A 258,972-nucleotide genomic window follows, 5' to 3' on the forward strand; every position below is an offset into this window, starting at 1 on the left:
GCCCAGCGCGCCTCCGGAATGGCAGCTCCTTGCTACGCCCTGATTGCCCAGAATTCGCGTAGCTCAACCAGGTCAACAGACTCGGGGCAGTTTACAGAGCGGCTATTGGTCAGCTGTATGAACGACATCACTGTCCCCACGTGGAGCTGCGGCTCTGATTGGTCCAGAGCCGTTTTGTGGGCCGGCTTACAGTTTCGGTTAGCTGAGGAGCGTGAAACCGCGTGAGAAAGTTGCCATTGAGGTAAAGCTGAGCTAGACGGAGGACTACTGCCGCCGCTTCAGGGAGCTGTTTTTTATTAAAACTAACAACGTAGTTTGTGTTTTTTGCGTGTAATCTATTTTGGACGCATTCAAACTCTGCGGGGAAGTAAATATTTCTGTTTTTGTTGACCGTTCAGCCAACGAGCGACCGCGGCGAGTCAAGTGGGAACTCTTCACTGCAATTAACTTGTGTGGATTTGTTTCCGTCGCTCGGACTGAGAGCCCACAGTCTGTTGAGGGTCCACTGGCTCCACTTTCTACTTGTTTGTCTGCAACGTGACTCGGCATACATCTCGGATCGGACGCATAACAAACGCCGGAGCGGTTCAGGTGGCTCCTGCCTTTCATTTCTCACCTGGTCCGTCCCCTCCTCCCCCCTCTAGCTGCCTCCGGCTAATGAGCGGTTTCCCGTGTTTTTCCGATTGATTTACGGCCGCGCCGCCGGTGAAGCGGAGGAGAGACAACGACCGAAGAGAGACAGCGAGGAGCATTAAACGGCCCGTGAACTCGGGACGGAGCGGCGTCGCGGTCGATTTTATTTCAAATTAACGACAGTCTGTCCTTACAATAGCGGCCGATGGGTTCGTGCACGTGATCTGGAGCACCCTACGCCCCCACTGTGCCCTAATCTGATCCCTTGAAGCGGGGATTCAAAGAAGGAAGCGGTTGCATCCTCCCGGAGACAACAATGTTTCCCCAGGGGCGACACCCGGTAAGGCTCTTCTCTTCCTGCTCTAACAGTTGTTCCCCTCGCTGTGTTTGGGTGTTCACAGCCAGGGAGATGTCGTTGCCTCTTTGTTTGACCTGCGCCTCTCGTTGCCTTACTTTTAACCGCCTTCAGACTAAAGCACGTGTTTAAATTGTTAATTGGGCTCTGCATCTGCCCTGAGAAGCAGGACGTGATTGATAATGTTTGTTTAATAACGGCTAATAATTAAAAGTTGTTGACGTTATGAGAGCCTGGAGCGGATCATATGCAAATTGTAGGCCACATAATGAGGCACTATGATGTTAATACTCCTGTGTGTGTGTCAGACGCCCCACCAGGCTCCAGGCCAGCCCTTCAAGTTCACCATCCCAGAGTCACTGGACCGCATCAAGGAGGAGTTCCAGTTTCTTCAGGCACAGTACCACAGGTGGATAACACACACACACACACATTCACTCTGTCTTTGTGGGCACGATGGCCAATTTCTTTCATTGTCATCCACCCTATAACACTAAACCTCACCCTAACCACAGTCATCCCCCTTACCGTAACGAACAAAACCCCAGCTCTGGCCTCGTACTAACCCATAAACCTGGATTACACAAAAGTGCGCACACACATGCAGCAGACCCAGGCATCAGTGTTAGCGCTCACACTGCGGTAGGTCTGATTCTTGGTGATGGTTAAGAACCGGAGGGTGGTGTGTGTGGGCTCAGGGTTTCATAAATCACTCCTTATTTTCCCCTCTGTCTGTGTGCGTGTGTGTGTTAAGAATAGACTGACTATGTGTGCAGTTTTTCTTTACTTGTACTTTTACTTATTTGTTTAGTTAGGGAGGTTTGGCTGCAACAGGTGAATGCTACTGACCTACACATCCTGATTCACACATACAAAGAGCAGAGTTATAACATCTTGCAGCCAAAGGAGACTGGCTATCACAACTCAACAGGAAGAACCAGCTGCTCCATTTCACTCGCTGCACTGTGCCCGTCACTGTTTAGGTTTATCTTTGCTTTTGTGAGTGCTTTAATCAGCGAGCGAAGGAAAAGAGGGGTGAGATGACACAATGTAAATTGTCTACAAAGTTGTATGCTTTACCATTGTTAACATAAATGCTATATTGTAGGACAATAGCTAGAAGATCAACATCATCACTGTTTGTTCTTAGTTTAAATGTTTCAGACAAAAGAGACAGTCACACATTTATGTGCTTATAATCATGAATCGGCAATAAAAACTAGTTTGTACTGTAACATTCTGTTTCTCTTGAAGTAAATCTTGTATTGTTGTGTTTTTCAGCCTCAAGATGGAGTGTGAGAAGCTGGCCAGTGAAAAGACAGAGATGCAGAGGCACTATGTCATGGTGAGGTCCACGTGACACTCAATTCATTTTGCATTCACACATGACATCATGACATGACAGACATTTACCCTGCTGATGTGTGCTTGAGAAGAATACTGTGTCCCCATCAGCTCCATGTGTTCTGGAGCTGAACTTTCATCTTTACTGTATATTACTGTATTACTATCTGAACGAAGGGAAGAGGCATGATACGTTTCAATGCACAGCGAAAGCTACTTTAGGCCGAGAGTTTCCACTCAGGCGCGCTAATGAACATGATCCGAGTGTCCGATTAGACTGCTACAATTTTTGCAGATTTGTTGATTTGATTTTTTATTTTGATTAAACTGAGCTACAGTGTTTAAGCAAATTCAACATTTCACTAGGTTTAATGATTTAATTCAAAACAAAGTGAGGCGAAATCAAGCTTAGGGTTTTTAAAGCCTTTAGTCTGACACCGAAACAAACACAAAGTACGAACATATGTATCTACTTCGCCTCTCTGGTGACAATCCTGGACAGGTAAAAAGCTTTTAATTTGGATGTTGGATCTATTAAAATCAGTTTGGTTGCTCTGTGAGAATGACCTGGTGCGACACAAGAACTGCACGCCTGGTTATTACAATAACACACATGTAACGTCATGCACATTCTCTAAGTTGCTTTAAGTTTCTGAATTCATTTTACTAATATGACCCTCTGTCCTCCTCAGTACTATGAGATGTCTTATGGCCTCAACATTGAAATGCACAAACAGGTATGGTTATGCTTATCTGTCTGCCTCTTGTCTACACTCTGTATGTTCCTGTTTGTCTCTCCTCCTCTCTCTCTCTTACGCTCCCTCTCTCTCATGGCAGGGTTTTGATGTATTTGGTTTGTGTGCCTGTTGACGTGTCCTTGTGCGTGCACAAATGCATTTGTGTGTGTGCTATACAGTATGTGTGTGTCTGTGTGTGTTTATTCGTGATCGATGGGGCTCTGTCTCCATTTCCCCAGTTAGGGCCGGCCGGCTGAGCCCAGAGGCAGGATGAATGGCTCTGTAGATTGATTGGTGCTGTCTAGGGGAGCGGCCTGCTTTATTACATTAGAGGGGCTGGGCTGAGGAGGGCAGAGGAATCGATCATGGTGGGCCGGCAAAGGAGAGACAGTGGAGCCCCCCCCCCCCCCCCCCACACACACACACTTTTAGAAGCAGGGAGGCAAAAACACACCAACACACACTTTAGTAGGGCAGACGCACAAAATACCGAAAGGACACTTGCCTGTTGTAATGTAAGGCAAGGGCATTTGTGTAAAGCCATAAATAATGTATGCAAACATTTGAGGATGGGGTGCGATTGAACACATACAGTAATGTACACACAAACAGAGAAAGTCAAACAAAATGTTTATGCGTGAGTACATATATGCATTGCGAGGCAAACGTCTCATGGTTAAGTAGACTCATGGATGAGGTGAGAAAACTCTTTTCCCCTCAGGACTGGTGCAGGGCTCAGAGTGTTTACCAGTAATTACCTCAACTATCGACCAGTCAGACCAAAGGAAATTGGAGGTGGATTGGCCTGGTTGCTTCACGGTGGAGCGGGGATGCTTCTCTGACTTTCTCACACTCCCTGCGATTAGTTTTGTTCCTCCAGTGCTCCTTCTCCTCCAGTGTTATTCTCCCATATTTATAACCCAAGTTGTCCCCCTTCCTTTCTGCCTTCCTCACTGGATCTCTTCTTCCTTGTGCTACACCCCGATCCCCGTTTTCTTTTTTTTCTTGGCTCCTTTTTTTTTGTTTTATGTCCGTGTGACGCTACCGTTCTTTCATTGTGAGGGAGATGCATCTCCTATTGTCCACGCACACATAAACACACACACACTAAAGCTCCAGGGGAGGTCATTAGCTTGGGGCTGCAGTTGTCGGAGCAACAGGCTTCTGTGGGCGGGGGAGTACAGGGGATACACAACAACCCACCTCTGTCTGTGTGTGTGTGTGTGTGTGTGTGTGTGTCAGCAATGTGCCAATTATATGTGTAATGGGAAGCCTGTTCTCTGTTAGCACATGGTGTGTGTATACTTGCATCTTCTCTCTGTATCCTCAACTGAACCCCTCTCAATTATATGATTATCATAGTGAGGATGGCGCACCATAGCAATTTCCAAACAATGTTGTTATTCAGGAGCTGATGTGTTGTGTCAGTACACGAGCTGTGAGTTTTTGTTACCGTTTTATTATTCTTCCTCCAAATGTTCTTGAGTCATTTTTTGTAATGATGCCTCACGTGGGGATTGCTGCTCTGGGTATTTGAGACGTTTTGTTTAATCCTAGTTAGTTGTGTGTTATCTAAGTTAGATTAGCTGAGCTGACCTGATAGTAGTTGGTCAGACGACCTAATCACCGAGCTATTATACAAGGCTAATTATAGGCTTACAATTTAGGATTCTGAGACTGGATGGGCAGATATAGTCTGCCTGAAATAGCTTTTAAGTTAGAGCTGTATAGGCATGGAATAAGTTGGATATTACTGTGCGGAAGTCAGCAACTCGTGAGCTGGCCAGGGTGCAGGTTTCTACTGGGTCTGAACGTATGTCGTTATGGTCACTCATTCTAATTGATTGTAGAGAGGCTTCAGTAACGGGTGCAAAGATCAGACCGGCCTTCACCTACAGACGGTTGTGTGGCTTGATATACAAAATGTAGCTCTCAATGAGCACTATAAAAGAGAGGTGCAATTGTCCATAGATAGCTCTTCACATTGTGCAGATAGTGTAGACCCCAATGTACCCGGCTGTGTTTAAGCTTTTCACACGATCAAACCCTTATTGGACGCGTTGTATTTCATGGCATGTAAACTCATGACACGTGGAGCTGCATGCGCTCTGAAGGCTGATCATTCCTTTTGATTCCATATTCTCTTTGATTCTGGATAAAGAGTGAATTATGTCCAGTGTTTACTGTTCACAGGCTGATGTACATTTACATACCTATGTTTGTTTCGTCTATCTTAACTTACTTTGACTCGATTCCTCTGGATAGTGTCAGTTGCAATAATTATTTTGTTTTTTTTGTTTCAGTTTTACGCCGAAGTTATATTGAGGGTGAAGCGTTGACTTGTTTAGTTCAAGACTCAGTCTGAATAGGTTAGTACTTTATAAAGCTCGTCCAAGTACATCATTGGCTGAACTTTGGTGTGTGTGTGTGTGTCCCCACAATGTCAGCTATCCAGCTTTTCTGTAAGATTTCTGTAAAATACATAGTGCGAGCAGCATGGCTTTGTCTGTTGATCCCTCACTTTGGTCCAGCAAAGATTTGAAAGTTTTGAGTGAAATATCTCAACAACTATTGGGTGGATTGCCATGAAATTTGGGACAGACATTAATGTCTCCCTCAAGATGAGTTGTAATAACTTTAATCCCATGACTTTTGACCTAGCTTCATTATCAGGTCAACATTTTAATTTGTCCAATACTTTGGACCAAATACCCACATTCCCATCATGCTCAGTGACCAGTAATTGATGTGTAGTACTTGGCAAGTTACTTGCCTTAGTAACCAGTTATTTCTACACCAGGTGATGTAATTGTTGGGACAGTTAAGCCCCCACAGATGTTTGTTTAACAATGTGGGATATCAAATGTCTTTGAAGATTGATGACTGTTTTCCCTGAGTTTTGAAATGTTTTCATAAGTGTATCATGTTTTGAGTCACGGATCAGATCAGGAAAATCAAGAGCAAATATAACTTTCCCGTTTTTTGCAGCCGTTACGGATTGCTGATCATCGATGAGTCACATCATCTGATAAAGATCCTATTTGTTGTTTAGTTTTGTTATAGCAGCTGGTAAACAAGACTCCAAAAAATCATTTCAACCGCTCTGAAGTCAGTGAAAACTTGTCAAAAATTCTAATGTTATTCTTATCATTTGTTTTAGTCTTCTGTGTAGTTGCATAAAACATATTCAAATGTCAAGGACATTCATTATTCTATTTTTATTGTTCAAAAAAGATTTTGGCATTAGTAGTTTTTAATGATTTATTATTCATTATCTAATTATAAATGATATGCTGCCCAGAACTAATGTTAAACTGGTCATGATTCCCGCTCCAGCATCTATCTATGTTTGCTGTGAAAGCCTCCTCCAAACAACTGCATTCATTCAAGTTTCACTTGTACACGTCATGATAACGTTATAACTTACCTTCGCCTAATACTGACTTTTACTAAATAGAGCCTGAATGTATCATAATGTAACTGAAGCTCTGTACGTTAGCTGTTAGCTCCAGTGCTGCCAAATCGTACAGACTGCGGATCAACCACAGTCTGTTGCGCGCTACTTTTAACACGTTCTAATAAAAATTATCCAATGTCTCATAAGTTTTCACATAACAACACCACCACAAAGCTGTTGGAAGCTTTCTCATCTCGCGTGTGTGTCAGTGTATCTTCTCATGCGGGTACGTGTGCGTGTCCGATGGGCCGTTACTACGTTTCATGGCTCCTCTCAGTCCCTCTTCACCTTGGCCCCCTTCGTATCAATTTGATTGGATGATATATGTAATACGAGTCCCCTTATCTGATTTGATGCCACTGTGGGGGTATCTGGTTTCAGCCAATTGTTGCCACCTCCGGGGGTTTGGGGGGGGGGGGGGGGGCTGGCGGATGTGTTGGCATGGATACTGGGGGGAGAGCAAATGAAGTTAGTCGCTGATGAGATTATGTTGAAGTGCTGATGGGAAGAGGAACAAGAGCACAGAGGATAGAGGGGGAGCAAAAGAAATGCGACGGGCCAGAGAGAAACTTGAGCTCACATTGATGATTAGAAAGGAAAATCTGTGTGTGTGTTGCTGAAAATGGCATACGCGACTAGATTTGTGTGTAGAGGTCAGGGAAGCGATGGGTGTCGTTATTCTATCATAAACGTGTGTGTTGGCTTGCTGTGTTTTCCAGTGTGTGCTTGTATTACTCTATTGGTGTTACTGAACAGCTGTCTTTTCCAAATGAATGTAATTATGTTATTAACAATTATGTCTCTTTTGGTCTCTGTGTGTCTCTTCCTCCATCAGACTGAGATTGCCAAGAGACTAAACACCATCTGTGCACAAGTCATTCCCTTCCTCTCACAGGAGGTAAGTGTGTGTGTGTGACTTTGAGCAAAACACTCAAGTGTCTCTGCCAGCTTTAAGGATAAATCAACCTGTTACTCTCGGTCTTCAGCAACGTTGTGTTTTGTTTTTGCAGCATCAACAGCAAGTGGTCCAAGCGGTGGAGCGAGCCAAACAGGTGACCATGGCAGAGCTAAACACAGTCATCGGAGTGCGTGGGCTGCCAGGCCTCCCACCTACAGTGTGTATTCCTTTTACTTCCTCTTGATTTAAATCAACTGTCTCAACATGTCTTTGTGTGCTCTTTATCTTTTCAACGATTTGATTCTGGAAAACCTTTCCGATTTTGATCTGTGAATAGTGTAATTCCTGTTATTTCATAATTAATTTGCATACTAATAATTACATTACAGAAACAAAACTCAACACTTAACATGTAGGCAGATGGATGACTTTTAAAGGAAATGTGATTGTTTAATACCGTAGTCACTAAAGTAATCCCACGGTCACATGCACATATGTAGGACATGTGAAGGAAAATTATATAAACAAAAAAAGGAGATAAAATTAAACCTACGGATTCAGATATAGTTTCTCTTTTTTATGCACTATGACTGTGGAAGTAAAACAGATCGATAGATATCACTGATCTTGTTCAACTGTGAACAAGTAGAGAATGACTGATGTGTCGGGGGGGGGGGAAGTGTGATGAGAGGTGTTTGTTGAAAAGATATCGTCAGCATATGATGAGTGATGGGGCATGACCAGCTATTCAGGCTTGAGCAGTGAAGGGATTGGCACGGTGAGTGTGAAAAGAAGTTACAAAGACCAACTTTTTGCTCGCAGTTGGGCTGTAGGTTGAAAGAGAGACAGAGTAGATGTGTTGATGGTGGGGAGTGTTTGGGTGGGATGGGAGGTAGCTGAGAATACTCTGCTTTGTAGGAGCCGGGGGGGCTTGACTGGCGGGAGGTGAGGCCATGGGGGTTGAGTTGAGGGGGAATGTGGGAAGAGGCGGGGTCCTTATAGCAAAACTATGAGCAGTGGATTTAAAGAGTTAGATGTGAGGCGGGCTTGTTAGTTGGCGTGGACTGATGGGGGTCTGTCTGTGATGGGGGAGAGGTGGATTTGGCAGTTGCTGTTTGAGTCTTAATTGCAGGATTTCAGTGTTTGTAAAAGGGGGGTCACAGCATTGCCCTTACACTCCCCCTCCTCACCCGCTCCTCCCCTCTCCCACGCCAGCCTGTCATTCACCTCGTTTGTGAGTTAAATGAGTGTAATGAAGCATGTTGCCCCTAACTCTACACACACACACACACACACACACACACACACACACACACACCAGCTCACACTAACATCCCATGACAAACCCGGGCTCCCCTTGCCTCCACCAATACTTCCCACCCCATTTACTCCCATCAGGGGTCCTGTTTGTGTATCCGTGTGTGTGTTTTTGCATCTGTTTGTGTGTGCGTCTGGGTGTAGCAGAGCGTGCATTACTGTTATCCCCAGAAAACAACAGACGGGGGTAAGATGGTTGAGCGAGGGTGTATGTGGTGGCCTTGTTTATCTAGATTCTGTGTCTGCATGTTAGTGTGGTCAAGTGTGACATGTGGGTGTGTTTATGTTTAATTGTTTGGCATGCGAGCCAACTCTGGAAAGTGTGTGTGTGTGGAGGCAGGCATGGTTGAGGCTAAAAGACTGTTTCGTTGTTTTGCTTTCATTCGTCGGGGCAGGACGCAGAGAGTGATGGATGGATAGAGTGGAAAAGAGGAGGCGGGGGCTCAGCAGAGGGGGAGTGGGTTAGTCAATTAGGTGAGATAAAAGTCGGTTTGACCTTCAGCACTCCTTGCTCCCCTACCGAGTCGCCTCCTGTGCCCCCCCTTCTCCTGTCCTCTCCCCCCTTCCTCCACCCCTCCCCGTGGCGAATCAGTGAGCTTGGATTCCCGCAGCTACTGTCTGAGGAGACAATAATGATGTTTTGGAACACAAAGGCATTTCACGCTCAGACGAGCGCCTGATTTGGTGTGAAAGAGAGAGCAGGGCTGCCAGCCAAATTCTCTCTCTGACCCTCTTCTCTCCTTCTCTCCTCCCCTCTCTCCTCAGCCGCCTCCCCCCCTCACAAGACCTGACAGTGCAGGCAGCAGCTGTGGCTCCAGGCTCTCTCTCCTGCCCCTCCACTTCTCCGTCATTCCCTCTTTTTCCTCCCCGTCTCCCTCCCCCTTGCTTCTCCCACCACATCCTCGGGCTCTGGGCTGTGATCCCAGCTGTCAGTATTGTTCAGTGTTTGACCCCAGAGGGAGGAGGGTGTGTGTGTGTGTGTGTGTGTGTGTGTGTGTGTGTGTGTGTGTGTGTGTAGGGGGAGAGGATGTGTTCACCGCCTTGTAGACGGCAGCAGCTCGTTGAAGCGGTGTAAACCCAGACACTGAAGAAACTGTCCAATCTGTTGAAGGATTCAATAGGGCCAGAAATCGCTATTGATTAGGTTACAGAGTGCCATTGATTTTTACGTATTGATGGCTCAGTTTTGTTCACTGAGACGTTTGTGGTGTCGGGCATCAATGTTTTGCACTTTGGCTCTGACCAGTGAGTTCAACATCTCATCTTTTTAGTCCTTACTAAAAAATGCAGTGCTTTTTCTTTTTGTGACAAATGTTGTTGGTTTGGGATGTATTGCCAGCTTTAAGCTTACAACACCTTAAGAAGGCTCAACTGTGTGTTGTAGCATCCCGTAAGCGTTTCTCTCCACTCACCACCACTTTCTTTCTTGTCCTTCCTCCCTGTCTCGAAGCAGCAGCACATGTCCCATAACCACAGTGGTGCCCCCGTGCCCCTCACCCCTCACCCTGCCGGCCTCCATCCCTCTCAGCTGGGTGGTTCAGCGGGTCTCCTGGCTCTAACAGGAGGACTTGGTGCTCTTCCTCCCCACATGTTGGGAAAAGATGGTGGGGATAAAAAGCCCCACATGTCCGGTCCAGACTCTCACGCATCCGGACCTGAGCACCTGAGAGGTGAAAGAACGCACAACAGAAACACCGCTTGAAAAAGAAAAATGGCCGACCTGGAGGAATTCACTTTAAAGCCAACATCCATATCATTCAAATTGCAGTTTTAAACAATATTTTTCAAAGATACTGATCTTTATTTTAACTATTTTCATCATTATTCTAAATTCGAGTCCGTTTTTCTGTGTGAATTTAAAGGTCGACTTCACATTTCTAACTCATTCTACTTCCTTTCTTATTTTCGTAATTTTCTGCTCTGTTGAACATCCAACCCCATGACCTGGACCACATGTACGCATTTCCAATGGAAATAGAACGAGAGCCCGGCACAGTAAGTACTTCCTCTTTCTGCAGCAATGTCGACTTTGTTTATTTCTTGACTCTCTCAAAGTGATAGTTTTGTTTTGGGGGATTTGATTTTGTTCTTGGATGCAGTTTGCATTCAGTTTGACTTTGACAGCTCAATAGTTAGATTAGTCTGTTTTAGCTCCGTGTGTTGTGATCGTAAAGCTCTTATCAAACTGATGGTAAAACAAATTTAAACTGCCCCAAGTAAACTACATTTAGTTTACATATAGCAACGCCAAGTAATGATCTAATGTCTATGTAAGAAAAACATACTGTCCCTTTAATCCCTGCTGTGACATACACATGGTCATCTAGGTCCAGCCATTCAAATATCTCACATGTAAAAGTATTTTATTTTATTTTAAAACGCAGTCAATTTCAGAGTCACAGCACATATATCAACATGAAAAATAAGACTTGTAATTTAAGATTATATCCCAGGTACACTGCACCTGTTGCTCTTTTTGTCATTTTAATGGGATTACTGTTATTGCGGCTGCACTGACCCAATCTTCCCTCAGGGATCAATAAAATTCATCTTAACATGTCATTATGCACCTCTGTTTTACACCCAAATAGCTTTGAGCCTCAAGTTGTATATTTTTGACTGTTAGTTTAAAAGTGTGTGTGTGTGTGTTTGGGGATCTCTCGGGTAGAGCTTTAGCTTGCCTGTTTTTTTTAGTTCTGCCCTAGATCTGCTCTGAACTGTTAGGTTTCTTTTCTTCTCCAAATGATCTTTTTAGCATGGTCACACACACCCACACCCTCCAGCCTAGCCTGCATTGTTGTGCCTATTTAACACCTCACTGAGCAGATTACCCCCTTCTCCCCCCCCCCCCCCTCCCACCGCCCCTGATCCTGCGCTTAAAGACTCTCATTGTGTTTAATATCACCACCACTGAGAAGGGAGGACTTGGGAAGGGGGTGGGGCAGCAGTCATGAGAGAGAGAGAGAGAGAGAGAGAGAGAGAGAGGGGTGGGGGCAGCAGTTGAGAGAGAGAGAGAGAGAGAGAGCGCTTATGTTTTGCGGGTCAGTGCTCCTGTGCTCTGCTCACTAAAACCTTTCAATAAAGGGGGGAGGGAGGAAGAGGGGAGGGCGTGAAGGAAGGGGCCTTTGGCAGAATACAGATTTTCACCCCCCTCTCTTTCCCTCCCCCGTCCCTTGTCACCCTTTCTTCTCCTCCACACCCTCCCTCCATCCTCTCTGTCCTCTAATCTCATCTCCTCCCTTTCCCCTTTTTTCTCACCCTCCTCCTCTCTTAGCAATTCCTCCTTCATTTATCCTTTCCCCGGTCAAAGCCCAAGCGCTCGCTCGCTAGATGTGTGCACGCGCATGCGTGTTTGTGTATGTTGGATGCACATTTCATTGACAGGTTGAGACTATAATGGACTCAACATGAAGCTCTAATCCATTAACAATAGGATCCGTTGGTCAGGAGGCCAGAGGGGGGCAGCTTTGTGGGTTTGGGACACGGAGGGATGCAAGAGTGTTATGCAAGTGATACACACGCACGCATACATGCAGCTTGTCACACGCCAGAAGAGGGAGCACTGATAGATTTTGAGAGCCACTTAATGTAATCATCAGCGTTTGTGTGTGGCTGTGACTGGCTTTGGTCAAGTGAGGAAAGAGGTTGCTGTTAAAGTGTTCGTGCTGCTTAATTCATGCTTCTGTGAACTATTAACCTGTTTGCAAGTAAGAGTCTGTTTCTCTAACCTGCTCTGCACATGGCTGAATAGCTGCTGTAATTAGTGGTAGATGGCTCAGATGGTTTAGTGAGCTCAAGCAGAATGCACACAGCTTAGCACCAACTAAACCCTAAATGGCAAAATTGTCTCACCTTTGCAAATCCTTTATTTATAATTTTCTTCTTTATCCTCCAAACTCTCCTGACTGCTTTTTTAATCTCTGCTTTTCTTCTACTTGCTTTCATCTACAGAGTAACTCATTGCTGACAGAAAGTCTCAGGAATTCAGATAAGCGACGCAACGGACCGGAGTTTTCAAACGACACCAAGAAACGCAAAGTTGACGACAAGGACTCCAGCCACTATGTAAGAAATGGTTCTGCTGACTATGCGCGTTTGTTTGTGCAAACGTTAAAGTGAGAGCGATTCATTTATAAATCGTACGTGTTCATTTGCACATGCAGTTTTTAGTGTTTGATGTCACACATCAAATGTTAAGAGGGATGCATGTTGCAGTTTGGTATTTACTCTATTTGAATATTCACTTGCAAGTTCTTTCTGACAGCCTGTTTCAGTGAATCAAAGAAAAGGATCTTCTGTTTAAGAAAAGTACCAGCGGGAAGTGTATAATATGTAATTGTGTTCTAATTGATTGCAGGACAGCGACGGGGACAAAAGTGATGATAATTTAGTGGTGGATGTTTCGAATGAGGTCAGGATTTCTTTTTCATTGTTTGTTAATAGTTGTCGTCTGTGGGTTATGATTCCTCTTTGAATGAACCGCACACGATATTCACAGTTGTCCATGGGACTCAAATCCTTAATTCAGGAAAGATGCCAACATCACCTTTTGTGCAGTGTTTTGTTTTCAGCTGGTTAACTGAATCCGTGTCCTTTCACCAGGATCCCTCCTCCCCCCGTGGCACGCCTCTCCCCTCCCCGAGAGAAAATGGCCTGGATAAAGCACGTCTTCTCAAGAAAGACCCCTGTAGTCCGGCCTCTACTGCATCATCAGCCAGCTCCTCCTCCCTCAAGTCCAAAGAGATGGCAATGGTAGGGATGGACCGGATGCAAATGTTCTGGTTCTTTCAGAATATAGTTGAGGGTTGATAGTTGAATACATGTGTCAGTAGTTCCATTTCTTAAATCTCTCTCTTGCTCTCGCTCTGTGGCAGCGAGACAAGGCAGGAACACCTGGACTAAAGTCGAGCACACCCACACCTAGAGGGGACTCCACCCCTGGTCCAAGCTCCACTCCTGGAATCCGGCCCAGTCTATCAAAACCCCCATCCATGGAGATACCACATCCACCCAGTAAGTCCAGTACAAACTTCTGTAAATGTATTAGATGATGGGTTGTTTCATTTTGCCACAGGGCAAATAAATTGTGTTTTCTAAGTTGCCTGCAGAAATATTGAACGTAAGTTAACGGGCGTTGGATAAAAGGTGTAGGACTTTTTGACTGTTGACTCTTTCCTCCCCTCTCCTCCTCAGCGGCAGGTTTGCGGACCCCCCTGGCTGTACCCGGCCCATACCCGGGTGCATTTGGTATGTTGCCCCATGCAGCCGGGATGAACGGGGAGCTGGCGAGTGCAGCCGGAGCTGCGGCCTACGCTGCTGGATTGCACAACATGTCTCCTCAAATGAGTGTCGCTGCTGCGGCTGCTGTGGCTGCGTACGGCCGCTCACCTATGGTGAGTGGAAACGCACGACTGTGTTTTGGTAAAATAATGAAATACCAACGCATGAAAAACGAACCCTCTGCAAAGTATCAAATCAACATAGGCAGATGGCAAAATCTATATTTCAAATTGTTGATGTGCATCAAACATTGTAACCAGTCTTTGTCGTTTTCATATTTAGTGTTACAATATTTATTCACAGTGGATGTAATTAGGATTTTTTTTTGACGATGATCAACAGAAATATCAAAGTTAAATCAAATTAGGTGTAATTATGAAACACAAAATGATTCAATACATGAATATTTAGTAGAGCCTCCGGGTATCAGGTTGGCACATTGGGACACTGTTCTCTGTAAAGCTTCTCGTGCTCTGTGACGCTGCATGATGAATGTGAGTGAACAGAACAGAGTGAATTTTCAAGTAGTGCTGCTGCTGCTTTCATAAGTGTTTTTAACAGCGGCCTCCTATTTGCTGTACAGGTTTTTTTTTATTTTTTATCAAGTTTAGTATTTACAGCTTTACTACAGCATCTTCTTTTCATGATTGCGCCGTAGTTACTCAGTGTGTTGGAGATGTTCTTGTATCCTACCACCCCTGATTCATACGGTCCAGTAACCGTACAGCAGATCGAATGATCTTTTGCTTTCATAATGTAGCTTTTGCCAGAAAAGTGATGATTGCTTCAGTTCCAACAGTTGCGTATTCCAGACATTTAAATGAAAATCACTCGTCGCCCCTTCAACTTCACCTGTTTTACACACAGGTGATCTTGACCCAACTGTGGCCTTTCTCCTCCTTTTGTTGAAATATCAAAGTTACATCTACTTTAATTTAATGTTCTAAAAGAATAAAAACAATCAGGAAGTTAATGGGCGTGGATACGTTTCTTAAGCACTGTATATTTTATACTGCAACATGTCAATAGTTGCACAGCTGTATCTCTCATCTGTGTGATCGTATTCAGATAGTGGGTATGCTGGTGTGCGTTACGTGCAATCGCCTCATCACTCTTTGCTGTATTTGCATAGTGTGAATTACACTGTTTAAATAGGTTTAGTAGACTCGCAGCTGTGTCTGGGCAACACTTGATATATACTCGGGTTGTGTACTCACCAGCTGCGTGTGTGTGTGTGTGTGTGTGTGTGTTGGATAGTGGGGGAGCACACGTACTGACAGCTCTGCCTCTGTGTGTTTGCTGACTCTTAAACTCGTCATTCAGATTTGGAGGGTGTGTGTGTGCGCTCCAGACTGTCTTGTTTGCTTTGTTCTCATGAGTGTTTGTGTTCTGTTCCACATGTTGGTATTGACCTTTGTGTGTTTGGCCAATGCCCATGGGTGTGTGTTTGCACTGTGCTCATAAAATGCCCGTCTTCTCTTATCAAGGTTGGTTTTGATCCTCATCCTCACATGCGAGTTCCTGGAATGCCCCCCAGTCTGACAGGAATCCCCGGCGGCAAGCCGTAAGTGTGTTTGCGGCTGCTTGTTTGTTTGAGGGCCGACTCATTAATTGCCTAATTTTTTACGTTCTTTCTTTATTCTGTCCTCCCTCTTTCATCTTAGCGGTCATGTTTAACCTCCTCCGCCTTCTTCTTTCCATCATCAGTGCTTATTCTTTTCACGTGGCGGCCGACGGACAGATGCAGCCGGTACCGTTCCCTCCGGATGCTTTGGTGGGCCCAGGGATTCCTCGCCACGCCCGTCAGATCAACACACTGAACCATGGGGAGGTGGTGTGCGCCGTTACCATCAGTAACCCGACCCGACACGTTTACACAGGAGGCAAGGGTTGCGTCAAGGTCTGGGACATTAGTCACCCAGGAAACAAGAGCCCAGTGTCGCAGCTTGACTGTCTGGTGAGTGAGCTTGAAGGCTGGGTTTACAGTACAAGATGTTTTGTTTGAGTGAGAGCGGCGTTTGCTGTTTTTCCTTTTTCGATGCGAGGGTCCAAGGACGGAGGATGTCGTAGACTGTACAGATTGTACAGCCCTGATTTTGGGCTATACAAATACATTCAATTGAATTGTATTAACCGTTTATCAAAACTTGTGTGATATTAGTCACGTAGAAATATTGTATGTATGCAAGAGATTAAACGTATTCATTGTGTCTTCCACATCAGAACCGAGACAACTATATCCGCTCCTGTCGTCTCCTCCCTGATGGTCGGACACTGATTGTGGGAGGTGAGGCGAGCACGCTGTCAATCTGGGATTTGGCCACGCCCACTCCCAGGATTAAGGCAGAGTTAACGTCATCAGCACCGGCATGTTACGCTCTGGCCATTAGCCCGGACTCCAAGGTCTGCTTCTCCTGCTGCAGCGATGGAAACATCGCCGTCTGGGATTTACACAATCAGACACTAGTTAGGTAAGAGAAGAGGCCTTGATGCATGGACACTTTTGATTTTACACCGAGGGGACATGCTTATTGTCTTTCCTCTCCAACCGCCTTTCAACCACAACGTCGACCTTCCTTAGTCTGCAGAATCTCAGCCTTGGCTGATTTATCCCCAAGAGGCAGAATATTTAGCAATAGTACTACAAGAGTGTCTGTTGATGAGAAATATTGTCAGAGCTTCACATTTTGCTAGTGTGTGTGTGACATAAACACACCAACTGCCTGGGCAACCTCTGATGCTTTTGTTTGTGTATGAATGTATGTGTGTATCCTGCAGGCAGTTCCAGGGCCACACAGATGGAGCCAGCTGTATTGACATCTCCAATGATGGCACCAAGCTGTGGACCGGAGGCCTCGATAACACCGTCCGCTCCTGGGATCTGAGAGAGGGACGGCAGCTGCAGCAGCATGACTTTACATCACAGGTACACACTTAGATCAACAAACGGTGTTTGATCGACTTCCCTTTGTATTAAAGGTAGTATCCCCAGTGGAACTAAGTTAGATTTTAGCTGCTGGTCCAACGTAATATTGTCTCGTCTGTCCAGATCTTCTCTCTTGGCTACTGCCCGACAGGAGAGTGGCTCGCTGTTGGAATGGAGAGCAGCAACGTCGAGGTCCTTCACGTCACCAAGCCTGACAAATACCAGCTTCACCTACATGAGAGCTGTGTACTCTCCCTGCAGTTTGCCTACTGTGGTAAGCGACACGGTCGATTGACTGATGTAGTCCTCCTTGCACTTGTTTTGTAGTCTACCTTAAAACCGTCCCCCTTACAATGTTTGATTTAATTGATTGCTAAGTTTTACCTTTTTACGTTCTTTCTCTTCATTAAACATGACAGTATAGAGGCAGGGAATTGTGTTTGTCTATTTTCTTCTGTTCTATAGAATGTTTTTTCACTGTAATCACATCTTGACCGTCGTTGTCTAACGTTCGAGTGTTTCTCTCTGCCCAGGTAAATGGTTTGTGAGCACAGGAAAGGATAACTTACTGAATGCATGGAGAACACCCTATGGAGCCAGCATATTCCAGGTCGGGACAACAGATCACTACATATATGTTATAATATCTTAACATAGACAATAAGCATTTCCACAGCATTGCATCAATGCAATAAATGGCTGTATGCAGTGATATATTGCTTTTAGTGTGGAAACGCATCCTGTCTCATTGGTGGCATCAGCATGTTATGATGGCCACTGTATAATATCGATCATTCAGCAATATAAAATGGAATGGGAGCACCGTACAGTTATATTTTCCAACTTTGAAGTACTGTAGCACACACACAGAAGCAGTGACGTATTATTGTTCTTTATTTGTGACTAACTTTTCCCCCGTTCTGTATCTCTTTCTTCCGCTTCAGTCTAAAGAATCGTCTTCGGTGTTAAGCTGTGACATATCCGTGGACGACAAATACATCGTCACTGGTTCAGGGGACAAGAAGGCCACTGTTTACGAGGTCATCTACTAACACTATGGAATGAAAGCAAACAGCAGATGGCTTTCTAGACATTTTCAAGTGGAGCCAGAAATCGCAAACACGAGTGACCTTGGTGCCACTTGTATCTGCCGAGTTGACACGGAAAGGAGACGAACAGTTTACAAGCACACATCTGTTGCGGTCGTGCGCGTGACTCCATATCAGCTGGGAATTAACTGGAGCAGCTGGATGTTTCATGGAAGAGACAGATTATTTGGATGTTGTCGTCGCTACTGCCGTCTGCTACGGACTGCAAGGGAATCAGTTCCAGGGACCAAACAATGGCTGGCACACGGCATTGTTTTGACTGGGACCAGCTCATCTGGAGAACACTGCACCGAACATTAGATTTTAAAACGCACTTGATTCAGTGTCATGTCCGCGGGGCAGAGACCCTAGAAGGGAACGCTCTACCAGTTTGGTCGACTGTGTAAACCAATGTCAGACGGAAAGAGGAGACTGGGGACGGAACCTGACACAAATCTGGAGCTGTGGAGGAGGACCGTGATTTATTAACATGTTGGTTTGACTGTTGTTGCAGACAGACAATGTTCACTGCCTGTTGATCTCTCCGCTCTGACCTTAGGACCTCAGCTTGCTGTTCTGATGCGCCTACACTGAAAAGTACCTTTCTGTCTTGACAGGAAGTCTTATCCTCAATAAACTGCACTGCAATGGCAGCTGTCCACCGACACACTTCGTACAAAGACAACATGTTGACTTGTCGAGCGTCATGCTGTTGTTGAATTCTCTGAGTTAGTTTGATCGTCACGAGACAAAGTATGTTTTCATAATTCCTACTGGATTCAGATGCCAACAGGAAGTATTCATGTACTTTAGGAGAAAAATTTGCCCAAAAGAGAACTTACTGTAAATGTTGCTACAGAGAGCTTAACTCCCAGCAGTTTCTTTTTTGGTCTCCATTTCTTATGATCCTGCTTGAAAGAACAATTATTGGAATCCTGAAGTGGAAAAAAAACTTTCAGAGATTGTAACAATCCTCAATTCTATTGATATAATACTTTAAGTCAACTTTTTATCCCTCCCCCTCTATTGAGCCACAGTGTGTGTGTGTGTGACCAGCTGCGTATGTTGACAGAGTCCCGCCTTCACTTGTGCTTTAACTGAATTGACCTGAAGACATTTCAGAGACTCTGTATTGATCATTGGTCGGCTGGATATAGCTTCAGATTCACAAACAGCCGCTTTGATGCGGTCTAGTTGAGGTCGAGACATCGCCCTGCTGTTTTAATGCAGTTCATTTGCCGGCATCCTCTTTTACAATCAGTTTATAGGTTGAGGTCAGAATGATCAGAAATAATAGTCTCAAAGTATTTTTTCCCTTCATTTAAGTTAAATAACATTTTCTACCATATTCACGAAACAAACCTCTTAAAAACTGAATATTGTCACTTCTTTCTGCTGATATTGTTGAATGCGGGACATTTGTGAAATTGCCTTGGGAAGTACAACTGTGTCGTGTTTGTCTTTTCACTTTGCAAAGAAGATTCAAGACCGTAAGCAAGATTCAATCATTGGTCAATCGTCCTCCAGAGAACGGTGCAGTTTGTCTTTCAGTTTCAGGAAGGAGTCGGTCAGTTTCAGCCATTCATTTCATGACTTTGTGCTTATTTTTGTCTGTTGAATGTTTGTAAAAATGTAAATATATATTTTTTTCATACAGGACATGCTTTAGAAATAACTGTTTTTGTACGTCTTTTACATGGAAATAAATGTCTAATCAGGAGAAATACTAAATGGTCTTAATGCTAGCTAATCTAAAATGATTGAAATATCTAGACAATAAATGTTTTTTTTTGTAACTGGAGTGGTCTTTGACTTTCTGGGCTGAATGGGATGAAGGCTTTTCTAGGTATTAATGCGAGTGTGACTCCACTTGACACATCAAGCAACTCGACTGAAGGATTTTTGTTCGAGTGTGAGCAGCTTGAAAGGCGCAAGTGAAGCGGTTTGCTGCTACTGTAACATTGTTTTAATGAAATGACTCGGCTAGACTGCTAGTGCTACATGCCCAATATTATTGTATCTGTAATCTACTTTTATCCCAAACTCTCATTTGTTGGTGAAATGATGACGAGATAGAACTCTGATGACTACACAGTCACAGAACAAAGCTTGTTTATTTTCCACAAATTGTCGCCGACTTCCTGAGGATGCCGTGTCTTTTCACGCATCATGCTTTTACATACATGGTTGTTACATACATGACGGAAAAAAAGTTTCACATGCATTAGAATCGGGTAGTCAATATTGTTTCACCTAAATCACAATCTTAGCAACTATTGATATAGCGGGTGACTATATGATATTACTCCAACAAAGTTATTCCCACTCGTGATCTTCATGTCCCTATTGTACACACACAAACATGAAAGAGCTCAGCTGAAGGTATAATCAGAAGATTATATTACAGCAGAAATCAAACTATTTCATCTTTTTAAATTCCACAGACTGAAAAAGGAAACCTAGTTTTTAGGGGTGGGAATCGTCAGAGATCGTGATAATATCGAAGTATCGCGATAATATCGTATCGCGATACTTGGGTCACGACACGATATTATCACGATACTGCGATATTATCACGATACTGCAGTATTATCACGGTCCTTTCACGATATTGCGATATTCTGAGTATTGTGATATCATATATTGTGAATTATTACTTTTTTCAACTTCAAATTATGTCCCCAAAGGAAAACTGTGTCAACATGTTTTATCTGAGTTCTTTGTCTGATGTCTCCATCTTTGTTTCGACCAACTTCCTACCAATCACGCACGCAGAACCGGCACCTCTGCTGACCTCACCAGAAAACAACTCGGCACCATCTAGTGGACTGAAAAAGCAATTGATTTGATTTTTTTTTTCTTCCTTTTTTAATAGTTTATATCATAAAATATCGATATTTGGCGTCCGTGTATCGATATAATATCGGCACGCAAAATATCGCGACACTATGCTGTATCGATTTTTCCCCCCACCCTTACTGGTTTTACATTGACACAGAATGTTGAACCAGACTACTGCTCATTCCTTCAAGTCATGCAGTAAGACTGTTTATCCTGCGGTACCACATGACCTGTCGACATTGTTTCCCTGCTTTTAGCTTCAGCTCCGGCCTTTGTGGTTCTGAATAGCATTAAGTGGGTACGGTGAAGAATGAAGAAGCTGGGTGGCCCACTCAGCCAACTGGGGATGTTTCAGTTTGCAGGAAAGAGAAGTTACTGGTAAGCTTTTGTGGATTCTTTTTAGCGTGTGTGGTATTGATATGGAGATATGGATAGTAGCAGAACAGAGCAGCTGTTCAAATCAACTGTGTTAAATAACCAAGTCCAATCCTCTGCTTAATACTAACACCCACAACAAACAGACCAGCTCTCCCATGATGTAAATCTGATTAATTACTGTGAATATATAATTCTCAGTATATCCCCGGCTCTCGTGCACACACACGCACACACTGTTGTACAGTATGAGGTGATTATGTGGCAATTACAGCCGTCACAGTGATAAAATGAGAGCTGATCCTTGGAGAAACAAAATGGAGAAAATGTCTCTCCAAGTTTCCATAGATTTCTGAGCTGTGAATCACAGCGTTCTCTTTTGATCATCACCGCTGCTGCCTCTCTCCGATACACAGACAGATTATTCCCCCTAAATCTCCCAAATCCCTAATCCTATTTATCTCAATGCCACACAAAACAAGGTGCTCTCTTCCCACTGCTCAGCTTATGTGTACAGTGCGGATGAGAGTATACGACATTGAAGAAGACCAGTTCAGGACAACGTTTAGTGACATTTCAGGCTGTGCTCACTTTGAAATGCTCTGTTTTAGGATTTAAGGCCTTAATTTCACTGCTTCTAGTTATTAAATATTGGGGATCCATACAAAACAAATGATCGTGTGATGAAGTGTGTATTTGTGTATTGTTAGCGGCTTCATTATTTGTATAAGTTGTAGGCAGCCTGAGTGCTATTAAACACTAACGCCTTCACTTAAGTGGAAAACATGAATGCATGTTCAGGTGAATGAGATAAAAGCTTGTTTTGACATTTCATCGCAAAATAACAAATAAAAACACACTCAACGTTAAGGGCCGTTGAATATTACGTTTTTTTCCAATCAGAATGAATTTAGCCGAACAGGCTGTGAACATATATTACACCTTATGAAGTTACAGCTAACATGTTAGCGAACAGTTATCTGTTTACACATTCAGCAGACACAGGACAACATTCATTCCAATAATCAAGCTTTATTAACGCTTAACTGTTTTTGGTCTCCAATAAATCTTGACAGAAATATGTGGCTCTTTAGCTGCTAAATACTCCACTGTGTTCACCAGCGAGTCGCTAACTTTCCTGTGTTTGGTGCTGATCAGGTAGTGTACAGTGGGTTTTATCAGAGCTTTTTTGTTGAAAGCCGCTGCCTGCTGCATCGGATAAGAGCGGTGAGAGTGAACCAAAACAGTAACGTGGGAAACCAAAACTACCTGAAGCTGCTGAAGAACTCTATGAAGCTGAGAGAAACGAGAGAGTCAGATTGATCACTACGAGCAAACCCTTTCACGTTACTCTGTGAATTTGATAGATTGTTCACTCAAACATATTGAATAGTGCATCTAAAGTTGATAAAGGCCCAGTATAAGATGGTGTTATATTGGCCGTAACGTTGCATGTTGGACATGCAATGCAACCCTTTTCTTTCTAATTATTGATCCCTCATCTTATAAATCAATGGATTTTTGCTATTCCCCCCCCCCCCAGCTGAATTCAACCTTGAGATGTGTCGTACTGTTTTTCGTTCAGTTTGAAAGTAAAGCTCAACCATCATTGTAATGCTATTTAAATCTTCCTCACTGAATTCATATTGAACAGTATGAAGACACGCTCCAATGCACCCAGATTAAACTGAATTCACATAAATACGAGCAGGCGGATAATGAGAGTGCAGCTGCTGTCATTGTGAATAAAACCAGTTCTTTAAAAGCATTACATCCTGTTATGCTGTCTTCAAGCCTCCTCTTCCTCTTTTCCATTCTCCTCCTTTCTCTAGTCCTCCCCTCAGTCTCATTTATGTTTCCCTCCTCCCTCTGTTCTCCCAAAGCCTTTGTCCACCCAGATTTTCCTTATTTATTTTCTATTTGTCCCTCTAGGCCCCTCACTCCCTCCTTGCCTCATATTTTAGTTTTGTTTTCCTAAAGTACTTCATAAACCGATTTTCTCTCCCTTCGTCTCATAAAAAAAATACTCCCCTAATTCTCTTCCCCTGAGTTTATTGGCTTTTTTCCTCTTTTCCTCCCATTTTTTGCCAAAACGCCCGCCAGGTAGCCCTCTGTGCTTTGCACTTGTGTGTGTGCTAATGAGCTTAGCGCTGTCTCCCTCCCAAGGTGAGGTGCCATGCTGAGGTGATCGGCACTGCTGGAGCTGCAGGTATCAGTCACAAACACCTGCCTGGTTGAGCACGACCACACACACACGACCACACACACACACGCACGCACACACACACACACACACACACACACACACACACAGGAAGATAATTTCCTCTCTTCTCTCTCACACTACACATAAATGCAGAATAAATCTTTACTTTCTTTCACACAGACAGTATACAAACACACACATATCAAATACAGTATGTTCATATACACACACACACACACACACACACACTCAACTGACTGCTGCATAAGGGCGATAGCACAACTCTGTCCTGTCAACATACAGGATAATCAGCTGCTGGGGATTGTGGGTAAACTGTAATAATCCCTGGCATGGAATATGGAAAGCATCAGGGAGTTATACAATAGGACAGAGATAAAGGTGTGTGCATGTTTGTGTGCATGTATGTATGTATGTGTGTGTGTGAGCGTGAGTGTGAGTGAGGTGTTTCAATCTATGCATCTCCACCTGAAGCTGACACACACGCACATACATCGGTCTACACCAGCAGCTAAACATTAGCCCATCCCCCTTCCAGAGAAGCTGCAGCTGCTGAAATGGTCTCTGCCAGGAAGAGCCACTAAGTCTTAATTAAGAACTACATCCAGAACAAGCCTCATTTAGTCAGAGAAACACCAGGGAATACATCATATTTATCTGTCAAGAGGCAAACTCTTTCCAGAACAGAGCCTCTAACTCACATCTTCATCAGCACAGTGAGTCACAGTGACTCTCCCTGCTGTGTGTGGATGGATGTGGATCCTTTTTCTACCTGTTAACCAAAAGTGATGGCAGTGTGCAGTTTGTCCACTTTTGATCTGTCAAAGAAGATTTATTTTGAGTTCATATTTGAAACATAATGCTTTTTGCACAAATTTCCTGTGTTCCAGCTTCAACCCTTCTGCTCACACTCGGGCTGTTCTGTGTTCGGGCTGTTCTAGTTCTGTGTGCTTGTGAAAGTGCATTTCCAACTGCATTTCCAGTGCATTTCAAACTTTTAAAGTGTTCTCCTCTCTGCTGCTGTCAGTTGTCATTTCAGCTCAAATCAGATGTGACCCTCCTCCACCCCAGTCGCCTCCAGTCAGCATCACAGTCATGCTCCTCATTCATCATCGGATTGCAGCAACTCCTTTCACCACCACCACCACCAGTGTCTGGACTCCAGGAGGATTCTGCCTTATCTGACCTCAGCATCACTACTCCTCTTTTATCCTACTTCAAGATGGAGTTCAATCGCCAAAGACTTTGCACTATTTACATTTTATGCATGTATACTAAATCATTGTTAAATTCTAATGAAGTCTCTCCTGATTGAAATAGTATAGTATGTTGAAAAAGGTCATCAAAAAATCATATTACAGTATGTAGAAATAAGTCGTAAAAAAGTCAAAGTATAACATGTCAGAAAGTAATTAAAAAGTCATATAGTATTGAAAGAAAGTCATGAAAAAGTATAGCCGCAGTATAACATGTCAAATGGTTTGTCGAAAAATTCATTAAAAAGTTGTGTATAGCATGTTGAAAAAAGTTACAGAATAGGGTGTCGAAAAATTCATAACAAAGTCACAGTATAGCATGTCGTAAAATGAATAAACAAAGTCATAATATAGTACGTCAAACAATTCATAAGAAAGTCACATGTAAATTATTTATGTGTATATGTGCGTATACATATGTATGTGTATGTATATATATATATTTATTCATTTTTGTGGGTATATATATGGGTGTGTATGTATATATGCATGTATGTATTCATGGTCATGTATGGTTGATTTTTAATGTATATCTTGAAAATCAATAAAAACTTGATCACAAGAAAAAGAAAGTCGCAGTGCAGTACATTGAAAAATGTATAAAAAAGTCATAGAATAGCATGTCGAAAAAAGCCATAGGAAAGAAGTAATCGTATTGATCAGAAAAAATCCAGTTCTCATAAACTGTCTATCTTTTTTTTTTTACGTTCTCACTTTTTCCGTCAACAATAGAATGAAAAAAAAGGAATAAGAAACTTTTCCAAGCTTCATTAGGATACAAAATAAATGATGACTCCTTTGTCCCCCTCTGGGTCATGCTAATCCCCTATCTTTTATTCTTTAAGCCGCGGCTCTGTAACTACACACACACACACACACACACACACACACACACTCACACACACTTGGAGGGCAACGTGCAAAGATTTTCCATAATTATGCCGGAGGAAACAGCTAACATTGGACGTAGATCCTAAACAGTTTGGGTCCTCCCCAGAGTCCGGATTATGAAGGCTTTAATCAGTTAAATATGCGCGTGGCTACGTGGTTAATCTGATGGTTAATCTCACGAACACTTTTTATGGGATTGCTTGCTGCGGCAAGGATTACCGCACCACAGATCACAACCTGATTTCCATAATCCTCTTCTTCTGATAAAACTCTGTCTGTGCCCCATCTCCTTTTTTTGTCAGACTGTGAAACATCAGCCATTTATTTCGTAGATTATTTTGGTGTTGCTATAGGCTGATTTATTTAACCTAACTCAGTGTCTGCTCCCACAATCAAATGGGAGAAATACAAAAGAACTGTAGACAAAATGGCAATAGGTGCATACATGCAGAAGTATTTTTCATGGCAGTCAGTCTTTACCACATCACAATTATTATAATAATAGAATATCAAGGCCAAAGTTAAATCAGTATAAATCTGCAGAAAGGAAAACGTTGCATCATGAAGTGAAGGAAATGTGTTTCAGGTGTTTATTAAATCATAAATCAAAGTTTACATGAACATGAGCCGGATCTAACAGGAAATCTTGATTGTATGAAAAAAGAAATCGGTCGGTTGGATCAAGAATGCAGAATGTATGTGTGAAAAATATCTGAACAAAAGTTAAGTGATGATATAAACGGGTGTTAAACCAATTTCACATGTGTGCATAAGTGTGTCTTGTGCAACATATTTGCTCATGTGATTTTCTTTTTTTTCTGTATCTCTTGCTGTCTCTCTCCACTATCCTCCATTTTCTGCTCTGAGGGTCCGGAGAATCCCCACATGAGGAGAAGCTATGATAAAGTAAGCAGAGGGGAAGTGGGGGAGGCAGAGAGGGAGGGAAAAGAGGAGGGGGGGGGGCAGAGAGAAAATGAAAACGAGGAGAACAAGGGGCGGTAAGAACACTGGAGACAGAAGACTGAGAATTAAGCTGGGAGTTGAATATGTTCAGGGGAGGAGAGACAGAAGAAAGGCCATCAGACGAGGGACAACAAGGGAGGGAGGAGGGAGGAGGGAGGAGGGAGGAGCAGAGCACAGAGGTTCAGTGGCGGTGGAAATGGGGCTTTAACTGTATTATACTCTGGTAGCTCCATCTCCATCACTTTGTGGAAGAGTGTGTAAGCTCATTCGTTTACTTGAAGACCCTGTGTGTGTGTGTGTGTGTGTGTGTGTGTGTGTGTGTGTGTGTGTGTGTGTGAGAGTGTGTTAATGTCGCACCCATGGGGCCGTTACTCTGTCAGTGCTCAGCCATAATCAGCCTCTATCTCTCTCCTGATCCATCTCCACCTCTATGTCTCCCTTGCTACTATCCTCCACCTCACCCCCCCCCCAACTCACTCTTCTATTTTTCACTCTCCCTCGCACACCCACTTCACACAAACACACGAGCACACACTCAGATCGTGTAGATAAATGTGTGTGTGCGTGTGTGTGCATTGATTCAGCATTTGCCCTTTCTAAGCATTCTACAAGCTCCATTGACCTCTCACTCTCCACTGAGCAGCATCTGTTTCACACTCCACTACTGCTGTATGCCATATCACTCCATCTCTCGCTCTCTCTGGATTCACGTGTCCTCTCTGTCCTCGGCTGTCCTCTCTCCTTTGTCTTTCAATGCTCCCCTTAGTTTCACACTCTGTTTTGTAAATCTGATTTCTTTCGAGCCTCTTTTACCCACGGTCTCTCTCTCTCTCTCCAACCCCCACATGCTCCATATTGATTAAGGCTCAGTTAGACCGAGTGAAAAATCTTAAGAGTTTACAGTCTGTCGATGAAAGGGTCTTATCTGTAGGTTTTGATAGCTTCCTGGTGGGATCCAGGATTTAAAAAGCCTAATTGGTCAATGGCTTATGGTCCTATGACTGGCTATATAGTCTATAGACCAGATGGGGAAGATTGTGGTTTCCATTAAATGTTAATACACTAGAAATGTCATGTTACCACCAATGGAGTGGTCTCACCGACGTCACGATCTCCTTAGTTACGAGGTCGGTCGGCCATGTTGGAGTACATACAGATCCTACATGGCGGCGCGTAAACAAGGAAGTGCGGCGAAAATACCATACTTTGAATCACTGGATAGTGCATCAAAGGTTCGCTACCTGGCCAAATTGAAGGTTATTGGTAACTTGGATCCCTATACGATGAGTGCAGATCGTTTCAGTGCCGATCCTACTTATCTTCCATCGGTAAACTACGCCAACATCTACACGTATCTCGTGAACACCCCCAGTCCTTACACAAAAGACGAGCTGGAGTGCTACAAAGGGCTCGACGCTTATAATCAGTTTGTCAGTGGATGGGTCCGAGACGTTAAAAGCAACGGTCGTCGAGAATTCTCATATCGTCATTGGAAGGGTAAATATATACAGATCTCGTCCGATATTTAGCAATATTCTATGTTTACTCAGCGCAAACAGACACGTGTGTTTGTTTACATTGTACGTGCATGTCATTGTGTGCAGGAATTCACTTTAAACTAACTCCTAACGTCACCCCCCCCACACACACACATATATATATATATATATATATATATATATATAAGCAATGCTGAGGCAATGCTGAGGCTGCATCTCTGTGTTTCGCCTGTTGTACGCGCTCGACACGTCTCTGGTACCGACTGCTGTCACGGGCCGATGAAGCTTCGGTAACATTTTCATGTAAAAGTTTAATTTATATTTCCTTTATTAAATACTGTTCACAAACGAATTTGCAAATAAAATCACTGACCACTTATAAAGTGATCCGCACATACTCGAGTGTACGCCAAATTCCATTCCTTTATATCTCGAGAGATGCGTGACAGCCATTTCTCGCGACTTCGCTTGGATAGCTCCTTCGTGTCATTTCCTTGATGTGTAATGACCGCTGGCAAACGAAAGAATGATTTCTTGTCTCTATCAGCTCTGCTGCCACAACCAAAGACAGCACAAAAGTTTACCACCGATAGGTTATGCGACTCAGCCGTGCATGCCAGTGGCTTTGTGTGTACTCCAACATGGCCGACAGCTAAACTGTGACGTCACACGAGACCACTCCATATATATATATATGCACACACACACACACACACACACACACACACACACACACACATATATATATATATATATATATATATATATATATATATATATATATATATATGTATATATACATCATAAAACAGAAGGCCTCTGTTTTGTCATCACGGTGCTGTCAGGTAGCGCTGACTCTGAATAAAGGCAGTTAGTGTGCATCTCTAATTTCCCCTGGAGAGAGTGCAAGACGGGCTGTGACTCACAGCTCAGAGAGGAGATAATTACTGTTTCCTCCTCACCTCTCCACCCCCTCCATCTATCCATCCCTCCATTCTTCCCTCGACTTTCTCTTTTTTTCCGCCGCTCTTCCTCTTCAGCTGAGTGATTACCCCTCATTAAAAATCAGAATAAAACATTGTTAGCGCACATCGTTAGGCCGCTGTCTCCCGCCTCTCTCTCACCCACTACTCCGTCGTTAGCACTCAGCACCGGCGCTAAACGAGCGGCCTTTGAGGAATGTTATTCTAATTCCAATTAGCTGTTCAGCCTTGGAGGGAAGCCAAGTCCCCGAGAAAAACACCAAAGCCACGGGCACGCGTGCACCCATGAAAAGCAAAGAAGGGCATACACACAGAAGAGCAAGCACACATGCTTGAAACAAAGCACACACACACATTCAACTACACTGAAGCTACGCGCACGCTCATTTTCAAGAGACCAAACACACACTCAACTGACACACACTGAATACTCTGAGAATAGCAGCGGCTAATGGCTTTGGCAGCACTCTCATAGGGACCTGAAGAGCAATTAGGCTCCAAACTACACATTGTAAATCCCCTCTGATTAGAGAGTGTGTGTGTGTGTGTGTGTGTGTGTGTGTCTGTGTGTGTGTGTTAAGCGCTGTTTATCTGCGACCAATTACCTCGCCCTGCCACAAGAGACGCACACTGGATAAATGGAATCTATAAACACACACACACACACACATGCACAGGCAGAGTCACACACACTCTTGCATGCACTCAGGTAATTGTGCACTGTCATATAAGCAAGCACACGCGCACACACGCACACACACACACACACACACACACACACGCACACACACACACACAGAGAGAGAGAGAGAGAGAGAGAGAGAGAGAGTAGCTGTCTTATCAGTTTATGTTGGTGTGACTGCAGGATTTAGTCACATGACCTGCAAGACAGGAGCAGCCAGGCGCCAAAACTAATTTCCACCTTCAAAGACTCCCTTATCTCCTCAGACGCTGTGTGTGCTGGTGTGTGTGTTCATGTGTGTGCCTGCATATGTGTTCGCCAGCATGAGTGTGTGTGTGTGTGTGTGTGGTTGATGATCTGATGTCCTCTGACAGAAAGACTCGCAGCAAATCATGTATCACTGTCTCATCTGCATCACACACACACACACACACACACACACACACACACAGCAGTACAGGGGGAGGTGGAGACAGTAAGAGCGAGGGAATAGCAGATAGTGGAAGATGTGAAGAGTGGACAGAGATGGAGGGAGAGATGGATTTAAAGAGGAAGGGAGACACAAAGAAGAGCGACATCTGATTCACTGTCGTATTTCTTTCAAACAACAGATAACAAACCTTCGGTCCTGACAAAGCTCAAAGTTCAGGAGATATGGAGACCAAACAGATTACAAACTGTTTTCCAACAGCTCGTGTTTCACAGGAACTCTCATCCGACCTGTGAGGGAAAATATCAAAGGTGAGCACGAGCAGAAAACAAGCGGCTGAAAAACACCACACCTTGAGGTACGAGGTTTGCAAGCAGCAGCAGCAGCAGCAGCAGCAGCAGCAGCGGTGATGGTGTGTTGTATATTTCATGGTGCTCTTTTGAAGTTGTCCCTACATTTTCCACCGGCTCTTCAAAGGTCGAGACTGCAACAGCGTTTCATCATCCCCCCCCCAGTACACCATGACTTTCTCCACATCCTCACCACTCTCGTTGATGTTTCGCTCATGTTGTATTCTCTCTCTTCTTTTCGGGCTCTTTCTCTGTCAGCAGTGATTTATCTCAAATCAAATGAAAGTCTAAATGAAATCCAATCATACCTAATGCTTGGTGACCGATCTGTGACGCTCAGACGAGGCACAAAGAGAGCAGACACAGGGAGTCAAGAGAAGAAGAGCATGTGCCTTCCTGACCTACATGATAAACCCGAAAATCAAAAGAGAGACCAAAGGAGGATAATGTCGGTGTTAATGTACGTAAAGGCGGCAAAAAAGTTGCATACTACGTGCTTGACATTTATGCGTGTGTTTGTGTGTAAATGCTCATGTTTAAGTGGGAATTTGTGCTTCCGGGATTCATTGCCTCCAGTCTAATTGTCTACCAGGAACCATTTACGTGTAAATAGCTGTATGATGTAAAATAATTGATTTTCAGGTGAGTGAGAGTGATGACTCTATCATTAGCTGTAATTGCTCTGCTAATGATAGACGCAAAGTCAGACGGGAGTGATTGTGTGTAAAAGTGTTTGCAGGATTATTCTGTGTGTCACCCATTTGTTCATGTTTCTGTGTCTTCATTGCTGTGTGCGATTTGTTGTCCACATCATATCCATTAGCATCCTCCTGACCTGGAGCTGTTCCAGCCAATCAGATTTTAGTGTGCTGTCAGCAGGTGTTGTCAGCCCGCTGTGAGATTTATCAAAGTGACGGAGCGCAGCGCACAGCACGACAGCAGCATTTATCTCTCTCTCTCTCTCGCTTGCTATTCTCTCTCAACACACACACACACACACAGACACACACACACAGACACACACACACACACACACACACACACACCTACACACACACACACACACACACACACAGAGCCACATGAGAATCACATCAGCATCACTTTATTTACTGCAGGAGCAAAGGATGCGCATGGTGAAGAAGACAAATACTGACAAGTCGGGTCATACTACTGGGGACATACAGACTTGCAATGTGAGGCCAACAAGATGATGATAAATATAATTATAATAACAACAACAACAAAAACTGTAATAATAATGCTAAAAAGAAGAATGACTGTAGCTCAGATGGCTTTACAATCGTAAGAAACAAAGGAAATTGAAGCATGAAAAACAGACACAAGACCAGGGTTGACCAGATAACTAACTAACATTAGCGTTTGCTACATTTTACAGCACAAAACCAAATGAACAAATACAGAGTAACATCAGTAATGGTGATAAACTAAATGTTGAAAGGAGCAGACACGGGTAAACTAAGCAAAGCAAGTGACTCAATGGGTACTTCAGTAAATTACAACTCATATCGTCCATAGGTTTGCTCATCATTCTTATCTGTATTAATAACATCAGGTCCACCCAAAGACTATATATAAGGAGTGGACATAGTCACTGTGATGCATTGGTTTGTGGACAAAGATTTTTAAGCCTTGAGTTCGGCATTTCAGCCATCGCCATCTGGTTTATTGAAACCAGACGTGATACGAGAGGGTGGAGCTAAGAACAACTGATTGCTGGATAAGACATTTTTAGGCGACCAAAACGATTATAATTAACTTTCAGGAACTGAAAACACACTGTGAAAGAGTAAACATTGTCAGATCATAACACAGATGACTTCCGGACCAGACAAGGCCGTGGTAGCGACCTGACAATCACACCGTAGCCATCAACCAAATCCGTTTTTTAAGTTATCAGTTAATAATGCTCACTGGAGTTGCCTCACTGGTATCTTGGGGAATGGTTTTCCACATTTCAGACAATAGTTGAGAAAAGCTTCAACCTGAAATGTCGTATATATCTGTGGTTCTGAACTTTTATATAGTAAAATACAGAGTGCTATGAACTTAAAAAGACTTAAACAACTGTGTTCTTTCAGAGTGTGTAACAAGTCGTGAACAACTCTGATTAATAAAACCTCATAATTTCAAACTCACAATATAAATGCATTGATGCATTAATGGCATGGATGCTTTCTGCCGCTCTATTCTGCTCAATTTAATGCATCAAATTGTCGAAATACAATCTCAGACGTATCTTTGACATGTAAATGGATTCAAACTGCTTTTTCTTTTGGGTTGATTGCACACAAAATGTTTTCACATTGTAAGAATTCCCCCTCAGGACAGACACACACAGACAAACACCATGCCGCCCGTGACCTTTCACCTTTCACTGTGCCATGACCCCATCATCATGATGTACAGCAACCTCATCGTTTCTATGGTAACATGAACTGGAAGCACATAGCAGTGCCACAGGGGAGTGTGTGCATGTGACACACACACACACACACGCACACACACACACACACACACACAAATGCAGGCAGGGACTCTAATGGGGCTCTCCATCTGTCTATGTAAATCAATCCTGACCTTTGCTGAACTCTTGCTGTGCAGTTTGACAGTTAATCACTTGATAAGTGTGTTGTGAGTGTGTGTCTCTCTCTCTGTGTGTGTGTGTGTCTGTGTGTGTAAGCTATTGTCTCTTATTTAGTGTAATTGAGTACAGAAAAACAGCAGGCCACCAAACCATCAGGCAAAATGATGTGTGTGTGATAGAGAGAGCGAGAGAGAGAGAGAGAGACACAGAAACAGAGAGAGAGAGACAGAGAGAGAGACAGACAGAGAGCGGGACAGAGAGAGACACACAGAGACAGAGAGAGACAGACAGAGAGAGAGACACAAAGACAGAGAGCGAGAGAGAGACAGACAGAGAGCGGGACAGAGAGAGACAGAGAGAGACAGGGACAGAGAGAGCAAAAGAGTCGACGGTGAGACGTTGATGTTTTCAGATCTTGTTGGTGATCAGCCAAACAAGTGAACAATGCACTCGGTATGTTTGATGTTTGTTGTGAAACATAAACATATACAGTAATGTGTTCACTGTAAATACATACATTAAGGATACAGTTAAATTCATTTTTCTGCATGTCCATCTATTGGGAACCATGTGTTTGTTGTTTAGTTTACTTCTGGTCAACCAAAGAGAGTATGAAGTTTTGTCAAACAAGACTAAATTAGTGTCGTGACCCTATTTAAGTGGAACGATACACATGTTTGTAAGACGTCTGCTTTTTTTTTGCAGCAAAGTAAAATGGTAATGTAGTCTATGCTGATCTCTGTTCAAATATAATACATATATTATATTTCTAATACACTGACCAGTGCAGAAAGTGTGTATTATTACATGGCTGGAAATAATCCTGAACAAATAAACCGTTGATTTACAGTTTAATAAGAGTTTTGCTGAAAACTATGGTTTACAGAAGAATGTACTATACATCTCTTAAGTATACGACATATTCACGACCGGTATACGCAATATAATATTCACGTTTTCAGCAGGGAATGGGCTTGTGTTTGAGTGCCAGAAACAAGAAAGAGAAGTCGGAAAGTATTGAAATAGAGGATTATCACAATGTTGGCTTGGGCCTTGTCAGGGTATTACTAAGCAACAACAACAAAAATATATATATAATACAGCTACAGTGTCTCCTCTACTTATGTTTACCTCAGAGAGTAATAGTATTTTTGATAAACTAGATGGCAGCTGCTCTAAACTTAATCTATTCCTGTGCAAACAACATGTCAATATCGGCTCCCCTTGTGTGTGACAGGTTTGGGCAATATGTCAATACAGTTTCTAGACGAGATCATCATCTCTCTATATTGTCGTGAGGGCTTGGAGGGTCGTTATGTCAGTGGGTGTCTGCTTTGTGTGCAGACACACGCACACAAAGAGATGCCGATAGTCTGCTGGTGGATTCCATAGATGAATGTGAATGCACAACCCTTTGACTCCGATAACACAAAATAGAAACCTCATCAAGGTAATCTGTCAGATTAAGACCCATCCTGAAACGGCCTCGAATCCACGCCCGTCCTTCCACAGAGTTAACAGAGCGGTCGTTGAGATAAACAGAACTGAAGTCTGTTCCCTGTCATTGCACTGAATTGCACGTTACACAAACAAAAGTGTTTCTTATAACTGCTTTACTGTTTTATGACGGTTTCAGAGGTGCTGAGCACGGTGTGTCTCTTAGACTGGATATCTACCATTGTACTTGTACTGCAATTGTATACACCATGTCACATTTCTGGCTTTCTACTAAATAAGAAAGTAAAATTAAAATCAAACTGACATGCCGTGCTGGTATTTTAACAAACAAACGTATAAGGAACATTATTTTCATAACTGTACGTATGCTAATAATGAGAGACCTTCAGTATATGTGTGTCAGCATTAAATATTAATGCTACAGGACTACAGTACAAGAAGGCAGTCTTGTATGACAGGAGGCTGCTGCCCTCTTGCCTGCTGAAGTGTAATAGCACACAGTGTCGTTTTAACCATCAGCTGGATTTACATGAACTCAGAAAAACAGATGTTGACATCATTTTGGGGAGGTTAGAACTATTTACAGTAAGCTTTACATTAAGACAGAAAAATGACTTTAAAGATCAAAATAGGTGCCATTAAGTGTATTAAATCAAATGATTACTGCTAAAGATGTTATGAAAATATACATCTTTGTTTTAATACCTAGATAGAAGCTTATAGGATCTATTTACAATATCAAGTGAAACATTACCCAATAAGGTGCCTCGACAACACACACACACACACACACACACACACACACAGTATGAGCCAGACTGCCAGATATTGCTGAAAGGGTTTATGTCTTTGAGGACTTTGTCTAAACATGACAAACAATAGGACAGATATCCATCGGGTGCACCAGACGTGTGTTTGTGTGTATTAGTATTTGTGTGTGTCTGACGTGGAAGTCGATTTGGACAGACAGTGTGTCGTCACAGATGTCATCAGAGTGACCAGTGGTCCCGTTTTCTGACCTCTGACCTTTCCAGATGGTGACACCCCACCCCACTCCCTCTATCAGTCTGTGTGTGTGTGTGTGTTTGTGTGTTTGTGTGTGTAAAGGTTTGACAGATGTGCTTCAAAGGTTTGAATTCATTTAAGCTCTAAAAATTGTTATTTATCAATAGTTTGGAGAATTGTGGAACGAATACAAGATGACATGTTTGTTATAATTCCACCGGACTCAGGATACAGCTCTTTTTCACTCCAACAACCCCAAAACATTGAGCGTACAATATATAGCTTGAAAATGATGCTTGAGTTCATCTGGAGCTCCATTTTCAAATCAAAACAGAACCTGCTGTCTCTCCTGTACACTGATATATTCATTACTGTCATTAACCTTTCTGCTACACAATCCCCTTATCTAATTATCCCCCTGTTACTGCTGAACACACACACAAACACACACCATTCTCAGCTGCTACTCCCCACACACCCCATCCCCACCTCCACTACCCCACATGTTGTTTGACAAATGAGTGGTCTCGCCTCATCAAGCACACCACAATGTAAACAGATGGGAGGTGGAGACAAGGACCCGTGCCAGCTCTAAGCACACACACATACACACACACGCGCGTACACACACACACACACAGTGCAAAATCCCGAACATATGTTGCATTTATTCAAACAGCCATGCTCAGAGACACTTGCAGACGCTCAGGGAGTATAGCTAACAGGGGGGGGGTCTTTCAGAGAAGCAACCAAGAAAAAAATTACGTGATTCATTGATTTGTCTCCTCCTTTGTGCCTTTATAACGGTGGTGCAGATTGATCGACAGATAGATAGACAGACAGACATTAAGGAGTCAGTTGTTCTTTTTTCCCGGTTTCAAACTAGTGATCAGGGAAAGATCAGTGCCAAGTTTGAGGTCATTACAGCACAAATAACCTCCGATAGCCTATAATGCCCTATGGTTTCCTTGTGGATATTTAGCAAATGCTATGTGGCTGGTAGTGGGTCCACATAACATGCGTAAACATTAACTTAAACTTTATTTTAATCATCACATACATCACATACATGTAATTAAAACTCAGCATTTAGGAGCAGTAGGCTGCATAATAATCCCACAATACAAATTTTACTTTATACCGAAAGTGCATTTTGATAATGATAAGAAATGTAATTTGAATAACAAGAAAGACTTTACATTGTTTATTTGCCATATTTTAGGTCAACAATGAAGCCTGGAAATTGTTCCACTTAGTTCTACGTCAACCGATGCTCACTCATGGGCTGAGAGCAATGTTTGCATCAAATGTCCTGATTGAATCTCCAAATAAAGATCTGATGTTTGTGACAACTTGTACAAATTGAGATCGAGATACCGACTTTGTTACAGTCTCTCCTTAACAACACTTGTACGTACAGCAGGAGTGCCAGAAGTAATTATGTGAATACTGAAAAAAGGTAAAACACTGCTTTCCTTCTCACCTCTGCGCCAATCACTGTGTGAAGTCGGTGTGGTTGTCAGATTGTCAGCCACAAAAAGTGTTGGCGGCTTATTTAACTCATTTGAATAGTTTCATTGGTAGGCGTATTTTGTTTCTGTTTGTCTCTGCCATTCTTTTACCTCTTTTCCTTTCTTGTATCTGTTCTGTTCACAATCTGAATTGAAGCTTGAAATGACAATTTGTCTGGAAATTTAATAAATGAAGTTCTAAAAACGCAGGTACCCAAATCCAACTTAAGAAATGTTTGCGGGTGAGAAGTTTCAGATGCTGTTTGAGCATCTGATTTGAAGCATGTTGACACTTTTATACGCGTGTAGATTACGTGACATAATCTAAGATGATCATCTTAGATTATTTCACGTTATTAAGAAATAACAATCATACATTCTATAACATTGGTAATGGCAATTTGCCAGGATAGCATTTACACATTTAAAAGGAATAACAGTCATGTACTGTATATGAGAGATACAAATAAGGGCTCTGCTTCCTGCCACATCGCTTTTATGCTTACCTAATTTGAGTTACTCATACCAGAAAATAAAATGACAGAAGTTATCTAAAGCATTTGTGAAAATTGGGAATGATCTGCTATATGTTCAGCTCCAGTCATATAACTTGTATAACAGACAGTCATCCCCAGTGGGAAGTAAAATGAAAAAAAAGTAACACTGTCGGGTAACATAACAAAGATGGTGGATTGAGACGTTCGGAAGTCTTTTACCGTACAATAACACATTGCACCCGGGTGCATTGTATATGAACAAAGATAAGGCTCTTACTTTAAGTTTTCCCAAAATTCTTAGTGCCTCTATGTCGGCCATCGATGCAGTTTACTTGCAATATAGTTTGACATTCCGGGTGGCGTGAACAACAAACGCCTGCTTTCTTTTAGGGCACAAACAGGCTGCAGATCATTTCAAACCAGCACTGATGATAACAGAGCTCTGGAACAATCAGAAAGGTGCCACAGTTAATAGCATGACCAGATAAGAATCTCTTCTTCTTCGTCTTATTGCCTCATCATCACAACATGCTAGAATCTGTCCTCACATGCTGGTGTTTGTCAGTGTCACATACTTATGTCACTTTATGAACACGCTCATATACCTGCCTTCACTTTCAAATCCTTCTCACACATCGTCTTTCTCTTTTCATGATTTGCTTGAAGTATCTTCACGAGTGCCAGCAAACGGTGCAAATCATATGTTGAAGGAATTTATGCAAATATGTGTAATAGCATCATAAGAAAATGAACATAACTTTCACATGGCAAGAACTTTGCACTGACTGAAACATTCATAGATTAACTCACAGTTCGACTCTGTAATACAGCGCAATATATCATCTATAAATAACCTTCAATGACAAAAAAAAACATGAACTGACGTGAGAAGTTGCGAGTATTCTGCTGGGATCCCATGATCGTCGGCTAACTTAATCCACATGTTTAATTGTTTGGCTTGTTGATGACGATGATTTGTTCCTGTTGCTATACTGCTGCAGAGATTATGTCTCATTTCTGTTTTGGAAGTCTTTTTGCATTTGTAGTCCTTTAATCACCTGTGATGAGATCCAGCTCTGAGGAATTTGATCAGGTGCAGCAGGACAAGTTCGGGTTCTTCCTTGGAGCGTCTAAGTTGGGCAGCGACTGACAGTTGCTTTTCTCATCAAATGCAGCCTGTTTGGTTACCTGCCTAAGGGGTGGAAAGAAAAGAGGAACAGGTGGAACAAGACATTCATGGAGGAGTATTTTACATTTACAGTAACTGAGAACTTTCTGTTGTTTTGAGTGTTATGTCATGTCAGTCCAAATAGAGAACTTGCTAATTCCATTCTAACATGTGTATTTTGAGAAGGTTCCTTTTCAAGGTTTGGACCTCCAGTAGCTCTATGAGGCTGTATAACTATGAGTGGGTCCCTGTTTCGTATATCAACAGGTGGCAGCAATATGCCAAGATATGCTGCAATGCTCCAACCAATGTAGGGAAGAAGAAGACTACGAGGCGGTTAACATGCATGGCAACAATGCAGAATTTAAAAGATTACAAAATTCGTTTTTGCAAATGTTTTACAATAAAACATATTTGTTTGACCTCAAGGATACACAACATGTGGCTTGGTGGGTAACACTGAATGTAAACATTAACTTTTTGTTTATTTACCTTTAACTCCCATGTTTGTTTTCCTTTGCAGCAATAATTCTGGTCTTATTTTTACACACTAGAGGGCAGCAACTGTCATTAGCCTGCACATACAGCACAAGTGCCCTGGCCAGAACTAAATGGAAGACAATACTTATTTATCAATTGCACCTGTTTCTAACAACTAAAATGTCTGAATGAATGAGTTGTATCTCACCTGGCCAGATGCAGCACAGCCTCCAGGATGTTGGAGCCATCTTTGGCACTCGTTTCACAGAACAGAGTGTTGTATGTCTGGTGGGTGAATAAAGGAAATCATTCATTTTTAATCACATATTTTTTTTGAGTGCCAGTCAACAACCTACAGTGAGCAAAAAATTGAGACATTTGGATCAAACTAGGATAACAGATGAGTTTGTAGGCAGTGCACCAAATGTTCAGAGTTAATACGTCATTCAAATATAGTATGAGTGTTGTAAAATAAATTGAAGGTGTATATTACCATGGCCAGTTTTTCTCCATAGCTGGTAGGAACACAGTTTGCTCGATCTTGTCTGAGATCACACTTATTACCCACAAGCATGATGGGAATATCCTCCTGGGACACATCCTGCTAAGCAAACAAAAAGACAAAAGAAGGTAAAAACAGGAATATACGAAAAGGAAAACAAAATATTGCAGAGTACCTAAATATTGTAAACTGCTGTATTGTTGTACATATTTTGCAGCATGTTGATAATAGAATTTATGTACTGAAGGAATTTGAAAAAAACGGAAACAATTGGTTTGACGTTAAGCACCACAGAGAACACATTATATCAGCAAACACATGGCATACACGTAAAGCATGCACATATCAAAAGTCACATAAATGTCAGCATGCCCACAGCATAACAGCAGAGCACGGTTCAAACAATGTACATCCAACACTTACATATCTGTGGCATGTAAAAAGAGAGAAAAAAAAGCAAGATCACTTAGTTTGATATTCAAATGAGCATGTGACACACTTTTACTTTTTAACCATATGATGGCACGAACGCTGCCAATACAAATTGTAATTACAGAACACAGTGGCTGGATTTCACCGTCACTATAGTCTGCTGAGGTCTGGAACTTCTTTGCTAAATACAAACAATGTCAGTCAGCAACTTTTGAGAAGAGTGCTGAATCACCTCGATCGTGTCCACCCACTCTCGAACACTAAGAAAGGTCTTCTCACAGGTGACGTCGTACAGCAGCAACACACCATCCGCACGGCGGAAATACGACTTTGCAATGCTGCGAAACCTGAGACGAAGGGGAGAAAATGATCCAAGATACAGACAAAAATATATGACCCTTATTATACTTATTGGTTGTGATAAGATAAATACAGTATGTCCTTATGCACTGTTGTGTGTCTAGTTTAGTTTAATGCTCACACCAACACACACCTCTCTTGTCCTGCAGTGTCCCATAGTTGTAGTAAAACAGGCTCTCCATCCACAACTAGAGTCTTCATCTGGAAATCCACTCCTGAACACACAAAGGAGACACAAGCAACATGACACCCTACTAAGCTGGTAAAAAGAGAGAAAAGACACATCTTACTCAGTAGTCTCAGCCTTGCTCAGGGACGGTGCCTGATCAGATGAACTATATATTTACTGAAGCTATGACTTCATGCCTCATATGCAGAAATGTATTATTAATCAGTCTTGGTGAACAGTTGTTGCCTTGATTTGACAGGTAAAGGAAGAGAGAACAAGACAATGAAGCTTGTTGAACCAACATAAGATCGGCAAACAGTTGGCTTTAGTTTTTTCTAACGAACCCAGTGTAGCGCTGGAGTTTAATTTGAATTCGTTCTTGCAGAGGCGAAGCAGGAAACTGGACTTTCCCACAGCAGCATCTCCAGCCAACACAATCCTGTAGGCCTTATCTGATGTCATGTAGCCCGGGTCCTTGCTGTCCTTGTCCTCCTTCTGGAGAGGGGACAGAGAGGCAGAGTGAGGCAACACTGTGGTAACTTGACTGCATTTGTATTCTGCACATTTTCTTCATGTTAAATATATTTTGTCCTCTATTTTGCAATTGTTGCTTTTCTTATTTGTATCTCTGTCCATCATCAGCTCTCTTCAGGGACAGAGAAGATACATTTATGGCTCATACATACACACAACAAACTCTTAAGCCCCACTAGCAACAACTAGAGATTGCAATGTACACAATGTTAAAGTGTTTTGGTAAGAAAAGGACACACTGATGAGTTTGATGAACTTGTTGCCATACAAGTGGTGGAGCTAAAACTGTAAAGTTTGTCCTGAAGCAAAATTGTCAAATACATTTTCAACAATCCTGTGAGCTTTCTTCCTCCTTCTGTCTGCCTCAGGTTGTGGTGGCAGAACACATCCCTCCTTCCTACCTTCTACGGGATAACCTCCTCTCTTTCTTATCTTCTCTCTCTTACCTGAACACTGATGGCACTCAGGGCTTTTCGTGTAGTTGGGGCTGGCGTTTTGGTCACACTAATGGATTCAGATGGCTTCCAGTCCAAAACTGAGCTGCTGTCTGACCAAAATGATGAGTCACTGTCCTGAGGCTCTGCTGGCTGTGATGTAGACACACAATAGCAGTCATGAACACAACAATGTATTCACACACATAATTCACATGTTGTTACTACCTTCTTTACAACATTACAACCTGTACAGCTGTAAACATGAGAAAGTTGCTGAAAGTCACGTTTTCAATTTGTGTTACTTTAGTTTATGACCAAATACCTGCAAATTAGCCTCAGCTGTAATTTGTGTTAGTGCTACTTAGTAGCAAGACATTTCAAGATGTCCTCTTGGGCTTTGGGAAACACTGAACATCATTCCTGACATTTAATAGACCAAACAATTTATCGACAAATAGAGAAAATAATCGACAGATTAATTGACAGTGAAAATAAGCATTAGTTGCAGCCCTACTACTTAGCAAACGTGAGCATGCTCAAACAGTAAGACGGTGTCGTGGTAAACATTACGCCTGCATGAGCATGTCTGCGTTGTCATTGTGAGCATGTTGCTTTGATGACATCAGGCTACAGCGTCACAGAGATGTTGTTGAATGGTTGTAGACTCTTAGACTTGTTCAAACAAATATTGCATTGCTGCAGTATCGATGGGCATGTACACTTGTGTCACTTATTGTCTCACCTCAGTATCAGAGTTCTCTCCCGTCACGCTATCCTTGTTGTCATGCTCCCCTTTCTTCTTCTCCCTCTCTTCCTCTTCCTCTTCTTCTTGACCTTTGGCCTCCTGCTCTGAATCGTAGCCTCCGTGGGAACCTCTGAGTGTCGACAGGCCGCTGTCCATGTAGACCTCAGGTAGGCTGTCCTCCTCGCACTCACTGCTGTTTCTGCGCTTCAGGCCTGGGTCACACATGGCCAAGGCCAGACTGTCACAGCTGGGTCGGCGGCTGTACATAGGCTGGGAGAACCTGAGGAGGAGGTCAGGAAAGAATTTGTGACACAAAACACAAGGGAAAATTACAAAGAGACCTATCCCTGGTGGTATCCAGCCACTCAGATAGTTTTGTTTTCATTTTCCTCTGCCTACGTTTTGAGATATCTGTCTGAGAGTTCTGCCGTGGTCCCAGCATAATGGTGGTTAACAGTTTGGACACATTGGTCCACAGCCATACAACATTTTTACTATTTCTTCAGTATAAAGTGGTCAACCACGTATTTCCTCCATGGATTTGTTGTGGGAGCAGAAATCTGAGAGGCGATTGTGTTCGAATTTGGCCAAAAACACAACTACCCGCTATCATGGTGACCTTTTTGCCAAAGACGAATACCACATAACCACAATGTCCCAAGTTCAAACCCAGACACCTTAAAAAATATTTCTCAGCACATTCAACATTTACTTCATTACTATGTAAAAAGCTGCGAACCATTTATTTATCCTAAATCCTAACATTGAACTTCTGTCCTCCATGAAACTGAAAATGATGAACTGTAAGTGCTCAAAACTCCTGACAGTTTCTGAAAGGATTCATTAATGATTTAGGACTAATAATATAATAACATATATAGTAGCACTCACCGGAGGTGCAGAAGGAGTGCTGATATTAAAACGCATATAAAGTTAGACTAGAGACGTCGAAACAATTCTTAACCATCTGCTCTGTTTGCAGGTCTTACCGATCCATGAGTGCATAAGGTGATGTGTAGCAGATGATTTTACTTCTGCTTCTGTCTCTTGTGTCTCCTGGTGATCCACCGTTACCTGACTGTAACACAACAACAATTAAACGTTATGTTGCCATCATTTCATGGCTGCCTGAAATTGACAAATAGTCGTACTGCGATAGTTTTGCTGATCGATGTAACACACTAACTCTGTTACTGTTCTCTCTTTCTTCCTGTGAAACATGTAAAATGCATCACCAAACATACAATCAGCAGAGAGAGCTGGAGTAAAACCTGATTAATCCATTTCGATGATGAGCTCTATTAGACTGCAATTCAACTTTTATGTCTTTTAGATCGTAAAAAAGATTGAAGCTCAACTCAAAGCAACAAAAGCCACAAATGAATCCTGTCAAATGACCCGAAAGTAAACAGACTATTTATACAAAGAAGCATCAGAATCCCAAGTTTATATGGAGTCTACCAACCCAGTGGATTAAATAACTTCAGTCACTTTCAAACTGAACTAGTTTTGAGTTTTGGTTCTTCTTGTATTAACTGTGCAGCTTTACCCTGTTGGTCCTCTCCAAGGCAGTCCTCAGACCATCGTTGCTGTCGTGCAGCTTCCTGTTGGCTGTCCTATCCACACAGAAGGAGAGATCATCAGTATTACAAATGATTTATTCTCCAATATATTTATTTTTCTTCCTTGAATCTAAGTTATTTCTGAGTACAGCAAGATCTCGTCCCGTCTCTAGTAGAAAACCTCTCATACATACAAACATGAGTTGTCTGACTTACTGCAGAATCTCGATCTGGCTCTCCAGGACGTCTCGCTCATCAGAGAAGTGTGTCATGAGCTCCTCGTCGCTGCAGCAAAACACCAACAATTGTTGATTGTTGTGAATACAAACCACAAGAGCAATCACAGATATTACAACCTGACTTAGTGCCAGTGGAAATCTCTTTTTTAGTGACACAAGGGACATAAACACAACATGGCCACTACACCATTTTCACATCAGATCTACTGATTAACTCAAAGACATTACACCGGTAATTTATGATTGACATGAGACACCTCAAAGGAGGAGGAGGCGGAGTATCGTCCTGGTGGTGGCCCTGTTGCTTCTGTTGCTAAGTAACGCTTATGAAGAAGTCATTGTGTGTGTGTGTGTGTGTGTGTGTGCAGTCACTCCAGGATATCCTGTTTCAGCTGTGACAAAATGAATACAACCCCCCAGGAGCGAATGCACCTTCAGAGGGATGGAGGCGGCCTCTGTCTGTCTGTCATTCTCTGTTGCTAAACAGTGGGGCTTTCTATGTGTGAGGGAGAACAATATTTGCTACTCTCAGGTTTACAAAAACAAAAAAAAGAGACGTGAGAAAAAGGAGAGGAAACCTGTTCTGCAGCCCAGTAATCGCAGGTTTAGACTCTCAGAGTTTACACTGGAAGCAAAGCGTGTGTATGCATGTAGACAGAGGTAGTCTTATTCAACAATCGTGTTTCCTTCTCACTGTGAGAAATGCATCCTAATGTATGATCAGCAGACACAGATATGCCAAGGCCTATTCAACTGTGCTTCACCTTCAACGTCTCGCAAAAGACTGCAAAAAGGACTGAAACTCAACTCAACATGAGTCAAGATGAATCCAGTCGAATGACCCAAACATAAATTTAAAGAAATGAAACATCTACACGTTAACACACAGCATACATAAGGGAACAAACGCAGATCAAACTCTAACAAGATCACCGTTCAGAGTTGATGCTTTGATCGGTCAGCTCCGTCTTCAGCGAGTCCATCTCACTGAGCAGACAGGCAACTTTAGTCTGAGACTTCATCAGCCTCTGTTTTAACTGCTGGTTGTCCTGCAGAAAGAAAGAGTCTGAGTGGGTTGTAAAGTAGGAACTGAGAGGAAAAAGTAAGAACCCTGCCTGATACAAACTTCCCTGACATTCATCAATGAGTGGAGGAACATTCAGTCTCACCAGTAGCAGCTCATTGATCTTCTTCCTCAACGCTGGACTCTCGTCTTTCACGGTGATGTTCTTGTACTTCTCTTCTATCTGATGAACGAGTTCACATATTTAAGATTGAGGTTATTTGACTTGAGTCCAGCTGCAGTCAGTGTGACTCTACTTCCCACTAAACAGAACCGTGTCTTTCCCAAACATGCACATTACACTTAACTTTGAAGATGCGTTTATTTGTTTGCATCCAAATCTGTGAAATGCAAATTGTAGTGAAAATGAAGTGCAGTCAAAGAGGTGAAACATTTACCGTCTGCATGGTCTGGATCTTACACTGCAGCTCACACGCTTCAGTTTCATAACTTCTCCGTAACTCACTCAATGCGGCCTCTGTTTTCCTTTTCTCCTTCAAAGACACAAACGAATGCAAAAAAACAAACAAACATAGATCAAATAATGAGCTGCATGAAGATAGCAGTTAATGAAAGTGTGCATGTGTGACACATTCATCTGTGACTATTTTAGGGGCAGGTTTTGAACCAATGACGGAGGCCGCTGGGGAATCGATATCAGCAGCTGTGTATCTTCAGATTCTAAAAATAAAGACCTGTCTTTTCGGAGAAGAACACAAAACAAACAGCAGCTCCCAAGTCGGTGAAAAGTACACTTACATAAGTTTATGCACATAGCGATAAAACAGCACTTATGTTCCCGCTTTTAAGAAACGTTTTTAAGAAACGTCAGGGCCAAAGATAAGATGAAATGAATACAAGTTAAATAAATCACACGGTCTGATGCCTGACCCAGCAAGTGATCTGTACTGTTCTGTCGCCAAGTCAGTCGTTTTCACTTTTCATCTGATGTCATGGAAAGCTAAATATTGTTATCGGATCTTTATAATTTCACCCACCACACTGTTTCACCAGATTCCAGCTTTCATAAATCTCTCAATCCAGTCGTTTAGAATCCGTGAAAAAGATTGAAAACAAAGGCTAACAAGACAGAACGACTTTAATGAAAGAATTAAAAAGCTCCTGTTCCAGTCATATATGCCTGCCTCATTATTGACAGTTGTCAGCAGCACACAATGACAGAAGTTCATCCTTTTCATCCACACACCACCAAACCCATGTCATCACAAATATAGCTTGACACATCACATTAAATGCTGGAGGCTAAAGCATAATCCATCTTTCCACTGTTTCATATCTGGGATCCACAGCGTTGTGAAATCCAGCTGATCAGCAGGCGTGTCTGTGTTTGGATGAGTAATCTGATATTCAACCGCCTACGTTTGTTTGATATGAGGGAAGAGCTGAACAAACGCATCCTGCTTATCGCTTTTGTCTACACAAACTCCAGAGAAACAAAGACATGAGGCAGGACTATTAAAACATGCTCAGAGAGTGATGGTTTGGGCTTTTAGGGGGTTTTATGTCTGAGTTTTGTCCCACCTGCTCTCGTGTTTTTTTCTCAGCAGCATGTATGCGCTGGTCCATATCATCTTCCATTTCACTGAGCTGCATAGATGCCTGGTCCTGCGCTCTGCAAAAACAATAACAGGATAACTTCACCATCCATCCATTAAATATAATTAAACATTCCTCATTAACACGTCATCTACTGGTAGCTCATCAGATTACTGAAAGCTGCCGCCCCAACAAGACCCCCATATCTGATTTTATAAAGATCAGATCACTGATGATGATATCATGGATTTTTATGAAACATATCTTAAACCAAATGTTTGCTCGGGCTACTCAACAAAGTGGGGGTGTTGTCTTAATCTACCCACTCAAAATCAGAACGGTTTATTGCCATGTCGGCTTTCATAGACCGTGGAGTTGATTTAATGGAGAAATAGCTTTTCTGCAAGACACTGGTGATGCACAAAGATCAACAGGCAGATGAGCCTGCAGCATGCAGTTATACAGTGTTATCATTAGCATTGTTATTCCATAACAGTATAGGACGTTATCATTTTTAGACACATTCTCATTTGCAGTCCTATTGTCAACAAGAGGTACTTCTCTTATATATCCATAACTCATCAAATGTGATTACAGTTACTTAAATAGCTGCTTGTCCTTTACCAAACAGTTTTAAACCGATAAAGAGAAGGAAATCAGAAATGAGACTCCACAATTCAGTTTCACAATGTCATATACAAATCTTAATTTCACTCAATTTGAAGCATGCAAGTGTGTGTGTGTGTGTGTGTGTTCCCCACCGTTTGATGGCGAGGGCCAGGCTCTCCATCTCTGAGTTCTGCTGTTTGATCTCTTTAGTGAAGTTTATGATGACCTTCTCAAACTGATTCATCAGTCTGGGCTCAGTCAGACTGATGTTCTGGTACAGCATAGCTGCTTGTTCATTCCTGGAAGACATTTAGGATTGAACATCAGACACAGTCATGTTTCCCCCAACAGTGTTTTAGGACTTTAAAGAGTTTAACAATCCCAGTTGTTCTGTTTCATACAGAGCCTGAACATCAGTGAACGGCGATTAAAAAAAATAAAATTTAAAATGTTAGCTTAGCACATAGACGGGAAACGCGGAAACAGCTAGCCTTCCTCTGTCCGGAGGTAACAGAATCCCCCTACCAGCACCTCTAGAGCTCACTAATTACTGATTGACCCGTTTATATCTTGCTTGTTTAATAGGTTGGACTATTTATTGGCTGGGACTAGTTGACAGGCAGCCATTGGAGACTCTAGGAAGTTACCAGTCCCAGTCAACAAATAGTCCCGTTTTTTAATTGTTGTTTGCCTTCTTACTACTCATTACCAGGTGTTAACATGTTGATGTGTTGTTGTATCAGATTTGCTGTTTCAGTAATTGTTGTGGAGTTGATTAACAGTGTGATAGACCTTTCTTTGAAACTTTAATTTGTCAACGTACGAATAATCTTAGTTACTGGTATTACTTGGAGACGCGTGTTTAGCATGTTACTTGTAAAGCTGTAAGTGAGATTATTGCAATACTTGAGAAATTATATGTATTTCCTGTTATTTCCAGACCCATCTGAAATGTAACCCATTGTGATATCAGGAATAAAATCATTTCCCTTACTCTTTGACGAGAGCCATTTCAAAAATGTTGCCAACCCAGAGTTCCCCGAGGTCTCCCTCCTCAACAAGCTGTTTCCCAAAATGATAAAGTAAAACCTTTTAAAAATGACAACCTTAAAGCATATGGGTGTTCCTTGGTATCGTGCATTTTTAGTTTGGTCGATTGAGTTTCTAGAAAGCCCAAGAAGATCTAACTTTTAAGTTGAGTCTACGACCATTTCATCATCGTCCAATACACAAAAGATGCAGAGCTAAAAATAGACCAAACAAATAACTTCATAACTATTTCTGATAAACACTTCAATTATTCCCCAGAGTTCCCCAGACAATACCATACAGACACCATAAGGATGTGTCCAGGTAAAGCCTAATCACACACTTAACTCTATGCTTATATAATCCAAACTGAAATAATTGTATTGATACAGTGATGAAGCGTCCTGCGTCACAGCACAGTAGTAAATGTGCATTACACAAGTCTACAGTGTGTTTGCCTTCTGACAGGGCGGACTGGTTGTCATGCTAAAGCATATAGACACTGCTGGCTGTCTGTAAATTACTCACACACACACACACAGTGAGCTGCAACATCATACAGTGTTAAACACAAAGTGATCGTAACAGAAACACACACAAACAAGCACGGAAAGTTGAACATAGAAACTGTTGTTAGGTTGTAGTTGATTTGTTCAGGATCGTTGTTTAAGTCATATCAACAGATCAACATCCGAGAAACTCTTAACCATAATGTTATGCACACAGAAAGTGCAAGTGTTTTGTTTGGGTTGTTCGTTACAGGATTAGAATCACAAACATTCAAAGAAATTGGACAGAAATAAGTCAAGTGGCTCAAATATTGCAATTAAACTCACTGTGCAAAATCTTGACTTGTTTTTCTATGTTTTTGCATTTACTTCAAGAATCTCTCCTGAATTCAACAAAAATGTAACTTGTTCCTCTTTGGGTTTGGGAGGTGCCTATTATCATAAAGCCAGAATACAGAAATACATAAAATGGATATTTAGCAATTCTTTAACACACTCAAAAGCCTGAATCCTAGTTCACTCTGAAATGGCTGCGTGATTTGGTGCTTAAGACCTAACAACATTATGTCCATGCTTACAAAACATGCTGTTATCGGATTTGTAAGGGGATTTCTCAAAATGAATATTTATGGAGCATTTAAAATAGAGGACATCTTGTCCACAGGAACCGTTTTATTGCACAGCTGAATAAAAGTCCCTGCCTCAATCAGCTGAGAGATTCTTACATCAGCAAGAGCAGCAATACAAGCATTTATAGGAATGTAACCGATTTGTTCCTCTTTCCAATCTCATAGTCACGCAAAATGTTCTTTTCATTTCCAAAATGAAAAACAGACACTTGTCTGAAGTGAGCTGTTTTCCAACGTGGCATCACTCAGCTGACTGCTTGAAGATAAAAGAGTGTATTTCGCAGACAACACCACTGTGACAATCAATGACCCAATGCCACAGCAGCACAGCAGCACGAGGGCGAGTCAACGCAAGGCCTGAAGGACTGACTGAATTTTAAAAAATGAGACTTTAATTGCATCATAAGTGAATTAGATGTTAGATTACCAGCGGTTCTTTATTGTACTAAGCAGTACTTTATTGCAAGTAGAATCATATTGTGATTAAAGCATTAGTTTGTGTTTAAATGAATGACCCTGAGCAAACTCCAGTTAAAAAACTACATTATTGTTGTTATTATTATTGTTATTATTGTTATGGTTTTGTTTGGCATGATAACATCTTTAATAGTAGAATACAGCTCATCAATGTTGGTTGTTTAATAACTTAATAAGTTAATATAATAATTATGTCCTTACATTGACTTCAGCTATATCACTCAGCTCTAATATTTAGACTTTGTGTGCCATCCAAAATATATTGGAAACAGTAAAACAAATCCCTATATTAGTTTTAGTGGAAAAAGTCTCGCAAGAATTGCTGTTCAGAAATGAGGTTCATCATGAGAGACTTCTTTACTGACTTCTGAGAGGAAAACTGTGTTGTAATATGTCACAACAACAAAATGTCACTTAGCTGGGCCAATTGTAATGATAATATAATTCAGTGAACATTAGTTATTGTGAGCAAGAGCACAGTTTCACAATTATATAGGTTTTTATCGCATCCTCCTGAAGGACTCGGACTATTAAATGAACAGATGTATAACCATTTACCAACAAAGATATTGTTCATAACATGCATTTCATTATTCTCATTATTGATACTACGATTGTCAATTAATTGTTTGATCCACAAAATGTCATAAAATGGTGGAAAATGTCCATCATAGTTTCCAAGCGATTTCTTAAAAATCCTCTCAGTTAAGAAGCTATTGGGTAGAATAATGTTTGGCATATTTGCCTGAAAAAAGATCTCAAACATTTATTATCAAAACAGTTGCCAATTATTTCTTTTCTAATGACTAATCATTTAACATGTTTTAACTGTTGATCACCTGCAGGTTTCACTCTCCACACATCCACTTGTTTGTTGGAAGCTGAGTAACAGATCTCATCCTAATTGGAACAGATATGAGCGCTTATTGATTTACCTTTCGGCTATAATGAGATGCAGTAAAACAGACTCTTATGAAGATCAACACATACAACACAGTCACTGTTTTCTGAGCCACAGCGTGTTATTCAAATAGCATGGCTGCAGGTGTTAGACAAGTGGTTTGACCGGTTTTAACATTTGGATTTCTCTTTAATATTTAATTTGTGAATTTCCCTGGAGCGATCATGATGTCTCACCGTCACCTTTACTTAATAACCTACAGTGCGCTCACTGTTGAGAACATTCATATCATCTCAATTATTTCCATATTTTAAAGACATCCACCGACTCCCTGACCGGCCAGCGGACAGGTGCGCGCGCTCTCACCGGGGGATGAACTTGGCCTGCTCTCCCAGTCTCATCTCGAAGTTCTCCCAGGCGGCGGACACCTCTCCTCCGTCCGACTCCATGTCCTCTCCGTAGCGTTCGTGGAAGCCGCTGATGAACTCTAGCAGGGTGACGGTCCCGTCGTTGTCGACGTCTAGTCGGTCAAATATCCGGTCCGCCTCGCGCGCGGACACCTGCAGCTCCGCGCAGATGGTGAGAAACTCGATTCTTTCGATCCGCCCCGAGTTGTCCGCGTCGTAGGCGTTGAAGAGGGTGCGCAGCCGGTCCTGCTCCTCTGCGCTCATACCCTCGATGGAGGGAAGTGGCTCGCTGGAAAAAAAGAAGGCGTTTCAGTGAAATAATGAGACCTATACGAGCAAACCCAGAAACCTGACAGAAACGCCGACGTTTTATTCCAATAACTCCCAACTCCGAGACTTCTTCGCGCTTATCCAAACATCGCGACAGCTGTTACGCATTGACAAATTGTCTGATCAAGGTAATCCATTTTTCTTTACCGCTCACACAAGGATGCGTCGGCTGCTATATTGTCTTCACCAAATAATCCCCCGGTTTGTTTCAGTAGTCAGCTGGAGGGACAGAAACGCGGCTGTGTCCGACTCAGGTAACGCGCCAGCCATCAGTACCTTTGTGCAGTGTGTGTGAATGTGTGTGTATGTGTGTGTGTGTTCACTCCTCTCTTACCTCAACAATAGAGGAGGGCTGGGCTTCAGGCCAAAATGAAAGAGCTTTCATTGTGGAGAAAGGCTAATCGTCTGTAATGTTGTTGAATAAACTTTAGAAATGATCGAACCAGAGATTATTCAATTCGTAGGATATGATATCCAAAACACACAAGATAAATACATAATAAAATACACCCGAGATGGATAAACATTGACACACAATATGCTGTAGGCTACTCTATGTCATTTTATTTGTAAAACTTATTCAAATCACAATCATTACTTTAGTTTTTGTTTGAATGAATGATTTACTTCAAAAAAAAGTAATTTGATTACATAACATGGAGCTCAAAAGTCAGACAAACAAATAAAAACAAAGACAAACTTACAACATGGATGCATGTACACATTTCAACAGGTGTTCTATCACTTGACTGTCTGTTATGAGTGTGTATATCACGTTAATGAATGATGTTAAGAAAAACTTCAGGGCCGGATTAACCCTGGAGGTCAAAAGTGAGCCCGTTCAGCCACCCTCAAGATCAGCTAAAAATGTCACCATAAGCTCTTTCCCTCTGAGTGAACGAGGTGGAGTGCATCTGTTATCTGTGCTTTAGAACGTAGCCGCCGTGAAACAATCGGAAAATGATGTTTCATTCTTCAGATTCACGGCTTTGTTCTCACTCACAACGGTCCCTCTCTTCATCCACTCTGTAGCTCGCTCGCTCGTTGACCCTCAGAGGAGAGGAGGGGCGAATTTTGAATGCATGTCTTTACAAACAGCAACCCACAGTGTGACTATATGTTCATTCTTTAAATTCCATGAAAAGAAAGGCCTGTACATTTTTGCACACGACATTTTCTACATGTTTTTTAAAACATACATTTGACTGTGATATCTCACCTGGATATGACATGTCTCAAAGGGACATAGCAGTAAAAGATCTGTTGAAGAAGTTTGTCTCATGAGCCATGGTAAAGATAACAAGTTAATGACTCTGATCAAAACTAGAGGTAACCCTTTCAAAGATTCTAACATGGCTGGATTATATTGATGAAACACTCCATGCCCTGCAGGAAATGAAACCGTAGGGTCGGGGGGGGGGGGGGGGGAGAAATGTGTTTTTAAACACACAGTTTAACACTCACAGATAACTTCAAATGCATTCTATCCATCTCTGAACATAAGTCATGATCCTCCTTGATACCCAGCAGGCCTCAATTACATTTTACTGAAATATCCCAGGAATAAATGCAAGAAAAGTAAAAATGTTAAGTCTCTTTATTTGGATTATTTTCAAGATGATCTACTATTACATAGCTACATTTTGCCCTTCGATATGTTCGGCCTATCTGTCCAGTTGCACGCTGATGTTTGCTCGTGAGTCACGGCAAGCGGTCAACTTTAACAGTGGGGCTCACTTCCCTGATCGCTCTCTCAGCGGGGAGACGTGCACAGCCGTAGAGATGCAGCGCCTTCAACCTAAAGAGAGAGAAACGTGGAGACAGCAAATGAGCATCATTTTGTGCTAATGTGTCGCAGTGCTTTACAGATAAAAGTTATTCTGGTTTATCACTCTCATAATTACTCCACTAGCAGCTGATCTGTTTTCCGAGTAATCACAACACAGCTTCATTGTTATCACTGACATAGATCTTACACGGTGCTCATTATATAAAAGAGGAAGGGCCTGCTTGCTGCATGTTTGGTAATTATTATATCTTATGAAAAGTCCCAAAGAGATATGTGTTGCCTTTTGCAGCATCTGCAGAGCTTCAGTATAATCTCTAAGGTGATGTGGCAGAAATTGAGTTTGACTGTTTGGAGTTGTCTGCTGCAGGAATTTGCCAGCAGAGTAACCCTGTGTCACACACATCATTTCTGCAAGTTACTTTAACGTTTTCCTCATCAGTTTTATAGCTGATATCTGAGGGTGGCGACAAGGTTATTCACAGCTTAAGTGCTCACAAAAAACACAAACACAGATACAAATATGCAGCTCAGTTTGTTGTGTGATGTGTGTTGTACCCTCTGTTTCCTGTGCCAGTGGAACTGAGATTCAGCTGCTGAAGTCTTCTACATCCCAGAGCCAGAGACTGAACTCCTGCGTCTGTTACTGCCTTGCAGCCACTCACATCCAGAGATCTAACACACAAACACACGGACAAACACACACTGTAGCTGCTAACGTCCAGACCGCACCAAACTGGGCACACATGAGTCTAACCTAAAAGAAAACCTGCAGTACACATTACTTCTGTTGGTACAGATCCTTCTGACATTTCTGTTTCTGTAGGGGTACGGTTAGATGATTAGTTAGGATACATATTAATGTAAATCAATACCTCCTCACATGTATGTTAGCTCAGGTTTGTGTGCGTGTACCTGATACAGGGTGTGTATTTACTGATGCTGTCCGTTGTCAGGTCAGTGACTCCAGGACAGGAGCTGAATGTCAAACTCTGAAGTTCGACACAGTTCTGAAGCAAAGTCTCCACTGTGGCATCAGTGACCTGGTAACAGTAAGAGGCAAATGCAGAGAGTACCTGTAAGTCACAACATTCAGAGATATCATTTAATAATCATACAAAGCTGGGGTTTTGAGTCACCGATTTTCGAACTCACCAGTGAGATTGATTGAAATGAGACATTTGAGCAGTGATGTCATCACGGAGAGACAGTGTGCCGTTACTTTTGGCACCTGTCCGATGTTAAGATGCTGGAGGCCAGGACACATCTGAGACACAGAAAGTGAAAAACTACATACGTACATGTAGTGGAAAACATGTTGTTGTGTGTTACATCCATATCACATCCAATCTACATTTCGTAAGGAGGATTATAAAGATAAGGAGTATGTTTCACTTTCTAAACGAAAGGACTCATCGATGCATCTTTTCCAACTTTCTCTTTAGCAAAAGTAGGGTGTCATGCTTTAGCCTTAAAACACATTGCAGTGCAAACGCTGTCGCGTCACTAAATTATGCGACCATGTATGGGGTGAGCTATGTTAGAGTTATTACTCATATAAACGGTTTCACCAAATCAATGTCTTTGTTTCTCTATTGACAACTACCTGATGGAAAATAATACTCCATCTGGCTTACTCCAAACAACGTCCTGTGAACGTTCTATGAACATTAGGAAAACAACGGGCCTGATTCTAAGACATGTTTTTTTTTTGTTGCAGTTTACAAGATAAATTGTTAACTTTTCAAAATAAAGTACCTCATATACTGCCTGTAGACAGGATGGAGTGAGGAACTGACAGCCAAACACCTCCAATCTGCACAGACTAATAAGAAAACACACAATTGGAAACAAACAGCCGTGTGTGCACATCCTCTTTATATCTGGATGGATTATCCACTAATAAGGCAGGTAAGAATGTGAATGATTGTCAAGTCCACTTCAGGAGGTGAACCAAGACATGTTCTAGCTAGATGACAAATACAGCCACTCAACCGAAACCATCTCCTGCTGTACGTTGACAGCAATTAATGAATATGGACATTCATATACTGACCTTTCTTTGTGCCTCATGACGAGCTTCATCAGTGGGTCATCAGTGACATGACAGCTGTTCAGGACAACAGATTTTAGTTGCAACCTACAGGGAAGACAAATAAAGGGTTAACACTGTCCTTACACTTGAGTTGTCTGCCCATCCTTCCATTCATTTTATTACTGTACATTCATGTGATAGGGTGTGTTGTACTGTGCTACTGTTCACTCAAGTTTACCAGGGAAATGGTGGATTTAAGAGGCTATAACATTAGAAGTATGTGCCTCAGCAAAACCTTTCAAATGCTCTCAACAAATGCAGCACGAGGGAACATCCTGCCATCCAGGGAAGCTTTTTAATGTAAGGTGGATTTTACTGTAGCTTGTGAGTGTTTGAAGACACTGATTCATAAAATGAGAAAACAGATCCATCCAATGTATGGCTGATGATTGAAAACAGTGCATGTTTTAAATAATTGGGTGACTTTTTAGAGGGTTTGTTTCGACTAAGAACATAGAATCATCTGAACCCACAAAAGAGCGCTGATAACATAAAAAAATACAAATATGGAGATGCATGGTTTTCACTGGACAACAACAACATGATCTCACCATATCAACCAGCATGTCACCTCAGGATGCATGTTGTATGACAATTGAACAATTTGTAATTTGTTCCATAACACGGCATGGGGTCAGTTGCACACTTTCAATGAGTGTCTGTGTGTGTGTGTGTGCGTGTGTGTTTGTAAAAACTGACCCTGGGCAGCAGTCACTCAGGGCTTTCACTCCTGTGTCTGTGGCGCCACTCCAGCCCACGTCCACACTGGTCACATGGTGACACAGCTGACCAATCAGACGCAGCATCTGGTCACCATGGAGACCAGGACCAGTACAACTTGTGACCTTGACTTCCTGTAATTAACAAATGACAGGATAGATAGGGTTAGACCTTGGACAGTTTGATGACATTGACAGCAGGCAGATGGATTCAGGATGTTGAGTCAATAAATTCACAGTGTCAATAGAAAAACTAAATGCATCTCATTGGAAAATTAAACTGTTGTAATTTTTTCCTTCCAAGTGGAAGATATTTTACATAGACACAGACGGTGTGGTGGGTTATTGATGAGGAGGCTCTCATCCTACAACTTGAGCGACACACTGTAAAGTCATGTGATGGAAAACATCCAAAAGCTTTCACCAAACGTCCACCCATTGCAGTTTCTTTAGCTCTGAGCGATCAATAAAGTAGCCCAGAATAAAGAAATCTCTTGACCTGACTCATTGAGCTCTGATTTTGACAGTTTTTACCTTTAGAAAGTTTCCACACAGAGTGAAAAACATCTGCAGCCCACAGGAGGTGAGAGACAGGCCACTGCAGCTGTACAGACACAGATTGTGAGGACGACGTCTGCCCACACAAAGTAAGCACCGCTCCGTCAGGTCGGAGTTTGCAATCCTCAGATGTCTCCCTTCAGAAAGAGAAAGATTTAATGTTCGCCATATGTACCTGTTTTGGTGATTCAAAACTTTGCCTCTGACTTACATTGTGTGTACAGGTCTGAGAGCATGCGATGGTGCAGGTCTGGGTTATCTTACTGTATGTTTGTACAGGGAGTGGTACAGTACGCCACTTTACTGGAAGTACTTACATCCTGAGAACACACCATGTGCCGTGACACACGTGGAAATACTGCAGGACATTCCACAGATGTCATTAACTACTGTGTTTAAATGGAACCTCAAGAAGTAAAACAGCAATAGGTCACTTACTTAACACCACTGAATAGCCAAATAAGCGTTAACAGTGCAGCTGGCTGACTCACAGAGGGTGTGATCGGTGGCAAGTGTGTGCAGGCGACTGCAGACCTGCGTCACTCTGCTCAGATCACTGTGAGGCAGCAGAGACAGGATGGACAGCCACACCTCATCCGGAAGACACAACCAGCGGTCACACACAGGGACACCTGCTGGCTGAACACATTATTTGATAGAAAGTCAAAGCATTCTATTAATTAAATATTCTTCTGAAATACCGTAGAGACAAAGTACAGCGATTAAGATTTCTTACGTTGTATTTGTCAGTTTGTTTACATCGACATGCACCTGTAAAGGCAAACAAAAATGTATTGGCTATAAAAGTTACAATTTTTAGGCCTTTTTTTATTTTTCAGTTTAAAAGGAAAGAAATCCAACATCATTGCATGTTACTTAAGAAAGATATAATCACATAATGAGTTAAGTTTAAAGCCCCTCCTCCTCCTTGCTGCTATTGCATAAAGTGTGAAATTAATTTAAAACAGAAATTCCTCAAAATGAACAAAAGTAAAGCTGTGGTATGCGGCACCACCAGTATAAAACCTTTGAAACTTCAAATTCATATGACTTGTTGGTCATTTTGTTTTTTACATCTTTTTTTTGTCGCATCTCATCATGTGTTTAAGTGATATTCTGAGTGTGTGATGTTAGTGTTGAACTCACCCGAAGCTGATGATGTTGGTCCGGGGTCATCATGAAGAGGTGTGTGTGTTGAGCTAATGTGAAAGAACATAAATGTTGATATTTTGAGTTCATAATAATTTTGTCTCCATATTTGTGGTATCTTTGCTTATGAATGAATGAATGCACATATTTGGCAATATTCTGTTACCTTTGGAATATTTCTTGATTGGTTGGAGAAGACAGGGAGACACTTGGCTTTTCACAGAGTCTCAATGAGGCTGTTTGACCCCCAACTTTTGTCTTTTGGCTTTTGACACCACTCTGATAACCCTCTATGCCTGGATCACAGCCGATTCTCTCTGGAGACAAACCTGAATAGAGACAAAGACAAATCACACAAGGACACGCAGAGAGACAAACACATACAATAGGATCTCTATGGAGAATATTTTCAAATGGCTTCAGGCACACAGGTGTTCGCGATTGAGCCAATTAGTGATCTTGATAAACACACAGACTCACAGACACACGCGCACATACACTCCTCTCCCTCTCTCTCTCTCTGTGTCTCTCATACAGTCATTCAGGTCTTAGGGATCTTCAGAGGTCTTTCCCCCCTCCTCCCCCCCCCCCCCCACACACACACACACGCCATTTTAAAAATAAAAGCCCCACAGAATGAATCCTAACTGAAATGCTTGTGATGAGCCTGTCATTTAATAACCGGTTTGTGTTTATCGAACATTATGATTCTGTCTCCTCTCCCCTTCTCCCCCACACCCCACACCCCATTTCAAAATAAAAGCCCCAGAGAGTGAATTCTAACTGAACTGCTTGTGATGAAGCCTGTCATTTAATAACCTCTGTTTATGTGTGTCAAACATGATGATTATGTCTCCTCTCCCCCTCCCCCACCCAGTCCCACCCTTTCAAAATAAAAGCCTCATGGATTAACTGTATGTAAACGTTTAGCTCAAAATTAGGCTTTTTTTGTTGAAATAATGAATGCTCTTACTAATACTGTGACAACTACTACTATTGCTAATATTTCTAGTATTACTACTACTACTACTAATTCAACTTTTGCTGTTGCTACTATTCCTGCTATTGCTATTACTGCTACCATAAATAGTATTACTACCACTACTGCTATTACTACCACTGCTATTATTACTTATACCACAACTGCTAATACTGCTATTCCTGCTACTACCAGTACTAATACTACTACAGCTATTAGTACGACTGCTACTAGTACTACTACTACTGCTACTTCAAAAACGGACTTTACTATTACTATTACTACTACTACTTATTGTACTACTACTACTGTTCTATAAAATACTACGACCACTACTACAGCTATTACTACGACTACTGATACTACTACTTCTTCTAATTACTAATACTTCGACTACAACTTCTACTACTACTGCTACTACAAATATCACTCCTGCTACAACTAGTACTTATTCAAATGCTACTAATACTGATACTGCTAATAATACTTCTCCTACAACTACAACTTCTACTACTACTACAACAAATAAGCTACAGAAACCGTTCGAAGATCAAAATGTTCAGCTCTTTCAGGAGAAGGGTGATATAACTTCATATTTGTAATCTTTCAACTTTTTGAATTACTAAGCTTTTTGCAATTTTTTTAAAATTGGATATCTATTTTCAGCAATGTTTTTGAGATTCATTTCAGCTTTCAGCATTCCAACGCATTTTCAGCAGGAAATGCATTTTCTAGTTATGTACAGCTGTCATATAACAAGTTATCGTTATTATTTGATCTGGATAGGAATGGATTGATTTTTTTTTTTAAAGATATCAGCATAAATATAAACCTAAAGCAACCTGTACAAGCAATGACACCACTATAAATCAAACCGTTTGCTGCAAAAACATTTGTAGTTTGACGACATTAAGAGCAATGAAGAGCAGGTGAAAAGATGAGCTTGGGTTTTACTGTCGGTAATAAATGTTATTGCCCCATCTTGAACACACTGGGATGAGGTTTGTGACTATAAACAAAGCTCAATCAAGTGTTTGCATGCAATACAGATTATAACTCTCTCAGCTGCAAAGGAAAAACATGTTTTGTGTCTTACATTTATTTCTAAATGTATGGTTTTAAGGAAAGATAGTCGCCCTCTTTTGACACTGGATCTCTCGAATAATTAAAATGATATATTTTTGATGCCAAACTCAAATGTATATATGTTTGTAATAAGTGAACAATAAATATTTTTTCATCACACTACCGATTATTGTGTATGCATATATTAAGATTTTCCAGTCTTCATGAAACACACATCAAGCTCTCTCACTGCATGTGAGCTCAGTGGAGAATCACCAATTGGTCTCACCTGTGTATTGTAATTTGCTGATGTATAAAACAGCTGGTGCTGGAGCAATAAGGTAGTCAGTCACTTCTCTTCAGAGTTGGTTTGTTGTCGGGTGTGCTGGGCGTGCAGTGCCAACCGCTGACAGTGATTTGATTCCTCTAGTTCGTTTGTTAGGCTGCGCTCAGACTGCAACATGTGGAGGCTTGGGAACATGTAAGTTAATTTAGAGTCTTTGTTCCAAAGACTGCTAGCTGCACACTTAATGTATCTAAACTGTGTGTTTTACTTGTTCAAGTTTGTTATGGAACTTGATGGCTGCAGTAATCCTCTTGGGTCAAGCAAGGCCAAATATGAAACTCAATTCTCAGTCACGTAAGCCTGAATTCAAACTAAATTACTTTACCAATGTTAAAGAACGTTTACTCTTCCTCACAAGCCTTTTCTTTTAACAGGCAGTGGTTTACGGTCAGACTGTGTGGGGAATCTAATGAGACTTTCATTGGACAAGGCCCTAGCAGTGGGGAACGAGCTTGAGGTTGAAGCCGTCTGTGAGTATAAAATCTACTAATGAACACGATAGGAGAGTAAAGTCCTGACATGGTTTTCTTTCTCCCTGCACCCCCCCCCCCCCCCCCCCCCTCAAGTTGGCACCCAGCATGTTGTGTTAACACCCAGATTGGCTGCTCAGTGTGGCTACAGCATGGAGTCTGACCCGTGGGGTAACACCAGAATCTACTCATCTCTGCTCGGCTGCTACGTGGACAACAAAGTGTGTTTGAGCTCAATTTATTAGATGACATTTTATTATAATATATATTACAAAGTGTTTGTAATGTGATGTAAAAATCTCAGGGCTGTATTTCTCTCCCTTAAATTAATGTTTGGTCTGTGAATTTTTGAAATGACCCTTTATAATATCTTAACACTAGGCAATTTAACAATGCTAAATGGACAAAAGCGGCTGGAAATGTTTGACCTTTTTCATTAATTACTTAAATAAATTGCTTGATTGCAGCTCTTTACTCCACTAATGCCGAACCGCTTCTCATTTGATGCATTACATTTGTAGGACGATCAGACCTTTAATGTTGGCTTAAGGCTCCGAATGTACGGCCACACTCAATCAGACGTGGTTACCCATGATGTGATGCAGACATGCAGCTACACTCAGTGGGCCTCAAGAGAGATTCTCTGTGACAGGAACTACATGGAAGTAGGTTACTTTACATTTATGGTTCTACCAACTAGTGTCTTAACAAACTATTAAACCACCATTTCTTGTTTTTAGGTGTCAAACCACATTACTACTCCTGATGCAAAGGGACAGGCTCAAGATGTTAAAGATATTGACGCCATTCCTGATGTACGTGTTAAAATTCCACTGTTGCGGTGGACTTGCTGTTCAACCTGCAACATTTTTTTATTGCAAACTGAGGAAATTACTCATTCTTCCCTTCCCTATAGGCCTCTGAGGCAGCACATGGTATCTTGAAGTTGACATTCTACACCCCAGAACCAGTGTCAATGGTGCTTAGTGAGGCTGAACAAGCCGGCTATGGTGCCATGGTGACCTCGAACCGTCTGGTTATGCGCTCCCTGTACAATACAGCAGAGACTTATTCGGAGGAGGTAAGCAACACTCCTCTCCAGTAGTTTGCATTTTACTTGGTATTAAAAGCATGACTTTAAACTTGACATCTTTTAGGTGGGTGGAGTCCCCATGGAAGTTTTCAGGGTGAGCGCCTACTATCGGGCACCGCATGGTCTAAATGTGGTGAACCTGGCAGCTGCTTGTCCCACAGGTAAGGCTCGAGCAATCAGTGGCTGGACACTGTTAACATTTGGTTGTCACAGTTGCGGCAACAGTTGCTTGATCATTTACAGGTGGCGTCCTCTTCATCAACAATGTAATCTCTTGGCATGTACCTCGCCGTGTGACACCGCTGTTGGATGGCAACTTTGAAGTCTTAGAAATGCACATGGGTATCAACGGGAAGAGGCTTCATGGATCTCAGATGGCCGCACGGGGTTACACACTGTCCACCACACGCCATCACATCGTCCTAGAGATCCCAATGGGCTCGCCTGATGGTCACTTCAAGGTTGGGAGGTCTTCCACATTAGAAATGCAAGAGTCACTAGTCTCTGCATGTTTTATTAAAATGTCATCAATAATTGCAGAGCCATGCCCCAGATTACCAGTACCACATCACCTACAGTGTTGAGCCCATGCTTGAGGTACTGTGGAGGACCACTGACACCCAAGATGATATCAGATACAAGGTTTTGTTCCCCATTACCACCCCTCTTATGCCGCAACCTCCCCACTTCCACGAAAGTAAGTCACATTCTCCAGCAGACAACAGAATATCAGGCTCGAGGAGAAGGCTACAAACCTGTCTCTTCCTGTGCCTCAGATACTGGTCCAGAGGTCCGAGTGTTCAGCGGTGTCTTGGGCACCTTTCTTCATGATGTGGTACTGAGGACTATCACCTTCTCCACTGGGGTTCTCACTGTTGAGGAGAGCAATGCCAGAGGCTTCACTGTCCAGGAGCACAACCACCCCAATGGAACAAAGAGCTTCTCTCTTTCAGTACCCTTCGATTCGGATGTAGTCCTGAAACATGTATGTGAAATTATAAATGCAGAAAGCCAATCCGTGCAATCTTATTTTCTCTGCATGGCAGTGTTTCAAATACATAACTGAGCTGTTTCTATCTGCAGAATCCTGACCGCTTGGTTACAGTCTACTTCCTCCCTCTGATCTTTGGGTTTATCATCCTGCCTGAAGAAACTCCGTTTACCCACCCAGTAGAGTTGCAGGCATCGCATCAGGATGTTGGTGAGCTATCAAGCTTTTGCTTTTCACGGTATCTAGTTAATTGCTTTGACCCAATGGGGAATAGGAGAATGTTTCAATTAATATTGGGTGTCTCTCCTTAACACCAAAGGGAGAGAAAGTTGCTCATTCAAATAGTTAATGAATGTGTCTCTGCTTTTAGAGCTACCCACCATCACTGGCACCTGTGACCAGAATCAGTTTTACATCAGTGTAAAATACGGATATCGAGGCCACAATTTCAAGGCCATGGTTGGCCCTCGAGTGCTGACAGCTGAGATGGCTGAGGAATACAATTTCCAAGGAAACGGCACACACTTTACCCTCGTACTGCCATACACTGCCAAGGACACAGCATTCGAGGTATGTCTAACAATAAAATCTCTTAAACTTGCTGCACTGGGTAACTTCACTTTTGTCTTGCAGCTGATAACCTCGGATTCTGTCAGAACCCGAGTTGACTTGGTTCTGTTGGATCCCATCAACAACTGGGTGCTTTCTGATCTCTACCTGTCCTGCACCTTCCCCTTTACAACAACCAGTAAGACATAAAAAATGGTAGTATTTCTGCTGATTGGGATTGTAGGACATTTTCATCACCCTTGCCACCTCTATCCCCAGCGTGCTACCCCAATGGAACCATGACCGCTATGGCAGTGAAGGTGGAATCTGTGCCCAATCTCAGCCCAAGTAGGCTGACCCTGAAGGACCAGTCCTGCAAACCGGCGTTCAGTGACGAGCTCTCTGCATACTTCTCTTTCAGTGTCGATTCCTGTGGCACCACTAGAACAGTAAGTGTTGGTTCACCTTAAATCTCAACATTATTTTGTCAAACCTTATAATGCCTCACTTTTTTTTTTTAGTTCTTTGACCACTACATGCTGTATGAAAATGAGATTGGCCTGTATCACAACAAAAGAGTAGCCTATACAGCGCCGGTTGATCCTGAGTACAGGTAAAGGGACTCGTCCAATCTTTGATCCGGACATACCGTCTAGTGAGAGGTCAACACCTTCAGTGCATTTTTCTCCTATAGGCAGACCGTTTCCTGCTACTACATGGTCAATGAGACTCAGACTGTCGCATTCAGCTCTAAACCAAGAAGCTATGAACCCACAGCAGAGATCGGCTCAGGGCAGCTGATGGTGCAAATGAGGCTTGCACAAGGTAAGGGTGACTTTATTAAACGCCTATTTTGTTTTTGCAAGACTCTACACCGTCTGGCCGGTCCATGCCTTTTACTAATGTGACGCCTCTTCCAGATTCATCATACGATGTCTTCTACCAAGCAGAAGATTATCCAGTTGTAAAATATCTGAGGCAGCCTCTGTATTTTGAGGTGGCGCTGATTGAGTCTACTGACCCAAATTTGGAGCTCATCGTGGAGAAGTGTTGGGCTACACTTTATGATGACCGGATGTCTCTGCCTCTCTGGGATATCATTGTGGACGGGTAAATGGCAGCATACAACTTTGTGCACCTTCAGCTTGTCTCTTTATTGAAATCAATTTGTGACGATTCCTAAAACATAACCAAATGTCATGGGTTTAACAAAAAGCATTCAGAAGCTTGTTTTATTCCCTCCCCAGCTGTGAGAATCCTGATGATAGCTATGTGACTATTTTCCATCCTGTTGTGAGCGACGCCAGGGTTTTAGTCCCATCCCACATCAAACGCTTCTCTATAAAGATGTTCACCTTCACTAAAGAAGAGGTGGTTCTGAAAGATGAGGTAAAGTGGGACTGTTGTAACCAAATGAAGTGTGTATTGGCCACATTGCATGGTACAGCTGCATGTAGCCCTGCGTAATAAACCCTTCTGTCTGCAGATCTATATCCACTGTGATGCAGTGATTTGTGATGAAAACAGCCAATTGGATAGTTTGTGCAGAGGCCAGTGTGTGCAACCTACACCTCAGATTTACTCCAGACCACAAGAGATGAAAGTAGTAAGACGGGGTAAGTGTAATCTGGAAAAACATTTTGTCGACTAAATCTACGTGCAGTTGGTGATCTATACTCTGCTTGTCTTTCTAGGGCAAAGAGGAACAGACTCTACTCAGCAAAGGCAAATCTCCTCTGGGCCGATTGTGTTAACATCTGATCAAACTTCCGAATAAACTAATTGTCTTTAAACCTTTGTGCAGTCTTTTCTATGCTGAATTTGTATCAAAGCTTTGGAAAGTCCTTTTGTCTTAACCCTGCATTATAAGTCAGGTAAGACAGCAATCCTTCTTTTAGGGGAGAGCTATTTTTTTATTTATTTTTTGCCCACAAGCTTTAGGTTACTAAAGGGGCTGTAACATGTTAAAAGCAGCAAATGTCTAGATAAAGCTAGTTGAGTAATGTCTAACAACGTACTCTATTGCTGCGCTTCCCTTGGGGCAAGTCACGAAGACCTTCAGTTTTTCAGCGCAAATGCTAAAGATCAGGCCGTAGTTCCTCCTGTCGCGACTCTCCCTAGTCCGCCGAAAAGTACATCCAGGCAGAATTATCGTCTCCCCGCCACCATCGCTCATGCTTTCGCATCCACTGATAGCACCACGGCTAAAAGAGCAAGACCCCTGCCGTATGCCGCTCTTCAGGAAGAAGATCCGGTCCTGGCTGCGCTCGCGAACATAAAGTCATCCCTTAGCGAGCTTGCAGTCTGTTTCCAGGTGCCGGAAAAGCCTTTCTGACTGCTTTCCCAAACTTTGATCCCAGGGTCATCTATTGCAACAACTGCAAATCTCCAGCTTCTGCAGTTTCTCCTCCGCTGACGAATCTTAATTATTGAAGGCAACCATGTTAATTTAATAAAAATTCTATGTTCAACCGATATGTCTGACAGACGGTTACCAGATGTCAACCCAATGGAACACCTATGGGAAATGTTGAACAGCATTCTCCACCTTAACCATTATTGCGCCAAATGGGGGAATATTTTTAGAAGATGGTTTTCATTGGCCCAACACCTTATCAAAACACTGCCTGTTTTTTTTCAAATTCATGGTGGCAAACATGTTTAACTTCCTCCAAAATGAGGACTTAGTAAAATTAAGGGCATCAGTGAACTCTGGTTACACTGCTTTACCACTGTTTGAAAGGCCAGGAAAAAAATCTTTGAGACTATCAAACACTCTTATTGGACTTGGCAAGGCAAGTTTATTTGTATAGCACATTTCAACAAGGTAATTCAAAGTGCTTCACATAAAACCATTAAAAGCATCAAAACATAAGGCAAAAGAAAAGGAGATTTCAAAAACAATTAAACAGTGTAAGAAATAAAATTCATTAGTGAAATGCAGTAAATTGATTAATATATGAATTGAACGTGGTTCAATTAAAGGCAGCAGCAAACAGGTCTTCAATCTTGATTTAAATGAGCTGAGGGTCTCAGCAGACCTGCAGCTTTCTGGGACTTTGTTCCAGATATGTGGTGCAGAAAAACTGAACGCGGCTTCTCCATGTTTCGTTCTGACTCTGGGAACAGAAAGTAGACCGGCCCCAGACGACCTAAGGGGTCGGGATGGTTCATAAGGTAGTAGCAGATCGGAGATGTATTTTGGTCCCAAACCATTCAGTGCTTTGTAAACCAACAGCAGGATTTTAAAGTCAATTCTTTGTTGGACAGGAAGCCAGTGCAAAGACCTCAGAACTGGAGTGATGTGGTCCACCCTCCTGGTCTTAGTGAGGACTCAAGCTGCAGCGTTCTGAATCAGCTGCAGCTTTCTGATGGATTTTTTACAGAGACCTGTAAACACACCGTTACAGTAGTCCAGTCTGCTGAAGATAAATGCATGGACAAGTTTTTCCAAATCCTGTTGAGACATAAATCCTCTAATCCTTGATATATTCTTCAGGTGATAGTAGGCTGATTTTGTAATTGTCTTGATATGGCTGTTCAGGTTGAGGTCTGAATCCATAACTACACCTAGATTTCTGGCTTGGTTTGTGGGTTTTAACATCAGTGACTGAAGCTGAGCGGTGATTTTCAATTGTTCGTCCTTGGTACCAAAAACAATTACTTCTGTTTTATCTTTGTTTAATTGAAGAAAATTCTGGCACATCCAGTTGTTGATTTGTTCAATGCAGTTACCCAGCCCTTGTATGGGATTATAGTCCCCTGGTGACATAGTTATGTAGATTTGTGTGTCGTCTGCATAATTATGATAACACACTTTGTTGTTTTCCATAATCTGAGCTAGTGGAAGCATGTAGATGTTGAACAGAAGAGGCCCCAGTATTGAACCTTGGGGAACACCACATGTCATTTTAGTCAGCTCTGATGTGTAATCAGCTACAGACACAAAGTATTCTCGGCCCTTCAAGTAGGATTCAAACCAGTTAAGTGCTGTGCCAGAGAGTCCCACCCAGATTTTTAGTCTTTCTAGGAGTATGGCATGGTCGACCGTGTCGAATGCAGCACTGAGATCTAGTAACACTAAGACTGAACTTCTGCCATTGTCTATGTTCAAGTGGATGTCGTTGAAGACCTTAACAAGAGCAGTTTCAGTGCTGTGGTGCTGTCGAAAGCCTGACTGGAAAACATAAAAGCAGTTATTTACGGCCAAGAAGTCGGTCAGCTGTTGGAAAACCGCTTTTTCAATTATTTTACTTAAAAATGGGAGGTTTGATATTGGCCTATAATTTTTCATCATTGCGGAGTCTAAACTAGCTTTCTTTAGGAGTGGTTTAATAACTGCAGTTTTTAGGGCTTGTGGGAAGACACCTGAGAGAAGGGATGTGTTTACAATTTGTAAAAGATCAGTGCTCATGCAGTTTGAAATATTTTTGAAAAAGTGTGTTGGTAGAATATCCAAGCAGCAGGAGGATGACTTCAGATGTTGTATGATGTCTTCTAGGCTTCTAAGGTTGATTGAATGAATATTTGAATGGATGTTAGATCGGGACAACACAGATCCTGTGGTTGATGTGGAGGCACTGACTGCTTGTCTAATTTTCTGAATTTTGTCAGTAAAAAAGGTGGCAAATTGATTGCATGCCCAGGTGGATTGGAGTTCAGCAGCTACCGACACTGGAGGGTTTGTTAGCCTGTCGACGTTAGCAAATAAGGCGCGTGTATTGTTCTTGTTTTTGGTTATGATGTCAGAGAAGAATGACTGCCTTGCATTTCTAAGTTCCAAATTATAATTGCGAAGTCTCTCTTTATAGATGTCACAGTGAACCTGGAGATTCGTTTTTCGCCACCTGCGCTCAGCTTTCCGACACTCTCGTTTCTCTATTCTGACCAGCGTAGCATTTCTCCAAGGAGATCTTTGCTTACCCGAGACAACCTTCACTTTAGTGGGTGCAATGGCATCAATAATATTTTTAACTTTAAAATTGAAGCCATTTATCTCTCTCACTAATTCTTTCTTCTCTCTCTCTCTCCCACTAATTCTTTCCCCTCTCTCTCTCTCTCTCACTCTCTCTCTCTCACTAATTCTTTCTTCTCTCTCTCGCTCTCTCTCTCTCACTAATTCTTTCTTCTCTCTCTCTCTCACTAATTATTTCTTCTCTCGCTCTCTCTCACTCTCTCTCTTTCTCACTAATTCTTTCTTCTCTCTCTCGCTCTCTCACAAATTCTTTCTTCTCTCTCTCTCTCGCTCTCTCACGAATTCTTTCCTCTCTCTCTCTCTCACTCATTCTTTCTACTCTCTCTCACTCACTCATTCTTTCTTCTCTCTCTCACTCACTCATTCTTTCTTCTCTCTCTCTCTCTCTCTCTCTCTCACTCACTCACTCACTCACTCATTCTTTCTTCTCTCTCTCTCTCTCATTCTTTCTTCTCGCTCTCTCTTTTTCTTTCTTCTCTCTCTCTCTCTTTCTCTCTCACTCACTCACTCACTCACTCACTCACTCATTCTTTCTTCTCGCTCTCTCTCACTCATTCTTTCTTCTCGCTCTCTCTCTCTTTCTTCTCTCTCTCTCTCTCTTTCTTTCTTCTCGCTCTCTCTCTCACTCATTCTTTCTTCTCTCTCTCGCTCTGTGTGTCTCTCTCTCTCATACAGTCTTTCAGGTCTTAGGGATCTTTAGAGGTCTTTCCACCCTCCTCCACCCCCCCCCCCCACACACACACGCCATTTTTAAATAAAAGCCCCACAGAATAAATCCTAACTGAAATGCTTGTGATGAGCCTGTCATTTAATAACCGGTTTGTGTTTATCGAACATTATGATTCTGTCTCCTCTCCCCTTCTCCCCCACACCCCACACCCCATTTCAAAATAAAAGCCCCAGAGAGTGAATTCTAACTGAACTGCTTGTGATGAAGCCTGTCATTTAATAACCTCTGTTTATGTGTGTCAAACATGATGATTATGTCTCCTCTCCCCCTCCCCCACCCAGTCCCACCCTTTCAAAATAAAAGCCTCATGGATTAACTGTATGTAAACGTTTAGCTCAAAATTAGGCTTTTTTTGTTGAAATAATGAATGCTCTTACTAATACTGTGACAACTACTACTATTGCTAATATTTCTAGTATTACTACTACTACTACTAATTCAACTTTTGCTGTTGCTACTATTCCTGCTATTGCTATTACTGCTACCATAAATAGTATTACTACCACTACTGCTATTACTACCACTACCACTACTATTATTACTGATACCACAACTGCTAATACTGCTATTCCTGCTACTACCAGTACTAATAACCAGTACTAATACTACTACAGCTATTAGTACGACTGCTGATACTACGACTTCTACTACTTCTTCTAATTACAAATACTTCGACGACAACTTCTACTACTACTGCTACTACAAATATCACTACTGCTACAACTAGTACTTATTCAAATGCTACTCATACTTATACTGCAAATAATACTTCTACTACTACTACTACTACAACAAATATCACTACTGCTGGAATTCTTTTAAGCTACAGAAACCGTTCGAATATCAAAATGTTCAGCTCTTTGAGGAGAGAATTGGATATCTATTTTCAGCAATGTTTTTGAGATTCATTTCAGCTTTCAGCATTCCAACGCATTTTCAGCAGGAAATGCATTTTCTAGTTGGATTTGCTGCCCGGAAAGTCTTTTGTGGCTCAAGTTCATGAGATGTATCCATTGGCATACACTCATTTTGTGGTGCAGCATTACTTTCCTTATTCTTACGATGTCACATAGTGTTCATGCATTCTCTTTCCTTCCAGGAAATTGACGATCAGACTGCACACACTAATGTTTTACACCGAGGCACTGTCCTGTTAAAACAGACGAAGCAAAACAACCATATTTGATGCACCATACAAAAAGAATCATCATGCAATAGACCTATTATTGTCTCTATGATCGAGAGACGATTTTTACCAAAACCATAAAGCAACAGCTACACAACAACATAGTGCAGCTTATCAAAAGTCTCTCTTACCAAAAAGGTTTCCCGCTGTAGAGGTATAGTAGAGCGTACTTGAGATTATTGGATACAAAAGTTTGAAAGAGAACATGACATTTTGTCATCCAAAAGAGACTCTAATGAACTAGAGTTTAGTCTTAATGGCAAAGGTTTGAACACTCCCAGAAATAACAAAAACATCACCATAGAGATGCCAACACGAAGTGCAATCTCAATTTCACACCACATGAGGGAGACATAGCTTTGAGAAAGTCTTCGGAAAAATTGTCTTGGATCTCAGTTTGAATACTTCAATGTGTCCCGACAGGATTATTATGGAAAAGTACAATAATTATACATGTTAATGGTTTGAGATGTTTTTGGATGCCTCAGAGATTAAACCCATCTTGATCTTGTTGACCACAATAAACAAACATGTAAAATAATCCACACCGTAGGCGCCTTATTTCAATATATATTCATTCGGGAGCTTTATTGTGGCAGTATTAACATATAAAACAATCCATTTTTTTCTTTTATAACATACAAACATTCAAAAAAATTTACTTCACAGAGTTCATAAGGCTTGGTTGTCCCAGAAGAGAGGAGAGTCATTATTTATGAATTTTCTTTCTTCTTTTTTCTGATTATTCTTAAATCATATCTCCCAGTGTTTATGATGAAGAGACTGAATGAAAAATAACCAAGAGAATCTGCTACTGTACATGCCCACACAACACTGAAATAATATGATAAACAACAGCTTATTTTTCTCTTTTACCATGTGATGTCCAATAGTTTTGCATAATAGTAGACCTGAGTTCAAATATTTAAAATCTTAAATAAATCATGCAAAAGCAAAATTTGTGGATTAGATTTTAACAGCTTTGAATTCCAGGTGTTTTAGTTTTATCTTTACTGATAATTAAAGGCAGGTAATTCAATTTAAGGTTTGTAAATACTTGACTGTCAGGACCTTAGTAATAGTAAAACCTCAGATATGACATCAACTGGTGAATGATCTTGATCATTTTTTAAATCACAGTTTTATGTAAAGTACAGGCATCAAAAGTTGTACTCTCGGTCGATATATATGCTGTAAAACACAAGAGCTCAAGTTCAGTAGCTCAAAACAAGAGCTACTGTAAATCTGATAAATGAGCGACAAACTAATAAAATGCTACAGTGTCATATGGGGCCAAAGATCTGTTTGAGCACAGAGCTGAAAGGCTTTTTGTTGTTTGCAACGAGTTGAGGTGTAGTTTTACTTTCTATTCTCTCGTCTGTGTTTTTTTTAAACATCTTAAAAACTGAACACCTAAACAAATAATGTTTCTGAATTCAATCAGTCAATAGCATGCTCCGTTAGCAATGAGGTTAGAGCGTTCGCATTTAGAGATCGGCTTTAATGATGTACACGCACACACACACACACACACACACACACAGCAAAAGTGCAATGAAGCTATCAAGCTTTAGAACTGCACTTTAACAGATTGTAAAATTATCTTTTCCAAGCAGACATCAAGAAGTTTTTGTTTTTGTTCAGAGACATTTTTTTTTTTAGATCAGCTCAAAGGAAGCTAACAGAATTAGCAGCCGCATGTATTCAGTCTTGTCAAGCCAATGGTTAAAATGAAGCCCAAAGCACACTGCATGACATATTTGGGGGTTTTAAATGTGGTCACAAAACTGCTGAGATGACCAATGCTTATTTTTTATTGAGAGAAAATACTTCCTCTTCCTCATCTTGGAAAAAACACAGAAAACATGCATTCATCTAAGATGATCAAGACAGCCAAGCCTAAATCTAGAACGCTTTATAGGGACAAGACACACAGAGGGAGGGAGGGATGGATGTTTTTGCCACAACTATAAACACAGTATTTACAGATGAGGGCATGCGATTTGCATTGAGAGGTCAGAGTAAGAGATACCCTGGGTCAGTTAGAGGAGGATGAAGCACAGAAATAAAGGATCAAAGCTGGGGACGAACTATGTCTGTATAGCTGCGTACATGACACCTTTACAGAGAAAAACTCGGATTTTAAATCTACAGTGAATCACTCGAGCATTTTGGTGCATGTGCTGGAGGAGCAACAGTTAAATAAGATAGTTCATGATGATATCCCCCTCTGTTAGTTATCATGGGTGATCATATAGCAGTGCAAATAGATCCGCTTCATCCTCTACAGTGAAGCCCAGAGTCTGTGATGTTAAATGCACACATTGTCGTCGTAGTGGTTTGGCCCTTCGCTTGGTTTCAGCGTTGACACTCAGCGCAGGCTGTCGTAGGAAAATAAATGCTTTGTCCCAAACAAGCGTGATTCTTTTGTTACTGCATATTTGCTACATGCATAAAGCTCATCATTGCATAACAGCTGATATCATGAGGCAGCAACATTTGATGGATTATAGTAAGAGGGATTTGATGGTGATGTGCCCTGCAAAGGCCTCTGTAGTAGCCAAAGAGTACGGAGAGAGATTTCTTAAATAAGAGCCTGAATACTGTGTGAGTGCTTTGATAGAAAGATCGGCCGATCTAGACTCCATGTTGCTACTCCTTCTTTGATGGTAGCACACCAACTGACAGTCCGCTCAGCTATGATGGCCAAACGGCAGTTACTCTCAACAGTAAAATCGTTTTGGGTGATATGTTTGGATGCATATGTAGCTGAGTGAAATGAGGCTACAACAACACAGTCATATTTATATCCAGCTACAGACTTGGTATAAATATATAAAGTGTTTGGATATTCATAATAGCATAATAGCAAGACATGTACAGTATGACGGTTATGGATACATGTTGTGATTAGATGCATTTTTCTTTCCTTTTTTATTTTTTAAACATATATTTGTGATTTGAACATAAACTGCTAATGCCCTTTCCTGAGAAGTTGATCCAAATTGAACTACATTTTGAGCAAAAAACCCCAAAACCCCCATCTGTTTTCATTTGATCTGACGTAATTTCTCATCTCTGTAGCTCTCGGTTCTCTTCTCCATGCTGCGCCACTGTAACAGGCAGGCACTAGTCTGTATGATGACCAATCACACGGCGACGGCTGTAAGTTTCCAAAAAGTGACTGATGCAATTTCCCATCAGAGCTACAGGACTCTGATTTAGTCTTTAGCCCAATGATGAGCTAAGTCATGAGGTTACATTGTGGAAGTCTCTGCTAACTTTCATACTGTGACCGCAACTTTGTAAAAGTACACAAAAATAAACTGCATTACAAAGACCAACACATCTACAGTTCATCTCTATATCTCTGTACCAAATAGAGATTTTTTTAAATAACATAATCTGGGTTTTAACCTTGCTTTTTTAAAATCTCTGACAACAGCCCTCCAGACCTTTTGGGAACCCTCAGCCATATCAGCGCTGAATGTCTGTGAACAAACCAGAAGCACATTCCTCCTGATAACTTGTTGGTCACTGCCATGTACTCAGTAAAGTGAATAATCAGTTGCAGTCATCTAAATGATAAACACATCACAGATCTTAATAGAATTGGCTTCAAATAATTTCTATTCTTATCTAGCGACTAAAATTCTTCAGTTAAATACCTGCAACTGTACTCCAACTGTGCCACATTCGTTCAGTCAGATCAACATCTTCTTCACCCGAAAATGACCAGAAAAAGGACCTGTATGAGAGATTTAGACCATTAAGCGCTTCACTTTTCCCGTCATTTGCCACGTAGCATCAGTCAGGTTGGAGTATATGCACCTGTTTCTTTGGGCATTTTGAGTGTACCATCCTATCACTTCAAATCCCTCTGAGAATACACACGGCGCTCTCCCACAAGTAGCACACCATCGACTAACAAATGACCCAAAATCACGGTTTTATCCACTATTACGACAAAGTAACTTTTCATCATGAGCCTACAAGTAAGCTTTTTGTCCCTTAGCGTTTCTTCGTACATTTATGTTCAAACTCTCTTAAAACACACTGAAAGATGCACTAGTAGCCTTAATTAATGAGCTAATATTTAGTTCAGAAGACATTTAGAAGTTCAACAAAACACATGTTTTTTCATCACAAACAGACTAAAGTTGCTCTCCTCTGCTGCCCTCCTCTTTCCAAAATGACATCACATAATCTGAAACGGTAGTAATCTGTGGTCTGTGTAAAAGATTTGTGCTATCGCCTCTGTAGGAAAAAACCCAGGGTGCTACCGGGTGAACAAATGCTGACGGTAGTCTTAAAAATATATCTTAAATTTCTCAACACCCATCACCCCGATAAACTTCAATAAATTAGCTTTTTTTTTGTAATCTTTTGTAAACTCTTAATTTTAAAATAAGCTCAAGGTAGATCCTCTGACTGAAAAATTCCTGAAAGATCTGGATCACATAAAAATGTACAAAACGTTAAAAACAACTTATTTAAGATAGGTATTAGTTACCAATAATTGTCTTTTGTTTTTAAATATATATAATGTACCTTTGAGTGTGGCTATTGTTGCGTCCAGTGACAAATCAATCATTTCTCTTTCTGTCCCCGCCCACTCCGTCATGACTGACAGGTTCTGTGACCAATCAGGTGTTCCGATCTGAAGGCCAGAACCAATCAGAATGGTTTGCGCTATTTACCAAAGAGTCATTGAATCAGCTCGTCAGCATCAGGAGTGAACAGACCTTCAAAAGTTCTATTCAAACGAAACCAACCAGTTATTTCTTTATTTTTTTTATCTTTTGTGACTTTCTCTCTGTCCACAACTTTCCTTGTTTTCATATTTTCATGAATCTTTCCACTCCACAGGTTTTTCCTCGAACACTCGGTCTTTCTTCTCCTTTCTTTTCAGTTCATCGCTGCCAAAAGTGTCTTAACAAGTGATTGGATCCTATGATTATAACCGTATTTCTCTTTTATCTCTCTTTTCTACAAGACTCCAATTTATGCTGCCAAAGAGGTGAAACTAATCTACTTGTTCGGGTCTAATTCATTCAAAAGTAATGTTGTCCAAAAAGGCCCGACAGTTTAACCATCTCAGGCCTCTTTTTAACGAATTATGCTGTTGCAATTTTGTTAGTGCTCCATCGCACATGCTCTTAAAATAAACTGAATTTGCTCTTAAACAAGTGAAATAACATCATCCCATTGGCAGACACAGTTGTTTTGTCTCACCAGTTGTTGAAACTGAATATACGATTGAATGACATATTAAGACAGACATTTGGGCATTCTTGTAGTGACTCTTCTTTTCCTCAGTCTGACCAGAGGTTCTCCATGGCCATGCTGATCCTACACAGGATCCAGCGGCGGAGTGGGCAGTAATACTCGTAGTGAAACTGCTCAAACTCCGGCGTCTGGCGGATCTCATGGAGGAACGACACGTCAATGTCTGACTCCAGCAGTAGCAGAAGTGTGGGCACAGTGACGAGCAAGATACCCATTACCACGGCAACAAAGCGGACCACACTCAGCACACACGCATTGACTCTTTCATTGGACGATAGCAGGCGCAGGCTGCTGGTCAGGACGCCACCCATTCCACCGCTGGCAGCCATTCGGGTGCGTTCGTAGGCCCGGTCTCGCTCCCTCTCGGCCTCCAGCTGGGCCTGGATGTCAGGGTCGGCATGGAGCTCCCTCAGCATCCTGGCGGGGCTCTGGACCGGAGAGGAGAAGAGCATGTCGACGCCTCCCTGACTGTTGTCCACTGGGGTGGGTAGCATGCTGGCGCAAGGACTGGAGAAGAGCAGGAAGATATTTAAAGAAAACACATAAGTAGAAAATAACCAGCGCCCAAAAGAAGAAGAAGAAGGCACATTTCTCAAAGGCTGATGTCAGAGCTGGTGTCTTCCGTTAGCAACAGCAAAGGCAGGTTTCAACCCTTCTTTCATAAGAGACATTCACACAGATACGTGTTGCTACAGACACGTATGCCTCAATAATGGGGAGGCAAGAGCCAAGAAAATACAAAGCATGCTGCAAAAGAGCAGTGCATGCCAGGTGCAGTGTAGCAATGAAAAAGGATGGATTTGCATGTGTTTTGTTTACATAACAGCACAGCAACAGTGTTCTACACTCTTGTAAGTAACTGTTAATTTACATCTTGTGATGTTATGCCACTGTTAACTATTTACTGGAGATAAATATGAAGAATCGTGAGCCAATTCTGTGGTCTATCCTCGTGACTTTCAACCTTTCAACCTGCTTTTAGCTTTGTTTTTGGTCTCCAACTCCTTTGGGAAATATCTCTCTCTTATGCTGCGAAATGTTGACCAGCTGGTTGCTGATTTTTGTCTTTGTCTGTCTGTTTGGTGCTAAGCAGATATAGTGTACAGTGGATTTTCCACTGAAAACAGCTGCCGGCTGTGGCAAAATAGTAAAGTTGAGAACCAAAAAATGTAGTTATTGTATGAAAACGTTGATTAAAGCAGTGTAATAAAACTCTGTTGACCTGTAGACGAGCTCAGAAATGGTGAGAGCACCGCTGGACTCGTCATCTTCCTCCACTTCATCTTCAGCTTTGGGCGTCTGAGGTCGGAGATTTGAGGCTTCCGTGGAAACATGGGAAGGATGCAGGTCATTGCCTAAAGCAGAGATTCCTTCATTACTTTGTTTCTCTGTGTTTGCAGGTGCAGCTGAAGGTTTGAGAGGAGACAAGTGGACAGAGTCCTTCACAGCAACAACACCTGGTGAGAGAAAAAGACAGAAGAAACATGTTTTACATCCCATCGTACACTGGGTTTGAAGAGAACTTAATATAGATGCAAGTTAGGCTTTGATGGAGCCGGATGTGGAGCAACAATTTTTCTGACTGCAGATTATAGACTTTTTAGTTATAGCCAGCAGAAGGGCAGTATTTTGGTTCTCCATTTATTGCATAAAGATTTTGTCTATTTTGTTTTGTTTACATGGAATAAAACTACGAGCTACGAGCCTCACCATTGGACAGCTAACAAGAAAAGTATAGCCTGCAAGAGCACGTAAGTTGGACATGGTAGTCTACGCGAGTCAGAACCCTTTACATCCTGCAAGAAGTGGCGAAGGAGGCCGGTAAAATAAGCTGCCACTACAGTACGAGTATAGTTTGTGGGTCACGTACACAAAACACAGTCTTATTCTATGTAATTGGGCCAAAGTGCCACTCTCAGCTGTACATTTTTATGCTGCAGTTTAACACTCGATCCACATGATGGCATTCCCGTATTCCTTATGGATAGAGTGCCCACAGATAACACTGACATGTAAAATGAAAAATTCAACCCTGAAAATGTGAGAAGACAATTATACTATAAGTTGACATCAAAATGTTTATTTATACAAGTGTTCTCATCTGGTTGGATTTGGCCTGTAGAGGCTGGCAGGGGGCATTGACTGTGAGTGTGAGTAAGACAGTTCAGGCTGTGACGGACTTCATGATACTGTTTGAACTCTCATTCGTCTTCAGGCAGGCTGATTTCAGGTTTTAGCTCTAAGAAGTGACTGATGTGACATAGTGTGAGTGTGTGTGTGTGTGTGTGTGTGTGTGTGTGTGTGTGTGTGTGTGTGTGTGTGTGTGTGTGTAGATAGCTGAACTTCACTTTTCACTTTGAGGTGATGAGTTTAGACGTCACTGATGCATCAGAGCACACGATGAATCTGAATATGAATACCTTTTTGTGAATGTGTGTCAGTGTGTGTGTGTGTGTGTGTGTGTGTGTGTGTGTGTGTGTGTGTGTGTGAATGTTAAAAATAAGACCAGCTGTCTTCCTGCTGTGGATTAAGCTGGAGCTTGGGGTAAATGTCCAGTTACATATGGCTCAGTGAACACCTCTGTAATCCAGACTCTATCTCATGATCACACACACACACACACACACACTCACACACACACACACACACACACACACACACACACACACACACACACACACACACACACACACACACACACACACACACACACACACACACACACAGAGTTACCATGTCAACTGATTCAACTATGAGTTGAGAGAAATTAAAGACGAACGTCGTGGGGAGGGAGTGGAAAACCTGAGGAGCGAGTGGTGACAGCTACCATGGAAACAGAGTCAGCAAAAAGGCAACGAGTGAATGAACTCAGAGAGGGAGAGCGAGGGACAATAAACCTGGAAACAGGGAAGCAAGACCAGAAGCTAGAATTAGTTGTTCAACATCTCAACATTACTGGTTGCTGCTTTTAAATATTCCATCAAACTGAGCCAGTGAGGAATTTGTCATAATTCATCTTCTCACAGTGCACAGTTGCATACAGGGCAAGAAAGACCTGTGTTGAATACAGATTTATTATACGGAAAGAGGAGATGATTATACAACAAAAATGGCACATACGATGCATGACGATGATGACAAAACTCGTTAACAATGATTGTCTTGACAAAAGAGTCCACAGGCTGAATGTGGTGGGAAAATAATCATGGCATTAGCTATGCCCACTTATCCATGAAGGTTGGGAGGAGGACTGGCCAGATCCCAGCTGACATTGGGTGAGTGGAAGGTTGCCAGTCAATCAAACATTCACACCTTCAGGCAATTAAGAGTTGTTATCCCAACATGCATGTCTTTGCACTGTGACCGTGGGAGGAAACATGCAAACTCCAAATAGAAAGGCCCTTCAGGGGCAAGTCCAAAGACAGGTTGCATGAATGTCAATGATTGTCTTTCTCTATGCGTCAGCCCTGTGATTGACTGGCGACCAGAGGGAAACAGGAACTGGCGCATTCTTCTCCACAAGTAAGAAAACCTAATTCAAAATTCAATTGATTTGTAGCAACTCTAATAACGGCATTTTAGCCTGGAACATCTTTTATCCTACAGTACATTGTGTGGCTCGCTTCATATGTTGAGTTAAGGATCTTTTTTTCTTTTCTTTTTTTAATTATCCAATGTTGCTCATTCATAACAGGAATCCCCCAGGGAGCGGTGCTAGGACCAATCATCTTTAGTCTACAATAACCACATTCCTGAATCATGTCTTGGCGCTGGTCTTCAGATGTTCCAGACATATACGCTTGAAGAAAAACAACTATTGCCGTTACAGACCAATTGTCAAAGCACATGGAAGCAATAGCCCGTTGGCTTAACAACTTGTTTTGATACTAAATATCCAAAAAACAGTGTTTGTTTTCCCGCTGAAACACAAACTAGATCTTAAGATCAACAGTCAGTAAAGCAATCAACTTTCTGAGGTCAAATATCTATGTCTAAACATGTTAAAAACATGTTTAAAAGAATCTGTAGAACTGTACAAGTCAATCTGTACACATTGAGACTGTCATCATCAACATTTGATGCAGCCAAGATATATATGCACTCAATGATTTTCTCACACCTCATTTACTGTATTACTTCACGTTCAAGGCAAGCTCATCAGTAACTTAACCCCTGAAGAGATTATACAATAGTGCAATAAAAATATTATAAATGATTATTTCGACAAGTCCCTAATAGGACAACAAAATGTAGCACATAGAGTTTAACTCTGCAGTCTGTGAAGATATTTTATATTTGTTATTTGAAGGCACTTCTATTCTAGGGATATGCATTGGAAAATAGCAGCAGCTATAAATGCTGTGATACATTGCATTGGAAAATTAAGTTGGTGGCCTTCAACAAACACCACACTAGTCATGAGCAGGCTAAACATCGAAGGGTCTCTACTTGATCAGAGATGCTTTAGTAACAGGACGGAGAGAGTCCTGTAGACTGCAGACACTTCAGACAGCAGAAATTACATGAAATTAAATACATGACATTACATTTTATGGATATGCATGACACCAGGTTACGATGACTAAGAACTGTTACGCTTGTAGTTTTTTCATGGGAGCTGCAGTTTTTTTCTGTGCTCACAATGTCATTTAATTTTGTTGAAATCGCAAAGGTTTCAATTTCTTGTGCCAAGTTCGGTGTGTGGATGGAGATTCGACTTAGAATATGTTAAGTGAACCCCAGAAACACGGAGGCTAGTCCCAATGTGACGCCACGACTCCCTTCCCGCATTCATCTCATCAGACACTCTTTTTAGAGGACAGCTCAGATGATTATTCAGAAATGTCACTCTTATTTAACTATATACTCTATTCCTTTCAAGAAAAGCCAGCATTCCCAAACTTGGTGCAGTCCAGGTACCACAGCATAAGAACAAAAGTGACTTAACTACAGTAAATAATTGTTTTTTTATGGCTCCTCAAACGCAACTTAAATGTTTAATTGCATCGCTTCAGCTGACTAAAATGACACTGTATCAGTAAATGAAAAGAGCAACATTATTATTTACTGACTATGAGGGCAGCAATGGTCATTTCACATCATGACTAAATAAACCTGACCAAGCAGAAGCTGTTTTATTTTTCCAGGTCCCAATTAAGAAATCCACTCAACACATACGACACAGTTTCTGCTGTTTTCCCATTCTGTTAGCCTCCTTAGAAGAGGTCCTTCACACCACGAGGCGCTACATTCCTGTGTGGCCACCGTGAACACTGCAAACACACACTCGTGCCAGCACAGAGCAGGGTTTTCCCCTGTTTTGCAAGTGTTGACAGAGCTATTCATCTTTGTCATGCAACCTCATCATTGACACCCAAACACCTCCAAAGTAAATGTATCTGTGCGACTGTGCATGTGTGCAAGAATAAAGCTGTCACTGTACTGTATGTTTACTCAGCTCTTCTATTTATCAATTTCTCAACTCAGGCTACTGGAGCAACACACAAGACCCCTGATACTCAAGACAAGTTTTAGCAATTAATCTCTATGTATGTTCGGGATTACTACATCGTTAATTAAGCACCTCGAACTACGATGGAATAACCTCCCGCTCTCTGTTTACAGTTTCAAGTGGAACAGGATCAGCTGTAAAGCATCAGCGCTAAACCTGATGAAGATGAATTACAAATGATCACTAATATAAAATCAAAAACTACAAATAGAAACCCTTCCTCAATCCCTGTTGTTGTACAACAAATGTGTGCTGGATCGTTCACACATATTTTACACATCCAGACAGCAACAGCGTGCTAAAGTATTGTCTTAAACTGTAGCTATCAACGGTTTCTAGTGCATAGAGTGGATTATACAGTATGTACAGCAGTTACTGCAACACACTATGTCTGTGCATGCATACTACTCAATATCTTTCTCTCTCTGTGGCTCTCTCTTCATCAGCACACACACACACACACACACACACACACACACAAACATTAAAGGGATCTAGAGAGTCTCAGGATGTTTGACAGACTACGCTCACAGTTTGCACCATGCGGTTGCCACAACAAACCTGGCAACCCAACTACTAGGCTGAACTAGCTCATACATTTTTTATTTTTGTGCAAGTTGAATTTCTTCAACACTGACTTAAATGTGGAAATACATGTTTAACGCTGCATCACACTGGAAAGGCCTGTACTCCAGTTTCCATGTGATGTGTTGACGAAATACAGGGTTCAATGAAACTCCATTGAATGCCCCTAAACTTGAAGAAACTGCAAAACAAAAGCTGCACTATAATAATCTTGGAAGTATCTCGATGTATTTCTGACACATATTTCTGCCTCTTGGCACCCAATCTTACTCTGTTCCAGCATATTTCTCTGAAGTCCAGTACTGATTCCGGCGATGCGTCCCCCATGTCCCACCAGCCGTACATAAACATCCCGCGCCGTGTGATTGGCTATGCGTAGATGCAGGCTCCGGCGTGTTGTTATCTTCACCCGGCACCTCAAGGCCTCAGACACTACTATGGATGATTCCCGTTCATCTGTAGACTCCCCTGGGTGGAATACTTCAAGAGGCCCGACCTGTCCCTCCTCCATCACCTCACCCTCAAGCCTCTCTGGGGTCACGTCCAGCCCGAGTCCCCCTGCCCTGCCCTGGCTCCCACAGCTCAGGGTGTCGACTGCGTTGGGTCGGTCGCCAACTACCAGCTCCAAACTGCTCTGCATGAGGCCGCCTCCAACATCACTGCTTTTTCTGTGCTCAAGAACCTCCATCATTCAGTCTGATGACAAACCTCAAACCCAGCTGTCGGTGGTTAGACCCCCACACCCCAACTGACCACGCTGCCAGCTGAGCTTCGGGGCCGGGACGGGGAGGAACACACACACACACACACACACACACACACACACACACACACACACACACACACACACACTGAGAGAGATGGTGAGAGACACGACACATTCTCTCTCTCTGAGATACAGAGACATGGCTGGCCCTCCAGTGAATGTCAGCGATGTTAACAAAGAGTGGAGGGGTATTAGAGGAGGATCAATCCCAGAGCTGCACTTTCTATATATAACCAGGTGGTCCTGGCAGCAGAGGGGCAGCTAATCTAACTCTGATTACAAAAGGGGCAGACCTGACTCAGGAAGGGATGTGGATCACTCTCTTTTCCTCTCTGCAAGTCTTTATTTATCTGTCTTTTCCTCCTGTCAAACACATTTATTTCTGTTTCACTCGACAGACAGAGACAAACGTCAGTCACTCAAATACATCTCTCTGAGCTAACATTTTATTACATACAGGCAAACTCAGACTGTGAAAGGACAAAGTGTAGCATTAAGATGAATTTAACTGTTCAGTAGTTTGCTTGAGGAAAAAGGAAGACTTGTTGCATCACTCCCAGGGTGCCTTTTGTTGTGTTTAGTGTGTTTAGCCGATGAAGTGATGATCAAATGTGAGACATGGAATATAAACTCTAATCCCCATGGAACATCCATGAGTGATACCCGTAGCCAAAACATGACCACTGTGTGTGTGTGCGTGTGTGTGTGTGTGTGTGTGTGTGTGTGGATTTTAGTAGATAAGAAGGGTACAGGCTGTACAAACAGAACAAGGTCAGCACTGACCTTGGGTCAGCTTCCTGTTTCTCCTCTAATGGCTGAGATTAGTGCTCTGAATATAGACGGTGATCCTAGACCATCTCGAGGACACTTTATCCCAAAGTCCTCGCAGCAGCCTTCTTAAAACAGTTTGACTGTTCAAAAGAGGGGTCGTTCTCGACACAAACTACTTTGGATGAACTGCTGAGACAAGGAATGATTTACTTGAAGGCATTCATGGAGTTGCACTCGCTGTTACACACAAAAAGTGAGAGAAGCACTTGTGTCATAAGCAACATTGCTCAAAAAGTGTGCAATGAAACGGTCAAGAGGGCGAGAGAGGTCTCCTACAATAGTAAAGCAGCAAAAACCTGCCTTCCTACATGAGCCATTGACAGCTTCTGGGCCCGTGTGCCGATATTTACACCACTTGTTATATTCCGCATGGTCATCTAACTTGTAATTTCCTAAATCTGGGTACCTCTAGGTTGACCTATAGGACCCATGAACAGAAAAATATGAATGTAGGATCCAAAACATTTCTAACAATATGCCTATTACTAATCCTTCACTGTTGCACAGTTCAACACATTTTTAAACAATAAACAACTAAATTGTTTTATATTTTATTGAGTAGCACACAACACAGAGTAGCAGGAACTGCAGTAGGACACAAGGCATTTTCAAATTGAATTGTGTGCCATTACTCAGACTGCATCATGTCAGTGGTGCATGAGGCCCGTGATTTGATGACTACCTCCTGCCCCTCCCAAAGCAACCAACGGAGACAGACGGGATGATTACTGCTGCACCACTTTGGCCATGAGCCAAGAAGAATTGATTTTTCTCTAAATGGGATGAGGGAAGAGGAGAGAAAGACATCGATAGGAGGAGAGGCGGAGAAAGTGAGGCGATGGCCGTCAATTCTATCAGATGAGGCGCGAGAGAGAGAGAGAGAGAGAGAGAGAAGCCCATCAAGAGTTTGAAGAGGGTGGTGGCAGAACAGTATGATTGAACTGTACATGTGTGGAGGCCTAAGGGCCACGGGTCGGGTTGATGTGTGAGAATGAAGGAGCGAGGAAGGAAGGAAGTGTGTAAAAGGTAGGAGGGAAGGAGTTAGGCACCCGGAGAGGAGGAAAGGATAAAAGGTTGAGTCCTGTGGCGTGTGGAGGGGATGGATGGATGCGTGAAGATACAACATAGCAGACATAACTCAGTAGTAATGACAGGCTGTTTGCAACACACACACACACACACACACACACACACACACACACACACACACACACACACACACACACACACACACACACACACACACACACACACACACACACACACATTTACCTTCTCTTCCACCTCTTTATCTCTAATTTCTTCTGTAATATACCCTCAAATTTGTCTTACATTCCCCCTCACTTTCTCCTGTTATGCTTTGCCACACTCACTCCTCCCTCCTCTACATCCTTGTTTCCAGCTTGAGCCTGTGGACCACATCCTTCCAAATCTTCGCTCATCTCTTCAGCCCTACAGTCCATTTTCTCCTCTCTCATGTTTTCTACATCTCTGGTAACTCCTCTCTCTACATCCCGGCTCTCGTTTTCTCTTGTGTAATCTCACCATGAGTTCTTTCCTACCTGCTTCCTCCTCACTAACAATAAGATTTATGCTGTAATCAGATAATAGGTCGCAGCGGAGAGTGTCAGGATTAATAACGGAGAGAAAAACTTGACAGAGAATTACGAAAACATGCAAAAAATGTCACGAGGGAAACATTAAAACCCACAGTGGTGTGAGTACTTTCTATAAAACCACATACATCTACTAAGGGAAGGTGGTGTACTGGGAAAAGAACACTTAAATACTAACTGCTTGATTGGGTTACTCTGAAATGGGAAATACATTTTCCAATAATAAATGAATAATTCATTAATTATTACCTGCGTTTACATGAAGCTTCTCTTTTCCAAAAAAATCCTGTCTTCAGGATCATTACTACTACTACTATGAATAAAACGAATACGAATGCTAATACTAATAATAATAATAATGGAGCTAGTAATGATGATAATAATACAAATATTGTTTTTATAGTTCGTTCCAAGGGACCCAAGGAAGCTTTACTGTACATATATGAAGGCAGAATAAATAACACACAAACAGAAAATAATGCTAAAATAGGACAAAACAGAAGCGAGAAGTGTAATTCATGGAAGTGCATACGCACTCACACACCCATGTACACAGAGTCCACTGTCAATTTGCAGACAATATGGTTGCGCATGCGTGCTAAACACTTCGCAATTATAATGCAAACACTGAATATTCACATGTACCAATATACAGAAAAATCACAACAACTAAAGGATTGCATCGTGCACACAGAACCACACAAGGCCTTAAACAGAGACAGACCTTTTGGAGCCAAACAAATGCCTTCTAATTGAGTTTTCCGTAACGATAACATAAAGTCAGACACAAGGAGACAAAGACACACACAGGCATGGTGGTAAACTCAGGGAGGATCATGGGAAGGGTATTTTTAGCGTGCTGCGATTGGTGTCTCCAGGGAGACAAGACTCATGGAGGGATGGGAGCATCAGCTGCTCAATTAACGCTTTCTGTCTGAGGGTTGTGTATGTGCATGTGCATCTTCATACACAAGGGACACCCATGTGACTCTCCAGAGGTCTAAGGCAGAAGGGCATGTTGTGTGTGTGTGTGTGTGTGTGTAGAGTGAGTAACATCCTACCAGTGTCTGTAGCCGTCTCTTCATATTCGTTGGTGGAGGGCAGTGCAGGTACCAGTGGCTCCATGTTCATGATGAGGTTTTTATGGCTAAGAGAGTTAAAACTTCGACTCTGACCAAACTGGGCTCTGAAAACACAAACATCAACTACACTGACTGCTTTGTGCGTTACGTTGAGGTGTGTGTTGTCTTGCATATTGAAAGCACATCTGCTCTAGTTTCACAGTCTTTCCTTGCACATTTTGAGTTCCATAACTGGATGATAGTTAGATCTGTATTTGTAATATCCCGCTGTGGGAGGGTATTACTGCAAACAGGCAATAGCGTCATTTTCTAACTGTGTAAGGGAGTTCAGTGTGTTTGTCCTTTTCACTTGTCCTTACCTGCGAACGTCTGGTGGCTCTCTCTGAATCTTCGAGCTGGCTTCTATCACCTCCTTTGAAACTCTTCCGCTAACAGGGACAAACACACATTCGTTATAAGTAAGAAAAGTGTTTAATTTTTCAAAACTCTACTGAACAACATTTAAAAATAAAAGGATTAAAACAGCAGAAGAAAATGTTTGTAATATCTACTTAAACTCGCAGGCTCAGGATGAAATTGTGTTGAAGACTCAAACTGGAACGGGAAGCCAGTGAAAAGCTGCTAAAATCAGTATGACGCTTGTCTTTGTGTCTATGTCAAGTTGAAGACAAGAAAGTCTCACTGATAAGACAACATCATGATGAGACACGTGATTTTTCATCTGTGTTTTGCAGTTGTTGCATAATCGGTGCTGCTGAGCAGGCAGATTCCTGCCAGCATGGTCAGTAGCTCCGTTAATCTGATGTTTGGCCGACTGGAGTTCTGGACTCTGAGTCAGCAGACTCCACCATCCCACCCTTTAGTCTGTTGTTGCTGAGATTGATGGCTAGGTTGTAAGTAAGCCGGTGAGATGAAACATCTGGCGTTGTAGTCATCCAGTTGTGGATAGAGTGACAACAATACTGTGTGCTGTAAAATGTGCGTCTGTGCTGTAAAATGCTGTACAAGGAACCATGATCGTCTGTTCCAATAGGATGAAGATCTGATCTGTTCTGCTTTATAAAACCTGGCTCCGTTTGCATTTGCACAAATGATCAACAAACTCCATCATATGCTATTACTCATCATTGAGCCCTTGAGCCAGACGGCTTTAGCTAGCTGATGAAATGGAGCAGACTGAAATGTAATGCTGGTAATGCTGGCCTATGCACATTTCTCAGGTTAGTGCACAAGGTGAAGCATAATTAAAAGTAGATTGATGGAGTAGTTGAGTGTTGACCTGCTGATGAATTGTGGGTAAATTTGTGTTTTTAAAATCTCTCTAGGGGTTATTTCTGACTCTGTGGCCCAATCCCAATCTCCACCCTCACGGACTCACAGACTTTGAGGCGCACTCCCGCGAAGTCCGTGAGGGTTTAGTGATGTCCCACTGGCCAATCATCGAGTGTTTGAGGCTCTCTGGCAGACATGTTGAGCCCTTTATGAACCCTTTCCGTAAATCAGCATGGTATGCTGACTTTGCCGAAGGGAATTACCCACAAATCATTGCAATGTGACGTCAAACACGGGGTAACCAGTGGACGCATGGAACAGTACAAAAAAAGGGAAACAAAGAGGACGGCTCAGTGTTCAGCCTGTCATATTCAATTTAATCAGATGGAGGTTAAAGATGGAACAAAAAATAAACATGAAATCAGAGGATATTCATTTATTTATTCATCAAATATTTGATTTTGTCATTGAAGCCGTTTTGACAAAAACGAGTAAATAGATGATATGAAGTTAGATCTCATCTTGTGAGGAAAGAGTCTGGAAGATGTTCAAATCAGGGAGTACGAAGTATAAAATAAATACACACAATTATACATCACATTTTTTGTCGTTTTCATGGTAGGCTAATGTGATATGTTGCAGCAAAGTGCTGTCCCATTCCTATTTACACCATTTCAAGCCCTCGCAGTCTCTCACACTCACACACTTACGTCAGTAAGTCCTCGAGGGTTCAGGGTTTGAGGCTTTAGGGGGGACATTGGGACTGGGCCTATATCTTTCATCGCCCCCTTTCCTTTGACATACAGCACACATCTGTTGTGGTCAAAATTCTGTCTGTCATTGTATTGTGTGTCAAAGAAAAAGAAGAAGTCTGCCTTCTCTTCTGAAAACTCACTTGAATACCGTCTCACCTGTATCTGAACCGGCTGCCTTTGAAGAAGATGGTACTGCTGGAAACTGTCTTTATCTGACTTGACTTTGCACACCTGTCAGCGAGAGGGAGGAAGAAACAAAAATAGATGCAAACACAGAACTTAATTATTACAAAGCATCTGATGCTCAAACACTGAACATTCTTGTTGAAACATTTTTGTTTGCGACTGTAACATTAACCGTGTGCACTGACCGCCCTCTTAAGGAGCAAAAGAGGTGTTTCAATGTGTACCATTTTAAAAACTCGTAAATCAAACAAACCTTCATGTTTGGTTCAGGATCATTTATCATGCAGCAGAGATGGTGGAGTATAGACAAACACCTCTGCTCTGCTTAGTGTGTGTGTGTGTGTGTGTGTGTGTGTGTGTGTGTGTGTGTGTGTGTCTGTGTGTGTGAGAGAGAGAGATAGAGGACCTACAGTATGTTAGCTAAGCTTTTCTTGGCTGCCATTTACAAACTCAATTCACTCTGATTTGATTAAGCGGCGCTCATGTTTGTCCGACATCCGAGATGACATCCCCTCCCTCTCTGTCCGCCTCTCAGAGACACATGAGCTGCTGTCATTAAGAAGTCAATATCCAGGGTTAGACAGGCGAGGGCTGTTATGAGAACGCTTTCATGACTTTATCACAATGTTGTCTTTTTGTCAACACGATGACACAATCTGTGTGAAAACTCGTTCATTGTAGTAGCATATTAAATATTAAAGCAAAGGAAAATTTTATATTTCAAAACTAAAACATGTTCATTTAATTGCCTTCATGGGATCTGTTCTGTTCTATCTCACCACAAGGTCCATTCAAGGGCCACGCTGTCTAGAGCGGTTGTCTGTGTCACACAATCTTCCTCTTGGCCGGCTGTCTATGGAATTTCAGATGTTTCAATTTTACATTCTAGGAACTTCTCGTCCATGTTGGTAGGGCTGCAACTGAAGATTATTTTCATTATCAATTCATCAGATTATTCTTTAAACTAATTGTTTCCAAAACCCAAAGATATTAAGTTTACTGTGATGGAAGAGAAGGCAAAGCAGCAAATTAGAAAAGCTGGAATCAAGTATTGTTCAGCATTTTTGTTTGAAAATTGACTTTTTTTTACGATTTATCAAAATTGTTAGAGATTGATTTACTGTTGATGAACTAATCGATTAATCCACTCATCGTGTCAGCTCTACTTGTTGGTTTAAAGATTAAGACTGAGAGTTCATTCATGATCTTGGAAACAGGCAGCGGTTTACAAAACAATGTATCAAGGCTCATTGTGATCTGATCGCTCAAGGTTTTCAGAAGAGAAGGAGGTATAGTTTAAGTCTTATAAAACGGTTGGAATGTTTTGTGCAACATACTAACATCTTCCACTGTTGTATAACTATGAAGTATGATTTATGCTGTGCTGATAATCCCACTGAAAAACACATTTTGTTTGCTCGCAACCTTGACACAACCATGACCACTAACACTCCATTCTCCCACTTTCGCCTTCACCCCAAGCCTGTTTCCATTCCCGACACGCTGGCAGCGTCAATAGTCTCCGTGAATTCAGAGCGACGACCTCGGAGTGCTCAGCTGCTCCCCCAGTGAAGGACAGCAGCATATTGTAGCAGAGCCACACAGAGAGGCAGGGAAATCATTTGAACAGAGTGATAATGTGCTAAAAGTCAAGGTGGGACATGAAGGAAAGCAAATTGTTGCCACTTGTGAGTAAGAAAATGACAAATCATAGAGGTACAGTCCTATTTTAAGATAATATTTAAATATATTTAAAAACTGCTGTAACAGTTACCAATTATATCAGTGCCATTTCAGTTAAATATGTATACAAATGTGATAATGTATTTATGTTATGTATATTTTCTTTTTTCTCAACAATTAGTTCTGGTCATTGTGTGGTGAAATAATGCCCAAGCGTCTCGAGTTCAAGAGCAGCTCAATAAATTCCCTGGATGTGTGTGTGTGTGTGTGTGTGTGTGTTTGTGTAACTTAGGCAACCTTTTGGGACACATTTCAAACGAACCAGTTAATTGGGCATGACTTGTCTAATTGGGGACAAAAGCCATGTTCCCAGCTAGGAAAAAGCTGATTTTTGCATCATTGGGGAAGGTTAGGGTGAGGTTAAGTCTCCAAGAAATGAATGAAAGTCAATGGAATGCCCCCAAAACACGCCTCTGTGTGTGTGTGTGTGTGTGTGTGTGTGTGTGTGTGTGTGTGTGTGTGTGTGTGTGTGTGGACGCACTTGTAAAAGGCTTGGTTCTCCACCCCGCACTTCCATAAGTGCTTACACGCAGCAGGGGTCGAGGTGTGAAATGTCAACACCAGTTTCTTCTGCACAGAAAAGGACAAAGACAGAGAGACAGAGAGGGAGAAGGCGAGGATGAGAAATGAGATGAGCAAGAAGTGAGAATAAGGACCAGAGAAGTGCTGAACACCATGAGGGGGAGCTGTGCAAAATGCTGACCCACCGACCTGAAGTCATAAGCTTTGACGACGTAAGGCAGATATAGTGATTTAGCCACAGTGTTTAGCAGTAAAAGCGCTTGTAGCTTGCAGAACATAGTTTTTTGTTGTGGACAAGAAGGAGAGATATATTCCTGATGAATGCTGCTCAACAACAGGGGTGGAGGGTGTGCGAGAGAGGGAACACTGAGATCAATAACACGAGAATGCACTGATCCAATTTGTGTCCTTTGCTAAAGCCCCCTAGTCAGCCATATTGCTTATCCCCCTCAGTGTCACACATCAGTCATATTAGGTATGTAGTTGTGATTTACACACATGTGCTGCAGTGGCCATGTGTGTGTCAGCGTGGGTGTGGTCATACATGTGTAGAAGTACCAGAACTCCATGTTCAAAAATGATGATAAAACTGTCTTTGGTCCCACTTTGGCTGGTATGCAAAAGTACTGTTACACAATGACGTGATGTTTCGTGATGCCGATTTAACTGCTCCTAAACTACATATACTATCGTATTAGTTACGGACATTCTGCATTCTGTTTTAATGGTATGCACTTATTTGCAAGCTAGTTTTCAATTGCTATCACCCGGCGTATGGTCAAAACCATTTAAAATAACCGTTAACATTTTATTTCTTGGGTCACCAATAAGTAACGAAGGGAAAATGATCCAATAGATCGAACTGCATTTCAAGCAAATGTTACAGTAATAAAGCCATGGAAAGTTCAGCTCAAAGTGGGACAGTTAAGTTCATGTGTTCCAGGCTCAATAACAGAGGTGAGGGCAAAGAGTGAAGTCATGCAGTGACCTGTCACACAGTGGAAGACGACACATAAATACACTCATTTAAATCCTGATAAAATACAGTGACAAATGTAAGTATATACAGTATACACACAAGCACACACACACATATCAAGACAAAGTCAAAATGAAGAAATCAATAACTTTCTCAAGACAACGTCTGACATTAAATACATGGACAGAGATATAGATTATGTCATTTAATATTGCATAATCTATAGTTTCCTAATGGAGCTTATCTTAATCTTACAATGTAACTATGGACAGGAATGCTAATATAAATTTCAAACATAGAGCAGAATATTTTTATTGACAATGAATCAAAATAATCGTTGACACACAACAGCTAAACATAATTGGACAAAAAAATGAACTGAATGAAATGACATAGAAAACGTTTTTATAAAGTGATACAAAACAAAATGATACAAACAGATGAGGAAAACACGAAACAATGAAAACGGTTTCTCCAATCATAAAGTGAGGTGAGGGCAGGACTGTGGGGAGAGGCGTCAAATTGTTTTGTGCTGCGATTATTTCTAATATTTACTCACCAGTGACGACTATGTTTACACACAGAGAGAAGAGACAGAAACACAAAGATAAAACTGCATCTTCAGCCATTCATGAGCGAGCCACAGACAGACAGACGGACAAAGTTAAGCAGAGATGAGAGAGCAGGTTTGAACTTCTGTCATGAAGAGAATAGTTGTGAGATTGATTGGCTGATTGATTGGCTGATTAAAGAGCAACCTGGCTTACAGTGAGGACCAAATGTTTTTAAGGCGCCTGACTGAATCAATACGGGTTAATGTGGGAGTCAAACAGCAATACGAGACACAAGCAGCTTTTTCAAAAATAAAGATGGTATGCACATTTATGAGGCACAATGCACCACAATTGCTGCTCAGAATCTACCACAGCTCTGGACTGGAAGACAAACACCGAGTGTACAGATGCAACATGTGTCCCAAATGCAAGAAACCTGTATTAGTTGTAACTTGTAAAGTGTGTGTCAGGAACTGCTGTGTCACTTTCAAAGATGTCCTGCCATTTATATTTGTCAAAGATGTTGGACGTTGTCCGAACATGGATGTAGTGAAGGAGTCTCATATTTGGGCCACAGCGGACACACGATGTGAGTGAGGAGGTTAGTCGAAACACACCCACCATCCTGTTACAGTGAATCCTGCCTGTTAAGGTGATCTGAAACAGCGACACACACATATAAAGTGTGTGTGATGGTGGACAGGATTGCGTAGACGAACAGTTTCATAGCACAGTTACCGGATGTAACCATTACACAGATGAGGAAAGGGAAAAGGGAATGAGAGAAGGAAAGAGGATATAGAGTGGACAGTACTTGGAGGGCAACTAACACGAAACTGAATCCAAATGAACACAGATGGAAACTGTGCAGCTTTTTCCAGAAGTGGGCAGCATGATGATGACGACAAGACTTCACAAGTCATCATCATGACGGAGGAAACTACACAGCATGTTGTATTCTTCACGTTTGCCCTTTAGAGGTGAGAGAGCGTGCGGGAGGAGACGCTGTACTCACCTCTTTCTGGATTCCGATGACGTAAAAGGTTTTCCCTTCGAACTTCAGCTTGCTAACATCAGCCCTGCAAAGAACCATCATATTATGACTCAGAAATGAATACGTGATAAAACAAAGTTTTATTTCACTACTTTTTTATTTGAATTTCAGGTTAAAATTGTCACCAAAGCATATAATCATTTTATAAAATATTTGGCATTATTATAGATTCAATCATCAGTACATCGAGTAAGCTAGTTAGAAATTGTGCGGCCACGGCCAGCTGCAACATCAAATACCCACAAACATCAATGCATTCCAACAACAGAACATGTATACTAGTTTAACAATCTACATAAAGTACATCAGGTTGTTAATACTCATGTACTGTAAGTGTGAATGCAGAGGTATTCCTTCTTTTAGTCAAGTAAAGGATCTAAATACTTTACCGACTCCTGCCTATCAACAACACATGCAAAAGTGTATTTGTAGTTTTTACTGCATGGTGTACCAGAGTACTTTATCGTTTACAGTTCCAATGTACAACCAATAAAACCATTGCCAGATGCTGCGACATTTTCTCAGCAAATGATTGAGGCACGGTCAACATGAGGTTTCATTGACTTTAACTTGTGTGTTAAAAAGCTAAATAATTAAATATTCATCTTATGAATCATACATACAGGAACTGATTTGGTCACCGTGCAAGGGGACAAAGCTCTGCCACCACAACTTAAGTCAAAGGCCATCTTTTTGAATTGCCCTTATTAATTATTTTACTCAGCTCCGTGATAATGACATGAAACGTAGACAGAGTGTGTTATGATTCGATTTGATAGAGGCTACACATTTAATTTCCATGCTTACAGATTTATATTAAAGAATTTGGGACACATGTGTACCATTTGAGGAGGTGGATCCTCTTGTTTCCCTGGAAGACCACAAAACCTGTGACTGTGAACCCGAGAAAGGCTGTGGAGCCTGTGAAATCCTGCAAACACACACACACACACACACACACACACACACACATACACACATGCAGAGTGAGCAGCAGCCCACAGTATTATGGGATACAGGTGGATTAACAGCGGGGAGGCGAGTGGGCCATTAATAACCTCCATGGTAATGGCACCTACACTGATTCACTTGTTTGTTTCAAACTTCAACCCCATAATTTGCATCAACAACAAGACCTCGAAAACACAAAACAGGTATCTCTGTATGTAAAGTGCGGTTTGTCTCTGGTGAGGCAAAACGAAACCCATTCCGACTCACGAGTAAGAAAAGGCCACAATATGTTCCTGTCACTCTGCCGCATCGTTGTTTATCATCTGTGCCTCTCTATAATCACTCTTTCTCCCTCTGTGTTCCCAACAGTTTCTCTGATTCTTGATCTCCACAGATCTGCATATGTGTGACGCAATAACAGCCATTTCCAGCAAAACTAATTAAAAAGCAGCCCCACTGGCGAGAGGCGAGCAGATAAAGGGGATCTTCTCCAAAAGACAGAATTTAAATATCTTGTTGATCTGCTCAGCATGCTTTGATACGCCTGTCCATGGGAGGGTGGCCCTATTTCACACTCTGACCGGGCGGAGCCTGAGCAGAGAGGGCGAGAATGAACGGATAGCGAGATGCAAAAACAATACTTTTCTTTGTCAGATTCAGTCTGTTTCAACTATCACAATTGTACAAAAAGAAACACAAAGAGAAAAGCACAAGCAGTCAGTATGACAGTAGAAAGCAAGGGGCACGTTTCAGTGTCAAATGAAGCACAACACCAAAAGTAAGATGGAGCCAATGACTATCACTTGACGAGAACAACTGCCCCAATGACTTTGTCCATTAATAAATGTGTGTAAATTATCATATAAAAGCCATTATGTACAAAGGCGTGATGTTTATATTTCATACATAAACATACAGTACATACTGAAAACACAGAGAGGGACAGAGAACAACTTGTGACAAAGGTGGACACATGAGGCAGTGAGACGTTTGATCAATATAATGCAACTATAATTTGTCTAAATAACTGAGGCGTGGGAATAAATGATGGCAACATTAATACATTTTGATAAGAGGGACCATGTCAACATCAACAACACCTGCATTGATTCTCCACGATAGTTACCTTGCATGGGTGAGGGTCAACTCCATACGTCTCAAGGCTGTGAGACCTTTGGAGCATGTTCAACTCAGCAAATGCAGCACACTGGCCCCTAAAAGAGAGGAGACAAGAGGAGAGCTTTATTTTAAATTCAGTACGCTACGTTATGAAAACCGCACAAGTATGTTGCTGTGTTGATTGAATTGATCTTTAAAAATGGCAAGTATAGTCTACAGTTGATCTATTCATTCCACTACTTTGTATAATAGCAGCATGGACTAACTATGAACTGTGATGAGCCACTGTGCCTGAGGTGGATATTGTTGTGGTATTGTGCGACATACAGTATAAGCACATTTGAGCAAGTTATTACATTTGCCCCAGTTTTTGATCATCTGTAAACATTTCGCAAAAACGTATTAACAGAAGAAGAACTTGCTCATTTCTTTTTGTGCTGGAAAGTCAAGACACTGAGTGATGTACGATGATACTCTTCCTTACACCAGACAAAGAAATCAACCTGATAGTACACACATACATTCGAGTAAACGTCATTAAAGAACTGCTTGAAAAGACAACTCACAGACACACACAGTGCAACCCACCCCATGTGTAAATCACCTGAAGTGCGTTCCTACGGCTCAGTGGTAATCTACATGCTCTTAATCCTGCCCGGCAGACCCATTGGGGCAGACAGAGGGCACTTGGCATCATGCGCCTCTGTGCTGTGGGAAATGAAGGATTTGTCTTTGATGTTTCAATAATCGCTGCGAGTGTGACGGTCACAAACCCAACAACATCACTCATGAGCTGCAGCGATGATCCGAATAAACACCCCGAGGGAGAGGGTTTATGTATAGATTACTGTCTGTCGTGATCTTATCATTTAGGAAGTTATTCTGTCGGTGCAGAGTACAGAGTAAGACTGACGTTTCAACATATTTTCATTTCATTTATTTTCATCATCATATTTCTGCAGCAGCCTCTGCGTGCATTAGTCTCCTGCTTTATTCTCTCATTGCATTATTTTGCTTTAAGTTGATGCCTATCTTGGCACCTGGTCTGTGAACTCCTCTTGCCCGCTAAACCGTCACTGCTGTTACTCCACGTAGTTATATTTGTACAAATAAAATATTTATATTTTCATAACACTGCTTCCTGTGTGTACGTGCCTTTACGGTGTTTTGAACCGGGTCTCTGTGGCAACGGGGTGCTACAATTGCATATCCAACATCTCTCCTTAAAGAAGGAGAGAACATGCCACAGTTCATATTTACTGTGTCTGAGTTTTCAGAAGCCTCTAATCACATACACCCAGCTCACTTCACTCCATCCAGGTTGATTTTAATCCAAATGTAAATTCTGAAAATCCTGTAGTAGCCAGCAAGGTTTCAAAACTAAGCTGGAAATAAATAATTCATGCTCATTCCTCTGCAAATTCATTTCAGTTTGTATTTACTTTCAACTGAAATATCTTCTGCATACAATGCACCACAAATCTCTAGGTATCATCAAATTGTGTCTCTAGCCAGAACAACAGAAAGCGCTCTTGCTGTGTGCACTAGAAAATTGTCTCCACAGCCCGTTTTGAAAAACACAGATCACAGGAGCGAGCATCCACGCCTGTCATCAAAATCAAACAGTGAACCGACAACCAGGATGCCGCTTCAGACAACAAACAACCCCACCAGACAACACAAACACATGCGCACACATGTTGTTTTACCTGAGCTCGTTCTTGTGTATTTCAATAATCTTCCTCTCCAGTTTGAGGGACTGTTTAGGGAACAGCTTGAAGTCTCTGATGTAGTCTGACGGGTGCTCCTCTGGGTCGTAGTCCCCGAGCTCAGCTGGAGACAGAGAGTGATGTCAGTGTGACAGTGGTCTACCATCAGATTTAGTGCGAGATCTATTTTAAAGGAACAATTCAACACGTACAAGCAATAGGAATTAAACATGATACATAAATGCTGTCCATTAACCATAACATTTTGGGAAATACATGTATATGCTTGTTGAAGAGTAAGATCAGAGAGAACTTTTTAAAAATATTTGTATTTCCACAGGAGAATATACCGGTACTCATAAGCAGCTGAGATAACCCTGATGGATAAATATTTCCCTTATTCCTTATATTTCCCTAATTGTTTTTAAATCTCCTTTTCTTTTGCCTTATGTTTTGATGCTTTTAATGGTTTTATGTGAAGCACTTTGAATTACCTTGTTGTTGAAATGTGCTATACAAATAAACTTGCCTTGCCTTATTGAATCCAGTACAAAGCCCTAACAGACACTAATTTCCCTTTTAAATCCGTTCTTAATTAGCAGTCACAATAAAGGTTAAATCTGAAACTTGCCTGGAGTTTAATTAAACAGTAATCCTCAACCTATTCTCCAGCTCTGTAATCAACACCCTGACAAAGTGGGACAGGGACCTGCCCTCGTTAATCAGAGCAGCCAATGATGTGCTGCAGACACTCTCTAGGTCGAGATAACTCAGCCAGTCACGCTCTGCTCTCTGGGGATATGAGCCAATCAGAGAGTGTTTGCAAAGTTCAGAGATTTGTGTAGCAGCCAGAGGGGTTCATTTACGTCGTACGGCTCAGCTAATTCCACTCGTAATCCATTTTAAGGCAAATGGCTCATTATTAAACTGTATCTGCTAATTAACTGGAGAGAAAAAAAATTGTTCTTATTCCTTTTCTAAGTGGTCCATATACATCCTGCTGTGTTTTAAAATGTTAGGTTACAACATCAGTCTGATGACAAACTGCAGCAGCTAAAAGCAGAGGGCAGATAAATGGAGCTCTTCTTTCAGACATAGTTATATTAAGTGTTAAAGGGACAGTTCACCCCAAAATCAAAAATACATATTTTTACTCTGAACTGTAGTAGTATTTATCAGTCCATATTGTTTTTTGGTGCGAGTTGTCGAGTGTTAGACATCTTCATCACACGGCAAGTCACACCAAAACAATCAAGGGGTGTGTTTGTGACTCCAATCTGAAGTTGTGCACTACAATAAGAGGGATGTGGCCGTCTGTACACTGATTTATTACATTTCACAAAATGAACGCAATAAAGGCTAACTCAAATTAAAACGCTAAATGCTAAAAATGAGTAAATAACTGCATAGGCTACTAGCTAACTCTGAATAACATGCATATGCATCCAGAATAAAACAAAGTAATCGGCTACACGTACAAAGGATTAGCAGGTTAGTTTAATATGATGGGCCCCTAAATCCTACAGTGACTGCCAGTTCAATTACAGAACACAGAGCGATAAACTGGATCAATATAAATATTACAGTATTGAAGACAGTATGAATCTGCCAGGGACCATCACTAAAGTACACACCAACCTCTGTAAACTGCACAGTTCTCGTTTTTACAAAGAAGTGCAAATGCAGTAAAGCTAGGAAACAAACAGCAAAAACCTGCTCACATCTGTGTCGACATCCTAAATACAAAAGGGATTCAGCTGTAGCGGTCTTAATCACCAGTACGTTCACTGTCAACACATTTAAACCGGCTTCACCCTGTATGATGCAGGCTCCAAGATATGCAGCTTCAGCAAAAGGACAAAGGAGACGACCGTGGTAGACATCTCTCTTCAGCTGGAGGTACAGGAGATACCTGGACACACGGACACGACACAGTTGAGAAGAACGAAAAACTGACAATATCACTTCATCTGAATGTGCTTTATATGTGTTACTCAAGTCGAAAGTGTATTTGGTTCAGTGTACAGTAATTGTTACTGTTGTGTCTCTAACATCACGTTATCTTCACAATAAATTGTTCCGGATGGTTCACAATAAAATTCATAAAGCCAACACAGACTCATGATGCTCTATAGCTGTGTTGCTGTGGCCATTAAAGAGAATATTGCTGTGGAAACAACCACCAATACAGCAGTGACTGGTTCTGTAGTTACTATGGCAACGGCTTCAATGGAGTCAAGTTTAGGCACGGCTGCTGACATGCCGATTTGTGTAACCAAGGAGACAAGAAATGACAGTGATGCTGAACCTATAGGGACATGTGACGCCGTGGATACAGGTGAGTTTCAGCCACTCACACAACGCAGTCACCTGACTCCTGACACTTGTGTTATAACTCGAGCCACTGAAGAGAAGCACCAAAGTCTGAATGGTGAGGAAAGCCTGCTGCTGGAGCTGAAGAGTTTTTTATATTGTCGGTCTGTGGCCGCATGCAGGTTCTGCAAATTGGCCTAAAAACAGTTTAATCAGCTATCAGCTATCTTTATTTACATAACCTTCTTCTCTTTTGTCTTTGACGCATGCAGCGATAGCTCTTCTTTCTGTCTTCTCACCTTCTACTTCCTTCCCTGAACTCTTGTTTCCATCCTACAGTTACAGTATCTCTTACACTCCTCTTGTTTTATGGAACAGGAAGTCCATCTCTGTCAAATGATACAGTATGAAAATAATCATCTCACATAATGACTACAGAACTTGAAGCCTCATAAATTCATTCAATATTCCAAACCTGTTTGTTTCTTTAACTTTAGCTCTTTTATGTCCCTGCAACATACTTTGAAAATATATATATATATTTTTCAATCAATCTTCTTTTCTGCCATCACTCCTTGTGTCTCTACTTCTCCCACACTGTGGTTTTATCCACACTGTGGTTTTATTATCACTCTTCTCATTTACTGCCTGAGGTTGAATCTGTGTAGGTCAGCAGTGTTTTGCCTGCACACCGTGGGATCACCGAGCAGGTTACATCCATGCAGTACGCTTTTACAGCTGAGCTAGTGCTCAACTCTATCAACACAGAAGCCATATGTACATTGGAAGTGTTTTTGCAACCTTATTGTCAGACAAGAATGTCAATTTTGGACGTTTAATTCAACATCCAATGCTGACATTTTTTAATTCACTTTCTACAATATTGTCAATACATAAGAAGTGCATCGCTCTCTGCTTTAGCACTGATGACGTATCACCTAATATGATGGGTGTGATTAATAAAGACACTGGGTTGTTTTTTTCATCTAGGGGGGGAAGTTGAAGAGGAAAAAGCCTTCAAATAACATCCTGCAAACTGACACATGCAGCACACACAACATTAGCATAATAGTTTTGGGGATTTTCATGATGGGAAAAAAAATATCCTTGATATTGAGCACTTCATTGGTTGTCTGTCATCACTGACTGCAGCTCGTCTGAACTTTCCCAACTCAGCTGGACTTTAATGTCCACTGCCCACTCATCTGTAGCAATGTAGTGTAACGGTGCTCCTTGAGGACACAGAGGTTAGGTTTGCTTTTTCTTAAAGACAAGCTGGTGAAAAGAAATGAACACATATAAATGCAGTCCTTTCAAATCGTTTAAATGCCAGAAGAGTGAGGTAAAAAAAAAAAGGGACGCAAAAGAAAAAATCTTGAGAGACGTTATAGAAACTGAAGGACAACTCAAGGAAGGGGGAAGCTGAGAAACAGAGAAAAAGGTTTTAATGACATCGATGACGCACAAAAACAGCTTCAAATTATAAAAGTTGAGGACTGGGAGTCATGCCAATATGAGAGGAGAGATGTGGAGAGACACCTGAGGGAGCAGAGTGGGCTGTGATAACTGGCAGGAAGGAGGAGGACAGCGAGGGACCAACAGAAGGGAGTGAGGAGACACCTTAGGGATGAAAAAAGAGATGGAGTGTAGAGCTCTGGAAGAGCGAAAGATGGAAAAGCAGGGCTGGAGGAAGGGAAGAGAGAGTCGGTGAGACGTGACAGCTCAGATGGGACGAAGAGCTCGAAAACAGAGTCCCTGCTGAGTGAGCATCTCTCGCTATGCCTGAGAGAAGGTGTGTGTGTGTGCATGTGAGGAGGGTCATTATAAAGTGTGTATAAACCACCAGTTACTACACAAGTTACGACAACTTCAAATGTGTTGTTTTTTTTTAATCACATCTACCAAACACAGGTTGTTTTAATAAAGTGCATAAATGCATCTGCGGTGCGACATATCAGAAAGGAGGCTGCTACTGAAAGCTGTGAAGGTGATAGTCCAACGCTCATTAATTACACAGGAAAGCTACTTTGTTGGATGGATGAAAAAGTGTTGCATATTCGCATGAAATCACAGTCGGCACATGTTGCCAAAGTCATTAGCGCCTGATGAAACATCAGTATTTCTGAATCTATTGAGAAAGAATCTATTTTCTGAAGAAAGAGAAGAAAATTGATCCTTGAAATTTGGTGAAAATTAGATAAACAATCAAAATTGTGGTGGCAAAACTTGAATATTATGTGTCGGGGTTTTTACATTTTCTTCATTACAACCAAACACGACTGCATATCAAAAGACTACATGAATCTCTGCTGTGGCTGTCACTAACATGATGAATGTCATACATTTTCTTTCAAAAGGCTTGGGATAGTGTTAGAAACCCAACCAAAGGGCCCCGAGACAATCAACCACTATCTGGAATCATTGTTCAACCATTTATAGCTCTTAAACTACTACATCAAGCTAATATGCATACACATGTAATACAGCTGCTCTAAAGAGAGAGGCATGTCAGGTTACTTTATTTTATTGTTTATTTTACACTTTCTCCATTCATCACACGTAAACCATCCATTGTGTGTGTTGGTTCTTACTTGGTGAGCTCCTCCTTGATTTTCATTGGCTCGTGGGGATAAAACTTGACCCGGAAACACATCGTGTACGGCTGCTGAGCTGCTGAAAACAAGAGAAGGCCGTTTAGAAGAGAGAAGAATTTAGCAAAGAAGAAAGCAGAACAGAAAGACGAGAGAAATGAGAGAAGACGAGTAGACGTCTTCAATTAGAAGAGGAGAGGAGAAAGGAGAGAAGAGAGATAAATGAACGAGTGCAAGACAGAAGAGGAGCAGAGCAATGAGGATTATGTAAAACTGAGAGGAAAAATAAGTTGGAGACGAAAAAAGAAATCAGGGTATGCCTCTAATACTGATTAGTCATTTGATAATTACAGTAATTAGTCATCACCCACACACACACACACACACACACACACACACACACAAACACACACACACACACACTAAGTACCTCATTTGAGCTGGGGTCTGCTTCTTGTCCTTTGATCTGAATTCTGATTCATTTAATTTCTGATTCCTATGTATGTGCGTGCGTGTGTGTGCGTGTGTGTGCGTGTAGTTGCTGCTGGAGAGAATTTGAGCTTTGAATGATATTTTAAATAGGCATGGTAACAGACATACACACACTTAAATAAGTTCACACAAACGCACACAGTCAACGATGTGGCGCTCGGATCAAACGACAGCAGTCGTCTAAACTCCCTCTCGGGGTCTCACTGATCTCTCAACATTGCATACGAACACACATTCATGCACACACATGCTGACATTCAAAGTGTACTTGTCGAAGTCGTCAGTTGGAACAGGAGGGTTATGAGAGCTGTTTGCATCCCGTTTCCTGTCAATCCGTTTTATTTTTTGAACCATTTCTAGTGAAGTTTTGTCGTATCCTGCTCGAAAGATGCAATCCTCCCACCCGCGCTCCAAAAAAGTTGAGCTGCTTTTTGCCAGGGCTTAAGGGACAAAGATGCTTTAAAAAAAATTATTTTTTAAAAGAAACAAACAAAAAAGAATGTTTCAAGGGAAAGTGAATTGGCACAATAGTATGCACACACACACATACACACACACACACACACACACGATGTGACGCATATGCATGTAAGCTGAGACGCACAAAGAGAAAGTAAATCACAAGTCATGCTTCCTAATTTGAGAGTAAATGCTGCCACAGGGAGAAATGATGTGTCAGTACGACTCAGATCTATTCAACACTCCGTCCCTCTCTCTTATCTCTTTTTCTTTCTGCAGCCTCTCTCATCTCTAACTGTCTCTCAAATCTCCTCTTTTCTCTCTCTTTTTATTCCCTAATCTGACTTCTTTCTTCAGCTACATCATCTATCACTGTCTCCTCTCTCTACCCCTCTGAATTAGCACCCACACATTTCCTCTTTATCACTCGTTTCCCCCCACTTTCTCTCTTCCTCCATCTCCTCATCCTCCCCCCTCCTGCCCTCACACACATGTTCTGATGAAGCAGGGCACGCCACTAACAGCTGCTTTATTCATTTATAGCAGGACAGAAAGAACAGGACAGCCATTAAAAGGGTGGGCTAACTTCAGATATGTTTTTGCTGAGTGCACAGATAATTGACGAGCGTCACACTGTTCTAAGTGTGATGCTCGTAGCAGCAGAGCATCAGTTCCAACAGTAGACATCAGGATTTGGTATCAGTCCAAGGAGACGAATCCAATTTACCGGGGCTCAGATAAGATCTGCATCCATGTAGCTGGCAGGCTAATGGAGCTAAATATTTTTTGCACAGATGTAAATGCATCATCCCTTCAGTTTTACGTGATCCACCAAACTTGTCACTGGTTAAACTTGCACGTCCACTGAAGGCCGCCTGTTTACTTGTTTGAGGACTGAGTTCTCTACCTTCTGGCTTGTGCTCCCCTGCAATGTCTTTGTAGTTCACTCGGTCTGTTCGTTTATTTTCCAATGGGCCACTTGTCCCTCTGGCGGTTTGTTGTGTCACTCTGTCTCTGTTTGTCTGCCTGTGGTGTTGTCTGGCTCTGTCACTATACTCATGGTGAGTGCATGTGAGCAATGTGTCCTGGGGATGAAGCCGGTGATAAAACTTGTATACAAGTACATTTCCTAAATAATATTTGCAAAATTACAAACAACAGATGTATATGCACTTTTTATTTTCCTTTTTTTACCACGCATAATGAATGTCCCATTCAATAGGGCACACGCTGGTATCGGATGTTTTGTTTTTTAATTGTTTGAATATCCAGTGGATTTACCACTCTGGTGCGCATGCTGTCATGACCTCAGAGTCTCTGTGCTGTTGTCTGTTTGTCGTGTTCATCGTTGTGTACACTCAGACTGATGCAGAACACACAGAAAAACACGACAGGAGCAGAAGTGACACTTACACTTCATCTGCCTCACCACGGGCTTGTTGGGCTCCAGCCAGTGCTGAGAGAGAGAGAGAGAGAGAGAGAGAGAGAGAGAGAGAGAAGACCAATGTTACCCTGAAATAAGAATAGTAACTTTTCGAGCTAAAAAACAATATGCTGCCATTTCAATTCCGAATCAAAGATCTCTGGTTGGTTCATTTCTCAAGCTTAAAATAAGCTAATTGAGGCAGCATTTGGACATTTTAATGGTTGAAACACCTGCACCCATCAAAGAAGATAAAAACTTCACTGATGCCATTATTCTGTTGTAAGGTTGTCTTTACTGCACTCTATTGTACTCATGGTGTTTATGTGGAGACTCATTTTGTTATTATTTGTCACTTGAACTTACAATATAATGTACTGACTGCCTCCTGATTTATATCCAACAATCCCACTTTGGCTGGTTAGAGCAGTGTCCTGTTAGTGGGTGTCATCATTAGTTTCTTTATCTTTGTTCTTCTGTGTATTTGTGCAGCTATATGATTAAAATATTTGAATATAAATGGTGTTGATAAGAAGATTGTGCTTCAGAGGCTTCAAAACTGCATCGAGGGATAATACAACTTGCATTTTGATATTTCTTTTCACTGCAATGTTTTATGAAAACTCGATACAAACAAACTTGAAGATCTATTTCTTGCCTCAAGATAAAATCATGAGACTGGAGTCTTCTATTCTAGTACCAAAACAATTAGTCGTTAATCAATCAACAGTAAATGAATCATCAACATTTTAGATAATTATTTATTGGTAAGTTAACCCCCCAAAAATGGTCAATCCGCTTCTTAAATTGTGAGGATTTGCCTGTCAGGATCCAGGATTCCCCTGTCTGTTGTGGTGTGCCATGTGCTCTGTTTGTCCTCTGCCTTCAGACACCTCCCAGGGCCGCACCCTTAATCGTGCACGGCTGAGGACACTCAAGCTGATCACCTCCTGCAGCCTGACACACCAGACTCAGGGCCCCTTAATGAGTAGCCTGCCACTATATAAACTCTGGTCCTGCAGTCTGGGAGTGTCAGGTCGTACCGTCTTCTCCCGCTGAAACCCCGTGGTTCCTCTGCCCGCCTTGTGTCTGTGGATTACACTCCGCTCCTCTGCCCTCCTTGTGTCTGTGGATTACACTTCGCCGCTCTGCCCTCCTTGTGTTTTGTGGATGCGCTCTGCCGCTCTGCTCTCGTTGTGGTCTACGGATTACACTCTGTCGACTCCAGTATCGAGCCACGGGACTTCACGCCGTCAACTCACCAGCCCTCCAGTGTCGAGCCACGGGACTCACACCGTCGATCTGTCAACTCTCCAGTGTCGAGCCACGGGACATCACACTGTCGATCTGCCACTCGGGTGTCGGACCACGGGCTCCACACCTGCACCCACCTGTCTATAAATAAAGCCTGTTTAACATTCACTTCTGTCTCCTGTGGTCTTGCGTTTGGGTCCTATCTGTGAACTCCCGTGACAGAACGACCTGACCATAATGGACCCAGCAACCACAGGAGCAGCTACGCTGGCCGGACATAGCACGCAGCTGGAGGCACCCCAGCAGATGCTCATGGAGATGCGTCAAGCCCTGCAATCCATGGCAGGTGAGGTCTCTGGGGTTGGCCGCATCTTGCAGGAACTAGCCCGGACAGTCAAGTCTCCACCAGTTCCAGCACCCGCACTATTCCCGCCTGTCCTCGCTCCGCCGGTCTGGGAATCCCCCGTGCCGGTTCCGAGTCCCTATGATGGAACACTGGGGAAGTGTCAAGGCTTCCTGTTGCTATGCCAACGGGTGTTTGACCGACAGCCCCTGACTTTCGCCTCAGACAGGTCCAAGGTGTCTTACGTGGTCTGCTTACTGCGGGGAAGGGCTTTGGACTGGGCCATGTACACAGTGAGCAGCGACCAGCCTAATACTGTGGGGTATGTGGACTTTGTGACTGCTCTGATGAGAGTTTTTGACCCTCTGGGGAACTCTGAGTATCTGGTCAAGCGCCTTCTCAGCCGGAGACTGAGCCATGCAAGGGTAGCGGAACACTCAGTGGCCCGGTCGACTCCGGCTCCCCGTAGTCAGACTGCATTGCAGCCGGCTCCTGTTCCTGTCACCTCTTCGCCGCAGCTAGCTCCGGTTCCTACCGCCTCTGCGGCACAGCTTTCGCCAGTCCCGGTCGCCGCCGTCTCCGTACCGCGGCGACCTCCAGTCCCGGCCGCCGCTGTCTCCATACCGTGGCGACCTCCAGTCCCGGCCGCCGCAGTCTCAGTGCAGCAGCGACCTCCAGTTCCCGCCGCTGCCGTCCCAGATCAGCAGCGACCTCCAGCTCCCGCCGCTGCCGTCCCAGAGCAGCGACCGCCAGTTCCCGCCGCTGCCGTCCCGGAGCAGCAGCGACCTCCAGTTCCCGCCGCTGTCATCCCGGAGCAGCAGCGACCTCCAGTTCCCGCCGCTGCCGTCCCAGATCAGCAGCGACCTCCAGCTCCCGCCGCTGCCGTCCCAGAGCAGCGACTGCCAGTTCCCGCCGCTGCCGTCCCGGAGCAGCAGCGACCTCCAGTTCCCGCCGCTGTCATCCCGGAGCAGCAGCGACCTCCAGTTCCCGCCGCTGTCATCCCGGAGCAGCAGCAACCTCCAGTTCCTGCCGCCGCAGCTCCAGTTCCTGCCGCCGCAGGGCCAGCTCCAGTTCCTGCCGCCGCAGCTCCAGTTCCTACCGCCGCAGCTCCAGTTCCTGCCACCTCTACGCCAGTCGCTGCCGCCTCTACGCCGCAGCCCGCTTCAGTTCCTGCCGCCTCAGCGCCGCAGCCCGCTCCAGTTCCTGCCGCCTCAGCGCCGCAGTCCGCTCCAGTTCCTGTCGCCGCCTCCGTGCCGCAGCCTCTCCCACACCCGGCCGCCGTCCCAGAGGCGCAACGACCTCCAGTTGCCGTCTCTGAGCGGCAGCGACCTCCAGTGCCCGCTGCCGTCTCTGAGCAGCAGCGACCTCCAGTGCCCGCTGCCGTCGCGGAGCAGCAGAGACCTCCAGGACCTGCCCCTGCTGCACCAGCATCCTATTCTCCAGAACCCGTCCGCCCGCCCGGCCGTCCGCCGGAGCACCCGTGGCCGGAGCCCTTCTGCCCTCCCGGCCGTCCGCCGGAGCACCCGTGTCCGGAGCCCTTCTGCCCTCCCGGCCGGCCGCCGGAGCACCGGGGGCCGACGCTCTTCGGCGGCCCCGTGGCGGGTCAGATCCTGTCACCCCTCCTCCGGACCCCCGCCGCCCACCCTAGTCGGCCTTATAGCGGTGGGGACATCCCTCCTCCGGACCCCCTCCACCCGCCCTGTGTTGGGTCTTGTGTTACGTCTGGAATCCGTGCCTTAAGGGGGGGGTACTGTCAGGATCCAGGATTCCCCTGTCTGTTGTGGTGTGCCATGTGCTCTGTTTGTCCTCTGCCTTCAGACACCTCCCAGGGCCGCACCCTTAATCGTGCACGGCTGAGGACACTCAAGCTGATCACCTCCTGCAGCCTGACACACCAGACTCAGGGCCCCTTAATGAGTAGCCTGCCACTATATAAACTCTGGTCCTGCAGTCTGGGAGTGTCAGGTCGTACCGTCTTCTCCCGCTGAAACCCCGTGGTTCCTCTGCCCGCCTTGTGTCTGTGGATTACACTCCGCTCCTCTGCCCTCCTTGTGTCTGTGGATTACACTTCGCCGCTCTGCCCTCCTTGTGTTTTGTGGATGCGCTCTGCCGCTCTGCTCTCGTTGTGGTCTACGGATTACACTCTGTCGACTCCAGTATCGAGCCACGGGACTTCACGCCGTCAACTCACCAGCCCTCCAGTGTCGAGCCACGGGACTCACACCGTCGATCTGTCAACTCTCCAGTGTCGAGCCACGGGACATCACACTGTCGCTCTGCCACTCGGGTGTCGGACCACGGGCTCCACACCTGCACCCACCTGTCTATAAATAAAGCCTGTTTAACATTCACTTCTGTCTCCTGTGGTCTTGCGTTTGGGTCCTATCTGTGAACTCCCGTGACATTGCCTCTTTCTCTGTTTTGTACTTTTTTAAACTGCATATCTTTGACTTTTGGACTGTTGGAGAGACAAACCAAGCAAATTAAAGACGTCCCTCTGGGCTTTTTTTTAACACATTTTATAAGCTAAACAACAATACCACTGCTGTGGTTGTTCTGCAAGTGTGTGTAGGTGTGTGTGTGTGTGTGTGTGATAGTTACCCTCTGTTTCTCGGGGTCCACATATCGAATACCAAAGTAGTCTTTCTCAAGTAGGTTGTAGTGGTTACACACATGGTCCAGGAGGAACTGGCCTTTAGTGTCTCTCTGTAAAGACATAAAACACACAAATCCTGTTAAAATGTAAGGGCATTATTTTGTGAACAGTCTGCTTCTTTCATCCAAGCAATGTCTCCACCCATGGTGAGAATAAATCCCATAAACCTCACAGCTGCATCACTGTGCCATAACAATCCCCTACCCCCTGGGTGATATACCAGTGATGTACATGTCGTATCAGGGTGAAACATATATGTCAATAGCTTTTAGGTCGCTTGGCAACAGTATTTCTGGCGGTCATATTCCACACACAGCCTCCTAACATGCTGGTAAATAAAGTTCATAAACAGATCATGAACACAGAGAGATCAATAATCACTCTGCATTTATTACCTGCCCCATAGTCAATATGTACTCATCACATACAGACAAGCATTGCAATGTTTAAGTCTATGTAGCTGAGCACAAAACAACACTTTCAGGTGTCAATAAGGTGCGACCATACTTGCGCACACACACACATAAAATAAAATATATATACGCATGATGCTGCACGTGTGTCTCTCCTATCTCCGAACAAATGCACTTCATTCCCATCTTCTTAACCCATTTACTATAAATTCAATATTCCTTAAATTGCTATTTTGTCATTTTATATGCATCACAGATCACCTCAAGACTTGTGATTAAGTGCGTGTGTGTGCGTGTGTGTATGTGTGTGTGTCCTATGACTGTTCTATAACCTGCTGATGGATGTGGATTCAGTGCTCAGTTGAGCAGGACTAATTGATTCAGTTGGAAATCATCTGTTTGCCCTTGTTGTGATTTATTCACCACTGGAGACACACTAACACACACAACACAGCTGGGTCTCTGGCCACAACATGTATTACTACCAATCGGCATGAATGTCAGAATGCCAAAAAATCATGACGCTTCTCCATAGCAACTGATCACTTCTTTTACGTACTTGCCTGTACTAACAAAGACTAATCATGGCTGGTTGTGTCCTGTCCTGGTTGTCTTTATTGACTGTGAAGCACCTTTTTACACACTTCTTTTACACTAAAGGTGCCTCATGTTTTCTGCAGGCCACAACCTCCGCGTCTGAAAAAAGAAGCCAATGCCAAACTGCTTTGAACTAGTTTCAAGTCTTCGTCAATACAGCATGATGTTAATTTAGTAAAATGATGATCCCTTCGAGAGTAAAATAGACAGCAGGGTACGCTTTAGGGAGTGGCTACCTTGTGATTGACAGGTCGCTTACCACGACATTGTCCGGTCTGGGAGTTATGTTAGTTAGTATGTCTAACCCTTTCACAGTGTGTTTTCACTTCATGAAAGTTCAGGAACCTCTTCGGTCACCTAAAATGTCTTGTTCAGCGCTCGGCCCACCCTCTCGTGTCACTTCTGGTTGCAAAATAAACAGATGGACGACAGCCAAAAACCAAGATGGCGGCAGCCAAATTGCCAAACTTCAGGCTTCATAACAACAGTCCACAAACCAATGGGTGACTTCATGGTGACTACATCCACTTCATATAATAGTCGTTTGGTCTTAATCAACATGCAAGCTGAGGGCATTAGCTTGATGCATTAGCTTTGTTTGCTAATTCTATGTGCAGACATTTGCATCTTATACGCACCATAGGGTGAGTTATTGACAGCGGCTGCAGTTGAATAAGGCGTGAACCTCAGTAACAGGCCAACTCAGTTCAGCAGATAAAATAAAAGAGCACTTTGTTGAGTTATAGCAACAACCCAGCGTGATATTTAGCCTGTAGTTTTCTTTAGTTTAATTTTCTCCATCACTTTTGCTGACACCTCCCCCATCTTCACCATGAGCTTCAGGATGTTTGGGGAGATTTAACTAAGAATTTCCATCTTACACCTGCTGGCTTTACTTCACCACCAGCAGCGTCTACACTTGTCCTCTTTCCTTTCTTCGTGGGCCGATTCATGAAGATGCTTCAAGTCACTGGAGCTAATTGTCAAATAGTTGCCAACCTCAATAAATATTGTTATTTACGTACAATTCATCACTACTTAATGATATGCAACCTGAGGTTGTCCCTTAACTTCTCCAGTCCTTCTCCTCTCCAGAAAATCTCTTGGAACCAACTGTTTCTCTTTTGTGTTGAATACAAAGTGAAAAAGATCTTAAAGTGACTCTGTCTTTTGAGGTACCCGTCACACAGCATCTAAAGTAAACCCTTGAAGCTGTGCATATGTTGTGTTTGGTAAACACTGCAAGCTCTCAACCAAGGCAATCTTTTCGTGGTGAATCATGCTCCATTTATCACGAAACAATCTTGTCATGTGCAGCAATTGCAGTAAACGGTACACTGTAACGAATTGCTGTAAATTTACGGTGGATTTTCAACGGTATCTTACATTATTTCATATGACTGTAACATACAGTTAATTGTTCATCCCTCGCATGTAAATTGCAAGACCTGAGAACAGCTCAAATGGACTTTCAAAAACCAGACAACGAGCAGGCGTCAGAAATTGCTGCCTTGAAGGAGCAGATGGCCGCTAAAGAGCTCAGTTGGGAGCAGGGGAAACAAAAAATGATGAAGGCTCTCAAGTCAGAGAGAGAACGTAGGAAGATAGCACTGGCGGACAAGAAAACCATGGTGATGAAGATGGAGGAAGTGATCAGCTCTCTGAGTCAAAGTCCAAACCAGGACAGCCCAGTTGAAGAGGTGCAGGGCCAAGACCACCAGCAAACTCTCAGCAGACAGCTGCAGGACCTGAGAACAGCACAACTGGACTCTCAAAAACCAGACAACCAGCTGGCATCAGAAAATGCTGCCTTGAAGGAGCAGATGGCCGCCAAAGAGCTCAGTTGGGAGCAGGAGAGACAAAAAATGATGAAGGCTCACGTGTCAGAGGGAGAGCGTAGGTAAAACGCAAAGGTGGACAAGAAAGTCACAGAAGGAGAAGGACGAAATCATCAGTTCTCTTCGTCAAAGTCTGCTTGAAAAGCAGAATGAGATCGAGTTGGTCAACAGCCAGTGGAGTGCCAAGTTCAACCAGGTTGTTGAGTCCTTGAATGAGGAGAATAACACGTTCAAAAAGAACTGTGTGAAGAAGGCACATCATGTAATATTTGGCTTGGACAAAAAGAATGTGATGGAATTGGACGCAAAGTTGCTTGTGAGAGAGAAGGAAAATGTCACTGAGCTCAAAACTCAGCAAGGGAACTTTGAGAAGAAGCTGAGTCAGAACATCCTGGACCTGGAGAGCTACACCACACGGAAAGACAGCGAGCTCATCCGGAGCGAGGCGGAGTGGAAAATAAAACTCACGGCTCTGGAAGATCGGATGAGATGCGAGCTTGCTGCAAAGGAGGAGAGCTTCCAGAGAGAGCAGGAGCTGCAGAGACAGAGCAGAGAGATGGAGGAAGAGTGGCGCAACCAAAAGGAGGAGGAGATCAAGCTCCTGACACAGCAAAACGCTGACCTCCAGGTACATAACCTCCGCCTTCAGGAGCTCGCCCAACAAACTGACAAGGAGAAGGCGCAGTTCAAGAAGGAGGAGAAGAAAGTCAGGAAGGAGGCGGAAAAGATGCTGGAGAAGGACAGAAAAGAGGAGGAAGAAAGAGAGAAGAAAGAGAGGAAAGAAAATGAGAAAAGACAAAAGGAGGAACTGAAAAGACAAAAGAAGTTGATGGAGAAGAAAGAGAAGGGGAGGAAGTAGAAAATATAGAAGCAACATCCTTTCTCTTCTCCTCACCCATCCCCACTTCTACTCCATCCCCATATTAATATTTTCACCTCAAGAAAATCCTAAATATGACTTAGTGAGGGCAGTGAAAACTAAACGCACAAGGCAACAAACAATGAAGAAGAATTAAAAATAAAACGAGTGCACTTCATGCAATACACAGAAGGAGTTCATATATAGGCTAACCACACAAACACGCTACACGGAGCACATTATCATATCAATGTTGAACTAAACACCATCTCCAGTTGTTCTGCAATCTACTGTAGGCTGCCAGACACAAACAGAATAGCATAGTTACTAGATAGTCACCCATGGCCTCGCAATATGTTACACTTATGTGATTACTTCTTTAGTAACGAGAACAATTTTTTCTTTTTTTCTTTAACATTTGAAATTCAGTAATTACATTTGAGTTACTAATCCCAGTAATGCTGCGTTACTTTGACAGCTAGGGCCAAATTGTTCTGGCTGAGATGACTGGATGTGTAAATGGAGGCTTGATATCAGATTGTCTCTTACAGTGTCAAATAGCTTGGAGCTGGATGTGGTTAGCCTCTACCAGAAAAGTAATTCACACAAGTTGTCTTATTTTAATGTCTAGTTAGTTGGTGAGCTAACGTTGTTGAACCTACATTGAGTCACCTGGTTTTGTTCAGACAGCTGGAGAGGCTACCATCAAGCTAGCTGGTGACAGTCAGTAAATCCCTCCAAAATGTAGACTGTCTGCTTCGAAAGCATAAATGTTTTCTATTTCTAAACATGACAATAATATGTGACATGCATGTGTTGAGGATTTAAAGTTATTTAAAAGGCACAAAACTGACAAATATAACTAATTACTTCCGCCGGTCACGTCATTAACAAAGTAATGTAAAGGCTTTTTCTGTGTGTAACGAGTTGATTGATTAACACTGTATTGAAAAACACTGTATTGAAAAAAATCAACAGCCCACCGAGGTGGATGTATGTGACATTTGTCACATTGTCAGCTGTTATTGATCTCAGAGACACCGTGTCCCTATTGGCTGGTTCAGGTTCACTGTCATATCACTTTGACACAAGTAAGCCGGAATCAAGTGTGTCCCCCTGTGGGTGTAGCTGTGATCGTCTGTGTCTCCATGCTGGCCTGCCTGCGGTGAGTGTGTGTGTGTGTGTGTGTGTGTGTGTGTGTGTGTGTCTGTGTGTCTGTGTGTGGGTATGGGGGGGGGGGGTTTGTCTGTCTACATCTTTTTTGGATTTTCGGCTGATCCATGACAACAGTGTTACTAAGCTGTTCAATCTGAAGAGCAAACAGACAGAGAGACACACACACACACACTGAGGGAGGAGACAAACAGCAGAAGCAGAATGAAAACAGTCACGCTGCAAGCCGTTTCTGGCCAGATCATCAACGCCAAGAGAGAAGACCAGACAGAGAGTGAAGCAGGGCCAAACACACCGCGAGGATGGAGAGAGAGCCGGCAAAGACAGAGCTAAAAAAGGAGTGAATGAAAGAGAGATTGGAAGATTGACTAAGGCGAGCGAGGCAGAGAGAAAGAGAGGAATAAAGAGTCTATGTCATGTCCAACAAGGGCTGAATACATATTTTATACATCCAAAGGCTGGGCATTAAAAATTAACCCGGTCATCCTGTCTCTACATGATCTCACCTAATGACGGCAAAGTGCTCCTCTCTCTGCCTCGCTTGAACACACAGACACATACACACACTTTAAATAGAGCCTCGGAGTAGAGTGAATTCAGTTTAGCAGAAGCAAAGTGCACTTTGACGTGTACGTTCGAGTGTGTCTATCTATCCGCTACCATTTTTTCCACATAAAGCAACCAGACGGAGACCAAGCAAAGAAAAGCTTTAAGGAAAAAATAAATAGGAAACTATCAGCATAATGAGTGTAAAAACACACACGGAATCAATTATTTATTCCTGCATCTCTGTAAATTTGCAAAAAAACATCTAGTAAAGTTACTGACTTCAAGTAAGTTTTGTCCTTGATAGTGCACAATGCCCCGCTACGAGGAATACCTTTTCTATGAAAGATAAATCTCTTTCCCGCTTAAAAAAACGGAAAGTGGTTTGAAAACACTTAACTCTGTTTTTAAGGTATTTTCCAGCAATAACAGATTTCTTTTTTTTTTTGACCACTGGCAGTGGAAACACAACATGGACAAGTTGACATGTGAACTTGTTCGCAAACAGTTTCTTATTTACACATAGAGCAGTTACGGAAAAAATATTTTCATTCATTTGAAGTTTTGAATGTAAGTCCAATGTTCATTCTGTTTTTAGCTCTGTTTTGGGCTCTACCAACTACTGAGGGAAATGTCTGTCTCTGTAGCTGCTGAAGGCTCCATCTTGCTACCCCGCTTGCTGTTTGGTGCTGTTTGGTCGTGTACAAAAGGTTTATAGAGCATTTTAGCTGAAAACTGCTGCGGCTGAAAACACCAGTAACAAGCTTGTTTTGAATGACACAAGCAATAAAAAAACAGATTATTGTTTACGAAAATATAAAATCATGGAAAATAAAAATGGTAAATGAAGAATAACTGACAATAAAAATATTGGTTGAGGTCATGCAAATCATGCATAGCCATACAGCTACATACATACGCCATGTTTGATTAGGAAGAGTAAAGAGTTGCAACTTTGGAAACAGGTTAAAATAATGTCTTTTTGTTCAATTGGATAAACGAGTCTTTTAAGTTCATAGTAAATACCTTCAAGACATGTTTTTCCACAACTGTCTTGATCGAACCAAAATAGTTGTCCACTGATAAGTAAAATGCAAGAAGTTACAAATTAAAACAAACAAATTTTAAATTCTCTGTTTAAATGAGTGTTGTTTTTTATTCTAAATAAGATGTTGTTCGTCATAATAACAATAAGCATTGGTTTCCGTCTAAAATCAGGTTTGGTTCGATCGTGACTCTTTGACCACTACGAGTCAAGCACTAGGACCCTGGGTGCCCTGGCCAAGTTAAACGCTGCTTGTTGTTTAATTAATATTAATATTAATATTTAATACTTTGGTTTAGGACCAAATACAAAACAAAATGATAATCTCATAATTCTGAGCTGTTCTTTGTGTTAAGCAATAATAAGCTAATGTTAGCATGCTCACTCGCTAAACTACTATAATGATCATGGTGAACATTATACCTGCTAAACATGAGCATCATAGTCTTGTCAGTGTGAGCATATTAGCATGCTGATGTTAACACAGACGCTAGCATGGCTGTAGACTTTTGGTCTTGTTTTTAAAAATGTATTAACCTCCATCACCCCTCTTAACTGATGATTTTACCATTTAGGTTTTGTTTTCTTGTTATTCTTGTTTCAAGTCAATTGTGTTGTTCTTGTGTCTGTCACTATTCTGCCTCGTTGATATGGTGTGCAAACTGTTGATGTCTATCATCAGCATTTTTGTTTGTTTACATGGGATGAAGTTTAAAGAGATTGTAGGAGCCATTAGTTATGTATTTTTATGTCTGTTTATATTGGTAGCCTACCTCAAATGAACCACGGGTGGCAATGTGGATTAGTGCGGCAGGTGAATTCTACACGGGGCACAGGTGCAACAGGCAGGCTAATGATGCACGGGTGACGGGGAGATCACACGGTTCTTACTGCTCGCACGCTTGTGTTCACTGGGCAGCCACACCAGAAATCCAACTCAGTCATCATATCACCGCACAGGCTTGCTTGCAATATAAAGGAAATCAATCTGTCAACCGAATGCTCAATAAAACGGGAACCTCACCCAACAGTGAATCAGCCTGGATTCTCCTTATTGAAGCGCGTAAGAAACATGGTCTTCTTCCGCACCCAGCAGAGTGGCTAATTGCTGGTGTCAGTATAAATTTAGGAAACACTAATCTAATGTGATATAATGTTATAATGTTCTGAATGATTGTATCTATAATTATACGCTACCATTTAACTCATTAACTTATGACCCTAATCATTCCCATCCCTGTGAGCAGCACACATAACGGGGACTGTGACCTCCAGTGTGAAAGGAGAAAAACCTCTTACTGTATCATCACCTACAATACTGCGGAGACGCTCACATACACACATACGTGTGCACACAAGGCCTGCACAAATGAACACGCGTCACGTGAACCGACAGTCACGGCTGGCCACACATCCTAATAAGCTTATAGAGGCAGAGCCATAAATCATCCACATATGGACTAGAACCCGATGCCATTATACAGGCTCTCCATCACTCTCGCTCTGTGCGGCTGGACACGAACTCACAGCAGAGAGAACGTGCGATGATGATGCCGGCATGACTGTAACTACAACGCTGCTGCTGCTGCTATGAGTGTGTTCACATTGTGGATGCATTGGAGCAGTTGTCTTATCTTCGCACCGCAGGATGTTCAGAATTTTGTGGCGAACAAACAATCCATCACAACATAACCTATGGGTTCATGTGTTTGCTTGCTTTTTTGCATGTCATTTGGTCAAATGAGTGGGTTTATCGCTGTATGTGCTGACTCTCATTTTTCTGATGTTTAACTGTAATAAGTAATGGTGTGTAAATCCGACAGGAAAAGAGGTTAATACACCACACACTGATGATGATTGTGATGAAGATGATGATATAGTCACACAAACCTAGTTTTCTCTGTATCCACTTACATTATAAATGTTTAATTATGTATAATATTGGCCCAGGACTCAATGCAATATCGATGCTGAGTGGATTATCCTGGATAAATAAATTCATTTAAATGTCAAACTTGTTACCTCCAGTACGCTGGCTCAGCTGTTTTGAACAGAATATTGACTTCAGAAACCACAGACAATTTATTGATTGAAAATGGAGAAAAACGGGACTTCTATCAACCATGCTCATGACTTAAGGTCACGTCTTTTTTTTAATGTATTTTCTTTGAAATATATATTTTTTTCACCAAATTTTAAAACAGCAGTATGAGAGAGTGAGGGGAGTAAACACAACTCTTGACTTACGTAGGAATTCTAACAAATGACAATGTATTCTGTGCTTTATATAAATGCAGACGTCCATAACTTTAAAGCCCTTCAAAATCTCATTCATGAGACAATTTGTCTAATTTCAGATTAGATTTTAGAGGAAATGGTGCACAGTTACAAAATCATTTCACAACAGGTTAATAGTAGACCACCTCAAGGTGTCACTCAGAGAGAACCAGAACATTCTGATGTAGCATTTCAAAATTAAAGCCCTTCAAAATCTCAATCATGAGCTAACTTCAAATCACATATTAAAGTACCGTAAGTAGGCCTAGATGTCAAATTTCTGCATTATGCCTGAAAATATCTTATTCTAAATATGTGTGCAATGGTTATCACCCAGCATGGTGAAAATGAGTGAGGAGTGATGCCGCAGTTCCCTTGAGCAAGACAATGAATATCAACCAGCACCGTGTGTGACCTCTGACCTCTTACTTTCTCTTCTCTGATGTTCATTCTTTGACTATGTCCACCTCTTTGTAGATTAATTTCTATCAACATTTGGCCCGTTTTTTTTACACTTTCCCTCTTTTCTGGTTAACCCCTTCCTCTTTCTCTACAGCTTGTCTTCGATTTTCTATATCTGCCCCGTCTGCCAGTCTCGTTTCAAATCTGTTTCATGTTTTAATCTGATTACAGTAATCTGTTTTTCCCTCTGCCGCTCCACCTCGTTTCCTCTCCTACTCCTTCCTACACCCTGTTGATTTGCTGCCATCATCCTCTCAGCTCATGTAATGTGACCAACCATGTCATCGGATATTTTGTCTCATCAACCATCTCTCTCTCTTTCACCCTCATCCATTTCTTTTGATGTTTCTCTCCTCCTCATCTTTACCGCCGTCTCATCTCTCTCTGCCTCCTCTCAGTGGCGAGCACAAGTCGGAAAAAGGATTATTTTTCTTTAGTCATCTTCGGAGGAGCATCAAAGAGGCCCCGGAAAGCGGAGTAAGAATAGAAAAACTGATGCTATTTATAACCTGTTTCAAGGAATGCCTACCAGCCAAAACAAAAGCACTGCCTCAGAATCACTAACAGACACACACAGCAACAAAAAAGCAAGTAAATAAAAGGTCGACACCACCTCACCCACACACACACACACACACACACACACACACACTCTTGACCAAATAAAAGGCAGATGCAGTGAAAAACATCCATATGCTTCTTATGCAATGTATCGATGAGGAGACTTCCACTGGAAACAGAGCAATCAGCAGGATATATTTCAAGCTTTCAAAAGTTCAAGTTAACGAAAGCTATAATACCAAGCAGTCATTTCTCGCTCAGTATGGAAATGTAATGTCCGTAATGGCAGAACTTTGGCTCAGTGGCTACTTTTAAATCATTCAAGTGAGCCATGGTTAAACCCACCCTCAGAACACACTGACACACACATATAGGCGCACACACACACTCGTGGTGTGGCGCATCGCTGACAGCTGACTGATGTTGGCCTCATGAAGAACAGTGATCTCCCTTAATTATACATGATGTGTCACAGAGAAGGGTGCAATGAGATAGACAGAGAGAGAGGGGGGGGGGGGATATAGATGAGAGATGTAAAAATAGAAAGTGAGAAAAAGGTGGTAAATACGAAGCTGAAAGTGGAGCAGAGAATAAGTAGGGGTGGGGGGGCAGAGCAGGATAGGGAGGACAAGAGAGGGACAAATGAGAAGGACAGGATGAAGAGAAAAGGAGTGGATGATGAAGGGTGGAGGAGCTGAAAGTAGAGGAGGGTACTGTATTGATCTTGACTTGTCTCTCCTGCAGCAGGTCTGATTCAGCATTACCTCTGAACATGAGAGCAGCAGGCTGACACGTTCAACCCCGCAGGCTGTAGACACACATACAACACACACACACACACACGTCCTTTCTACCTGCCTTATATTCTGCTCTCAAGCTATTCTCAGTCACAGTAAACAACTTAAAAATAATTATGCTCCGCCTGCTGTAGGCTGTCGCCGTGTGTCAAGACCCAGAACGTGAAATATTTTCAAAAACAAAGATATGCATCTCAAAGTCTGTTCATGAACAGTGAAAACACATCCAGCTCTCCTTGATACATAGTATGTGTTCAGCATCATCATTCTTTACTTTTAAAATCACTTTGAAACCTCTCCTATTGCTTCTTTCAGTCTTGTTTGAAAACGGATACTTCATGTTTTCGTGTTAAAAGACAATATTTGCTACAAGATATTCTGTAAAGATCATTCTAATGTTGTGTTCAGTATTTATAACTAATTTTTCTCTTGCCGTTTTTGTTTCAACTAAGAGTAATGATATGTGTATAAAGGATGTTGATAATGTTTTGTTGAGTTGGTGACTCTGGCAATTTCTCAGCGATGAATTGTATAAAAGGAAACAGCCACAGATCACCCTGATTACGTCGAGGGAACGTTTGGAGGTGTGCTGGAGGAGATTTGGCATGTGGCATGTCCTTATTTTGCATTGATGCTCACTCTGGTCTGCACCTCACTGTGTGTGCAATGTGAAAGTACATCTTCAACTCTTACCATATCCAGTAGCATTTAAGAAAACTACGACATCACTTCACGAGTGTTGACTTAAATCTAAGATCTTGATTTCAAAATTTGACCAAAACAAATTGTCATCTCCTGGAAGAAACTCCAAGACAACTTGAGGTCTGCTCCAACACCTCTCTTAAAACTCCTGCATTGACCTGCTTTATTTGATCTTTCATTTCACTCTTAATGTCCCATTTATATGTCTTTCTTCATAGAATATTGTTCTGTCACGTCTTCTGCAAAGCAGTGTGAACTGCCTTCTTCTTGAACGCTGCTTTATTTTTCTACATTGCAGTAATGAGACATGAGTGACCATTCCGGCCATCAATCTTCATTCATTTTTTTTAGGCAAAATTGCATAGTTTCTTGCCTTAAAAATATTCACACTTATTGTTTGTTGCTTTTCAAGATATTTTAAAGTCTTCATGTAATCCATGCAGAGCCATCCCCCCACAGAGACCTCTCTCCTGATGCCTGAGAGGAAAGATAAAGGAAACAAGGGCATCGACGCCTCACTTCAAGCAAATAACTTCTGACTTATTTGTTCACATGCACAATTAAAGAACAATCTTATCACATTATCTTTGAGATGGAAATCAATCTACCGTAGTGTTGTCTTTGGCATTTCATCCTGACCTACATATTCAGCACAGTGGAGAGAAGCAGCCCAGACAAAACAAGAAAGACAGACGGGGATAACGCAGAGCGAAAAACAACAAGCAAAGTAAAGAGATGGAAGTCTCCGCAGAGTGGGAAGAGGAGAAGGGACGTTGTTGAGCAGCAGAAGTGTAGCATGAGGAGCACAGGATGTCATGAAATATGTAGGAAGGAGCAGCTCAGCACCGGAACACAAAGCTATTCAAGAAAGCCCTGGAAAAGGCAGTCAGCTAGAAACATAAATGTCCACTTCCTTATCGCGCGCACACAGACACACAGCTAAAAAGAACTGCACACTTCCACAACCTCTTGCATGTCTTGGTGAAGAGCCAGGACTCTGATGTTCTCAGATGCGTACACAGACTTTAACACACGTTTGTGCTCTGAGAGACACACAAGCACGCAGGTTTACATGCATGTGAGGGCTGCAACACGAAGAAACAAGACGCAACCTCTGGCTGCCTCTCCCTCCTTCTCTCGCGGTGCACTTTGTTGTTTTTTGTAAATCATTGATTGGCTACATGTAGGAGACCAGCGAGACAGTTAGTTCGACAGGCAGAGTGCTTTCGGTGTTTCAGGGTCGGACAACAGGGCACGAGGCAGCTTACAACCTTTTCTGCAGGTGGCTCAGTATGAGACGAGCTGCGTTCACTCTCTGCGCTCTCAACTCTCTTCAACTCACTGGGTTGTCAACAAGCTAAGAATTTGGTGCAATGCCGAAGACGGAATGTAGTTTACTAGAATAGCATAGTGTCAATATGCTGTTTAGCGTTGCACACGTTTTTATGCACTGTTCTTGATTGAACACGTATGAGCTTTATAACCATGCGTCATATGTAGGCAGGTTTACAGGGTTTTACTTGTATCTCTCAGGCAGCAGCTGCAGCTCAGGCCTGGAGGGGCCCAGGAGCCACACAGGATCTAATTTGTTTTGGGAAACACGGGGAAACTTGTGTTTTCCTTTGTTCAGGCTGCCCAAAAGGTTCAATATTAGAACACAAATGGGAATAGTTAAAGCCTGCTGTCAGGTTTCATTTCAGTTTTAGATGGTGGGGTTACACCTTCATCCATCTGCTGACTATATCACGTTTTTAATATCCTGATGACATGATGTCATGTGTGACACATTGAGCCAGAAATGAAAAGGCAGGTAATGAATAGAATCGTCCTTTTTGTTGGTATGGTTCCTCTGTATTCAATAAAGGTAAAGGACTGTGACTACCTCTCATTTTGAAAGAAAGTATAGATTGTTCATGGGTTGCAGATGTCCTCTGTTACACATATAGTCTCAGTCTCAAAGGATGATAAACGATTTGAACCTGATAATTCCAAAAGAAAAAGATGAGTTTTTTTCTGAGAAGTTTAGAGTTAATTATTGTCAATAACAACCCTGTGTTTCCAAATAGTCTACCTTTCAAGAATTTATAAGAAGTTGCTAATCGGCTGAGTGCTATACAGGAGGCAGGGCCAGCTGGCCGGAAACAACATCACAACAGACGTTAAAACACACAAGTAAGCTCAACTGTCTAACCCCCCCCCCCCCCCCTCTCTCTCTCTTGTCTATCGCTCACACACACACCCCCCCCCCCCCCCCCCCCCCCCACACACACACACACACACACACACACACACACATAGCTTCACACAGCTGATTACAATAAATATCCCAAACAGCAGTCCTCTATGCCCCCATCATCATCATCATCATCACTATCATCACCACCACACCCATCAGCTCCATCATTTTCTCTGCCATGATGAATCAAACTTCATCCAAACTTCTCTCCATGTGGGTCACATCAACACACGTGCACGGATCATGGCTTCTTTTTTTTCTCTCTACTGCTGCATACCTCATGTAGAAGGTATGGAGCAAACAGCATGCGCCCTCTCCAGTAAATCACAGCAGCATGGAAACTATAGAGGCACAATGCGCGTTCAAAACGACGTAATAAGTGATAATAAACGGGGTTGTCACAGCCTTATATCGAGAGTAGTTCAATTCACGCATAGAATTGATTTACTGCGTCCACGTGACATTTGCAATGATCAAAGAGGACAATACATGAGATGGATAAGGCTTTCGTCTACCTGGATGCTGCAGGAGATTTCGGTGTCGTCCAGTAACCGGATCGTGCAGAGGACCTCCTGGTCCAACGAGCGGATGCTTGGGCTGCGAAACCGGAGCATTTTCATCCTTCTGTCGGTTCTGTTTCAGCTCCTCATGTCAGCGGATCCACGGGCAGACCAGATACGCATGCACATACGTAGGCAAACATACATAAGCGGAGGGCTCAGGCATGCGCACGAATTGCCTCTCAGCCGGGTCTTGTCACCCCTTGTGACGCCTTTGGGAATTAATAGGTGGATGGGATGGATAGAGAAGAGAATGGATGGATGCAACAGAGCAAGAGGGAGGAGAGCTTGCATCCGTGCCTGCCCACTGTTGGATTGCCTTGCCCACTGGTGGATCTCTCTCTCTCTCTCTCTCTCTCTCTCTCTCTCTCTCTCTCTCTCTCTCTCTCTCTCTCTCTCTCTCTCTCTCTCTCTCTCTCTCTCTCTCTCTCTCTCTCTACTGCGGTCAGGTGAGCAGACACTCGGATCTCCGTGGTCAACCCAGCAACACTTAAATTTGAAATTGACGGTAAACGCATTCAAACGGAACAGATCGGGAGCGAGCAAAGGACTTTGCAAAGCTAGCGGAAAGATTACCGTCAGACAACATCCGGTTTCCAAAATAGGATGTCAACCAAGCGTAAATTGCATTTGTGGAAATAAGATTAAATTAATGATATCAACATCAAGTATAAAACATCTTACCTGCATCTCGTGAGTTAAAAGGAAAATACAACGAAGTTGTGTCTTTATTCTTTGATTTGAGGGTTGCTCAAACATTCATGACACAATTTGTCTAATTTCAGATTAGATTTTAGAGGAAATGGTACATAGTTACAATAATTTCACTCCAGGTGAATAGCAGACCACCTCAAGGTGTCACTCAGAGACAACCAGGACATTCTGATGTAGCATTTCAAAATTAAAGCCCTTCAAAATCTCATTCATGAGACAATGTGTCTAATTTCAGATTATATTTTAGAAGAAATGGTTCATAGTTACAAAATCATTTCACCACAGGTTAATTATCTTTCCAGCAACCCTCAAATCAAAGAATAAAGACACTTCATCCAAAATGTAGTTGTATTTTCCCTTTAACTGATGAGATGCAGGTAACATGTTTTGTACTTAAAGTAAATATAATTAATTTAATCTTATTTCCACATAATGAAATTTGTATGTACGGTTAGTTGACATCTTATTATGGAAACCAGATGTTGTCTCACGTTAATCCCTCCGTTAACTTTGCAAAATCCTTCGCTCGCTCCCGATCTGTTCCGTTTGAATGTGTTTAACGTGAATTTCAGCATAGGTGCACTCAAATTCAAGTGTCTGCTGAGTCGACCACGGAGATCTGAGTGTCTGCTGAGGTCATGCGGTCCCTGTCTCTATCCGTCTCTTTCCACACATTATAATTATGATCCCACGTGTGCGGTGTCAGATTGGCAGCTGGTGAATGTAAATCACCAGCCCTGTGGATTTTTTATTTATTCACTCGCGGACTTTATGAACTATGTTCTTTTAATTAAGGGTAATTAAAACAAGTGGTAAGGCTATTAGTGAAATCATTTTAAAATGTACACATTCCTAGGCTTGGAGCACATGAAAGGTAAATTACTTTTGATTTTGAGAAAGAATATTGAAGGTGTTTAAAAAAATGCACACAGCTGCAGTCAAACCTCATTTTAACTGTGAGGATATATTTTATTTGCAGCAATGATGAAGTCAACTGTAACCGTAGACTGCATGGCTGCAACGTATCCTGAACGGGACCCTGTCTCTTTAAGTGCAAACGTAGCCGGCGTGCGTGCTGCGTCCTCACGTGCTGTGGCAAAGCAACGAGCCGCTGTCAGGAAGTAGTATATATATTACTCACCTGCTCCTCCTGACGTAGACCGTAAGATTACTTTTGCATCGGTAACGTGCAGTATGTAAGATGTTATTGTTTTAATACGAATGAAATGTGCTAAGTGGTAGGCCACACCCGTGCAGGGGTTTGGTATTAATTAAAGGCTGTTACTACCTGACGTTACGGAAGCCCGCGGTAGGTTACACAGGTGCGCTTATATTATTGCTACATGTTTCTATGGTGGAGATGTTCGCATGTGTAGATGTGTCGATCCTGCCGAGTTGCAAGTTCATGTAAACTGTTATAAAGTGATTGTTCTTCCTTCAGGGGTGTGAAGACCCACATACAGGATGATCTACATCATTATGGGAGTCTCGGGCTGCGGAAAGTATGTATAGCCTACTGTCTGTTGATCGATGTAGGGAAGCCTTACAAGCCTCCATAAGAAGCTCATTGACTAAAGAGCATATTTGAGTTTGAGTCACATGGGAAACAATATGTGTGAATGCTTTGGGTGAAATAGTTTCCTGAAGCCCAGGGTGATGGCCTGAAATGACTTGTTCTATCCGCCAAATATCCGAAAATCTAAGATATTCAAGTCAGTATAACATTGTAGAATATCAATATAATTGCTGATTCGTTTTCACTCACCGATTAATCAGTTCACCCGCAAATGATTTAAGCGCTTAACTACAGCAAATCTGTGTCAGTAAAGTGTTTGCTTTAAGCAGTAGATCAGGTGTTATTGCGCTGTGTCAAATCTGTCTGTTATTTCTTCCCCCTCTTCTTATACAGAAGCGCCTTAGGTGCCTTCCTGTCAGAAAAGGTAAATTGATCCATGCTTAAACACACCTCCATAATGTATCTGCACACAGTATGACTTAACACTGCATATATGTGTTTGTATGCACCCATCAGATGGGCTGGCCCCTGCACGAAGGGGATCACTTCCACCCACAGGGGAACATTGAGAAGATGGCTCGTGGTGAACCACTCACAGACCAGGTGTGTGTGTGTGTGTGTGTCTTGTCAGCTCTAATTGAATGTCAGTCATTTACAGTGTGAGCCATTTCTCTTCTGTCATTAGTAAATCTTTGTCTCAGACTTGCAGCCACAGAGAACTCACTCAACAAGTGGCCGGAGAAGGCTTCACTTTGTTCAATATTTATCGTTTTTTCCCATCCATGCTAACTTTCAAAATAAAGGTAGACCTCCAAACAATTGACTGGCTGCCTGCCAATGTTGAATATACAAGCTTACACAGGCAGAGCAACATTTGGCAGCAGTTTTCTGGTAGCGGTGTTTGGTGGCTAATGATAACCTCCCACTCAGAAATCTGCTTTGATTGTCCGGTAGAAGTACCCCGGGTCCTGCTCTGTCCAATGTTTTAAAAATACTCAACAGTTGGCAGTTTGAGAATGATTGTAAATGTGGGATTACTGTCAGGCTTCAGCAAAACATATGTCTTTCATGCCAGTATTAGAGTTGGCAGGTTGAGCTTGGCATCACCGACCAGGACATGAGAGGATTTGATTCCTCTCATTCGAGTTCAGCTCGTCATATTAAAAGGCACATCAGTGTGAAATACTTGTTACTCCAGATCAGTTGTTACCAAGTTAAGATTGATTCTATTTCTGATTGCTGTGTAATCAAAGATGCGTTAGTGCTGCCACGTCTGTCTGATCTCTGTTTGATTCCCTGATTGGTTCTTTTAAAGACTCTTTGACTTAAGTCAAATAAAACAGTTGTGGTGTTTTTCTTCAGGACAGGTTGCCGTGGCTTCTCAAACTACATGAAGTCATTGAGAGGTAAAAGCAAACAGACCTTTCATACACACAGACTGTTTATCGTGCACACTCGCGTGAACATTTTGTACCGAAGACGCAACTCACTTTTTGAAAGGACAGAAATGGAGAAGATGGTGTGTGTTTTAGTGAGAGGGAGCTGAAGAGCCGAGCAGTGAGGTTAGGATATATGCAGGCGTGGAAAAAAAGATCAAAACTATCAAAGCTGGTTTTAAAAATGAAAAGGGAGTGAGGAAAGGGAGCTTGGGAGAGTAAAAACAGATTAACTGAGCGAGAGTGTAGAGAGCTGAGAAGTATGCCATCGCTCGCTTAAAACGACTGCGGCGACATCAAAGGATCTTTTCCAACTCTTCCACACTCAGTCAGCCTTTATCCGCTCGTCCCTGTATCCCTTCTTTTCTCTCTTCACCTCCTTCTTCCCTGTAGCTGTTTGTGAACAGAGTTCTCCTCTTTCATGTCCACACAACATTACGGTGTTCAGTTCAGCAGTCTTCCCTCACTAACTATTTGCATTCTGTGTCTTCCCATCCCAGAGGACGGTGTTCCCGCTCTGACGCTCTTGTGACGTGCTCCGCTTTGACACGCCTGTACAGACAGATTCTGCTCTATGGCGCCAAAGCCCTGGACTCCTCCTCCGGTCCAGACCACAATAGCCTGCCTCCAGCCCCTCCTGATGTCTTTTTTCTCTTCCTACACGGCGACTACGATCTTATTCAGCAGAGGATGGTGGCCCGGAGGGGACACTACATGAAAGCAGACCTGCTGCGTTCCCAGTTTGACGTTTTAGAGCCTCCGTCGGATGAAGAGAACGTGTTGCCTTTGGCGATCAGCAGGAGCGTCACTGACATTGCCGTGGAGGTCCAGACGCACATCGTTCGCCTCAATTCGTCAACATAAACCACAGTCCATATCTAGTTCACGTCTGAGAATAAAGCACCTTTTCAGTTGTGGGGCAAAGCCACAGAGAAGCTTGTGCAGTAGCGGGAGTTTTGATTTTATCTTCCTATTGGCGCTTCAGTAGAGAATCTTTATGATCCTGTGGTGAAAGTGCCATTCCACTATGTTCTTGTTGCAAAGGTTTGAATTTGGACTGTGCTTTATTTTGGTGCAAATGAGATATAAACCTCCAATAGTATGCCATGCAGAAAAAGGCAAGAAGTTCACACCAGCAGTTAAATGTAGTGTGGATAATAACTCTTTTTGAACATAGTCATTTTTTTACTTTTATTTTGACGGCATGTTATGAGGACCAATCTTGTCTTACAAAAGAACAACAAAGGCTTTTTAAAATGTTTTGCACAGAATATATGTATTTTAAAGGATTTTACCAATGAGATCATATTTTTCGTAGTCACTGTATTGTGTTGATTCAGTACGGGACGATGGAATTTAAATAAACTTTTGTATTTCCTCAAGTTTTTCAATCCCATGTTTAATATTTAATTGTACCTATTAAGTAACTAATCACTTCAGCTCTATAGGGAACTCATTTACATTTCAGAAAAGAATGCTTTTCTTAAAACCTGAAAGTTTGATTTAGTTCAGTTTGGTTTAGACTCTAGAGACACAATTAGCTCCTGGACAACAGACCCGTGGAAACACACATGCAATGTTTCTACAGCTATCTATAATTATTTAACACTTTCTTGACTAATTCTACTTAACTTAATACAATTGTATCGTTCCACATGACTCAAGATGATCCACCTGTTCCCCCTTCAGCCTTACAGGTTTCTCTCGTCTGCTCAATAGATTTAAAAAAAATCTAAGCGGCTTTGCTGAAGTTTCTGGCACTTAAATATCAGCAAATGCATGGATAAGTTTAGTTGCAAATGACTGCAAATCCATGTTTTTGTATCATTTGATCAGTCAAAACGGCTCTAATGCGCTGACACCACCTGCCAAATGCACAAACCCATCTTAAAGTGCAATCTTCAGACTGAATACGATGCAGTAGAAGGATTAAAGGTTTAGTTTTAACTCTTAACTGCTGCACACTTGGTCTAGCTCCTCTGACAATAGCTTGATACCATACTAAAGGTCAGATCAGGTCACGGTTTCATGATTCCCATTTCCTGATCTATGAGCCTCTTCAGAAGACTCGCACACACACACATACGTGACCTTGACGCCCCAACACACTCAAACACACACACCTCTACTCAGCACTGTAGAGCTGTTTTTGTGGTGTGACTCATCTGCAAACCTCAACCCGAATATTTTAGGAGCTTCTAATCCAGAAAACACCCTTTGGCTACTCTCATATCTCACACATCCAGACGAACGGGCACACACTGCAGCACACAGACACATCATTAGAGATTAAACCCCCCTTCAGTCTGGCAGCAACAGAGAAACAGACAGGTTGTCAAAGGGACCATATTCACACATATCTGATGTCGGAGTAGGTGTCACGTGTGTCAGTTAATCCACTCGGTCTCTTAAGAGTGAGGACACAAAAGCAGGGATGGAAAACAGGGTGCAACCCTCACAATCACACATTTAATATTAGTTTAAATACGTTACAGAAGTTTTAGCCAGCTGGTATGTTATGTTTGAGCTAAATATAGAGACCGATTTCAGGGACATGACTTACATTACATGTAAATAATGAGAATAAGATTTTATTATTTTGTACATAATTCCAGCTGAATAGGCCGTATAGACCGCCCTCTAGTGTTCGTAGTGTAATAGTACAACATTACAGAGAATAGCGTGTATACCTACTTGAAAACGGGATTTTCTCTCAAATTCAGTGAAAGGAGTGGTGGATATGCATCTGTCACTTATACAATAAATGACTACGTTTTTATCAATCAAAGATGATAAACCAGTTTGTGTTTGTCTTCTGGTTTTATTGATCACTACAACAACTCAGGGTGCAACATTATGTATTTTAAGCTTCAGGTTTTGGACTCGTAGTTGAACAAAACAAACATCTGGAATACGTCACCTGAGCCTTTTTGCAAAGCACTTTGCAAGCGTTGATAATGATATCATTATGTTTGAGTGAAAGTGATTTTATGTAATATGTATATGCACAGATCAACATCTGTGTGTGGTTGTCAGAGACTGAGCAGATGTTGTATCGCGGTGGTGAGGTCTCCTCCAGTGCTGATGAGGACCTGAAGGTTTGCCTCTCTGTCTCTGAAGCCCATTGAGCTCAGATGCTCCAGCTTGTCCTGGAACTCAGCCTCGTCAACATGGACCTGAGGAGAGTTATTTACAGTCTTACTCATTACAATGACATCATCAACAAAAATCCTTCCTAAAGAGGTTGTGTGCCTCTTGGAGGGAAAATAAAATTAGATAAAATTCCATGCGTGTCTCAGCTGAATTCATTTTATTGAAATAAATACAACAAACAGATGAATAGAGTTTCAAAGATGAAAGGACTCTCTGGAGATCACACAGTCTATTTTGTTAGATTGAATATCGACAAGAAGTGCCAGCTGCACTGGCCTCTATGGTTCAAAATATCCTTGACTGCTTTAAGGTGACATGCCACATCTGGACACGGCCAGTCAACTTTTGGCCTGAAAATGTTCTTTACATTTATTGGTGACATTTCAATTCCAGGAGATGTACAGATCAATTACAGAAGCAGTCACGGTTATAAGGAAACACTGAGATACCCCATGATTGGTGTCAGCTAGTGCCTGTAGCATCTGCTGCACAAACTGCTGCTGCTGCTCTGTCACCGTGGCAACCCGAGGACCATTTCCTGATTGGCTGTTAAGGACAGAGTCAGATGGCAGCTCAGGGGCATCGTTAACACCGGCTCTGCAAGATATGGTGGTAACTCGTCAAATGCTTTTACGGTTTCTTTAATGCACTTTGCATGAAAGTACTGCTTCTACCTAGCAACTCAACCATCTTTTGAGTAATCCTCAGGTGAAGGTGTACTGTTCATTGTGCGTATTTATACTTACGTAGGTATCAGTGCAGGAGCCTCTGCAGCCAGAGTCTGTAGGCCCTGTTGGATTAGTAGCAGAGCCTCCATGGCTCTGGGGTTCAACATGGTTGACAGCAGCTCTGGACTCTGTAGCTACATATTTATCATTAATAACACTCACAACATAAATATCTGTTTTAAGGATATCTATGTAGGAAAAAATACATGTTTCTAATGTTGGACCAGTCATAATACTGTTATCTAGTTGCAAGAAGAGAGGGTGTTTAGTAGTGAGGCAAATAAACTCACCTGTTGCAGGAAGAGAGGGATCTGCTGCCGCATCTGCTGCTGCAGCAGTGGATTCCCTGAGAACAAAGGGTGACTCAGCATCATCTGAAAGAGTATGAAAACGAGACATAGGAGACCTGTCAGAGTGTGTAGGATTTATGGGTATGTGTTAAGAAGTGGGGAAGGGAGGATTGTAGCCTGGTTCCACTCCTCTGGATTGATTTTTTTTTTTACTCAGTAATTCAGATGCTCATGAATAACAGAACCTAAAACATCAATTGCATGAAAATAAGCAATGTGATTACCTGTCATGTGTTTCCTGTCATGCATGTTTATGTGTTCGCATGCACCCATGAATTGTGTATGCGTCACCTGTGCAGCCAGGTCAGGGTTCTGGCTGAGGCAGCTGAGGACACTGCTGACGTAGGGCCCCGACAGCAGGCTCTCCATCAGTCCTGGACTGGCAGTGATCCCCTCCACCAGTGACTGCATGCCTGAGGAAAGCGGGAGGAGACCACAGATACAATATATATAACTTCAAATACATCACGAAACTGAGAAAGCAGACATTTGCCAGATTGGTTTGGTTGCCCCACTATCGCATGGCGCTTGCGTATGGGCACAAGGTTCTACTTTTTTCTCTTGGTGGAGTTAAACTGTGTGGATTTGTATTTCCGTGCCTGCAGTACCAGTGCTCTGAGGGTTTGGATCAGCTCTGGGCGTGGCGGTCAGTTCTCTGAGGGGATCTGTGGAGGGACTGGAGACAGGGGGAGTAGCATCGCTTTCTCCTTCAGTTGGCTGTTGAGTCCCAGATGATGCAGTCACTACTGGGGCTGCTCCCATCTGGATCTGAGAGGGTAAGGACACCGCAAACACCAGATTAAAAACACCAGATTAGTTTGACTTCATCTGAACAGACGTAGTTCGGGAAAACATAATTTCGAAACCTGGACCTGTGATGATTTGAGTCTTTTGGCGGCACTCTTCTGAAGGCCATCACAATCACCAGCGATGGTTTCAGGGTTTTCCTGCTCTGGCTGCAAATTGTCTAATGCTCTGTCTTCACTATGCATCACCTCCTCTATCATGCAAGGGTTCCTGACGAGCTCCAGCACCTACAAGAGCAGAAGATATTGAACATATGGGTGGGAGAAATGAGTCAAGGACAAAGCAACTAATTTCAAGTCGCAGTGAAATAGAAAACGTACCTTTTTTTCTCCTTTTAACTAATGAAAATCACACACCTGTCTTAATTCTAAAATACATAAGCACATTACATATTTGTATACCCACCTGTGTGATGATATCTGCGTTGTTAAGCATATCTCCCACCTCTGGGTTCGTCTGCAGGAGCTGCTGAATCTGAGGACTAGACAGAATGAGCTGTCTAGTTAGTTGAGGGCTGGAGGAGGAGAGGGTGTGCACGAAGGGGCTGCCCACGACACGCCGCATCATCTCCGGGTCAGCCAGCAGTTGTCTGTCCATCTGGCGCTGGAGTGCAGGGAAGAAGCCAGGCACGCTGTTTGTTAGGCCGAGACTATCCAGACACTCCACTATGGAAACAAGATCAGATCACAAGAATAAGTAGAGGAACTGGAGAGGTGAGTAGGATCTGATCAGCCCATAGCGGCAATATAAGCCCCCATGGAGAGGACAGGGGGGAAAAAAAGGAGGTGATGGGAGTTCATGTGCTCTGAAGTTCTTACCCAGACAAAGGGGAGAGGTGAGAGAGGGTGTGAAGCTTTCAGGGTCAGGATCCAGAACGGCTGTGGGCTCTGACTGGATCATTTCTGGTGCTGGATCACAGGTGGGCGCAGCAGACGGATGCTGAGGCCTGAGAGGGAAGGACCGAATCTGAGTCTAGAGCTCCAGGTAATAACTGAGTATGCATGAGTAGGAGGCGTTGGGCTCAAGTCAAATTGGATGTTTTTATTGCGAGTCTGACACTGATACGGCATATGAATGTATTGATTTCACCATTATGTAAAATGATTACATTTTACATAATAGGTCTAAATTCAGCAGAGCTTCATATTCTACCTTAATGTGACATTGCACATGGCTTACTGTATGATTTAGGTTTACAAACTCTCCAGACTCTCCTAGTGCACAAAATTAACATGCAACTTATTTAAAAAGGAGGATACACCTTAAAAGTCACATCCACAGGCTGCATGTAGATTATTAAAACAAATCCCGACACATAATAAATAATTCCATATACGTGTCTGTGTACCGTTGGATCATGCGGAGGCTGACTGACTCATCCTGGGCTTTAAGGTGACTCAGGAGTTCTGACTCTCTGAGGACCCGGCCTGAGTCCATCAGGACCAGCTGCTCTGCCGGGACCCCCGGGCGCTCTGCTAGACCCCATTTCAGCTGTACACAAATACACACATCACAGCTTCTCAGGCAGAAACACGGCATGAAAATCAACAGACACATGTTTCTCAAAAGACGTAAGACAGCTGAAGCCCAAATCAGGCCATTTTACGCATGAAGCGCCAGTGAGTGCGTTCGGCCTCCTGACCTGTCTGAACGGTGCCGCCTCCTGTGACGGTGAAGTCCTTGCTCTCAGTGAGAGTTTTGACAGCGACGTGGATCATTTCAGTCCGGTCGCGACGATCACCGGGCGCTCTCGTCTCATCTTTCACCGCGTCTGACATCTCCCACGCGCGCACTGACGATGAGGTGCGCGTCTGTCCCGATGACTCGGCAGAAAGTTGTGTGGATGAGCGTCAGCTTTGACCCGACTGCGCAGGGTGGTGTAAAAAACTCTTTATAATCTTTGGTCTCTTTAATAATGTACAGTTCCTTACATGAGTGTCTCTGCGTGTAATCTGCTTAAATTATTAACTCAAGCCGAATAATTCAATTTAAAGATATAGTACATCAAAATACAGTAATAATAATCGATAATCGCTCTTAAAATGCCTTTTCACATTAAAGACATCTTCTCACAGCGTTAAAAAACGTATACAGGCTACTTTAAATGTCTCCAACGAGGTAACTATGGGTCCAAAAGTACATTTTTATAATCTCTTCTAAAAACTGGATTTCAGCTCAACGCTCTTAGATTAGCATTTAGCTCTTTAGATTTCTGACACTATACAAAAAAAGGACAATTGTTTTGTTCACTGAAAAAGTATTTTATTTACTCAACAGTGAGGGGAAAAAAAAGAACAAACCAAACATTTTGGCATTCAACACCCAACAGAAAGATGCCTGTGCCTGCAGGGGGCAGCACCGCGTGCCAACTGCCAGGCCACCATTTTAACACAAGGTTTAAACTTAATCAGTTTTAAAAGCATCTGCAATTCTTGTTCAGCTGTGTAATACATCCTGCTGCCTCTGGAGTGTATTCTGTGTGTGTGTGTGTGTGTGTGTGTAATTAGGGAGGGCATGCATTATATGCTGACATGGAGTCCAAGCTAAAAAAAAAGAACAAGGTAAGAGAACCCTGATTATGATCAGCAGTGCTTTTCTTAATTTGTTTATTTCATTTGACTTGTAAGGCCAGTTGGGACCTTCATAGATCCATCTCTGGGCCTTTCTTCCCTTTCCTGTTTCCCTGCCAACCAGAAAAGCCAAGAAAGTACACAGTTATTAATTATTAGTAATAAAACACATTTCATCGTTATGGGTCAATAAAAATACATTACAAATGAAATGAGATGAGAACTTGTTGCGGTCAAGTCTCTTGAATGGAGGCTGGGACACAGTCACAATGTTGGAGGGTTTGAGCGGACGGCACTAGACATAAATAAAGGGTGTCTGTCTGCTCAGGTGCTTTTTGGTTGGCCTGACGTAGCTTTTGGGGTAAAATCGAATGGATGGCGGTCGATACACAATATACCGGAAACCATTTCAAATAGAAAGCATTTGTTTCTGGTCTGTTATTAAATATATTTTCAATAGTTGCAGAATTGGAATTCTGCCCCATAAAGTTGGCTACTATGACACCCTCCCTGCGAATGGCTCGGTGAATAAATCAAGCATCCACATGTCCTGTGAGCCTTTTAGCAGTGCAGCCCTGCACACGCGTTGTACCCTAACTAATCAGAAGTAAATGATTTGAACTCTCACCTGATGTTTTGGTTGTTCTGACAGCAGACCTTTGACTTTAGACCTTTCTTGTTCAAGGGCACCGTGTAGTGATGCTACCTAAATAAAATAAATTAATCAAATTCACATAAAGATACAACCATCTCACACACTCGTGTTCCTCTCTTATAATCCTTATACCACCATAACACACCTGTAATGACAGTTCTTCTTTTATGTGTAGTAGCTCTTCTACCTGTAGAAGGAGTTCTGCTTTGTCTTTCACTGAAGGAGAGAAACAGCATGAATATATGACGGATCGTTCTGAATCGTCATTGGGAAAGAAAAGGGCCGACGCTAAAGGAAGGAGGGCCGTTAAATGTAGTTCAACTCACTTTCTCCCTGTTGGAGCATCTTAAGCAGCTGGGAATTTCTTGCTTTCACCTCTTTGTATTTCCCCTGCAGAGTTGAGAAGTAAGAAAAAACATTTTTGTGTTACTTTGTGTAACTGTGTTTCCATTAAAATGTCTGTAAACTAACTAGCAAATGCATTTATAGACAGAAAAAAGATGGACATATTCTTTTTTTTCACAAATAAAATAATTCTAAGCATTTTTCTGGAAGATCGGGGTGAAATTATAGAATAATATGGAATCTGCTTATGCCTGCTGACCTCCCACTGTGAAATGTTCTTCTTTAGTTTATCGATTTCCTCGTCTTTCTTCTCCAGATCGTACTTCAGCTGCTCTGCTCGGGGATCCTAACAGGAAGGAAAGGTGGACAAGAACAAGTCACAACGGAAGGAAACACAAACTTCACTTGGTGGATTTATTCGTTTAATAAAATGTTGAGACGCAGCCATGTGGACAGACTTAAAGCTGGGGTAGGCAATGTATTTTTTGGCATTATTGATCAAAAATTCCATAATAAACTTTCAGCGTATTGTAATTCAAGTGGTCAACCTCAGGGTGGGCAGTTTTCTGGAAAAGGTAAAAAAACAACCCTGCTTCTGCAGCTCTCCCCTCGCCGTCTTAAGCCTGTCACCAGACCAGCACCCTTAGTATTAAACTGATTGTATGTGCATTCCACACTATTTCCGGTGAAATATTACAGTATGCACACATTACACTACGCTGGCATGAATATCCAACACTGCAATGTGGCAGTGACGACAAAATTCATAACAGATAATGGAGGAAATGCTCTAAAGCTGAGCATTTGTGTGAATACAGGTGTATTCAGACACACGGCCTGAAAAAAAAGTTCCCTGAACATGAAGGCATACAAAGGCATAAAAATGTTCTAGCAGGAACCCAAAAGTACAAGTATGAACCTGGAAAGTGTGAAATGGCAAGGCAAAAAAAAAGTGGGCGTTTTTCAAAATAATCCAACAAAATGTAGTATAAAGGACAATAATTCACAGTACAACAAAACTATTCTCCCAAATCTCCAATAAGTTGCTGTTCTCTCAAGTTTTCTGAATACCAACTAGATACATGACTGTTGACTAGATCAAGGATGGGAACTTTTACAACATGATAAAAAGTTAATCTGAAGCAAAAAAAAGAAATGACACAACGTCCCCCTGAACCTCTGAGGTAAAGAGAATCACCTCGTCACCCTGTAGAATTTGAACCTAAAAAAACACAAATAAAATTCAACAACACGTGTAAGATTTGTTGATGCTCTGCAGATACCTGAGGCAGAATATACACAGACAGCTGAACCCGCAGTCTGTTCATGAGTGTTTCTGCCCGTCTACTCACCGGTTCGTGTTCCGTCGTGATGACGACTTCCTGTCCGTGGCTGTTGGTGAACTGCTCACGTCTCTTCTCCTGTTGGACAATCCGAGTGACGTCATCCTCGAGCTTGTTGAAAAAACGTTCCTCCTGCCCGAGTCCCAGCGCTACGTTAGCCACTCTGGCGTCCTGCAAGGGAGCGAGGTCAGTGTACAGTCGGCATAGGTCACAAACAATACATTAAAATAATATATATGCAAATTATCAACAGGTAATTTAAATAGTTATTCTACATTCAACTACAATAAATAATGTTCCGCTTGATTTGACAACAGTACAGTTCTGGAGGACTTTGCTCACCTCTTTCTCTTGTTTCTTACTCAAATGTTCTGCGGAGAGACAAAATGCGTTGACATGAAGATTATTCTGGGAGCCTGTTGAGCTGAAGACAGCAGCACACCGGATCATAGTTTGATGGCTTTAGAAACTGATCGATAGGCTTCTCTCACCTGCACTGCCCTCAGCCTGGAAGTCCTGCAGTGACACGGTCTTTTTGTCCTTTGCCTGCTGATTCTTCTTTTTGTCCTTCTTCCCTCCGACCTCTTTTCCTCCTCGAGACTTTGGCGAGGATGCGTTTGTGTCTTTGGGCTGAGTGAGAGCAGATCATTCCACTTTAACTTAGAATTAAGGTTCCCAACTTCAACACAACTTGAGTAAGAATTAAAAAACAGATGTAAGGGAGACTGTACTGTCTTTTCTTATAAAATTGGATTCACCAGAAACATCAGATGATGAGTTTACAAGAGTGATGATTCAGAATATTTATAATGACTTCACTCTTATGAGGAAACCTTGCAATGTCATACATAGGGACACTGGTATGAATCAAGAGCCATACAAAACTCTACAAAACACAAACATAAAGACAGTGTAGTCAACACCTCTCCGGACTAAGACTCAGCAGAGACACGTTTAAGTCAAGAGTCCAATGTTGCAGATATGTCTGACTACTGTACCGCTTGCCTCAAATTTGCAAATATAAGTGTGTGTGTGGGCAACTTACCGGTTTGTTTTGTTCAAAATCCATTTGACTTAGAATCAAAGCCTTTTCCAAGTCAGCCTCATAAAGCTCAGAGGTTATCTACAGAGGAAGGAGGGAAACAGAGGAGACATTGGAGACAAATAGTTGTTACCGTCTGTAAAATCAGACATGACTGCTCTTTCCTAATGCCGGAATCCAAACAAGACTTGGCGTACCTTTTCCTCTTCCTACAAGTTTGCAGTGACATGAGAAGAAAGGACGCGACACCTTTAACATCTAAAACATGTTAATCACTTCTAAGAACACTCTGCTTCTGCACACTGCTGCATACCACCCTAAAACTAGCCCTCTACTGCTGACCTCTGAGCAGCTCTACTAAAACAGCTGGACATACTGTGGATTATTATGAAGAGAGCATTATCTGCTGTATGGACCACAAGCTCACACATTTGTTGTCGCTCCTGACCTGCTCATCCCTCTGCTTCCACTGCTGCCACCCCTCTGCAGGCATTTTGTGGTCCGCTGCAGCAGGACTGAGAAGTTCACCGGCTATCCCGGACAGTGTCATGCAGGGAGGCGGAGCAGAAGACTTCTGAGGAATCTTCTTGAAGGCCAGATTGCGTAACTGATGAAAAGCAAGACATGAGATTAATTCAAACACTGTCTCGTTATGACCACTATTGCTATAATTGCTCTATTGTTAGCTGTAGAAAGCATCACCATGTGTGTCCATGAACAGAAGCATTCGATTTTCTGAACTAATCGATGACTTATTCCATTTATTATGTCAAATAAAACAATTAACTTCATGTTTTCCCAGACCCAAGAGATCTCTTCAAATACAATATTAAAATAATATAAAACAAGGAAAAGCAGCAAATCCTTTCTGCAGATAGACAAATTGATTTATTGACTATCACTTTTATTTGTTATAAAATGTGACATATTAATGAAAATGCACCGCCTTGCTGAGGGCCTGGTGTTGTTGGTGATGTGTCTTAAACACTGGTTACACGCTTAATTTAAATGAATACCAACACCTGCTCTAAAACAACCGGAAGCAAAAACAAAAACACAATCTGTTTACAGCTGGGCTGAACCATCCTATGCAGTTTCATTTCAGGTGAAGTGAAACAACCATCGTGTCTGTGACAAAACGGAAGCCACTCATGCTCCCTAATACCACAGATATATGCATGAAGCAGAGGGTCGCGAGATGCTCCTGTCGCTCACCTCGTTTGCCTCACTCTGCTGCTGTTCCCTCTTCTTCTTCTTCTTGTCCTTCTTCTTGTCGTTGCACTGAGCCGCTTTGCCCCCGGCTGCTCCTGCCTTCCCTTGTCGAGGCTTCCCGTCCCGTCCGGTTCTGGTGGTGGTCTTCCCCGCGTCGGAGGCGTCGGAGTCCGAATCCGAGTCTATCTGGAGCAGGGCAAAGCGGGAGGCGGTGGTGGGGACGGTGATCATTGTAGACGATGCCATTCTCAAAGAGGAAAATCACTGAGAGCAAAAGGAGACAAAGAGCAATACAGTTAGGATAACTTGGTGCCGGTTGTGAAACGAGTTAGCTTCTAGTTGCGAGCTCTTTTCAAATAAATACAGACTATAGATCTCCCACACTCTCTATTCTTATCAACAGACTGTACGTAGGTGTATTTCATCCTACGCAGTCGTCGTAATAAATGAAATGAGATGTCAACTGCTCAGTTAGTAGCAGACTGGCTGCTAGCATTACATAGCACTTAGCAGTAAGTTAACCTAGCTAACTGTGCAGCAGGTCTCGTTAGCTCGAAACAAGTACAAAAGTAGCGATGCATGACAGTCAAAAACACATTAATGGACTCACGGTAATCGTATGTTTATAGTACACTAGCTGGGTTGTTTTTGAAAAGACAGTAGTCACAAGGAAAGTTGCTAGAGAATACTTTCACCTGTTCGTGAAGGTGTTTTCGGGTAGTGTACTGTCGGGTTCGCTATCAGTGATTGCCTGAGTACAGCAGCCCGGTGGGGCCAAAAAGGATAAACGCGATTGGTGATCGCCCTTTCGCTCGTTGTTCTTTTGCTATCCGATCCCTTTTGTGTAACTGTAAACACGTTTCAAATAAAAGTATGACAGATCTAAGCGTTTTTGTCTCGTTACCCCAGTTTAGCAGCATGTACTGTAATACAGTGGGAGGCACACTTTTGGTGGGATGGGGAATGAGTACACACAATAGAGGCATGTCAGTGAGATATGCATAGAAGTAAGTTTAATACATTTGACTGTAATAAGAGTCACACATGGAAAAAAAGAATTTACACAGCAAGAATCAACATATAACAAACAGCACAGAGTGCACACAGATATAACAAGTTTGTATACAAAAAAATATAATTAATAAAAAAACACTACCAAGCTTTATATTACTGTTGTAGTGCAGGAAGCATTGCATTTTGTCTAGTGGTCATTTTAAGTGCTAAACAGTGCTGGAAATAAAGGCGAAAGACAAATAACTTCTCTAAGGCACGAGTTAATGGCATTTAAAAAAGGTTGATGAACATGTTTTATCTTTTTAACCAGTATTTGTAAAAAAAAAAAAGAGGAGAATCAATTTAGTGGAAGCAGTTGTTGATAACCGTGAGGTGAGCTACTATTTGACGACAACAGAAATAATATTAAAAAGTGCTGCTTTTTGCATTAAATAACACAATGTAGAAACAGTCTTAAAACTTCGTTTATGTCCTTGTCTAGATCCAATGGAAAAAGTAATGTGCTGTGTTGTATTTGGGTGTGGCAAGAGCTTAGAAAATGTCTGTAATCTCAAAATGGTAAATTTCTCTCTATTTTCAAGTGCAAAACACGGCCAAGTGATTTATCAAGGCCACTCTGTTGTCATGACAGCGCTGGCCTTTCTTCTCTTATTGAACGGCTGAACTCCACAACATTCAGCGTTGCCTTTGACCACCAAGGAAGACAGATAAATAGGAGGACAGTGCTATGACATTTTTCATGGTATTACATTGACAGCGGTATAACCATGTTCCACAAAGGACAATTTATAAAGAAAAACTGAGAACAAAACCTGTTTCAATGAACATAGATGCTTCATTTGCTTTAGCATATTGTGAATATGGACATGCATTACATAAACACCAGTATCTTGATTATATCAAGGCTTCCAACAAACAGTCCATGGAAACGTTCACAAGGCTTATTCAAGATGAGAAGATGTTTTGTTCATATTCAATGCATTTTTGTGATTGGTTATTCATGACACATGTTTTCCTTTGTTTACTAGTACCCGACTGTAATCTGATGCTGCTGCTACCAAGTGACTCATAGGTACCATGATAGGTCATCATCTGTCAGTGTTTCTGGGCACTTCTATGGAGTCCTCTAATATTGACTCAGTGCTGGTCTCCACAACAGACTGTCGCCTCCTTGTGGCAGAACTACAGACCTGCAGGTCAGCTGGAGAAATCTGTCTCAGCTCTCTGCGACACACACGGACTGGTGTCATCACTAAACTGTCCCCGGAGTGACCCGCCCTCATTTCACTCCTCCCCTGGGACTGTGTGTGCGCCTGGTTGTATTCGGGCATTTTTGTAGTTTTTGGTGCTTGGAGGTCAGAAGACCAGGAGGGACAGGATGTTTGGTGTGCATGTTTCTTCACATGAGAATTGTGCTCAGCGTGCATCTTTGTGTGTGTTGTTGCAATATGTGTCCTCTGTATGTCATCCTTGTGCGTCTGGGGTTCCTTTGCACTTGCGTGTACCTGCACATCGTGGTTTTGTCGGTGCTCCTGTGTGTGTGAGGGCTGATCGACGGGGTAAAGGGAGTCACTGACAATCTCTTTGAGTTTCTTTTTAAGCTGCCGACTGGAGCTTTTATAGAAAAACAGTTCTTTCTCCAGATGCTGCAGTCTGTCTTCGCTAGCCTGCTGTGCCTCTCCTGAACCACCCTCTAAACACACACACAAGCACACAGGGAGAGAAAAGTTAATGAAACCACATTGCTCATTCAATTTCTGTTCAAATATTATGGAGAGGAATAGGACAAATGTTTAAACAGCTTCATCCAGGCTGATCTAATTCCCTCACCTTTAAGTTTCTGCAGCAGTAGCTGGATGTTGTTCTGCTGATCGTGGTGCTGCTGGGTGAGCCTGCGGTCTGCATCGAGGGCCAGGCGCTGCATGGCAACCTCCATCTCCCTCAGCGCCACCTCTTGCTCTCCAGCGTGGAGCTTCAGCTCTTCACAACGCAAACGCAAACGGCGCGCCTCCTCACGAAGACAAACAACCTGGGCAGATTGAAAAAGGTGGGAGGGAGCCAGAGAATAGAGCAGAGAAACACATTATTGCACACATAATCACAAAGATGTTGGCTGTACCTTTGTTCATACTCACACCTGCAGAGAAAAAATCATGGACAGAGCAAAACAGAGGGAGTCAGCTGGAAAGATGATGGACAATGGAGGGAGCATTAAGCGAGGTATGATTTAGTTAGCATTACAGAAACAGTGCAGCCATATTTCTGACTAACGTCACCTGGAGATAGAAGCAAGTGAAGGTAAATAACGAAGAAAAGGAGAAACTTAAATCTCTCGCAAATAAAAAGAAAGGTAATAGAAAACGGAGTAAAAGGAAGTAAAGCCAAATTCAGGCAGTAATATGGAAACTGGAGTGGAGAGCATGCATTTGATCTTGCCTTGTTGAAATATTTGAGGAGCAGCTCCGAAGCCTCAGGTGGTAAGAGCCCCTTCAGCTTCCTGATGACGTCACAGAGTTGGGCGGGTTCAGCGCTTTGTGGCTGTTGCAAAGATGAGTCTGTGATTGACAACTTCTTTTGTTTGTCCTGGATGTAGTAGTTTTTAAACTCCAGAGCTGCGTCCAGAGCTTCAATAGCTTCCTCCAGCTGAAGCAGGGAATGCTCCTCCTATACATGAAGACACACACAAATCACGGTGCAGGAAATAAAAAGAAAAAAAATGCAAACGATGAATAATAAAACGCACCATGAAATAAGTTCCTGTGCAATGCATACATTACGTCTATCATACATGTTTTTCTGACCTCAGTGAGCACTCTGTTGTCCTTCAGCTGGAGGTCCAGAGCGTCCCTCCTCTTTTTAAGCGTGTCTCTCTCTTTCTCCAGTTCCTCCATGGTGACTTCTCCAGTCTGCCTCAAACCGCTGCTGCTCTGCAGCTGCTCCTCCAGAGACTCCAACCGCACCGACACACGCAGCAGGTCCCGACTCAGAGCCTGAAAAGCCATTGATAAAAAAACGTCCAGATTCCACGTGTTGCCCAGATCAACAAGTGTCATTGGTAAACAGACTTCACAGTATTTGCTAAATTATAAAAAACACAAAGATCCCACAGGGGCACCACCACATGTACAGGCTGACCTGACTGGAGCGGAGCATCTTGATCTCCAGTTTGCTTTTCTGTTGCAGACAGGCCTCTCTGCGCAGGAGCACCTCCTCTCTCCTCCTCAGCTCCTCCTCCAGCTCATGCAGCTCTGCTCTCTTCTGAAACACCCGCTCCTCCTCCTCCTCCAGCCAAACGCAGTCATGCAGCTACGGTGACGACAAGAAGGAGCAAGGCGTATGGGGATGGAAGAGGGGAGCAGAGAGGGGGACGGGGTAAAGGAGGATGACAGAGGAATTAAGATGGGAAGACAATGACAATAAGGTAAAAAAAAGAAAATAAAAACGTTTTAAGAATGTATACTGCTTCCATATTTACCTTTTCCTTTAACTCTTCCAGGTGATTGCTTTTGCATACGGTCAAAACTCCTGCCCTGTGCTCCTATAAACAAAACCCAAATCATTTACTGAATGATTTACCCGTGCTGCGTGTCAACTATTACATCTTTTCAGTCTTGCATTTCCCGATGAGTCTAACTCAACTCAACTGGGATGTTGTGCGTGGGTGACTTGCATACTTCTAGCCAGGTTTAATTTGGACCTGGGTAGACTGAATTGTAGTTTAATATGTTCATCTCTTTTCCCATTTTACTGTCTAGACAACGTCGTGTTTTTTTCTGGGTTCATCAATCAGTACGACTAACCCCGTTCTGGTCCAGTTTGCTAGTGTTGGTCTCTCTCGTCTGCCCGAGGCTGCTTTGAAGCTGTGCTCTCTGCAGTCTCATGTGCTGCAGGCTGCGGTACATCTCCGCTCGGACCTGCTGGCTCTGCATGGAAAGGCTTGCCAACACGCTGGCTTCTCTGCCATCGCCACAGTGCCTTCCATGTCTGTCCGCTGCTTGCGTCTCCTTGTCTGTCAGACAAATACACACATTTAGAGATGCTCATGTTAAGGTCAAAGGTTTTGAAACTATTATGTTGTGATTCACTGGTGTTGTGCAGTAGTTGCCTGGTTGATCTAAGGTGAAATAAGAAGTAGCCTGCCCATTGTAAACAGCATAGGATTCTCATCAAGTCACGTGTATGTATGTGTATGTACAATATCATCAGTATTACAGTTAGTCTTCCTCTGTGTTGCCGTTGTCGTCCCTGAATTTCTCAATTCACATAGCAGAAGGTTCTGAAAGCTGAAGGAAGTTCTAATCAGTACTGCAGGAATGTTTTGACCAACCTTGGCAAACCCAAAGAAATAAGGCCAACATTGCCATTGTGCTTGACTCACTATACCCGGTTGAGAAAAACTACAAACCAACAGACACAGGAATGCAGGAATACACAGTGTGTTTTTCTATAGACCCACCAGTTTTGTCAAGCTCTTTGATGAGCTCCTCTTTCATGCGCATGTTGACGGACAGATCTTGGATCCTTCTCTGAGTAACGCTGGCTCTAAGTCTCACCTTCCTCACATGGCTTTGCCTGCTGTGGTTTTCCTTGGTCCCTGAGAAGAAATAGCAACCGACAACATGAAAAGGAAACAACGTCCTTTATATGTAATAACTTCTTCGTAAGTCACAGAAGAGCTCTGAGACATGAAAGCACGCGTTTATCAAGACAAAAGGACAAGGAAACAACAGACTGCAAAATAGAGTCAAATGCATGTGAATTATACCTGTGGCTCGCTGAGGCGGTTGTGCTGATGGATTTCCATTCGAGGTTTGGTCTAGTCCAGAGTTATTCTCTTTCACGGCGGATTTCTTCTGCTGGCTGGTCCATGTTCGGTTTAAAGAACGCCTGGAGTAACGTCACAACATTTCATGACGCAGATCATTTCAGATCAACTCAAGAAAAACAGATTGTCTGAATGAAAGACTAGTGATGTGTGTGAAATGGAGGTCAAGCACTTTCTGTATTCCTGTGGCGCACGCCGCACATATGTGACACGTGGAAACATGTCGGTATTAGAAAAAACAGTTATACATTAACAATGTATGTAAGAGCCTGGCATCAGTAATGGCAACACACAGCTCCTTTCATCTCCTTTAAAAGCACTGTGCTCCTTTCTTTATCTCCACAATGCGCCTTGAGGGATGTCACATCTCCTGTATGCCCAATGCACTGCATGAAATGGCTATGAGGAACACCAAGAACAGGTCTTATATCAGTTTGATCAACACAAGGGCACAGATATTGGTGTGGTTATTTAGAAACAGTATTTTGCGTCAGCTTAGTGCTGGTTGCACACATTTGAATGAATTAACCGCACTGTCTATGGCGTGTGTCGTGCATTGTACTTAAATGCAGGACTAAAGTTGCAGGCTACAGATGGCCAGAGATGACCAGAATTAAAACAGCGTGTTTGCTGATTCAAATGTGTCTACTCGTTGAAACATGTACTGTATAAAAGTGTTTTGGTGACCTCGTCTGAACAGGCAGGTGGCTGACGTCACAAAATGAATAAATGATTCCACACCTATTTGCGGAAATTGTATTTGTTGCGGTGAATCACTGGTGGCTTAACAAAGACAGTAGGCTTGTATTATACAGGCTCTCACCTAAATCCCATTCTTCCCATGAAGAAATCCTCCTCCTCCTCCTTCTCTTGATGCCCATCTTTGCTCTCTGCTTGTTGTTTGATAAATGGACAGTACACCTCATCCTTCTCCTCAATCTCAGCCAGCAGGAGATGACTGCGCATCTTAAAGGCTGCCATCACCCTCTCCAGTGAATAGGCTGGGGGACTGGAGTGAATCTAAAAACACACATGCGTTCGGACAGATCGACGCACAGCCATGAAGATGTGAATGTATGTAGCGTCATCGTTTGGTACTCACTTCGATCAAAGTCACGAGCAAACGTCAAGTGCAACCGGGACAACACACACACAATGACACAGACACAGAACAAAACAGTGCAGCTACCCACCCTCCTGGGAGGTCCGTGCCCACGGCTGCGTCTGATCAGAGGCACACTGTGGGGTCTCTTGCCCGAGTTCCCAGAAGCCCCCGTTTCCACAGTTGCCCCTGAGGTTGCACCCCTAAAGGTCACAAGGTCGCCGTGAAGACGGTTGATCAGGATCTGCTGGTCCACGAGTTGTTCAGTCTGAAAGCATTCACACAGAAATGTGTGCGCAGATGTTTTATTTGCAGATACACTACAATGGTGCAGGTGGTAGAGTTTCTACTCTTCCTCTCCTCACTTGTATGCGAGTACGTTCCTTTTCCTCCTCCAAGGCCTGAAGATGGGTTTTTCTCTCTTGAAGAAGTTTCTCTACTTCTTTTTGAACCTGTCTCAGCTCTGCATCTTTCTGCTCCAATAGATGTTCCCCTACGGCGAGATCTTCCTGAGAGACAGAGACAGAGAGAGTGTTTTTAAAGTCGAAAGTTCAAAGGCCCTCTTTTTTATGTTTTTAAAGTCAAAATAGCTTTATTGTCCATGTAACTAAAACTTTTGATAGTATGGTCTTATCTTCGGCAATTAAGGACATGTGATCTTGTAATAAAAGGAAAAAAAAAACACAGGCGTAACTAATAACGTTAGGATGGCTTGATTCCATACAGGTCCCGGACTACACTGGCAAACCTGAATGGAATGTAGCCTTTATTAATGTTTTGTGACCTTTGTGATCCCCTTGTTATCATTACCTTGCATTTGCCGAGTTCCTCTCTGAGCTTTAATATGGTGACGTGGTGGGGTTGATCTCCACCCCCCTCTGAACAGTCCTTCTCATCAGCTTGATGTGAGTGATTGACAGCCGTCAGTCTGTCCTGCCAATCCTGCAGCCGCTGCCTGAAAGAATGACTTGAAGTGGGGTTCGGGACATCTGCCAGCAGGGCAGCAGCTTCCTGTGCCAGGAGACGGTACTGTGAGACGGTATCTGGACCAGACATCCTCATCTGACTGGGCTGTTTGATGCTGTCCCCTTCTCCAGCTCTTCCAACTGTCCTCTCCCTTTCCATCTCTCCCTCCTTCTCTTTCAGTAGCTCTCTCAGTGTCTGTACTTCATACTCAAGCTCGCCCAGGCGAGCCTCACCAGGGTCCCAGGTTGTGGGACATGTTTTAACCTCTGTATGAGTAGATATAGCTCCAGGGCGGTTACGAATGTGACGGGCCTGGGATGCAAACTGCAGGACACTCAGAGTCTCAGCTACACTGTGGTGAGAGGGGCTCACACATGCCACCATCAGCGTATGGGCGGTGCCTCCCAATGAATCACGGAGGAGACGGGTGATCTTGGCATCACGGTACGGTATGTGTGCACTGTGGCGATTTCGACCAGGGTCAGAGAGGGCGCGGATGACGTTGCCCAGTGCGAGCAGGCCCGTGTTGATAAGAACAGACTCCTTGAGACGCGTTCCAGTGTTTCCCGTTTTTCCGGCACGCTCCGAGCCTGCTAGGTCAACCAAACAGAGTTTGGAAGAGCGGACGGATTGTAAGGAGGAGCTGTGGCTGTGGTAACACTGGATAACCTGAAGGGTGAGGATGGCGTGAGAGCGACTGGAGTGCTCGTTCATCCCTGTGGTGCCAGTGTGACGCAGCGCATTGCCTGTCTCCAGAACACGTAGTAGCGCCTCTGCTGAGGTGACAACCATCTCTTTGGCTCCCACCACCACTGAAAACACAAACAAAACCACACAATGATATTTTGTGGTGAAGCTCTTTAACCTTACTTTCCCCAGTGGGCAGTAATCCAATGTAGAAACTGACTATAGGTCCAAACAAGTGGCAAATTTGGCCTTCTGTGTTGCCTGAAAATCTCATGTCCTTTGTTTAAGGGAAATCCTATGAGCTCATTCCCTCATATGTGAAACATTTAGAATCAAAAAATAATACATCACATTTGCTTGCCAAGCAAAACTACTTTTTTAGTTACCTGTGTTTCCCCTCTCATCCTCTCTGATATGAAGCTCTTTATGTATGGTGTGCAGCTCCAGCAGGTCTCGTAGTTCCTCCCTGTACAGCTCCATGTACGACACCCGCACTGTGGCTTCCACACCATCGCCGCTCTTCCTCTTCTCCCCCAGCAACAAGAACAAATCCTCGGCCACACAGTCAATAATTCCTCCCTCTTCATCTGAGGTTTTGGAAGGAACAAAAATATGAACAAAATGTTGCAAAGACCATCAAATGAAACTACAACGATCCCCTAAAACAAACAGTAAAGATGAGCTGACATGCCATTTTCTCTCATCTTAAACAGACATGCTATAACACATTCTACGCCCACAATAAACACACTTCCAAGTGAAACAATGCAGCTCCCATCTGTCATTTCCCCAAACAGTCTGAGTAATGAGTGCATCTCTGTTCTCTTAAAACCAGCCTCTGGATCTTTCTAATCTTGGGATGCAAACTGCCACCTGTGCTCTTTATACAACGTACCCAGGTTCCCCCCTCCGAGTGTGTGTGTCTTCCCCGACCCTGTTTGTCCATAACAGAAGACGGTGGCATTGTAGCCGTCGACCAGGGACCCCACCAGGGGCTGGACGCAGGACTCGTACACCTCATCCTGGCTGGCTGTCGGTCCAAACGCGTGGTCGAAGGAGAAGAGTCGGTCGGAACCGAGCATCACCTGTGCGGAGCCCGGCACCACCCGCACACACACCTGGTGGTTGTGGAGGACTTCTTTGGGAAGCAGGGGACGGACGCGGAGCGCCACCCGGACACAAACCTCGCTCATGACGGCGAAGTGTAAAACAAATAAACTGGTGGGATACCAGTGATGGTTTACCGAAACAAACCGTCAAATATTGGGCGTGTTGTGCGTGTCACTGTGGTCCTCACGCGGCGTGTTGTTAACTTTGTCCCATCTCCCGTTTGTTGTCGCTCCACGGTTGCCCAGGAAACCGCCTCAGCGGCGCAGCAGCAGTCGAGGAAAGGAGCCGGACATGCGTTCAAGAGTCCTCGTGTTAGTGAACGAGTGATCCGGAGAGGAAACAGCGCCCCGTCGACGTTATGTACACAAAACAAACTAAACTGTTCACCAGAAGGTATTATTGAAAAATATATACAAAATGGCATTATAAAATATAATATATAAAATTATAAATATTATATATTTTATAATGATGTACTTGACATTGAACATTTTGGTGCTCCCATATATTTATTTTTCTAATTTAAAGATATTTTTCCAAAGAAAATGTATTGTCAGTCTGTACAGAGCCTAACATATATATATAAATATATATATGTAAATTTAACAACTTAATGCTTTATCCACATACTTTTGTTACAGCGTGGGAAAGTACAGTCACTAACACTGATTCCACAGGTGTTGTATTATATATATATATGTATTGGAGGCTAATTGATTTGATTCCTCCACATAATTTGAGTTTTGGAATATTAATTTATCAATCCATTCCAGCTGCCTCTATCTTACATAAATACTGTTTTTTTAATGCTTATCTTCTTAACAGCTTTAAAAGGTAAGCAGTCACTGATGTAAAGTATATTCCACAGAAATTCATTGCAACATTCCTTTAAAAGAAGTAACTTACAAAATGTATTGAACATATTTTATTTTCAGTTTGCTGAGTGTCAGTTCACAAGGTTAAGCCGCTGCAGATACACCAATGTGTCCATCATTGTATGCTCACATACAGTATATGATCACTTGCTCTTCATTACAGCGAGTAGTTTGATGTTTGATGAAAATGTTCCACATCAACAACAGTAAACATTTGAATTGACTGCCAATGGACAACGGTGTTACTACCCACTTAAACAAACGGGCTACATTAAAGCTTAACACCTGTTTCTGTTACAGCTGGAGAGAAGCCCATTTATATATCTGGCACAGAGACATGATTGGCTTTATCCCAGGGAAAGGCGACGATGCCAAGGCTGCACGCCTACTGTATGTAATGGTGCCAGCCAGCTCGTCAGTAGTAAATACAACGTGTGTGGTGTATTGGAATGTGGGCCATCTCTTTGTGGTGCTGCTTGGCATAATGCCACAGGTAGAAGTCAATGACCGTGGAGTTGATGTCGCAGGTCCGCCCGTCCCTCTCGTGCACCAGCTTGCAAAGGCGGTCTTTGATCAGCTCCACAGACCAAATCGAACAACCTCGGATCTCGACCTCTCTCCTGTCCCCTGAACTCAGCAGCTCACCTGGTAGAAACGGGAGACAAACGCATAACACACAGAGAGATTATTACCGTTTCTAAAGGATTCATTTCCTTATGACCAGAGAGACACATGTGCACATACACTCCTGTCTCACCGTTGTTCAGCGCCTTCATCAGTGCGTCAGAGTATCGTAGTGCTCCGAGGTAGACGAGAGCCTGAGGGACCCTGTAGTCTGCAAACATGGTGAGCCAGTCCATGTCAATAATGTCACCCTCTCCTCTGGCCTCCATGATGCCCCAGCAATCTGCCACCAGGATCTGAGCTCGCTTGTAGAACGAGATTCTCTTCCCCTGAAACAAAGAGTGAGGCAGCTCGACACTCGCTGCTAGATACTTGAAGTGCTACTCGATCTACTGCTTTCATTAAAAATCATGGCACCAACGCACAAGCACAGAGTATAATTGGCTCCCTGGCTGTCTGTTTAATATAATTATTGTCACACTGTCTGTGGCCAGGAGATGGAACTCTCACATCAGAATTCATCTTAAGTTCTTCAAACGCACACATTTATCTTTGATCACTTACACTTCCTTTATGCTTTCGAGATGTTTTTAAACATTTTGTATGTTCCTGAAATACTATGAATTCAAATAGTCTCCACAGTTGTGCAGTACACTCATTGTGCGTGCAATGAATTTGAGAGAAAAACTCTGTAAAATGAAAAAGATGAAACACCTCTGGGTTATTCTTTTTTTCAAATGGTGTGGAAGTTACATTTAGAAGTACCAGAATTCCTAATTATTTTAGTACATGAGATGTAGTAAATATTTGAATCATTGTCATGTCTTGTCTGTGACTTGAACTGGTAGTAAAAATATAAAAATTTCATGGATGTTTTATGGGGAAATTATTCTGGCAAACATGAACTCATCCAAAAATTCCCAAACTTGAAATATTCCATAACTGTATGATCCCCTAAGCCCTCTCCAACTCTGACCTCATACGTAACGTCGTCCCTGTAGGAAGGGATCTTCTCCACGACGAGTTCCACCATTGTACGAGCGTCGTTCCCGGCCTGGCTGATAAAACTCCGGAAGCTTCCGCCATGTTCCTGCAGCACGCGGCCGCCTTCAGTCAGCACCTTGTTAGAAAGATTCATTATGTTCAAATTGAACTATTACGATGAGTCTAAGAGCAGCATACCTTCAATTACCACCAATTATTAAGGGAATATAGTTCAGCTAATAATGTAACACCCACATTAATTATATGAGCCTGGAAATCAGTATTTCTTGGTTAATAAGACAAAACTAATTTGAGACGGAGTGGATTTATCGAATAAAATCTAATCTGTCAAGGATCCTGGTATGTACGGTTGGAGTTTCATGTATTAAATAACACGTGCGACTCCACACACACACATATGTAATGCACTATGTAAGGATATAATAATACGCTGTGTACCTTCTTTGTTCAGTCTATTGACCAGAAAGATGAGATGATACATCCTGTTTCTTTCTCACCACATCTGTTTCTCTTTGTCTTTCAATTGAAAAGCGCTGCTTTCGCTTTGTGCTACACATAAGTGGGTTTTCATGGGCTCATGCAGAAGTCAGCTTTGCATTCAGGAGTGTCAAATACTACGCTTAGTAAAAACACAAGGCACGAATGTATTAATAGTGATACCGATATAAAATCATGGAAGCAGCTTGTGGATTTTGATGATTGGTATATCTCTAGTGCCAGGGGATGTGATGTGGGACAGAACCTGGTGGCGCTCCTGAAGCATGGGCATCGGTGTTTCATTGTCTGACCGAAGGACATGTCCCAACTCCTCCACACTCATCTGAGAGAAGTACTTCGGATCAGTGATGGGTAAACCTGTGGACAGTGGTGGAAGAAGTGTTCAGATCCTCCACTGAAGTAAAACGATCACAAAATACGAGTAAAAGTCCTGAATTCAAAAAAATGCACAGAAGTATGATCAGCTAAATGTATTGAAGGTATGAGAAGTAAAAGTACCTGACTATTTGTGCCATACGGCTGTATGGCACAAATACGGCTGCATTGTATTACAGTAATATATTCTATTATTCAGTTTTTATTAAGAGCATTTTAATGTTGTAGTTTGTCAATGTGGAGCCAATGGTTGGGTATATACCACTGGGTGGATTATAGTGCTTCATCATATCTTATAAGCATCTCATATGTTTTTTTTATTGTAAAGTGACCAGTACCTCCAGCGGTCATATCTGTCTCAATTGTGACCTTGAGTAAATTCACTTAGTTATTTTCCACCACTGCCTGAGGAGGGGAGGATGATGGACTTTTATTTTATTTATCTTTATCTAGACAAGAACTACTGGAGAGAGAAGACAGTCGAGCTACTAAGGTATGAAGTTATGGCATTCTATAATTACAGGAATATAACTCCACTGAAGCCAATTCTCGCTCGAGGCTCAAAAGACATAATTTGTTCTGATCTCATGCTGTCAACCCTCAAGATTCACACTCTGGAGCAGAGCTACCTGTGAGCTTTTCTGAGACAACCTGTTGTAATTATAAAGGCCACACAACGACCACACATTGAGAGCACTATTCCACATGAGACATAATTGATTCATATCCGGAGTCATTCACGCCAATTATGAACGATGCACAGGTGCTTGCAGAGCTACAAGCAATTCCCCAGCAGTCCAAGTTGAAGTAAAGGGCACATACACAATAATTGGTAATAGCGGTGCACAACAAAGGTCCACAGCAAATAGGAACAAAAAGAGACGTCAAAAAGGGGCTCGATTATACATCTTTCTCTCCAGAGACCAAGCTTCTAACAAAGAGGATAAATTGTTCTGACATTCTATCACCCAGATTGTTTTTTAGTACAATCTGGTTTATTTCCTGTGAAAGTTTGATGAATCCTGCTAAAATGTTGCTCACCAAAGGTAAGTAACAGCTGTGATGCATCGCCTCAAAATTGCACCTGAGAAAGGAGGGTGGGTTTTGTGCAAGCTGAATCAATGTTCTATTAAAAAGCACAATGTGTTATTTTTAACAGTATAAAATGGTGTTGTAAGAGCCCTTTAACAAAGTAAGCAAAACAACTAGATTCATCATTTGTTGGTGCTCTCACCTTCCTCCATGGCCCTGGTGACGGCAGCACACAGGGTCATGTAGCCCGTGTACGTGGTCCCTTCATAGGTCACCTCACACTGTTGAGTCTCTTCCTCTGGCCAAAATGAGAAGTTCATGGTGTCTACCACAAACACCCAGTTCAAGGCCTGCGACGTTGAAAAACACAAATTATCAAGAGAGCAGGAAAAACAACCCGAGGCTTCAACCGGAATGCATAAACTGTGCAGTGAGCAAGGAGGCAGTTACTGCACTGAAAACAAAACAGGTTAAAGAACGGATAACAGACGGTTTAAAAAAGGTGGATTCACTGCGAAGCCTTCATTTAGTGGGGATCCATTTTCTAATCTTTCACCAGGGGATGTACACTTGTGGACACAGGTCATGCTACAGGTACAAACATTCAATTCACCAGTGGTTGTCTTGAATTATTATTTTACTGTTCAGCAAAAATGAACCTCTAAGCCATATATGACATTATTTTTCCAGAATTGTGCTTTTCCTCCATTCATGGCCAGTTTTCATGAATCAAGACCTGGTTCTAGACCGCTGAATCCCTTCCGATTTGCTCAGCGATTCAAATTGTGGGAATGAAACGCAGTGTTGGATGAAGTATTCAGATTCTTGATTTAAGTAAAAGTTGAAATACCATATTCTAAAATAACTCCCGTAGAAGTAAAAGTGCAGAATTAAAAATCTTCCTTCAATAAAATAGCTCAGAAGTGACCTATTATCAATGTGGAGACAATTCTGGATATTTTATTGATCGATTATAGTGCTGCATTATAATCATAGAGTGAGGATATCATCAGAGTACTAAGAGCTTCTCAACATTTATAAAATAGTTGATAATTAGACAATAACCACATCTCAAGCCATCTTAGATTCATCGTGTCCATATTATTAGCAGGACTGAAGACGTGCATTCTGGGCCCTCTTTTAATTCATTGCTGTTGCAATGTGCACGACGTGATTCACTTCTCATGTACTCTAATATTGTATTTCTCAGGGTGGTCCTGGCTGTTGACGGACTCCCCTGGTCAGAGGTTGGTGCTGGAGCCAACGGATTCGCCTTCTTCCAGCCGCTGGCGGTCAGATCGTCACTGTGTCGGAGGTTGTAGAGCATCTCTGCCACCTTCTGCACTCCTTCCTCTTCGATGAACACGTCCCGACTCCGCTCCGCTATGAACTGCCCAGACTCACGTGGGAACAGAAGTGGCTCCATGATGGACACTGTGCTACTGTATGGAGAGGAAACACACCCGACGGGACACATGTAAATGTAAAATACATTCACCGGCAGTCCCTACATGAATCAAAGGAGATAGTGTAAATAAGTACATCTTTCCTTCTGCTGCTGTACATCACTAGAAGTGTTAGATAGGCCTATTTATTTGCAATTGCTGACAACTTAATTTGCTTCTGTGATTTTCGGCTCCTTCATACTCCAAAGACATTGGAGTTTGAGGAGTCTTGGTTATAATCAGACACATTACAGTCTTCGTGAGCAGCCTCTATGAGCATTGGTGGGTGCGGAGGGAGATGTGAATGCCAGTGCCCTTTTCATACTGAAACACCAATGTTGGAGCTATTTATTTGATGTTGTATTTTGTTATTTCATTTATAAGTAGTATTGTTTAACTATTGTAGATGTTTCATATGTTAAGATTATTTTTCTCTTTAATAGTAATTTGTTTAGTTCTATTATTTTTTGGGTAATTACTGTGGGCACCTGTTGCTATTTAAACGAGTAGAAAGGTAGGCCCAGCATGCACCGGGGTGGGCGTATAGTTTTTACCAGCTGCACAGCAGCATTGCACTGCACAGGACAGGAGAGACAGCACGACAGGAGTTTTGTTAATTAGTTTGTTTGTTTGTTTTATTTGCTTTATTTAATAAATACACAAAAATGGAATCCTGCTTGGACATTTTACTCTCTTCTGGCTGCGTAAGGATACCGACCACGGTGCATCAGTGGCGTTTGATTATTATTTGTTTGTTTGATTTAGCCGACAAATGGCCACTACAACCAATATGCTCCATACATCTCTGGGGAAGTTCCATTTTGAAGATAATCTCCCTGCTTTATTAGATCATTCATAATGTAAATCAAGAGGGGAGAGATGAAACGAAGCAGGAACATTTTTAAAAAGAGAAAATCTGTGCTGTTTTTCAAACTCCTTTCACAGTGTTTTTAAGGTAGGACGTCACTCACCTCATGCAGGCGCGGTGCACAAAACATAAAAGCCCTGCACACAGGACCACCTCTCTGACCAATCCCATTATTAAAACCAAAATAACTAAATTAGATCCATCTTTGAGAACCTCTGAAAGCTGCCTGGATCTACTCAAGGTGTTCAATGGCTGTGTTAATGTGCTCCCTATCAGACTGATAAGATACTGTGACGCCAAAACATAGCGACCTCCTGGAGGAAATTCATTTTCACTCTTCTTTCTGTGCTGAGACAAATTATTTTAAAAAGTCGTTTTTAATGGAAAGAGCAGTATTGTGCGCGAGCTAATAAGATATGCCCAGGTAACCTACATCACGTTTCACTGAAAACTGGACGAGCAAAGTGCATGTAGTAACTGACTGTGTGGAGTCATCAAGGTTTTTCCCCACTAATACAGACATTACACACTGATTACACATACGGATACAAACTCTGTTCAGCGACAATGTTCACTTTATTTTCCATTCATGAATGGATGTTTGACTAAACTTACCGATGAATGCAGGGGAAGTAACGCTGTCGCCTACAGCAAGCGCGTGATCCTTCGTGTTTCCACTACCTGGTTTCCAGCTGTTGACCAATCAGAGCCTCCCTTGTGAGCTCGTCGCCGGCCGATAAACCAATCATAAGAAGCCAGGAGAGGAACCCGGAAAACGTGATATCCATGTTATGGGCATGGGACCTTTAACACGGTATGAGTTCCTTGGTTATGGATACGCAAAACAATGTGTAAATATACATTTAAAAAAATGTTTTATAGAAATTAGATTTACTGGGCCAGTTAAAACCTAAAATGGTGTAATTTTAGAGGTACAATACATCCAGTAACTACCCAATTAATATATTTTTAAAGCAGAATTGTCACAAAAAAGTCCAGCTTCTTTGATGTGAAGATGTGCTGCTTTTCTTGGTCGTATATGATAATAAATAATATTTTGGAGTTTGTACATACCAATTAGCAAATGGGCTTTTTGCAGATATTGTCACCATTTTCTGGCATTGAAGACAATCATATAACTCACTTGGTCCAGACAATAATCTACAGATTAATAGGCGATTCTTGATAGCTGTAACTTTAAATGTAACATGCATGGAAAGGCAGCTGGACTGCTGCCTAAACTACCACATTAGCTTTTAGCCCAGATACCATCTGTGCACAGAAAACTGATCCACCTGCAATGATTTTGCAATTAAAAATGCAAATTGGTTCAGTAAAAAGTGGCACCATCTTTATTCATTTTACAATTTGACAATGTGAAGTCTACAGCATGGAGAGCAAACAAGTGTAGAGCACAGGAAATTGCAGGGACAAAATATACATTCAATATAATTTGTCAAAACTCGAATAAAATGTCAAAACAAATGTCTAGCTACACATTTCCATTGGTGAAAAGGTACTCAAATTATTCGAATTTATGTCATCACACAACTACCATGGATATTCTTACAAATTCTTATGTATCTGGTTTGAACAAGAGTCCCAACTTAAACATCCCCAAATCCATTCTGAAGGGGGAAATTTCCCACATCTCTTAAAATAAAAACAAACAGTTCAAAATTAAAAGAATTGTCGCTTACATTCTGCATGTTGCACAGAGTGGTAATGTGGTACACATGTGTGTGAAGGGACCGATAGACAAGCGAAAGCACACCCAACCCAAGCACGTGCGCGCACACACACGACAGATTTAAACCGGAGACACAAGCATACAAATACAAGTCATAAAATCAAAACCATCAAAAAATGAAGGTTATGTTTATTTTTGTCTGTCAGGAGACTGAAGAATAGTTTGATAGATGAGTGTTACAAAACAAAACAAAAAAAGCAAAGTGTATGAGATAAACTAATGGACCACACTCTTAAAATGTGGAGCATCTACATTTTCTTTTATGCACAGGAATGTTGGACATGTTTCATTGAAAAATACAAAAATAAATTCAAAAAGACACCCACAATCCAGAATAATAGTCTGAAGGGGATGTGTTGGAAAGGGGGCGGGGGGAAGGGGAGGGGGGGGGGGGGCAATCTGAGTCTGCTTCAATCTGAGTCTCCTGGGTCTACAGCAAATGACCAGAGTACTGCTTCACACTGAAATAAAAAGAGTGGAAAAATAAATAAAATACACAAGAGGAAAATTACAATTCACAAGTCAACGATAGTGTCAATATATAGCTATGCAACTGTAGCAGGATGAGATCTTGGGAGGAAACGGGTGAGGAGGCAGAGCAGGAAGGGAGACGGAGAGCGGGAAAGACAGACGGGCAGAGAGAGTACGACGGGGGGGAAGATGTGAAATAAATGGCCGACTGAGAGCGAGGAAGAGGAGGAGGAAAAAGAGGGGTGTGGTTAGTCCTTGTGTCCAAGCAGGTGCAGCACACTGAAGAGGAAGGGGGGGGGGAGGAAGAGGGAGGCAGGATTAGTTACCATGGCAACACTACACTACAGCTGTATTAGCAGTCGTGGCTAAGCTCGGATAACATCAACAAGGAAGTAGTGTGCATTATACATGCCTACTGGTTGCCAAGGGAGACAGAAGAGGAGGAGCCTGTGCTATTTGGCAGACTGTGATTTGTTGTCGGTTGATCTAACTAAAAACAACAAAATCACTAGTCTTCCACACAGCAGCAGCCAGGGGAGAATCAATCCACTCCCTGCTTCACACTGAAACGGCTTAGATGGCAAACATTCTGATTTTTGTTTGTTTTACTTCTACCAAATCATATTCAATGGACAAATATGACAAAGAAGCGTGTCAATTACATTGACCCTTTTAAAATAAAATGCTATGGACTTTGCTTACTCATTCACAGCCATTTCATGCAAGAGGAAGGTTTGTACTAGTTGCAGGTTGCATGGGGAAAAAGGAAGGGGGTTAGTGGAGAAGAGACAGCAGGCAATAGAAATACACAACCCAACAACAAGTGGGCTAGATAGTAGTAAGAGGCAATTTCAGAAAAAGACATTTATGAATTTATAATCTTAACAATGTGTATATATGTGGGACAAAGGGTTGAAAGAGGTAGAGAAAGAAAGCATCAGTAGATACTTTTAGCTTGCATGAGTTTACAAGACTGCACTCTCTGAGATAGTTTTGAAAGCTAGTCGGTTTGATGAGCACAATTTCATGGCCTTCATGGTTCAACTACAACTAGGCTGCTGAATCAAGACAGAATTCAAGTATACTCATTGTGAGGCAATGTGAGAACTTACCTGTTCTGTAGAAGGTACTGGGCGTTCTGGATCTGATCCTGGGTGCCAGTAATGGTGATTATTCGGTCCTCAGAACCTTCCAGAGGCTCATCGATCTTGATGGAGGCTCCCGACTCATGGCGGATCTGTTTGATCCGCTGGCCTCCCTTACCAATGATGGAGCCAGCCAGCTGTCGGTGGGGTACAGAGGAGAGAATGAGAAGGAAGAAAAGACAAACATGGGGAGAAACATTTTAAGCAATGGGAGAAGATAAAAAATGTAATATCGTATGTATGACATGCTCAAGAAAATATGAATACTACTACTTCTCAAAGGATGTTTGTCAGTTACACTGAAAGACTACTGAGTCTAGAGTGAGTTCAATGTGTGGGAGACGACATGACTTATTGGCACAAATGCATGACTAAATGTAATTTTTTAAATAGGTTAACGAGAGTGTGCAGATAACATGATCACATATGGTAATGCAGGGTTTTTATTACATCCGACTGAATGTTTTTTGACACGAGGGTATAGTGGGTGAGGTACACCGATTTGTCTTTGGTGTGCCAGTTTTTATGTTACGTTGCCATCATATACTCACATCTTTAGGGATCGTCACTTGTGTGGTAATGACGGGGCCACCCATATCATTATAGGAGCCACGTCCGCCTGTTGGCCAGGAGGGAGGAGGACCACACAGACATACAGGGAAAAGAGTAAGTAGAGCACTTGAAATCAATCCTCGGCTGCCAGCATTGTCACGCATAGCTCAGCAAAAATTCCCCATCATTCTGATTGAAAGAAGGTGTGAAGACTCACCTGACTGGTAGCTATCCCAGGAGGAAGTGTTGTCTGAGCAGGAGAGAAAACTCAAAATAAACATTATGTCTGACATTTATAAACAAAGGTATTTAAATACTAAACTCAAACATGTGACTCATCATACAAGATCTTCTGAAGAAAGCCTTTTAATTGGCTCTGTGTGTGTCATCCTAAACATTTGCTGTAAAGTAAGATTATCGAAAGAGAATTCATTGTACCTGGAAGTAAAATGTCATTCCACTAGTTTCAATGCAAAACCAACAGCTCAAACATCTAAATGTGAGCTGCAATGTCCTTCTAGCCATGTTGACACTGTACACATTTAGTCATATTGTCTATGAACACATTCAGACTACATGCTACACTACAGTCTGTTGAAGAGGGCTCCACACAGACCCGACAGCCTTGAAACCACATTCATATAATGACACAGGGAAAAACAACACAGGCTTAGTACTCACCATATCCTCCTCCACTCTGTAAGAAGCAAACAGAAACACAACAGGGTTACATACGGTACGGTCGATTTGTCTCATCTTTCTACACATCCCAGCTGAATGGACAGAGGACTGGAAGCACAGATTTATGATGATGATGATGATGCAGCTTCGTCCACAGAGCAGACGCGACTAAGAACCCGTTTTCATCCATAAGCCAGACTCCTCCTCTTTCCCTCCCTCCATCCCCCTTCCCTCCTTGCATCTCCATCAGCCCCCATTTTCACCTGCTATTATACTGCTGCTGTCACCAGGGCAACAGGCAATTCAAAAAGCTGTTGCTGAGCAACGGCAGGCAGTATCCTGCTAGCTCATAGAGAGAGAGCGAGAGAGGCGGGAGGAGCGAGAGAGAGACCTTCCAGTCTGTCAACAAAGCGTTATTATTGCCTAGCAACCAACCATGGCCACCCCCACCCCCAACATCCTCCCCGTCTTCGCAGGAGAAACCGGCTGGCCATGAAAAGTACACAGTGAGAGAGCAATTATAGCTGATTTGTATGGGCTATCTCCGACTGTGGCGATTATCGTTATTTTGGTGGCTTACGCCATGCAAACACTATCTTGAATGCTTGCATGGCTCAGATGAGTGTGTGCACACGAGTGACCAGCTACAGTTGTGTTGTCAGTAAACTCTATTATCATTACAGCACAATCGCAGCATATTGCCTCGTGCTGGGACCAACCAGTGTGCAAGCCTGAGAACACTGGCACCCAAGAGCTGCATGCAAGGGTCACTAACCATGTTATCGCTGTAGCGATCCGGTCTGCTTCTTCTGTCACTGGTGATGAAATGATTGGGGGGGGGGGGGGGGGAAGAGAGAGAGAGAGCGAGAGGCAGAAAGAAAAATAAAATGCTCAGAAATTATTTTTTTTTGACAACATACCAAAGGAAATTTGTGGTCTAGGTCAAACTGCACACACGCTGAGCAAGATTACAGTATAAACACATTTCCTCTCAGCCATCTTCCCACACAGTAACAGGAACAGCTCCGACAGTGTTCTGGTGAGAGAAGTGACAGGTGGTGGTGGTAATGATGATCAGAGCCATGGGCGGCTGATTCTCTCCCCCCCCACCCCCCCCAACCAAACTGAGCTCAAATAAAGGAATTTGCGTAAGAAACATTTGGCTTTATCTGGTACTCTTGCTGTTGTTGGATGTTACCTTCATGTGAAACTACAGCCTGTACAGAGCTTCATACGGCTTGTTGCTTTAGCTTGACAGAGTTTCTCCGTAGCCACGTTGTATTACACATTGGTGATATTAGCTTTAATGGTACTAATGCAAATAGTGGGTAGGGCAGAGCTTCCCATTTTACGTGTAAAAGTCTGCCAGAATGTTGCATTCAAATACAACAGTACATATCAAAAACTGACTTCTCCAACTACAAGTCAGCATGCCGTTTTGCAAGGGCGCTCAGGTGACGAAAGTCAGCTTCATATCAGCACATGACCATCATATACACCACCACAACTACTTCCTCTCAACCTGGGGAAAACTGGGAGCGAATAGCAGATTGGATATCAACACAGGAAAGACGTGGTTGTACAACATTAGTGTAGTTTCCTACAAAGTGAGACAGGTGAATTGGGATCAGGGTAAGGGACTGAAGCTGCATTCACACCAAATCAGGCATTGCGGCGAAACCGGCAGTCCTCTTATTCATTTGAATGTGGGAAGTGCGTTTAATCTGCAGCGGTGGAGACACTGTAAAATCACACTAAGCGAAAAGTTAAAAAAGGAGAATAAACATTTGGAGAAACGCAAACAGACGTGACGCTAAAGTGGCCAAAAAAACGTAACCGCTGATCCAGAGCTTTACAACCCCGCCACCAGGGCACAAAGGAAATAATTGTTGTGCGGCCAATTGGTGTTAATGGGCAATAAATAGGTGACACTCCCATATCGACACACAACCTTGTGCTAATCACTGCCATGCATGATTTGGTGTGAATGCAGCCTTATGCTGGCTAGGGGACTACAGGCAAACGGACAGTAGAGCAATGGATGTTTGTAAGGCAGTCATTAGTGTTGAGAATTAGGGATGACAGGAAGACAAAAGGGATACAGAGTGTTATTAAGAGTTACGAGAGCAAGTAGATAACCAGGCATATTCAACAAAATGCAACAATAAAGAATTAACATAGGAAAATATGGGATGTGTAGGAATACCTCAACACATACAATGTCATTTTAATATTAATTAATTTTAAGTCTTTTCGAATGGAAATTATGCTTAACTTTAGTAAATCATCCTCACTAAGACCAAAGGATAAAATGCTACTCTACAATGAGGAAGCACCACCCAATGGTATTAATGAGGACTGTTTGCGTCGTTGAATTGCCTTTACAGAGCACCTACATGTATTGTAGTATAAAATGACAGAACACCAAAGTATCCCTGTTAGGATAAGTTAGGAGGTTCGGGCAAAGGTTTGGGGACAGAAACTTACTTGGACCTGTCCTCTGAGCCACGGTACGAGTCATAGTAACGATCTTCTCTGTGGGCAAGATGGAGATGGGAAAAAGACACACAAACACACCCAGACATACAGTGATGAGCACATACAATTTATGGAATGATAACTGTGAATACAAATGTTTCCAGAGGGGTGCATAGTGCGACACTGGACTACATGCAGAACACTGGACTCAGTTTAACCTCTGAATTAGACAATGCAAAGCAAGTTGAGCCTGACTGGAAACTAAGCCCCTGAAGAGGGATTAAGCTTTGTGTACGCAGATGCAGAAGGAAACAAGTGCTCTAGAATATATGTGGGAAATATCAAACACTTACAAGTCAAGAGGTTAACAGGAGTAAGAGGACTCTCAACTTCAAACTGACGAGTAGGATCATGAAGTCACTTGGTATTTCAGTGTTCAGTAAAACAAAGAATGTGTACAAGATTGTATCTGTATTAGGCATCGAAAACATGCCCACTTCACTGATCAGCTAGGGTCCGTTACGCCTCTACTTACAAACTCAATTAAGTGTCCACGCCTTTGCAGGACAGAAAAGAAAAAGCAAAGTCGGAGAGCGACAGAAAAGAGCACCAGCCGGTAGATTCTTTGTGATCGTGTCTTACCCTCCTCTGTGTGGGTGTCCCATAGGCATGCTGCGTCCACGCCCGCTGCTCCCCCTGCCAGCCCTACTCGGGTGGGGTGGAGGAGGGCCTCGGCGGGGGCTTATCTCATCGTAATCACGGCGAGAAGGAGGCATTGGTCCCCGTCCCCCTCTGCTAGAGGGCATTCGTTCAAACCCACGGTCTCCACCGCCGCTGGACCTGCTCCCACGCATGGGGAACCCTCCCATCAGCCTGCGACCTCCTCCCCTCTCTTCAAACATGACGGTGAAACCACCATATTCATACGTTTCATCGTAGAAGTTGGGGTCGTAGGGCTGCGCACGGCCCTTTATGGGAGCCTAAAAAATGGGGACAGAAGGGAGATCAACTGACCTGCTCAAATATATTTCAAATGCAGTTTACAAGAATACAGGTGTGGAGGGAATAAATGTGCACCTATTAACAACAACACTATACTCCTGACATAAAACTAAATCTCACTGAAAGGGCATTTAATGTATTGATGCAACAAAATAAAAATAAAAACAATCGGCTGGAGTTTGACATGCTGTTGCCACTTGATTGTCCTCCACTATGCAACATTTTATTTTTCCAACAATCAATGTATTGTGAATCAGAAAAAAGATTAAATATGTTATTCTCGCCAATGACAGAAAAAGGGCCTCTGGTCCACTGTAACAGATACTCACTTCAGCGATAAGCTCCAGCATAGTCTTGATACACTCGACCACTCTCTCAGTTTTACCGCCGACCAGCACCACACGGTCTGTCGACTGAGGACAACACTCCTGAAACAGCTTGATGCTGGTCTTTGTGTTCTGGAGACACAGATACAGGCACACGTGAGGATCACAGAACTAAATGATACAGCAGCTGATTCCACTTAAGAAAACCATTACAGTTCACACATCAAATTACTACTGTGTCATTTTATGGGTATATTTTCACATCTTTGAGGTACATGAAGTACGGTATTCTAGGACATAAAAGATTGAGCCAGAGGAAAATAACAGTTAGGAAAACAAATAAGCACAAACCATACAAAACAAGACAAAACAAATCATTCCCCGTTATACCTCCAGCTTCATTTCATGAAGAGTATTCTTGTTACAACTGACGTAGGCTGTGTGAGAATCCATGTTGTACATTACTCACACAAGTCAGTCCGTTAACAGATTTAGTGGTAAAAAACGGATCCATACCCCATCAACATACCTCTCTGAGCTCCTTGATCTTGGCTCCCTTCACTCCAATGATCGAGCCAGCCAGGCTCTGATGGATCAGGAGGCGCAGCTCACAGTCAAAATCCATACCATTGTACTGCTGGTACTGAGCAAAACATGTCGCATGTTAGTACTTCGGCACAGTCTATTTAGTTCTCTGAAAATCTCAAATGTGCCCAAGACTTGGGTTTCTTTCTAATTAGAGCGATATCATGCACCTAAAAGGCACAAAATAGGCACATGGCAACAGTCTTATAAAAAGCCTCAAAAGGTAGCGCAGACACAAGCAAACACGTTTTGAATAAGTCAAGTTCAATTAAACCACTTATTTACTGGTGCAAACAATAGCGAAAGCGCACAAAACTAAAAAAAAAACAGAAGTAGAAAGCATCTCGGCTAGACAATGGACATTTACAACACATAGCTTGGTGATAACGGTTAACATCCACCATTGCTTTCAGTTTTAAATAAATGGTTTAGTTCATTGGGTTCAAAAGGACTTGACATGAAGAGAAGAAACCAAGTTCAACAAGTCCTCACCTCTTCCAATGTTGGGATGATCTTTAGCAGGATTTCGCCAACTGTCTCGATGTCGGCACTGATGCTCAGGATGCTTCATAATTCACAAAGATGATGGGGTTGGGGTAGCCAGTAAGACCAACCAGGGGGGAGGGAACAACATTTGAGATTAGAGAACTCGTAACATCCCCTTTCAAGCCATAGAAAACCAGCCACACCCAATTTAACCAACTAACTACTGAAACTAACACAGCCATATGAACTGTTGAGATCCAGTGTTTTCTAAACTTGGTCATGGTCACTGATAATTCACCACTGTAAGTGGAAAAACTGGCACCCAAATATGCAATGAAAGAAATCAGTCATTTATCCAGAGAAAGGAAGAAAAGAGACAAAATAAAAAAGGACCCAAAGAAAAGTGACTGCATTTGGTGACCACTGAAGGGGCGAGACAGGGGGGGGTAAGTCTGAGGAGGATCTGGCAGGAATAAGCACCAAAGGTGCCAAAGAGAACTCTATAGTCCTAAAGCATAGCTGGGTGGATGCACACCACAAAGCCTTCAAAGTGCCTAACACAACATTGAAAGATTAGGGACGACTGAGAGAACCGATGACTCCTCTCTCATATTTTTAACCACGTTTATCAAAGCATCCCGTCGTTAAATAACAGCCCGGATAGAAATGTAGATGCTTCATTTTGGCCAACGATAATATATAGAATCTTGTTGTCTGCACCCACCTAGTTAAACAATAAAATAAACAATGGATTTACTGATCAAGGTAACTTAAGCACACTTTGTACATGGGAGTAGAATGGTAGACAACTGAGGGAGAGCAACAGAGCAGATTATATCATGGAAAAGTAGGGTTGCCACCGCTATTTAAGGGGATGGGAGAAGCAATAAATGCAACACCAAAGAATGCATGGATGAGTGGGATAGAGAGAGATAATCTGTACGTTCAATAGCTCCAGTAGTCAATAACTAAGTTCAGATGAAGCAGAAGACAGGAAAGGAAAAACACATACAGACACAACACTTGAATCCTAGCTTGCCTTTTGCGTTTCAGAATGGATGGACAATCACGGGTCTATCAGTACAATTATAGCATCTCAAGGAAAGAATGGGATGGTGCGAGAAGCAGGTGAGCTTATGAAAGTAACGGGGTAAAAAAACAAGAACACCAGTATATCCACTCTGAGGGGGGAGGGAGGTGAAAACGCAAAGATAGTGGAGGGTAATCATCAGCAAAAACATAATAAAAAAACAGATATACTGCACAGATTAAAGCAAAGATTTTAAAAGACAGTGGCAGATTGTGGAAAAACCCTGACAACACCATCCTAAGTTTATCTTAATGTTGACGTGACTTTAAAAATGGCATAAAAAAAGGATCTCGACATGGCTTTTACAGGCAGATTTGGACATGAACGCATTTAGGCATTTTGACTCAGGCTAAAATACTAAGAGAACAGGTAGGTTAAAATACAGTGACTTGACAGAGGCAGGATGACTATTTATTATTCATCTCTTTTTGTTTGTTTGACCTGTAGTCAGGCAGTGAGAGGGAGGAGCTTAGGGACATACCGCTCAGGCCCACTGCTGTCTGGGACTGACACACTGGCATTGAACTGGGCGTGGAATGGGCAGGGGCCAGGGCCATTCGAGCACAGATGTCAATCAAGTAAGGCGCCCATTTAGGGACAGGGCACGATTATGGACAGGGCCAACCAGGGTGTCAGGTGGGCGGGCGCAGGAGGGGCCATCCAGAACATGGGCAACAGAGGAGGAAGTGGGCAAAAGTCAACAGTAAAATAATAAACAAGGGAGAGGGAAGAGGGAAGAGGAATACATTTTTAATATACAGGCTCTACACTGTTCAAACGTGACTTTAATTTGATTCTCTCAGAGATAGGTTTGTCAAAGAGAGAAAAGGAGAAAATGTGACATTGGAAAATGGGTGATGGCATATCAAGACCATGATAAGTTCAATGTTGGGGAATAGACCAGAGACAGTGAGAGAGGGGGGTAGAGCAAATTGTGGAGGGCTAGAGAAAGAGGCAATGACATTGAAAGATTAAATATTAGTCAGGTTGCCTTATTAGCTGGCGTTTCAGGTGACCTCATGAACACCGCACTGTGCCAATAAATTTTGATTAACAAAAGCATCAGTGTTGCCACACCAGCATTGTTAAAATAAATTATCACGATGGAGAAACAAACTGACATGAAATTGGACTTTCGTGCCAGGGGCCAGTTTAGCTGAGGTAATCACATGATTATCATATGAGAATAAAGAGGTAAAATCAACCCGAAATGGTTTGTCTGACGTTTTCATGAACAGAGGGCTAATATCAATACAGACACTCGCTAACCACAGCCCATATTAACATAGAAGAAAATATTGCCAATTACCAAAGCAAGTTTGTAAACAGATAACGGTAAATGATTGTCATTTTTTACTGCTGTTCCATAGAGGGGGTGGGTATGTTGGGAGGCTGAACATCAGTGAACGGTAAAATAAATAATACAAAATAAAAATTCTGGGCATATGATATGTATAAAATGTACTCACGTCTGTACGGAGGGCTTTGATGTTTTTGCCACCCTTCCCAATCACCGCTCCTGCATTCTGAAAATACAGAGCACACTCAACTTATAGCAGCAGTGAGTCAAAGGGGACAAGAGAGGCCGCAAAAAAAGAGTTTACATTTATTCCCCCCCAATATTGGTAACCCTTGGAAAAATGTTGGATACATAGACTCCATTGTTTCCCAATTTTTGAGAGCTAGCTTATCAAAGGAATTCAACCTATGTGTCTTGTAATTTATGGCATTACGGTGTTATACTGCACTGAAGACATTTTTGTTCTCTCTACTTCTAACCATAGAGATGCAAGACTTGTATGTTGCAAAAACAAGTCCATAGTGCATTAAAAAAGGTAGAAACTGCATCCGATGAAAAGGTTTGAACCTTTAAGTCAAGTGTTTCTATGTCACAGTACCTGAGTTGCATGTTCATTCTGCCTCACAACCTTAGACGCCAAGGGCCAAATTCCTTTGCGTAAATCTGAGATTTACCATCTACAATGACCTAAAAATGTTATAATATATTGTCATAAACATTGAAACTATATTTAGCGAGAATTTGTAGTAGCACAACGTCTGTAGGACTACCCCTAATAAAAGGGTTGAAATTAAATTATCCAAAAGATAAGAGATGTCATTAGGGAAACAACTAAAAATATGAAAAATGGATGGAGTACAAGAAATCTGGAGTCTTACTGAAGGTCTGCACAAAACAGAGAGAAACATTTTGAAATGAAAGGCAAACTGATTTACTTTACTCTGCAGGAGGATGCGAAGCTCAACCATCTCGTCTGAGTTCCTGGAGCGCTTGAATGATTTCTGGTCATCTGCATCCTCAGCAGGGCGCTTACCTGGAATAGGGAGATAAAACCACACATTGCATGAATAACCCTCCACTAGATATTAAAAAAATAAAAATTAAAGACCACAGAAGGCAGGAATCAACACTACTATTGCTATCCTTTCCTTACATAACACAGATACATTTTAAGGTGTATAGATTTATAAAATCTGCCAATAAACTGGTGCATTCTGAAAACATAACCGGAAATGTAAAAGAGCTTGGTTTCATACCGTTTGTCTCTGTGTTGCCGAATGAAGTATCGTCTTGCTGTTCAATTTCTGTCTCCATGGTCTTCTGAGAGTGAAGGAGACAGGATGGGCAACACGGTGCGGGGAATAGGCAGCGGCAGCAGCAGGGAGAGAGATGCAGAAAATTGGCCCCTGTGAGCTGTGGAGGTCTGTCAGCATTGTGAAAAGGAGAAAAAGAAATATGTCAATTCAAGCTTTGTGCTGGAGAGCCAGCTATTCAAGAGCCCGGGATGAGAGGAAAACTGGCAGAAAACCGGCACTCACCGATATTTATTACAGGGACAAGGGCGTGTTGGTAGGCGGAACTAAATAAGCAAGAACCAAACAGCTGCTGCGACCTGTCGGGAGGGAGAGGCTAGTTGAAATACTGACATATACTGAGACAAAAAGGCTCAGCGAGAGCAAAGGCAACAATTATGATCGAATACATTTTATTCCATTCCCATGTAGGAGTGACTTTAAATGATATTTACGTTCACTGACGTTTCAAGTAAAATATGTTCATAAACATCCATCCAGCGAGCATTAAAGACAATATTTACTTACTAACAGAATTATCATAAGAACGTAGCTCATCAGTTATGTTATGCCGGTATCGTCACATTAAGAAGATTGCTTTCGTGGAGAGCGAAGAAGGCATTTGCACTGTTTCGGAGAATCAGGAGCTGAGTCAATCAGCCAGTGATGAACGAACAATATTAATATCACCGCTAATGTTAAATGTTAACGTTACCGATTAACGCTAATCTACTGCTATCTAAACCAGTCAACACGGCGGGTTCTCCATTTTAAGCAATCGTATAACGCAAACTGAATAACTAAAGCCAGAATTGAAGCAACGTTCGCGAACAGTTGTACTCAGTGTGCTAACTTAGCTAACGTTACCAGGGTTGCTAAATAGCCTGGGTTAGCTACGAGCTCCGTCGTGTAACGTTAGGTCTGAACCAACGTTAGCTGTTAATACATGATCGTACGCCCTTTTCAAACATTGTACTAACAGTTAGTTACATAGGAGGCAAGACGTTGCGATGCGTCTGTGATCTAACGCGAGTGGGTTGATGAAACACGACTTATCGGTCAATACAAAGACCAGTCCGAACCACTCAAGCTAGCGACTAGCGTTAGCTAATTTCGCCATGTTGTAATCAGTTCGGTGGGGCACAAGGGGCACGCCAGGCTAATTAAGCAGCAGACACGATATACGGAACAAAGTGACTGCCAAAGACATATTTATTTGTATATTACCTGTGCACTGAAACTACATTAAGCTCAATGTGGCATCGAACAACTGGGAAATATCGTCAAAACACAAACCTGCAGTGCAACACCTTACTCGTTCCCCTTCCTTCTCTACCGAACATGGAACTGTACCCGTTGAGTTAAAGAGTGCCGACTGGTTGAACAGAGAGTAAATCAAACAGGCGGGAGTAACCATTGGCTAGAAGAGACGTCAATCAAAACAGCAGAGGCGTCTCCAAAATAACACGGCTATAATCTCTATTTCCGGGTGCAGTTTGATCTGCAGGTTGCTCAAGTTATTCCTGTATATAACGTGTGATGATCTGCAAGGCTTGTGTTACGTGGTGTCTTTCTAAGTACTTGTAGGGGCACATTTGTTATATTTAACAGCTGCGGTTGTATGTAAAAGCCTCTATGACGTTAAACATGTTGTATGGACTCAAAGCTAAGGCATAGTAGCACCAACATTGGTCAACTTTGGCGCCTATTTCCCACAACACTTCGTGGAAGAGGCTGCCTCCATGACTCGCAGGTAACTTCTATGAACTTGTACGTTTTATTATTCTGTTGCATGCCATCCCTGCCTGCATTTCTCACTCAATCTGTTCGCTCTCTCCTCCACAGTACACAGACGTGACCACCCGCAGAGACAGAGGGCTTATCACAGCAAAATAATAGTTAAATAATCTCTCCGGGCGATACATCACCACAAGATACAGAGAGTAGCTGAGCCCTTAACATAAACACTCCCTTTAAAGTGTTTATTACTGATAAATGTAGTCGAGTATGAATAACGCAACTGGCTTCATATAATAACAGATAACATTGGAGAAAATCTCAGGAAGTGGCCTAAGTCAAATACAAACAAAGGACGAGGATGGCTCCTGAGATCCAGGCAGTGGTGCATGCCACCCAAGCCTGGCTGCAGTCCTCCTGGCACGTCCAGGTGCCCTTTGCCTGGCTGGAAGCCTGCGTGGAGTGGCTGCAGGAAGAAGCAGGAGGCGCAGGTTGTCTGTCACAGCAGCAAATCAACCAACAGGTAGGCCGGATGTCTGGATGTGTCTGTGCAGCTGAATGCAAAGTGATCACAGTCTAGAGTTTGCTCAGTTGTGATATGATGTGTGACTTAAGTATGAGACTTGAGTGATGTGACAACAGGCGGTCGTATATGGAGGGGGAGATGATTACTCTGTCTCTGTTTTAAGATGGCTGTTGACGTCGTCCCAGTTGAAGCTTTAACTGGTTCTGGTGTTTACATACAGCTGATTATGTCTGTTTCCAGTATTCACTCAGTCTTCAGTTTAAGGTCCTTGCCGCTTCACCAATATAGTGTTCCCCATCGCTGTGCGGAGCTGAAATAATAAGTCAATCAACAGAAAAATGAATCTGCAATTTTCAAATATTCTTGACCGCTGAACGAACATGCAACACACAGAAAGCACAACTCATTGAACCTTTGAGCAGACGAGCATCAAAAGCGTAAGACCGTGCACGGCTCCACTACTGCCAGCTGAGAAGAGGAAGATCATGCTACAGTGGGTAGTCATCGGCATAGGTGGGTGATTTGAGGAGTGAAAGAACACCTCCTGGTCTGACAAATCCTGGCTTCTGTTGCAACATGCTGATAGCAGGGCAATTATTTTGTGTTAAACAGCATGGATTCGTCCCGGTTTCACCAGCTGGTGGTGGCGTCATGTGGGGTATGTTTTCCTCCATCATTGGTACGCCACAGTGTACCTAAATATCGTTGCTGAACAGCTCCATCCCTCCGTGGCCAAAGTCCATCTCGTCTTCTTCTTTTTCAGTAGATACTTGAGGAGGATAATGCTCAGTTTTTCAAGGCACGGATCAACTCCTGTTGGTTCCAGGAACATGAACATGATATCAGTTCACCGAAGTGGCCGACATGGTCGCTTGATCTCAACCAGGAAGTGCACTTGAACGATTATGGTTAGGATGTTCATATCATGAACAAGAGACCTACTTTTTAATAAGTTGATGGCCATTTATGTCATGGAAGTGAACGGAAGTAGTGAAGTATAAATATCTTGTCAAATACCTGATATTACAGAGTGTCATAAAATAAATCTTACAGTGGGGAATAAACTTGTGCCTCTCTGCATGACGTCACATTTTAGGCACTGGACCAGTGGCTGCTGACGGACCTCAGGGACCTGAGCTACTCTGTTCTCCCTGAAGGACTCTCTCAGGCCCAGAAGACTGAACTCAGCGGCACCTTCTGTGTCCAGGTACAGGCTTGTTGATCATAAATTTTACGCTGTATTTTTCATCTCATGTTTATTGTTGCATGTTGTCTTCGGGACAATGCCCGTTGATCAGTAGAAAATGATGTATTAGCCAGAGTTGGTCTAGAAGGCTAATAAAACCACCACGTTAGGTCTAAACAGCATGCCGAGGACAATATATGCAGCTGCAGCAGAACACAGGTGAGAAGGAGGGGGGGGGGGGGAATACAAATATCCCTTGTAATAAAAACACAAAGAAACTCATGTTACAGTGGAAATGGCAGTCCACATTGAGCAAAGAAATGAACAGAATATTTCCCATTGTGCAATGTAGCTGTCAGGGTATTATGCGCTTATTGAAGTTTGTGTTTGTTGTTGTGTTGGCTCTTTAAAAAATGTGGTTGACGGCATTTTTTGCTTAATAGTACAGCAGTCTAAATTATTCCCATTCACTTTATCATGATACCGTGGGGAAAAGATGATTGGAGTACAATAGAATCCATATTTTAACAAAGCACCACTAGATTTCAGTTTTCCATCGTATGGAAACTCAGCTGGAAACCCTGAGACAGAGTAATTAAATGTGAATTGGTTCCAAGGCTCAAAGATGAAAGCCACAAGATATCAAATAAGAAATTATCATGCACAGTTTGCATACATTGTTTTGTTATAAGACTGTAGTTTTTCATTTCACAAGATTTTCAATAGAAATTCTTACACACGGAAAAGGCAACGTAATCAAAGGTCCCACTTCTGTTTTAGGTTGACTCTCTGCTGGACATCAGTCAGCCTGCGTATGGTCAGATGCAGAAGTGGAGGGGCTCCGATTGTGCCAACGACGAGGTGTCTGCTGTCACACAGTTCACCCAGAGGCCCTGGGAAGCCAGACCAACCCGAATGCTACTATTGCAGGTCAGAGCCATTATTTGCCCTTATAAATACAATGCTAGTGTCCAGTACAATTCTACTCAATCAACTGTAAAACCATATTCTTTGAGCAGACCTTATCTTTGTGTTTGGTCGGGTAGAACAATGCAGAATTCAGCTTTTCTTCCTGACTGAATCAGAGTGGACAGGTACAATCAGTGGGAGCATATAAAAGAGTAAATTGCTGGAATATAAGGAGCAGACAGACTGTAATTTTCACCTTAAGTAATACACTTGTCTCTGCTCTATGGTTTCTCAAGAATAGTGCTGGTGTTGCTTAGAAACGTTGCAGTGGCTTTTTTCTTTTTCCTTTTCTTCTCCTGTTTCCGACGAGACCTGACGTCTCTCAGTTCTAGGAGTCATGGGCTGCAAAGACCCACAGCGGTTTAACATGCCGGTACACTTACATACGGTCAAACGGCAGGTTAATAAAGCGTTCGGATAAGCTTTTAGCAGCTTCGCTGGTTTTGGAAAGTTTTGCAGCGAAACAACCCACCACGGAAAATGCATAGAATTTCTTTTTTTTATGCCATTTGATCTTTGACTTTTAGAATTTCTAAGATATTTTCTAGAAACTGGTTTCCGGCTAGGGCAGCAATAATGTTTAACCCTCTGAGGTAATAGTTTGAGAATTTAAATCTGCAATAACTTCACAAAGATTTCAGTTGTTCCTGGTCAAATGCACAGTCTCTGTTGAACAGGTGACAGATGGAGTCCAGAGCTTGGAGGCCATGGAGTATCAGTCTGTCCCTGCACTCAGCACAGCTCTAAGGTTAACAATCAATCTGTCAAATATCGAACTGCATTGTGGTGTCTAACCACGTAAAGACCATGATTTTCTACTTCTTGCTTTGTTCATTTATTTTTCTACATCTTTCCAGCAAATGTGTCTTTAACAATTAAAATTAAGAATATGTTATGTTACTCTATAAAGGGAATGCTGTTATTTATTTGTATGTTAGATTAGATTTTGTGTGGAAATGTCAAGAAATCAGAAATGAATAAACATATTACTGCTTCGTCACTGCCAGTTTGATTTTACTGTCCCATATTTTTGAGATGTTTATTGTGATTGTTGGCTCTTGTAACCCTCAGGCCTGGCGTGAAGCTGCAGCTGCAAGGGCAGATGGTCTGCAGACTCGGGATGCTTCTGTTGAAGGCGTCCAACATCAAGGTTCTGGGTGGTGAAGTGGAGGACCTGGTGGAGAGGAATAACCAGGTACGCTGTTGGTTTCTCTCGTCTATCAAAAGCAGATTTAAGCCGATTGTGTTTTCTTAATTAGTTTTTTTCAAATTTGATGTGAATACTATTTGGTCCTAATCACCTTGTGATTCGTTTTTTATTTCATGCAACATTGAGAGTACACCTAGTTGTTATGCGGCAGTTACCGTTTATAGCTTCTAAAATCTAAAATACTAAATCCCAGCTGTTGTCATAAAGCAGTGTGTACCGGTTCAGTGGATTAATTCTACTCTGACAGGGCAAGGTGCTGTGTCGGACGCTGGGACTTCCTGAGGAGCAGCAACAGGGGGGAGCGGCCCCCCCGCCACCACTACAAGGTATATTCAATTCATTTAAACAATTTAGATTTTATATAAAATAAGGCCTGTTTAATTCAGAAGGAAAATGGAAGCCTTAATTCTTATCTTAAGCTCGGCATTTTAGAATTGAACGTAATCATGATGTTGTGCCTTGTTTGTTTTCTCTTCAGGAAACCAGGAAGTGGTGGACCTGGACCTGGAGCTGGATGATGCAGAGTTGTTGGCCAGTCTGGAGGCCCAGGAGCAGGAGGTGGAAAGGGTTCAGGCGGGGCCTGTTCCAGACAGCGGCTACGGGACGCTCAGTGAGACCTCCACTCAGTCCTCCAGAAGCTCCTCTATCAGGAGCCTCGTCTCGACAGCCTCATCCAGGTGGGTGGTTAACATTGACATTTTGATGTCGGAACGCCTCGGTGTTCACCACCGGGCAAATACGCCTTGACATTTTGAATTTTAGCATAATGTTTGTCTTCAGAAAGAATCCCAGCGTTTATCTTTCCTCTACTTTGAGAAGCATTTACCACTTAATGACTCTACTTCCTATAGACGGACACATTTTATATATGACTTCTGTCCTTTGCTGTCTTTATCTCTGCCTGCTGTCCTGTGAATTTCCTGCACAGACGGAAACAAATGAAAGTAAATTGCCACATAATTTGATCATTTTGATTTGAACGACAGAGGCAGTTGAGTACTTATGATTTAAAAACAACCTGTCTGGTGTCAAATTATTGAAAATTTACCAACTTCAGGCTTTAGTCAAAGATAAGACTTAACCGCTTTGAGTAATATCTGACTTATATCTTGATTCTCTTGTTTCTGTAGCTGTGGAATGTAGCGTAAAATGTTCCACAGTTGGATTTTTGGGGTATACCTCTGGCACATTGGGCCCAACAACACTGTTAAAAATACTTGCTGGTTTGAATCTATATTATTTCAGTCCAACATTTTTGGCGGGTCTCTTGCAGAAATGATGCCTCTGCCCGCTCTTACAGAAGTGGTTTGGCCCAGAGCAACAGAGGTGGTTCAGTCCATGGTCATCGCCACCGCAGCCAACAAGAGGAACCCGACCTCTCGATTCAACAGGAGAGCTCGGATCACAACATGGCAGTCGATGACTTTCTCGATGAGGACTTCGACAATCTTCCTCTGGACGAGTTGGACGGTGTGATTTTTCAACAAAGTGCCAATGCTACCACGCAGTCTGTCAGCAGTCACAGAGGCACAACACAGAGCAGCGACGGAACAACGGGAAATCCGAACAGGGCAACAAAAGCCCAAACCGCTCAGTTTGAGCAGCACACTTTGAATGGCTCTGGGTCACGGCTTGGTTCTAGCAATTCAAGATCCACCACACAGAAAAGAGACAATGAAGGCTGTGTTAAAGAAGCTACAGGACAGGTCTTGTCCCCAGCAGCAGCTCTCCAGCCATCGCGTGCGTTAGGCTGTGTTACTAATGATGAGAGTGATTTCATTGATGACGATATGGACGGCCTTCTGGCAGAGGTAGAAACCGGTTGGACCAGACAGTCGAATCAGCTCCCTATTCAACAAGAACCAAGTAGAGGCCGAGAGAGTTTCACCAACAAAACAGGAACTTCAGGCTCCAGTCACAGACTTACCAGCGACTTATCAAGAACTGCAACAGAGAGGTTTTCATTTGAGAGCTCTCACAACACACCTCAGGGGCACAATTATAACTCAAACAATGCAGCATTTGAATCCGTAAAAATAGACCGTCAGAGTGACAGCTCGGTCCCTGCCCTCACTCTGACATCTCCACCGTTTACATATTTGTGCCTGCTCGAGGAGATGACATCCAAACCACAACCTCACGCCGCAGAGATCCGAGTCAAAGCTTTCATTGTGACTCTCGTGGGGAAACTGAGCAGCAACAACGGCCTTTGGCGCGTCTGCGCCACAATATCCGATGGAACTGGCTACCTGGACGTGGAGCTGTCCGATGAGGTTTTGACGGGCCTGCTGGGCTTCTCGGTGGCTCTGAAGGCGGCTCTGAAGCGTGACCCAGCCCGGAGAGGTGAGCTGGACACCGGGATGAAGAGGTGTCAGGAAGAGCTGGTGGACATGTGCTGCGTTATGACCGTCGCGCTTCAACCAGACGGCAGAAAGGCTCTGGTGACCAAGGCGGACCGAGTCGATGAGAAAGTATTCCAGGAGCTGGAGCAGAGGCTGAGAGACGGGAGGAAATAGACAGAACGGGAGGAAACAGACAGAACGGGAGGAAACAGACAGAACGGGAGGAAACAGACAGAACGGGAGGAAATAGACAGAACGTGAGGAAACAGACAGAACGGGAGGAAATAGACAGAACGGGAGGAAACAGACAGAGGAGTGGTTGAGGTGAAGTGGGCGATAATGAGAAAATGACAGGCAGCGGAGGAGTATATTGCCTTAAAGCAGAGATGGGAAATTGCAAATATAAGCAGTGTGTTGCAATGCATCCCATCTGCTATATGTGACGGACATTCTGTCATTTGTCATCAAAGAATTTCATTCATCTATCCATAGAGCTATTTTCTGCTTGACACGCACTGCATCACTCCTATGCAAAGTGAACAGATCTTTAATATCTACATTTTCGGTTATCAACATATAAGTTCAAACTTTTCAATGTATGTGACATTAAACACTACTGTGAAGAGAAGAGTGCAGCATGTGAGATGAGAGCAGGGAATCGTGGGGAGAAAATAATTCGTGCTGTGAGTTCATTCAGGACATCCATTGCTTCTGACTGAGAAATGATTGAATATCAAGGGCAGCGTGGGTCTTTAATGAACTCCCCCCAGAGGAGACGAGAGGAAAGGGAGATAAAGGAGAGGACATGCTTTCTGATTATTTCTGTTCATTATAGAGCCTCATCTGTTTTTGTCTTTGATGAATAAACCCCAAATTAGTTGCCTTGCCTGTATTTACTGTATATTGAAATGACATTGTTCTGACGGTTTTACAATTTTCTCTCACTCTTTGACTATTAAAACATGCTTGAAGTAAGAGCTCGCTGCAAATTTTATATTTCCATTTCTCCTTGTCAAATGAGTATTTTATTCCCCAAGAATAACTGTAAAAACAATAACCGGACATAGTAGCAGTGTTTCATTTGGTTTGTAATAGCTTTATTAAACGCACCTTTGGGATATGCACACGTAATGGTCATTTAATGTATAGCTCTGCAATATTATCGTGTAGCTCGTCAGGGGTGTCAGAAATGTCTCTTGCAGATGAAACCTCTCAACAATTTGTAACTCAAATTGATTTGTGTCTTGTCTGCCATCGTACGATGTAATTAGGTGTCAAGTCTCACACTTCAATTGCCTCAGTGTGACAATGAGCGCGCTGAGGACACAGGCTAAGAAAGGCACGGCAGAGCATGTATGTTGGTACGTATGTGTGCGTCTGTGGGCTCATACGTGTTTGTTATTGTGTTACGGCTCTGTGTGCACTTCCATTCAGGGAGCGGGTCTCTGTTGATTACGGGCTAATCAGGTTGAACGTCTAAATCAGGGCCCTGCTATGCATGTCGATAACCTGTTATGTGCTAATGAGGGCTGATACGATGGAGAGGGGGAGCGCAGCATCCCATAGGGAGATACAAGTGGAATAAATATTGGGTGATGGAGTAAATGAAACATAACGGGAGTGTTGCCACAGGGATCCTGCAGTCAAACATCACTGCATACATAATGTGTATATTTAACTGGTAGTTAATGACAGGCGGCTTTATGGAGAGGCCGCTGCAGCTGTTTACACCTTTAACAAATTTATATGAGAAAATACATTTCCTGAATATGTGTTTACTTTGTTTATTTTTGTGTCGTGTTAACCAGGTGTATATTAAGTAAGGAAACAAGAAGGATGAAGAACAGGGAGAAATTACAACATGGGGATTAAAAGAAGTTAAGGTCCACGTATAAATGTAGTACTATTAAATGAAAGTACCAATCAATTTAAGTTTCCTCAGCACAAATTCTGTGTTGAAAGTCAAACACAGCTGTATATGATTGTACCTTTCATATGATTGTATGAAAGGTACATCGAATAGAACATGAAAATGTAAATTAAAGATTTTAAAAAGGAGTGTTGCTGTACAAAATTACAACTTATTAGACTGTTTTCTCATCTGCTGTTTCAAAAGGTCAAGAATAAACTATAATTCTCCACCTTTAAGTCTCTGTGGACATCAAGTCCTTAAAGTGGGCAGACAAAAATAGAAAAACCAAATAGACTCCGTCTGTTGATGTGCATCAGGTAATCAATAGAATTATTTTTTACAACTAATTAACAACTGAATGTCAGATAATATGAAGTAATATATCAGACGATGATAATGTGCATTTACTCAAGTACTCAAATACAGTTTGGGGAATATTTCCATTTATTTCTGCTTTTTACTTCAGAGGGAAGTGTTTTAGTTTGATCTATTTCAAAGCTCTCGTAACTCTTCATTCAAACTTTACACTGAAACCAATGAGTTTATAAAAATGATGTGTTTTTCGAGACAGTAAAGTCGTCACAATTAATCCCACCTCAAACATCTGTACATTTAAATGCTTAAATGTTATGTAATATGTCAATAATAATAATCCATAAACATAACATGTATAATAATGCAGCACACTTAAAGGGACCATTTTGCATAGTGGCTTGTTTTATTTTTTAGATTTTAGATTTATTTAGCCGATTATAATTAAATGTTTAGTGCAATACTTTAGTTTTTATTTTCTTAAGTTAAGATCTGTGTACTTCTTCCATCAGTGCTAATATTATATATATAATATAAATGAATAAAGCCTTTTCGGCAGTAAATATTCACGACGGAAGTGGGCAGGAACAAAAACAGCACACAGGACATGAACCAAACACTTAGAGCAGGAATCCGACTCTCAGAGAGCTGAGATCATTTCCTCCATATATTACATGTGCACTCTGGATCGGAGGTTCATTGAAAGGCTGGACTGCACAGTCTTGTGAGGAAATTACAATTTTTGAGTCTTTAAAAGTTTGTCATGATAATCGACATTTCAGAAGCATGAGAAAGTGCTCGACAGCCCTAATAGCTTTCCATTTGCAATATTATTTCCTCGATGTTAGGCTTCCACTTCTGTCTCAGTCCGGAGCTGTAGCAGGGAGAAAAAAACATGCTTTTTCATTCCCCTATTAGTTTGGATGTACCTTTTCCAAATTGCAAATAGCAGGCGAGTGGAGGAGACTGACACAGGAGGGACAGAGCGCTCACATTGGAGACAGAGCACTGTGCTAATTTCTCTAATGTTCATATACAGCTGCACTGTACCTCTTTGCTCATTATAAATATCAATGAAAAAAGTACATGAGCAATTCTAATACCCCTCCTGCTGCAGCAGATGCAATTTTCTTTGCCCTATTACATTTAGTAATGAAAAATCCACTTAGACAGCTCAACCTCTTTTTTAGGCCCCCATCAAAATGAGCAAATGGTTTCTCTTCATGGCAAAAACATACCTCTTTACGTGTGGGTGTGTGTGTGTGTGTGTGCATGCTTGCCGAGGCTTGAGGATGTGAATCATTAAAGGAATTGAAAAATATGAGGAACTTGGACTAAGGAAACAATAAAGTACCTTTCTACTTTGTTTTGGCTCATCTGGGTGGATGGAAGGGATGATTATTGTGATTTGAAAAGAAATGATGAAAGGCTCATAAAGTTTTCTGGTGTGTTGTTTTATGTTAACTGGTCAAAGTTTTTGATGTTTTGGGTATTGTAAATTAAAGCCCAATTAATATGTCAATGTCTCAACATATGAAATAAGACGTCTCATTTTCATTTTTATTTAAATATATAAAAATCAATTATCAGCATTAACTCCAGCCTGCAGTCGTCACATACACCCATACATAATATCAAAGAGTAACGATAAACAAAAAAGATACACATCAATGGAGATTTGTCTAATTTTGCAATTCGATCAGAAATAGTTGGCTGATCTTCAGTGGTGGAAAAATACTATAGTCAGATAAATAAGTAAAAGTAAGTAAAAGTAACAATACAACAGTGTAGAAATACAAAAAAAGGTATATAGGTTTTAGTATAAAACTATACTTAATTACTACTTAGTAAAACTCACCATGTAGATTGGCCGATTTCTAAATAATATATTGTTCATTATTTATGCATTATTAAAACGGTCAATCCATGGAGAAATACACAAATTCAGAACTATGCCTTTAAAGCATAGTAAGGTAAAAAGGTAAAAACTGTTAGCTCTGTCAGCACGTTTGCTGTAGTTTGTGCTGTTAATGCTGTCAGCACCGTCAGCTACGAGTCGCTGGCTCAGACGTCGCCATGTTGTGAGCCGTTGAGAGGCAATCCATAGGCTCCCAATCTCGTATTATGCACCTTTGAACGATCCGTCAGGATTTCCGTACAGCTGTGGTGTCACAATACAATAGTTTCACAGTTTGAAACATACATATTCTAAATGTGTCCCAGTCTATTTCTGGTTTCAGTGTATGTGAGTGACATCAGCTGACAGGAAGTAAATATGGACCCAAACAGTTGCCCAGGAACACAATTCCGCTGAAACGCACTAAAACGGAGCATTTCAGACAGAGAGCGATTACAGGTAAATTCAGACGGCTTGAGAAAGATAAAAGAGCATTTGAACATGTTCTAGTGAAAACCCAAAACACAAGTGAGCATGTTATGTCTCCTTAAATCTGAATCTGCAAAGCAACACCATTGGCTGTCAAATAAATGTAGTCGAAATTAATTACAAAATGTAGTGGAGTAGAAGTATAAAGTAGTCGTACTCAAGTAAAGTACAAGTACTTCAAAATTGTACTTATCAACAGCTATATGCTTGAGTAAATATATAGTTACCTTCCACACCTGCAGATCTTATAAAACTTCCTGGTTGACCTGAGAGCAGCAGGCTATGCTTTAGCGGGTTGAGTTGGGCCATTACATTCTCCAGCAAGCGTGTATGAGATGGTGCTGCAGTCGCTGAGCGAGCAGTGTAGAGAAGGCCACAACAACAGCTTGGTTAGCTTTGATCTTCAAGTCCTTTATGGCCGTTAAGGGGTTAGGATCAATAACTTTGCCACATGCATTTGAAAGGGCACCAAAAATCCCTGTTCAAAAATCCCCCAGCTGCAAACACAACCAGATCATGGCTGTCGGTACCCGGATCGCCTTTGAGCATTTAGGGATAGGTTGATCATTTTTCAAGTCTGTCTAAAAACAATAGTCAGGTGCCTGTATGAACGCTGAAACAGGTTTCGCTTGATGTAATCATTCCTCCCGTTCATACTGGCCATTAAAAGATCCCGTCCTAATGAGCGTTCATGTAAGTGATTGGGAACAAAGTCCACAGTACTTGAGTAAATATACCTTTAATGCAATGGGTCAATCTCCAGCCACTTCGACAAAAACATTTTAAACCCTAAAAAAACACACAAGTAAGACATTTTGTCGAATATATTTCGACAGTCATCTTTTCTTTGATGGAAAATGCAGAAATGTGGCTGTTTGAAACAATATCTGTAGAGCAAGATATGAAAAGACTGTAAGGATTTGGAAAATGTAATCTTGCAATTAATGAGACACAATTAATCCGGTCTTCGACCTACTGATGGTGAATGATGGTTAACTAGACTTAATGGGAAAGCCTATTAAAGCTCAGGCAATTCTGAAAGAGTGCAGACAAATGACTGACAGGCCCACAATACAGCTGGCCTCTCTCTACATCCTACTCTCATACTACCAAGGCATTACGACCATTTGGATTCGAGCAGGATGTACTTGAGCAGCAGGACTGAAAAGAAAAGAAAGCAAAGGTACCATATAAAGAGACGAATGGGGGATTTTGCTGTGACAAGGAAGAGAATGGATCGCTACCCCCACTTGTCCTTTCTTTCTCCACAGAGACGAGGCAGCCTGACAAGCTGGCCATTAGGAAGGTAATTGGACAAGCTGTGCAGAGTGCTTTCGCTGTGCCCTTACACCTCTTGAACATCATGAAGCCTTATTCTTTACCCCTAGTTAATATTAAGAGAATACGCAGGCTGGAAAAGACTACGGACAAACAGGCACACGACAGCCAGTGTATCAAACGTACTGTTCGGGTCAACGTGGCTCTTTGAACTCTTTGAAGAGTGAGCCAGTCTGTCCGTCGTCAGCCAGTTGTTCAGGGTCTGCGCACTGTCACTGAATTCCTGTTATGTTGTATGACTGCAGTTGATCTATTGGTCATCCGGTCACGTTAAGTGAACACATCGCAGTGGTATATGATGTCAGCCTGTTAATTTATGTCGTATGTGTTTGAGTGTGTGAGAGAGTGTATGTGTGTGTGTGTGTGAGTGAGTGAGTTAATGCCTTTAATTCATGAGGCAGGATATGAAACGAAAGGTCACCATCAGGAAACCATTGGGACAAGAAAGACTTAAGGGGAAATGAGATCCACTGGAAGAGATTTGGAGGTATGTAGGTTAAAGAGAGAATGCTTACTCCGAATGGGGAGCTTCTATACCAATAAAAAAAAACTGGAAAAAATGTATGTTTTAGCTCACGTCTGAGAGGATGTTAAAGTGCAGAGGCAGAGAAGTAAAGGTTAAAATGACTGACGTGTCATCAGTGTGAATCACTCGCACAGACACACACGCACACACACACACATACACACGCACACACACCTAGAGACTGAAAGGCTGTTGGGCAACTGCCTGTGTTGTTACCGTAGTGATTGGCATGCAGGAAAAAAGCCTCAGGCTGTTTTGGAAAGATGGCAGAAATCACTGCTGAAGGCTACACACAACCCGCCTTACAGCCTTTGCTCTTATGTTATTGTATTGTTATTCTGTGCTCTTATCTCTTCCTCACCCTCCAATGTCTCTTTCTTTCACTTTTTCTTTCTTCTTTCTCCTTTTATGGTTCATTTTCTTCCTCCCTATTAGTCTATTAAAACTGATGTTGTATTCTCTGCAATTTTCCCTTTTGAAAGTAAATAATAATAACAGTGTGTCGCGTTTTCCCCCCACATTGCTGAACTGTAGAAAAAAAATATAATTTCAAAACTCATTTTATACAGAATTACATTCTTTTCACAACATGAAATTATCTTTTTTTTGTATTATAACTACTGTATTTTGTTGCTGTATTTTCAAATACTGAAAAAGCTTGCTGCATTTTACCAGATTGTTATCTGTGTAGGGAGTGAATGATTCATATTCACTGTGTTAGCAAACACCTGGATCAAATCATCTAAAAATAACAGTCCAAATACATTCACTGGGGCTTTGTTCTCCTGTTGTTCCCCACAAGTTGCACAACCATTTCCTGACATGTATCAAGGAAAGTACAATGATGCTTCTCTCAAATATAGCATTTACAATTACTAGTGTGTATTTGGAGAAACACACATCGTATTAATAATGTTTCTTCTGAAGAAGCTATTGTCTTCTTTTAAATTATCCTTACCAGTATTTCAGTTTATCCCAAACTTTACTCCTTTATTACATTTCAACATCATTCGAAGTTACAGCTGCAGCGTTGCTTTTACACTAGGAGGTCTACCTGGCAAACACTGTGAACATTTGTGTGGATTTCTCCTGTATATTTGGTCACTTAAAGCCTTCAGTCAAGTCACAATGTTTTGCTTATGGATCTTTCACTTGGACGTCTGAGCCTTCCACTTAGCACTTATTGTATTCATATTAGTTTGTTTCTGAACTGTACTTTTGCTCTGCTTTATACTCTGGTTAATGCTCTTAGATGCTTGTTTAAAAAAGCAGATGGACTTATGACTTCTGGTGACTAGTAGTTCTCTTGAATACCTATGTTGAATACACTTATTGTAAGTTGCTTTGGATAAAAGCGTCTGCTAAATGACTGGAATGTAATGTAAGGCGATGTAATGTATCACCCATCCCATCTTCCCCCTCCCACCCCCCTCCCCAGTGACCACTCTCTCTATTCTGGAGAGAGATGTCAACAGGCCCAGACTCTGTCTCCCCCTCCACCCTGAAACATTGTGCTGATCAGCTGTCTCCAGTGTTTACAGACATCTTCAACACCTCCCTGGAGACATGCCACAAGGCCTGCTTCAAGGCCTCCACCATTATCCCTGTCCCCAAAAAACCTAGGATCATAGGACTTAATGACTACAGGCCCGTCACCCTGACCTCTGTGGTAATGAAATCCTGGTCCTGTCCAACTTAAAAACCCTCACTGACCCACTCCTGGACCCCCTGTGTTTCGCCTACAGAGCCAACAGGTCTGTAGACAATGCAGTCAACTTGGCCCTTCATTTCATCATCCAGCATCTGGACTCCCCAGGAACCTACGCCAGGATCCTGCTTGTGAACTTCAGCTCTGCTTTCAACACCATCATCCCGTCTCTGCTGCATGACAAGCTCTCTCAGCTGCACATGCCAGACTCCACTTGGATCACAGACTTTTGTCTGACAGGAAGCAGCGCGTGAAGCTGGGAAAGCACGTCTCAGCCTCCCGGACCATCAGCACCGGTTCCCCCCAAGGCTGCGTTCTTTCCCCTCTGCTCTTCTCCCTGTACACCAACAGCTGCACCTCCAGTCACCAGTCCGTCAAGCTCCTGAAGTTTGGGGATAACACCACCTTCATTGGACTCATCTCTGGTGGGGATGTGTCTGCCTACAGGTGGGAGACTGACCATCTGGTGACCTGGTGCAGTCTGAACAACTTGGAGCTCAACGCTCTAAAGACAGTGGAGATGGTTGTGGATTTCAGGAAGAACGTAGCCCCACCTGCCCCCATCACCCTGTGTGGCTCCCCTGTCGATGCGGTGGAGTCCTTCCGTTTCCTGGGCTCCATCATAACCCAGGACCTCAAGTGGGAGCTGAACATCAGCTCCATCACCAAGAAGGCTCAGCAGAGGATGTACTTCCTGAGGCAGCTGAATAAATTCAACCTGCCAAAGACAATGATGGTGCACTTCTACACAGCCATCATTGAGTCCATCCTCTGCTCCTCCATCAGCGTCTGGTACGCTGCAGCCACTGCCGAGGACAAGGGTAGCCTGCAGGGCATCATACGCTCTGCTGAGAGGGTGATTGGCTGCAATCTGCCGTCCCTCCAGGACTTGTTCACTTTAAGAACCCTGAAGCGAGCAAGAAGGATTGTAGCCGACCCCTCTCACCCTGGACATAAACTGTTCGTGCCCTTTCCATCTGATAGGAGGCTGAGGTCCATCAGGACCAAGACCTCATGACACATGAACAGTTTCTTCCTGTCGGCAGTCGGGCTCATCAACAAAGCCCGGGACCCCCACTGACTCTGTCATCCCCAGGACAATTTCCTACCGCTCACTCCCCTGCACATTCCTTCCCTGTTTCTTCATTTAAACACACTTGACACTTTACATTACACTTCATCATACTTGTTTATAGTACTGTTATCTGTTTGTTGTGCACTTTATTATATATTCTTTTATGTTCTATTGTAACTTTTAATGTTTCTATCTCTTGCACTGTGTTGATTGTTGTTGAGTGGTTAATGTTATGCACCACCCGCCATGACAAATTCCTTGTATGTGCAACATACCTTGGCAATAAACGGTTTCTGACTCTGATTCTGATACTAAACATATAGCAAATGCTTATGTTTCAGACACAATGGTGTTTTACAATAGCGTTCTGGGAGTAACTCAAAGAAACTGGGAGAAAATCAGAGCCAGGCTGAATATCCCCTTTTCACCAATTTATACTAACACAAAAAAACGTTGGATCACATGAAAACGTGTGTAGCGTTGTTGCTGGTAGGTATCATTGATTGATTTCTATCGATTAAGTTCGTCGTTGGGTGTTTTTTCCCTTAAATTTGACTCCAAACATTTATGCACCATTCAGCAGCTGAGAGTTTGAAAAGCCTCAGGGAAGGTTGTGAAGTACCTTTAGATTCACATTTAATTTTGATTACTAGGCCTAAAATATTTCTATCTAAGATAATTTTTATTATGGGACTTAAATTGATTTGGCCAAGGAACATGAACTCATTTACATCCGGGAATGGTATTGTTCCACCTGATGGCTCTGATGGGCAGATTGGAGGTTGAGCTGCATGCAGTGGTGGCTTTTCCTCTTTTGAAACCTGCATCTGGTTGGATGATTGTAGTTTGTTGAATCGCACTCTCCACCTCTCGATGGATTCGGCTTTCTCTGATGTCTTCGGAACGGTCGTCTTCTTCGTTGAGAGTTTCTTGCTCTTAATAGTTGCTGGAATAAATCTTCAGCATGTTGGTGCATCGCAGATCGGAGCTGCGCGGCACATTAGATGGCACAGGTTTGCCAATGTGGACAGTTCAGAAACCCAAGGCCAGAGAAGAGGCTGAGATGAAGGCCAGGAGGGAGAGATCTGGTGTGCAGGATTGAGTTATCAATCATATGTGTAGTCTTTTAAAAACAAGTTAAGGGAGATACTTCTTCAGGTTCTTGTTTCTCAGGTTCTTGATATCCTCTCAGCCAATGGAGCTGTCAGTGGGCCTTCAAGCCTACAGATGGACAGAACTGTTATTTCCCAACCCCACCCCTCCCGGGCCTGATGACAGGGGGGGGGGGGGGGGGGGGGGGATCCAGAGTCGAAGAAGTGTCGAAGTGTTTTCAACTGTGGTCTCTCTGGCACTTTCCAACATTGTGGGGCTTCACAGCAGGGTGCTAATGCAACTTGTCTTTTGTTGGAATTGTTTGTACATCGCATTCTTATTCTCTCTCTCTCTCTCTCTCTCTCTCACTCTCTCTCTCTCTCTTACTCGCTCACGCACGCACGCACACGCTCAAGCACAAAGCCAAATAACAAAGCTGTAGCATTTGGGGGAAGAGCAGGGTTATGTTGCAGGAGGAGGAAAAATGACATACAAATTATACAAACAATCAAAATTACTCATTCATTTATGCACACTCACACAAGAAAAAAGTCTTGGATGTCAATGGGGACATTACCAAGTCTTCCGAATGGACCCGATCAGAAATGGTCCAGCTGGCTGCTAACTGTTGCTCGCCCATTAGAATACATTATCACACTCTTGCAAATGTCTTGCCCTGTAACCATGTTTGTTTTCTGTTGACGTCAATACTGCCTAATTGTGTTTTATTGAGCTTTCCATAATGTTACAAAATGTAAATCTTGAATCTAGTGAAAGACTTATTTAATTTTAACATTAGGGAGAGTGGTTAGGTCTGTTTTTCTGTCCCCTCTTTCCCTTAAATCAACAGCCAACAAGAAGGATGCAAGTGAATATATATGTTTTTTGTTTCTGCTTGGTGGTTGTTGGCAGTTTTTCTTAACTTTTCAAGCAAGGGTTCAGTCTCAGTTTGCACAGGCCTGGACACAAATGAAATGTCATGCATCAGCACTGCAACCCACAATGTAAACAGATGTAACTTTGCAGTTTCTATATTCATTTGCAGTCCTTGTATCTTCATTCAGCCCCTTAAAATCATCTCCCCATCCTCATGTTGAAACCTTCAATCATCCATTACTGAAGAAACCTAACAAGCCTCTTGCTCAGGAATTCAATTTGAAGGGCCTAAATACAACAGTGGAAAAGAAGTGAAGAAGAGAATGAAGAGGAGAAAGGAGGACATTTTTGGATCGTAACTTTTATTTCATATGTACTTTATATGTGAGTTTTGTTTAATTTTGTTTTAGGCCCTGAGTGGGTTTCTAACTTGCCTGCATTTGATTGCTATTTACTTTTTTCTCTGTCTGACCTTTTCTTTTATAAAAATATAATGCTTTTCATTCATTGCTCTTTAAGCTGTAAAACTGTGTTCGCTTGTTCGCTTCCTCAAGCAACTTATTATTACAGGCTTATAGTGCTAAATTTAGAGTAATTCAGAAACTATATTGAACTATATTTAATACTATATAAACTATATTTATATAGTATTTACCAAAGAAATTAAAAGTAAAACTACAAATAATGTTTTTCTTCTTCAAAGTAGCTTTGTTTTCACTTAACCTCATTTTACAAAGTTATTTAAATGTCTATATGCATATTCATGACCTGGTCATCCAGATTGCTCTCACTTCATCTCATATCTAAATGTGCAGCGAGCTGAGGACGATTCTTGGCTGAACCGATGAAGTCTGCATCGGCTCTTGAAACAGGCCTATGCACAGTTTAGCTTGAAGCTGTAGGATGTGTCTCCTCTTCGCAAGAAGGTCCTAATGCATCCTCAAGGGCCCTCCACCTGCTCTCCACTGCCTCAGTAACCATGGAGATTTGTCTAATTCAGAAAACAATAGAGTTGAATCAGTACATATCCAGCATGAACAACAGTAAAAGATGTAAACACTTGTTGGATGCCTTGAAAAGACTTCATGAAATATAGGGAAGAGACGTGGTGCTTTGATATGCTTTTAGGATTTGGGTCCTTCCCCTCCTCTACTCAAAAAAAAAGAGAAAAGGTTGGAGCCATCTTTGTGGAAGGACAGTAAATGGGATCCGAATTGATGGAAAGATGGACAGAAGAGCTGGTAGAGAGATGGCACGAGTGTAAAGCCTGAATAGAATCAAAACATTAATCAGCACTTGATATTCTTTGGGCCCCTGAGGCCATTAGGGGAGCAGCATGCTCTCTAAATTAGAGTAATGAGGAGTTTGGTACCCAGTTAGCTACATGAAATGAGAACAGAAGGAAGGAGGGGAGTGTAGGATCAAGACAGAAAACACATGGCTCGTTGAAGGAGAGGGAGACTATCTAAAATCACCAGATTTCAATCACAGACATCTAATTGCCTCTATAGGTTCAGGAAAGGTCCTTGTATGAGTTTGTGTGCAGAATACATTTTAAACACTCAGGTTTTCAAGGGCCCGGGGGGGGGGGGGGGGGGGGGGGGGGGGGGGAGGTGTCAATGAGAAGAGAAAGAAGGAAGCAAAAGATTGGAAGAGGGAGAGCGAGAGAGATGTGAATCACAGACTGCTGCTCTGATCCCAGCATGTGTCCATCTCTGTCCCCGCCAGACCCCCCACCTGGCCTCCAGGGAATTTATCTGTGTGTGTGTGTGTATGTGTCTGTGTGTGACTGACAGCGAGTTGGTGTGTTTTTGTGTGCAGCTTGTGTGCCCATGTGTGTCTGTGTTAGCTCTCCCAGCAGGGGTGAAAGTACATGGGATGAAGGGCAGAGGTGTTTCTCAGAACCTGCCACTAACAGGTGTTGTTGAAGGCATTATTTGTCAGAACAAATGGGAAACACATTCTTGATTCCTGAATCTCCCACACTCCTGAATGCAACTGGATCCATAGAAGCACCACTTTCGGGTCAGAGCCCGGTTTAGATTAGGTGGTCTTTAAGTCCTGGCAGATAATTCAAAGGAGAGCTGTGCAACAAAAACAAAGTGGAGCATCAGATATTTAATGGGGCCACACAAAGTCAGTGTTTCACAGATTCTCCTTTTTTTTACCACAAAATCTCAATCTTTTTAACATTTAGTTCAGGTACACACACAGAAAATAGTCCTGCACATACAATCCCATTGGATGGTGAATTTTTTTGCATTGAGATATAATGTGTTCATTGGTGAGCCTTCAAGGTGGCGGAAGGTTCTGTTACCTTTGGACGGAGCCAGGCAGCTAATTCATTCATTATTATTATTTATTAATAAGCTAATACTGTGAGCTAATATTGACTGTGGCTGCTGGCTCTATTACAGACATGAGAGTGGTGTTGATCTTCTCATCCAACTCTCAGACATTTTGAATTACAGGAGGTTCAACAGGATTAACGACCATTTGCTACTCAGGAGGGATCATTTCAAAATGATGAGGGTTGAACATAACAAGCATGTAAATGTGTCACTTTGGGCTCTGGATTATGATAATTGGCATTTCTCACTATTTTCTCATTCCTTTCAAACCAAACAATTAATCAATTAAGAGAAAATAATCAGTTTATTAATCCATAATGAAAAATAATTCGAAGTTGCAGTCCTATAAAAACAAACCAATCTGTACCTCAACCAGCAACAGTACAGCAGCAAAGCGCTGACAGCAACAATAATTACATCATATATATTAGCGTAACGCTCACATGGGCCATGTTTCTGCATTGAGTATTGAATATTTTTAACATTTTCAACATTTTCAATGGTGGACTTTTACTTCTAACTTCTATTTTTACATTGTGGTTATAATAATTTTATTGAATTGAAGGATTACTTATTTCACCCCTTAAAATAGTCTCTCTATTTTTTTTTATCAGTGTAACCTCTTGAATTTATTTTCTGTTGTAATTTTCCAGCTTAGCAACAAAAAACTGATGGAGAAATATTAGAAGAAAACAGTAGTGTGCCCATGTACAATAGCAGGGATCAGACAGTACAGCAACAAAAGATGATTAAAAAAAACATCTTGTAGTTGCTGCACTGTTTCGCTAAATACAGTTTAGATGCATATTTATAGCCAATAAAATATCAAAGTCAAAGGGACTTCAAAAGGACAAATTGCAAATTGTGACTCCAGGTTTTGTACAGGATTTCAAACAAAACACTCTCTGATGAGAAACATGCCTCTCCACTGTTCATCACAATTAATGTAGAGGGTCTATCCAGCTGCACATGTTTGTCAGGGATTCTCCTGTTTAATTTGCACAAAGACACGTCTACCTATTTATGTGTCAATGAGCAATCAACGTTTTTTAGGCAGAAAACATATAATTAAGAACAGTGATTAGTCACATAAATGTTTGTGTAGCTTGATAAGATTAATCAATAAGATGTTTTGATGTATATATATGCTCTCTATCCTTTGATCCTTTTTCAATGCTTTTACTATCTCTGTCTGTTCCTCTCCCTTTTGTGTGCTCATTGGAGTGCTGGTGGATGACAACTTCATCTCCATCATTCAGTTTTTCTCTCCTCCTCTCCATCCCCCTCTCCTTCTGTTGGAGTGGTGCTACATAACAATCCAATATCCACTCGTCGCAGCCTCCTAATATTCAACCTTTCCTTCTCTGTTCTTGTGTTTCTTGTTTTCACTCCATCTATCCGCCTTTATCTTTCCTCCTATCTCCCCTGTGCTGCTGCAGTAAACGCACCATTAAAATACAATAAAAACAGGGATATATGATTTCACAATAAGTGTGTGCACTATCCCACAAAAGCAAACCTGAAATATGTTAAAATTAGATTTTAAAATTCTTTGTGTAATGCAATATGTCCAATAGACAAACAATAATGAACAATTGACAAAAAATTATGTTTCGTATGCATTTGGTAAATTTTACATATCACATTTACAGATTTCTACAGGACTCTTTTTTTAGATTTGATCTTTAATTTGAATTGCCACCTTAACGTGTTTGTGTGCCCCAGTGACCCTGCAGAGGTGTGTTGTCAGGGGCAAAAGCTCCTGGTAGGGTCCATGTCAAAATGCTCCCAGGGGAAGGGCCAGACCTTGTTGATGTCAGAGGTCAGAGGAGAATGGGCAGAGTGGTTCGAGATGATAGAAAGGCAACAGTAACTCAAATAACCACTCGTTACAACCAAGGTATGCAGAATACCATCTCTGAACACACAACACGTGGAACCTTGAAGCAGACGGGCTACAGCAGCAGAAGACCACACCGGGTGCCACTCCTGTCAGCTAACAATGGGAAACTGAGGCTACAATTCACACAGGCTCACCAACATTGGACAATAGAAGATTGGAAAAACGTTGCCTGGTCTGATGAGTCTCGATTTCAGCTGCGACATTCAGATGGTAGGGTCAGAATTTGGCGTAAACAACATGAAAGCATGGATCCATCCTGCCTTGTATCAACGGCTCAGGCTGGTGGTGGGGGTGTGATGGTGAAGGGGATATTTTCTTGGCACACTTTGGACCCCTTAGTACCAATTGAGCATCGTTTAAACGCCACGGCCTACCTGAGTATTGTTGCTGACCGTGTCCATCCCTTTATGACCACAGTGTACTCATCTTCTGATGGCTACTTCCAGCAGGATAATGCACCGTGTCACAAAGCTAAGATCATCTCAAACTGGTTTCTTGAACATGCCAATGAGTTCACTGTACTCCAATGGCCTCGACAGTGCCCAGATCTCAATACAATAGAGCACCTTTGGGATGTGGTGGAACGGGAGATTCGCATCATGGATGTGCAGCCGACAAATCCACAGCAACTGCGTGATACTAACATGTCAATATGGACCAAAATCCCTGAGGAAAGTTTCCAACACCTTGTTGAATCTATGTGACATGTAATGTAAAAGTACTTTGAGTGGTCAGAAGACTAGAAAGGCGCGATACAAATATACGGTAGGTCCATTTACCAAATTAACTTGAAACAGGGACATTTGACACAGAACTAATACTAACTAAAAATTTTGCTCACAAAATTAAGAGAGAAAACATTTTGTTCAAAAGTAATGACTAAAAGTTGAATAAAATAAAAGACATTTTGGCGACTGAAACCGAACAAAACTAATACAATTTAAAAATGACAAAAGTAATAAGCAAGGCTAAGACTACAATTAAAATAGTTGCCAGAATTGACACTGGTCCTGTGGGGGTACTGCAGGAATATGGGGTACCAGTCATTTGGTCCTTGTATAACCAAAGTGAACACTGTGCATACTCTGCTAAAAGTCAAACACGATTCCATTGGGTGTTAGCCTCCGCCAGAATTTTCCCTCGTCACCAATCCCGTTTGTGATTTCCATTTACAGGATCTCATGGCACAGCCGGGGGAAAGAGAGTGTCTGGTTGGGGAACCTCAGAATTGCAGACCAGGGTACACCCAGAACCTGCTGGAGGCATTATATAACTTGCAGGTGTGGCAAAATAAATCATGTAAGTAATATGTGTAGTTCAGTAAGTACAATCATTTCTTGGGTGCAATGTAAGTTCAGAGAGTTTATTTGGTTTCCTTTGTGTTTATGAGGAGGAAGTGTTCGTTGTAGTTAAAATTAGGGGTACAGCGTTATTTATCACCAGCTACATTTTTAGGCAGTAGATCGGCAGTATTTTAACTAGAATGAACACTTCCTGAGCAGTGTCTGTGACGTAGAGCCACAGGGAAGTCTCGCGTGAATACGCGAGAGAATGAGAATCTCTGTGTACATGATGGAAGCAGAAAAAGCTGTGGAGCGACTGTATACCTAAACGCATATTTTTATATTTTGCAGGTAAGCTGGTGATGTTATTTAGATACCCCGGGCTAGTATAATGTCTTACTGTACGGTGGTGGCACTGTGTTAGTTCTTGTAAATGTTTAGCTAGCTAGAAGCTAATGCAAGATTCCCAACCGCCATTGTAGTAGTAGGAGCGCGGGGCAGCAGCCGTGGTAATGAGCCCTCGTGTGAGGGAAACCCCGTCGCTCATATCATCATTTTGTTACGATTGTTAGTATTAAATTAACATTAAACATTTAGGTTTATGGAAATGTAGAAGACAAATGTAGGCGGGAGTTCAAATATGATAGCTTCTTACAAAAGAGTAATCTAATATATCAGTGAAATTTGTTTTTGGTGGAAAAATTTTGGTTTTTGGTCGTCATCCTAGTCTAACATGCATAATTTTTTTTAATCATTAAAATGTCATTACTGTGTTATTATGTTTTGTATATTATGCCCCAGCTCTTAGGCCACAACAACTACAAGAGACACCATAATAAAGTTTTACCAAAATGTATTTTATTAAACCAAATTAGACCAAATTAAAAGGTGTACTGAATGTTGTGTGGAGTTTGAGAATCAGTGATGGCAGAAGTAAAAAATAAATGTGTAAGTGTCGTAAAGGTATACTTTATGCTAAGGCAACATAACAAAACCAAAACAAACACCGGGTGCCTGAAAGGAGATGCCAGGAGCTGCAACAGCAGCAAAGCAGACAGACAGAGGCGACATCCACACTTATGAGTTTTCCTTTAAAAGCGGGATTTTAAAATTAAAGCGATATTAGTCCACACGTTCGTTCCAGCTCTGTTTTAGGAATGTTTCCATCCATATTAACACGCATATCACATGATTATTCATGGCATGCGGGTGCCGGTGTAAACATGATGTAGATTGGTTGCTTAGCTTCAGAAAATACAACAGAGTGTAGGTGTGTAGAAACAAACAAGGAGTCGAGTATTCCCTTTGGCTGCACTATGTGGCCGTTTATTTCCATCCATACAAACATTCCACACATTCACTTCCTGTCACCCTTTAACCCCCTCTGTCACCAGGGTTACGCCCCTTTCCTTAAAGGGGCCCCGTGAATTCGGTCGTCCCCTACATGCTTCCCCCCAGAATTCACCAACTCCCGAGATTAGTCCCAACCATTAATGTTTGGGGGCCCGGATCAACCAACCAGCCCGACTCCGTGTCTCTGGGGCCGGAGGCAGAACCACCGTTGAAGGCCCCCTCCGGGTCCTGTCGTGCTGAGGTGGGAGGGCACGAGGCCGCCCCCGCCATGGGGGTTCAGCCAACCGTACAGGTTGGTCCAGATGTGCTGGTTTAAGGCGGTCAACCGACACGTACTCCAGCTTGCCGCCCATGTCGACCTTGCAGGTTTTGTATCCGGTCTCCAGCACCCGAAACGGCCCGACGTAGGGGGGTTGAAAGGGTCCACGGTGGCCATCCTGGCGAACAAACACATACTCCGCTGACCTGAGGCTGGACGGGACATATGACTGCGGAAGGCCGTGCTGCGACGTGGGCACTGGTTTAAACAGCCTGGCTTTTTCCAGGAGCGTTTCCCGCTGCTGGGTTGCAGACCAAGGGTCTGTGACTTTGGGGATAAACTCCCCCGGGACCCGCAGTGGCTCTCCATAGACCAGCTCAGCCGATGAAGCTTGCAGATCATCTTTGGGGGCTGTCCTGAGCCCCAACATGACCCACGGGAGCCTGTCCACCCAACTGCTGTCTTTGAGGCTGGCACGGAGAGCAGCTTTCATCGACCGGTGGAACCGCTCGCATAAGCCATTAGCCTGCGGGTGGTAGGCGGTAGTGCGATGGAGCTTCACCCCTAGGCTTCCTGCAACTGCATTCCACAGCTCTGATGTAAACTGTGGGCCTCGGTCAGAGGAAACGTCAGCTGGGGCTCCAAACCTGGCGACCCAAGCCTGAATAAATGCCCGAGCCACCTCATCCGCCGTTGTTGATGACAACGGGACAGCTTCTGGCCAACGAGTGGTTCGGTCTACCATCGTGAGGAGATGTGTGAACCCACGGGATGGGGGCAAAGGTCCTACCAAGTCCACATTCACATGATCGAACCTCCTTTCTGGCACCGAGAACTGTGCTAACGGGGCCTTTATGTGACGGTGCACCTTGGAGAGCTGGCACACCACACAAGTCCCGGCCCACTTCCGTATATACTTTTTCAGCCCGTGCCAGACAAATTTTGCTGAGATCAACTTCTGAGACGCCCTCTTGCCCGGGTGGGACAGACCATGAATAGCATTGAAAACCTGCTGTCTCCATTCGTCGGGAACAACTGGCCGCGGCTGGCCTGTGGAGATGTCGCACAGGAGCGTAACGCCAGTTTCGCCAAACGGGACCTCCTCCAACTGCAGTCCCGTGACTGCCGTCCTCAACTCCTGGACGCCCGGGTCTGTAACTTGATCCTCTGCCATCTTGTTATAGTCCAAGCCTAACTGGACAGCCCCGGTGACAGCCCTGGAGAGACAGTCTGCGACCAGGTTTTCCTTGCCCGCTACATGCTGCAGATCCGTGGTAAACTCTGATATGAAGGAGAGCTGGCGCTGCTGGCGTGCAGACCATGGTTCGGTGCTCTTACTCATGGCAAACGTCAGTGGTTTGTGATCCACAAACGCAGTGAACGGCCGAGCCTCCAGCAGGAACCGGAAATGCCGAATGGCCAGAAAGAGGCCGAGGAGCTCCGGATCGAACGTGCTGTATTTCCGCTCATTAGGCCGCAACTGTCGACTGAAGAAGGCCAGCGGTTGCCACGCCCCTTTCACCCACTGCTCGTGCACCGCGCCCACCGTGTAGTCCGAAGCGTCCTTGGTGATGGCAATCGGAGCCTTAGGTGACGGGTGTGCCAGCATTGTTGCGTTTGCCAGAGCTGTTTTCACATCAACAACGCAAGTTCCCTCTCTTCAGTCCAATCCACCAGCTGTTTGATGGCCTTGCCTTTCAGGGCTTCGTACAGGGGCCGCATCACTTGCGCTGCTCGGGGAATAAAGCGATGGTAAAATTTCACCATGCCTAAAAACTCCTGCAGGGCCCTCACCGTGAGTGGGCGTGTAAAGTTAGTCACTGCCTCCACCTTTGCCGGGAGGGGGAGCGCCCCGTCCTTTGTGATGCGGTGACCCAGAAAGTCAATGGTGGTCAACCCAAACTGGCACTTAGCCGGGTTGATGATCAACCCGTGCTGGCTGAGTCGCTCGAATAGAGTCCGGAGGTGAGACCTGTGCTCCGCTCTTGACGAACTGGCCACCAGGATGTCATCCAGGTAGACGAACAGGAAAGGCAGGTCCCTCAGCACCGTGTCCATTAGACACTGGAACGTCTGCGCTGCATTTTTTAGGCCAAACGGCATCCTCAAGAACTCAAACAGGCCGAACGGAGTGATCAGCGCAGTCTTGGGAATGTCCAGCGGGTGAACGGGCACTTGATGGTAACCTCGTACCAGGTCCACTTTCAAAAACACCACGCTCTCCGACAAGTGGGTAGAAAAGTCTTGGATATGTGGAACCGGATAGCGGTCCGGGATTGTTGCCTCGTTGAGCCGGCGATAATCTCCACACGGGCGCCACCCGCCCCCAGGCTTCGGGGCCATGTGCAGGGGTGAAGCCCATGGACTGTCGGAGCGGCGAATGATGACCAGGCGCTCCATGTTTTCAAACTCTATCTTGGCGATGGTGAGCTTTGCCAGATCTAGGCGCCGGGCCCGGGCATGTACCGGTGGGCTGGTGGTAGAGATGTGATGCTCCACCCCATGCTTGACCGTGGAGGAGGAGAAGGTGGGCTGCGAGAGGTCTGGGAACTCGGCCAGCAGACGCAGAAACTCATCAGCCGCTGCAAGCATGTTAGTCAACCTGGTAGAGCCCGCTCCACTTAGTGTACATGGATAAGAGCAAAAAGTCACAGCATTTATCAGGCGGCGGCCCTTGACGTCCACCAATAGCCCATAAGCGCATAGGAAATCCGCGCCGAGCAGGGGAATGGCAATTTTGGCAGTCACAAAGTCCCAGCTGAAACGCTGCCCCATAAAACACTGCTCCAGGCACCGTGTCCCAAAAGTCCGTATGGGGGTACCATTCGCGGCTTCCAGCGGGGGGCCCTGCCCGTTCGTCAGCATGTCCACCCGCGATGCAGGCACAACGCTCCTCTGCGCCCCCGTGTCACAGAGAAAGCGTCACCCGGAAATGTCGTCCCTGATGAACAGCAGCCTGCCTTCCCAACCGACGCCCATGGCAGTCACTGAGCGCCGTTGGCTCGCTGCTGCTGCGGCGACGATCGTTGTCTCCCCCGGCCACGCCGTGGCTTGGGCCGGCCTCAACGCGGCCGTGTAGCTTTGTTGGCCCGCCAGAAAAAACTTATCGGCCTCCTCGGCCAACTCACGACAATCGGTAATCCTGGTGTTGGCCAAAGCGGCCCGCACCTGCAGCGGGAGCTGCTGCAGAAAAAGTTCCGTAAACAGAAACTCCGGCTCGTGTTTACCTAGCAGCGCTAACATTTTGTCCATTAGCTCCGACGGCTTGCTGTCGCCGAGGCCATTCAGAGCAAGCAACCGGCGAGCCCGCTCAGAGTCCGAAAGCCCGAAAATGTTCAACAGCCGGTCTTTCAGGATATTGTACTTATCCCTCTCTGGCGGATTTTCCAGAATGCTCACCACTCTGCCTGCTGTCGAACTGCCGAGAGCCGCCACGACATAATATCTTGTCGCGTCCGCTGTAATGTCTCTGAGGGCAAACTGTGCCTCAGTTTGAGCGAACCACACCGCCGCTTGCATCTCCCAAAACTCCGGCAGTTTCAGCGAAACCGCGTGCGTCGTCATTCTTTCTTCTGGAAACATCCAGGAGTGTCAGGGTCACCAATGTAGGTGTGTGGAAACAAACAAGGAGTCGAGTATTCCCTTTGGCTGCACCATGTGGCCGTTTATTTCCATCCATACAAACATTCCACACATTCACTTCCTGTCACCCTTTAACCCCCTCTGTCACCAGGGTTACGCCCCTTTCCTTAAAGGGGCCCCGTGAATTCGGTCGTCCCCTACAAGAGTATTATTGTACTCTTTAATAATAAAAGGTTGGGGTTGATACTTAAAATCGTATTCTATAATCTTTCTCTGTAAACTCAAACTTTCACTTTTAAAACTTTCAAATGAACACAAATGAAAGATTTACTGGATTATCGGTCAATACATTTTATCGAAACCCGTCTCTCACCCGTCTCTTCGGTTTCGTTGTCGTCTGATCTCACACCCGTAGCTCTGCCGGATGGCTTGAAGTCCCTGTCGTACTAGAGAGCATTTATGCTTTTGTTCGTTTACAGTTTCTTTGTGAACTTCACAGTAGTTGTGCAGAACACAATAAGCATTGATAAGAAAACGAAAGAGTTTTTTGGACGGTAGGTGTAAAGGTAGCAAAAGATATGTGTTTTAAAATGGAAATGTAGTAGAGTGGATGTAGCCAGATACTGCATAGAACACGGGGAACACGGGGCCCAGGTGTTAAGGCCTTAACGATCCCCTGCCACCAGGTATCGAGACAGATTGGCAGGGAAGGGCAGGGCTCCGAACACATTAGTCAAGAAGATTATATAGAACTCAAAAGGTCCCTTGTTTTTAGCAGCAAAATCCCAGTCTATGAATTACAAGTATTGAGCAGCGTCAATGATCAAATGGCACAACCTTGTTATGTCCTGTTCTTTGTTTTAGCTTTCCAAACATTTCTGTTCTTATGGAGGACACATGGTAACATGGCTCATAAAGATGTCCAGTGTGACTTTCCTCTCCGTGGGTGTGTGAAATTCACACAAGTGAACACACGTCCTGCCTGCCGAGAAGGGAGCCATCTGACCTTTAGCTTGTGGTAGATTTAATGAAGAGACTGTCATTTGACTGCATGCTCGTCTAACACATGCACTTGTTGAAAGTGCAAACCAATGATACCCTACTCTTATTCCAGCCTGATGATTTCTGTCAGTATTAATGAGCCTGTTACTTGGACAATCGCTGACAAATCTGACAAGCACTTTGGCATGTATTGCCGAATGGGAAGAAGAAGACACCAGTGACATCCAGTGGCCAAGCAATACTCTGCTTTTACTTCTTGCTGTGATACTCTGCATTCCAGGTATAGTTTTGGACCTGTCTATCAAATATGTCGCTGATTTTCTTTATTTTTGTCTTGGAAAGGATTCTGACGCAGGTGTTGTCCCATGTGATTTAAAAACTTTGTGTTGTGTTCTTTGTCTATGACATATTTTGGAGGATATGACAGCAGCCAGATGGGAAACAAACACATATATACATCCAACATAGATGTACATAACAAAGACAAATGAGACAATACAGATTGGCTGCCTAAATGATTGTTAAGCATCATATGTTCATGACCAGGAGATTACCTGGCAAATAAAGGCAGACATATAAATAAGCTGTGAAGGAAGAAGTACTTAAAAGTAGAAAAGTACAAAGGTATTGACATTATAATATACTATACTATAATGTATTATATTATTGGATTATTATTATTGGTGCATTAACGTGTAGCACTTTTATGTTGCAGCTGGTAAAGGTAGGATTCATTTGAATTACTCCATTCTGATGGGTGTCTTGTGAAATTGTCCCTGGGGATCAGTCAATTTTTATCTTTATCTAATGATCCATCCTAATTTATTCGTAGATGATACATTTTACATTATTAATCTGAATCTGCCAGTGTCTGTTCCTAGTAACAAAAGGTATCAAATAAATGTAGTGAAGAAAAAAGTGTAATCTTTGCCTCTGAAAAGTAATGCAGTAGAAGTCTAAAGTTTCACTGAAAAAAAAGTGTCCAGCTGCCTATCACTTACTAATACTTGATATCTCATAAACTGAATGACTAGTCTTCACAAACTTCTCGGTTCTAGAAAATGAATTGTTAAATAAGAAGCTTCTCTAAAATAACGTTTCTGTCAACCTCAAATGAGGTTATGTGAGCGATTATCTCATCACTTGTGCAGATATATCATAAATAATGTTCTAATTATCTGATGATAATAAATAAAAATAATGTATCTAAATATACATATTACAAAATATATATATACATACATCATTTACCCAAACATAGGTATCCTGTATCGGCATTATTCTATATTTAGAAATCAACACACACACGCACACACACATTCTTTCTATTAACATAACATGATTGTTATTGTTTCTTTTTTAACAAAATCAATGCAGGGAAATTGTATCGAAATTTTATTATACAAAAAAAATGCTCATCACAGGGCTGACCACCATTGAGGTGTGTGTTTTTGTTCACAGTGATTCAAAGCACCAGGCTGCAGTTGAAGTGTGTGGGGGGTGTGAGTGCACAGCAGCGTTGCAGGCTGCTGTGACTGAATCCTTCTCCGAACGTCACGTTCCACGGCTCATACACCGTCACACTGCAAATAAAACACACACCAACACCCACACACTGAATCACAATATCCCTCTTCTCCATCAGCTGTATTCATTCTAAAAAGCAGTTTGTGATGTATTTATGAATGCACAGAGATAACAAAAAATATCAGTGCTAAATAGTATTATAGCAAATATATGGTAACTGGGAAACAGTTTTCTTCATTACAGACATACACACACGCACCTGTTTTATAGTTGTGTGCAGCAGGTGACCAGTTGTAAGCTGCTGGTCAAATTGGCATTGATGAATTCTGTGCTTAGGAAATGTGGGCACGGAAGATCAGGGATGTCTACAAAAGCACGGAAGCTTGGATTAAAACACACAGTAACACAGGCAGTCTCTGCTCAGGTAGCCATTACTCCACTATATCCTTACATAACAAATAGTAGTTTGCTGCTGTACAGTATTAATGCTTTGCATATTGTATAGAGAACCTTTAAAGTTGTCCTGAGTTATGGAAGGAAAACATCCACTGAAAAAATAATCAAGATTTGTCAGTGTCTACCTCTGCTTTTTTTCCAAGCCATTCAAGTCCAACTCAGCCAAATGTTGTCCTGAGGATCAGCAGACCAAAGACACACTGTCGCCCGATCCTGCACAGCAAAGTTTGCCAACACCACTGCAACACACATATAATACATGAATAGAAGTAGTGTGTGTGTCTGTGTGTGTGTGTGTGTGTGTGTGTAGGTGTGCATCCTTTACCTTGAATGGGTGTTTTGAGAACATCAGCATTAAGAAGATGAGGAGAAGCAAACCAACGAAAGACACAAGCTATCTGGTCCCTCGCTTGGCTGTGTCCAGTGCCAGCCAGCCCACCACGGCCACCAGCAGTGACACACACACTATCCTGGAGAGACAGAAATAGGACAGACAAGGGAGGGAGGTGGGGGACACCAGCGAGATGAACAGAGACTGACATTACATCAGGAATATGTTTAATATATTATCAAGAGGAAGGCAAGTATGTTGTAAAGAAGTTACAGGATGTTACAGGATGACTAAAAGAAGGTGACTTTATATTCACGGCTACGGGAATAAGAGAATGACGAGTGCAGCATGTATTTGTTTCAAGCATCCTGAAGAGGTCCCCTGATGGAAGCAGATCAAACTCCTTGAGGTAAGTTGAGAAGCTTTAACCCCATTAGTTACATGCCTATTTAACCCAGTTGTTACATTCCTGTTATATTGTTATAACAGTTGTAATAGTCTTGTGGGATTGCTTCACCTTTTTACTGGGGTAAGTGCCCTTGAGCCAGTGCACACAGCAGGTCTTCTTACACTTCACTTGCCATCAACTGCTCTTGTTTTCTTTTCCTGCCCTGTTTGCATTCAGTGCTCATACTGATTTAACGAACAATGAACTTACCTCAGTCTGAGGACATTTCCGTTGCCAGGAGACTTGTCTGAACTGTCTTGCACATTATATATTTTGGTTACAGCTACTAAGAAATATTTTGACTATACTGACTCTACAATGTCTTTTTTGAAGCATCATTTAAAGACCAGTGAGCCTCCGTCTGTCTCCTGGTCAGAAAATGCACACCAGGGTAGGAAAACTGAAACAAACCATTTCTCACCATCTGATCCAAAACCAGTTTCTGCCGAGAAGGTCTCTGATAGGAGAGAGCTCCTCCCACACCCGGTCGCCATAGCGTTTCATCATCCAATCCCAGGCCAGGAAGATAACGGTTACCAAGGAGATGACCAGCAGCTCGACAGCCCGGTTGAAGTTCAGGACACATGCCGCTATCACTATGGCAACGAAGCCTGAAACAAATGTATTAAATATAAATGATATCCCACAGAGCTGACATAATTTCCTTGAATCAGAACAATTCAAATCGTTTCATTCATTTGCTGCTTTAGTTCCTCCAGTTAAAAAGACAGCAGGAAGTGTATTTAATGTGAGCCCTGGAGTGACTGGTGTGTGACACAGAGAAATACCTTAAAAGACAAGTCTGACATATCGGTAACTCTGATGGTGATGATGGCACTTTTAAAATGCATTCATGTAAAACACGAAGTCTGAAGTCTTGTTAACACCTAAAAGGATCATTTCACATGTCAATGTCCTTCATTTCATTTCCTTTCCTTTCTTTTTTAAATCTTTTGTCCTAAAAGGATGCAGTGTGTTTTGATCTGTAAACCTGAACGTCCTCTGACTTACAAATATTGAATTGAACGCAACTGAATTAAAGGACCAGTGTGTAGCATTTAGGGGGATCTATTGGTACAAATATTATTAAGCATGTTTTCTTTAATGCATAACCATCGTTTTTTGTTCCCTTAGAATGAGGCATTTATAATTACATACTGAGGTGGTCCTTTTCAAAAAGTCTGCTATGTTGCACTGACATGTTTCTACAGTAGCCCAGGAGGGGCAAACCAAACACTGGCTTTTGAGTCAGCCACCGTCATTCTCCTACACTTGTGGCGCACAGGAGAAGTTTCAGTTGGTTACAATCTGCAACTGTGTCGCTAGATGGCGCCAACTCCTACACACAGCACCTTTAAGATAGCAATGCAACTATCTGCAGACTTTTCATTGAATTTTACAATTATAATAGTTTTAGAATGGTGTTATTTCTTAAATCATCTCTAATCTCAAAAGCACAGGGTTAGTGGTTGAGGACTCCAAAGCAATACATATGAAGAGGTCCAAAACTTTGTCGGAGGAGTTTTTTGACTGGGCCACTTAAAAAAGATAAGGTAATTCAATAAAATGCTTAGAGGAAAGAAACCACTTTTATTGTCACATACACGAAATTTGACAACTGCATTTGACCCATCCCTGTATATATAGATACTTAGTTTAAACAGCTTATATTTTCATGTTTGTACAACTCAAGAAAAAATACAAGTTTGTTGGTTTAACTAGTTTTTTCAGTGTTGCCTCAACTAGGATTATGGTTTATACAACTTGAAATGTCTTGTTGGTATCACTAAAAAACTTGTAGGTTACACTTAAATTATAAAGTGGATGGAACTATTTTATCAGCTTCACCTTTGTCACCTCAACTATTTATTCTAAGTTAATGGAACTAAAGCCCATAGGTAGAGAAACAAGATTGAAACAAGTATAATAAATATGTAATCACACAGTAAAGGTATAATAAATAAGTAAAAAATGTAAAAACCCAACAAAAACTAAAATATGATATAGTCTGACTGAATGGTTGTTAATATTGCACAGTGGATACATTGGATTTATATTGCACATGAATTAATAAATGAAAGGAATTGTCAGTTGTTGGTATGTGTGGTTTACTGGGAGCGGTGTTGGTTGTGCAGTCTGACAGTGGTAGGAAGGAATGACCTGCAGTATCTCTCCTGGCAGAGTGTTTGCAATAGTCAATTGTTCTCACCCTGTCTCTTTCCTGAATTGAAAAACTCCCTGGTAATATTGTATTGTTTCTTTATGAATGTAGATTGTGCAAATGACACACTGCAGTCAGTTCTTAAGTATCACAGCAGCCACTAGAGAGCACTAGTGTATCATTTCTTAGGGCCTCTTATACGCATGGCTGGTATGTAGAGGTTAGAATAGGTTCATGTGAGTCCACATAACAATATTTATTTATATTGGGTGACACATTGGGAGCTCTCATTCAAAGCTAAACACATAACAAATAAGTATCGGAAATTAGACAAAGCATGACATCAAATTGCGGAAGAATATAACCTTGGTAATAAAGAACACTTCGCAAAGATTTCTGTAATTTGACGTGCTTGTGTATAAAAGCGTAACATTCTGTGACGCGATCCTGTAAAAAGAAAATAAGCTGTAATAATTAGATATTACTCCCTTTTAGTTGCAAAAGGCCAGGCATCTGTCTTGCATTTTGTCGGCCGGATTTCCAAAAAAAACAAGGGCACAGCATGGAAGTGGTTCCTCTTTCAACTGAGGTTTGTTTATCCATACACAATGTGCCAAAACCCCTCAGAGCTAAAAGGAGGAAAAACACTGCACAGTGGAAGACAGCGGTGCAACGGATCATCAAACTCACGGTTCAGATCGTATCATGTATCAGAGTCACAGATCGGATCACAGATCAGGACAAACGAAAACAAAAGGGAGGAAATATGACTTTTAGAGATCCCTAATCACGTTTATTTGCCGCCGATACTAATTGCAGATGATTGATGATCCATATTGGCAGATACAGATCCCTTTGTTGTTTGATTATAGCAGCCGGTCTACAAGTATTATTTATTTTTTGCCACCGTCCAAAAAACATCATAGGTCAGTGTAAACCACCAAAGATTCTAAATGTTATCCTTTACTTTGTTACAGTAATTTATTTCAAGTTTCTCACCAACACTACAGTTTACGAGATTACATAGGAAACACATCATGATACGTTATAATTTATCTTTGCCCGGTACTCATTTTCAATAGACAGAGCCTGAACGCATCATAATGTAAGTGAATGTAACCTTCGTTCATTGGCCGTTAGCAGTGCTGCCATCGTTATTAGCTCTCCTTCTGTCAATTTAAATACAGATTGGTTGTTTACAATGCAACATGATAAGAGCTCGGGGACTAGAAAAGCATAAATACCGAAGTCCTGATCGCATATTGTCGTGAATATTTGCGGATAACGATGGTCAGTAAAACTTCATTTCACACTTGGATGGTTAAAGTTAAACTGTGTTCACACGCTTGCCGAACCGTGAGGGGGATTCGTACTGATCACGGATCGACAATGATCCGTTACACCACCAGAAGAGCTGATGTGTTTTCTGCACATGTATCTACTCAGTGTGTCTAGTGTCCCAATCATGACCCCATCTCTCTGTTACATAGCCTTGGGATAAAGCAGGATGTAAGCTCCTTTGTGTATTTGTAGGGGCCCACATGAATAAATTATAAAAGTATTCAACAAATGTTTGAACTTGAAAAAGAAAATCTTTTCTTTTTCTTCACCTTGTGTGAACCTGAATCAAGTACTATTAATAAACACATTATTTGCTAATTTGAGGCTGCTATGATCCAACAAACGTTGAATGTGATGCAACTAATCCATTTGTAGTGATAATATTGTTCATCTCAGATAGTAATTGTGATTTGTTTTCATCCAGTAACAAATTCTTGAGCTGCTCCATATAGATAATTGACTCTTACAGGAAACAGGGAAGGGTCTGGTGCTGTGATTTTTGAGGAGCCATTGTGTATGTATGCAGATGCTGACATTGTTGTAGAAACCCGTCCACATATGACAATCATTAAAACGTTGTCGAACTCCAGATATACATGACAATAAACAATGGACTTTGGTTGCTAAGGCAGTTAAAAAAAAGTTAAAAATGAAGAAATAAAATGCTCAGCATGGACACATTACCAAATTTGAATCTAGTCAGTGACAGTAATGCATCCATTGTATGTATGTACAGTATAAATAAAAAACACTAGAATCTAAATAAGCATGAGAAATAATATGCTCACAGCGTTGGATAAAACCCATCCTGACTGCTGCTTTGTCTGTGAATGACAGATGGTTCACGAGGGTGATTGCATGTTTAAAAAGGCAAAGACCTTTAACACAGGTTACAACCTCTGTCAAATTAAAAAAGTTACGTGCGAGTAATAGTTATATTCAGTTTGTGAGATGTTTTAATTGGTACGCCCACACTGTTCGGTGCTGAATGCGTACACCCTGATTTCTGAGGGAGGCATCCACCAGCTTGGTTCAGACACAGGCAGGGCTCCATAATTAAACTCCTCTATTCAGCAGCTCTGCCCGTGCGTCAGCACAATCGTCATTTTAGAGCTGGGGACAGGGTATTGGAGAGGAGAAAAGAGGAGAGGAGAGGACTCCTCACAGCTGTGATGTGTTGGGACTGTTGCCGCTCACAGGCAGATATGCTGTCATTTTCTCTCTCTCACATACAAGGTGAAAGATTGAGGAGAAGAAGAGGCTCCGCTCTGTTCTTCAAAGGCTGTACAGCGTGAAAAGACAGATCTACTCTTTTGTTAGAAATGCACCCAGCAGTGGGAGATCTGTAGCGGCAGAGTGACTGGCATGCAGCCGTATAGCCTCTACCCTGAGACGACAGATTATTGATTCAGGTCTAGTTTGGCTGGGAGCCTCGTATGATTATGAAATATGGCCTAATGATTTAATAAGGTGACGCTTGGCCTAGTACATGCCAGCTAAACACTTGATGATTGGTGATTGCTCTCTCATTCTCTCTCATGTGACGTTTTAGACATTACATCCACCTCTTGTCCTGGGTATTTTGGAAGAACCCATCAGCTCAGCTGCCATTAAAAAAGGCCCATAGGGCAATTATGTATGCTAACACACGCTGTTTAATGGGAAATAGCAGGCTGTTTTCCTATTCCAATGTATAAGACTGTAAATGCGACGGCACTTTGAACAACTACCTAAATTCAAAATAAGACCTCCTTCAGACAGCTTTGTTTCCCACTGATTAACTGCACACAGGTGCACTTATGAAACACCCAGCATACCAACAAGATGATAATGATGATTAATAAGTATTAGGACAATTAGAGCTGGCTAATTTATAGCTCCTTATATCTTATTCACGCACATCATCTCAAGCCAGCTATAGTACATACATTAACACAGAAACCTTTTCAACCTGACCTCTCCCCAGACTCTCTCTCTCTCTCTCTGTCTGTCTCTCTCTCTCTGTTAGCCAAGGACTCTCTGTTCACAACTCAAGGCAAGGCCGGTGAAGCCTGTCACAAAGTCCGAAAGGAACCCTAACCCCCGACAGATGTTTAAGTTGATGACCAGAAAAACACAAGTTCATCAAAACGCCTGCAGTGCCATTGAGCAAGAAACCTCCATCATTTCACTAAAGGGGATCGATAGGTATCGCAATATAAGCATGATCTGCTTCGGTGCTGGTACGCGTCCTTCTCTCCTCATAGCCTACCAGCCTTCATCCCCGGGAACAGCGGTGAGCACCGCACGGCTCGTCCTGAACTGACATTTGCTCCGTAGTCCACCCACACAACCAGCACCAGCACCAGTCTCTCTCTCTCTCTCTCTCTCTCTCTCTCTCTCTCTCTCTCTCTCTCTCTCTCTCTCTCTCTCTCTCTCTCTCTCTCTCTCTCTCTCTCTCTCTCTCTCTCCCTCTGCCGAGAATCATTCACACACAGAGAACATTGTGTCGAGGGGGCTCCGGTCGGTGCGTGTCAGCTGAGAGAGAGAGAGAGAGAGAGAGAGAGAGAGAGAGAGAGAGAGAGAGAGAGAGAGAGAGAGAGAGAGAGAGAGATCCTCCTTTGCACACACCCGTCAGTGTGGCAGTGTGATTTTGACTGACTAGCGGACTGACGGGGATTCTGGAGGAGACACACAGGAAAGGGACGGAACACTCTCCGCTTCTTTTCTCTTTTCTGTCATCGCATAGTCAAGACAGATGTTTTTCTAGCCGCGCCGCCTGCATCCACCCCAGACATCGGATTTTGCTTAATTTCTCCTCTCCTTGATTGGCTGAACCGGGACTGAACCCAGCCAACCTGGGCCGGGCAGTGGGGGCTGTTCAGCGAGCCTTATAGCTGAAGTTGGCACCCGAGATGAGCGCCTGGAGACCCGGGAGCGGGGCTGTCTCTTCACCGGGCAGAGGGTCTGGGTCTTGGCGGTGCTGGTGGTGGTGGGTTGGGGTTATCGGGGTGTCAGTGAGCTCTGGAGATCCGTGGCTGTCCGCGGAGGCATGCCCGCCCTCTTGTTCTTGCAGCAGCACCAGGATCTCCTGCGTGGATCCGGAGCGGGGTATCAATGCTTTCCCCGTCCTGCAGAGCGAGGCAGAGATGGAGAACATCACCGACATGTGAGTGTGTCTCTCTCATACGCGTCAGATTTAGAAGGGACATGTCGGATTCATAAGTGGTCCTTTTCATATTCATCCCGCTTTTATCAATTTTGGCTGTATTTTCCAACACTTTCCAAATAAAGGAATGCCATGTCCTCTAACCATCATAGTTGTGTCTGGAGCTGACTGACACGGTCCACAAGGGAAGCGCCAGAACCGGTCCAGATTTGTTTTTGCACTTAATCTTAATCTCAAGCATGAATCTAAAGCGAATTTACAGATTTACCAGTTTGGATATAAATCTAAGACATATTCATTTATTCGGCACGGGTTCGGCTGAGACACGCATCATGTGTAACCTATTGCATGACAGACTCATTGCCATCATATCATCATATCATACCTGTCATCGCTGGCGTGGAATTAGCTCAAAAAAAAAAAAAAAAAAGCATTTGAGGTTGATAGACTTTATCTTAGACAAAGACCTATCCGTGTGGGGGCGCGTGCATGTGCCTAGTGTGTGTGTGAAACGAGACACGCACACAAGACACCACCGTCCAAATATTTGTACAGACACTTCCCAAGATGGCTTATGAGTGTATTTAAATGAACCACAGAAGCTGAAAAAAATCGATGTTCAAGAAAGAAAGAATTGTTCTAGTCGAGTCAACATTTGGCTTGTATTTGAAGAACCCTCCTCGGAAGGCTGGCTTATAATACATGCAGCATCTCAGTGTGCATTTGAAATGTATATATACATTATATATATATATTATATATATGTATATATACATACATATAGGCTACTGTACCCTCTTTTCATAAAACGTCATAGAAATAAATCCAGAATTCATATCCGAGAGCAATTGAAAGAGGAGATTGAAATATTGAATTGCAGCAATATATTTCTTGGCAACAATAAACGGCCTTGTTGATAACGACTTGTCAGAGATGAACTTGGGAGAAGCCTTGGGGGATGTTTCAATGAGCCAGCAGTCTGGTGAATTCATCCATCTAGTGCTTGTCTGATGTAAACAGACAAATTACGGATGCCCATGCGTGGTCTAATTTCAAAACGACCTTGCCAAAAACAAAACAAAACATGGAAATATAAGTTGTCGCATTCTCTGTCTGTGTTAATTGGTTATATACATCCTTATTTGGTATCATCTGCCCACACAGAATACAATTGGCTTTCAATGTCACTGTGAATTCCTAAATGGATGTAAAAACTCACACACAGCGGTTTGTGTTGATGTGTCATCTCTGTCTTGTATGGACGTGTTTGGTATAAAAGGTGAGTCAAACAAATCATAATCCCATCTGCTAAAATCCTTCAGTGTAGACATAGGAGGTGCTAAATGATATTGATCAATATTCACTCTTTTTTGGGAGGGGTGTTGGCTCTTTCATAACTATTAACACAATACAAACAACAAAGGAAGTTGTTTCATAGACAATCTTTAATAATGAGGAAATGTATCACAATACTCATCCACAGGCAATCATAGTGCATTAAGGGCAGATGGACATGGGTGTAAAAACTCAACGCATAACTCCTTCCTGCATACGCAGACAAACATGAAGTGAATTGTACATCAAACGTGATGAAAAACCAGTGATGGATAAACAGTATGTGCATGCTCTTAGTAGAGAGTGCTGCAGGATTGAGTCCTAAAACCCAGAAATGAGTTAGCAATTTTGCACTTCCGGTATCCACGTTTGGAAGTCAATGGGTTTTTTGAATGGGCTTTTGGTTCGATGCCTGAAATAAGATCCGGTTAACTAAAGCTCAAGAGATTTAGTTTTGTTTTACGATATAAAATACGTCTGTATACCCCTCTCGTGGATTTTTAAGCTTTTATTTGTCTTAAAATAGGCGGTTGCTAACAAGTGGCAAATGACAAAATGCCATCAAGAAAAATAGTCTTCCTTCACAGCCTTGTTGTTTATACATGCGCTCATGCGACAGTGATATAGTTCGTACATAGACTAATGCTAGCAATTTACATGGCGATTGCATTTTTCCGTCACATAAATCATTAAATTGGGGCTCATTTGTGAAGATTGTCTCGCTGAACAAAACATGCAAGTATCATATACTTGTGTCCAAAAAAAAAAATGTATGGAAAAATACCATTGGCTTGCTAACTTCTGTGGTTGGCCTACAAAAATACGCCCTCGCTGCAGCACTCTATTTGGCATTGGCATTATTATTCAGCAGTCTTACTTGAACTGGAACATTGTCTGCCTTTGACTTTGACTGGCTGATTTACTTTGCTGCTACTGTTGAAGCTGTAATTGGCGATTTATAGATTACAAATACATTGTGTGCCTGACAAACATTTAATCAGAATTTAATTTAGTTGTTATAAGTAAGGCAATTCGACTCGTCCCTGAAAGTCATTTTATCCAAGAGTGTGTTGAAGATGCTCCTTTTCAAAGAATGTGTGTAATTCATCAGTGTGCACTGTAATAATGCTGACATTCTGGGTCAGCTTCTTCAATTATTGAAAGGCACATATTAAATGTTATCACTATTTTTTCCACGGCCTTTTTTCACATGATGCGATAGTGACGGCGGAGGTTTGACAGGAAATGAGGGGAGACAGAGAGGAGAGGGGACGAGCATCAAAAGTCTCCTGCCAGACTCGAAGCGGGGACGTTGTGATTACATGGTGTGTGGTGTGGTACAGCATTTTGGAGCCCAATAGGCCACCAGGACACCCCTATAAAATATTTTAGGGTTAGGCGTTGTCTTTTCAATTCTCACGTGTCCATCGTCATGCAGTGACAAAAATGTTATTATTTTGATAATAACTTAGAGACTTGAGAGAGGTGAAATACAACATATCAAATAATTAACAACAAAAACAAATCGTAGACTGAAGGCCCTTCACTACCGCCAGGTAATAATCTTGGAAATCAATGCATCTAATTCGAGATGTTTTTTTGTTCCCAGTCTGACCACATGAAAATCATTATTCAATGACCTTGTGATTTAGCTAAACAGTGCGTGCAACAGTGAGACTGGAGGTTCTTCTGCTGTGACGGTAGCATGTTCCCTCTGTAGGGGACATTACCCTGGTTTTCTTTATCTCTAAATGTTCTCAGACATGTGGACCCAGAGCGGTGACATTTGAAAAGTACACATATTGTTTTTCAGAATCCGTTCTCACAGTTTTACATCATTCACACGAGGGAGTTGCCCACAATCATCTTCTGTTTGCCCTTGAATGGGTCAAGTGCCTTCCTCCAGTGCAGCTGAGGGGAAAGGAGAGGAGAGTTGTGCCTGTTTCTCAACTTTTACAAACTACCAGTTCCCCTCGTGTGCCATTGATCAGCCGCAGTTCATTTTTTAACTTTGAACTCTAATTATATGGGCTTGTTATGTCCCTTTGTCTTGTCGAAATGCTTCTGTTCATGCCTCCCTCCGTTAACAAATGGGCCTGCTGACACACACTTGTATTCCCTGACAGTTACATCGTCAACCAGGGCAGCTTCTCCTCCATCAACGACAAAGACCTGCACTACTACAAGAATCTCAGGAACCTGTAAGTTTTGTTATGGCTTATAGTAACAAGACAAACACTTATACAGAGCTGTTGTCAATAAGCACATTTGCTCATCAATGATTACACACTGTTTTTATGTTACATATTTTGATATTCTGTGGCTGTCATCACATATCATGTTCCTGTTATACATACTCTTAGGGCTCAATATAAATGCAGCATTTTAGGGCAGACATAAGAACAATTTCCCTACATTTGAGTTATTTGGCTTGTTGTAATCCTTTGCCTGTACTGGTGATTCTCCTGATGTGGTTAAGGCAGTTCTTCTGTTCTTTGGTTAATCGCAGGATTTTGTATTTACTGTGTTTTGCTACGCATCTGTGTCTCATTTTATTTCTTAATCTGAAAAATAGAATTATCTACCAAGCAGCACTTTCTTGCAGTATACCCTGCTAAGTGGACACCAGCCAATTTCCCCAGCCAATATTCCATTTGGTAGACCGATTAGTAAGCAAGTTATTGCAAATGTATGCTTGTAATTGTGGTGAGACCCAGTGGGAACAAAACGAGCGCTGTGTTTGAGCCACAATCACAGACAGCAGTCCCATACAGGAATACTTTACGCACAGTCACACTCTGTCTTGATACAAATAAGATACTCTTGATGTTTTGGCAGTAACATATTGGTGTGTCATGTTAAAAATGGGGAAATGAAAATCTGTGCTAATGTCAGATGAGATGAATCAGTTACAAAACATCTGCCAGACCCACTCTTTCATATCAGATGGTGATGTCTGCATCTGGTTTTAACAGTGCTAAGTAATGGACAGTGTGTAGGAATATTAAAAGGCACCTCTTGTAGAAAGAAGCTTTCTATTGAGACATCTGGTAAATTTACAAATGTGCAGGCGTTGGCGTTGCACTGTGGCAGACTTGTGAATGAGCCCTGGATTAGTGGGGTGAAATCATTGTTTTGTATGATTCATTCATTTTTGTATTTCTCAAACCAGATTACAGAGTTGTATTCATAATGCTTAAATTGTTCCTGGAAGATGATCTGTTAATGTTTGGTACAAACCTCAATTTAGTATTACTTTTTATGTTCGGGTTCCGGCAGGTTCACTGGTCTCTCTGGAGAGATAACACTTTGTTTGTTGTGTTAAATATGTTCATCTGTGAAAAATGTTTCACCAATGCAACAGTATTTCATGGTGTCTCATAAGTCCATGTGACACAAATAATAAATGAATCACAAATGTATCCATAAGATGTACATTATCTTCAGATGGAGAGCTTTTGTTGGCATCATTAGTCTTAAGGTCACCAAATCGACTGATAATTGGTTTATTTCAACGTCTCTTTCAGTTATAACCACACACCATTGACCTACACTTATATAACGATGCTAATATCTGCCGATGTCGGTATTCAGATGCTACATTTAGGATTAGTGATAAGCCAATAATAAGAGCAGAATTCGGGTTTCCTGTGTGTATCCTACGACCTGTTAGAAAATCCACTGTTCTAAATTGATCGGGAACCTGAAATCCTGTTTTTCGCTGTTGTTGATGTTGCAGTTCTTGTTAATAATCGTTTTATTCATGATGGCGACGGCAATGACGCTGTTGTATTTGTTTTTGTGTCAGAACGGTGACCAACAGCAGGCTAACATACGTATCGAAGCTGGCCTTTCAAAACAACATCAAGATACAGTACCTGTGAGTTCATGCTTTCTATTGACTTGACAGCCACAGTGCAGATTTATTCATCACCTTTAGTGGGTGAGTTGTTTGACTTTGTTGAAGACGAACCTGTTAGAAATGTCTCATCTTTTAAAATGTACAGCTATGTTTCAATTTCATTAATTTGTCGGATTATTCATTGTTGAAAATGATGAACAGGAAATGTATATCCAAATGTATTTGTGATATTATCAAAAGAAAGAAACAAACTGTGACAGGCTCAGGTTCCGACTGAACAGGATTCATAAACGATCAACATGAGTCAAGTTTGGTACTTATTATATTGATCAAATGCACCAATTGATTTTAATGACGAAAATAATTCAGGATCATTGGAGCATGTAAAATGAGTTGTTAGTTTCTGAAACAGCAATCTAATATTTTGACGTGGTTCTGCAAACGCAACCTCCTTCCCTGATGTTCGACTTAATTTCCAGGAATCTGAAAGATAACAACCTGTCATCGCTGTCCTGGAGGATATTCAAACACCTCAACATGTCTTATCTGTGAGTTCAGTTCAGCCTTCTGTATCAGTCTGTCCATCTCTGTGTCTGTCAGTTGATCGGTTCCTGGCTCTCTTTCTGTGGTTTACCTCCCATTTATCATCACAGTATGTCGATAAACTATTGGATCTGTGATCTATATATCACCTATATGTCACCTATATATATATATCCGATGGGATACAGCTGCCTGCAATCTTGAGATTTCCTGGAGCCAGAAAAACATTATTATCATTATTTAGTTTTAGATAGCAACAGGGTGAAGACTGAGATTAGCTGAAGTGGGCAAGATGCAATTAACCCCCCCAGCGTTGTAAATGTGTGATTGGCTATGACACCTATCGATAAAAGCAAACTTGCTCCACCAGCTAGCCTGGCTCTCTCCGTAGTTAACTAAGCTAAACAGCACCACCTTGTTTAATCGCTACTATGAACAGAAGAGTAAAAAAGACATTTACACAAACAATATTTAATATGTTATTCAGTGAGCTTTAGACGTGCTTGTTGGTGAGTTCTATTTTGTTTGTTCGGTGTTCTTTTAACAGAGCCAACTATTTCACCCGGTTTCCAGTGTTTACGCAAAGCTGAGCTAACTTGCTGCTGTTGGAAGCTTCATATCTAACAAACAGACATAAGTTATATGTTCATTGCAGAAAATATGCACATTTCTCTCAATGTTGAACTATTCCTATAAGTCACTTTGACACTAGCACAATTCAATTGAGCTATTGCTTTGTCATTTAAAATTTACTACACGCTGTTCTCGACAATTCTTGACTTTGTATGTGTGTGTGTGTGTGTGTGTGTGTAGGATCCTGACAGGGAACCCTCTGCATTGCTCTTGTGAGAACATGTGGATCAAGCTGTGGTTAGGAGAGGAAGCAGACACTCAGGAGCTGCGCTGCATTGAGGATGGAGGAAGACGCAAGCTGCTGTCCAGACTGATACTACCTAACTGTGGTGAGGACACACACACACACACACACACACACACACACACACACACACACACACACACACACACACACACACACACACACACACACACACACACACACACACACACACACACTGAGTAACAAGCTGGAAAAGACATTCACAGGCTGTAGCAGAGTGCAAAATGTTGAAGTACCTGGAGGAAAACAGTACTCCTAATGGTTTCCTGTAGAAGGATTTCCCCAAATCTTTATTTTGATTATGCGTTCTCTCATATGTTTTGCATGTGTCTGGCACATCTGTTTTCATGTATGTGTCTGCATAGACGTGTTTGTGTTTAACAGCAGGATATATACTGTTTAGAACTTCTTCTTGCAGGTGTGCTAAGTGTTTGGTTGGTTCTCACAGGAGGAGTGCGGGGAATGAACGACTGGAAAAAGTTTGTTGTTACTGTAAAACCGATGAGAATAGCTGTGAAAGAATAAAATCCATGCAATAACTACAGCCACTGCAGTAATCAGCAGCAGCTGGTACATGTCAACTTCAACAGGCTTCAGTGAGGATGCTGCACACACTGTATTTCACTTACGCAGTACTCTGCTTAGCCTGTAACTTCTCTCGACACCGCGCAGTGCAAAGAGCTACAATGTCTTACACATGAGCAAGCAAACAAATGTCCAAATGAGCCCCGCTTTTATAGAGGGCTTAAAAATGTAGTTGGGTTTCTGCGGGCTGATGTTATCTGTGTGCTGGAGGGAGTTTTCTCATATGATGTATAGATTAGCCGACAGTTGGAGGAGCGCGACATATGTGACCTACAGAGTAGTGTTTGTTTTGCGTTGTGTGAGAGGTTACGTCGCCTTCTAGACTGGTTACAGTCATAACCAGACATAATTTGCTCGTAGATGTAGAAAGGTCACTGTACAGAACATTAAAGAAGCAGGAAGATGTTTTATCGAGAGGGAGCGTTTGTGTGAACCAACACACAGACGCTGAGTGGAGAAATATCGCTGCATGTATGACAATAAAATGAAGTGTTATAAAGACCATCTGCACTGTGTCCTATGGCACCAGGGACCTGCAGCAGATTTAATTTCCTTTTTCTCTGAATCATCATGTTTTCGGTCGTTAGTGAAGGAATTCTTTCTGGACCTAAGGAAAGCTGCAATACTCAACTGCAACAGCAATAATCACCTTTTTTTTACGAGCAATAAAAGACATTTCCTTCAGATTCAATTGCGAAAATTTAATGAGAATATGTTGCATCTTTGTTTAAGTTGCAAATACACAATATTTATTGTTCCCTAAAAGGAATAATGTGTTTACAAACCAGAAAATTCTATTTCCAGTAGCAGTGCATACAGTTACTTACAATGTCAAGTTAAGCAGCATGCTTACCGTCACTCCCAGACAGACTTCCACAGACCACAATCCTTTTATGTACTTGCTTATGGGAGTGTTTATCAAGCTTGACTGCATAAATGTCATCAGTAAATTGATGCTTTAGTCTTCCTCCCTTAGTTTCTCATGAATCTCTCTATTTTGGACTCTCCTCTTTTCATGAACAGAGTCAGATTTCACCTTGAGCCATCAGACTGTCCAAAACAAACCTACACAAATCTAGCACAAATCTAGCTAACGGTGACATTTAGTAATAATTTAGAGCTTGAGCAAGCCAATGAAACGCAGATACTTCCAGCCTTCGGGGCAATAAGTTCAGTCAGATCCCGTATGTTACTGTAAAGTGAAAATATAAAAGATTTTAATTTAGAAAACATACAATAAGTAATAAGTCAGAACATCTTAATAGGCATCAGTTGAAATGCAATCAAACGTTCTCTCTAATAAGAACATGGATCTGAAAGTATTTTTGTCATCTGGTCAAAAATAGCTCATAGCATAGGACACAAGCAATAAGTTAGCATGCAGGCAGCTAACAATGTCATTGATAACTCCTATTGATCCCTCCGCCTCCCTGCCATTAGTGAAGGTTATTTTTGGCATTAGCACAGTTACAGCAGGGTCCCTGGAGAGGTGGGCAGGGGACCCCCTGGCAGTGTGACATATGAGGAGGAGGACCTGGTGGTGCAGGGGTGTCAGATGATGCCCCAGGGCTAACAGTGATGCACCAAAAGTCCCAACTGCTGGCCTTTTTCTCCCTATCTCCTGCCTCCCCCTCTCTCATACAGGCTGCCTTTCCTCCTCTTCATTACTCATTTTCCATCTCTCGGTCGGTGGCATGTATGACTGTCTGTCCCTCTGTCTGTCTGAACATTTCTGAATGACATATGAGGAAGGCACAAAGCAGAGGAAGTGCCCAACGATGCCCTCGGGCTGACACTGATCTCTCAGGCCACCCGCATATGTCTCTCTGCCTGTTTCTCTCTGTGGACTGTTCACTGCTGGAGCTCCACTCTGAAAGGCTGGCAAACACAGGCTGTTCCCACTGCTGACCCAAGCAAAACTTCACTATTACCGCAGTCCAATGCTACAGTAGGTGGACTGTTTGGGGTTCAAACAGCTGCAGGTAGTATAAACACTCCTGGTCAGTTCTTTGTTGATACAATGATTGAAACAATAAATTAAAAAGACGTTAATGTCAAGAAATGTAAGCTTTTCCTACCATCATACTCATTACACCTTAAACGTATGTGGCTTAATCTGATTTTTAATAAGATATATAAAAGCTTTATTTGAAACCAGTCGTTCAAAGGAAATGTGCCGTGGAAATGACAGCAGATGGATTACCAGACCTCTGCTGGTCACATCACAGCACTCTGTCTTCATCTGTCTCCCTCCCTCTCTGTCTTTCTGTCTATTTGTTTGGCTGGAATGACTGTCTATCACGTTTCATGTCCCTTTCTCATCCTTTTTTCTTTTGATTATTCTTAAAGATATTTCCTCTGCTCTCATGCTTCCTTCTCTTACTTCTGCCTCCTTTTCTTATGCATTGATATACTGTACAGTATATATACTTGCATATCTGAACGCTAGTAAGCGGGCCTTGAGTTGTGATTCGTTTGTCAAAAAACTCAATGAAAATACATTTTGCGACAGCGACAGAGGCTCACCCTCTGCAGACACTGGACTGCCAGTATTTTCCATATGTTTACAACTGGCTGAAGGTGGGTTGTAGCACGGGCCGAACGCTGAAGCACATAATACAGAAATCTTTTCACGTCGTGGCTCATGTGTCGTCACAGACGCCGGCTGGTCTGCCATGCTAATCACGGTAAATTCCTCTCCGATCCCACTTGTTGAGTCTGAACACATCCTGAAGGATTACAATCACACAGGGTGTCATGGCTGGTTTGACTACCAAAGCTGCGAGCGGCACTAATCTTACATGGAAACAATTTTCTACGTACTAACAGGTCATGACAACTGCACTCACATCAAAACAGACATTTTATTCTGATCACGGCGCTGTGGGGTGTAGCTTTGTGTGTGTGTGTGTGTGTGTGTGTGTGTGTGACCTGCAGATGGCTGTAGAGTCAGGAGAAAGCTGATTTACTGAGAGCCTGTTGAGATATGTGGTCCTGATATGGCAGCTGGCCGGCCACCACTGAAATCACTGGTTTTTATTGCGTCTCACAGTGATTGAGTGGGTTGCCGTAGTGATAAGTGGGTTGCCCTGGTGATAAGCATTCTGCCGACGGACAGAAGAGATGGAGGAGGAGAGGGAGGGGACAAGGGGAGAGGGTTCGATAAGGAATCTGTCCAGCTTTATCTGCAGTAGCTGTCGACACTCATCTCTTTTTGTCCTCCTTTTCTCTTTTGCCTCTTCTTTCGGTTCTCATCTTATATCCTGCTCTGTTCTTCTCCTCTCTTTATTTTTTTCTTGTTTTCTCTTATTCTCTCCTCTTGGTTCTAGTCTGCTGACTTTTTCTTTTTCTTCTCATTGTTCTTTCTCTTCTTTTTGTCTCCTCTTGTCTCCTCTTGTCTCCTCATCTTCTCTTTGTTCTTGTCTCTTCTTTTTGTCTCCTCTTGTCTCCTCTTGTCTCCTCTTGTCTCCTCGTCTTCTCTTTGTTCTCGTCTTTTCTCCCCTTGTGTCTTCTATTCTTTTTCACTTCTCTCATTTGCCATCTTGTATTCTCTTTTATTCTCTTCTTTTTGTTCTTGTTTTCTCATCTCTTCTCTCGGTTCTCGTCTAGTTTCCTCATCTTTTCTCTTTGTTCTTGTCTCTTCTCTTCTTTTTGATCATTGTCTCTTGTCTTCTCCTCTTCTCTTGGACCTTGTCTGGTCTCTCGTTGTCTATTCTTTTTCGTTTTGTTCTCTCCCCTTCTTTCTTCATCGGGGATGCTATTGGACAGGGGATGAGGGTGGCAAGCCTCTGATTGAGTCTGATTGGTCATACCCAGGTCACCTCCTGGCCAGCACCAGTGTCTTTGCTTTTGACTGAGGCTTCAGACTGTGTCCAATCAATTTGGTACTTGGGCTGCTGAAGACATGAACTAGTAATCAGTGTAACCATCACTGTGTTTGAACTCTGTCTCTTTGTCTGACTGTTTGATTGGGGTGAGTGTGCTTAAATGAAAGCAAGAGAGAGAGAAAGAGAGATTGAATTTGGGGTCTAGGGTAGTGTGTGTGTGTGTGTGTGTGTGTGTGTGTTTGCCTGCTCTTCCACTCTTATTGTGGAGGTTGTTACGTGCCTTGTGTTTTAACTGAAAATACAAGAGTTGGCCATGAATCCTAAGTTTGCTTCCTCCCTTTTCTCTCTACCTTGGCACCCTCCTCTTCTGCCTCTCCTCCCACCCCCTGGTTGTATGTAGAGGTTCCCATGGCAACGTTGAGCCCATCCAGCGTGACACTGATGGAGGGGAGGCACGTGGATCTGTCCTGTGCCACCTCCGGGGTGCCGTCACCTGAGCTGATATGGAACATGGCGTTGGTCTCCAACTATGAGGTCAGGTCACAGACACGGACACACAAAAGATATGTTCGGATTACGCATTACACTTCTCTTACATATAAATGAAAACAATTAGTCAGTTCATTGTTTGACAGAAAAATAGTATTAATTGTTAATGTTAATTGTTCCAGTCATTTATTGAACATAAATGTCAAAGGTTTGCTGGTTCATGCCTCTCAGATGTGAGGTGTTCGGGCATTTCTTTGTCATACATGATAGTAAACGGAAAGCCTGGGGTTCTTATAGTGCTGACAAAACATGCCTACTGAAGAAGTCACCTTGGGCTCCGGTAGATTATACTTTTCCTATTTATTTCACACGTAAAAAAGTTTAAAAAAAGAAAGAGATTTGCAGTCCTAAATGCCTCACTGTTCCTTGATCCCATAGACATTTGGAACCTGTGCTCAGCTCAGGCAGTACAAAAGCAAACTCACATGCAAACTTTGGAGAGTGTAATGAAAATAGTAAAAAGAGAGGGGGGAGAGCTGGCTGAGGGACAGCGAGTGTGATTACTGACAGTGGCAGCGAGTCTTGGTCCAACAGCATTTGGACGAAGCCTTAACGTTGAGTCCTACCTTCTACATAAAGTGCCATGAATGTGATTTCACTTGCTGAATGAGCCGAATCCAACGCTTCGTCACCGATCCAAAACATATTTAACTTGTAAATAATCTGCTTACCGGTACATTTAAAGGCCACATCTGACCAAACCATGAGGGATTATTTCTCATGGCAGTTTCACGTAAACATCCCCATACAATATCCCAAGAATCAAAAGTTATGTGACTATGAGTTAAAAAAATCCTTGTATGTGTTGAGAAAATAGCCAAATCTTCATGCTGATGTATGGATGTGTTTACCCGCTCAGATCGAGACATCAGGCCAGGTTTCGGTGCTACGGCTGTCCAACCTGTCCTCGCTGGACCACAACAGCAAGATCAGCTGCACAGCTGAGAACATCGTTGGAGACAAAGAGTCCTCGCTGCTGCTGGATATACTTTGTACGTTTGCCCTCTGGCAGGCTGACCTAATTCAATGTAGATTATTGTGTCAAAGCGTTTGTCAGTGCAGTCTTTAAAACAGAGAATTAAATGCTAGAGAAGACAACTGTGTTTTGCATGCTTCGACAGTTTTACATCTGAATTGCTCTTCGGTCTTATCTTATTTTCAGTCTGAACTGTTTGTACCTCACACTGTTGCTCCTAAACTCTCTATTCTCTCTACTACACTCAGTCCCTCCCAAAATCATTAAACTGACTGATGCAATCCCTGACCATCACTGGTGCATCCCCTTCAGCATGTCAGGTAAGACAGACATCCACATCATGTCCTTAGGCATGAAATTAATCTAAATCTTGAATAGTGTCAGAGTATATAGGAATCACAGCAATGTCTACTTAAGCAAAGAAGACAGACTTATAATATAAAAATCAGAAAAATGTAAAAATCATAGAGTCTCTTGTATTGTCTTCATTACCTTGCCAGGAAATCCAGAGCCGAAGCTACAGTGGTTTCTGGACGATAAGGCGGTGACAGAGGGGGAGTTCATCATGACCATGATTCATGACGTCACAGAAAGGGAGTACCACGGCTGCCTGCAGCTGGACAGCCCCACACACCTCAACAATGGGCGCTACAAGCTCTTGGCCAAAAACAAATTTGGGTCGGACGAAAAGGAGGTGGTTGCTCACTTCATGCGTAAGCCCTGGGATGGTGAGGAGCTGATTGTTGTCTGTAGAAAATCAAGCTTTTACTTTCTTCAAAAAACGTACAGAACTGAAACAATTGTTCAATAACTGCAAGTATTAGCATATGAATTCTTGAGTTACGGTCACATTAACCTTTGACCCCCAAAAATCGAATCAGTTCAAGCTTAAGTGCAACTGAAATTCCCTCCAGGCGTTTCTGAGGTATCCCGCTCACAACAATGGACTGGACGGACGGACAGCCCGAAAACACACTGCCTCAGGCCATGGCTGTAGCCGGCCTGTAATCACTTTTACAGTCACTGTTCCAGGTCTTTTGTGCTGTTCTAAATCGCTCTCTCTTTGCAAATTTGTTCCTCATTCTTTATGCCAAGATTGTGAATTTGTTACAGAGTCACTGTCGCACAATTACGTTCAGTAAATGGGGAGCAGCTTTTGACCGTTGTCTGGAGAAGCCTCCCCCTTTAGACTTTCAAAACATGTTCCTCTCACTGATGCTGTCTCACAGCTTGATTATGACAGACTACTTTTTTGCAAAAAAAGGGACGTCATACTGGCAGTTTTGTATGAGCAAATTAGAGGTAGTCACCAGATTTAAAGAAGGAGCTTTTATAATTATTATTAATTGATTGAACACAGAATGTGGTGGATGTTTTGCATATTAAATGATGTGAGCGTAAAGATGATGACAATAAAAGTAAGACATGTGACTTGCAAGACATTCATTGGCATGAAATCATTTTTTGAAGATGCAGATGGTTGTGTGAAGAATCAGTATCAATACAGGTACAAATCTAGAGTATCTGCATATTGCAATAAAACGCCAACAACGTTTCTACCTCCTTGGGTATATCAGGCAAATGGCTAACGTGTCAGAATCGAAGAAATAACTTGAATCAGGAGTGTGGATACTGTCCAAGAAGTGTTTGATCTCAGTGTTTGTCCTTATGTGCAGGAACGGAGAAGGAGACGGGAGACTATTATGGTGAGTGAAATAAATATTCATTGCTACAAATGTTTTTATCAAATGTAAAAGTGTTAAATCCAACAAATCCAGTTAAGATTCATTGTGTGTTCATAGTGTCACTGTTCTCAGATCAATGTTTCTTTCTGTTTAACATCTCATAATTTTCATCCTCGTCAAGTAACACAAATTACATTTTAGAAATCTTTCTCTTTCTCTCTTTTCTTTCAAGTTGCTGAGGGTGCGTTACATACCTACACATCCTTGCAGCTAGGGATTAGGGTTGTTGTTTGTCTTTTTCCCACACTGTGTCCCCCGATGTTATTTGTTAATTTTTTTCTGATGTCGTGCATGTTAAATATATGTTGTTTTTTGGTTTGTGTATGGTGTTTGAGTAATGAATATGTTTTTTTAAACAAGCTCAGAGAACAGGCATGACTGACAACATTGTTTGTGGAGTGCATGTCAAATAATTTACACTTTAAGAATATTGATTTGTTTGGGACCTAATTTGTCTCTATTGTCTCTTTTCTCTCATGCTGCTTCTCCAACACTGCCCCCCCCCCTTCTGCAGATCTAATCACAGGTACTGCCACGCCTTTTATTTGCTCACTCCTAATTACAAACATTGCTAAGCCCTACCCCCTTAAATTACCATTGATATGCCTATCAAGTTTCTGTTCCCGCATAACACATAGTTCACAATGATAATGGTGGCAGATGTACCTTGATTTTAGACAGAGGCAGACAAAAGCATCTTCTCATTTCTAGCCGGTGAACATGCTGTAACTAATCCAACGTTAGCCCCTTGAGTTGGTTGAAAACAGATTTTTTAATGCTTCTGACTAAAATCAGAACACTGTAAAATGCTTTTAAATATACACTTGGCTAAATACATTATATTGTTCCAAAGCCCTTAGGCTAATGCTTTACGTCCCAGGCAATAACGTGATGAAAACATGTAAACAAAGAAACAGCAATGTTCTTGAATTGCAGTGTAGAGTTAGTTCGTCCCAATACCCTGGATAACCCTGATTAGCTGCTCATACTTTTTAATTTTTGTATTAATTCTTAATTCTTTGTATGTTTAAACATCGTGTTTTACTTTTAACATGAGGAAAGAAGAGCCTTTGAGGATGAGGGCCAACCAAAGTGTTTGGCAAACGCACCGCAGATAACAAGGCTGAGGTTGTGGGAACTAAAGGAAATAGCCAGAGCTGCTAACGTTAGCCTTGTCTACACTGTAGCATTCAGGAATGGCTCTCACACATGGCTCTGTCAATTAACAAAGTGAAAAGTACTAACCGCCTTGAACTAAATTCACCCGCTGAACAAGCTGTTCAGCGGGAACAGAAGCAGATGACCAACAGGTCATATTTAATCAAGAAAGCATACTATTATATAGTCCTTTACTCTAGCTGCAATTCACTCCTCGAGTGACTCTTCCTCTCTCTCTCTCTCTCTCTCTCTCTCTCTCTCCATCAACAGAGGGCCCCCCTGTAGACCCCCCTGAAGACAGAGTCGCTGTAAGTCACGTGTTACTGTTGTGCTCTGTCTCTATTTCTTTGCTGATGGCCTCAGTCAGCCGTTGACAGTTTGTGCCTGTTTTATTCTGTATATTTGTGTGACCTGTGAGGCATCTTTGTTTTAATGTTTGAAGTAATTGAATGAATCCAGCACAATAAAAAGATATAGCACTACTCCAGAAAATCTGCCTGTGGTTTGCACCTTCTGCTGTGGAGTTTATTATGTGTGATTGTCTCTTCAGCATAGGAGATTTATAAGTCTGTTTTCTAATTTTGCAGGTGTACGTGGTGGTGGGCATTGCTGCTGTCGCCTTCACCGGTTTCCTTCTAATGTTGGTTGTTCTGAAGTTTGGAGGGAACTCCAAGTTTGGCATCAAAGGTAAGACTCCTGACCATTGGTGGCTTCCATCGTTTGGGTTGACTAAATGAATAAACTGAATTAATGCCCCAAAGAATGATGGTGATTTGTTGTTTGTGGACATTGATGGCTTCATGGATACATCAAAAACACATTTTAAAAGATGAATCCAAAATCACCTGCTATTGCTTCCAAATTGTCTTTCACGGAGGCTAGCAAGAGATTACTAAAGACAAGTTGTTAATGTTTAACAGCCTTGACGGGCAGATACATTTTTTAGCTTCAGCTAAGCCACAGACTTGAAGCACGTATCCCATTAATGCAGGAGTATGAATCCAGCTTCAGTCTCACTTGCGGGACACCTGGTCATTCTTGCTCACATTACGAGGGATATATTGGACAATTTCCTCGCGGTGGTTATTTCAGCTCAACAGGTAATAATCTAGGACCAAAGTCTAACATGGGATAGCTTCATGTATTATGATCAGACAGGTTATGATGACAAAGGAAAAATAATAATTTCTGGGACTCAAAATTTGTGTTTGTGGTTGCACAATACATCTCATTGAATATGCAGACCATCATGTGTCCATGGATCCATCCCGTTCAGGTGGAAACAGCTGCTGTTTGAAGGAGGTTCATCGGGTGATTAACATGCACGTCGACTAAACTGAGCTCCTGTAGCCTTCGTCATGTTGATGTTACACTACTGTGGTGACTTCTGCAATGGCTACAAGTGCAATTAATCTATTTTCTGTTCTGCATCATACTGACCTACTGATAACTGATTTGTCTTTGTTTCGCTCATTTTGACGCTTTGTTGAAATTTCCTCATACTTTGTGCACTAACAACACCTCCATCACTCCTTCCTTTTCTACATACATAACGATGGTAATGCTGTTTTTTCAAATGTAGACGTGTTCGTCGTGCCGCTAAAGAACTGCGAGCATACTGACGATCATCTTTATTTATCACTGGCTCAACTCAGCTTCCAGAAAATCCCAGATACATAAGCTTGGTGTAGGAACTGTTTTCTGTGCCTTCTATTCAGTTGACTTTTGAGTCGCGCAGTTTTGTTAAAAAAAGCATAATGCATTCATGATAAGCAACCCAAGAAATCAACATTCTGAGGATGAATTTTGTGCGGTTGAAACAGTTTCTTTAGGAATCAATAACCACTTGAACCAATAGCATTTGATGCAGTGAAGGTCCAAATGCGCCTGTACCTGTGTGTTGGTGTGTGTTTGTGTGTGTGACTCTTGTTTGCACTGTTGAAGATGCAGTATTTTGGCATTGATTTATTTATGACCCCCCAGAGAGGAGGGGTGCAAGACAGATGAAGCAGCGAGCACATACATTGTGTGTGTGTGTGTTTGTATTTATGGTCTTATGTGCGGTTTCTTCTTTCTCCAGGAGAGGTGAATGAGGTTGCTCGGAAGGAAATAATCTATCTAATGCCTCTCTGCATCCCCCTAGACATCAGTATTTGTGTTTAAGTGTGTTTTCTTGTACGTCTAAGCATTTTTGCACGTGTGTGTGTGCTTCTCTTCGTGTGTAGGATGTTGGGTCACATTACGGTTTTGCCCTTCTGATTTCTCCCCTCGAGTCTTCAGCCTTCTCTTTTTCCACTGTCGACTTCCTCCTCCCATGCCGTCCTGTCCTCATGCTCCACAGACATCCAGGTGTATGTGCCATGCAGCATGTTGACATTGTGTGTGTGGAGAGAGAGGGACTTTAAGACAGCGTATTAAGGTTGAGGGAGGGGGTCATTTGCAGAGAAAAAAAAAAACCTTCTGTGATTAAAGTAATATATAAACTATGAGGGGAAAAAAAACCCAAATAACAGTGGAGTAAAGAACTGTGTTGATGAAACACTTTTGAGTAATTTTGAGTAATCACATGGTTTCACTTTGCAAGGTTGGATGAACCTCATCACACCACAGATGCCTCTGTTAAACACTGAGTGCAAAATATATTGTACTGTATCGGACTCTCCATCCATCCATCTATTCTCATCCACTTATCCGTGGCACAGCCTTCCATTCAGAAGGAGGAAGCAACTACACCGCCCGAGTCTTGGCCTGAAAGACCACACCAGGGCTGCATTTCACCAAACTAAATTTGGGCTTGTATCCTGGATGAGTCCCATTTGCCACAAATTGTCTGGTAATGAAGGAAATCTTTTGAAGTCCAAGTGCAAGCAGCTGTTATTTACACTGAAGTGTGTGAACAAGTGAAAGATTGTAGCTAAGTTGTATTTATTCAGGACGTACTCTTTAAATGAAGAACGAATTCTGTGCGATTGTTGAATGCTGCAAAAATGAGAATGATTTGGACTCTGAGAAACATAAAGGGTGATAGCAGGCTGGCTTAAAAAGGCCTGTTGGGAAGCTTGACAGTTTCCACAAAATTACACATAACAACCCGCTCAAAGTGACAGCAGCTTCCTGGAAGACAAAACAGATCAGACAGTGAAGGCTGAGAGCGAAGGAGTTACCTCAGCAGCATCTATATGTGTTCATGCCCCTCGAAGCACCTGTAAGGAGGGAAGCGTCAACATAAACCTGAGTTCTGATGCTCGAACAAGACGGAAATGTCAAGACAGGGGCGGGAGGAAGGAGTGATTGAAAGTGAAACGGCAAATGTGAAGTGGAGAAGGTGAGAAGAAGAGAGAGCGAATGCTAACATTGACATTTGACAAGAGAGCAAGAAAAACAGAGAAATCCAGCGAGGGAGTGAGAGAGGAAGAGATGTAAAGAAAGCATAGAGGAGAAAAGAGATGGAGAGAGAAGAGCTAGAAAGAAGATGTTAGAGACTAAGAGAGCAAGACAAAAAGGAAAATAAAACTGAGAAGAAACGAGAGACTGAAGAAAGTTCTCCCTTGTCCACTTATCAATGATTCATCATTAGCGCAGGTTTCAGTTTTTATCCTTGTTTGGCGGAGTTACAAGCCTCCATCACCTCCCTCCCTCTCACATGCACACACCGCTCTTCACTGCTGAGCGATCAATATGACACCCTCAAGGTCAGCAGGGCTTCCTTCTGGGGGCCGAGCGAGCATGCTCCGCGTACCCGCCACCTCCTCCTCCTCCTCCTCCTCCTCACCCTCCTCCCTTTCTTCTCCCTCTCCCTGCTGAAAAGCAGCTTTTGCCTCCAGCTCTTGAAGTTTGTTTTCGAAGAAAGCTGCTCACCCGCACAACTTTTGAAAAAGAAAAACGAAAGCTGAATGAGTTGAACCACAAACTGAAGAGGCTGCTTTCAGAGCACTGACCGAAATGTGTCGGCACAACTGTAGAATCAGCATCTGGTCAGATTCTTACTATTTGATCAAATATGTCTTCATTTAAATCACAATATTAGTTCCTGTGTGGCTGCTTTGTGTTTATTGATACATTCGAATAAGTTTGACTCATGAAAAGCTGTTAGGCCCAGTGGCGCCAGTTTGTAGGGGGCTCGCTCTTTGACACGGTAACCTGACAGCGACAGACTGATAACAGCATTTGAAATATAACTATGTAATGTGTTGTTATAAGTGAGTCATTTATTTAACGATAACAGAGTCTTACAAAGAATCTGACAAAGTAAAGTATTGGCATGCTGTAATGCTGCACCAACAACAATAAAGAAATTTGTATTTAATTAAAATAAATGACATCAAAGTTTTTGCACTGATTGGCTACTGTGCTAAAAACAACCAGGAGATTCAAACTTGGGAAAAACGTCACTTGATGTCTTAAAATTGTGTCCTCTCTTTCATGAGCACTTTGAGGAAAGACTGGATAGGTGAAAGCAGGCAAAGTAGTGTTTCTATCATGTTGCATTAAACTCTCCATCCTTTGTCCATCTCAGCCACAGGGGGTCCATTTATTTTGATCTGCACACAAGCAGGCTTTTCTCTGAGATCTGTCTTGATCTATTGACGAATAATTACACAAGTACATTCATTGCAAATTAAAGTTGAGCAACAAAAAATGTAACTTTGTAAAGTGCATCCCTACATAAACTGCTTACAGACTAACGGGTGAAAACATGATGATCACAGCATGTTTTACCCTCTTCAGAAGTCTCTCTCACAGTTCACACGGAGAGCAGAGATCACATTAAGCTCAGTATTTGGTTTAAATATACTAGCTTGTCTTAAAAGCAAACACTTCTTACCTGTCATCACAGCGACACTGCCTCTCCCCAAACAAAATATACAAGCCGCTGGTATCGCTTTGGTTGCGATTTCCTCACGGATGGCTTCAGTGCAGGAGTCAGCCCTCCAATGGCTCCATGTCAGGAAACTGACCAAAAGGTTCCCCTTCTCTCTACCTAAAACATTCAAAACATGCATGTATTTCATACAGTATACCCAGCTCGAAGTCAGATGTATATGATTCAACTATAAAGTTAAAGTACCTGATGATCCAGCTGCTTGGTTAGTGACACATACCCAGGTGTGGACTCGCATTAACTTGGTCTGATGACTTGAATCTTATGACTTTAGACTCAAACTCGACTTGACTTTAACACCACTCCTGACCTCACTTGGACTCTATTCGTTTGACTTGAAATGACATGATACCACCCATAAGCCCAAACAGTAAGTTATATTTTAAGAAAAACGAAGCAGCGAATCAGCTCCTAAGTTTCCTGGCAACGAATGTATTATGACTCAATCTGACAGCAGCAATGATGGAGAAGGGAAGTACAACTACTCAAGTACTGTACTCAAGTACAGTATTGAGGTACTTGTCCTATTCTTGAATATTTCTATTTAATGTTAAGTTATACTTCGACTCACGTACTTTTAAAAGCGAAATATTGAACCTTTTATCGCACTATATTTCTTCTAAAGTTGCGGCAAAAATCGCCAAAATGTTCTTTTAATTTGTCAACCGTCTATGGTTCTTTAAAGTGTCTCGATTATGCGAAACTTGCTAAATCAATTCAACAGGCACCATGTTCAGAAAAAAGGTTGAACAATGAACAAAATGTAAAAAAAACAACCAAAAAAACACTCACTGCACGGTCATCGGTCTTTAACTTCAGGTCGTAGAACTGGAGAAACTGTTTTGTAAATGTCACATTTCTGCAGTAATTGGGTTCTAAATAAATGGAACTAAGTTCTGTTAAGAAATAACTCTCTTTAATAGTGATTTTCTGTTATTTTTAGAGGCTGCGGAAGCACCCGTGTGCAAATCCAAACAGAGAGAATAATCTGAGAGAACTGGTTCATTTTGAAAAGGGAAAGTGTTCGTTGGTGGTCAGAGTCAGAGAACATGGACATAGTGACCATGAGATTGTCTCTCTCTTCTCATCTTTGCCAGGCGAGTCCACAGTGCTGCCGTACATTATCTCCTGTCTTGTATTGGTCAGCTTGACCCTTACAAAAGGGTGAGAGTTGTGAGAAATTGGATAGTTGAAACTGCGAGTGCCGTGTGGGAACAGGACATTTTGTATAGGAACAGTTTGTGCAGGGCAAAGATGAAAATGATTACAGAGCAGCTGTAGTAAAAAATTCTTTCCATTTTGAAATACAAGGGCTTTTTTAAAATTGAATCATTCTCTGCTTCGAAAAAGAAAGCACTTTGAAATGTTCAGTGTGACCTCGTTTGATTCTCCCGTCGACAACCCCGCATGCTTATCAGAGAACATAAATGGACTTTCAATGGTCATACAAGGAAACCAGGGGGCCATGGGGCTTACTCAAAACATGCACTAACTTCATATTTATCTACATATTTAGGAGATTACAGATACCAAAGTCTGGGATGTGAGGTTTTCTGGCGGCATGCTGTAATTTATTAATGGACATCCTTTTACCTTAATGCTATTTTCAGATGGCTGAACATGGATCAATGGTTTGACTGTCATGTAATTGCTACATAAACAGGGCTCGTATTTAATTGTTGGAAAGTATTCCATTAAAAAAACATCACTGTGACTGTTTCTCAAGTGTATCCTGAGATTCTCTTGGCAGCACAGCTAACACAACCGGTGCCAGTGTTTCCTCTAAACACCACTCAACCCACCAAAGCAAAAAAAAGGATTTCATATGTGAGAAGAGAAAAATGATGTGAAAAAAATCAAATTCAATTTTCTCAGAAACAGATTCTGCCATTGTTACATGGAGGCCAACATGTTACCACATATATTTAAGGCAGGCAGAGCCTTGACACGTATATGCCTCATAACACGTGAATTGCAACGGAACTTTAACGATTGTGAAGAAACAAAACATACTCTGCAAATCCCTCACTGTAAAATGTACTGTGTATGGAAGCATTTGAGTTGTTAGTCACAAGTAAGTCTCGTGGTTTGGCTTTGAAGTCCCAAGTGCAAGTCCTGAACGTTGTGTTTCAAGTCCTGAAAACGTCATGCCTTCACCAAATGTAATGGCATTTCTAATTTAAATTTGGCAACATTTCAAATAAACATGATTTGGTGTGCCTTGGAGTTTGACAAAATGCTATTAATTGTGAATCTAGTTTTGAATCCCTGAGTGAATCTATCTTTCAACATTTGCAACAAAAGATAAATGTAAAAACAAATGCAAAGATTCACATGAGAGCCATCGTTTTCGTTGCTGAAAAGGCAGACCTGCACTTTATAGTGGGTAGGTATTTTCTTTTAGATTAACCTGAAAATAAGATGATATTTTGTTCTCTAGTACACACATGTACAGTCTAGTGACAGTTGTCACGGTCTGTCCACAGACATCAAAACACCTGGCAGAGCACTCAAACAGCCTCTGTGGTAGTTCTTGCTGCAGTAGGTTTCTCCAGGATCACATTTTACCACAATCACTCAAAATCTTTCTCAAAATATAACTTACTGTTTGGGCTTATGGGTGGTATCATGTCATTTCAAGTCAAATGAATAAAGTCCAAGTGAGGTGCAGGAGTGGTGTCAAAGTCAAAGTCGAGTTTGAGTCTAAAGTCATAAGATTCAAGACATCAGACCAAGTTATGCGAGTCCACACCTGTTTGTGTATGCAGACATTCATACTGCGTTTTCGTGTACATCACATCAGTGTGATTTTTTCCCCCTCAGACAGCATGACAGCGTGTTGTTGTTGTTCAAGGTCCTGCTGGTCGCTCGGTAAATGCCACTGCTGCCAGAAAGTGTGTACATGCTGCATCAATGTGGCTTTTTCTTGGCAGTCCAGTGAATGTCTTTATGAGAGGGTCTATGTTAATGAAGCTTTAGATATCGATCAACACCTAGTCCTGCTGCACTCAGGCAGATACTCAAGCGACCAAGAGACAAACAAACACAAACACAAACACACACACACACACACACACACACACACACGCACACACACACACGCACAAACACACACACACACACACACACACACGCACACACACGCACACACACACACACACACACACACACACACTTAAGTCCCCAGTTTTCCTGAATATGTATGAGAGTTGGCAAAGATGCATGCCAATATCATTTACTGTCTGGCTGCTTTTGTGTTGTATATTTGTAGAGCTTTTTCTGCACAGCAGGGAAGGAGATAAAAGAGAGGGAGGGAGGGGGAAAGAGGGGGGAGAGAAAGAGAGAGCAGCAGTACTGAGCGATTGGGAGCAGCACTATAACAGATAGAGGTTTATTGATTGATCAATTGATCGTTTGCCTCTCCAGACTTCCCATCACTGCCTAATGCTAAGTTCAGCAGCTCTGGTGTGTGTGTGTGTGTGTGTTGCATCCAAACAAAAAATGGATGCAAGAGATGTAGGGAGAAAAAGGTGCAAAATAGAAAGAAAGCAAGTCCTCTGTGAATAAATGTGTGTCCTTTTTTTCTCTGACACATAAACATGTTCATACCTGCATGTCTGGCAAAGTATTTTACTCTTCATAACAACCAAATCCTCATGATTCTAACATGTGCCTGAAGCAACGGAGACACATCCAACCAGTTACATTCATCACGACCTAATCTCAAGCTGACATGCCGAGAACAATACATCCAGCATATTTCCTGAGAACATGCAAATAAAACAGATGTTACATGCAATACAGTCAAAATGATGACAATGTCCGACAGCAGATCAAGTACAGGATTCGTCCAAGTACTGTCAAATTACAAAATGATCACAACGAGTCAGACAATCTTGGGAAGTTTGTCAAAAACGATAGTGGCTGGTGTACTTGTTTGTTCATTTGCATTTCTGTTTTTCAATTGTTGAACAATAAGCGTCACCGTTTCTTTCACTGTTTACAATAGAAGTTCAAAAAGAAAAGTAGAAGTCACATTAAATATTAAAGATGATGTATTAAAGATTGTCTTGAAGATCTTATGAATGTTTAACAACGTATGTAAGTGGCAGAATCACTGTAAGGTGATTATCTTTTGTTATCATGTTAGAGTATTCCTCATCAAGCAGGTTAATGGAAATAGTTTATTTCCTCAAAGGAAAACAGACATTTGAAGTTCACCAAATAGACGTACACTGGGTCTGAGTTCTGCTTCTTTGTATGCTAGTTTATTAGAGGAAATGTTTGTATGAAAACCCTGCAGAAGATCAGACCCATCTGAAGTGGTACCACTACATTACTGATATGTAATGCTTGTTTGTTGGGACAGCTGATTTATTTCATAAGTAGTTTTCTTGAGAATTTGAGTGAAAAGGGTTCCAATTTGAAATTCATTTCACTGGCTGGAAGATAGCGGGACATGCTTGTGTGTGAGGCGAGCAAGAGGGTGAATCTTGGTGTGGGAAGAATGGAGAAAAAACAACATGCATGTGACAGACAGTGAAAGAACATGTGAAAAGCAGAGAGCAAAGCCTTCCATTTCTCCGTGTTTGTACCTGAAAGAGAACAACCAAAACAGCCCAATGCAGAAACAGATACTACAGCAAATACAGTATGTTCGGAGCCTCGGAGAGGATTTATTACTGTGTTTCTTAAAGTCCAGTCCATGGCCCAGTGCCAAGACGTACCATTTTGCTGAGCTGTCCGTGGGTTTCTTAGCTGACGTAACTGATGAAAAATACTCCCAACCAAGGAAGAAGCAGTCTGGAGCTGACATGTACAGAAAAGCAACCGTATGTCCTGAGAAAATGCAGTTTAAACAGACAGATGGTGCTCAGACTGCAGTCACAACAATAAGGAGAAATGTGTGTTGTATATGTAAGCATGAGTAATCTTTATTGCTCAATACAAGTGAAAAAAAAAACACATTTCAGAAGGGGCTGTATCACACAAACGGATTTAGTGAAATCCATATTGAAATCAGTTTGTGCAAATTAGGGCTGCAGCTAGTAATTATTTTCATTATCAATCCATCTTTCCATTATTTTCTTGATTAATTCATCCATTATTTGATTTATGAAATGCCTGAAAATAGTCCCAGAGCCCAAGGCAACATTTCTTTCAAATAGTTTATTAAAAGATATTTAGAAAACCAGCAAATATCCACAGTTGAGATGCTGGAACCAGAGAACATTTGTCATTTTACTAACATAGACTTTAGCAAATGAGAAATAACTGAAGCCAGTCAGTTGTTGAAAAAAATGCCGGACTACAATGATGAGATGCATAATTCACCAAAGGTTTGTCGAAGCCTCACCATTGTTGCCAAACAAGATGAGTGAAGAAGGACAAACACTAAAGAAGGGAAGTTTGTCAAGTGAGTCGATTTTTGTTGAAATGAGCGAGGTTGAAATGGATTTGTTGTTCAGTGTAGCATGTCGGCACCGTGTGAGGACCAATAGTCTGTTGTTGCTTGTAGTGCATGGAGCCCTGTGTGTGTGAGTGTGTATGTGTGTGTGTGAGTGTGTGTGTGTGTGTGTGTGTGTGTCTGTGTTTAGAGAAAAAGTGAGAGACAACAAATGAATCTGTGTGAGAGATGCAGACAGAAAATGTCTCGTGTGTATGTGTGAGTGTGTGTGTGCGTGTGTGAGTAGTTGTCAGAAGGTCTGTAGTGTGACATGGGGCGACATCCGTTGCCCATTGAATGCCGTAGCCATGGCAACCTGCGTCATTGCCAACCTGCGCTGCTCCAAAACTAAATCACGATCACTCGCCAGCGTCTGGGAGAGGAGTGAATCACTACCTTCAGACACGCGCTCACAAACACACACATGCGGAGACACGGGTGCAACACCTGGGACCGACTAAAGCCAGCAGACTGAGAAGTGAGCAGACAACCGACGTCAAATGGTAAACCATGGGTTTATTACTGCAGCACAACAACAGAGAGATTGTTTGCCCCATTTACTGGCTTTGTTTAGGAAGTGAGTCATAGGATGAAAAACATTGTCTTTAACTCATCCCACACTGACAGTGATTGGCTGCCAAACGTGACATTGACACGGATTCTCGAGGTTGATGATGTAACATTGAGTTCGGGTGGTGTAACGTCCACTGCGCACCTCCACAAGTATTCAGCTGACTCGTTGTATCGTAGTGTTGGGGGACAAATTAAAGCCGAAAGTGTCTCTGGCGGATTCTTATTAGGTCACTGCGTGACTCAGGAACGTTCCTCAAGGGGGACATCACATCCTTCTTCCTCAGACTGCCTGCAGTGGTGGAGATATTGTTTTGGCACTGGACATAACAAGCAGCTATACTGTACGATTAAACACAATCTGGATGTATTCCTCAGTGTGTTTATTCACTCGTGCTGTTTTTCAGTTTTAATAAGCAAAGAGAGATGCTAACAGAGGATGAGTATCGCCTCTATTCCAGACTGTCTTATCCTCCGGCCCTCATTCGTTTTGTGATAGAAGCTACAGGAGTCACACTGTAGCTCCTACACTAATTATTTGATTATTTATTTGCATTTTAAGATGTACAAGTGATCTTAACATCCAGTGTCCATGGAGGAAGCAAGAGAGTGCGGTCTTTATGTAGCCAGACAGAAAGTAAAGGTGTTGGTTGGTGGTCTGAATTTCATGCAGGAGACTGGAGTCTGTGTCCCGTCCTGACGTGGGAACGTCTTTTAGAAGGGCTCAGGAAAACAGCATTTTGATGCAAACACATACGTACTTCAACCAAAACAGGAATTTTTGGATTACAATACATAAGAACCACCACTGAGAAGCTACAGAATGATATGAAAAGCTAAAAAAAAAAAGGACCCGCTCTTTAAAACTCTCTTGTTTGACAAAAGGGTTTCCTCTTTTGAGAGGGACATGCCACGAGTACAAGGAAAAATGACCTCCATTGTTAAACTAAATGTTAAAATCTCAATAGCTCCATGAGTTGGCATATATCCCCTCTAAAACACAGCGGGAGGCCAAACAAGGCCAAACAGCAAGTGTAGTAGTACTGCAGCAGGCAATCAAAAGAAATGTACCGTAACTAAGACCCCGAGGACATAAAGCTGCTGCATGAAATTAAATCGAAACCACGGCTGTGACAAAACTGGAATTTGACTCTTATTCTCTCTTTTTTTTTACCTCATCTCTATCTCTCTCCCCTCATCTGTCTGATGTTTCACGAGACGTGAGTCACCTACCTACAGCCGTCTTCTAACACACAAACTCTGGCTGCAGGTGTTTTGGTGACATTTCTCATTTTCCTCTCAGATATTCAGAATGCATTTAAACCTTAATGCCGCATCCAGCAGAGAGGTTTTATTCATTTTGGCTGGCTCAGCCTCTGTCGTAAACTGACAGGTTGGTAAACGTGCACACACGTAATCCTCCAACAAAGATAAGGCTGTTATGTTGGGCTGGCACCGACTCCCCCAGTGACATGCCAGGTGTTGGTATCAGTCCGTGCTTTGACTGTGAAACATGCAGGAGATTATCTTTTGTGTGTGTCTTTGCAGGCAAAGACGTGACACAAAGTTGAAACAGTTGGATTGCGCTCACTGGTACGAGGTAGGAAAGTAGGTGCGAGCGTGTCCATTGATCTGGGAGCAGTGGGAAGGTCGAGGGCTATCAAGTGAAGCGCAGGATCAATACGTTTATTGTTCAGGTTTTGTTTGGTAAAAGGTCACTTCATCTCTACTGTGAGTACATTTTTAAAACAACAAATCAACACTTTACTGGGAAGCTGCTCTTTGTGGATCAGTGGAAAATATCACAGTGGCTGTGACCTTTGCTGCCTAATTGATAAATAAATCCACTCAGCATCATCACACACAGAGACGATGAGGCACTGTTGGCTTATCTCTGTACCTTATGATCTTGATCGGTCTTTGGAGATTTGGGTTGATCTAGGAGGCTAGTTAGTCGCACTTCATGGTTATTTGGCTCAAACAGTGAGTCCACGACTTTGGTCCAGACTGAAATCGGGCGGATTAAATTTGGTCAAGACGTTCATCGTCTTTGTTTTAATCCAGCGCCATCAGCAGGTCAGCATTTGACTTTGTCCAATACTTTGGTTTATGGCTTTAAACTCATGACTAAACTAATAACATACCCAAAAACAGAAGTTAGCACCAATTAGCAAATGTTGGCATAACACGCATAACACGCTACGGTAAGATGGTGAAGATGGTGAACATGATACTCTCTAAACATCAGCTTGTTGGTATTATTGAGCATTGGCATGATTTTGGCACCTAACTACTTCAACCCTGTTCAGCGTAGAAACATCCCTACGTTATCTCACCTACTTTTAGTGCTTGTATCTTTCATACTATTCAAAATATTTGACATTTTTTTCCCTTTCACATGACTAGACAAAATGTTCACAGAGTGGGTGACATCATACGCAGAGTGGGGTAAAGCTGTTGAACCCTTATTGAAACAATTCGATCTTGAACTTTCTCTTACTCCCACAATAATTACCTTTTACAAGATAAGACAAGACAAGACATACTTTATTGTCCCACGGGGAGATTTGTCTTGGGCTCCAAGCCGCTGCATCACACAACACACTTGTCCTCAACCTCACCATGCACATACACACCTAGAACACAGATCGTACGTCCATAATTGTGTCATCAAAGCGTTGAATAAATCGTCATCTTTCAAACACTGTCACCGTCTCACCAAACAGATCTACACGTGATGATCCTGAAAGTGCCGTCCAACTGCACTTGACTCCATTGTTTCTGTTTCGTCAGTCGATGACGGGAGGTTCGGTCTGAGTGCTCCTTTGTTTCCCACCCTGTGCTCTCTCGCACCAGTCGAGTGTCGGTTTGTGCGTTCAGTTCCTGCACTAATATTTGCACTGCTGCAATTGGTCGCCCTGGTTGGAGATTACTTCTGAGGCCTACTCAAAGTATACCGTGTGCATGCTTAGCCAGGATTGTATTAGACTAAAGTATAGATATCGGAAATGCTCGATTGTATTTCCAAGTACACTGACTACAAGAAGTTCTGGTGCCGCTCTGTTGTGAATAACATTAGCCTAATTTACTAAACCTCTGCTCGAATACCAGATTCAATTAACCTCGAAGATTCTTTACTCACAGTACGTGTAGCTATATGAAGGGTGGAAAAACAACACAAGGATATCGATATATAGCTCCATTGGAAAGATTGGCATTCAACCTCAAAATAAGCATTAAATGACTGAATGATGGTTATTTTCATGTGCAGAAGCCTTGTGTACTTTCTCCATCCTGAAGTGCAATAATACAGAAACAACCTTTTTAACAAATACTAAGCAAAACAACTTGTTGTGGTTCTGACACCAGCAACTACGCCTCTCTTGCAAAAGCTGTTTGTCGTTATTATTTATTGTCATCATTATTATTTTACAGTTGTGTTGTTTTCTTTTGTTCCCGTTGTTTTGTTTATGTTTTCTGTCTTTCCCTTCAGGCTGTGCGTTGTTTCAGAACATCCCAGTGGAGTTGGTCTCACGCTAACGGAGACGGACACACAAGAGACTAAAAGCAAGGGCGAAAGATTGTTTGTGTGTATTTGTGTGTCTCAGAGAGTGTTTGTGGGAGACAACATGGGAAATGGGAGAAGCTAAAGAAGAGGGGCATCCACATATCCAACCAACACAACAAAAAACTATGTATAAAAAAATGAAGGGAGTGGTCGGGGGTTACGGGGTTGTGCAAACACACACACACACACACACTCACACACACAGTGGTCAGGTGGATGGTGTCCATTATCAACTTCTAAAGGTAGAGGAACCAGGTAGAGCTCTGGGATGCAGCAGCCTGATCAACCAATCAGAGAGAGCCTTCAGAGACGCATAAAAGCCTCCCATTGGATGAATTATTCAGATCAGAGGGACAGAGACAGCCATTAACCTACATCTTGCCCAAAAGCACACATGCCTTCCACCTCTATACACACACATACACACACACACACACACACACTGCTGCAGATTTAAGCTACGGATTTTGGACATTACCACTCAGCCCCTTAGTGCTGATATATACCAGCTCAATATTTCTTTATGCACACATCAAAAGCCCATCTTACGTACATCCAATCCTAACTTTGTGAACAATGTCTTTATTACATCGTATAATAACACCAAATCCAAATAGCCAAGACATCCAGCCCCTCTACTGGCTCTTGGTGATGCTGCCAAACAGTTTGAAGAAGTTGTGAGGTTCATTAAACTCAGTAAACCAAAACCACTTTGCAGAATGGGGAAGAAAAAGAGACTTTGAAGAGAGCGAGAGAAAGAGAAAATAAGTGATTTTGTTTGAATTTGGCAGCAGCTTCCCATTAGTGTAGCCGGCGCTGCTGCAAGTCACAGTTAGAACAAGCAATAAAATAATAAAAGTGATAAGAGGAATGGAAAGGCATTCGAGAGAAAATGACTTCACTTCCATTTGCCTCGCTCTTGCGTGCTATAAATGCTAAAAAGTATATGTGACGAGTTGGCCAGGCTTCTGAAAGTCTTTACCGTTAACACCAGGAGTGGCAGAGCACACTACCTGACTGTTTGGGAGGCACTCTGCACTCAAACTGCTGCGTAACCGTCAAATTAGTTTTGCAGGTATTCAACACACCTGTCAAAACATCCAGCACATCCGCAGAAAAACAGATTTCTTTTCCACCCCCTCTTCGTACCCACAGTGCAGTTATAGTGGAAAATCAGTAGCTCTATAAATCAAACAATGTCAGTCGTGGTTTTTTGGGGGGGGGGGGGGGGGGGTATTTTTACAGTGAAGGATGTCTAAGATGTTACAAGCCTTGTATGCAATTCACCAGGGAAGACGCACCTCGTCAGTTTCCAACACTGACACACACTCGATCATGAATTGAGGTCTCTGTTAAATGAATCACAGGTTGCCTTCCACCAACCTTTCCTCTCTGAGAGACAGATGCAGTCACGCATGCACATCTGTCCATAATTGTACCCACGTGCACACATAAAGGCCCGCATAGAAAACCACAACAGTTTGGGCTCCATTGGACTTTTTAATGCACTTTTCTGTCTTACATGTTCATTTTGGATACATGGAAGGATACAATGCTGCACGTCTCACTTACATTGTGGAGACAGATACATGCTTATATTCACAGTTGCACACATGGATTATTAATTACGTGTGCATGTCAAGTGCAGCTTAGGTGCCTCCCATATGCACATGTAGGTAGCGTTTTACTTTATATCGTCCGCCAGCTGTGCACGTCAAGTCAGTATGTGGGATGACTCTCTCTCTCTCTCACACACACACACACACACACACACACCTACACACACACACACACACACACACACACACACACACACACACACACACACACACACACACACACACACACACACACACACACATACACAGAGAGAGGCAGTGCTGGCTGAGATTGAGGTCAGGGCAGACGCATGGGGAATATTTGATTAAGAGGGCTACAGGGTTAAGAAACAGAGACACTTTCTGCTGGTGTGGGAGAAGGTTTTTTTCTAGGGAATCACAGTTTAATAGAGTACAACGTTGTTTATCCAAAACCCCAGACAGACAAACTGGTCAGCAAATCTAATCCGAAGAAGAAAAAAAAACACACACACACACACACACACACACACACACACACACACACACACACACACACACACACACACACACACACACACACACACACACACACACACACACACACACACACCGTATTGTGTTTCAGGATAGCTGATGTTTTTAAATCACATTATGTTAAGAGTGTGCACTTGAACAGCCTCTGCATCCATTAATAAGACAAAAAAAGAGGGGCGGTGCACTTTAACTTATGTATGAAAATTCACATTCCAAGTGGTGTGGTAAGCTAGCTGCTAAACTGCACTTAGTGTTTATACTTTATATATACTTCAGTTTAAGGGTTCACCTCTTTGCTGTTAGAGTGATTTTGAAAGTGCCATGGTTATGGTTTGTATTTTAGAAATCAGTGCCATAAACTACCAGCACACTCTTAAAGCTTTCTCAAGCTTTTACAGTGTGCGACTGATTGAATCAAATATGCAAATTCGGGGGCATTTGTTTGGTTGAACCTTCACAGTCAGTTTAGTCTGTAGGTTTAATTCACTTGTTATTCATAGAAAAAAATATGAATATGCTCATAATGAGAAGAGAGTCCCGCATTAAAATCCCTTTGGAGCTTCGAAATAGAGAGAATTAATCAATCTGCCAAAGCGCTAATTATAGGCGTCAATAATTAAAAGAAATTAAAAAAACACATCAGAGTGACGAATGTTTAAAAATGCAACAAAATGAAGAAATAAAAACAAAAGGTTAATAATATTAATTTAAAAGAAGCCCTGAAGTGACGGATGATGAAAGTGGATGGTGTGGGAAGATTGGGTAGAGTGGGTGTGTCTTTGTGTGTGTCTGCGCTTACTGAGGGTGTGCTTGTGGACGCATGGTGTGTGTTTATAAGAACGTGAGACAGACTGATAGAGAAAGAAAGATTGTTTCAATTATGGAGGGAAAACTTCAAGCAGACACATTGCCAGTCTGTTTCTGCAGCTCCATCAGCAACATGAATGTAACTTGTTGGGTCTGTTGCTATTAGTGTGAACTTGCATTTAAACTTAAGCTGTTTTTTGTTTTTTACATAAAAGTATAGTATATATATATTACAACCTGGTGAATTTATCGTCCGTTTTTTTATGCATTCATTACTGTTTAGTGCAAAGTGCAGTTGTATCAACCGTCAAGCCATATCAGTAGAACAGTTGGATAAAACCAACTTCCAAATGTGACATGACCAGTAAACTTCACTGCTGGAAATAGAGAATGGACTGAACAATATTGGCATTATAAGACCTTTCAATAGTTCAACAGTTTGTGAGATACCCTTTGTATTTTGTACAGATTAAAGCATCAATATGCAACATGTTAATTCGGTGCTGGTAGGAGGGTTTTGTTACTCAGTCTCTGTGCTAAGGTAAGCTAACCGGCTGCTGGCTGTTTGTAGAAAGGACAGACATCGAGTGTGGTATCGATCTCCTCATCAAACTCTCCGCTAGAGAACAAATAAGCATATTTCCCAAAATGTCAAACTATTCATTTTTTAAAAAGGGAACAAAAACAAGGGTGAGGCTGATTCCTGTTAAGGCAGAATTTGCTCCAAATCCATATTTAGAGCAAACTTTGGTGCAGAATTGACTTGTATTTCAACAAGCTGAACATTTCAGGCAATCTTCATTCTTCAACTTGGGATTTTGATCGCAAAGACTCCTCTGTATTATTACCATTATTATTATTAATAAACAGAATATATAAAGTGTATTGCCGTTCAGAAGCTATACGTTTTTAAGAAACTGACTTTGTTAGTTTCTTTTATAAACCGGCTCATTTTAAGTTGAATTGCTTTGATTTTTTTGCACATAATTGCACATATTTTATGTTTGATCAATCTAAATTGCATATTTACGGTTTTGTTGAAATTGTTAAAGATGTTTAAGCTAAAAATTGACAAAATGCTAACACTGGGACATATGACATATATAGTATAGTAGGTTTTGAACTGGAAGTGAATGTTATTTTATGTTTTGTCTTTATTGTATTTGTCCTTTTTATTTCCTTTGTACATTCTGATACACAATAGTCTTGTTTTATAAGTGAAGAAGAGCCTGTTTTAACTTCATGTGTTTGTGACAGACATTACCGTACCTAATGTTTCATGCGTCTCCTCTAACTGCAGCACAGTGCCTAAAACCTTTCGGTAACTGCACAATGGTAACCTTTTTACCTCTCCATCGCTAGCATACAAAAGAAATGTCAATTCATGTCATATTTAGCACAAAGGAAAAGCTGAAGAAAAAAAGTGACAAAGTCTTTTTGGCTATTGATCCTCTTCCATAAACTGTTGTTGTGGCATTAAAGCTGCGTTCAAGAGGCTAATTGCTTAAAAGGCTCATTTGAAAACGATATTTCATACTTCAGAGGACAGAAAAGGGTTTTTTTTCTTTTCAATAAAATAAATCATTTATTGGTGTCCTTTGTGTGTAAATGTGTGTTTTTCATCCAAAAATGCAGGAGCTTTTAGGTGTGCATCTGTGCATATTTATTCCTGTGTGTTCCCTTATTTATCAGTACAAAGTACAAAGTACAAAGGCTTTGAAATCAATGCCACATTCAACTCTTTTATTGACAAACCTCTTTTCTGTAAATCACATTTTCCCTCCGTCTCTTTGACTCGATCCATCTCTGAACTGAAGGCAGCAACAATGTTTCAAGTCATCAATGCTTTTCCTTTTGTACTGCAAGACTGTGCGGATTGTCAACAGCCCCACTGTCCCAGACTAATTACAATAGACTTTTTAAAAAACTTTTATTCATGGAGTTAAAAGTTTTAATATGGTGTGATGGCTTTAAGCTTGAAAACGTATTCAGATCCTTTACTCGCGTAAAAATAACAATACCACACTGCAAAAATACCTCATTACATGTAAGGCTGCTGCACGGAAGCTGTTCCTTAAGTAAAAGCAAGTATGTAGTAAAAGTATCAATAGTAAAAGTAATCATTTCAGAAAGAGTGTTACGGTGGGGTTATGCTTGAAAGGAACTAAAGTTTGTAAGAACATGTTGGACGGCCAAAGATAGCTGTTCGGAGGGCTCACACTCCGAGGTGAAAGCGGTGAGCTGCAACAATGGTTTAAACGTCTCAAGCACTCCCTTCTGGAAGGCTTACATGACGTTGCCACTGGTTTTGACCATATGAAAAGTGACAGTCGTGCAAAGGGAAAGAAGGAAATAAGAAAGAGAAAGAGAAGTTTAAACCCTGACTGCGTCCTTACCTCTGCACACCTGGCCGAGTGCTGCGTGATGTGGGCATGAATGTCAGATTGTAGACAGAGGTGGATTTAACTAAGTACATTCACGAAAGCACTTTACTGAAGCCTACATTTGAGGTACAGTATGAGTACTTCCATTTTATGCTACTTCTATTTCACTACCTTTCAGAGGGAAATATTTGCCTTTTTATTCCTCTAATTGTATTTGACAGCTAAACCTACTATTTGTATTTCACAGTAAGAATTTACATTAAAACATGCTCAAGGCCCTAAGAGTTCAAATTGCCCAATATTACATCAAAAAAGTAAGTAAAAACAAAAACTGCTGCTTAAAAGGTGATGAATGAGTATTAGCAACCTGATTATGGATAATATCATCCTGGGTTTTGTGTTTGGATTCAGAAATAAAGCGCCATAAAATGGAAATACTTCAGTAAAATAACGTCAAATTGGTACTTAAATAAGTATGTACTTAAATAAATATGTACTTTGCGACTTTCCACCACAGTGGGTGTGATTGATTAAAAATAGCGAGATCTAAGGTGTATTAAGATTTACTTCATTTCAGCATTAACAGGTTAAAGACGAGTTTGTTAATGTAAGATGGAAAAGAAAGGTTGAGATGTTTCTCTTTTATACGTATGTTCTAATGTGGACATTTTGATATTTGAAGCATTTTTCTCCATAGTGAACAAGTGCCTGGTGCTATGATGGCCTGATATTACAGAACCGGAAACACAACAACACACAGTCCTTAGTCACACTTTAATTCCTCTCACCTCCTTCCCTGCTTCTTCGTTTGCACATCTCTGACCACCTCAGAGTGCCTTCAGTAGGAGGAACTGGTCTTCCAGTGTGTCATATGAGAAGGTGAATGTGGGTTGAATATTAAAAATAGAAAAAATCAGACTGAGGCTGCTACAAGGAAGGGAGAGAGAGAGAGAGAGAGAAGAGGATGTGGGAAAAAAACAAGATGACGAAAAAAAGCGGGGTGGTAGACACATGCATGGAGATGAGAGAGGAGATACGTGACGCGAGACAGACGCAGGAAGACAGCGAGAGACGAGCAAATGTCTATTTTTACCGGTGGTTGGTACCGAGAAGAGGGGAACGTGATAGGCCTCTGCATTAGGCCAAAGAGGAGGAGGATTTTACACTTGTACAGGCAGACATTTACTGAACTGCAACGCAGAGGAAATTCTACCCGTCTACTGAATCCATCACTAACTCTCTGCCCTTTCTTCTTTGTTGGCCCTTCTTCCTCATTCATGTGATTTCTTTGTCTGTGTTTCCATTGTTTCTCTTTTTAATAACTTTCTGTTGTATGTATAACCTTTTAACCTTATATCTTACTTCAGAAATAATTATTTATTTCAAATCTATTTACTATCACAAGCTGCCATTTACCCCTGAAATCAAACACACAAAAACCTACTGATAAACTACTGTGCAGTAACATTTAAAGTGAATCGATTCATCGATTAGGTGAAATAACCATCATCAATTCAGATCATTTATTGATTTTTCTTCATTCTTGAAGCAAAACAATGGCAAACATTTTCTGGTTACAGATTCTCACATGTGGATTTGCTGCTTATCTTTGTTTTATATCATTGAACACTGAATATTTAGTTTTCTTCTGAGTGTTGGTCAAACAAAACAAGACACTTATGATGAACTTGTGATCTGGGAAGTCATGATTGCCCTTTTTGCCACTATTGTTTTATGTTTCACACACTGAATGATAAATCAATAATGATGATTGTTGCAGCTCTAATACATGTGTTGAATGCTGTTGGATAAACCCTTTATATCTTTCAACATTCATCATGTTTTAATCTTATGGAAAAGTATCCAAAAGCTCTGGGGAGAATTGTATGCCCCCCGTAAAAATGTTAAGAGAACAATAAAGACCAAACACATTTGTTCATCAATAACTATATTAGCGGGAAGCGAGACAAGCAGAGACCCTTTCAACTTTTGATGACTAAATAAGCAGTTATATTTTGGTAAAAACATCCTTAGTTATTACTTATGAACACTAAAAACTGCTTCATCGGGACTGTGTGTGGGTGATTAGATCAGATTTGATTGACCTGGAAAGTTAAGCAAACAATCCCACAACTGTCATCACAGTTAGATTCAACTAAATCCTGATTGGTGCATGTGTGACATGACCCCTGCCTTACTTTAAACCAGTGAAATACAAAATACGAAATCTCCGTGCCAAATAACCTGAACTGTAGTACCTTTGGCAGACTGTATTTATGTAGAAAAATAATTTATTCCAAATTTATTCCAAATTATTTTAGCCAAAATTGTTTTCAGGCTCTAAAAATCTAAAATGTCATCTGCATAATTCTTCTTTCCCTGCATTATTTTGACTCCATTTGTCCCCCGTCTCTCTGCCAGGCACTGAGTGAAGCTGCATCTCTGTACGCTCTTCTTTACTCCCCTTTCTGCTGTCTCTCCTCTGTCTGTCCCTCTCCTCTGCATCCTCCATCCCCCTTCCTCCCGGATCGATAGATTACTTCCTGTGTTCAGCATTGTGACAGCACAGTTTAGAGACCACGGAGTTCAGGTTACCAGTCATCTGTGAGTGTGTGTTTGTACCTATTGTGATGGGCGTAAGGGGTCAGCGAGACCTTTGGGGTCAACAGTGAAAGCAGTCCTGTGTTTTTGCCCTGAAGCCTGCGTGACTGCTCCACTGACGGCTTGGATAAAACGTCCATCAGAGACATATATAGGGGGTTTACATGCATGGGAATTTCATGTCTTTTTAATTCGTAGTCAATTATTCTTCATCGAGAGGCAAAATGATTATATGGCAGCCAGAGAATCTGCATTTGTGAGTGTGAAATTGTGAAGAATACCTGAGTTTCTGCTCTGGTACATGTTATTTACTCAGCAGCTTTAGAGCCAAAAGGGTTGAAGTAAATATACTAAATGGCTTCAACTGCAGAGAGCAAACTAGAGTAGATGGCTTGCCTGTTAAATTTGTTATTTTTGTCAACTTGTACCTGATATCTAGGCTGTCCATCAACTACCTATGAAGTGCATCTGAACTCTATATTTCAAACAATTCGTGCTCTAACCTCACTGACTACCGACAGTAAAATAATCTCAAGTTATAAAATCCACTATTATCTGCTAACAACTGCTCCTTCTGTTGCTATCTGGGCACAAGACAACCAAGCTGTTTTAACAGACTGACTGACAGGCCCTGATGTCCTTAAATCCCATAATAGCCTCTCTGCATCCATCGCCCTGGGCAACAAGCAGCGGTAAATGGCTTCAGGTTGTCTGAGGTGTACCCAGAGAGCCTAAGATAGATCAATGCACTCACAGTCATAATTTTAACTCCACTCCAGCGTACGCTCCTGCCATAAAACTCCTGCTCAACTCCAGATCCCCAAACCCTCGGGCTCCCACAGCAGCGCCGGTGTCACAGCAGCAACTTAGAGAGCTAAAGAATGGACTGTCCAGGTGGAGTAGCTGTGTAACATTGAGTGTGACTCACAATCATTGGGGAGGGCTGGGTATCGATACTCGAAACCTTTAAGGTATCAACCGAAATAATAACCCACTACCAAGTAGTATCAACACTTCTACATTCAGCAGCCTTATTTGGAGTACATGGGTATAACACGAACAGCACCATAGGACTATAATTATTTGGAGCTCCGATTTACAATGTAGTCATTGCATTCTCCTTTGTGTTGTGTTACTTTATGCACCAACCTTTTTTTTTTTTTTTTTTTGGGTGGGGGGAATTATTTATTGATTTACTTAATTTTATTTCATTTGTTTGTGTTTAGTTTTTTTTTTTTTTTCTCTTAACTTGTTATGTAGTTTGTAATGTTTAATGTTCTGTGTTCTATATGCTCTCTTGCATTGTTAAAATAAAATATTCTAAAAAAAAAAAAAAAACACTTCTACATTCAAATGATAGCTGCACTGGATCCTTTTTGTGCCCAAGATCTAGAAAATAAAATGAAATTTCTATTTGTACGGTTTTACTTGCAGCCAAACACCGCAGGCGTTCTTTGATTTCATGCGTGATTGGCCCACTACCGCAGCAGCTACAACCCATACAGCCGGGATTTCCTGCCTGCACATGGCTCTGAACATGGAGATGTCTGAGCCGCCGGCAAGCAGTTAACACTGCGAATACTTTACATGAGGGGTAACCAGAGGGTGGGCACAATGGTTACGCGACAACGCAGTCCTAACATCATGAGTCGGGGGACGGCGCTATCAGCGGAAACCGTTTATAATGTTGACATTCAAAATATTATTATAATTATCAATAACTCACAGAAACAACTTATCTTCTCTGTCACTCTCTCTCAGACACACACACACACACACACAGCGAGCGCCGCTGCGCTCAGTTTTCGGTCAAGAATCAAAATTTACAAAAAAAATGATTTCCAAAATGTACAACCTGTTTTATCTATCAACATATTTGTCTTTAATCCATATTTCTTGGCCTTTCACTTTTCAAAAACAAATTTTCACTGCAGTGAAAATTTTTGTTTGCCGGACACAAAGGGAGGCCGCACCTGTATTAACGGGGCGGGCTAGCAGCAATGTAACAGCACCGTAAATTACATTCATATTACCACAATAACGTATACATGTAACTCAATTATATTTCCCCCATTTTCTAGGGTGATGACATCTTAAAAGATAATGACAGACAGTTGAAGTTTCATTCAAAAACCTCAATAGAAGCTGAATTTGAACGTAACAGACTGACATTTGGTACACCCCTTTCAACTGAAAGAATTTAGCAATTGTAACACAGTAAACACAATCTGATCCGTCGTTGCCAATTAGGAAATCTGTAGACTCCCTTGTCTCTAAGAACTTTCATGAACAGAATAGAAGGTAACCTAACCAGAGCCGAGTCCACTTCAACCGTCTAGCTATTTTATGCATAAAAACAAAAAAGCTTCAGCATAATATTTTCACGGATATGGTCATGATATGGTAATAATCGTTACAAGAAGGCTATGCTCTATGCAGTAAACCATTTCAGCTTCTACCTGGTACTACCTGGTAACAGTAACACTTTATGGGAACTGGTATTGGTACTGGCATCGTCACCAAGCCCTATTGGTGAGTTGCATCTGTAGCTCATGTAGCTCCACCATCACCCCTTTTCCTTGCAATAACTGAGACATCTCTGAATTTGGATGCTTCAGGCGTGCATATTAGCTGAATTACAGTTGATTTAATACCCAGCACTCATTTATCTTCTGTAAATTAGAAACAACTGTAGAAACTAGATTTTTTCACAGTGCAGCACTTAAGTTTCTATCATCCCCTGCACATTCAAAGTGGGGGGGATTTCCTTCTATCTCGACAGGGTTGTATAACATTGTATGTCGATGAAACACATCTACTCAGTTTCACCAAGCGTCTAATTTCCAGCACTCTACACAAACCTCTAGGCCGTGTGGACACGAGGTCATTCATTTAACAATGTCATCGTTTAGATCGTCATTCCAGTTGTTAATAGTAACATTGTACCTACCAAGTACAGACCTCGGAACAAAGCAGCATCACGGAGAGTTGGTAGGTGGTGTGACTTTATTGAAGGCCAATGCAAAGTGGCAAAGACCGACGCAGGTGGTCGCAGATGGGTGCTACAAAATGAGCTGAGGGGCAAGTTTCCCACAACAATGAACAATTTGTAACCCACTTTAACTTCAACACGTTTCACTGAAGTATCAAACACCTGCCGATCACAACTCAGTGCCTCTACCTATTTAACCTTTACCGATTTATAAGACAAATAGACTTAAAAACAACGACATAATTGGCATTGTTCGTGGTCATCCTTTTGCCACTCACCTCTCAGTCATGACCTGAGCTTTGAAGGCAAGGCGATGTGTGTTATTGACTGTTAACCCGACCTGCTCCTCGCCAGACTGCGAGGAGCTCCAGTCTCCACCAGTTTAAACATCAGTTCCATGTCTATTAACAGTGTTGGGTCGTGACCTGACCCCACTTATACCTTCACCTCTCCTGTCCATCTCTCTCTTCCTTCCTCCACCTCCCCCACTTTACATCTTTTCATCCCCTTTTACCAAGTCACTCCCTGTGGACCCATACCACCTCTCTTTCTCATACACACACACACACACACACACGCGCGTGCACACACATACCCCCTCAGCTTAACGGTATTTATAACGATCTGACCCTGGGCCCTCTCTGCGTTAATGATCTTCAGCCCCTCCCAACACAAACACACACATGCTGACAGACAATAACCTGCGCTCTCATGAGCAGCATGTTTTTCTTCTTCCCTTTAATACGTTGAGAAAGTCTCAGATCGGTAAACGTTGCAAGTAATTAGACAACTCGAACTGCCCAAAACCATCATTTGAATGCAAAATGTCTCGAGTGAAAGAAATTTGGAAACCACGCCCTTTTCGGACAGCCAGCTGTTTGGTACTGGCAGCTGTAACATGCAAAATGTCCGTCTCTCATCTAGTAAGGCTGAAATAGTCTCAATTTAAGGGGAAACAAAATTATTAAGTATTCCTCCATTTAAGAACATGAATAAAATACACAACTCTGACAGTATTTACAATTAGCAGCAGCTGTTTTGACATTTTGAGTGAAATTGAGTTTTAATTGAAACCGATCAAACCAAAAACAATGATCTCTTCATCTGGTGATCTGCATGTTTTCAGAGAAACCGAATGATTACATGTGCCGTCATGGGTTGACAATTTCCATCCTAATCTTTGGATTAAAAAATAGAAATATCTAGAATCATCCAGAAAATCTGCATTGTCAGAACGTTTAAAACAAAGCTGTTTAACTTTCTTCTTTATTGCCCCTTCCACACACAAAAAAAGATTGATACAATATATTACAAAATACAAAACAAAAGGAGAAAAATCCACATTATACTATTATACTACAACTAGAACTAATACTACAAATAATATTGTACTGTTTTGTTAAAAGCATTTTGGAGTGAGGTTGACATGATTTTCCCAAGGTAGCAATTATTTGTAATGTGTGAAAACAATTGTGAGTTCCATCTGAAAATTGCAAAGAGTTGAATTAATTCACCCCACAACTTGTTTGGTATTCATCGTTCATTACTCTTTAGGGTCCATTCATTGAAAGTGACACATTAGTATACTTGTCTGATCCTGGACACAGCACTAGAGCCTGACATGAGGCCAGGGACAGAGGAAATGAGTGATGTCAACCACTGTTATAATTCAGCACAACCCACCGCATACATCTACTGTACTTTGAGCTCATGGGAAATCAATCTCAACTCATGATACAATGTTTTCTGTTCACTAATGCTTGGTGTCTTGAAGAGGTCTGGAGAAGGACTGCGTGTAATTCAGAATAACGCTTCCTGGTCGATGGGTCCCATGCTCTAACTTGTCTTTAGCGTTATTTTTTATTTCTACTGAAACACGGTGAAGAGCTGATGAAAAACCAAGACAAGATGGAAGCATCCAATTATGCTCTTTAAAAGAGCCTTATGCACACACACACACAGACACACACACACACACACACACACACACACACACACACACACACACACACACACACACACACACGCACACACACACAGACACTCGCTTTCTCTCGTTCACACCCCTAGATCAGTGAAGAATGCATACATTTGTTGGAGGCATGAAAGAGACCATCACTCACAAGCTGTTATTACAGTACTTGTACTGAAAAGCAGTAATTTGCTCACCCCTCTATGTACCTGAGTGATTATGATGATTTACAAGTGTTGCCGGTTGTCATTATGTTATTTCGTGTGTTAGCACTGGAAGCTCTTTCTACTGTGATTTCAGTTTGCATATGGGCATGTGGAGCTTGTTTATAGACAAAAAAAAGTGAAAATATCCTGTAAGGTTGTAAGTTTTAAGCATACACATTAGGGGTTAAAGGTCACAGAAGAAGTGTTAAGCAGCATTGTTCTGTGTGTTGTGCTCTGTTTATTATGCGTGACAGTGGGTGCCGGTATGCACTTGCAAACGTAGTTACTATTTCTAACTCTGTCTTATGCAATTGTTGGTCCTCCTCTGACTTCTTGCAGTGCTGTTGCACATTAAGATGTGTGTGTTGGCCAGTGCTGTGTGGCTCATGTGGTCAGCCCAAGGATAACGTCCCTCCACCTTCTGCATAGCAAGAAGGTTAGGTGTGGTGAAAGTGGGTGTCCAGCCAGCACTGCTTTCAGCAATGTAAGGAGCTGTGTTGTTGAGCAACGGTGAAACGGGAAATACGATTCAGTTCAGTTGGGGTGACAGATCCATGAGTTTGATGCCTCACGACCACTAAAAACACTGCAACACAGTGCAGTGTCACAAAATAGGAAACTAGGAATGTACATTGGCCAACACAGCCTCTTGTAAAATGATAAAGGTGACAAAGATGAGCCAGGTTTCCCTTTTTGCACCATAACTCTGCATTCGTTTTGCACTATGCAGCCTCGTCAAATTGGTGGTTTCGGAACGTGACAGAAATTCCCCCCAAACCCGACACTGTAGAGGACTCGTGAGAGGGTGTCAGACACTGCTCACCCGTCAGACAAGCAATAAGCGCTTGCTCTCTTATAGCCCTATTTGAGGGTGAAACCTGTGTTAGATTTAAGGATAGTAACAAACTGTACTTGACTCTACTTCTATGATCACAATTGAAGCTTTGTAATGTGACTATTTGTCATTTCAAAAGTCACTGAAAACTTAGGGGGTGATTTGTGTTGCTAAAAACACATGAATACAAATGTGCAGGTCCATTTAGTAGCGTACACACTCTAATGTTATGAACATAACTGATGTGTCTCTCTCCTCTCAGATGTCTACTGTGATCAATATTAACAGCTTAACCTCCCCGCTTTATGATCGCATCTCTTCAATCTCTGCTAATCACAGCTTAACCACTGAATTCATTCTCTTGTGTCTTTACACCATTAACAGGGCTGCTGCCACGGGTACTGACATGTTCCGTCTCACACGCAGAACCTCACTGTCAAGATAACTGAACTCCCTCTTTCTCTGCCCTCTCAGGACCATCTTCGGTGATCAGTAACGACGACGACTCGGCCTCTCCTCTTCATCACGTCTCTAACGGCAGCAACACTCCCTCGTCCTCAGAGATGGGCCCTGACGCGGTAATGATCGGCATGACCAAGATCCCGGTGATAGAAAACCCTCAGTACTTCAGGAGCACAAACAGCCTCAAGACCGACACGTGTGAGTAAAAACCTCACTTATCTGTCACCCAAATGAACTGTGTTAAATAAACGCTTATCGACCCATTATGAGCAATCTGCTGCGAAGCAGTCGAGGCGTGGGGTTACCATGGCAACATCTTTCTGGCTGTCATGGCGATGACCTTGGAGCGGCTGATGATCAGCTGTCGATTGTGAGAGAGGAGTTGAATATAGAAAGTCTATTTATACGTGTGTGTGTGTGTGTGCCCCGGCATATGTTGAGCATGAATCCATTCATAAATGTGAGACGTCCACGTGGGACTCATGCACACGCATGACCTGATTTTTTTTAACAGCGCAACAGGTACATACTGTACATAGTGGCGCAGAAATCAACAAAACAAGAGACAAAAAGGGCAAAGAGAAAGTGGAAAGGAGAAAGGGACAAACAGAAACAGAACAAAAGAGAAACGAGGAGAACAGAAGGAGACAACAGTCAAATGGACGGACAGAGAGCACACACCGATATTGACCTGGCCCATCAACATGACATTAGGATTATTGGCAAGTAATAAAAGCTTCTCCAGGCTTTGAAACCACGCGTGTGTGTGTGTGTGTGTGTGTGTGTGTGTGTGTGTGTGTGTGTGTGTGTGTGTGTGTGTGTGTGTGTGTGTGGGTGTGTGTGCGTGTGTGCGCTCTTATTTTTGAGGGCACAGTTGAAGGAGGTATAATAATGGGAGGGATTTGAGGATGACCTTTTTGGTTGTGCGTTGTTACTAAAAGACAGACTGGGATTTACAGCCGAGAGACAAGAACGAAAGCGCTGAGGATCAATGAACGTCAATAACGTACCGCTGCGTATGAGTGCGTGTTTTTAATACACTGCAGCCATTACAACTATTCTGTATGCTTCTTTGACTCGCAGACAGGCGGCATAAATACTGAAAGTATCGGACCGATTGTTTGGCAAAGCACTCAGTTGCATGCCAGGGACTGAACTCTTTTTAAAGATTGGTCTTAACCAAGCTTGTGGCCTGTAATATTGAATACAAGCTTTGACTTCAAAAGATGGCACAGGCCTCTTCCTGGCAGCAATAAAGCAACAATTACTCAGCAGAGATGATGGATCCGTGTGTAATTACAGGATCTGTTAGCGGTGTTGCAAAGCTTCACTTGTGCAGCTTACCTCTGAAGTTAACGCCTCATTAACAATAATTACCTCAGAGGAGCGAGCGTGGTTGGAGAGTGTGTTGCAAGCATTTTGAAAGACTGACAGTAAAACCCATATGGACTCGCATAGGTTGGAAGTACTGTGTGTATGTTTCTGTAACCCCACATAACCGTATTCATCGTATGTATACGGAATGTCAGTGTGTCAAGCAACTGAAGCGCGGATGTAGTGAAGAGTTTAGAAATACTGAGGTCATAAATTCAATTCCCAACAACAACCCCAGCCGGAAACCGGAAATAAAATGGTGTTATTTGTCTTTTTCAAATTATATTTGATGGATTTTTTGAGGACATTCAGCAACTCCTTAAACTGAACTCTGGCTGGAATAACTGCCACTATTTTCCCTATACTTCGTATAAGATTACATACCTCTCAGGAAATTATTTGGAAATTCGGACTCAGTTTGACATTTTGGAAATACGCTTATTTGCTTTCTTGATGAGAATTAGAAGAATGACACCATACTGTCATGTCGGGAGTTGTGTGCAGGACTATTTCTTGGGCAGGCACATGCAACTTCCTGGAGGCTAGCTGTTTCCCCCATTCACTGTCTTTGTGCTAAGTTAAGCTAACTGGCTCGAGCTACATATCAATCCTATCATCCAACTATGGCATGAAAGGAAACACTGATATTTCCCAGAGAAGTCAAAACTCCTTGCAGGATTCAAATCATATGTAATGCTAAAACTCAGAGAGGAGAACATACAGAGGACTTGACCTCAGTGTCCTCAGTAGCAGCTACAGCCCTGAACTGAAGGAGAGATGTATCTTTCTTCATCTTTGTGAAGTTACCCCTTCCTCTTGGCTTTGTCTACGGTATCTCTCAATTTTTCCACCGTTTCCATCCCAGCAAATCCTCTGAGGTTTGTGTTTTGTCATATCTAGGGAATGAGGATTAACACTGTTCTGGGAAATGTTATTCACAAGTCAACACATGCGTACAGTAAACACCCATTTACACACACACACACACACACACACACATACACACACACACACACACACTAAGCTTATGAAAATTGAGGTCACAATTATCTACACCTGATAGAACGGCATGTAGTTGGGAGTGTAGGGAAAAAGAAAAGGAACTATATGAGTCATGACATGAACTGCATGAGGAATTTGACAGAGAAAGGGGCGTCTCTGCTGGCCCTGTTTTTAAAGCAACTGTCAAACATGGTTGTCTCTTTGACACATCACGTTGCTTGATTCAAATTACAAAACACATCATTTCCAAACTGTTTTATGTCAGCATCCAGGGTCATGGAAAGATTCGTGGGCAGATGAGGGAAGGAGGAAGGGAAGAAGCGGCAGATGGGAAAAGGTGGAATAATTATGTCCCGAGACGTTCATTTATTTGGTTGTTTATAAGATGCTGATTAAGGAGGATAGGTATGAGAGGTGGCTCTTTTGGGAAATGTGGAGCGATCGGAGGACCAAGGGAAAGGACAGATGGAAAAATATGGGAGGAGGAGGTGGCTGATGGGAAATATTATTCCTCTTGATGTTAATGTTGTCGGCGCCGTCATAAACAAGTGATGGAAAAAGAGTGATGGAGCAACAGAATGGGGGCAGAACGTGTGCCTGGATGTTAATGTTTAGAGGATGCTGATTAAAAAGTGATAAGTTCAGCAGATGAAGGGAAACGAGAATAGGGAGAAATGAATGATGGAGCAGCGGGATGCTAAATAAGGAGAGAGAGAGTAAGATGATGAGACTGGATGGAGGGATGCTAAATGAGGGAAAACGGGTACTTATTAAGAAAAACATCAGAGAGGGAGAGTGTAAAGTTTGGTAAATGGGGAATAATATATCTGTATATCTTAATTAAGGATACTGATTGATGAGAAGAGGGGTGATGTGTAGCACTGCACAAAGAGATGCAGTGTAATAATGAATGCAGGGTGGAAGGAGTGTACAATTGGCAAAGGCAGACAGCTGGAAAGCAGAATTCATGAGCAATATGAGGCCATAAAAAATGAAATAACTTGATTTTGAAAGTTCTTGATTGCTGTGCGAAGCAATTATGGAAAATTCTTGAATATATGAATGCAAAATTAGTGGCAATGACACATTATGAATGTCACAATAAAGATGAATTTAAAAAGAAACAAAAAACAGCAGGAAAGGCTGTGAGAACAACACCACATCTTCCTGCCAAAGAAAGAAAAGCGATAGGGGAAGCATTGGTCTGCACACATCAATTTATTTCCTATTTCAGGGTGTTAATTAAGGAGAAGCGGTGCGAGGCGTTTTCATGGGTGAACGCTTATTACACAACCTCAGTAGGAAATGGTGCGGTGAGGTAATTAGCTGGTTAGTTGGCTTGCTTACAACTAGTTTGTTGGCTTACAATAATCGTTCAAGTCTTGTTGCTTCAAATAGTAATGGAATAATTATTGTACATAATTATCAAATTTAATTTTGCAACAACATATATATTTATTACTTGTGTATATATACATTTGCTACATTTGAAAAGGTGCATTTGGCAAAACAAAATAGTAGTAAGTTGGCATGAATTGTAGGAGACATGTGTATACTGTGCAAAGCTTACAAACACACACACGTGTTGGATAGTGTGTGTTCTCCTCCATCACAATCTTAAATGCTTTTGAATCTCTCGCTCTCTCTCTCGCTCTCGCTCTCGCTCTCTCTCTCTCTCTCTCTCTCTCTCTCTCTCTCTCTCTCTCTCTCTCTCTCTCTCGCTCTCTCTCTCTCTCTCGCTCTCTCTCCGTCTGTACCATATTGGGTTGTGGTGGACCTCGGTAGCTCACAGTGTAGATCGATGCAGCTTCTGGGAGTCTAGCTGGGCTTTAATGTGATATTCTGAGTGGACAGCTTTCCTTCAAATGCACCTCTTAATCACATCACAGATAAATCTCAGCTCTTGGTGTCCTCTGTGTGTGTGTCAGTGTGTGTGTGTTCAAGAAGTACCCAAGTGCATACATGTGTTATCGGATAATATGTGTTTCCTTGTATGCAGACAATCGCACATGTGGCCTGCAGTCAAAGGGACGGGGCTTAGCGATGTTGTAGTAAGGGCACCTTGAATGTATCATCGGCATGTTAAAATGCAATGTTTTCAAAGAAATCAGCTGGCGTGTAGTCGGGAGTTACTTAGCAACAGAGAGCAGGTTTGTCGACACGACATGAAACAGAGAGACGCACATTTTTAAGATTTACATTATAGTAAAAATTGGATCAAATTAGTGTATGACAAGAACATTTCAAAACATGTATGAAAGCAATCACATGAAAGCGCACCTTGCAGCTATAGAAGATAAATCATGATATTTCCTTTTATATTCTTATACTTTGACAAATGTTGTCTTGACCTCATGTGAACTAACATACATAATGTTTCTAAACCAAGATGGCCAAGGGAATCATTTTCTTACTCTCTGTCTTTCCTCTTCTTCCAGTCGTCCAGCATATTAAGAGACACAACATCGTGCTGAAGAGAGAGCTGGGAGAGGGAGCCTTCGGAAAAGTCTTCCTGGCCGAGTGTTACAACCTTTCACCTGACCAGGAGAAGATACTGGTGGCTGTCAAGGTAATCTGAGGGCCTGCTGGTCTTATTTCACTTTCTTTTCTGCAAGAAACAGTTCAAAAGTAGAGAAAATGATTGCGTATGTTCCTACTGTTAAAGTGTTATAGTTCCTTACTAGGATTGCATGAATATATTCTATGTTTCCTACAGTAAAGACAGTCGCAGACCTCCAAAATTTGTTTACATGGTCTATTTTCTGTTGCCCTAAAATGTCCTCAAAATGTGAGATTATTAGTGCAAGTGAAGAACCACTCAAACAAAACACAAACTCGGACATGGAAGGACAGATTGTCTCTGACAAATCAAATGAAGCACCGTCCAGTCTGCACTACAAAGAAGGTGTTTCAAATGATGCCGGTGTCGAGTTTCAAAAGTAGATACTTTGAAGACCCCTGACCCTACAGAATGATTGGTGGCACCAAATTAACAATGTTGATATTTTAGCTGAAGTTATTGACTTCTCTACTAGCTGCCGAGCCTGAATATCACTGTGGGCTTTGCTGTGTACATGTGACAATAAATTGGATTTACTTTTTCTTCTAATATATATTTACAGTTTGCATCAGATAATCTTATGTTTCTGAAATGGACACGTTAGACATCTCCATGTTTACCATCTCCTCAGCTCCATTTCCTCTGCTACTGTTAGAAGGTCGTCTTTAAAGAGTTTCTCTTTAATAAGCGAAAGGTGGAATTACACTCAAACCGCTGACTTCCGGGGCCAAATTGAATGGTTTACATGGGGGCATCCTCCCATCACATCTTTCCGTTCATGCATCTCTCAATCAAGGATGCTTTCTCTCCTGGTCTCCTGGCGGTGAAACACGATCTTATTGGTGGAGATCTTCTCATTAACAATACATGACCTGTGAGAGAGACCCCCCCCCCTCTCGTCCCCACTTCCTCTGTCTTCCATGCCTCACCTCTAACTCGCACCTGCAGTACTTTCCCTTTCCCCTCTGCAACCGCTCTTCTTACTGCTTTCCTCTCTTCAAATCCTCCACCTTCTTTTTCTCTAAACCGCCTGCTGGCCCGCTGATGTTTGCTGCCGGCTTAGCTTCAGCTCAGTCTGAGCTCTCTGCAAAATATGCACCTGAAAATCCCACAGAAGCGCAGTTCTTTACTGCAGAACAATATGCTGTGTGTTGCTGTACAGCATGTCAAATCTGGTAAAAACATTATATAACCATGCAGTCAACTTACACTGAAAATAAAGTGCCATAGGTGTGGTTGCATGTATATGAATCATTTAGTCATTAGAGTAACTTCATTTTAACTCGACCAATTCATTGGATTTTCTTCCAATTAGCTGATGTACCACCTGCTTACAGCACACTCTTCCTGCTCGTTGCGTCATC

General features: G+C 42.2%; 12 protein-coding genes across 17 annotated transcripts in view; 5 read left to right on the forward strand and 7 right to left on the reverse strand.

Moving 5' to 3' along the window:
• Positions 1 to 285: 285 nt before the first annotated feature.
• Positions 286 to 19,776, forward strand: LOC306778723 (transducin-like enhancer protein 1). Its single transcript, XM_079270372.1, has 20 exons — positions 286 to 973; positions 1,297 to 1,397; positions 2,270 to 2,333; positions 3,025 to 3,069; positions 7,362 to 7,424; positions 7,537 to 7,641; positions 10,195 to 10,411; positions 10,720 to 10,736; positions 12,693 to 12,806; positions 13,099 to 13,152; positions 13,344 to 13,493; positions 13,616 to 13,754; positions 13,935 to 14,134; positions 15,509 to 15,585; positions 15,729 to 15,978; positions 16,245 to 16,492; positions 16,800 to 16,947; positions 17,071 to 17,221; positions 17,481 to 17,557; positions 17,892 to 19,776. The coding sequence occupies exons 1-20, from the start codon at positions 950 to 952 to the stop codon at positions 17,997 to 17,999; spliced, it is 2,352 nt and encodes a 783-aa protein (XP_079126498.1). The 5' UTR covers positions 286 to 949; the 3' UTR covers positions 18,000 to 19,776.
• Positions 19,777 to 38,697: 18,921 nt separating this feature from the next.
• On the reverse strand, positions 38,698 to 51,959 carry rasef (RAS and EF-hand domain containing; the record flags this gene model as incomplete). The annotated part of the gene is made up of 18 exons (XM_079270207.1): positions 51,895 to 51,959; positions 51,377 to 51,706; positions 47,618 to 47,764; positions 46,842 to 46,932; positions 45,698 to 45,793; positions 45,406 to 45,483; positions 45,170 to 45,285; positions 44,214 to 44,282; positions 43,985 to 44,051; positions 43,425 to 43,513; positions 42,433 to 42,715; positions 41,700 to 41,840; positions 41,064 to 41,214; positions 40,684 to 40,765; positions 40,423 to 40,537; positions 39,750 to 39,860; positions 39,465 to 39,541; positions 38,698 to 38,800 (listed from the first exon to the last, which is right to left on the reverse strand). The coding sequence occupies exons 2-18, from the start codon at positions 51,679 to 51,681 to the stop codon at positions 38,698 to 38,700; spliced, it is 2,121 nt and encodes a 706-aa protein (XP_079126333.1). The 5' UTR covers positions 51,682 to 51,706; positions 51,895 to 51,959.
• A 9,512-nt stretch (positions 51,960 to 61,471) lies between these two features.
• On the forward strand, positions 61,472 to 65,301 carry LOC306779046 (uncharacterized protein; the record flags this gene model as incomplete). Its single annotated transcript, XM_079270783.1, has 16 exons — positions 61,472 to 61,579; positions 61,655 to 61,729; positions 61,831 to 61,995; positions 62,072 to 62,168; positions 62,251 to 62,468; positions 62,548 to 62,704; positions 62,784 to 62,959; positions 63,091 to 63,208; positions 63,369 to 63,568; positions 63,632 to 63,746; positions 63,827 to 63,996; positions 64,069 to 64,160; positions 64,242 to 64,372; positions 64,468 to 64,657; positions 64,795 to 64,936; positions 65,242 to 65,301. 16 exons carry the CDS (start codon positions 61,472 to 61,474, stop codon positions 65,299 to 65,301), a joined length of 2,214 nt encoding a protein of 737 aa, XP_079126909.1.
• Positions 65,302 to 75,753: 10,452 nt separating this feature from the next.
• Positions 75,754 to 122,620, reverse strand: frmd3 (FERM domain containing 3; the record flags this gene model as incomplete). The annotated part of the gene is made up of 16 exons (XM_079269927.1): positions 75,754 to 76,234; positions 76,950 to 77,184; positions 86,099 to 86,223; positions 86,479 to 86,547; positions 88,303 to 88,377; positions 90,557 to 90,645; positions 92,752 to 92,787; positions 93,146 to 93,209; positions 94,027 to 94,115; positions 95,262 to 95,349; positions 96,964 to 97,087; positions 98,778 to 98,875; positions 101,868 to 101,949; positions 104,232 to 104,274; positions 108,440 to 108,544; positions 122,516 to 122,620. 16 exons carry the CDS (start codon positions 122,618 to 122,620, stop codon positions 75,754 to 75,756), a joined length of 1,908 nt encoding a protein of 635 aa, XP_079126053.1.
• A 1,752-nt stretch (positions 122,621 to 124,372) lies between these two features.
• LOC306778244 (putative gluconokinase) lies at positions 124,373 to 127,608 on the forward strand. 2 transcript variants are annotated; one of them, XM_079269686.1, is made up of 6 exons: positions 124,373 to 124,436; positions 124,716 to 124,776; positions 125,184 to 125,214; positions 125,307 to 125,393; positions 126,153 to 126,196; positions 126,727 to 127,608. In XM_079269686.1, exons 2-6 carry the CDS (start codon positions 124,739 to 124,741, stop codon positions 127,088 to 127,090), a joined length of 564 nt encoding a protein of 187 aa, XP_079125812.1. In that variant the 5' UTR covers positions 124,373 to 124,436; positions 124,716 to 124,738; the 3' UTR covers positions 127,091 to 127,608. The 2 variants fall into 2 exon arrangements, with proteins under 2 accessions (XP_079125812.1, XP_079125811.1); XM_079269685.1 differs by having other exon boundaries at positions 124,381 to 124,583.
• Positions 127,609 to 129,231: 1,623 nt separating this feature from the next.
• Positions 129,232 to 132,714, reverse strand: LOC306779243 (ubiquilin-1-like). Its single transcript, XM_079271076.1, has 10 exons — positions 132,613 to 132,714; positions 132,083 to 132,210; positions 131,670 to 131,929; positions 131,330 to 131,491; positions 131,057 to 131,225; positions 130,749 to 130,870; positions 130,398 to 130,481; positions 130,126 to 130,241; positions 129,829 to 129,976; positions 129,232 to 129,402 (listed from the first exon to the last, which is right to left on the reverse strand). The coding sequence occupies exons 1-10, from the start codon at positions 132,699 to 132,701 to the stop codon at positions 129,259 to 129,261; spliced, it is 1,422 nt and encodes a 473-aa protein (XP_079127202.1). The 5' UTR covers positions 132,702 to 132,714; the 3' UTR covers positions 129,232 to 129,258.
• An 806-nt stretch (positions 132,715 to 133,520) lies between these two features.
• On the reverse strand, positions 133,521 to 139,254 carry gkap1 (G kinase anchoring protein 1). Of its 3 annotated transcripts, none has more exons than XM_079270970.1 (12): positions 139,127 to 139,254; positions 138,435 to 138,695; positions 137,668 to 137,826; positions 137,223 to 137,300; positions 136,669 to 136,807; positions 136,520 to 136,548; positions 136,187 to 136,348; positions 135,094 to 135,180; positions 134,816 to 134,879; positions 134,635 to 134,705; positions 134,463 to 134,540; positions 133,521 to 133,947 (listed from the first exon to the last, which is right to left on the reverse strand). In XM_079270970.1, exons 2-12 carry the CDS (start codon positions 138,675 to 138,677, stop codon positions 133,906 to 133,908), a joined length of 1,152 nt encoding a protein of 383 aa, XP_079127096.1. In that variant the 5' UTR covers positions 138,678 to 138,695; positions 139,127 to 139,254; the 3' UTR covers positions 133,521 to 133,905. The 3 variants fall into 3 exon arrangements, with proteins under 3 accessions (XP_079127096.1, XP_079127094.1, XP_079127095.1); XM_079270968.1 differs by having other exon boundaries at positions 137,647 to 137,826; XM_079270969.1 differs by having other exon boundaries at positions 137,647 to 137,826; positions 139,042 to 139,174.
• Positions 139,255 to 140,533: 1,279 nt separating this feature from the next.
• On the reverse strand, positions 140,534 to 148,218 carry LOC306779294 (kinesin-like protein KIF27; the record flags this gene model as incomplete). Its single annotated transcript, XM_079271159.1, has 15 exons — positions 140,534 to 141,138; positions 141,276 to 141,474; positions 141,882 to 142,109; positions 142,223 to 142,435; positions 142,581 to 142,751; positions 142,924 to 142,983; positions 143,246 to 143,454; positions 143,902 to 144,039; positions 144,211 to 144,332; positions 145,094 to 145,290; positions 145,464 to 145,640; positions 145,738 to 145,881; positions 146,183 to 147,150; positions 147,412 to 147,612; positions 147,921 to 148,218. The coding sequence occupies 15 exons, from the start codon at positions 148,216 to 148,218 to the stop codon at positions 140,534 to 140,536; spliced, it is 3,930 nt and encodes a 1,309-aa protein (XP_079127285.1).
• Positions 148,219 to 149,165: 947 nt separating this feature from the next.
• Positions 149,166 to 155,552, reverse strand: qng1 (Q-nucleotide N-glycosylase 1). The gene is made up of 7 exons (XM_079270252.1): positions 155,473 to 155,552; positions 153,781 to 153,986; positions 152,747 to 152,893; positions 151,382 to 151,494; positions 150,611 to 150,754; positions 149,768 to 149,963; positions 149,166 to 149,655 (listed from the first exon to the last, which is right to left on the reverse strand). The coding sequence occupies exons 2-7, from the start codon at positions 153,968 to 153,970 to the stop codon at positions 149,426 to 149,428; spliced, it is 1,020 nt and encodes a 339-aa protein (XP_079126378.1). The 5' UTR covers positions 153,971 to 153,986; positions 155,473 to 155,552; the 3' UTR covers positions 149,166 to 149,425.
• A 634-nt stretch (positions 155,553 to 156,186) lies between these two features.
• Positions 156,187 to 169,363, reverse strand: hnrnpk (heterogeneous nuclear ribonucleoprotein K). 3 transcript variants are annotated; one of them, XM_079270832.1, is made up of 17 exons: positions 169,312 to 169,363; positions 168,262 to 168,335; positions 167,980 to 168,146; positions 167,659 to 167,756; positions 166,893 to 166,949; positions 165,905 to 165,948; positions 164,340 to 164,412; positions 163,792 to 163,899; positions 163,266 to 163,394; positions 162,577 to 162,914; positions 161,944 to 161,991; positions 160,232 to 160,271; positions 159,457 to 159,472; positions 158,993 to 159,025; positions 158,775 to 158,842; positions 158,191 to 158,360; positions 156,187 to 157,068 (listed from the first exon to the last, which is right to left on the reverse strand). In XM_079270832.1, the coding sequence occupies exons 3-17, from the start codon at positions 168,035 to 168,037 to the stop codon at positions 157,038 to 157,040; spliced, it is 1,311 nt and encodes a 436-aa protein (XP_079126958.1). In that variant the 5' UTR covers positions 168,038 to 168,146; positions 168,262 to 168,335; positions 169,312 to 169,363; the 3' UTR covers positions 156,187 to 157,037. The 3 variants fall into 3 exon arrangements, with proteins under 3 accessions (XP_079126958.1, XP_079126956.1, XP_079126957.1); XM_079270830.1 differs by having other exon boundaries at positions 163,792 to 163,905; XM_079270831.1 differs by lacking the exon at positions 168,262 to 168,335 and having other exon boundaries at positions 163,792 to 163,905; positions 169,312 to 169,342.
• A 270-nt stretch (positions 169,364 to 169,633) lies between these two features.
• On the forward strand, positions 169,634 to 176,954 carry rmi1 (RMI1, RecQ mediated genome instability 1, homolog). The gene is made up of 9 exons (XM_079270981.1): positions 169,634 to 169,768; positions 169,861 to 170,275; positions 171,375 to 171,485; positions 172,245 to 172,394; positions 173,111 to 173,181; positions 173,505 to 173,628; positions 173,891 to 173,969; positions 174,122 to 174,320; positions 174,917 to 176,954. The coding sequence occupies exons 2-9, from the start codon at positions 170,114 to 170,116 to the stop codon at positions 176,157 to 176,159; spliced, it is 2,139 nt and encodes a 712-aa protein (XP_079127107.1). The 5' UTR covers positions 169,634 to 169,768; positions 169,861 to 170,113; the 3' UTR covers positions 176,160 to 176,954.
• A 31,147-nt stretch (positions 176,955 to 208,101) lies between these two features.
• The window catches only part of ntrk2a (neurotrophic tyrosine kinase, receptor, type 2a), a gene marked incomplete at both ends in the record, with an annotated part of 63,269 nt that continues 12,398 nt past the window's right edge, over positions 208,102 to 258,972 (forward strand). The window contains 13 exons of the mRNA XM_079269443.1: positions 208,102 to 208,355; positions 211,817 to 211,891; positions 213,499 to 213,570; positions 214,032 to 214,100; positions 214,909 to 215,057; positions 219,806 to 219,939; positions 220,814 to 220,946; positions 221,179 to 221,250; positions 221,431 to 221,713; positions 224,102 to 224,141; positions 224,421 to 224,520; positions 252,685 to 252,870; positions 257,487 to 257,617. Of these exons, the coding sequence (XP_079125569.1) occupies positions 208,102 to 208,355; positions 211,817 to 211,891; positions 213,499 to 213,570; positions 214,032 to 214,100; positions 214,909 to 215,057; positions 219,806 to 219,939; positions 220,814 to 220,946; positions 221,179 to 221,250; positions 221,431 to 221,713; positions 224,102 to 224,141; positions 224,421 to 224,520; positions 252,685 to 252,870; positions 257,487 to 257,617 (1,698 nt within the window). The remainder of the gene's footprint in view (positions 208,356 to 211,816; positions 211,892 to 213,498; positions 213,571 to 214,031; positions 214,101 to 214,908; positions 215,058 to 219,805; positions 219,940 to 220,813; positions 220,947 to 221,178; positions 221,251 to 221,430; positions 221,714 to 224,101; positions 224,142 to 224,420; positions 224,521 to 252,684; positions 252,871 to 257,486; positions 257,618 to 258,972) is intronic.

Source organism: Melanostigma gelatinosum (assembly GCF_949748355.1).
Source record: "Melanostigma gelatinosum genome assembly, chromosome: 6".
Taxonomy (NCBI): domain Eukaryota; kingdom Metazoa; phylum Chordata; class Actinopteri; order Perciformes; family Zoarcidae; genus Melanostigma; species Melanostigma gelatinosum.

Bases quoted from the DNA above. Each gene is read 5' to 3' on its own strand.
- LOC306778244 (XM_079269686.1), top strand. From the start codon at position 124,739: ATGATCTACATCATTATGGGAGTCTCGGGCTGCGGAAA. The intron at 125,215-125,306 runs GTAAATTGATCC...TGCACCCATCAG, and splicing joins GTGCCTTCCTGTCAGAAAAG to ATGGGCTGGCCCCTGCACGA. The intron at 126,197-126,726 runs GTAAAAGCAAAC...TTCCCATCCCAG, and splicing joins CTACATGAAGTCATTGAGAG to AGGACGGTGTTCCCGCTCTG.
- rmi1 (XM_079270981.1), top strand. From the start codon at position 170,114: ATGGCTCCTGAGATCCAGGCAGTGGTGCATGCCACCCAAGCCTGGCTG. The intron at 173,970-174,121 runs GTATATTCAATT...TTTTCTCTTCAG, and splicing joins CCCCCCGCCACCACTACAAG to GAAACCAGGAAGTGGTGGAC. The intron at 174,321-174,916 runs GTGGGTGGTTAA...GGTCTCTTGCAG, and splicing joins GTCTCGACAGCCTCATCCAG to AAATGATGCCTCTGCCCGCT.
- LOC306778723 (XM_079270372.1), top strand. From the start codon at position 950: ATGTTTCCCCAGGGGCGACACCCG. The intron at 13,153-13,343 runs GTCAGGATTTCT...TCCTTTCACCAG, and splicing joins TGGTGGATGTTTCGAATGAG to GATCCCTCCTCCCCCCGTGG. The intron at 16,493-16,799 runs GTAAGAGAAGAG...TGTATCCTGCAG, and splicing joins CACAATCAGACACTAGTTAG to GCAGTTCCAGGGCCACACAG.
- LOC306779243 (XM_079271076.1), bottom strand. From the start codon at position 132,701: ATGGACTCAGGCCGGGTCCTCAGAGAGTCAGAACTCCTGAGTCACCTT. The intron at 130,482-130,748 runs GTGACGCATACA...ATACTCTTTCAG, and splicing joins ACCCTGACCTGGCTGCACAG to ATGATGCTGAGTCACCCTTT. The intron at 129,977-130,125 runs GTAAGTATAAAT...CATATCTTGCAG, and splicing joins GCTCCTGCACTGATACCTAC to AGCCGGTGTTAACGATGCCC.
- qng1 (XM_079270252.1), bottom strand. From the start codon at position 153,970: ATGGAGCCACTTCTGTTCCCACGTGAGTCTGGGCAGTTCATAGCGGAG. The intron at 151,495-152,746 runs GTGAGAGCACCA...CACTGTCCACAG, and splicing joins CACCAGGGCCATGGAGGAAG to GTTTACCCATCACTGATCCG. The intron at 149,964-150,610 runs GTCAGAGTTGGA...TCTTTGTTTCAG, and splicing joins GGGACGACGTTACGTATGAG to GGGAAGAGAATCTCGTTCTA.
- gkap1 (XM_079270968.1), bottom strand. From the start codon at position 138,677: ATGGCATCGTCTACAATGATCACCGTCCCCACCACCGCCTCCCGCTTT. The intron at 134,880-135,093 runs GTCAGCAGGCAT...TCAACTCTGCAG, and splicing joins AGAACATTTCACAGTGGGAG to GGGAAATACAAAGAGGTGAA. The intron at 134,706-134,815 runs GTGAGTTGAACT...TCTCTCCTTCAG, and splicing joins GATGCTCCAACAGGGAGAAA to TGAAAGACAAAGCAGAACTC.
- hnrnpk (XM_079270830.1), bottom strand. From the start codon at position 168,037: ATGGAGACAGAAATTGAACAGCAAGACGATACTTCATTCGGCAACACA. The intron at 163,395-163,791 runs GTATGTTGATGG...CTGTGTCTCCAG, and splicing joins AGATCAAGGAGCTCAGAGAG to AACACAAAGACCAGCATCAA. The intron at 157,069-158,190 runs GTAAGTTCTCAC...TTTTTATTTCAG, and splicing joins CAGTACCTTCTACAGAACAG to TGTGAAGCAGTACTCTGGTC.